The sequence below is a fragment of the Pseudophryne corroboree genome, chromosome 1, assembly GCF_028390025.1.
Source record: "Pseudophryne corroboree isolate aPseCor3 chromosome 1, aPseCor3.hap2, whole genome shotgun sequence".
Lineage (NCBI taxonomy): Eukaryota > Metazoa > Chordata > Amphibia > Anura > Myobatrachidae > Pseudophryne > Pseudophryne corroboree.
In genome coordinates this window covers 605,532,138-605,795,158 of record NC_086444.1, presented here as the reverse complement: position 1 = coordinate 605,795,158, position 263,021 = coordinate 605,532,138, and the positions used below count along the sequence as shown (strand labels likewise).

General features: G+C 45.7%; 1 protein-coding gene across 1 annotated transcript; it reads left to right on the top strand.

Moving 5' to 3' along the window:
- Window positions 1-109,440: 109,440 nt before the first annotated feature.
- Window positions 109,441-262,046, top strand: GRIN3B (glutamate ionotropic receptor NMDA type subunit 3B). The gene is made up of 9 exons (XM_063914369.1): window positions 109,441-110,224; window positions 117,742-118,340; window positions 119,632-120,679; window positions 121,332-121,477; window positions 167,030-167,145; window positions 167,241-167,392; window positions 187,723-187,887; window positions 239,635-239,702; window positions 260,970-262,046. Exons 1-9 carry the CDS (start codon window positions 109,799-109,801, stop codon window positions 261,268-261,270), a joined length of 3,021 nt encoding a protein of 1,006 aa, XP_063770439.1. The 5' UTR covers window positions 109,441-109,798; the 3' UTR covers window positions 261,271-262,046.
- The last annotated feature ends 975 nt before the right edge of the window (window positions 262,047-263,021 follow it).

Here is a 263,021-nt window from a genome sequence, read left to right as displayed (position 1 = left end):
AACCCACCCAAATCTTACTCTCTCTACACATGTTATATCTGCCTCCCCTACAGTGCACATGGTTTTGCCCAATTGCTATCAAACATCCTGCTGCGATCAACTTGGAATTACCCCCTAGGCCTCAAACAGCACATGATGCAAAGAAGAGAAAGAGGTGCAAGATGGAATTGTCCTTGGACCCTCCCACCCTTATGTTGTATAAACAGGACATGCACACTTTAACAAACCAATCATTTCCGCGACAGGGTCTGCCACACAACAGTGGCTGAAATGACTGGTTTGTTTGCGCCCCCACCAAAAAAGAAGCAATCTCTCCTTGCACAAACTGGCTCTACAGAAGCAAGATGTTGACCTCATCCTCATCCTCTGATTCCTCACCCCTTTCAGTGTGTACATCCTCCTCCTCACAGAGTATTAATTCGTCCCCATTGGAATCCACCATCACAGGTCCCTGTGTACTTTCTGGAGGCAATTGCTGGTAAAGGTCTTCCCAGAGGAATTTATAATTAATTTTGATGAACTTCATCTTCTCCACATTTTGTGGAAGTAACCTCCTACGCCGATAGCTGACAAAGTTACCGGCTGCACTAAACATACTTTCAGAGTACACACTGGAGGGGGGGCAATTTAGGTAAAATAAAGCCAGTTTGTGCAAGGGCATCCAAATTGCCTCTTTTTTCGGCCAGTATATGTATGGACTGTCTGACATGCCTACTTGGATGCTGTCACTCATATAATCGTCCACCATTCTTTTAATGGTGACAGAATCATATGCAGTGACAGAATACATTTCAGTAATCGTTGGCAGGTCCTTCAGTCTGGACCAGATGTCAGCACTCGCTCATGACTGCCCTGCATCACCGCCAATGGGTGGGCTAGGAAATCTTATTCTTTTCCTCACAACCCCAGTTGCGGGAGAAAATGAAGGAGGAGCTGTTGATGGGTCACGTTCTGCTTGAGTTGACAATTTTCTCACCAGCAGGTCTTTGAACCTCTGCAGACTTGTGTCTGCCAGAAAAAGAGATACAACATAGGCTTTAAACCTAGGATAGAGAATGGTGGCCAAATTGTAGTGCTTTGATTTCAACAGATTGACCATCCCTTAAATTCTGGCAAAGCGAATGAAGAGCTCCATCCACAAGTCCCACATACTTAGCAGAATCACTCCGTCTTAGCACCTCCTTCAATCTCTCCAGCTGCTTCTGCAAAAGCCTGATGAGGGGAATGACCTGACTCAAGCTGGCAGTGTCTGAACTGATTTCATGTGTGACAAGTTCAAAGGGTTGGAGAACCTTGCACAATACGGAAATCATTCTCCACTGTGCTTGAGTCAGGTGCATTCCCCCTCCTTTGCATATATCATAGGTGGATGTATAGGCTTGAATGGCCTTTTCCTGCTCCTCCATCCTCTGAAGCATATAGAGTTCTGAATTCCACCTCGTTACGACCTCTTGCTTCAGGTGATGGCAGGGCAGGTTCAAGGGTGTTTGCTGGCGCTCCAGTCTTCGGCACACAGGGGCTGAATGTCAAAAGTGGCCCGCAATTTTTCAGGCCACCGACAGCATCTCCTGCATGCCCCTGTCATTTAAAAAAAAAATCTGCACCACCAAATTAATTGTATGTGCAAAACATGGGACATGCTGGAATTTGCCCAGATGTACTACACACTGTATACACAATATTGGTGGCGTTGTCCGATATCACAAATCCCCAGGAGAGTCTAAGTGGGGTAAGCCATTGTGCGATGATGTCCCACAGTTTCTGTAAGAGGTTGTCAGCGGTGTGCCTCTTACGGAAAGTGGTGATACATAGTGTAGCCTGCCTAGGAACAAGTTGGTGTTTGCGAGATGCTGCTACTGGTGCCGCTGCTGTTGTTGATGCTGCGGGAGGCAATACATCTACCCAGTGGGCTGTCACAGTCATATAGTCCTTAGTCTGCCCTGTTCCACTTGTCCGTGGTTAAGTGGACAGTGGGTACAACTGCATTTTTTAGGACACTGAAGACACTTTTTCTGACGTCTCTGTACATTTTCGGTATTGCCTGTCTAGTGAAGTGGAACCTAGTTGGGATTTGGTACCGGTGACACACAACTTCCATCATTTCTCTAAGTCCCACTGAACTAATGGCAGATACCGGATGCACATCTAACACCAACATAGCTGTCAAGGCCTCAGTTATCCGCTTTGCAACTAGTGATGAGCGGGTTCGGTTCCTCGGAATCCGAACCCCCCCGAACTTCAGCCTTTTTACACGGGTCCGAGGCAGACTCGGATCTTCCCGCCTTGCTCGGTTAACCCGAGCGCGCCCGAACGTCATCATCACGCTGTCGGATTTTCGCGAGGCTCGGATTCTATCGCGAGACTCGGATTCTATATAAGGAGCCGCGCGTCGCCGCCATTTTCACACGTGCATTGAGAGTCATAGGGAGAGGACGTGGCAGGCGTCCTCTCCGTTTAGAGAAGAGAGAGACACAGTATTTTGGGGAGCATTATTAGGAGGAGTACTACTATACTGTATACTACTATACTACTTGCTGAAGTGATATTTATACTAGATTAGATAATAGATAGTGTGACTGTAAGTGTATTATCTGACTTGTGGGGGAGACACTGACAGTGGGGAGCAGTTAGAGTCTGAGAGCAGGACTCAGGAGTACATATAACGTACAGTGCACACTTTTGCTGCCAGAGTCAGTGCCACACTGCCATTGTTGTGACCACACTGACCACCAGTATAATAATATATTTTGTGATTGTCTGCTTAGGCCTCGGAGTACTAGTTGCAAGTTGCACTTGCAACGTGACCTGAAGTGACCACCAGTTTAATAATCAATCACCACCAGTTTAATATATATATATATATGTATAATTGTATATAATATATATATATATATATATATATAATATTGTATACCACCTACCCGTGGTTTTTTTTTTTTTCATTCTTCTTTATACATACTACTATAGTAGCTTACTGTAGCAGTCTGCGGTGCTGTGCTGACCTGACAGTGTCCAGCAGGTCCGTCATCAGTCATTACATAATAAATATATATAGTACCTGTCCGGCTGCAGTACTAGTGATATTATATTGATTTCATCTCATTATCAATAATTTATCATCCAGTCTAGACTCTATATTAGCAGCAGACACAGTACGTTAGTCCACGGCTGTAGCTACCTCTGTGTCGGCACTCGGCAGTCCATCCATAATTTTATACCACCTACCCGTGTTTTTTTTTTTCTTTCTTCTTTGTACATAGTACTATAGAGTATAGTAGCTTACTGTAGCAGTCTGCGGTGCTGCTGAGCTGACAGTGTTCAGCAGGTCCGTCATCAGTCATCATTACCTAATAAATATATTATCTACCTGTCCGGCTGCAGTACTAGTGATATTATATATACATACATATACATATTGATTTCATCTCATTATCAATCATCCAGTCTATATTAGCAGCAGACACAGTACGTTAGTCCACGGCTGTAGCTACCTCTGTGTCGGCACTCGGCAGTCCATCCATAATTGTATACCACCTACCCGTGGTTTTTTTTTTTCTTTCTTCTTTGTACATACTACTATAGTATAGTAGCTTACTGTAGCAGTCTGCGGTGCTGCTGAGCTGACAGTGTCCAGCAGGTCCGTCATCAGTCATCATTACCTAATAAATATATTATCTACCTGTCCGGCTGCAGTACTAGTGATATTATATATACATACATATATATATATATTGATTTCATCTCATTATCAATCATCCAGTCTATATTAGCAGCAGACACAGTACGTTAGTCCACGGCTGTAGCTACCTCTGTGTCGGCACTCGGCAGTCCATCCATAATTGTATACCACCTACCCGTGGTTTTTTTTTTCTTTCTTCTTTGTACATACTACTATAGTATAGTAGCTTACTGTAGCAGTCTGCGGTGCTGCTGAGCTGACAGTGTCCAGCAGGTCCGTCATCAGTCATCATTACCTAATAAATATATTATCTACCTGTCCGGCTGCAGTACTAGTGATATTATATATACATACATATATATATATTGATTTCATCTCATTATCATCCAGTCTATATTAGCAGCAGACACAGTACGGTAGTCCACGGCTGTAGCTACCTCTGTGTCGGCACTCGGCAGTCCATCCATAATTGTATACCACCTACCCGTGGTTTTTTTTTCTTTCTTTCTTCTTTGTACATACTACTATAGAGTATAGTAGCTTACTGTAGCAGTCTGCGGTGCTGCTGAGCTGACAGTGTCCAGCAGGTCCGTCATCAGTCATCATTACCTAATAAATATATTATCTACCTGTCCGGCTGCAGTACTAGTGATATTATATATACATACATATATATATTGATTTCATATCATTATCATCCAGTCTATATTAGCAGCAGACACAGTACGGTAGTCCACGGCTGTAGCTACCTCTGTGTCGGCACTCGGCAGTCCATCCATAATTGTATACCACCTACCCGTGGTTTTTTTTTTTCATTCTTCTTTGTACATACTACTATAGTATAGTAGCTTACTGTAGCAGTCTGCGGTGCTGCTGAGCTGACAGTGTCCAGCAGGTCCGTCATCAGTCATTACCTAATAAATATATTATCTACCTGTCCGGCTGCAGTACTAGTGATATTATATATACATACATATATATATTGATTTCATATCATTATCATCCAGTCTATATTAGCAGCAGACACAGTACGGTAGTCCACGGCTGTAGCTACCTCTGTGTCGGCACTCGGCAGTCCATCCATAATTGTATACCACCTACCCGTGGTTTTTTTTTTCTTTCTTCTTTGTACATACTACTATAGTATAGTAGCTTACTGTAGCAGTCTGCGGTGCTGCTGAGCTGACAGTGTCCAGCAGGTCCGTCATCAGTCATCATTACCTAATAAATATATTATCTACCTGTCCGGCTGCAGTACTAGTGATATTATATATACATACATATATATATTGATTTCATATCATTATCATCCAGTCTATATTAGCAGCAGACACAGTACGGTAGTCCACGGCTGTAGCTACCTCTGTGTCGGCACTCGGCAGTCCATCCATAATTGTATACCACCTACCCGTGGTTTTTTTTTTTTCTTTCTTCTTTGTACATACTACTATAGTATAGTAGCTTACTGTAGCAGTCTGCGGTGCTGCTGAGCTGACAGTGTCCAGCAGGTCCGTCATCAGTCATCATTACCTAATAAATATATTATCTACCTGTCCGGCTGCAGTACTAGTGATATTATATATACATACATATATATATTGATTTCATATCATTATCAATCATCCAGTCTATATTAGCAGCAGACACAGTACGTTAGTCCACGGCTGTAGCTACCTCTGTGTCGGCACTCGGCAGTCCATCCATAAGTATACTAGTATCCATCCATCTCCATTGTTTACCTGAGGTGCCTTTTAGTTGTGCCTATTAAAATATGGAGAACAAAAATGTTGAGGTTCCAAAATTAGGGAAAGATCAAGATCCACTTCCACCTCGTGCTGAAGCTGCTGCCACTAGTCATGGCCGAGACGATGAAATGCCAGCAACGTCGTCTGCCAAGGCCGATGCCTAATGTCATAGTACAGAGCATGTCAAATCCAAAACACCAAATATCAGTAAAAAAAGGACTCCAAAACCTAAAATAAAATTGTCGGAGGAGAAGCGTAAACTTGCCAATATGCCATTTACCACACGGAGTGGCAAGGAACGGCTGAGGCCCTGGCCTATGTTCATGGCTAGTGGTTCAGCTTCACATGAGGATGGAAGCACTCAGCCTCTCGCTAGAAAAATGAAAAGACTCAAGCTGGCAAAAGCAGTAGCACCGCAAAGAACTGTGCGTTCTTCGAAATCCCAAATCCACAAGGAGAGTCAGACTCCAATTGTGTCGGTTGCGATGCCTGACCTTCCCAACACTGGACGTGAAGAGCATGCGCCTTCCACCATTTGCACGCCCCCTGCAAGTGCTGGAAGGAGCACCCGCAGTCCAGTTCCTGATAGTCAGATTGAAGATGTCAGTGTTGAAGTACACCAGGATGAGGAGGATATGGGTGTTGCTGGCGCTGGGGAGGAAATTGACCAGGAGGATTCTGATGGTGAGGTGGTTTGTTTAAGTCAGGCACCCGGGGAGACACCTGTTGTCCGTGGGAGGAATATAGCCACTGACATGCCTGGTGAAAATACCAAAAAAATCAGCTCTTCGGTGTGGAAGTATTTCAACAGAAATGCGGACAACAGGTGTCAAGCCGTGTGTTGCCTTTGTCAAGCTGTAATAAGTAGGGGTAAGGACATTAACCACCTCGGAACATCCTCCCTTATACGTCACCTGCAGCGCATTCATAATAAGTCAGTGACAAGTTCAAAAACTTTGGGTGACAGCGGAAGCAGTCCACTGACCAGTAAATCCCTTCCTCTTGTAACCAAGCTCACGCAAACCACCCCACCAACTCCCTCAGTGTCAATTTCCTCCTTCCCCAGGAATGCCAATAGTCCTGCAGGCCATGTCACTGGCAATTCTGACGATTCCTCTCCTGCCTGGGATTCCTCCGATGCATCCTTGCGTGTAACGCCTACTGCTGCTGGCGCTGCTGTTGTTGCTGCTGGGAGTCGATGGTCATCCCAGAGGGGAAGTCGTAAGACCACTTTTACTACTTCCACCAAGCAATTGACTGTCCAACAGTCCTTTGCGAGGAAGATGAAATATCACAGCAGTCATCCTACTGCAAAGCGGATAACTGAGGCCTTGGCATCCTGGGTGGTGAGAAACGTGGTTCCGGTATCCATCATTACTGCAGAGCCAACTAGAGACTTGTTGGAGGTACTGTGTCCCCGGTACCAAATACCATCTAGGTTCCATTTCTCTAGGCAGGCGATACCGAAAATGTACACAGACCTCAGAAAAAGAGTCACCAGTGTCCTAAAAAATGCAGCTGTACCCAATGTCCACTTAACCACGGACATGTGGACAAGTGGAGCAGGGCAGGGTCAGGACTATATGACTGTGACAGCCCACTGGGTAGATGTATGGACTCCCGCCGCAAGAACAGCAGCGGCGGCACCAGTAGCAGCATCTCGCAAACGCCAACTCTTTCCTAGGCAGGCTACGCTTTGTATCACCGGTTTCCAGAATACGCACACAGCTGAAAACCTCTTACGGCAACTGAGGAAGATCATCGCGGAATGGCTTACCCCAATTGGACTCTCCTGTGGATTTGTGGCATCGGACAACGCCAGCAATATTGTGTGTGCATTAAATATGGGCAAATTCCAGCACGTCCCATGTTTTGCACATACCTTGAATTTGGTGGTGCAGAATTATTTAAAAAACGACAGGGGCGTGCAAGAGATGCTGTCGGTGGCCAGAAGAATTGCGGGATACTTTCGGCGTACAGGCACCACGTACAGAAGACTGGAGCACCACCAAAAACTACTGAACCTGCCCTGCCATCATCTGAAGCAAGAAGTGGTAACGAGGTGGAATTCAACCCTCTATATGCTTCAGAGGTTGGAGGAGCAGCAAAAGGCCATTCAAGCCTATACAATTGAGCACGATATAGGAGGTGGAATGCACCTGTCTCAGGCGCAGTGGAGAATGATTTCAACGTTGTGCAAGGTTCTGATGCCCTTTGAACTTGCCACACGTGAAGTCAGTTCAGACACTGCCAGCCTGAGTCAGGTCATTCCCCTCATCAGGCTTTTGCAGAAGAAGCTGGAGACATTGAAGGAGGAGCTAACACGGAGCGATTCCGCTAGGCATGTGGGACTTGTGGATGGAGCCCTTAATTCGCTTAACAAGGATTCACGGGTGGTCAATCTGTTGAAATCAGAGCACTACATTTTGGCCACCGTGCTCGATCCTAGATTTAAAGCCTACCTTGGATCTCTCTTTCCGGCAGACACAAGTCTGCTGGGGTTGAAAGACCTGCTGGTGAGAAAATTGTCAAGTCAAGCGGAACGCGACCTGTCAACATCTCCTCCTTCACATTCTCCCGCAACTGGGGGTGCGAGGAAAAGGCTCAGAATTCCGAGCCCACCCGCTGGCGGTGATGCAGGGCAGTCTGGAGCGACTGCTGATGCTGACATCTGGTCCGGACTGAAGGACCTGACAACGATTACGGACATGTCGTCTACTGTCACTGCATATGATTCTCTCAACATTGAAAGAATGGTGGAGGATTATATGAGTGACCGCATCCAAGTAGGCACGTCACACAGTCCATACTTATACTGGCAGGAAAAAGAGGCAATTTGGAGGCCCTTGCACAAACTGGCTTTATTCTACCTAAGTTGTCCTCCCACAAGTGTGTACTCCGAAAGAGTGTTTAGTGCCGCCGCTCACCTTGTCAGCAATCGGCGTACGAGGTTACATCCAGAAAATGTGGAGAAGATGATGTTCATTAAAATGAATTATAATCAATTCCTCCGTGGAGACATTGACCAGCAGCAATTGCCTCCACAAAGTACACAGGGAGCTGAGATGGTGGATTCCAGTGGGGACGAATTGATAATCTGTGAGGAGGGGGATGTACACGGTGATATATCGGAGGATGATGATGAGGTGGACATCTTGCCTCTGTAGAGCCAGTTTGTGCAAGGAGAGATTAATTGCTTCTTTTTGGTGGGGGTCCAAACCAACCCGTCATTTCAGTCACAGTCGTGTGGCAGACCCTGTCACTGAAATGATGGGTTGGTTAAAGTGTGCATGTCCTGTAGTGTTTATACAACATAAGGGTGGGTGGGAGGGCCCAAGGACAATTCCATCTTGCACCTCTTTTTTCTTTAATTTTTCTTTGCGTCATGTGCTGTTTGTGGAATGTTTTTTGGAAGGGCCATCCTGCGTGACACTGCAGTGCCACTCCTAGATATGCCCGGTGTTTGTGTCGGCCACTAGGGTCGCTTATCTTACTCACACAGCTACCTCATTGCGCCTCTTTTTTTCTTTGCGTCATGTGCTGTTTGGGGAGGGTTTTTTGGGAGGGCCATCCTGCGTGACACTGCAGTGCCACTCCTAGATGGGCCCGGTGTTTGTGTCGGCCACTAGGGTCGCTTATCTTACTTACACAGCTACCTCATTGCGCCTCTTTTTTTCTTTGCATCATGTGCTGTTTGGGGAGGGTTTTTTGGAAGGGCCATCCTGCGTGACACTGCAGTGCCACTCCTAGATGGGCCCGGTGTTTGTGTCGGCCACTAGGGTCGCTTATCTTACTCACACAGCTACCTCATTGCGCCTCTTTTTTTCTTTGCGTCATGTGCTGTTTGGGGAGGGTTTTTTGGAAGGGACATCCTGCGTGACACTGCAGTGCCACTCCTAGATGGGCCCGGTGTTTGTGTCGGCCACTAGGGTCGCTTATCTTACTCACACAGCTACCTCATTGCGCCTCTTTTTTTCTTTGCGTCATGTGCTGTTTGGGGAGGGTTTTTTGGAAGGACATCCTGCGTGACACTGCAGTGCCACTCCTAGATGGGCCCGGTGTTTGTGTCGGCCACTAGGGTCGCTTATCTTACTCACACAGCTACCTCATTGCGCCTCTTTTTTTCTTTGCGTCATGTGCTGTTTGGGGAGGGTTTTTTGGAAGGGACATCCTGCGTGACACTGCAGTGCCACTCCTAGATGGGCCCGGTGTTTGTGTCGGCCACTAGGGTCGCTTATCTTACTCACACAGCTACCTCATTGCGCCTCTTTTTTTCTTTGCGTCATGTGCTGTTTGGGGAGGGTTTTTTGGAAGGGCCATCCTGCGTGACACTGCAGTGCCACTCCTAGATGGGCCCGGTGTTTGTGTCGGCCACTAGGGTCGCTTATCTTACTCACACAGCTACCTCATTGCGCCTCTTTTTTTCTTTGCGTCATGTGCTGTTTGGGGAGGGTTTTTTGGAAGGGCCATCCTGCGTGACACTGCAGTGCCACTCCTAGATGGGCCCGGTGTTTGTGTCGGCCACTAGGGTCGCTTATCTTACTCACACAGCTACCTCATTGCGCCTCTTTTTTTCTTTGCGTCATGTGCTGTTTGGGGAGGGTTTTTTGGAAGGGCCATCCTGCGTGACACTGCAGTGCCACTCCTAGATGGGCCCGGTGTTTGTGTCGGCCACTAGGGTCGCTTATCTTACTCACACAGCTACCTCATTGCGCCTCTTTTTTTCTTTGCGTCATGTGCTGTTTGGGGAGGGTTTTTTGGAAGGGCCATCCTGCGTGACACTGCCGTGCCACTCCTAGATGGGCCCGGTGTTTGTGTCGGCCACTAGGGTCGCTTATCTTACTCACACAGCTACCTCATTGCGCCTCTTTTTTTCTTTGCGTCATGTGCTGTTTGGGGAGGGTTTTTTGGAAGGGACATCCTGCGTGACACTGCAGTGCCACTCCTAGATGGGCCCGGTGTTTGTGTCGGCCACTAGGGTCGCTTATCTTACTCACACAGCTACCTCATTGCGCCTCTTTTTTTCTTTGCATCATGTGCTGTTTGGGGAGGGTTTTTTGGAAGGGACATCCTGCGTGACACTGCAGTGCCACTCCTAGATGGGCCCGGTGTTTGTGTCGGCCACTAGGGTCGCTTATCTTACTCACACAGCTACCTCATTGCGCCTCTTTTTTTCTTTGCGTCATGTGCTGTTTGGGGAGGGTTTTTTGGAAGGGACATCCTGCGTGACACTGCTGTGCCACTCCTAGATGGGCCCGGTGTTTGTGTCAGCCACTAGGGTCGCTTAGCTTAGTCATCCAGCGACCTATGTGCAAATTTTAGGACTAAAAATAATATTGTGAGGTGTGAGGTATTCAGAATAGACTGAAAATGAGTGTAAATTATGGTTTTTGAGGTTAATAATACTTTGAGATCAAAATGACCCCCAAATTCTATGATTTAAGCTGTTTTTTAGTGTTTTTAAAAAAAAACACCCGAATCCAAAACACACCCGAATCCGACAAAAAAAATTCGGTGAGGTTTTGCCAAAACGCGGTCGAACCCAAAACACGGCCGCGGAACCGAACCCAAAACCAAAACACAAAACCTGAAAAATTTCCGGCGCTCATCTCTATTTGCAACAGGATGACTGCTGTCATATTTCATCTTCCTTACAAAGGACTGTTGGACAGTCAACTGCTTATTTGAAGTAGTACAAGTGGTCTTCCGACTTCCCATCTGGGATGACCATCAACTCCTAGCAGCATCAACAGCAGCGGCAGCAACAGCAGCAGTAGGCGTACCTCTCAAGGATCCTACAGAGGAATCCCGGTTAGGAGAGGACTCGTCAGTCTTGCAAGTGACATGGCCTGCAGGACTACTGACGTTCCTCACTGAGAAGGAAGTTGACGTTGAGGTAGTTGGTGGTGTGGCTTGCAGGAGCTTGGGTACAAGAGGAAGAAGGAATTTAGGTGTCAGTGAATTGCTTATGCTCTTACCCAAAGTTTCAGAACTTGACACTGACTTCTGATGAATGTGCAGCAGTTGACGTATAAGGGAGGATGTTCGTAGGTGGTTAACGTCCTTACCCCTACTTATTACAGATTGACAGAGGCAACACACGGCTTGACACCTTTTGTCCGGATTTGTGGAGAAATAATTTCTCCACAAAAGAGATGGCTGTTTTGGGCTATGGGCTTATTCATCCCACGGACAACAGGTGTCTCCCTCGGTGCCTGATTTAAACAAACCACATCACCATCATAATCCTCATCGTCAACTTTCTCCTCAGCGCCAGCAACACCCATATCCTCATCCTGGTGTACTTCAACAGTCACATCTTTAATTTGAATATGGTAGAAGGAGCCACCTCTTCCCGTCCAGTGTTGGGACTTTCCTTGGGGATTTGTGATACCATCTTAGAACGCACAATTCTTTGCTGTGCTTTTGCCATCTTAACTCGTATCATTTTTCTAGTGGGACGATGAGGGCTTCCATCGTCATATGAAGCTGAAACACTAGTCATGAACATAGGCCAGGGCCTTAGCCGTTCCTTGCCACTCCATGTCATAAATGGCATATTGGCAAGTTTACGTTTCTCCTCAGACCATTTAAATTTATTTTTTTGGGTCTTTTTACTGAACTTTGGCTTTTTGGATTTTAGATATCCTCTGCTATCACACTGGGCATCGGCCTTGGCAGACGATGTTGATGGCATTCCATTGTTTATGTCATGACTAGTGGCAGAAGCTTCAGCGCTAGGAGGAAGTGGTTCTTGATCTTTCCCTATTTTATCCACAAAATTTTTGTTCTCCATTATTTTTCTGGAGTTATATAACACAATATGCGTCACAGGACAGCGTATCCCTACACCACACAGGGCAAACCCTGTAAAAACTATTTGGATTAAATATTAATAACCCCTTTAAATGGAGTAAATAATATACAGCACAGGTCAGTACCACTGGACTTATACAGCAGTATCACTGGAATTATACGTCAGTACCACTGGATTTATATGGCAGCACCACTGGACTAGCTATTAACCCAAGCCTGACTTTGATCTGGGCTCGGGTAGTGAAGTCCGGTAGGGTTTGGTTCTCAGGGAACCGAACCCGCTCATCTCTAGTTAATAGCTTAGCTGGTGTGTTCAAAGAATGCTATTAAATCTGTCATCATCTTCAGACAATTGTGAGATATAGTGCTCTTGAAATTACCTTACTGATAAGCACTGATTTAAGACAAATAAGCATGTAACCTACACTAGCCAAAAAACCTCTTCTGCAGTGCATGTACCAGGGTGGTCACCAAAAAGAACTCTAGGGTTCTGATGATGAGGACCCTGTATAATAAAAAAGAGCAGTGTTCATGCATATTTAATAGGCCAATATGGATTTATTAATCAGTTAATTGGTAAATTATATCTTTGTGATTTAAGTGATACCACTTTTGTTGAAATCTGAATTGTCTACGGAAAATTGGGATGCAACCAGTAAATAGGAGTACTTTTTGGCAGATAATGTCTATCTAATAAAACAAACTTCCTCCAACTGCAATAGAACGTTAATGTATTTCATGAGTAAACACAACTTTGCAAAAATTGGATAAATAGCAGCAATAACATGAATATTTAGCAATTTACAGTTTACACTATATATTTTATTCTCAGCACCCCAGCGCAACAAGAAATAATATAACCTCTATAAAGGAATGAAATGAGCCTCCATCATCACCAGTGACAACCGCAAGGGATTGGAAGGCATGCAGCTCTCTGTTGTGGTCAGGTACACAAATGGACTATGGATAAGCCAAATGGGTCAACAAAAGCTAAAGTCAATGATGAGTCAGATCAAAAACATACGGGTAGAATTAGAGCCAACGGGAAAGTAAGAAATATGTCATGTAACGTAAATATACTGGAGACAAACTGGATAAGATGAATTAAAAACCGGAATACTGGAGCGCATAGTGAGCATAATACTCTGCTACATAATATATACTTACAGCTGCTTTAAACAGACAGGTCAATTTGTTGATTAGGTGACCTTGAGATGTCAACATCCATGTGATTACCCCTTTAAATCATGGACACAGACTTATGCCCACTCCTAATAGCATTGAGCCAGCAGGCTGAGAAGCATCATATTTGCAAGGAGGTTGCGGGAAGTGAACATGCTGGACCCAATAAGAAAGACTGACAGACTACGTGTACAGTTTCCCTTGATGGTTTCTTAACTAATCATAGATAAATCTATGCCTTTCTTCTTTTGCACATGTTGATAACATAGTCTTGTGGTATGGCATGTATTCTGTACCTGCCTGCAGACATACAGTGAATGGTGGTCAGCATTCTGATTGGTGGATGTGTAGGACCACAGAGGGGCATGTTATGATTTTTCTCTTAATTGGTTCCCGTGAATTGCGGGTTAGGGCTCAGGGGCATTTGCTTTGCCCAGGGCATACAATGCTGTTAAGATGGCCATCTTTGGTATTGTCAAGGGTTAGCAGCGATAACAATATAAGATACAAACACATACAAGAATAATGATGGCACAAGTTTAGACCACAGGCCATTACAAATATTGTATACTGTAATGCTCCGAATACATGGAAGAAACTAGGGGCCTGATTCAGGTTGGATCGCAATACGCGATCCAACATAGCAGAATTTACTATCCTTATTTAATCAGGTTCTATGTGCATTAGTTGTGCTACAAAGCGTAACAAAAATATGAGCATGCTGAAAGCAAATGTTGAGTAAACATGTACATGGGAACTAATTGTCTACTCTCTGACTTGACCTTGCTTTTATTCTCATGATAAGACGGTAATAGGACACCAACATCCTTGCTGCCTGCTGTGATAGGCCCCGGCCTATCTTTATATAAAGCTATATTGTGTCGCAAACAGGAATTCACAATACCGTCAACTTTATAGGGGTATAGAGGAGCACCCCACTGAGTTGTAAATGCACCTAAACCTGCTCTTTAATAATCCAAAGGCACTTTCTATAACACACCTATTGGTTACAGGCAGCTTTTTATATTTTTGATGAACAAACTGCGGAATCAAAAGCGGTTTCAGTAACAAGGAGTAACACCTATATCCTGAATCACCTGAACTGACACACAGCAAGCTTGTTAACATCAGAAACCTATATTTAACTTAACCCATATGAACCATACACCAGAGAAAATGGTCATGCAGAAAATATTTATTGTAGACTCTCATACCTCTCATACCTCTTTCAGACATCCTCTAAAATCCTGGGATTTTGCACATGAACGTGCATCAACCCAGGATTTTGGTATGTCTGAAAGGCACCAACCCGGGTATGCGTTCCTAGGTCGCCAACCCTGCAATTAACCTTAGTAACCAGTCCTCCAAAATGTGTACACAGTCACACCCAAACTGATGAAATAGTGCTGACAAGCACAAAATCTATTATCTGCTATTCTTAGAGTATAAACATATTGCATAGCACTTTACAGGGAATATTTCAGACATTCACATCAATTACTGCCCCAGTGGAGTTTATATTTTATACTCCCTATAACATGGATATACGCATATGCTAGGGTTAATTTTATTGCCAGAAGCCAGTAAACCTACCCTATATGTCTTTGGAGTGTGGGATGAAACTGGAGTACTCTGAGATCCAGAGACCATACAAATTCCATACAGAAAGGACATGCCTAGAAATTGAACTCATGACCTCAGTACAGTGTCGGACTGGGGCATGAAGAGCTCACCGGGGGATGCAGTGGGATGGGCCCATGTTTAGGGGTGGGGTCAGTCTCTAGAGGGGGTGTGGTCAGGCGCTACATTGGATTTCCTGACCATTAGTGAGTGCATGGGCTGGGCCCCTTGACAAATATATAAATACTGCTAGTGCGTGCATGATAATGTACCAGATAAATTTTGGCAATGCACTGTAGAGAATACATCATAGTCCTGTGCAGTATAAGGTAACATATGTATAATGTATAATTCAAGAACACAGTCTGGAACCTGATTACTAGAGGAGGAGGAGGGGCCCCCAGGCAGTGGGGCCCACCGGTGGTTTCCCCTGTACCCCTGTGAGCCAGTCCGACCCTGCCTCAGTACTGTGAGGCAGTAATGCTGACCACTGTGTCATCCATGTTGCCCTTTATGCCATGATCCAAGACTGCATCACAGACCCCCTGCACATTGAGGGAGTGGCAATGTCTGCTTATGTACACCACTACTCCCAAGTTAGATGCTTTCAGCACGGTAGGTGTGTAATCTATAGCTCTCAGGACATTAGGTATCCTTGAAATTCTCTATGTGATGCCACTCTGACTCATTGCAGGCAAACATATACAGATATGTCCCACTACAGCTTTGCTGCGTCATGTCGAGCATATACACATCACCCAGCAGCCTGTATAGCGAGATATGCGTGACTTGTGTGCATCGCAGCCATAACGTAAAAGGACATATCTGTACGTGTGCTGCAATTTGTTAAGGGCAATTAACACTTTGCTCAAATGCCTTGAAGGTGTTTGTTGTATAAAACTTGTAACTTTACAGCCATAATGTGTGCTGTCCCGACATTGCCTGAGTCCTTGATGTTAATGGATCTATACTGTATATTGTCTCACACATTCATAAAGATTAATAACATTTCTGCAGTTCAGCCAAAATATTTGCATATCCTTCTGATCTTAGAGGAGGCCCAGGACTAATTAAGCTCAGTACACACGAACAGTGCAAGACCACCTGTGCAGACCCTGGATCTGGTGCTAAGGCCCCTCCTCCCTTTTGCACCTCTCATTTAGGAAGAGGGCCTCAATATTTAGTCTGACATGTTTTCTAGTTCCATCATTTTGCTACACCAACATTGGAAAGAAGATATGGATAAGTCCATGTAGGTTCCTAAACCTCCTAATGGCTGATGTGTGCCTCCATTCTAACAGTAAAAACATCCTTGAATTTGGCAGAAAATTGTTAGCTATTTATTGTAACCCTAACCACTGTAAAAAAAAACTTTAAAAGAAAATATTAAATTAGCATATAATATTAACCGAATATAGTGGCAGAAAACAGAACGGCTAAAAACCCACTGAAGATAACCTCAAAGATATTAAAACTAAAACAATCCTAATCTACCACAAAAACCATACATAGGTATCCAACTCAGACCTCCACGCTGACTACCCACCCTGATGGGTGATGATGCTGCCCCCTGTCGGGTGATCTAGCGGCCTTAAAAGTCAATGGAGGTGAGTGCACCTAAACCACACCAACACCGTAAAAACTGTGACTAACAAACCAAACCAGAACCTGACGTTTTTCCTAGAGATGAGCGGGTTCGGTTTCTCTGAAACCGAACCCGCACGAACTTCATGTTTTTTTCACGGGTCCGAGCAGACTCGGATCCTCCCGCCTTGCTCGGTTAACCCGAGCGCGCCCGAACGTCATCATGACGCTGTCGGATTCTCGCGAGACTCGGATTCTATATAAGGAGCCGCGCGTCGCCGCCATTTTCACACGTGCATTGAGATTGATAGGGAGAGGACGTGGCTGGCGTCCTCTCCATTAGAAATTAGATTAGAAGAGAGAGAGAGATTGTGCAGAGTCAGACAGAGTTTACCACAGTGACCAGTGCAGTTGTTGTTAGTTAACTTTTATTTATTTTAATATAATATATCCGTTCTCTGCTATATCCGTTCTCTGCCTGAAAAAAAACGATACACAGCAGCAGCCAGTCACACAGTGTGACTCAGTCTGTGTGCACTCAGCTCAGCCCAGTGTGCTGCACATCAATGTATAAAAGGCAAAGCTTATAATAATTGTGGGGGAGACTGGGGAGCACTGCAGGTTGTTATAGCAGGAGCCCCCAGGAGTACATAATATTATATTAATTTAAAATTAAACAGTGCACACTTTTGCTGCAGGAGTGCCACTGCCAGTGTGACTAGTGGTGACCAGTGCCTGACCACCAGTATAGTAGTATATTGTTGTATGTATTGTATACTATCTCTTTATCAACCAGTCTATATTAGCAGCAGACACAGTACAGTGCGGTAGTTCACGGCTGTGGCTACCTCTGTGTCGGCAGTCGGAACTCGGCAGGCAGTCCGTCCATCCATAATTGTATTACAATATATACCACCTAACCGTGGTATTTTTTTTTCTTTCTTTATACCGTCGTCATAGTGTCATACTAGTTGTTACGAGTATACTACTATCTCTTTATCAACCAGTGTACAGTGCGGTAGTTCACGGCTGTGGCTACCTCTGTGTCGGCAGTCGGCAGGCAGTCCGTCCATCCATAATTGTATTATTATTATAATATATACCACCTAACCGTGGTTTTTTTTTCATTCTTTATACCGTCATAGTGTCATACTAGTTGTTACGAGTATACTACTATCTCTTTATCAACCAGTGTACAGTGCGGTAGTTCACGGCTGTGGCTACCTCTGTGTCGGCAGTCGGCAGGCAGTCCGTCCATCCATAATTGTATTATTATTATAATATATACCACCTAACCGTGGTTTTTTTTTCATTCTTTATACCGTCGTCATAGTGTCATACTAGTTGTTACGAGTATACTACTATCTCTTTATCAACCAGTGTACAGTGCGGTAGTTCACGGCTGTGGCTACCTCTGTGTCGGCAGTCGGCAGGCAGTCCGTCCATCCATAATTGTATTATTATTATAATATATACCACCTAACCGTGGTTTTTTTTTCATTCTTTATACCGTCGTCATAGTGTCATACTAGTTGTTACGAGTATACTACTATCTCTTTATCAACCAGTGTACAGTGCGGTAGTTCACGGCTGTGGCTACCTCTGTGTCGGCAGTCGGCAGGCAGTCCGTCCATCCATAATTGTATTATTATTATAATATATACCACCTAACCGTGGTTTTTTTTTTCATTCTTTATACCGTCGTCATAGTGTCATACTAGTTGTTACGAGTATACTACTATCTCTTTATCAACCAGTGTACAGTGCGGTAGTTCACGGCTGTGGCTACCTCTGTGTCGGCAGTCGGCAGGCAGTCCGTCCATCCATAATTGTATTATTATTATAATATATACCACCTAACCGTGGTTTTTTTTTCATTCTTTATACCGTCGTCATAGTGTCATACTAGTTGTTACGAGTATACTACTATCTCTTTATCAACCAGTGTACAGTGCGGTAGTTCACGGCTGTGGCTACCTCTGTGTCGGCAGTCGGCAGGCAGTCCGTCCATCCATAATTGTATTATAATATATACCACCTAACCGTGGTTTTTTTTTCATTCTTTATACCGTCGTCATACTAGTTGTTACGAGTATACTACTATCTCTTTATCAACCAGTGTACAGTGCGGTAGTTCACGGCTGTGGCTACCTCTGTGTCGGCAGTCGGCAGGCAGTCCGTCCATCCATAATTGTATTATTATTATAATATATACCACCTAACCGTGGTTTTTTTTTCATTCTTTATACCGTCGTCATAGTGTCATACTAGTTGTTACGAGTATACTACTATCTCTTTATCAACCAGTGTACAGTGCGGTAGTTCACGGCTGTGGCTACCTCTGTGTCGGCAGTCGGCAGGCAGTCCGTCCATCCATAATTGTATTATTATTATAATATATACCACCTAACCGTGGTTTTTTTTTCATTCTTTATACCGTCGTCATAGTGTCATACTAGTTGTTACGAGTATACTACTATCTCTTTATCAACCAGTGTACAGTGCGGTAGTTCACGGCTGTGGCTACCTCTGTGTCGGCAGTCGGCAGGCAGTCCGTCCATCCATAATTGTATTATTATTATAATATATACCACCTAACCGTGGTTTTTTTTTCATTCTTTATACCGTCGTCATAGTGTCATACTAGTTGTTACGAGTATACTACTATCTCTTTATCAACCAGTGTACAGTGCGGTAGTTCACGGCTGTGGCTACCTCTGTGTCGGCAGTCGGCAGGCAGTCCGTCCATCCATAATTGTATTATTATTATAATATATACCACCTAACCGTGGTTTTTTTATACCACCTAACCGTGGCAGTCCGTCCATAATTGTATACTAGTATCCAATCCATCCATCTCCATTGTTTACCTGAGGTGCCTTTTAGTTCTGCCTATAAAATATGGAGAACAAAAAAGTTGAGGTTCCAAAATTAGGGAAAGATCAAGATCCACTTCCACCTCGTGCTGAAGCTGCTGCCACTAGTCATGGCCGAGACGATGAAATGCCAGCAACGTCGTCTGCCAAGGCCGATGCCCAATGTCATAGTACAGAGCATGTCAAATCCAAAACACCAAATATCAGAAAAAAAAGGACTCCAAAACCTAAAATAAAATTGTCGGAGGAGAAGCGTAAACTTGCCAATATGCCATTTACCACACGGAGTGGCAAGGAACGGCTGAGGCCCTGGCCTATGTTCATGGCTAGTGGTTCAGCTTCACATGAGGATGGAAGCACTCAGCCTCTCGCTAGAAAACTGAAAAGACTCAAGCTGGCAAAAGCACCGCAAAGAACTGTGCGTTCTTTGAAATCCCAAATCCACAAGGAGAGTCCAATTGTGTCGGTTGCGATGCCTGACCTTCCCAACACTGGACGTGAAGAGCATGCGCCTTCCACCATTTGCACGCCCCCTGCAAGTGCTGGAAGGAGCACCCGCAGTCCAGTTCCTGATAGTCAGATTGAAGATGTCAGTGTTGAAGTACACCAGGATGAGGAGGATATGGGTGTTGCTGGCGCTGGGGAGGAAATTGACCAGGAGGATTCTGATGGTGAGGTGGTTTGTTTAAGTCAGGCACCCGGGGAGACACCTGTTGTCCGTGGGAGGAATATGGCCGTTGACATGCCAGGTGAAAATACCAAAAAAATCAGCTCTTCGGTGTGGAGGTATTTCACCAGAAATGCGGACAACAGGTGTCAAGCCGTGTGTTCCCTTTGTCAAGCTGTAATAAGTAGGGGTAAGGACGTTAACCACCTCGGAACATCCTCCCTTATACGTCACCTGCAGCGCATTCATAATAAGTCAGTGACAAGTTCAAAAACTTTGGGTGACAGCGGAAGCAGTCCACTGACCAGTAAATCCCTTCCTCTTGTAACCAAGCTCATGCAAACCACCCCACCAACTCCCTCAGTGTCAATTTCCTCCTTCCCCAGGAATGCCAATAGTCCTGCAGGCCATGTCACTGGCAAGTCTGACGAGTCCTCTCCTGCCTGGGATTCCTCCGATGCATCCTTGCGTGTAACGCCTACTGCTGCTGGCGCTGCTGTTGTTGCCGCTGGGAGTCGATGGTCATCCCAGAGGGGAAGTCGTAAGCCCACTTGTACTACTTCCAGTAAGCAATTGACTGTTCAACAGTCCTTTGCGAGGAAGATGAAATATCACAGCAGTCATCCTACTGCAAAGCGGATAACTGAGGCCTTGGCATCCTGGGTGGTGAGAAACGTGGTTCCGGTATCCATCATTACTGCAGAGCCAACTAGAGACTTGTTGGAGGTACTGTGTCCCCGGTACCAAATACCATCTAGGTTCCATTTCTCTAGGCAGGCGATACCGAAAATGTACACAGACCTCAGAAAAAGAGTCACCAGTGTCCTAAAAAATGCAGCTGTACCCAATGTCCACTTAACCACGGACATGTGGACAAGTGGAGCAGGGCAGGGTCAGGACTATATGACTGTGACAGCCCACTGGGTAGATGTATGGACTCCCGCCGCAAGAACAGCAGCGGCGGCACCAGTAGCAGCATCTCGCAAACGCCAACTCTTTCCTAGGCAGGCTACGCTTTGTATCACCGCTTTCCAGAATACGCACACAGCTGATAACCTCTTACGGCAACTGAGGAAGATCATCGCGGAATGGCTTACCCCAATTGGACTCTCCTGTGGATTTGTGGCATCGGACAACGCCAGCAATATTGTGTGTGCATTAAATATGGGCCAATTCCAGCACGTCCCATGTTTTGCACATACCTTGAATTTGGTGGTGCAGAATTTTTTAAAAAACGACAGGGGCGTGCAAGAGATGCTGTCGGTGGCCAGAAGAATTGCGGGACACTTTCGGCGTACAGGCACCACGTACAGAAAACTGGAGCACCACCAAAAACTACTGAACCTGCCCTGCCATCATCTGAAGCAAGAAGTGGTAACGAGGTGGAATTCAACCCTCTATATGCTTCAGAGGTTGGAGGAGCAGCAAAAGGCCATTCAAGCCTATACAATTGAGCACGATATAGTAGGTGGAATGCACCTGTCTCAAGTGCAGTGGAGAATGATTTCAACGTTGTGCAAGGTTCTGATGCCCTTTGAACTTGCCACACGTGAAGTCAGTTCAGACACTGCCAGCCTGAGTCAGGTCATTCCCCTCATCAGGCTTTTGCAGAAGAAGCTGGAGGCATTGAAGGAGGAGCTAACACGGAGCGATTCCGCTAGGCATGTGGGACTTGTGGATGCAGCCCTTAATTCGCTTAACAAGGATTCACGGGTGGTCAATCTGTTGAAATCAGAGCACTACATTTTGGCCACCGTGCTCGATCCTAGATTTAAAGCCTACCTTGGATCTCTCTTTCCGGCAGACACAGGTCTGCTGGGGTTGAAAGACCTGCTGGTGACAAAATTGTCAAGTCAAGCGGAACGCGACCTGTCAACATCTCCTCCTTCACATTCTCCCGCAACTGGGGGTGCGAGGAAAAGGCTCAGAATTCCGAGCCCACCCGCTGGCGGTGATGCAGGGCAGTCTGGAGCGACTGCTGATGCTGACATCTGGTCCGGACTGAAGGACCTGACAACGATTACGGACATGTCGTCTACTGTCACTGCATATGATTCTCTCAACATTGATAGAATGGTGGAGGATTATATGAGTGACCGCATCCAAGTAGGCACGTCACACAGTCCGTACTTATACTGGCAGGAAAAAGAGGCAATTTGGAGGCCCTTGCACAAACTGGCTTTATTCTACCTAAGTTGCCCTCCCACAAGTGTGTACTCCGAAAGAGTGTTTAGTGCCGCCGCTCACCTTGTCAGCAATCGGCGTACGAGGTTACATCCAGAAAATGTGGAGAAGATGATGTTCATTAAAATGAATTATAATCAATTCCTCCGCGGAGACATTGACCAGCAGCAATTGCCTCCACAAAGTACACAGGGAGCTGAGATGGTGGATTCCAGTGGGGACGAATTGATAATCTGTGAGGAGGGGGATGTACACGGTGATATATCGGAGGGTGAAGATGAGGTGGACATCTTGCCTCTGTAGAGCCAGTTTGTGCAAGGAGAGATTAATTGCTTCTTTTTTGGGGGGGGTCCAAACCAACCCGTCATATCAGTCACAGTCGTGTGGCAGACCCTGTCACTGAAATGATGGGTTGGTTAAAGTGTGCATGTCCTGTTTTGTTTATACAACATAAGGGTGGGTGGGAGGGCCCAAGGATAATTCCATCTTGCACCTCTTTTTTCTTTTCTTTTTCTTTGCATCATGTGCTGATTGGGGAGGGTTTTTTGGAAGGGACATCCTGCGTGACACTGCAGTGCCACTCCTAGATGGGCCCGGTGTTTGTGTCGGCCACTAGGGTCGCTAATCTTACTCACACAGCTACCTCATTGCGCCTCTTTTTTTCTTTGCGTCATGTGCTGTTTGGGGAGGGTTTTTTGGAAGGGACATCCTGCGTGACACTGCAGTGCCACTCCTAGATGTGCCCGGTGTTTGTGTCGGCCACTAGGGTCGCTAATCTTACTCACACAGTCAGCTACCTCATTGCGCCTCTTTTTTTCTTTGCGTCATGTGCTGTTTGGGGAGGGTTTTTTGGAAGGGCCATCCTGCGTGACACTGCAGTGCCACTCCTAGATGGGCCCGGTGTTTGTGTCGGCCACTAGGGTCGCTAATCTTACTCACACAGCTACCTCATTGCGCCTCTTTTTTTCTTTGCGTCATGTGCTGTTTGGGGAGGGTTTTTTGGAAGGGACATCCTGCGTGACACTGCAGTGCCACTCCTAGATGGGCCCGGTGTTTGTGTCGGCCACTAGGGTCGCTTATCTTTCTCACACAGCTACCTCATTGCGCCTCTTTTTTTCTTTGCGTCATGTGCTGTTTGGGGAGGGTTTTTTGGAAGGGACATCCTGCGTGACACTGCAGTGCCACTCCTAGATGGGCCCGGTGTTTGTGTCGGCCACTAGGGTCGCTTATCTTTCTCACACAGTCAGCTACCTCATTGCGCCTCTTTTTTTCTTTGCGTCATGTGCTGTTTGGGGAGGGTTTTTTGGAAGGGACATCCTGCGTGACACTGCAGTGCCACTCCTAGATGGGCCCGGTGTTTGTGTCGGCCACTAGGGTCGCTTATCTTACTCACACAGCGACCTCGGTGCAAATTTTAGGACTAAAAATAATATTGTGAGGTGTGATGTGTTCAGAATAGGCTGAAAATGAGTGTAAATTATGTTTTTTGAGGTTAATAATACTTTGGGATCAAAATTACCCCCAAATTCTATGATTTAAGCTGTTTTTTAGGGTTTTTTGAAAAAAACACCCGAATCCAAAACACACCCGAATCCGACAAAAAAAATTCGGTGAGGTTTTGCCAAAACGCGTTCGAACCCAAAACACGGCCGCGGAACCGAACCCAAAACCAAAACACAAAACCCGAAAAATTTCAGGCGCTCATCTCTAGTTTTTCCGCCAAATAGCCAACGAGAAAACCACTAATAACAACCTAAAGCCACAAAACTCTGTGCCTAATCAAATTAAAAATGGGGTGGGAGGGCGGGAAGGCAAACTAAAAGAGACCCCTAATGCCCTATGCATCCCCTATATATACTGATCCCTCCCCTAACTATAATTGGCTGTAACCTGTCATGCCATTCTGGTCCACACCCATCACAGGAGGTTTAACTCTTTCCATTCCCATGCCTGTCATTCTGTTCTCCTAAACCTCCTAATGGCTGATGTGTGCCTCCATTCTAACAGTAAAAACATCCTATACCCTTATACTAAGAATAAAGACACGGAGACTTGAATTTGGCAGAAAATTGTAAGCTATTTATTGTAACCCTGACCACTAGAAAAAACCTGTAAAAGAAAATATTAAATTAGCGTATAATATTAACTGAATATGGTGGCAGAAAACAGAACGGCTAAAAACCCACTGAAGATAACCTCAAAGACATTAAAACTAAAACAATCCTAATCTACCACAAAAACCATATGTAGGTATCCAACTCAGACCTACAGGCTGACTACCCACCCTGATGGGTGATGATGCTGCCCCCTGTCGGCTGATCTAGCAGCCTTAAAAGTCAATGGAGGTGAGTGCACCTAAACCACACCAACACCGTAAAAACTGTGACTAACAAACCAAACCAGAAACTGCCGTTCTTTTCCGCCAACACCGAAAGACTCTTCTACAGAGGCTTTGCACCGCCACCATTTGCTCAACCTAAATCCTGCACCCCCTCGAACAGATCCTCCAGGAAAAACATCATCCCTTCCTTGGACAAATGTACACCATCAGGCCAAAAAAGGTGAGTGTCACGGAACCGAATCCTAGCGTGGCGAACCATTGTCCCTCCGTGAGCCAACACCCACTTTGCTACCGCTGCTTTCACCTTTTGCCTGACCTCATCAATAGGGCGACCATCCGCCACTCCTCGCCAACACAACCTCGGCACAATCATTGAGAACACCAAAACACAGCTAGGCCAAGCTGTGGCAATACTGGACAAATCTTCCACCATGGACCATCTCAAATCCAAAGATGTCCTCTTACCCAGATCGTTACCACCCAAATGGACAACTAGGACCCTAGGGACTCCATGCTCCCTGGCTTGACTGACCAACCTACCCTTCAAATCATGCCACATCATTCCACGCCAACCAAGCCAACAAACACTATGAGCCTGGGGAAAAAAATGCGCCCCTTCCGAGGCCAAAAACTTAGCTGCCCAGTAAACAAAAGAGTGACCGACTACCCATACTGACAACTCGTCATCCAAAGTGAAGGAAAGGAATAAAAAGTAGGTTAGTAAATGTCCTAACATGAGCTTAATACATGACTTAACCTGAAGGATCTGCCAAAAGAAAAAAGGTTTTCATTTCCGATTGAGTCACGGCCTAGCCGTGCTAAACAAGCTTCAAGCCAATCGAAGCGAAACATAAAGGCACAAAGGGAAAGATCAAAATAAAACAGAGCAAAAGTAAAAGAGGGGGGGAAGGGGTGTAAATGGGGAAAACATAGAAGAACTCAGCTGGAGGTGAAAGCTTAAAACCTGCTGAGGGACTTTTAATTGAAACCAATCAGCCGAATTATGGTAAAATTTAAATTCAGTCCGTCAGGTCAGGCAAAAAGTGCAAAAGAACTCCAGACCCCCACTGCCAACAGCGGCGAGTAGCTAATCCCTGAGTAGGATGAACATGGGAAACAAACGAACACAAACTGTACAAAGACGGACTCAACAAATCCAACAGTAAACCTCTTAACGTTAGCTAAAACAGCAACTCCTAAAACCGGGTGAATATACCGTCTGTAACTGGAAGACTTCCAGCGCTCCACCGCCTGAATCTTCACAACGGAAAAACCCGCCGACGCAGCCGACGTCGCAGCCCCGATTCTAAAGGAATGTGTACCAAAAGCAGTGGGTGAAAGGCCCAAGCCGGCCAGACAGCGACTTAGCATCCAGCAAAATTGATACTTCGTCAATGGTAAACCGTCATAATGCAGCAGCCATGATCCCCCCGCATCGGGCCGTACTGCCGCATATCTCATTGCCAACTTTACCGGGCAAATGCGCTCCTCCAGAGACGACACCAAAGTGACCCATCACCCTCTACCCACTTGGTCCGTCTTAGAGCGATGCAGTCTACACAGCAAAGACCTCTCACCCACCACCACATCGTCTTGGAGCATGCGCGAATCTGTCCATTAAGAAGGTGCCACCAATTCTGAAATCCGAAAGGCTCCATGATAAACCATAGAGAACGCCAACTCGAACAACAGCGACTCAAAAAGTGAAGACGCAACCCCGGCTACCGCACTGATGACAGCTGGCAGCAGGGCCGCATCGATCGGGCGCCGCCTATCTGGCGGCGCTGGCGCCACACGCACCCACCCTTTCATCGCCTTTGCAAGGAGGCTGCTCTTTGTCACGTCAGGAAAACCCTTCAGTTTATTAAAAAATTAGATCCCTGCTAGGTACCGGGACACCACGGCTCTAGACCTACCCGTGACAAAAAGCTGCCAAATAAAAGAAAACATCAACCGATGCCTGCTCTTACCTTCTTGCCCCTGCCCCTGGACAAACTCTTCCCACTCACTCCAAGCTTGACTGTAAGCCTTGAGCATGTTCGGAGCTACAGATCGCATCGCTAAGCTCTCCAGTCCGGACCGATCACCTGCCAGACATAATCAGGACATTGAAATCCACGGGGGGTGCATCGGCCTCAGGTGCCAACAGCCGAAATCTGTCCCACTGCCCGCGGGACAACGCGTCGGCAATTCCGTTCTCAATTCCCGGAACGTGCTGCGCACGAAACCATACATTCCGACGCAAGCAAGTCAGCAACAGCTGCGCAAGCACCCTCAATACCACAAGCGACCTCGCCCTCTGATTATTAATCGCATGCACCACGCCCAGATTGTCGCATCTAAGCAAAATGCTGCGATCGGCCAGACGCTCACCCCAAACCTCCAAGGCCACCATAATGGGGAAAAGCTCAAGCAGCAAAAGGTCCTTAGTGAAACCTTCGCGAGACCAGTCCTCAGGCCAAGAGGCCACACACCAAGAGCCCTCTAGGTAGCATCCGAACCCAGAGGAACCCAATCATTCCTTCACCTTCTTTTCAGCGTCGGTAAATAGCTGTAATCCAGCATTGTCGACCGTAGGGTCCAACCAGATACGCACCCCATTGAAGTCCTCCAGGAACGAGGCCCACACGGCCAAATCCCTTTTAATCTCAGAGGACAAGCAAATGAAATTATGCAGTCTGGCACACCCTGCCGTCGACCTTTCCAACTTTCGGCAAAAAACCCAGTCCATCGGGATAACCCGACAAGCAAAGTTCAAGAGGCCCAACAAAGACTGCGCCTGCCGCAGCGTAACCTTGCGCGATGCCACAAACTGCCCGATAACCTCGCAAAGCTTGTCAACATTGGCCTGAGGAAGGCGGCATAAGCCTGCCACCGTGTCGATCTCAGTACCCAAAAACGACAGACAGGATACCGGTCCCTCCGTTTTATCTTCGGCCACAGGCACGCCAAAGTGATAAAACAGGAAACGGAACACCCTATTGGCAAACATTTGTCAATGAAATATTCCGATCCGAAAACCCATAAAACGGAATGAGTCCGGATGTAACGGAAGCAACCTAAATGCGGATTCAACATCAATCTTAGCCATCAGAGCTCCTGGGCCATAAGTCCGAACAATCCCCAGTGCCTCGTCAAACGACTGGTACACCACTGAACATTGTTCCGGCAGTATGGCGTTGTTGACTGATGACCCTGACGGGTAAGAGAGATGCTGAATGAGCCTAAAGGCAACCAGAGTCTTCTAAGGAACCACCCCCACTGGAGAAATAACCAATTCATCCAATGGGGGCATGCAAAAAGGGGCTACCATCCGACCCAGTCGCACTTCTTTCTCCACTTTTTCACGCAAAACTGACGGAAAAGTGCGAGTGGATTGAAGATTCTTGAGGGCCCTAACTCTCACGTCGCCCGCAACCGGCAGGCAGAACCAAACTTGAACCTGTGAAACAAAAATCTAGCGACCTGCCTATTTGGATACCAGCCAAGCCACTTGGACATGGCATCTAACTTAATTGGCATTGGAGCCATGTTGAGCGCTCCCGCTCCCAGGAGTTTTACCATAGCCTTGCTTACCCCCTCTCGGTCCCTGCCGATTCCCTTTAAAACAGTTGGAGGCCGGGTGAAAACCACCGCATTGCAAGCAGGAGTGTCGAAAACGACACTACCTGCCGAAGGAACAGGTCGCGTTATTATATGCGGAGCATTTACCCCACGCGGGTGCCTGCCCGCCCCCGCGAATAGCAGCTCTTCCTTTCCTGCTCGACCCTGCCTTCGCGCTAGCCCCCTGGGCGGATGACCCAGCGTGCTGTCCATCCGCCCCTGGTTTCCGGGGCTCCTTCGCAGCTTGAGAAGTTCGAGTGACCTGAAGCCATACCTCCACGTCCTTGCACCCAAAATCAATTATATGCAAGCAATCCTGATTTTCCCGAAACTTCTCATCATACGCGCACCATTCTACTCCTGTTGACGTTTGCTGCATATCGTGAATCAGGTGCAAGTACCGGATGACGTTCATGTGCTCATCCGGCCTATCCTCCAAATAACCCGCCGCAAATGCGCAGAAACCAGCCAGCCAATTGTCAAACAACCGGAACGCCTCAGCGCCGATGCCCTTCTTAGCTTTAGCCGCCTTATACTTAGCATCCTCTACCAATTTTTTTCTGGCAGCTATCCCGCAGCCCCCTCAACACTGCCATATAGTCACAGTGAACTACTCCCGGCAAATTACGGCGCTTCTTGGCCCTGCGATCGCTCTCGCTAAGCCGCTTGCGCTTCTCCCACTGCCATGCCGCCTTTTTTGTGTACCTGGCAGCCCGCTTCTTCGCTCTATTCATGCTACTAACCTTGGACGCTTGCGACGACAACGATGAAGAAGAGGAGGAACTGTCGGAACTAGTGCGCATGGAGGAGCCCGATGCTGAAATCTCCACCTCACCTGACATTGACGACCGCTCGGACTCAGATGCCACTGCTGTGTGAATCTCAAAATCCTCGTCCCCATCATCCTCCATCTCGCCAAGTCCTCCTGAAAAAGAAAACAAAGAACGGGACCTGGAAAAACCCCTGCCGGGACCAGCAGCCCAATCCGAGACACTCCCGTCTGCTCAATACACGAGCGCCTCACCCCCATTGGCGTGTTGCCCAACTGCACCGCAGCCTCTTCCAAATCCTTGCAAGCGCACACTATCTGCCGCACCGCCGATCCCGACGGTGCGGAAGAAGCCCTCCTGTCCCCCGCGTGCCCGCACGACGTACCGAACCTAGGGAGGCAGCTGCCACCAATGGGGCCAAAGCCGATGCCACTGATGACAGCGCAGATTCCAGCCCCCAGAGGCCTCCTGTTCGCCCCTATCCTCCCGGCCCCTGCTAGGCGAGACTCTGGCTGACCTGTTGGTCCCCCCTCTGATCGCTTTTCCTGTCCTCTGCACCCCGCCCCCCTCACTCCTCCTGTCCTCCAATGTCCGGCCACCGCTGCCAGCCCTGCCCTGCCCTGCGCTCTCACACCTGTCCCCAGCCGGGAGGCCCAAGGTTCCCGAAGCCTGGAGCTCCCCTGAGCTACAGGGAAGGCAGCCCCCTCAGCCAAGATACCATCAGCAAGAGCCTGCCTATTTGCATAAGTAATATTGCTAGCTGTGCCCGCCCCCCGCCCCCTCCGCCATCCCCGGCCGGATTCTGGCACTGAGGGAGGCAGCAGGGGAGAGTGATCAGTAAATGCCGCCGCTGCGTGCACATGTGCGCGACCGGGGCCAGCCGCAGCAGGGACGGACGCGCGTGACCCTTGCCACGTGCGTTCCCCCTTGCCACGTGTGTTCCCCCTCGCGCCGAGTAGAATCCAGGCCTGCAGGGGAGAGACAACAGCGGCCAAGCTATGGGCGGTGGAGGTGGCACGACATCCACTAAAGGAAGGCGCATAGGCCCTCCCCCGTGCGCGCGCCTGCGAAAACAGGCCAGCGACGGAGGGAGCTGCAGGCAGACCCCAGCCACAACTCCCTCGCTCGCTTCAGACTGGCGCCCCCCCTGCCGCCCGCGACCGGACCGCAACAACGGCACTGCCAACTGCAGCAGGGGAGACAGATCCCGATCCCGACCCACCGCCGCCACGCGCGCCCGCGCGCCGGCGGGCGATGAGGCCGACTAAAGGCCCCACAATGGCCCCCTCTCCACCACCTTCTGAGCGGTAGCGAGCAGGGGCCTGGGGGTATGCAGGGGTCAGGCTGCGGCAGCCATGACAGAAAAGGGACAAGGAGGGGGAGGTGAGCAGCAATAAATCCCCCAAAAGCTAAACTAAGTTATTATTTTAAACAAATATAAGTGCAGCCCTTAGTGGGGATTGAACCTCTAAATTAATCTAAACCAAAAGCACCAAGCAAGAGAAATAAAACTGTATTATTCAGGGGCGTAAGTTAATACCAGGCGCCCGGAGGCAAAACAACAATGGTGCCCCACCCACACACACATACTCCTTGCTTTCACCAGCAACACCCCACACCGCAACAGACAGGGCCGATTTCAGGGTCACAGGGGCCTGAGGCACAGGCACAAACAGCCGCATATATACACACACGCATTGCAACATACAGTATACACACACAGCCACACACACATTGCCGTATATACACACACACTCATATGCACATACACAGCCACATATAAACACACATTGCCACATACTGTATTACGTATACACAGCCACATGTACACAATGCTATATATATATATATATATATATATATATATATAGATAACACTGGAACCCCGGCACTCCGGTCTGATGCAAATCCTGCTCCGGTGCCTTCCCTTCAGGGCTTGAAAACCTCTGAACAGCATATAATACTTTGGAGAGGGCGGCACTCAAAGACTTGGCAAAATGATGTGAATAAACAAAACCCCGCAGGGCAACCTTTATTGTGACGTTTCGGGGACTAGCCCCTTCCTCGGGGCTTCCTCTGAGGAAGGGGCTAGTCCCCGAAACGTCACAATAAAGGTTGCCCTACGGGGTTTTGTTTATTCACATCCTTTTGCCAAGTCTTTGAGTGCCGCCCTCTCCAAAGTATTATATGTATATATATATATATATATATATATATATATAAAAACAACTTATCTGCCGGCACTCTGTCTTGTGAACACAAATGCTCTGGTGCTCCATCCAGTCAAATCAAATACTAGAGATGAGCGCCGGAAATTTTTCGGGTTTTGTGTTTTGGTTTTGGGTTCGGTTCCGCGGCCGTGTTTTGGGTTCGAACGTGTTTTGGCAAAACCTCACCGAATTTTTTTTGTCGGATTCGGGTGTGTTTTGGATTCGGGTGTTTTTTTTTAAAAAACACTAAAAAACAGCTTACATCATAGAATTTGGGGGTCATTTTGATCCCAAAGTATTATTAACCTCAAAAACCATAATTTACACTCATTTTCAGTCTATTCTGAATACCTCACACCTCACAATATTATTTTTAGTCCTAAAATTTGCACCTAGGTCGCTGGATGACTAAGCTGGGCGACCCTAGTGGCCGACACAAACACCGGGCCCATCTAGGAGTGGCACTGCAGTGTCACGCAGGATGTCCCTTCCAAAAAACCCTCCCCAAACAGCACATGACGCAAAGAAAAAAAGAGGCGCAATGAGGTAGCTGACTGTGTGAGTAAGATAAGCGACCCTAGTGGCCGACACAAACACCGGGCCCATCTAGGAGTGGCACTGCAGTGTCACGCAGGATGTCCCTTCCAAAAAACCCTCCCCAAACAGCACATGACGCAAAGAAAAAAAGAGGCGCAATGAGGTAGCTGACTGTGTGAGTAAGATAAGCGACCCTAGTGGCCGACACAAACACCGGGCCCATCTAGGAGTGGCACTGCAGTGTCACGCAGGATGTCCCTTCCAAAAAACCCTCCCCAAACAGCACATGACGCAAAGAAAAAAAGAGGCGCAATGAGGTAGCTGACTGTGTGAGTAAGATAAGCGACCCTAGTGGCCGACACAAACACCGGGCCCATCTAGGAGTGGCACTGCAGTGTCACGCAGGATGTCCCTTCCAAAAAACCCTCCCCAAACAGCACATGACGCAAAGAAAAAAAGAGGCGCAATGAGGTAGCTGACTGTGTGAGTAAGATAAGCGACCCTAGTGGCCGACACAAACACCGGGCCCATCTAGGAGTGGCACTGCAGTGTCACGCAGGATGTCCCTTCCAAAAAACCCTCCCCAAACAGCACATGACGCAAAGAAAAAAAGAGGCGCAATGAGGTAGCTGTGTGAGTAAGATAAGCGACCCTAGTGGCCGACACAAACACCGGGCCCATCTAGGAGTGGCACTGCAGTGTCACGCAGGATGTCCCTTCCAAAAAACCCTCCCCAAACAGCACATGACGCAAAGAAAAATTAAAGAAAAAAGAGGTGCAAGATGGAATTGTCCTTGGGCCCTCCCACCCACCCTTATGTTGTATAAACAGGACATGCACACTTTAACCAACCCATCATTTTAGTGACAGGGTCTGCCACACGACTGTGACTGATATGACGGGTTGGTTTGGACCCCCACCAAAAAAGAAGCAATTAATCTCTCCTTGCACAAACTGGCTCTACAGAGGCAAGATGTCCACCTCATCATCATCCTCCGATATATCACCGTGTACATCCCCCTCCTCACAGATTATCAATTCGTCCCCACTGGAATCCACCATCTCAGCTCCCCGTGTACTTTGTGGAGGCAATTGCTGCTGGTCAATGTCTCCGCGGAGGAATTGATTATAATTCATTTTAATGAACATCATCTTCTCCACATTTTCTGGATGTAACCTCGTACGCCGATTGCTGACAAGGTGAGCGGCGGCACTAAACACTCTTTCGGAGTACACACTTGTGGGAGGGCAACTTAGGTAGAATAAAGCCAGTTTGTGCAAGTGCCTCCAAATTGCCTCTTTTTCCTGCCAGTATAAGTACGGACTGTGTGACGTGCCTACTTGGATGCGGTCACTCATATAATCCTCCACCATTCTTTCAATGGTGAGAGAATCATATGCAGTGACAGTAGACGACATGTCCGTAATTGTTGTCAGGTCCTTCAGTCCGGACCAGATGTCAGCATCAGCAGTCGCTCCAGACTGCCCTGCATCACCGCCAGCGGGTGGGCTCGGAATTCTGAGCCTTTTCCTCGCACCCCCAGTTGCGGGAGAATGTGAAGGAGGAGATGTTGACAGGTTGCGTTCCGCTTGACTTGACAATTTTCTCACCAGCAGGTCTTTCAACCCCAGCAGACTTGTGTCTGCCGGAAAGAGAGATCCAAGGTAGGTTTTAAATCTAGGATCGAGCACGGTGGCCAAAATGTAGTGCTCTGATTTCAACAGATTGACCACCCGTGAATCCTGGTTAAGCGAATTAAGGGCTCCATCCACAAGTCCCACATGCCTAGCGGAATCGCTCCGTGTTAGCTCCTCCTTCAATGTCTCCAGCTTCTTCTGCAAAAGCCTGATGAGGGGAATGACCTGACTCAGGCTGGCAGTGTCTGAACTGACTTCACGTGTGGCAAGTTCAAAGGGCATCAGAACCTTGCACAACGTTGAAATCATTCTCCACTGCGCTTGAGACAGGTGCATTCCACCTCCTATATCGTGGTCAGATGTATAGGCTTGAATGGCCTTTTGCTGCTCCTCCAACCTCTGAAGCATATAGAGGGTTGAATTCCACCTCGTTACCACTTCTTGCTTCAGATGATGGCAGGGCAGGTTCAGGCGTTTTTGGTGTTGCTCCAGTCTTCTGTACGTGGTGCCTGTACGCCGAAAGTGTCCCGCAATTCTTCTGGCCACCGACAGCATCTCTTGCACGCCCCTGTCGTTTTTTTAAAAATTCTGCACCACCAAATTCAAGGTATGTGCAAAACATGGGACGTGCTGGAATTTGCCCATATTTAATGCACACACAATATTGCTGGCGTTGTCCGATGCCACAAATCCACAGGAGAGTCCAATTGGGGTAAGCCATTCCGCGATGATCTTCCTCAGTTGCCGTAAGAGGTTTTCAGCTGTGTGCGTATTCTGGAAACCGGTGATACAAAGCGTAGCCTGCCTAGGAAAGAGTTGGCGTTTGCGAGATCCTGCTACTGGTGCCGCTGCTGCTGTTCTTGCGGCGGGAGTCCATACATCTACCCAGTGGGCTGTCACAGTCATATAGTCCTGACTCTGCCCTGCTCCACTTGTCCACATGTCCGTGGTTAAGTGGACATTGGGTACAGCTGCATTTTTTAGGACACTGGTGACTCTTTTTCTGAGGTCTGTGTACATTTTCGGTATCGCCTGCCTAGAGAAATGGAACCTAGATGGTATTTGGTACCGGGGACACAGTACCTCCAACAAGTCTCTAGTTGGCTCTGCAGTAATGATGGATACCGGAACCACGTTTCTCACCACCCAGGATGCCAAGGCCTCAGTTATCCGCTTTGCAGTAGGATGACTGCTGTGATATTTCATCTTCCTCGCAAAGGACCGTTGGACAGTCAATTGCTTGGTGGAAGTAGTAAAAGTGGTCTTACGAGTACGACTTCCCCTCTGGGATGACCATCGACTCCCAGCAGCAACAACAGCAGCGCCAGCAGCAGTAGGCGTTACACGCAAGGATGCATCGGAGGAATCCCAGGCAGGAGAGGAATCGTCAGAATTGCCAGTGACATGGCCTGCAGGACTATTGGCATTCCTGGGGAAGGAGGAAATTGACACTGAGGGAGTTGGTGGGGTGGTTTGCGGGAGCTTGGTTACAAGAGGAAGGGATTTACTGGTCAGTGGACTGCTTCCGCTGTCACCCAAAGTTTTTGAACTTGTCACTGACTTATTATGAATGCGCTGCAGGTGACGTATAAGGGAGGATGTTCCGAGGTGGTTAACGTCCTTACCCCTACTTATTACAGCTTGACAAAGGCAACACACGGCTTGACACCTGTTGTCCGCATTTCTGTTGAAATACCTCCACACCGAAGAGCTGATTTTTTTGGTATTTTCACCAGGCATGTCAACGGCCATATTCCTCCCACGGACAACAGGTGTCTCCCCGGGTGCCTGACTTAAACAAACCACCTCACCATCAGAATCCTCCTGGTCAATTTCCTCCCCAGCGCCAGCAACACCCATATCCTCCTCATCCTGGTGTACTTCAACACTGACATCTTCAATCTGACTATCAGGAACTGGACTGCGGGTGCTCCTTCCAGCACTTGCAGGGGGCGTGCAAATGGTGGAAGGCGCATGCTCTTCACGTCCAGTGTTGGGAAGGTCAGGCATCGCAACCGACACAATTGGACTCTCCTTGTGGATTTGGGATTTCGAAGAACGCACAGTTCTTTGCGGTGCTACTGCTTTTGCCAGCTTGAGTCTTTTCATTTTTCTAGCGGGAGGCTGAGTGCTTCCATCCTCATGTGAAGCTGAACCACTAGCCATGAACATAGGCCAGGGCCTCAGCCGTTCCTTGCCACTCCGTGTGGTAAATGGCATATTGGCAAGTTTACGCTTCTCCTCCGACAATTTTATTTTAGGTTTTGGAGTCCTTTTTTTACTGATATTTGGTGTTTTGGATTTGACATGCTCTGTACTATGCCATTGGGCATCGGCCTTGGCAGATGACGTTGCTGGCATTTCATCGTCCTTGCCATGACTAGTGGCAGCAGCTTCAGCACGAGGTGGAAGTGGATCTTGATCTTTCCCTAATTTTGGAACCTCAACATTTTTGTTCTCCATATTTTAATAGGCACAACTAAAAGGCACCTCAGGTAAACAATGGAGATGGATGGATACTAGTACTAGCTAATAATACTAGTACTAATACTAGCTAATAATAATAGTACTAGCTAATAATACTAGCTAGATACTAGCTGCTAATATAGACTGGTTGATAATGAGATGTAGTATGTATAAAGAAGAAAGAAAAAAAAAACCACGGGTAGGTGGTATACAATTATGGATGGACTGCCGAGTGCCGACACAGAGGTAGCTACAGCCGTGAACTACCGTACTGTGTCTGCTGCTAGTATAGACTGGATGATAAATAATGATATAAAAAATATATCACTACTGCAGCCGGACAGGTATATAATATTATATAATGACGGACCTGCTGGACACTGTCTGTCAGCAGAATGAGTTTTTTATAGAAGAAAAAAACACCACACAAGTCACACGAGTCCACGACGAGTGTACTTTTTCCGGCAGACAATCAATAAATATAGTACTATAGTACTGGTGGTCAGTGTGGTCAGGTCACTGGTCACAGTGGTCAGTCACACTGGCAGTGGCACTAGTCTCTCTCTGGCAGCAAAAGTGTGCACTGTTTAATATGTACTCCTGGCTCCTGCTATAACCTATAACTGCTCCCCAGTCTCCCCCACAATTAAGCTGTGTGAGCACAGTCAGATATTAATGACGGACCTGCTGGACACTGTCTGTCAGCAGAATGAGTTTTTTAAAGAAGAAAAAAACACCACACAAGTCACACGAGTCCACGACGAGTGTACTTTTTCAGGCAGACAATCAATAAATATAGTACTATAGTACTGGTGGTCAGTGTGGTCAGGTCACTGGTCACAGTGGTCAGTCACACTGGCAGTGGCACTAGTCTCTCTCTGGCAGCAAAAGTGTGCACTGTTTAATATGTACTCCTGGCTCCTGCTATAACCTATAACTGCTCCCCAGTCTCCCCCACAATTAAGCTGTGTGAGCACAGTCAGATATTAATGACGGACCTGCTGGACACTGTCTGTCAGCAGAATGAGTTTTTTAAAGAAGAAAAAAACACCACACAAGTCACACGAGTCCACGACGAGTGTACTTTTTCAGGCAGACAATCAATAAATATAGTACTATAGTACTGGTGGTCAGTGTGGTCAGGTCACTGGTCACAGTGGTCAGTCACACTGGCAGTGGCACTAGTCTCTCTCTGGCAGCAAAAGTGTGCACTGTTTAATATGTACTCCTGGCTCCTGCTATAACCTATAACTGCTCCCCAGTCTCCCCCACAATTAAGCTGTGTGAGCACAGTCAGATATTAATGACGGACCTGCTGGACACTGTCTGTCAGCAGAATGAGTTTTTTAAAGAAGAAAAAAACACCACACAAGTCACACGAGTCCACGACGAGTGTACTTTTTCAGGCAGACAATCAATAAATATAGTACTATAGTACTGGTGGTCAGTGTGGTCAGGTCACTGGTCACAGTGGTCAGTCACACTGGCAGTGGCACTAGTCTCTCTCTGGCAGCAAAAGTGTGCACTGTTTAATATGTACTCCTGGCTCCTGCTATAACCTATAACTGCTCCCCAGTCTCCCCCACAATTAAGCTGTGTGAGCACAGTCAGATATTAATGACGGACCTGCTGGACACTGTCTGTCAGCAGAATGAGTTTTTTAAAGAAGAAAAAAACACCACACAAGTCACACGAGTCCACGACGAGTGTACTTTTTCAGGCAGACAATCAATAAATATAGTACTATAGTACTGGTGGTCAGTGTGGTCAGGTCACTGGTCACAGTGGTCAGTCACACTGGCAGTGGCACTAGTCTCTCTCTGGCAGCAAAAGTGTGCACTGTTTAATATGTACTCCTGGCTCCTGCTATAACCTATAACTGCTCCCCAGTCTCCCCCACAATTAAGCTGTGTATCATTTTTTTCAGGCAGAGAACAAGAACAGAACGGATTATTATTTAAATATTAATAAATTATAAAACTGCACTGGTGGTCAGGTCACTGGTCATCAGTCACTAGTAGTATAATATAATAACTCCTCCTAAGCTCCAGTAAGTATAGTAATGAACGTGTCTCACTCTCACTCTCCTATTTTAATTTCTAAACGGAGAGGACGCCAGCCACGTCCTCTCCCTATCAATCTCAATGCACGTGTGAAAATGGCGGCGACGCGCGGCTCCTTATATAGAATCCGAGTCTCGCGATAGAATCCGAGCCTCGCGAGAATCCGACAGTGTGATGATGACGTTCGTGCGCGCTCGGGTTAACCGAGCAAGGCGGGAAGATCCGAGTCGCTCGGCCCCGTGTAAAAAAAACTGAAGTTCGGGCGGGTTCGGATTCAGAGGAACCGAACCCGCTCATCTCTATCAAATACACTGTCACATACAGTAGATGGCACTCAGAGACTTGCATATAATGAAATCAGAATGATGTATTAAAAAAATCGACGTTTCGGGGTGTAACCCCCTTTGTCAATATAACACCAGAGGTAACTGTTGTTCTGGTGTTATCTTGACAAAGGGGGTTACACCCCGAAACTTCGTTTTTTTTAATACATCATTCTGATTTCATTATATGCAAGTCTCTGAGTGCCATCTATTGTATGTGACAGTGTGTGTGTATATATATATATATATATATATACATACAGCCACTCACACATTGCCACACACACACACACACACACACACACACACACACACACACACACACACACTGCCACTCACAGTATACACACACATCACACACAACACTAATCTATGCGCCATGCCGGAGCCCGGTGTGTGTGCCCTCCTGTATGCACTGTCACTGCCCCGGCGCTTTTCCCTTTCAGTCCCCTCTCCCAATCTTACATATTCCTCCGGAGTCACTGCTTCATAACTTGAGCCGCAGCAGCAGGTGAGAGGGGAAGGGGAATCTGCGCCGGAGATAGGCAGCAGGGTTGTGAGGAGGCGGGTGCACCGCTTGTCAGTGCTGGGAAGCCCCGCCTCCTCCGCTACCGCTGAGCTAACGGGTGCTGGCGCCGGCTGGATGTATAAATGGAGCGGCTGGGCAGAGTTCCGGAGGCAATGGAGAGGTCAGCGTGCCCCTTCAGAGCAGGCGCCCGGCGGCGACCGACTCCATTGTCTCCGGTACTTCCGCCACTGTGTAGGCATATACGGACATAAAGGACCAAATTCTAATTTGCCACTGGAATGACTTTACATTCCTGGATGCCGCCCCACAGCACAGGACACACCCCATATCACTAGTCACACCACCACAGCACAGGTCACACCCCACATCACTAGTCACACCACCACAGCACAGGACACACCCCATATCACTAGTCACACCACCACAGCACAGGACACATCCCACATCACTAGTCACACCACCACAGCACAGGTCACACCCCACATCACTAGTCACACCACCACAGCACAGGACACACCCCACATCACTAGTCACACTACCACAGCACAGGACACACCACCACAGCTCAGGACACACCCCACATCACTAGTCACACTACCACAGCACAGGACACACCCCACATCACTAGTCACACCACCACAGCACAGGTCACACCCCTGTGCTGGCACACAATAGGCCCATCAACAATTTCAGCTCCAGGCCCATGTGGACCTCAATCTGGCACTGACTGGGCCTGATTCATATGTGGTTGGAGTGGCTATTGCTGCTACTTCCTTGGAAACAGAAGCAGCAGTGATAGTGCTGTATTGTAATGCAGCAGGAGGCGTCTATTACAAGCAGATGCGTCCTGCTGCAGTACTGATCTGACCTGCGTCCTAGGACACATCATTGGATCTCTCACTCAGCATCAGACTGCCTACATTGAAAACAACATGTACAGTATGTCTCTCAGAGACATCCTTATTTATATGATGTTCCCCTCAAATTCAAGTACATAGTTAAATATGCCCGGCCAGTATGTACGGATCAGACCTATTACGGCATACGGATAAGAAATCTTACTCTGTATTTGAATAAAGTGCTTCATCTCCTATACTAAATAGAGAGTGTTGATTCCTAGGGGTAAATTTACTAAAGCTTCTAAAACAGTGAATAGCCGATGTTGCCCATAGCAACCAATCAGATGCTGTCTATCATTTCTCTGTTGCCTTTTAGAAAATGATAGACAGCATCTGATGAAGTGCCATATATATCTACCGTATATACTCGAGTATAAGCCGACTTTTTCAGCACTTTTTTTTGTGCTGAAAAAGCCACCTCGGCTTATACTCGAGTCAGCTTTAAGAGGGACACGGAGAGCACAGCGCGCGGCTCTCCTGTGTCCCTCCTGCATCTCCGGTGGCAGCGGCGTCTGTGTGGTAAAGGAAGTGCACGAACCGCCACTTCCTTTAACACACGCCGGAGACGCAGGAGGGACACAGGAGAGCCGCGCGCTGCGCTGCGCTCTCCGTGTCCCTCCTTCAGAAGACAGCGCGGGAGCGACGGAGGGTAAGTATCTAGCTCTGTGGGGCATATCTGGCACATCTGGCACTGTGGGGCATATCTGGCACGGTGGGGCATATCTGGCACACATGGCACTGTGGGGCATATCTGGCACACCTGGCACTGTGGGGCACACCTGGCACTGTGGGGCACACCTGGCACTGTGGGGCATATCTGGCACTGTGTGGCATATCTGGCACTGTGGGGCACTGTGTGGCATATCTGGCACTGTGTGGCATATCTGGCATATCTGGCACTGTGTGGCATATCTGGCACTGTGGGGAACTGTGTGGCATATCTGGCATATCTGGCACTGTGGGGCATATCTGGCACTGTGGGGCATATCTGGCACTGTGTGGCACATCTGGCACTGTGGGGCACATCTGGCACTGTGGGGCATATCTGGCATATCTGGCACTGTGGGGCATATCTGGCACTGTGGGGGGCATATCTGGCACTATGAGGGCTGTGTACGGGTAGAGCTGCATTTCCCACCCTAGGCTTATACTCGAGTCAATAAGTTTTCCCAGGTTTTTGTGGTAAAATTAGGTGCCTCGGCTTATATTCGGGTCGACTTATACTCGAGTATATACGGGTAATTATCCATTAATTCTTTGTTGAGGTTTTGGTGAGTGTATGTGTGTATAAACACACACACACACACTCTACCTGGGAGAATCTCATGCACAGGTGGTGCAAGGAAGGACAATCAGGGAACCAGCAACGCCCAAAGCTCACTGATGCGCTTGCGGAGCAAAGGCTAGCCTATCTGTTCCTATATCACAAAAGAGCTACTCAGAGGAATCAACAATGTTTAGGCAGGTGGCATGTGCCAAAGTAACATCCACATGAATGCCAGGACCCAAGGTTACCCAGCAGAACATTGCTCAAGACATCCCACTGCCCACTGTCCCACTGTCGGCTTGCCTTCTTCCAATAGTGCATCCTGGAGCCATCTCTTCAATAGGAAAATGGCGCACATGCACTCGGCCATCCACACGATGTAGACGAAAATGTAATTCATCAGACCAGGCCACATTCTTCCATTGTTCCATGGTCCAGTTCTGACCCTCACGTGCCCATTGTATACACTTTCAGCAGTGGACAGGAGTCTGCATGGGCACTCTGATCTGGTCTGCAGCTACACATTCACAGCCCCATACGCAGCAAGCTGCAATGTACTGTGTGTTCTGACACCTTTATATCATAAACAGCATTAACTTTGGGGTATGGACTCAGGGTCGGCACAAATTAGGTCGACACCCATTAGGTCGACACCCACTGGTCGACAGTGGCTAGGTCGACACTAGGAATATGTTGACACGGTCATTAGGTTGACATGAACAAGGTAGACAGGAAAAAAGGTCAACATGAGTTTTTCTATGTTTTTTTGGTGTAGTTTTCTCCGTCAAGTGACCGGTAATCCCAAATAATGCACCGCGTCCCCTTGCATGGCTCACTTCGCTACCGCTGTGCTCGGCACAGGTTACCGTTCCCAATCATAGTCCACGTGGATCGTAAAGTATGAAAAAGTCCCCCCCACAAAAAAATGTGAAAAACTCATGTCGACCTTTTTGCATGTTCTAGTGTCGACCTAGCCACTATCGGCCAATGGGGGTCGACCTAATGGGTGTCGACCTAGTTGGTGTCAACCCAGAGTCCGGATACCTAACTTTTTCAGCAATATGTGCTACAGTAGCTCCAGTGGTTGCCATCTCTTCTGAATTTCCGGGATTCTCCAGGATTTGGTGGCAAGCCTCTAGGAGGCTCTTCCCCCCACTCAGAATAAGGGGACCTGGGAGCGGAATGGCTTAATTTCGCTACTCCCATGGAGTAGGATTATGGAAGGTTAGACCATTTGTGTTGGTGTAGTGGGATAGTGGGATAAGTTTTGTGTGTTCTGGATTTGTTGTCTGTGCTCTTGTGTGGGGGAGGTATTCTAAAGGGGGTTATTTGTGATCTAAGTAGATTATTTAAATGTACTCACCTAGGCTAGTGCAGCACTAGTAGTACCCAGTTTCGCTCAGCACGGCAGACAGACAGACAGTATTTGTTTGTTCAACGCCAGACATATCAAAGTATGTGCATTCAAATGATAAATATAGAATACAAATTAAAAAAAAGGTGGAGTTTTGTCTATATGAAAGTAGTTTTTAAAAAATTTGGTGTATTTCTAATAATATACATATTTACAATTTTATACATATGGGACATCATTTTATTTACATGAACATTGCTTGGTGCGTGGGGGGGTGTTATCTCCAGGAATCTATGATGCATGAGGAGGCAACCTTAATGCAGAGCCAGCCTTAGCTATAGGCAGGCTAGGCACATTTGCCTAGGGCATCCAAGCATGTCTAGGGGCATCCAAGCATGTCCCTGCGGTATCTCATGCTGGGAGGGACAGTCTGCAAACTATCTGTTACTTTCTAAATGTATTCAATCAGTACTTGTATACACTGCTGTTTACGTTTGTCAAATAGAATGCAGCCATTCCCTTAAACTCCCACCGACATGCTTGAATGCTACTGACTTGTGAGACCTTCGACAGAAGGAAGCCCAGTAACTGCAATTCCTGGACCTGTCTGTGACATTTTCACTGACTATATAAGGTTATTACTGGATGGATCCTTATGATACCACATGTGTATTTTGAAAGACTGCTCCACATAAACCTGACATCACCTATACTGCTTGTGCACATGGGGGATGGGGACCTGGTATCCTGTGTGTGTCCCTAATCCCTGTGCAAACCCCTGGTGTCTGCAGCAGGGCTTAAAGTGGTCCTGGAGAGGTGGGGGAACTCATCACCCGCGCGCCAAAGGCGCACGCTGCAAAACAGGGGGTGTGACCTCACTAGGAATGGGCGTGGCCGCACAATAGTACCAATTTAAAATAACGTCTCAAAGTAGCACAATCTAATTCACATTGCCCCACATATTAGTGCCCTTCTATACACACAATGCCCACAGTAGTAGTAGTGCCCCACCGAATCTATAGGTATTTTTATAATGTGTTTAAATTTAGAAATGCGCAATATATCAGGATATGTACAACCTTTGCTCACCTCTATGTCTTCCATGTGTCCTTTCTGCTTTCTTGTTTCCTTTGTCACTCTCCTTGTGTCCATATCTTCATCCTAGGCAACCCGTATTCCTTATATACCATTATGTCTGATCATCTGAATCTTTCTTTCCTTTACTTATCCCCTACACCTCTCACTCCCTGCTACCCTTTCCGCCACTGCTTCTATCTCACCCCTGTGCCTCTCACTCGCCCATCTCTACCCGAGCCTCTCACTCTATGCTCCTCTCATTCCCCATCTCAGCCCCAGCTTCTCTTACTCTCCCATCTCACCCCCTGCTTCTCTCACCACCCCCACCCCAATCTCACCCCATGCTCCTCTCATCATCCCCTGCCATCTCACCCCCTGCTCCTCTCATTATCCCCTGCCGTCTCACTCCTGCTCCTCTTTTCATCCCCTGCCGTCTCACTCCTGCTCCTCTCGTCATCCCCTGCCGTCTCACTCCTGCTCCTCTCATTATCCACTGCCGTCTCACTCTTGCTCCTCTCATCATCCCCTGCCGTCTCACTCCTGCTCCTCTCATCATCCCCTGCCGTCTCACTCCTGCTCCTCTCATCATCCCCTGCCGTCTCTCTCCTGCTCCTCTCATCATCCCCTGCTGCCTCACTCCTGCTCCTCTCATCATCCCCTGACGTCTCACTCCTGCTCTTCTCATCATCCCCTGCCATCTTCCTCCTGCTCCTCTCATCATCCCCTGCTGCCTCACTCCTGCTCCTCTCATCATCCCCTGCTGCCTCACTCCTGCTCCTCTTATCATCCCCTGCCATCTCACTCCTGCTGCTCTCATCATCCCCTGCCATCTCACTCCTGCTCCTCTCATCATCCCCTGCCGTCTCCCTCCTGCTGCTCTCATCATCCCCTGCCGTCTCCCTCCTGCTCCTCTCATCATCCCCTGCTGCCTCACTCCCTGCTCCTCTCATCATCCCCTGCCATCTCACTCCTCTCATCATCCCCTGCCGTCTCACTCCTGCTGCTCTCATCATCCCCTGCCGCCTCCCTCCTGCTCCTCTCATCATCCCCTGCTGCCTCACTCCCTGCTCCTCTCATTATCTCCTGCTGTCTCACTCCCTACTCCTCTCATTAGCCCCTGCCGTCTCACTTCCTGCGCCTCTCATTATCCCCTGCCGTCTCACTCCCTGCTCCTCTCATTAACCCCTGCTGTCTCACTCCCTGCTCCTCTCATTATTCCCTGCTGTCTCACTCCTGCTCCTTTCATCATCCCCCCACCTATTTCACCCCCTGCTCCTCTAATCATCCCCACACCTATCTCAACCCCTGCTTCTCTTGCCATCCCCTCCGCCCATCTTGCCTCCGGCTTTTTCATCATCCTCCTGGCCGCGCTATCTCATCCCCTGCTGCTCTAATCTCCCCGCTCGTCCTCGTCCTCCACATCCCCCCCTCGTCGGAGCCTGGAGCATCAGGTCGCGGCTATTGGCAGCGCATCCAGACAGTCCTGACATTACTGTCACAGATTGGCTACCTGGCGCACTGCCTGCAATTCAAAAGGGGCCGCTCTTTCGAAGCAATCACGGATCGCCGGACCTTCAGCCAATGAAAAGCTGCCACTTTGCAGCTTCTCATTGGCTGGCAGTCCACAAGCCGTGATTGGCTCTGAAGCTGGAGGAGAGATTGGCTGGCAGCTGCTTATGCAGATTTGAATTTTAAAGTAAAGCAGGGTCCTGAAGCTTTCACTTTTTGGTGGCCGGGCGGAGGCGGAACTGGTTCCGCCTTCAATTAGAAGTGTCGGAACGCAGTTCCGCCCCGTTCCGGCCCACTTTAACCACTGGTCTGCAGGGATATAACATGGGCAGTGTTCTACCCACACTTTATTTCTCAGTCAGTCTATACCATAAAATTCCCCTGCCATCCAGCACTGTAACGTTGTCAGTAAGTTGTGTTGCACTATTTCTATATGAAACGTCAGTTCAGCGTGACTTTCAGACGCGTCAGACTGGAGAGCAGAGCATATTGCTCCTGTAGTATAAAGTAAAGGGCATGCAGTTGCCCGGAGTAACAGACACTAGCAAACACACTGAACAGTGAAGAGAATGGACAGTTGTTACATGTTTGATACTGGTCTTTTTGTATAACCAGCAAGTATGGCAGTATCTGGACTTTGCTGCCATCTGTGCCCATTCAGCAAGCGAAAATAAAGGATGAGGCTTGCAAAGGACAGCATACCCTGTGAGGTCATATCCCTTGTACGGGTACAAGCACTCACCCATCCTTCCATCCCCATCTCACAAAACGTAGTCACAGATCTAGAGAGCTGCATGGGCGCGCACACTGACTGCAAGCACACCAGCAAGCAAAAGTAAGTTTTATTAAAAAAAAGCTACTAGCATTACTAATGTGGGGCATATAAGTAAGGTGAATTGCTGTGTGAAATTCTGTGTATTATGGGCATTACTAATGTGGTTCATATGTGTAAGGTGCATTATTGTGTGGCATTATGTGTATTGTGGGCATTACTAATGTGGGGCATATGTGTAAGGTGCATTATTGTGTGGCATTATGTGTATTATGGGCATTACTAATGTGGGGCATATGTGTAAGGTGCATTACTGTGTGGAATTATGTGTATTATGGGCATTACTAATGTGGGGCATATGTGTAAGGTGCATTACTGCGTGACATTATGTGTATTATGGGCATTACTAATGTGGGGCATATGTGTAAGGTGCATTACTGTGTGGAATTATGTGTATTATGGGCATTACTAATGTAGGGCATATGTGTAAGGTGCATTACTGCGTGACATTATGTGTATTATGGGCATTACTAATGTGGGGCATATGTATAAGGTGCATTACTGTGTGGAATTATGTGTATTATGGGCGTTACTAATGTGGGGCATATGTGTAAGGTGCATTACTGTGTGGCATTATGTGTATTATGGGCATTACTAATGTGTGGCATATGTGTAAGGTGCATTATTGCATGGAATTCTGTGTATTATGGGCATTACTAATGTGGGGCATATGGGTATGGTGCATTACTGTGTGGCATTATGTGTATTATGGGCATTACTAATGTGGGCATATGTGTAAGGTGCATTACTGTGTGGAATTATGTGTATTATGGGCATTACTAATGTGGGGCATATGTGTAAGGTGCATTTACTGTGTGGCATTATGTGTATTATGGGCATTACTAATGTTGGGCATATGTGTAAGGTGCATTACTGGGTGACATTATGTGTATTATGGGCATTACTAATGTGGGGTATATGTGTAAGGTGCATTACTGTGTGGAATTATGTGTATTATGGGCATTACTAATGTGGGGCATATGTGTAAGGTGCATTACTGGGTGACATTATGTGTATTATGGGCATTACTAATGTGGGGCATATGTGTAAGGTGCATTACTGCGTGACATTATGTGTATTATGGGCATTACTAATGTGGGGCATATGTGTAAGGTGCATTACTGTGTGGAATTATGTGTATTATGGGCGTTACTAATGTGGGGCATATGTGTAAGGTGCATTACTGTGTGGCATTATGTGTATTATGGGCATTACTAATGTGTGGCATATGTGTAAGGTGCATTATTGCATGGAATTCTGTGTATTATGGGCATTACTAATGTGGGGCATATGGGTATGGTGCATTACTGTGTGGCATTATGTGTATTATGGGCATTACTAATGTGGGGCATATGTGTAAGGTGCATTACTGTGTGGAATTATGTGTATTATGGGCATTACTAATGTGGGGCATATGTGTAAGGTGCATTTACTGTGTGGCATTATGTGTATTATGGGCATTACTAATGTAGGGCATATGTGTAAGGTGCATTACTGGGCGACATTATGTGTATTATGGGCATTACTAATGTGGGGCATATGTGTAAGGTGCATTACTGTGTGGATTTATGTGTATTATGGGCATTACTAATGTGGGGCATATGTGTAAGGTGCATTACTGGGTGACATTATGTATATTATGGGCATTACTAATGTGGGGCATATGTGTAAGGTGCATTGCTGTGTGTCATGTGTATTATGGGCATTACTAATGTAGGGCATATGTGTAAGGTGCATTACTGCATGGCATTATGTGTATTATGGACATTATAATGTGGGCATATGTGTAAAGTGCATTACTGGGTGACATTATGTGTATTATGGGCATTACTAATGTGGGACATATGTGTAAGGTGCATTATTTCGTGGAATTATGTGTATTATGGGCATTACTAATGTGGGCATATATGTAAGGTACATTACTGGGTGACATTATGTGTATTATGGGCATTACTAATGTGGGGCATTATGCAGAGTTGAACTGTCCCACAGGAGCACAGGTTAACCCCCCGGTGGGCCACACTGCCTGAGTGTTGCTGGGTCAGATGCAGAACTAGCGGTGGTGCTAGGGGGCACCATAGAAAATTTTGCCTAGGGCATCAAATTGGCTAGGGCCGGCTCTGCCTTAGTGACACCATCTGAGGGGGTGACACCAAAACAGCAGAGCTACTCTGCAATTTTTGTGTCACCCCTTTGCCAGGCAGCGATGATAGATGACATGCGCATCCACTATATAGGTTGAGACTGGGGACAAGCCCCCAGTGTGACAAAAATAAAATCTCGGGCATGACTCAGTGGGTGTGGCTTCGGGAACATGAGGCCACATCCCCTTGCACATGTACCAAAGGCACATGACAACTTCCCAGCATCACACCCAGAGTGACGCCCCTAAGTAGCTCTTTTGTGGTATAGGAACAGATAGGCTAGCCTTCGCTCTGCAAGTGCATCAGTGAGCCTTTGGTGCCCATGACCCTGTTGCTGGTTCTCTGGTTGTTCTTCCTTGCACCAGTTATCGTAGGTGTTAATGTATAAGATTCTCCCAAGTAGTGTGTGTGTGTGTGTGTGTGTGTGTGTGTGTGTGTGTGTGTGTGTGTGTGTACACACACAACTACACCTCAACAAATAATTGATGGATAATTAGATATATATGGGACTTCAGCTTGTACAGTCCTTGCTAGCAATGGATCTAGAAAACATACATAGCATAACAGTACAGGTAGGCGGTCATAGTGTTGTAAATATAAACAACAATACTATTATATTTATATATTATAGATTTATGTTAATTATGCGCACTCAAAAATAAATATATATTTGAGCTTATCTGATAAGTCCATTTCCTAGCAATAGATTTTGTCATATAATCCTCTCATGGGGCAACTTTTCCTTGATTACTAATCAAATAATCCTGAAGAAGATCCTGTACCTCCTTTGGACACAAACCTCCAGGAACGTTCACAGCCACTGAGAGTCCTACTCCATTTTGTAGGGTCACCAAAGAGCTCAGTACTGCATGTCTGTGCAAAACTGTGGCACTCACAAACCGTTGCACCAGCTGAGAGGCCAATTAGGTAAGCAATACACATTTACCAATCAGCCGCTAAATATGTCAGTCCTTATATCACAACTGGGTGGGCATTGTGATGTCAGTTCGGCCGTCCCTGCAGCAAGTGTACGGGCAGTCGGCGGGTTGCCCATACACACAGCCCGACATGCCGATATACCTACAAGATACAGTATATTAGAACTGGCTGTGCTGCAGGGCAGACTCGATATGTCTATGTGGGCAGGATGTACTATGGTGTGGCGAAGTATTCCGCCACACTTTGCCTACATGCTAATTGCATATGTACTAAAATGCGATTAGTATAGCAAGGGACATATCTCACCGATAAGAGCTGTCCTTTGTGATGCCGGCTGCTGCTGCTGGAGAAAAGGAGGTGGGTGTGACTCCGGGGGAAGGAGGGACAGACGCCAGCTCCTCCCACACTGCTGTCACCACAGGCTGCACCAATCAGCGCAGTCTGTGGCCGGGAAAGGAGGTGCTTGTACGGCATCAAGATTGTTGCCAGGCAGGGCCAGAGGAGGAGGGTGGCTGGAGCAAGACCTCCCGCCGACGGTGCCCAGAGCTGGGGGCTGGACAGAGCTACGGCCGGAGGCCTCCTCTGCCCGCCACCCAGAGGCACACGGGAGGGGGAAGGGATAAATCGGATTGGATCCCTCGGGATGGCTGCGGAGAGAAGCCCACAGGCTTCTATAGGGTAACACCCGCAACAGCTGGCGTTACCCTCTGCAGCGAAAACCTGGCGGCCAGGCAGTAGTACATCTGAAAATGCGGTAACAGCATTTTTACTTTAGTACATTCCGCCCCTAATGACATATCAGGTGTACACACCCGCCAATGCACTATAGATATATAATGGGGATCGGTATGAAATACATCCAATCATAATCCCGACGTTCAAAATCCCGACACCAATTGACCGATGGTCAAAATCCCGACAAGGTCAAAATCCCGACATGGACAAAATACCGACATTTAAAATACCGACAAGGTCAAAATACCGACATGTAAAATGCCGACAGGTCAAAATACCGACATGCATTTTTTTGTTGTTTTTTTGTGTGAATGTCGACATAAGTCAACATGGACACCATATAAAGTGCACTGCGTCCCCTCGCATGGCTCGCTGCGCTTGCCATGCTTCGGGCACACTATTATTTTCCCCCTCCAGGTCCACTGGGATGGTAAAGTATGAACAAGTCGGTTTCAATGAAAAAAATCATGAAAAACTCATGTCGGTATTTTGACCTGTCGGCATTTTACATGTCGGTATTTTGACCTTGTCGGTATTTTAAATGTCGGGATTTTATCCATGTCGGGATTTTGACCTTGTCGGGATTTTGACCATCGGTCAATTGGTGTCGGGATTTTGAACGTCGGGATTTTGATTGGAGGTAAACTGACTGCATCCCATATAATGTATTGCTTGAACAAACAATACATCTGTCTAATGTGTACCTAGGTTAAGTGGCAAAGAGGATGCCTATTGTTAGCGACTAGATAAACTAATTAGCTGGGAATTTGTTCCCTTTGAACTGGTTACTTATATGGCAGGATGACAACTGAATGAAAAGACTGGATAACATTTGGCTAGTATTGTGATATTCAGATTAATATGATTTCCAATTCAAAGGCCACAGTTAATAATTTCCAGGTAATGATTTTTTTTTTTTATTGGAATACCAAAAAAGAATCATAAAGTAGTACAGAAAATATCAATTGTCATCAAACAATGGAACATGATGAAGTGCCAGAGAGAACGCTTGAAGGACATTAGCAATGAGAAGAGTAATGTGGCACCCATGAAAGTGGATTGTAGCACCACAAGTGCCAGCATGCCCCTGTGTGATCTAGAGGCATGCAGCATACAGCTGTGGCACTACAGATCCCAGCCTTCCCTTTTATATTGAGACAGACCTGCAGGCCACAGCTAAAGAGTTTAAACAGAGGGTTAATGCAGCCCACATCTAAAACAATGTATCCAGGTAGCCTGTGGTCTCCTACCTGATTGGCTGCCTGCAGGGAGAAAATGGAACCTTGCCCTAGACAGGACAGGGGGTAGGAGATGAGCTCCTGCTTTGGTAGGCAAAAAAGTATGCTGAAGTGTGTGCAACTGGTACACTGTGAGAAGAAATGTGCAACTGGGACTAATGGGCCCTACACACTTATAGATTTAAGTGAACGATATGAACGTTCTCATTCACTAATGAACGAGAACTCGTTCATATTGTTCAGTGTGTAGGCACCAACTGACCAACGATGAATGATGCGAGGTCCCGCGCTCGTTCATCGTTGGTGCCGGGTCGCTTATGCATGCAGGCCAATATAGACAATCTCATCCATATTAGCTTGCACTGCTATGGAGCTGGGTGACGGGGTCCCCCCGTCACCTACCCCCTGCCGCCGGGTATCGGTATCAGCCATCGGGCAGCTCGGCGGCAGGTCGGGTAATGTGTAGGGCCCATAAGAGGTGAGCAGACATATTTCTAGCCCATACAGCTACCAGAGAGGAATCCCAGGGGAAAGAGCAGCCCTGCATTCAAGAGTGAGACTGCAGCAGCAGCATGAGAAAACCTCACTGTGAAACAACTAACAGAGTTCAGCAGCACAGGCTCATATAAGAAAGAGAGCCCTGCAGGGAAGAGGGTTCATGGCAGCCAAGGGAGGGAGGTCCCATTTTGGGAAGCAGTTATCCCCAATATGTGTTACAGCATCTGTGAGCCCAGTACCAGCATCATCCCTGTAGCCCAGAGGGGAGAGCCCAGCAGCCGCATAGCACACATAGCCTACAGTTAAAACACAGTTTTTGCAAGAGCTAGCCTGCATGCCAGCAGAGAAGTAATCCTGATTGGGGAACCAGCCCTGTATTAAGGGGGTCATTCAGATCTGTACGCTCGCTAGCTATTTTTTGCAGCACTCCGAACAGATAGACGCCGCCTATAGGGGAGTGTATTTTAGCTTTGCAAGTGTGCGAACGCATCTGTATCTGCCCTGTACAAAAACAGCTTGTGCAGTTTCTGAGTAGCTCTGACCTTACTCAGCCGCTGCAATCACTTCAGCCTATTCACGCCCGAAATTAACGTCAGACACCCACCCTGCAAACACCTCGACACGCCTGCGTTTTTCCCAAACACTCCCTGAAAACGGTCAGTTGCCACCGAGAAATGCCCTCTTCCTGTCAATCTCCTTGCGATTGGCTGAGCGAATGGATTCTTTGCTAGAACCAGTGCACAGCAACGATCCGCTTTGAACCCGTGCGACGCGCCTGCGCATTGCATACGCAGTAGTAACCTGATCACTGCGCAGCGAAAAATGCTAGCAAGCGAATAGATCTGAATTACCCCCTAAGAACGCAGTCTGCCTTAAAGACATTATTGCGCTTAAAGACACAGTTGCAGTTAAGTCACAGCCTCATGAAGAAGAAAGCAGCCCCGAGACTCACAGCATAGCGGAGGCCCAGGCAACCGCTCAGGTGTCCAAAAGGAGTAGCCCTGTGGACTGCAGTGCAGCAGAGGTCCGGGCAATTGCTCAGTGACCACCGACGTATGCCAGATCGAGACCGGATGTAAATGGAAGACCGCATTCTTCAGCTGTGAGTAACAGATATGCCCTGTACCTTGGTGCATTTAAGGAAACGCCTTTAGCCGGTATAACTTATCCTCTTCATTTAACGGAGTCCTCCAATCTTTGCCCATAGTGAGAGACAATATACATTATGTATTTATACACCCACATTTACATTGCTATCCAAGGGTCCAGTGTACAGCGTGTTACTTCATGCTATTCTACCACTTCTCCTTATTTGCATATTCCCAGAAAAGGAACATTCCTATTTCTCCTTTGCCACTGCAGAATGACATTTCCTAACTTTAATTGCTCATGTAGTGACCCTTTGCCAAAAATCCTGTGCACAGGTAGAGGAGGAACACTTTTGCAGGGTGCTAGTTTCATAACGGGTACACGACACATATCCAGGTATATGGTTTGATTTATTGGATGTTATAATAGTGCTGATGCATATTATTGAGGATGTCACGACCACCGGCCGATTCTCCAGATATGCCAATCCGAGAATCGCCGTGCGTGACTACTGGATTACTTTAAACCCGAAACTGCAACCAGCAAGAAGATTTTAGCGACTAAACCCAAGGCCGTCTTCGCTTTGGCCTACACACACAATTATTAATACGTCACAAAATGATAGCATGGACCATGAGACCTTTGGACATAAGAACACAGGCCAGAACTAAAAATTAAATGTTCAATTTAAAGAATATCTTCAGTTACAAAAAAAAGTTACAAAGATTATGAGAAATATTTAAAAGTACACACCGATTAGGATACAATTTCAAACAAACAAAAGAGGATAATAATTTCAGAAGCCTAACTTACTCAGCAGTAGGTGAGCCTTCTGTGTGGAGGGATTTCACAAAGTAAGATATATGGTGCATCCCAGCTCTTGGCTGTTCCCTCAGGAATGAACAACCCAGTGTGGGTGAGAGGGGCAGATATAACCCCCTCACAGTTTCGGCCCACACCTTTTCCTTAACTCTCTCAATGCTGTGTAACTGGGCAGGAAGAAACTCAGACCCCAATTCCACTAGCTCTTAAAAACACGTAAATGCGCGGTGGTTTGCATTTACCCGTGTTATTTCCTAGTGGAAACGGCCCCCCCCCCTGCAAATTCCTGGATCAAGCGATCCGGGAATCCTACCCGGGTAGCTTGCCAGGTTGAACACGTGTTCAACCCGGTAAGCTGTGTAGTGTAAACGGAAGCCGTGTCGAGGCGACACGGCTCCCGTTCACAGTGAATGGAAGGGCAGTGCTGGGAGATCATGTGATCTCCCAGCACCGCCCCTGCTGCGTCAGCAGCAGCGTCACCAACTCGGCAATATGCCGGGTTGGTGGAGCTAGTGTAGAAGGGGGCTGTAGCACTGGTCGCAGCCGTGTCAGGCTCCCGGCTGCGACCCATGCTACAAGTGAAACAGGGGTATTAATTTACTTTTTAAATAGCTGTATTCTTAAGTTTCAATAGGTCAGGTTTCTTGACCTGGCTTGGCCTTCTGTAATGTTGTTTATAGCTTCTTAGATAAGGTAAGTGCCATAAACTAACCTCTGACTCCCCACTATACATCAGGGTCCTCTACTCCCATATCTATGTAGCTATGGGTTCACTTAGAGGACAAGCTAGCAACCATGTTGTGTCACAGACTCCATTACAATATACACGTAGACATTACATACAAGTCTTATATCGCTGGATGCAAATGAATGTCCTATTAGCCACAGAGGGGTTTTGATGTATTTATGATAATGAATGTGTTCTGGTCCATTATTGTCGCAAATGCTAATGTGTTGAAAAGCACATTGTCATGTGGTGCGTATGCTTAGGAAAACTGTGATACAGTCTGTGCATGCTATACAGCCATTGTTATTTGCGATAGTGAATATCAGACTTGTATATTGCCTTAGTAAATGTTATCCCACATTATATTGTGATTTGCCATGGTCAATATGCAGTGTAGTGCTTTTTGCTAGTTCACCGCATGCTTTGTACGTACAGTATGTCATGATCTGTTGAAAAGTCTCTGATAAGCGTGTTGCTTAACTTCTGCCGACCCTCTAATAAAGCCTAATTTATTTTGAGATGAGACCTGACTCAGCGAGTCTTCAAGTGTTCCCACAATTCTCACCTCTCTGCAACGGAGTGAAGTAACCGAAGCGGCTCTCAAGGTAAACATACCTAACACATTACGTACCGCCATGTGGGGGTACTTCAAGTGGCATCACGAACAGGATTCGCGGAGTCCAAAGTGAGAAGATTGGAAGCTTGAAGAGACCATGTTGACTGTCCAGCCAGCCCGAGCCCCGGAATTAACATCCGGCAGCGGAGAGAATCCACCAGCTCCATCAGCAACACAGAATAACCCAATTACCCTTCATAATTACCATACAGAAAGTTTAAGCCCTCTTTACACACTCAGCGCAACATAAAGGTATACATAAAGGTATACGTCCCTTTTATCTTTTGAATGTTGATGTCACTTCTTATGATTCCTCTGGAAGGTGCTCTCTGATCCGTTGTCTCCAAAATGTGGAAATAAAAATAAGAAAAGTTACATAAGTTAAAAGATAATCCTGGCTACTCACTACTCATCAGGAGTGTGAGTAGCCAGGATTATCTTTTAACTTATGTAACTTTTCTTATTTTTATTTTTTCTATTTTTCTGGACTTTTTTATCCTTTATCTTTGTGGATGGTTTTCTGCCGTGGACTATCCTTTTAAGACTGTTATATACCAATAAATCTGTTTTTACGAGTAAAACCTGTGGATACATGGTAACTTGGTGGATAAGAATTGGAAAAGGGATACCTCACTGATCGTCTAGAAAAGATACCTTGGCAGGAGCAGCACTCCATTCCCAAGTGTGAGTCGGGGTACGAGATGTATATGGGCATTTCACATTCAAAGATACCGTGATGTGTTTGATTTCTGCACTGTTCCTGTGAGTGTTGTGGTACGCATCCCTCTGTGATTAGTTTCCATCTTGGGCCACACATTTTTCACACACCCATTTGTGAATATAGGAGTGTCTAAAAAGATACCTTGATGTGTAATACCATTCCCTATTTGTGTGAGTGGGGGTACGCTCCAGTTGAATTATTTTTTTAGATCTACCAACTGACCTCAGAACCTACTACACATATCTTTTCCATTTATTTCCATTCCTTCCGGAGAATACGAGCTGCATGGTTGGAGACCTATGTATTTGAACCACAGCGCCCTGAAAGATACCTTGATAGGAGTCACCATATACCCTGCAGAGTGAGTTTGGGTACGCTATGTGGTTTTACCCCAAAGATAACTAGATGTGTCTATAGCCTGCATTTCTCTTGTGAGTCTTGGGGTACGTGTCCCGTTCAGTCTTAGTTTTGGATACACCTATTTTTTCACCTTTTACACTCTATGGTGCATTGATAGAACACCGAAAGAAAGGAGTCAGAGCACACTCTTTTGAGCACATGTTAATTATTTTTTTCTACCTTTGGGTACGAGCTGGTCTGAATGCTCCATTGACACATATGTGAAGTGACCAAATAAAACGTACATAACACTTTTTATCATTCATTTTTTTTCACGTCAAACATTGAGCACATTTATCATCTGGCTGGAGAACGGACCGATGAATCCTAGATCCTTGAAAGATACCTTTATAGGAGTCACCATACGTCGTGCAGTGTGAGTTTGGGTACGCTGTGTGTCATACCCCAAAGATACCTAGATGTGTTTATAACCTGCATCTTCTGTGTGAGTTTCGGGGTACGCTCCCAACCAGACTATTCCACACTTATTCCACTTCTGTTTTTTACACTTTGTGGTGAATTGAACACTAGATATTTGGGAAGAGAAGATAAAGATACCTCTATGAACATATATCCATGCTATTTTGTGTGAGTCTCGGTACGCTGAAGCCAAGTCTGACTTAGAGACAATTGATATAGAGACGATTTATTTTTTTTAAAAAGGACGATATACACATTGGTGTTTTTTTGTTGTTTTTATTTCCACATTTTGGAGACAACGGATCAGAGAGCACCTTCCAGAGGAATCATAAGAAGTGACATCAACATTCAAAAGATAAAAGGGACGTATACCTTTATGTATACCTTTATGTTGCGCTGAGTGTGTAAAGAGGGCTTAAACTTTCTGTATGGTATTTCTTGTTTTAAATGTGGTGACATTTATCTAAGCCTGTAACATCTTAGCTGCATTGCGCCCCATTGGTTAACTCTCCAAACCCAACCGAACCCTTCATAATTACTTTGGGGCCCAATGGCTCCCCATGTACACCGGAGAAACCCATGGCGCAGAAGGAAGCACTCTCGCCGAGTTCAAGTTAAAGATGCGTTCTATGTTTCACCTGTATTCGCTAAGCGACCAGCAACAGGTTGAGATACTTATTGGTCAACTTAAAGGTTCGGCCTGTCGAAGTCAAAAAAATATTACATAAAGAGAACATACAAACTACACACATATAAGTCGCTATACTTGCAAATACGCGCAGCGAGCACAGCAATATATGGTAACACGCATTTACAAGGACATGCCACAGAGATGGATTCGACACTTATTTCATGCAGTACATAATTGTGGTGGTATCAAGCGCCAGACATCATGATGATTTAGAATTGTATATGATGGAGTGGTGTCATGTATGTGTATTATTTGAACGAAACCAGATAGACCGGTCATGTTTACTATTGAAGCAACCAGATTGATGTGTAGATTCATTTGATGCTTGTTGTGAAGTTGTGGGACATTGCAGCGGATAATTATGATTACATGTATGAAAGCTAAAAAAATCACTCTTATTAGGACAGTGGACAGGAAGCTCAGGCCAGCCCCTTTGGACGTCCCCAAGGCTGAACCTGTTCAGCATATACAAAGAGACTAGTGACTCATCATGAATGAGAGAGAGTCCCCTCCCCGAAACTAGGTAACACATTGCTGATCACACAGGAGCTCAGTGGCTTTTTGGTCTCAGAGGATGATGGACTTGCTGCCAGTTCAGTTCCTGTATTTATTTACAGAGAGAGAGAGAGACATAAGATGCATTGGAGGGAATGGTAATTGTATCGCTGGCCTGTAACTGAAACTGTATGTGATTGTATGTAACTGTATGTTTTAACTGCTTACTGTGTGAGTGTAACCATGTAACTATAGGTATACTGTACTTTGTAATATATATTGAATCCATATCCTTTTTTAATAACAAATATATACATTAATGAGCTTTGGAACTCAGATAATGTGTGGGTGTATTGTTTTCTCTTATGGGATACAGTGTTTTGCGATCTACAGCACACTTTTATCGTATATGGTAATAAGATGCGCCTGGTGTCTGCAATATATATTAGAGCGGGCATTTTAAATATTTGTGAGAAAGCAATTTGGCATTTATAGGCCCCTCGTGAAGCGACATCCTGGCCGATAGAGTAGAAGAAGACTACTGAGCAAGTGTTGAATTGTTTGTCAACTACAATTTGATACCCTAACTGCATCCGCTTTGAAAGGTTCCTATAGTGTTAGGGACCTGTCCAATGAGGTCACCGTGAAGTAGGTGGGCAGGCTCATGTACTGGCCAATATATGCCAAGAATCTTGAATATTATATTATGGTTGTGCATGCAGGCCAATGTGGACGATCTCGTCCATATTTGCCTACACTTCTATGGAGGCGGGTGACGTGAAGAAACTTCACTCCCCCCGTCACTGCCCCGCCGTCGGCCGTATCTGCAGTTTGGCAGCTCGGCGGCGGATCGATCAATGTGTAGGGCCCTTAAGAGGTGAGCAGACATATTATTATGTTAACAAAATAACTTCTCAAACTAGCGCTTCTTTAAATCCTGCAGCCATGCTTTTCCACAGGTATACACCACACCAAACAAGATCACATACATTGTAGCACAGTGGTAAGCTCGGCACCGGTTTTTGTGAATCTAATGTAATGTACACAACAATCTAAATCTGTGCGGGCTTTAGTACTGGACTCCCAGGGCTTTCCTAGTGCACTTCATATGACCAATTGAAAACACACTTACAATAGAACCTCCTTGGTTCGTGCATGTAAAGGTATCTTTCTTGGCAGCGGGATCTCTCTTCTATCTACCACTTGATCCTTTTGACCACAACGCTGGCAGTCCAACACCCTCCTTGTCTCGTGGATATCCTCCCTTAATCAGTATTTCCTTACGTGTCATCCCTGTTGGTTCTCATCCATAGATATGGCACATGCAAAGTTGAAAACAGAGTTTGTATTTAAAACAAGTAATTTATTTTAAAACATAATACCCAACACAGGTTATTCCTAAATAAAAAGTAGCAGTATGTCGGCGGCAATGCGCACGTACCCTCTCCTGGAGGAGGCTGCGCTCACGGACTCAGGACTTCCCAGGTGTCCTGGGTGAGATGGATCGGCAGCAGCCTCAAGCAAGGGGAGAGAGGTCAGCGTGGTGTTCACTCGTCCGGCTCCATCCAGCACATCAACGCGTTTCAGAGTTACCTCCTTCATCAGGATGTGCTGTCTGTCTTCCGGTTTAGGCTTATATTCAGTCTGTAATTGATTGCAGGTGTAATCATCTGTGATTAACCTACACACTGCCCCCATTTATAAAACAAGTGGATGCACGGAGCCAGTTTAAATCACATTTCAGCTAAACAATTCATTTAATCAAAATATTACATTGTATAGAAACATGATCCGTTCAAAAGTATAAAAGTGCCACATAATTCCAACAGTTGTAACCATCCTGCACTTCAGAACAAATGTCCACTATCTAGTTCAGGATACTATTCAGTCTATCATTGATTGCGGGTGTAATCATCTGTGATTAACCTACACACTGCCCCCATAGGATTACTCAGTTCATTTATAAAACATGTGGATTCACAGAGCCAGTTTAAATCACATTTCTCTGACGTCCTAGTGGATGCTGGGAACTCCGTAAGGACCATGGGGAATAGCGGCTCCGCAGGAGACTGGGCACATCTAAAGAAAGCTTTAGGACTAGCTGGTGTGCACTGGCTCCTCCCCCCATGACCCTCCTCCAAGCCTCAGTTAGATTTCTGTGCCCGACGAGAAGGGTGCACACTAGGGGCTCTCCTGAGCTCTTTGTGAAAGTTTTAGTTTAGGTTTATTATTTTCAGTGAGACCTGCTGGCAACAGGCTCACTGCATCGTGGGACTAAGGGGAGAAGAAACGGACTCACCTGCGTGCAGAGTGGATCGGGTTTCTTAGGCTACTGGACATTAGCTCCAGAGGGACGATCACAGGTTCAGCCTGGATGGGTCACCGGAGCCGCGCCGCCGTCCCCCTTACAGAGCCAGAAGAGCGAAGAGGTCCGGTGAAATCGGCGGCAGAAGACGATCCTGTCTTCAGATAAGGTAGCGCACAGCACCGCAGCTGTGCGCCATTGCTCTCAGCACACTTCACACTCCGGTCACTGAGGGTGCAGGGCGCTGGGGGGGCAGCGCCCTGAGACGCAATAAATCGATAAAACCTTATATGGCTAAAATAAATGCATCACATATAACTCCTGGGCTATATGGATGCATTTAACCCCTGCCAAAACATATAGAAAAACGGATGATAAGGACGCCGAGAAAGGGGCGGAGCCTATCTCCTCAGCACACTGGCGCCATTTTCCCTCACAGCTCAGTTGGAGGGAAGCTCCCTGGCTCTCCCCTGCAGTCACTACACTACAGAAAGGGGTTAAAAAAGAGAGGGGGGCACAAATTAGGCGCAGTATAAACAATACAGCAGCTATAAAGGGAAAAACACTTATATAAGGTTATCCCTGTATATATATAGCGCTCTGGTGTGTGCTGGCAAACTCTCCCTCTGTCTCCCCAAAGGGCTAGTGGGTCCTGTCCTCTATCAGAGCATTCCCTGTGTGTGTGCTGTGTGTCGATACTTTTGTGTCGACATGTATGAGGAGAAAAATGATGTGGAGACGGAGTAGAGTGTCTGTAATAGTGTTGTCACCCCCTAGGGGGTCGACACTACAAATCCTATTGCTCGTTGGATTTGTAGTACAATTCAGCTTGCACATTCTGTGGCAGGCCTGCCACAGCCAAAATCTGTAAAAGCCCATTCCACAAGGAAAGTGGGCTCATCTTGGGCGGCTGCCCGAGGGGTCTCGGCTTTACAACTTTGCCGAGCAGCTACTTGGTCAGGGGCAAACACGTTTGCTAAATTCTACAAATTTGATACCCTGGCTGAGGAGGACCTGGAGTTCTCTCATTCGGTGCTGCAGAGTCATCCGCACTCTCCCGCCCGTTTGGGAGCTTTGGTATAATCCCCATGGTCCTTACGGAGTTCCCAGCATCCACTAGGACGTCAGAGAAAATAAGATTTTACTTACCGATAAATCTATTTCTCGTAGTCCGTAGTGGATGCTGGGCGCCCATCCCAAGTGCGGATTGTCTGCAATACTTGTACATAGTTATTGTTAACTAAATCGGGTTATTGTTGTTGTGAGCCATCTTTCAGAGGCTCCTTCGTTGTTATCATACTGTTAACTGGGTTCAGATCACAAGTTGTACGGTGTGATTGGTGTGGCTGGTATGAGTCTTACCCGGGATTCAATATCCTTCCTTATTATGTACGCTCGTCCGGGCACAGTATCCTAACTGAGGCTTGGAGGAGGGTCATGGGGGGAGGAGCCAGTGCACACCAGCTAGTCCTAAAGCTTTCTTTAGATGTGCCCAGTCTCCTGCGGAGCCGCTATTCCCCATGGTCCTTACGGAGTTCCCAGCATCCACTACGGACTACGAGAAATAGATTTATCGGTAAGTAAAATCTTATTTTCAGCTAAACAATTCATCTGATCAAAATGTAACATTGTATAAAAACATAAAAATGCTACATAATTCTAACAATTGTATATGCTAGCAAGTGGTATGTATAACAGGACAAATGCCCACTATCCACCTAGTGTATCTCCAACAGAGAGATAAAGTTTTACACACATGTTGTCTAATACAATAAATGAAAGAATGATCTCTTATAACATATCCCCATATTAATACATGGATTTATAGTTACAGAAAAGAGAGGGGGGAAAACAGAAGAAATAAATGGGTTAGTATTTTGCTGCAATCACCTAAAAGGTAAATGATGTTAGCTAACATTTACAAAAACCACTTCATTCAACAGTACAGTGGATGTACTGTTGAAATTGCGTGACAGTGTCAGCTTTGTATAAAAGACAGTGGTTGACATGAGACAGCCGGCTACTCAGCTTGTGCATGTCCAGATGTCTCATACAGGGGCTCTAAAGCGCCCGTTACCTCAGATACAGACGCCGACACGTGGCTCCTGTGTCGACGGTGAAGAGACAACCGTGATTTCCAATAGGGCCACACATTGCATGATTGAGGCAATGGAAAATGTTTACACTTTTCTGATAATATGAATACCACCAAAAAAAGGGGTATTATGTTTGGTGAGGAAAAACTTCCTATAGTTTTCCTGACTCTGAAAAATAAAATGAGGGTGGTACCGAAGCCAGACGGCTCGGTGAGACCGATTTTAAAATCTAAAATCTTTGAACACTTACATACAGAGGTTCAAATTCAAAATTGAGTCACTCAGAGCAGTGATTGCAAACCTGGAAGAAGGGGACTACATGATGTCTCGGAACATCAAGGATGCTTACCTTCATGTCAAAATTTACCCTTCTCACCAAAGTATCTCAGGTTATGGTACAGAACTGTCACTATCAGTTCAGACGCTGCCGTAGGGATGGTCCACGGCACCCCGGGTCTTTACTGAAGTAATGACCGAAATGATGATATTCCTTCGAAGGAAGGGAATTTTAGTTATCCTTTACTTGGACGATTCCCTGATAAGGGTAAGATCCAGAGAACAGTTGGAGGTCGGTGTAGCACTATCTCAGGTAGTGTTGCGGCAGCACGAGTGGATTCTCAATATTCCAAAATCGCAGCTGGTTCCGACGACTTGTCTTCTGTTCCTAGGGATGATCCTGGACACAGTCCAGAAAGAAGGTGTTTCTCCCGGAGGAGAAAGCCAGGGAGTTATCCGAGCTAGTCAGGAACCTCCTAAAACCGAACCAAGTCTCAGTGCATCAATGCACAAGGGTTCTGGGTAAAAATGGTGGCTTCCTACGAAGCAATCCCATTCGGCAGATTCCACACAAGAACTTTCCAGTGGAACCTACTGGACAAACGGTCCGGGTCGCATCTTCAGATGCATCAGCGGATAACCCTGTCACCAAGGACAAGGGTGTCCCTCCTGTGGTGGTTGCAGAGTGCTCATCTTCTAGAGGGCCGCAGTTTCGGCATTCAGGACTGGGTCCTGGTGACCACGGATGCCAGCCTGCGAGGCTGGGGAGCAGTCACACAGGGAAGGAATATCCAGGGCTTATGGTCAAGCCTGGAGACAAAAATATCCTGGAACTAAGGGCCATTTACAATGCCCTAAGTCAAGAAAAGCCTCTGCTTCAGGGTCAACCGGTATTGATCCAGTCGGACAACATCACGGCTGTCGCCCACGTAAACAGACAGGGCGGCACAAGAAGCAGGAGGGCAATGGCAGAAGCTGCAAGGATTCTCCGCTGGGCGGAAAATCATGTGATAGCACTGTCAGCAGTGTTCATTCCGGGAGTGGACAACTGGGAAGCACCCGGGGGAGTGGGGACTTCACCCAGAAGTCTTCCAACTGATTGTAAACCGTTGGGAAAAACCAAAGGTGGACATGATGGCGTCCCATCTTAACAAGAAACTGGACAGATATTGCGCAAGGTCAAGGGACCCTCAGGCAATAGCGGTGGACGCTCTGGTGACACCGTGGGTGTACCAGTCAGTGTATGTGTTCCCTCCTCTGCCTCTCATACCAAAAGTACTGAGAATCATAAGAAGGAGAGGAGTAAGAACGATACTCGTGGTTCCGGATTGGCCAAGAAGGACTTGGTACCCGGAACTTCAAGAGATGCTCACGGAAGACCCGTGGCCTCTACCTCTAAGAAAGGACCTGCTCCAGCAGGGGCCTTGTCTGTTCCAAGACTTACCGCGGCTGCGTTTGACGGCATGGCGGTTGAACGCCGGATCCTGAAGGAAAAAGGCATTCCAGATGAAGTCATCCCTACCCTGGTCAAAGCCAGGAAGGATGTAACCGCAAAACATTATCACCGCATTTGGCAAAAATATGTTGCGTGGTGTGAGGCCAAGAAGGCCCCTACAGAGGAATTTCAACTAGGTCGTTTCCTCCAATTCCTGCAGACAGGACTGTCTATGGGCCTAAAATTAGGGTCCATTAAGGTTCAAAGTTCGGCCCTGTCGATTTTCTTCCAGAAAGAACTGGCTTCAGTACCTGAAGTTCAGACATTTGTAAAAGGGGTACTGCATATACAACCTCCTTTTGTGCCTCCAGTGGCACCTTGGGATCTCAATGTTGTTTTGAGGTTCCTTAAGTCACATTGGTTTGAACCACTCACCACTGTGGACTTAAAATATCTCACATGGAAGGTGACGATGCGGTTAGCCCTGGCTTCAACCAGGCGTGTGTCAGAATTGGCGGCTTTTATCATATAAAAGCCCTTACTTAATTTTTCATTCTGACAGGGCAGAATTGAGGACTCGTCCTCAATTTCTCCCTAAGGTGGTTTCTGCTTTTCACATGAACCAACCTATTGTGGTGCCTGCGGCTACTAGGGACTTGGAGGACTCCAAGTTACTTGACGTTGTCAGGGCCCTGAAAATATATGTTTCCAGGACGGCTGGAGTCAGAAAGTCTGACTCGCTGTTTATCCTGTATGCACCCAACAAGCTGGGTGCTCCTGCTTCTAAGCAGACTATTGCTCGTTGGATTTGTAGTACAATTCAGCTTGCACATTCTGTGGCAGGCCTGCCACAGCCAAAATCTGTAAAAGCCCATTCCACAAGGAAAGTGGGCTCATCTTGGGCGGCTGCCCGAGGGGTCTCGGCTTTACAACTTTGCCGAGCAGCTACTTGGTCAGGGGCAAACACGTTTGCTAAATTCTACAAATTTGATACCCTGGCTGAGGAGGACCTGGAGTTCTCTCATTCGGTGCTGCAGAGTCATCCGCACTCTCCCGCCCGTTTGGGAGCTTTGGTATAATCCCCATGGTCCTTACGGAGTTCCCAGCATCCACTAGGACGTCAGAGAAAATAAGATTTTACTTACCGATAAATCTATTTCTCGTAGTCCGTAGTGGATGCTGGGCGCCCATCCCAAGTGCGGATTGTCTGCAATACTTGTACATAGTTATTGTTAACTAAATCGGGTTATTGTTGTTGTGAGCCATCTTTCAGAGGCTCCTTCGTTGTTATCATACTGTTAACTGGGTTCAGATCACAAGTTGTACGGTGTGATTGGTGTGGCTGGTATGAGTCTTACCCGGGATTCAATATCCTTCCTTATTATGTACGCTCGTCCGGGCACAGTATCCTAACTGAGGCTTGGAGGAGGGTCATGGGGGGAGGAGCCAGTGCACACCAGCTAGTCCTAAAGCTTTCTTTAGATGTGCCCAGTCTCCTGCGGAGCCGCTATTCCCCATGGTCCTTACGGAGTTCCCAGCATCCACTACGGACTACGAGAAATAGATTTATCGGTAAGTAAAATCTTATTTTCAGCTAAACAATTCATCTGATCAAAATGTAACATTGTATAAAAACATAAAAATGCTACATAATTCTAACAATTGTATATGCTAGCAAGTGGTATGTATAACAGGACAAATGCCCACTATCCACCTAGTGTATCTCCAACAGAGAGATAAAGTTTTACACACATGTTGTCTAATACAATAAATGAAAGAATGATCTCTTATAACATATCCCCATATTAATACATGGATTTATAGTTACAGAAAAGAGAGGGGGGAAAACAGAAGAAATAAATGGGTTAGTATTTTGCTGCAATCACCTAAAAGGTAAATGATGTTAGCTAACATTTACAAAAACCACTTCATCTCAAAGTCCTTATTGAGCCCTAATGGTACAAGTGTCTTAAGCTGATAAATAGTTTTCATTTCTAATTTTGCTAATGCTGTTTCCACATCTTCTGTTCTCCAGTTACTGTACCTTGGGCTAGTTTAATACCACAGAATGACGTGAGATGTTTAAAGTTACTGTTATGTGTTTCTTTAAAATGTTGGGAAACGCTGTGACTTTCAAAGCCCTTTTTAATGTTTCTTACATGTTCAGACAATCTTTCTTTCAGGCTACGGCTTGTTCTCCCTATATATTATTTCCCACAGCTGCATTCTAACATGTACACAACATTCTTACTATTACAAGTAATAAAATGTTGTATTATCTCTGATTTTCCAGTACTTTTCGATGTAAATTCAGTAATTTTCTTATCGGTCTTTCAAAAAATCCTGTGCACAGGTAGAGGAGGAACACTTTTGCAGGTTGCCCGACACATATGCAGGTATATGGTTTGATTTATTGAATGTTATAATATTGATGATGCTTAATATTGAGATGTTTTGGTGTATTTATGATATTGAATGTGTTATGGTCAATTATTGTTGCAAATGCTAATGTGTTGAAAAGCACATTGTCATGTGGTGCGTATGCTTAGGAAAACCGTGATACAGTCTGTGCATGATATTCAGCCATTGTTATTTGCAATAGTGAATATCAGACTTGTATACTGCCTTAGTAAATGGTCTGTGGCCGATGTTGCATACTTTAACCATTGATGGGGGAGAACCAGATGGTTTCCCTCCATCAATGGCTAGGCCTAAACTAATATTTTATTTTATTTTTTACAAGATGCCGAGACATGGAGACATAGCTCCGCCCTGGCACCCACGAAGCTCCACCCCGGGCTATGATTGGCCCGCGGTTCTTTCATAGAAATAAGAGGGATGGCCATCGATGAGAGAAACCATTGATGGTCTCCCATAGCATACTTAGTGACCATCGATGGCCACTCTCAGTTTCACCATCGATGGCGAACACACTGATGGCCATCCATAACACACACACACACACTGGACATAAAAGTGTCTATTATATAAAGCAAAAAATGAGTGGCCTATGATGATGGAAGGGTTGCAGGCTTGCAGTTTTCCGGATGACATAAGAGTCACTGATACATAGGGTTGATGCTAGGGTGTTCGATGCCCCTCCCCCACCCACCACCCACCACCCCGACAAACTAAATATGCACCCTCCTACAAATATGTTGTCTTGACATGTCTACAATGTTTTATACCTGTATTTTTAAACGTAACATGCAGTATCTTGTAAAAAAAGGGTTGGGGTAAGGGTACAGTAGTGTGCGTAGGATTAGAGGGGTAAGGGTACAGTAGTGTGTGCAGGAATAGGTGGAAAGAATACAGTAGTGTGTGCCAGGATAGGGGGGGTAAGAGTTCAGTAGTGCAGGACCGTAACTAGGGGGGGCTAAGGGGTCACGTGCCCCGGGCGCCGGAGTTGAGGGGGCGCTGAGAACACTGCCTGGCACTGGGCACCGGTAGCTGCGTCCACCAGCAGCCTTGCAAGGTAACGCCCCCCCCTCCCCCTCAGAGCCTGCCTTGTGTGGAAGGGAGACAGCTAATCTGACCATAGTGATCTGCGTGCGTGGATGGGGGGACGTGGTGTAAGCAGAGCGGAAGCTGATTGGGATAGTGCCTGATGCCGCTGCCACTGAGAGAGAGTGAAGTGGACCGGGGGTACGTAGTGTGAGCGGACGCTGACGGGGATGGTGCCTGATGCCGCTGCCACTGAGAGAGAGTGAAGTGGACCCTGCTTCACTCTCAGTGGCAGCGGCATCAGGCAGCATCCCCGTCAGCTCCCGCTCTGCTCACACTACGTACCCCCGGTCCACTTCACTCTCTCTCAGTGGCAGCAGCATCAAGTACTATCCCGGTCACATATTGTACACTGCTGACATGTAGCTGATGCGTGTAATGACAGCTGGGGGTATATTTACAAGTCGATTTTTTTTTTATCGATTTTAGATTGATTTGAATCGATGTTGGGTTTACAGTGTTTAAACACACATTTATTGTTTATATTTTTTAATTGTTAGTAAATGCGTGTTTTACCCCTGGAAGCCCAACATCCCTTTTGAAGCCCAACATCGATTAAGACCGGTTTTTAAATGATCTAAAATCGATTTTCAATCGATCTGTATGAAATATACCCCCTAGCCTCAGGTGAGACCGGTCACACTTTTATAATGTGCTTCTAATATGTGTTGCTGTTTTTGTTTGTACCTCTACAGTTGTTGAGTTTCTGTGAGTGTGACATGCATTAATGCAGTTGCTAAGTACTGTAGCTAGGGATGGACATCAAATTACGATGGCTCACCCACCATCAATGTTTTTGTTTTGCTGGTAGTAGTTTTACCACTTGATGGCAACTTTCCGATGTTTGTCGCCATCAAATGGTAATGAGTCAATGTTCACCATTTTTAAATTGTGTCAGTCACAGCTGTGTATATACACAGGCCCTGATTTGGATTTTACACAGACCTGATGGATTACATATGGATCCGATGGTGGGCGATCTGCGCCTGTGCGGAGTCCTGTGATCGCGTTTACAATGCACGACAGAAGCAGCATGATTGGCAGGGGCGGGAAGAGGGCGGTGCCTGCCAGAATTAGAAAAATGTTGGCATGTCGCCCCAATTTTTGGGTAGTGCCAGGGACTGTGTCTGCCGGCGCAGATTTCCTGGGCTCGTTTATAGAGCTGCGGCGGTCACTCTGCGTAACACGAAGGTTACTCTGTGTTCCCGCAAAGTGATTGACGCAGCAGCAGATGACATGTGCAGGTCGGCAGGCCTTGCTCCTCCTCATGCTTCATCGCTTTGTGGCCTGTAGGGGTGGCCTCATGTATACAGCTACACTGGGAAGTAGAGCGCCAAGTAGAGGAAGATCCTCTTCTAAGCAGTCGACACCCAGATGAGTGAGGACTGTGGGACCTTTGGGACCTTTTGGGGAGCTGCTCAGACCAGCAGCCAACGGAGAACACAGGCATACTACAGGAAGCCTTGGTGAGTGTATAACAGGAGATGAGTTTGCATACCATACTAAAATGGTATACTTCTACTGTGGAACACTTCTACTGTAGCTGGAGAGAACATGATGGTCCATGGGATGGGATGAGGTGACTAGGGTTTGCATAATGTGGATAGCGGGCAGGGGTCATGATGTGGCTGCAAGTGGGTATTATGGCTGTAGAGGCATTATGTACTGTGGCTACAAAGCATCATCACTGTAATGGGTGGCATCACAATTATGGGCTGTGTCACAACGATGCTCCTTGTATTGATTTTTTTTATTCCTTTTCTTTCTTTTTTTCTGTTTATTTAATTATACTTTATTTTATTTATTTATTATTTTTTATCTATTTTATTATTATTCTTTTATCTCTGCGTGTGTGTGTGTGTGTGTGTGTGTGTGTGGGGGGGGGGGGGGGGGGGGCGCCGAATGGCTTTCTTGCCCCGGGTGCTAAAAATCCTAGTTTCGGCCCTGAGTAGTGTCGATGTCAAAAAAATATTACATAAAGAGAACATACAAACTACACACATTTAAGTCGCTATACTTGCAAATATGCGCAGCGAGCACAGCCATATATGGTAACACACGCATTTACACGGACATGCCACAGAGATGGATTCAACACTTATTTCATACAGTACATAATTATAATAATATCAAGCGCCAGACATCATGATGATTTAAAATTACCTAATGAATTAATGTCATGAATGTGTATTATTTGAACGGAACCAGATACACCTGTCATGTTTACTATTAAAACAAGCAGATTGGTGTGTAGATTAATTTGATACTTGTTATTAAGTTGAAGGACATTGCAGCGGATAATTATGATTGAATGTAAAAAAGCAAAAATCACTTTGTTAGAACAATTAATGATACAGTGGACAGGGAACTCAGGCCAGCCCTTTGGCAGTCTTCAAGGCTGAACCTGATCAGCATATACAAAGAGAATAGTGACTCAATCATGAATGAGAGAGAGACCCCTCCCCCAGAAACTAGTTAACACATTTTGCTGGTCACACAGGAAAGTAGTTCCTTTTTGGTCTCATAGGGAGATGGAGGTCTTGCATGATTTTACAGAGGAAAGAGAGAGAGTCATATGGAGGGACAAACTTATATGAGAAAGATATGGTATTGTATCGCTGGCATGTAACTGAAACTGCATATAACTGTATGTAATTGTATGTTCTAACTGTTTACTGTGTGAGTTGTATTCATGTAACTATAGGTATACTGTACTTTGTAATATATATTGAATCCATATCCTTTTAACAACAAATATATACATCAATGAGCTTTGGAACTCAGATAACGTGTGGGTGTATTGTTTTCTCTTATGGGATGCAGTGTTGTGCGATGTACAGCGCACATTCATGGGATATGGTAATAAGAGTTGCAGGCATTTACAATATATATTAGAGCGGGCATCTTAAATATTTGTGAGAAATCAATTTGGCATTCTTAGATGGGTGCTCGTCCGGGATATCAGGGTCTTAATGATGCACTGTACATTACAAATGTGGCTGTAATTGACCGGCTCCAATGGACGCATTGAGAAGCTGATGAAAATAACATTCACGTTAATGTATTTTTGTGTTATCAGTAAGCCAATGATATGAAATTCAAGGGACAATGCGTTTCTCATAATATTTAAGATGCTAAAATGTATTTTTATTGTTACAAAACAAGGTTCAAATAAGTCATATTGTGTTTGATTCAGATTGGATTGTTTATCTGTTTAAGTAGGTTTAAAAGTATATTTAAAACTTGCTGCACAGCCTTGATATAGTGTTTTTTTTTAACTCAGGCCTAAAATAACTTCAGGTGCTTGTATGATGTGTGATTTCTTTGTGACAAAGGAAGCCGCATGGTCTGTCCTCCATTTTGGACTAACCACATGGCCTGTCCACCATTTTGTGTAACCCTCATGGATGTGGAAGGGGGAGGAGCAGCGGCCATTTTAGGAAGGTCATTTTTCTAAATGGCTGATTTTCACTACCCAGAATAATCAGCTCTCCTTGGTCACATCAATCACCATTTATGAGTTACCAATGCATTTATTTAACCCATGCCATAGTCAATTAGAAATAGTTTCAGCTGGGCCTAGTGAAAGTTAATAGTGAGATGAATACTTAGTGTAAGAATTACACACAGATATAAAAAAAAGTTTTTTTTTCTTTTACCTCTAGGATTCAGTAACTCTGCCTGCTAGTTTAGGATAGACATTGAAATGTTAATTAACCTGTCCCACTACCCTCTTGAACAGGCATATGAGCCTCTGTTGATATGCAAATTAGAGACTTTAGAGGAAATGCATTAATTCAGTAGGTGTGTACTGTGTGGGAGTTCTATGAGAGTCAAGTGATATATATTATATAAATATATATTATATATAATATTATTATAATTATGTGTATATTTATATCAGTGTATGTTCTGCAAGATAGCTATCCAATCTGAATCATATCATTTAAATTATTGATTATTGCTAGAGTCATTATAGATCTGTGTGAAATAGGATACATTTGTTGCTATATAGGTAAATTTATAGGTAAATCTGAAATAACAGTATTTTAAGGAAGTAAGCGTAAAGCACAAACACAGTCTGGCCTAGTTGTAAAGGTTTATACGGAACAAGTGTGTGTTGTGTTTAGTGGGCAATAGTAGTTTTTATTGCTCACATTTATAGAGCTGTGTGATTTACTGTGGATGTACGGTTTTGTACACGTGTCTCAGACAAAGTACGGAACTGCACACGCAGCGTAAGAGACACGCACGGTCGCGTGTTTGTGCAAAGTGCGTAAGAATGCGGGCGCTGAGTACAAATTATACAATAGTGTCGTTTAGTTCAAAGGTGGGATAGTAGACATTTAATACAATAGCACATAACTATCAGATTTCAAAAGCAGGTTACTCTAAATTTAGTTTAAAAACTGTATTGCCTCTGGGGTAAAGCTGCCTATCTGAATGAATCCAAATTTTCTGTACAGAAAAGACAAAGTGTACTTGAGCGAGCGAACGTAGGAGTAAGTGGAACTGAACCCCGGAAGTCGGGTCCCATGGTACATCAAGTAAGAGGAGGCTTGGTGGCGTGAAGTGGCTGACTCACGTTAATATAGATTGAAATATGCAAATCGTGAGGTGATTTGTAGAGGAGAGTGATAGTGCATTGTATTGCGAAGTTTAGAAGTAAAAAGGTTTTTTGGTATTACGCTCCGGACTGAGGGTCCCAGTTTGTACAACGACCCGTGGTCGTACGGCAGATAAGTAACAAGTACCTATAGGCTGTGCGATTGGACCGCGCATTTGTGGGTGCGATATATATAGTGCAACTGGATACCCCTTTACGAGCTTTTGCTTAAAATCGTGGTACCATTAGCGCTGTATAGAGCATACGCAAGTGTGATTTGTGTAAAAGGTTATAGGGAGTTTTCGCTGGTCTCTCTCAGGAAAATCTCCAGCGGTGTATATTTACTGGAATAGGTAAGTCACTCCTAAACACTTCCAGTAAATAGAAACTAGATAGGGCCTAACTGCGTACGCGGTGTTCACTATTGGAGTGAGTTGTGGTACTCAGCGGAGATGGAGCGAGTGAAAGCGCTAGGTGTCTTTCACTGTCTATCTGCGGTGTGCATTGGGGATTGCGTTTATTGGCAAAAAGTCCGCGATGGGATCCAATTGCACAAGCAGTGGGCGTTTAGAAACTAGGGTTCAGGTTGAGGTGCCGCAGCCCAGGGGGTCAGCGAGGTTTATTATGTGTGAAAAGTATGGTTCACACACGGAGGCTTTTTGCAATGAATGGGTATGTATGACTGACAAAGATAGGGTACCATTCCCTAAGGTGAGCAGCTTTGAACCAGAGGTATTGCAGTACTTAAGGATAAGAATATGTCTGATAAAATCCCGAAAACAAAGGGTCAGACATACAAATTGTTTAAACCTGTGACAGCAAGAGGGGTTGGTGAGTTTGATCCTAAGGTATTGCAGGTGGTATGTCTAACCAAAGTCATATAAGACAAGAATGGAAATAAAAGAACTGTTTGAACTTGTAGCAAGTAGCAACAATAACCAAGTAGGAAAAAAAAAAGAGAATGCAAGTACACCGCCTTATGTAGATGTGGAAGCAGTTACGGCCAGCATACAAACTATAGAAAATAATAAAAATATGAAAAATATGACAGTAACCTATATATGTACTAATGAATGTTGAAGTTTTATTTAGGAGGAGAAGGTGACCTGATCGTTTTCAGCCATTTCTCATGCACCCAGAGGAGTATCCAACCGATAAAAGAAGAGCAGTAGCCTGTGGGGGAAGTGGCTGAGACCAGTGGAACAGGTAAGTATGGTATCATTCGTGTACATATATAGTAAAACAAATAAATAAATAAATAAATAAATAAAATAAAAAAATCAAGAAAGTAACGTCAGAAATGGAGAAAAACCTGTCCGCACATTGGTATTTGCCAGTAGGAAAGCGGACAGAGACAAGGTAACCCCAGGGTATTTCTTTCAGTTACCATATAAGAAGTATTCATTCCTAGTAATGCCCCTAGTAAAGATTAGCTTGGAAATGTTTGTTGAACCATGTACAGACCCTTATTACGGGATGAGAAGGATTGAATGAAATACTTCGCATGACCTAGACTTTTTTTGTTTTTGTCTCTTGCAGAAATAGAAAACTCTCCATCAGGATAAGACCACTGGTAAACACTAATTCGGCAAATGGGAGATGGCTGTCTCTGTGCAAATGGACGGGCTCAATAAGGCATTGAGTGTCAGGGTGCAGACTTCTTTGCAAAATTGGAAAGGGGTCACAGTAGCTAATCTTAGATAGTGTGCTATTGAACATCACCAAAATAGTGCTAGGCGCAGAGATCAACAGGTGGAGAGGTTGAGGACGGTAAGTATACTGGCACATACAGGAAAGACCCATCAGTCCAAACCCCAGATCCCTAATGGTCAATAATATGTTACACTTGTAGGAAGGAAGGGCATTTTGCCAGAGATTGTAGGAGTAGTAGGACACATAGTCAATATAGATCCCCTAGACAGAAAACACAAGCCACATTATTAAACACATAGACAGGACCAAGGGACATATAGTAAGGAATCATAAGCCATATAGAAAACACAGATTCGGCTAATGGGAAGAACAGAATAAATGCAACTTACTAATGTTACATTTCGCTGTTCTAGTTGCATGTCCATCACAGGTAGAGAAAATTAACTCACAGATACCGGGTTCCCTATGAACTTAGGATGGACAGGACACTGGATTGATGGCTGGGATAGTCCCAGTAGATATAAGACACACAGAATTTTTTTTTAAGGGGTATAGACCAAGTAGAGAATCACTTCCCCGTAGTGCCCAATCCAGTTGTCAAATTTTTATAAAATCTTCTTCACCTCTACAAACTCATGTGTCACCAACCTCTATTCTGTTTCTCTACAGTTTTCCTCTTCATCTTTTGCGTTCACACAGGGTGGTACAATACATGGACCCAATTACAGTTCAAACTCCACATGCCTAGGTCCTTCAGAGTTCTGCCCAAACCCAGTATATCTCAACAGCACGATATCACCAGTATTACTGCAGTGTGCCTTGTCATGCACAAAGGGTGGAGAATGGGAATACTGGTGAAGGGAAATTTTGTATAGACACTGATATGTCTGTTGGTGAATGGCAAACCTGACATTTTCTTTTTCATTTTCTTCTTCCTTCTCTCCTCTAGAGATGTTTATTTTTTACTCTAGAGATGTTTCTTTTTTTTTTTTTTTTTGAGTTATGCTCATGCTACTCTACATTACAAACACACGATAGTTAAATTAAGATACAAAAATTTGTGTTCCCTGCAGGAAGAGGCACTCTGGAGGACAAAGGGGTATGGCCAGGAGTCCTCAGGACTGTGGGCAGGTGGACACGGTAAGCCAGTAGCCCCCAGAGCATACTTTCCAAGTCTAGCTGAGGTGGCACACGGTCTGACTCATCTAGGCAAAGAGGGTAGGTACAGGCTGATGAGAGCCTACTGGTGTGCGCCAGGATTCTATTCTCATGCAGGTAAGAGAGCAATGACCTGTCTTACTTGCTTGAGGAAGAATATTGGTAAAGCAATACGAACAGTGCCATCCCATATCCCTCCTGCAGACGGATCTTTTCAGGAAATACAAATCGACTTCGTACAGTTAACACCCTTTAGGAATTATTATTATTATGTATTGGTGTGCACTGATGTTTTCTCAAACTGAGTAGAGGCATTTCCTGCCGCCACGGATGCTGCTGTGTTTACCGCAAAAAAAATTGCGCAGAAATTTGTGTGTAGATAATGGTACCCCTAGAAGTAGGAGCAAAGCTTGAAATTGTACTATTGTGATCATAGATACTGCCACTAGTATTATGTAGCTTCGGAACCACTCCCAGATCTTCACTTAACGAATCACCCTCTTCGAAATTTGTTTTTATTTTGGTTTTGGTATTTGTGTCTTTTTTGGTTGTTTTTGGAAGACAACCTCATGTCATGATTATCCGCACAATGATCATAAATACACCAATGAGGTGACAGTACAGTACCTTGTTGAGATGAGCCAGCATTTGAGAACTTGACAAAAGAACTTGAAACTGTTGATTGCTGGTATGCCAAATGCTAACTGTCTTGATTGTAAACCAAGAGACTTTGTGATTGTTCTTACGCTCAGGTTGCCTAATACACAGGTGGGAAAGACCATACCAAGTTTTGATGACAGTATTGAAGGTCGCCGAAAGAGAGATTTGGGTCCACTCGTCCCACTGCAAGAAGGTCGCTGATCCGGAGAGAACTCGTGACAAAGTAGTTTATTGCTCACATTCATCGAGTTTGTGAACTGTGTGTTCAAAGAGCAAGGTGGAGAGCAAAGTGAACTGTGTGTTCCAAGTGAATTGTGTTTTCAAAGAGCAAGGCAAAGAGAACCTCGTATCACAAGAGACTCTGTTCCATGAAGACTGAGAGGCGGCACTGTTGGACACTACCTGAGCATACTAATGGACTGCAGAAAGACCAGTCATTGTAATTGATTTGTTATGAACAAGAGTTGTTTTGTTCTATTTCTCTTTTCTCTCTTTTCCGCTGACAAACATTTTCTTTCAGGATATTCTATTTTTGCGAGGTTTTTTTTATGAGGAGTCGAGTGTGGGACTGGAACTGGTTCAGTAGGAAGGAGTGATTTCCTTATAGGATCCCAGGATTAGCCGATCAGTTTGTTATATTCAGAGAAAAATCAAAGGTCTAGTAGTTATGGAGTTCAGAGGTAATCAGGAACAATCAGACAATGGCTATTCACACATTGCAGATAAAGAGCTCATTAATATATGTGGAAGAAAGGTTTATGAGTGGCTCTCCCCGAACTCTGAAGGTTTACATTATTTAGGAAGGACACTACTTATAACCCTTGTTCAATGATTAAACATTCCTACCATACGTTCCAGAAATGGAAACAATGTTCAGAAAATGATAGGAATATGTAGATCATGAAAATTTTATATGTCACTGTCACGATTTGTTTGTGTCTTCTTCACCTACCCAGCAGAACCTCAATTGAATCCAAACATCAGTGTACAAAGACGTAGGTACATGTATGTGTTATCACTGACCTGGTTTGGGAGTGTTGTGGACTCGGGGTTTCTTCCGATGACCGGGAAGAGGAACCGCAACTGGGCCGCAGCAGAGATGGCCGAATGTAGGTTTTCCTCATGCAGGATTTGGATGACAGGCAGGAGGCACGTGTGGACGCGGAAGGTCTCCTGAAAAGACAAGACTTGAAGAGGCGCTGATGAATTTGGTGAAGAAAACCGTGAGCTCACCGAGAGCGATACTGAAGAGCTGGGAGGCACTGAGGTGCTTGGAGGCACGGAGGTGCGGGGAGACGCTAAGGTGCTTGGAGGCACTGAGGTGCGTGGAGATGCTGAGGTGCTTGGAGGCACTGAGGTGCGTGGAGACGCTGAGGTGCTTGGAGGCACTGAGGTGCGTGAAGACACTGAGGTGCTTGGAGGCACTGAGGTGCGTGGAGACGCTGAGGTGCTTGGAGGCACTGAGGTGCGTGGAGACGCTGAGAACACTGGAGACTGTGAGATGGAGGACACGCTGAATGCTGGAAACACTGGAGACTGTAGAACAGGGAACATGCTTGCACAAAGGGAGCACTGAAGTCTATCGCTAAGGAGAGATGATACTCAGGCGCCGGGCTCTGTCCGGCGTCCACCTTTGAATTCCCTGCCTTCCTCCGATTGGTGAAGGGGAGCCAGCGACGTCACCCGCCCACCACCCACGTGACAGCCGGGCGCAATGGCGGCACCCACGCTCCGGGGAACCGCCGGGAGCAGCACCGCCAGACGCCGGGACCCAGCGACCACCGGAGGCGGGGACCGCCAAGAGGACCAGCGGACACGCAGGGGTAAGCGCGGCGGCCTCTGCCCCTGGCGTGTGACATGTGTGAAATGTTCGTCGCAAATCAGACATTATAGGCCAAAGCACTGTCCCAGCATACTCTATAGGTTGAATGTTGTCCCACACCCAACCAGTGGTCCCGTGACCGCTGAGTGCATATAGAGGATGTCTCGTCCTCCTCCCTGTCTTCCCCAAATATAGTCAAGTGTCTGATTTGCGGAAATGCATACATACTTGTGTCTAGGTCACCGATTATGATATGAAATATTTTTTCTTAATAATTGATGGCAGTTATTGTTTACTGCCAAAGGGTGGACTGTCGAAGTCAAAAAAATATTACATAAAGAGAACATGCAAACTACACACATTTAAGTCGCTATACTTGCAAATACGCACAGCGAGCACAGCCATATATTGTAACACACGCATTTACACGGACATGCCACAGAGATGGATTCGACACTTATTTCATACAGTACATAATTAAAATAATATCAAGCGCCAGATATCATGATGATTTAAAATTACCTAATGAATTAATGTCATGAATGTGTATTATTTGAACGGAACCAGATACACCTGTCATGTTTACTATTAAAACAAGCAGATTGGTGTGTAGATTAATTTGATACTTGTTATTAAGTTGTAGGACATTGCAGCGGATAATTATGATTGAATGTATAAAAGCCAAAATCACTTTGTTAGAACAATGAATGATACAGTGGACAGGGAACTCAGGCCAGCCCTTTGGCAGTCTTCAAGGCTGAACCTGATCAGCATATACAAAGAGAATAGTGACTCAATCATGAATGAGAGAGAGACCCTCCCCCAGAAACTAGTTAACACATTTTGCTGGTCACACAGGAAAGTAGTTCCTTTTTGGTCTCAGAGGGAGATGGAGGTCTTGCATGATTTTACAGAGGAAAGAGAGAGAGAGTCATATGGAGGGACAAACTTATATGAGAAAGATATGGTATTGTATCGCTGGCATGTAACTGAAACTGCATATAACTGTATGTAATTGTATGTTCTAACTGTTTACTGTGTGAGTTGTATTCATGTAACTATAGGTATACTGTACTTTGTAATATATATTGAATCCATATCCTTTTAACAACAAATATATACATCAATGAGCTTTGGAACTCAGATAACGTGTGGGTGTATTGTTTTCTCTTATGGGATGCAGTGTTGTGCGATGTACAGTGCACATTCATGGGATATAGTAATAAGAGTTGCAGGCATTTACAATATATATTAGAGCGGGCATCTTAAATATTTGTGAGAAATCAATTTGGCATTCTTAGTAGTGTGTCAGTTTAAGAGGAAAAGGGTTCAGCAGTGTGTGCTGGGTTAGAGGGGTATGGGTACAGTAGTGTGTGCAGGAATAGGGGGAAATAATATAGTAGTGTGTGCCAAGTTAGGGGGGTAAGAGTACAGTAGTGTGTCAGGTTAGGGGGATAAGGGTACAGCAGTGCCAGGTTAGGGGGGTAAGGGTACCTTAGTCTGTGCCAGGTTAGGGGGTAAGGGTACAGTAGTGTGTGCAGGGTTAGGGGAAAAGAGTACAGTACTGTGTGCAGGGTTGGGGGAAAAGCGTAAAGTAGTGTGTGCAGGGTTAGGGGAAAGGAGTACAGTAGTGTGCAGGGTTAGGGGAAAGGAGTACAGTAGTGTGCAGGGTTAGGGGAAAAGAGTACAGTAGTGTGTGCAGGGTTGCGGGAAAAGGGTACAGTAGTGTGTGCAGGGTTAGGGGAAAAGAGTACAGTAGTGTGTCAGGTTAGGGGGATAAGGGTACAGCAGTGTGTGCCGGGTTAGGGGAATAAGGGTACAGCAGTGTGTGCTGGGTTAGAGAGATAAGGGTACAGTAGTGTGTGCAGGGATAGGGAGGAGTACAGTAGTGTGTGCTAGGTTAGGGGTGTACGAGTACAGTGGTATGTTGGGTTAGGGGGAATAATGGTACAGCAGTGTGTGCTGGGTTAGGGGAATAAGGGTACAGCAGTGTGTGCCGGGTTAGAGTGGTAAGGGTACAGTAGGTGTGTGCAGTGTTAGGGGGAAAGAGTACAGTAGTGTGTCCAGGTTAGGGGGGCATAGGCGTGCGCAGGGGGGGTTCCTGTGTGAGAAGGAATACTCCTCAACCCTTTACTCACTACTGTACTGTTACCCCCCTAACCTGGCACACACTACTGTACTCTTTCCCCCTAACCTGACACACACTACTGTACTCTTTCCCTCTAACCTGACACACTACTGTACTCTTACTCTCCTTACCTGACACACACTACTGTACTCTTACCCCTCTAAACCTGCACACGCTTATGTACCCTTACCCCCCTAACCCTGCACACACTACTGTACCTTTACTACCATAATCATGCACACACTGTTGTACCCTTAACCCCCTAACCCGGCACATATTAGTCTACCCTTATCGCCCTAACCCGACGCACTACTGTATTATTACCCCCCTACATAGGCGTGCGCAGGACATTTTATTAGGGGGTGCACGATTAGAAGGGCGTGTTTAGCACCGCCTATTGGGCATGTATAACACCACCTAATGGGCATGTCTAGCACCACCTATCAGGCGTGTTTACCACCACATATTGGCACTCAATGCAAACTAAATAATATAGAGAATTGATGCACAGATATATATATATAAAATCTGTTAAATTTGTATATTTTATTACCATAGATTATATCCTAATCTCTTGAAATATATATTGTTATTGAATTTGAACTTGTCCTCCTCCAAGAGGAACGCTGTATTCTGTGGCGTTGGCACATGATGAGGAGAGAGAGAGAGCATGGGTATTGCATAATGTGTACATAGCATAACACCTTGAGATGTGCACTAACTTTCCTTGAGATTTTGACTATATAGAGGAGGAGGGCCATCCTGTATACAATATTGAAAAAGAAATTTACTTGTTACCACCAAGATTATTAATACAAGTTTCCGATTGCCCAGGGTCGATTAACTTTGGCTCAAGTATACCCAAGACAGCCCGTTCAGGAGTAAGGGGAACATATTCCACTAAATGAGTATACATATAGTCTTGAACATAAAGAAAAAATGACATATGAGGGAGCAACAGCAACCCCACATGCAATGTACAAAAGATTGTACAAAGAGTCCGATTGCCCACACTTCAGGCAATCCTCAGTATCTCAGGCAATCCTCAGTATCTCAGGCAATCCTCAGTATCTGAGAAGCCCATAGCACAGCGATGATGATGGGACACGTAACCACGGTGGTAGATGTTCTTAAAGAGAAGTCTCTTTTGGAAGCAGGCTAGCATATATGACGAATCAGCAGAGTACAATAAGTGTGTGGTCGACACTGCAGCCCACGGGCAGCAACCATCACTTATCCCACTACTTCCTCAAGTCATGCCACAGTCTTTAATCAATACACAACAGAGCCCAAGTACGCTATAATTCTTAGAAAGTTAGAGCACTAATGTGCATACACAGGGCCGTTTCTATGCAATTTGGCTCCCAGTGTGAACAGCTGAAAAATGCATCCCCCACCCATGGACATTTTAAAAGAATAAACATATGCACGTGCTGAATGTGCACGGGCCCAAAAAAGCAGGTGTGGCCTTACAGGAAAAGACTACCTTATACCCCAGTTAAGCCCCTGACAACATATTATGCCCCACACAATAATGCCCCTTACAAATTATGGCACACAGTTATGCCCCTAACACAATAATATGCCATACACGGTGATGACTCTTATGACGCATACAGTGAGGCTACCTACTTTTAAACTAATTGCTCGCTGTTAGGGGTTGGTGCCCCACCTCTCCAGGCCGCTGGCAGGTCAGCTTGATCCCGGCACTTCCTACTATTTTCCTGTTACTAGAGGTCCTACTGGAGCTCTAGCATGTCTCCTTTCAGGTGGTGGCCATTTTGGCAGGGATATTTCCTCAGCTATATTCCAATACTGCTGCAGACAGTTGTCGCAGGTGCCCCATGTGATTGCATGGCTGGCCCAGCCCTAGAACGGCACTGTGCATACACCACAATGGCTATTATAGGGATGTTTCAATCCTTTACCAAGCTGCTCACTGAAGAGTACTGTGCTTGTGCGCCATCAACGTGTTACTGTGTAGAGCACACCCGACCAAAACATTGATCGCGATCTACCAGTAGAACACAACCGGCTTCAATAATCACTCACGATGTGAGGAGTTTGTCGCACCTGCTGGATCCAGCCAGTGGGAACCAGTTAACGAGGGCCTTGACAGCAGGACAACAGGGAGCCATGACAGTGGGGTGCCAAGTCAGCAGGAGCCCTGAAGTTGGCCGCATCTCTGTAAGATTTATCTTGCAGACTGTCTTATTTGTGTATGTCTGAGTTATACATTTATTCCTGTTTATACATTAACTACTGTGTAAGGCAATGTGTTTTACTCCTGTGTGGAGCAATGTGTTTTGAGGTTTATCCTTTAGGGGCCAATGTATTTCAGGTTTTTTTCCTGTGTGGGACAATGTGTTTATTACTATGGAGGTCAATGTGTTATTTCACGCGAGACAGTCCCTACACTGTGAGTTCACGCCTCCTTTTTGTTACACCAGGCCTACTTTTTCGGGGGTGCACCATGCCATCCTTGTAGCTCACAAACGCTTTTCAGCTTTTAAAGTAGGTCACCAACCCTAAAAGTCTGGCCACCCCTGGTGTAGAGTGACATAGTGGGAGACGGACGTCTATGGGGTTAGCTACAAGAGACCTTCCTAATAAACCATATTGCGGCTTTTCCAGCATCCTGTACCCAGTGGCGGATTTAGTGGGGGCGATTAGGGCGAACGCCCCCCTACACTTACCGGCGCCAGGATGGATGGCCGGGTCCCGCCGCGATGATCATCTGTGGCAGCCGCAGCCAGGCAGCAGACCCGGCCAAACAGTACTTCCACCCGCCGCCCGCCATGATAGTCATCTGCAGCCAGCACTGAGGTGCTGCCTGGCTGCGGCTACTGCAGATGATCTTCGCGGATGCGGTGGGCAGAAGTACTGTATGGCCATGTAACAACCATCCATTCTGACCATCCATCCTGGCGGTGGCATCCCTCCGCCGCCACTGAAAGTCTGAGAGCAACTAGCAATGCACCGTGGCAAGCAGTGTGTCACTCACTGTCTTCTCTGCACCCGGCTCCCCTTCCCTGGCCTTTTCCGCTCCTCCTCAGGCTCAGTGTCATTATGCCTCTGCGCGATGACAGACTGTCATGCACAGTAGGCATTTGAGGATGTCGTTCAGGGGCAGGCTCCATTTTCACGGCAGCGGGCACGGTGATGATCTCATTCACAACCGCAGAAAGAACACAGATGACTCCTTGTGCTCATGGGCTGAATTTGTAGCTTTAATAACTGTGCCCCGCCGCCGCCCTCAGTCCTCCTCCACACCATGCCAACCACAGCCTCCTTATCCACCGCACAGCAGACCACAGCATCCTCAGCACCGCCGCTGCTAAATAGGTAATCTTACCCCGCTGCCTTTCTCTTTCCCTAATCCCTACTGTATGCCCTTGCTGTCCCACTCTCTGTCACTCTCCCTGTCCCTACTGTCACTTTCTCTGTCCCTCTGTCACTCTCCCTGTCCCTATGTACCTGCTGTCACTTTCCCTGCCCCTCTGCCACTCTCCCTGTCCCTACGTACCTGCTGTCACTTTCCCTGTCCCTCTGTCCCTCTCCCTGTCCCTATGTCCCTGCTTTCATTTTCTCTGTCCCTCTGTCACTCTCTCTGTCCCTATGTATCTGCTGTCACTTTCCCTGTCCCTCTATCACTTTCCCTGTCCCTCTGTCACTCTCCCTGTCCCTATGTCCCTGCTGTCACTCTCCCTGAATTTCGTCTCTTTCCATGTGGCATAATGTGAATTTTGGCTCATTCAGTGTGCTATAATGTGAATTTCGGCTCATACCGTGTGCTATAATGTGAATTTTGGCTCATATCGTGTGCTATAATGTGAATTTCGGCTCATACCGTGTGCTATAATGTGAATTTTGGCTCATACCGTGTGCTATAATGTGAATTTTGTTCCATACCGTGTGCTATAATGTGAATTTTGGCTCATATCGTGTGCTATAATGTGAATTTTGGCATATACCGTATGCTATAATGTGAATTTTGGCTCACACCGTGTGCTATAATGTGAATTTCGGCTCATACTGTGTGCTATAATGTGAATTACGGCTCATTCTTTGTGCTATAAGGTGAATTTCGGCTCATACCGTGTGCTATAATGTGAATTTTGGCTCATACCGTGTGCTATAATGTGAATTTTGGCTCATACCGTGTGCTATAATGTGAATTTTGGCTCATACCGTGTGCTATAATGTGAATTTTGGCTCATTCTTTGTGCTATAAGGTGAATTTCGGCTCATACCGTGTGCTATAATGTGAATTTCGGCTCATTCTTTGTGCTATAATGTGAATTTTGGCTCATTCTGTGTGGTATAATATGAATTTCGGCTCATTCTGTGTGCTATCATGTGAAATTCGGCTCATACCGTGTGGTATAATGTGAATTTCAGCTCATTCTGTGTGCTACAATATGAATTTCGTCTCATACCGTGTGCTATAATGTGTACCATTGTTGTCCTATTACTGATGCCATCACAGGATCTGTTAAAAGAAATTAGTATTTATATAAAGCATTTTTTTCCTGCTAAAATAAATTTATTTCACTTTGTTTCTCTCTGAAAGTGGACTGGTAGCCCAGATCTGGGCTGCATGATCGTGCATTGTGTGATCTACGAATGTGCAAATGCATGCAGGACTGGCGATTCACCAGTCTATCACCAGTGCACAGGATTCTCTCCACTAACTGGCAACATTTTATTAGTAATGGCAACAATAGAAAATTTTAGAAGCGAATGGGAGGGGCATTTCTAAGTGGGAGGAGCTATGATTAGGGGGAGGGGTCATAAGTATTAAACCACTCCCCCCTAAAAGATAAGTCTAGATCTGCCACTGCCTGTACCATTACATTTGATGTACAGTCACCAGCTGGTGAGCTGTAACAACCCTGTACCGCTTCATTGCTGAACTTCCAGCTCTTAATAAACCACACTACTGGTTAAGTTACCGTACTGTTCTATGGGTCAGGAACATTCCGCTGGTGGTTACCTCTGCAATACTACCACATATATATATACATATTTCTGACAATAATAAACAGCGTCAAAATATTCCAAGTACATTATAATACAAAGCATAATGCACAGCCCAAGTGCACTTTAATACACAATTTTTTCATTATTCATGATGGACTCCTTTTAAAATTATTACTCCCGAAAAAAGATGAATTTGGGGACACTTAGTACAATGGGGTATAGATGGGGTCCAAAGGAGCCGGTGTACTTTAAATTTCTTCAACACGGTGTGCTGGATCCTCCCCTCTATGCCCTCCCTCACAGCCCAGTCTAGGAAAACTGTGCCCGAAGGAGATGGACATACTTGAGAGGAGGAAACATGACAAGACAACTAGTGGTGAGATTAACGAACCAGCACACAGCAGAACAAACACACTAGCAACACCTAGTGAAACCAGAGAATAGCAACAGCTGTGTAACCAACTTCACACAAGAACAAGAACTTGCAGGAAGGCGAAGCACGGAGGCGGGAGCCCAGTATCCCTTATGGACTTCGAGAAAAGAATTTACCGGTAGGTAATTAAAATCCTCTTTTCTCTATCATCCATAAGGGATACTGGGGACAGTAGGGCATTACTGGGTTAGTAACATAGTAACATAGTATTTGAGGTTGAATAGAGGCAAATTGCACATCGTGTTCAACCTGTTTTAAGTTGTGATGATTCTACATACTTGCTGAATAATGTTTTATGACTAGTTAGCTACTATAACTCAAGTTACCCCCGGATTAACCACGTTGATATTTTAAGTATTATAACCTTGGATATCATTTTCATTCAGAAATGTATCCATTCCTTTTTTAAATCCAATTACAGAGTCCGCCATTACCACCTTCCCTGGCAGGGAATTCCACATCCTGATTGCCCTTACAGTGAAGAACCCTTTCCTCCGTTGCGTTCGGAACTTTTCTCCAGTCGCAGCGAGTGGCCACATGTCCTAAACTGTGTTCTTTTAATAAATAATTCCTCTGATAACTCTTTGTGATGTCCCTTTACATATTTGAAGATATTCATAATATCTCGTCTTAGGCGCCTCTTTTCTAGTGTATACATATTCAGCCTAGTAAGTCTTTCCTTATAGTCCAGTCCTTCTAGGCCTTTAATCAATTTAGTAGCTCGCCTTTGAACACTTTCGAGTTCACTGATGTCTTTTTTATACAATGGTGCCCAAAACCGAACACAATATTCCAGGTGCGGACGTACCAATGCCTTATACAGCGGCATGATTACATCCGAGTCCCTTGTCTGAATTCCTCTTTTTATGCACGCTAACACCTTACTTGCCTTCTTTACTGCGTTTTGACATTGTGTATGGTTATTAAGCCTATTACCAATGGATACCCCCAAATCTTTTTCCAACTCTGTTTCCCCTAGGCATTCCCCATTTAATATGTAGGAAGCAAGTTTGTTTTTAGTCCCAAAATGTATAACCTTGCATTTGTCTGTATTAAACCTCATTTTCCATTTAGACGCCCAGAGTTCAAGTTTGGATAGATCATTCTGCAAGGACTCCACATCCAATTCTGAATTAATTACCTTACACAGTTTAGTATCATCTGCAAAGATTGACACTGTGCTTTCCAGGCCTATTTCTAGGTCATTGATAAATATGTTGAACAGTAGTGGTCCGAGTACGGACCCTTGTGGTATTCCGCTGACTACTGGGGACCAGGTTGAGGACTTCCCGTTGACCACTACTCGCTGTACCCTGCTATCCAACCAGCTGCTTATCCATGTGCAAATAGTTTTTCCTAGGCCAAGCACCTTTAATTTGATCATCAGTGTCCTGTGAGGAACTTTATTGAAGGCTTTTGCAAAATCTAGGAAGACCACATCCACTGCTTTTCCTTGATCAAGATTATTGCTCACTTCCTCGTAGAAGCTAATTAAGTTAGTCTGACATGACCTGTCCCTCACAAACCCATGCTGGTTCTTGCTAATAATCCTAGCAGACTGTAGATACTCCTGTATGCCGTCCCTTAGAATTCCTTCCAATATTTTCCCCACTATAGATGTTAAACTAACTGGTCTGTAGTTTCCTGGTCTGTAGATTTTTGGATCCCTTTTTAAATAATTGCACAACCTCAGCTATACGCCACTCCTTCGGTTTCCATGCCTGATCGAATTGAACTATTGAAAATCTAGTATAGGGGTCGTGCTAGTTGTGAACTAAGCTCCATAAGAACCCTCGGGTGAAGTCCATCAGGACCAGGTGATTTATTAATCTTAATTTTGCTTAGTCTCTCCCGGACTACTTCTTTGCTTAAACAAGTATCTGTCACAACTGAGGGCCTGAGCTGACGGGAGGCAGCCTCAGTTGTAGGGGCTGAGATGTACCGGAACCTGGGAGGTTGTATCAGACCCCTGGACATGTAAGTAACATGAAGAAGAACCGCCCGAAGGCGTGACCACGACAACTTGAATAAAAGTCAATGATGTTTATTTATGACAAACTCCATGCATCACAGTAGCAGTAAAAGAAACATAAAAGTCAGCAAAGAATAAATACAGTTCCTGGGAACTACAGGGTGGCAGGAGCCACAGGGCACTGGTAGTGTGAGATAGTTCTTATAATCTTCTAGATGGAATGTCCTTACCAGGCCCGACTGTAGCAATGGAGATAACCCAGGATTGTACCAGCTGGTGTTCCAGGAAAAGCTGGGCTGCTGAAGATAAAACGGCTGCTGTGGATACTGGTTGGAACCAGACTGTTGTTGGCACGGAGTGGATACTGGCTGGAACCAGTTAAATAATAAATGAACTTGGGAGCGATGAAATATGAGCTGAAGTTAGGAGTTTGAGAGCGGTGAAAATAAGATTTTACTTACCGATAAATCTATTTCTCGTAGTCCGTAGTGGATGCTGGGACTCCGTCAGGACCATGGGGATTAGCGGCTCCGCAGGAGACAGGGCACAAAAATAAAAGCTTTAGGACTAGGTGGTGTGCACTGGCTCCTCCCCCTATGACCCTCCTCCAAGCCTCAGTTAGGATACTGTGCCCGGACGAGCGTACACAATAAGGAAGGATTTTGAATCCCGGGTAAGACTCATACCAGCCACACCAATCACACCGTACAACTTGTGATCTGAACCCAGTTAACAGTATGACAAACGTTGGAGCCTCTGAACAGACAGCTCACAACAATAACAACCCGATTTTTTTTGTAACAATAACTATGTACAAGTATTGCAGACAATCCGCACTTGGGATGGGCGCCCAGCATCCACTACGGACTACGAGAAATAGATTTATCGGTAAGTAAAATCTTATTTTCTCTGACGTCCTAGTGGATGCTGGGACTCCGTCAGGACCATGGGGATTATACCAAAGCTCCCAAACGGGCGGGAGAGTGCGGATGACTCTGCAGCACCGAATGAGAGAACTCCAGGTCCTCTTTAGCCAGGGTATCAAATTTGTAGAATTTTACAAACGTGTTCTCCCCCGACCACGTAGCTGCTCGGCAGAGTTGTAATGCCGAGACCCCTCGGGCAGCCGCCCAAGATGAGCCCACCTTCCTTGTGGAATGGGCCTTGATAGATTTAGGCTGTGGCAGGCCTGCCACAGAATGTGCAAGTTGAATTGTGCTACAAATCCAACGAGCAATCGTCTGCTTAGAAGCAGGAGCACCCAGCTTGTTGGGTGCATACAGTATAAACAGCGAGTCAGATTTTCTGACTCCAGCCGTCCTTGAAATATATATTTTCAATGCCCTGACAACGTCCAGCAACTTGGAATCCTCCAAATCGCTAGTAGCCGCAGGCACCACAATAGGCTGGTTCAGGTGAAACGCTGAAACCACCTTAGGCAGAAACTGAGGACGCGTCCGCAGTTCTGCCCTGTCCGAATGGAAAATCAGATATGGGCTTTTATACGATAAAGCCGCCAATTCTGACACTCTCCTGGCTGAAGCCAGGGCCAGTAGCATGGTTACTTTCCATGTAAGATATTTCAAATCCACCGATTTGAGTGGCTCAAACCAATGGGATTTGAGAAAATCCAAAACTACATTAAGATCCCACGGAGCCACTGGGGGCACAACCGGGGGCTGTATATGTAGTACTCCTTTTACAAAAGTCTGGACTTCAGGAACTGAAGCCAATTCTTTCTGGAAGAAAATCGACAGGGCCGAAATTTGAACCTTAATGGACCCTAATTTGAGGCCCATAGACAATCCTGTTTGCAGGAAATGTAGGAATGGACCCAGTTGAAATTCCTCCATCGGGGCCTTCCTGGCCTCACACCACGCAACATATTTTCTCCAAATGCGGTGATAATGTTGTGCAGTCACCTCCTTCCTGGCTTTTACCAGGGTAGGGATGACCTCTTCCGGAATGCCTTTTTCCCTTAGAATTCGGCGTTCAACCGCCATGCCGTCAAACGCAGCCGCGGTAAGTCTTGGAATAGACACGGTCCCTGCTGAAGCAGGTCCCGTCTTAGAGGTAGAGGCCACGGATCTTCCGTGAGCATCTCCTGAAGTTCCGGGTACCAAGTTCTTCTTGGCCAATCCGGAGCCACGAGTATCATTCTTACTCCTCTTTGCCGTATAATTCTCAGTACTTTTGGTATGAGAGGCAGAGGAGGAAACACATACACTGACTGGAACACCCACAGTGTTACCAGAGCGTCCACAGCTATTGCCTGAGGGTCTCTTGACCTGGCGCAATACCTGTCCAGTTTTTTGTTGAGGCGGGACGCCATCATATCCACCTTTGGTTTTTCCCAACGGTTCACAATCATGTGGAAGACTTCTGGATGAAGTCCCCACTCTCCCGGGTGTAGATCGTGTCTGCTGAGGAAGTCCGCTTCCCAGTTGTCCACTCCCGGAATGAACACTGCTGACAGTGCTATCACATGATCTTCCGCCCAGCGAAGAATCCTTGCAGCTTCTGCCATTGCCCTCCTGCTTCTTGTGCCGCCCTGTCTGTTTACGTGGGCGACTGCCGTGATGTTGTCCGACTGGATCAACACCGGCTGACCCTGAAGCAGGGGTTTTGCCAGGCTTAGAGCATTGTAAATCGCTCTTAGCTCCAGTATATTTATGTGAAGAGACATCTCCAGGCTTGACCACACTCCCTGGAAGTTTCTTCCCTGTGTGACCGCTCCCCAGCCTCTCAGACTGGCATCCGTGGTCACCAGGACCCAGTCCTGTATGCCGAATCTGCGGCCATCTAACAGATGAGCACTCTGCAACCACCACAGAAGAGACACCCTTGTCCGTGGAGACAAAGTTATCCGCTGATGCATCTGCAGATGCGATCCGGACCATTTGTCCAGCAGATCCCACTGAAAAGTTCGTGCGTGGAATCTGCCGAATGGAATCGCTTCGTAAGAAGCCACCATTTTTCCCAGGACTCTTGTGCATTGATGCACAGACACTTTTCCTGGTTTTAGGAGGTTCCTGACAAGTTCGGATAACTCCCTGGCTTTCTCCTCCGGAAGAAACACCTTTTTCTGAACCGTGTCCAGAATCATTCCCAGGAACAGCAGACGTGTCGTCGGGGTCAATTGAGATTTTGGAAAATTCAGAATCCACCCGTGCTGTTGCAGCACTACTTGGGTTAGTGCTACTACGTCCCCCAGCTGTTCTCTGGACCTTGCCCTTATCAGGAGATCGTCCAAGTAAGGGATAATTAATACGCCTTTCCTTCGCAGAAGAAACATCATTTCGGCCATTACCTTGGTAAAGACCCAAGGTGCCGTGGACAATCCAAACGGCAGCGTCTGAAACTGATAATGACAGTTTTGCACCACGAACCTGAGGTACCCTTGATGTGAAGGGCAAATTGGGACATGCAGGTAAGCATCCTTGATGTCCAGGGACACCATAAAGTCCCCTTCTTCCAGATTCGCTATCACTGCTCTGAGTGACTCCATCTTGAACTTGAATTTTTGTATGTACAGGTTCAAAGATTTCAGATTTAGAATAGGTCTTACCGAGCCGTCCGGCTTCGGTACCACAAATAGTGTGGAATAATACCCCTTTCCCTGTTGTAGGAGGGGTACCTTGACTATCACCTGCTGAGAATACAGCTTGTGAATGGCTTCCAATACCGTCGCCCTGTCTGAGGGAGACGTTGGCAGAGCAGACTTTAGGAACCGGCGAGGGGGAGACTTCTCGAATTCCAACCTGTAACCCTGAGATACTACCTGCAGGATCCAGGGGTCCACCTGTGAGTGAGCCCACTGTGCGCTGAAATTCTTGAGTCGACCCCCCACCGCCCCTGAGTCCGCTTGTAAAGCCCCAATGTCATGCTGAGGGCTTTGCAGAAGCCGGGGAGGGCTTCTGCTCCTGGGAGGGAGCTGCTTGGTGCACTCTCTTACCCTTTCCTTTGCCTCGGGGAAGATATGACTGTCCTTTTGCCCGCTTGTTCTTATAGGAACGAAAGGACTGCGGCTGAAAAGACGGTGTCTTTTTCTGTTAGGAGGGGACCTGAGGTAAAAAGGTGGATTTCCCGGCTGTTGCCGTGGCCACCAAATCCGATAGACCGACCCCAAATAATTCCTCCCCTTTATACGGCAATACTTCCATATGCCGTTTGGAATCCGCATCACCTGACCACTGTCGCGTCCATAAACTTCTTCTGGCAGATATGGACATCGCACTTACTCTCGATGCCAGAGTGCAAATATCCCTCTGAGCATCTCGCATATAAAGAAAAGCATCCTTTAATTGCTCTATAGTCAATAAAATACTGTCCCTATCCAGGGTATCAATATTTTCAGTCAGGGAATCCGACCAAACCACCCCAGCACTGCACATCCATGCAGAGGCGATGGCTGGTCGCAGTATAACACCAGTATGAGTGTATATACTTTTCAGGGTAGTTTCCAGCCTCCTATCAGCTGGATCCTTGAGGGCGGCCGTTTCAGAAGACGGTAACGCCACTTGTTTTGATAAGCGTGTGAGTGCCTTATCCACCCTAGGGGGTGTTTCCCAGCGCGCCCTAACCTCTGGCGGGAAAGGATATAATGCCAATAACTTCTTTGAAATTAGCAGTTTTCTATCGGGGTTAACCCACGCTTCATCACACACTTCATTCAATTCCTCTGATTCAGGAAAAACTACAGGTAGTTTTTTCAGACCCCACATAATACCCCTTTTTGTGGTACTTGCAGTATCAGAGATATGCAAAGCCTCCTTCATTGCCGTGATCATATAACGTGTGGCCCTACTGGAAAATACGTTTGTTTCTTCACCGTCGACACTAGATTCGATGTCCGTGTCTGGGTCTGTGTCGACCGACTGAGGTAAAGGGCGTTTTACAGCCCCTGACGGTGTCTGAGACGCCTGGACAGGTACTAACTGGTTTGCCGGCCGTCTCATGTCGTCAACTGATTTTTGTAACGTGCTGACATTATCACGTAATTCCATAAACAAAGCCATCCATTCCGGTGTCGACTCCCTAGGGGGTGACATCACCATTACCGGCAATTGCTCCGCCTCCACACCAACATCGTCCTCATACATGTCGACACACACGTACCGACACACAGCAGACACACAGGGAATGCTCTTATCGAAGACAGGACCCCACTAGCCCTTTGGGGAGACAGAGGGAGAGTTTGCCAGCACACACCCAAGCGCTATAAATATATAGGAACAACCCTACAGAAGTGTTGTTTCCTTTATAGCAGCTTAATATATCAATATTGCCAAAAAAGTGCCCCCCCTCTCTGTTTTTTTTACCCTGTTTCTGTAGTGCAGTGCAGGGGAGAGTACTGGGAGCCTTCCTCGCAGCGGAGCTGTGCAGGAAAATGGCGCTGTGTGCTGAGGAGATAGGCCCCGCCCCCTATTTCGGCGGGCTCTTCTCCCAGTGTTTGTGAGACCTGGCAGGGGTTAAATACATCCATATAGCCCCAGGGGCTATATGTGATGTATTTTTAGCCAGAACAAGGTATTATCATTGCTGCCCAGGGCGCCACCCCCAGCGCCCTGCACCCTCAGTGACCGCTGGTGTGAAGTGTGCTGACAACAATGGCGCACAGCTGCAGTGCTGTGCGCTACCTCATGAAGACTGAAAAGTCTTCTGCCGCCGGTTTCTGGACCTCTTCACTTTTCGGCATCTGCAAGGGGGTCGGCGGCGCGGCTCCGGGACCGGACTCCATGGCTGGGCCTGTGTTCGATCCCTCTGGAGCTAATGGTGTCCAGTAGCCTAAGAAGCCAATCCATCCTGCACGCAGGTGAGTTCACTTCTTCTCCCCTAAGTCCCTCGTTGCAGTGAGCCTGTTGCCAGCAGGACTCACTGAAAATAAAAAACCTAATAACTTTTTCTAAGCAGCTCTTTAGGAGAGCCACCTAGATTGCACCCTGCTCGGACGGGCACAAAAACCTAACTGAGGCTTGGAGGAGGGTCATAGGGGGAGGAGCCAGTGCACACCACCTAGTCCTAAAGCTTTTATTTTTGTGCCCTGTCTCCTGCGGAGCCGCTAATCCCCATGGTCCTGACGGAGTCCCAGCATCCACTAGGACGTCAGAGAAATTATAATACCGGTGGAGAGTGGTAAACTGTAGAAAGGACACCGGCCCTTTAAGAGAAGCTGTACTCTGCTGGAAGCTGGGCTGGAAGCAGGTAAAGTTGTAGCTGGAAACAGATGAATCCAAAATGGATCGGAGAGTCAGGCTACACCGCAGGTGGAATGCTGGTGCGGGTCTCTATGGTGGAAGTCTTGAGACAGGAGCTGGAACCTGGAAGACAATCACAGGAGAGAGACAAACAGGAACTAGGTTTGACAACCAAAGCACTGACGTCTTCCTTGCTCAGGCACAGTGTATTTATACCTGCAGCAAGGAAGGGATTGGCTAGGCAATTATGCAGATTAACAATACTGACAACAGATTGGAGGAAATGATCAGCTGACAGAATCCAAGATGGCTGCGCCCATGCAGACACTTGGAGGGAAGTTTGGTTTGTAATCCATGTGGTAATGAAAACAGTAATGGCGGCGCCGGCCACTGGAGACAGGAGACGCCAGGCTGACAAGTGCACATCCAACCACGCGGACACAGCGGAGGCCGCGGCTGACGTAATCGCCACTCTGACACTCTGCATGCAGAAGCTCAGGGACGGCGGCGGAGGCCGCGGGAGACGCCATGCCAGATGTAATAAGGCATTACTGTGACAGCGTCTCAGAGAGACAGGAGAGGATGCAGGAATGTGAACATTAGGATAACAGATGGGATCCGGTCCTGGAGCGCTGAGCCAGCCTTAGGAGGCATCTGATGGGTAAGAAATGGCGTCCAGATACCCGGATCGTGACAGCACCCCCCCCTTTAGGAGTGGCCCCAGGACACTTCTTTGGCTTTTGAGGAAACTTGGAATGGAATCTCCGGACCAAGGCAGGAGCATGGACATCAGAAGCATTGGTCCATGAACGTTCCTCAGGGCCGTAACCCTTCCAGTCAATAAGATACTGTAGTTGACCGTAACGGTGACGTGAGTCCAGGATCTTGGCCACTTCATACTCAACGCCTCGTTGAGTTTGGACTTTCGGAGTTGGAGGAAGTGAGGAATGAAACCGATTCAAGATCAGCGGTTTCAACAGGGAAACATGGAATGTCCTGGGTATTTTTAAGAAGGGAGGCAACTGAAGTCTGTAAGCAACAGGATTGATGACTTGTTCAATCTTGAAAGGACCGATATAGCGAGGTGCAAACTTCATACTGGGAACTCTTAACCTCAAATTCTTCGTGGATAACCATACCCGATCACCCACCTTGAGAGCAGGAACTGCTCGCCGCTTCTTATCCGCAAACTTCTTGTACCTGAACGATGCCTTGAGCAGAGCTGATCGTACGCTCTTCCAGATATTGGCAAACTGATGCAAGGTGATATCCACTGCGGGAACAGAAGTTGCTGGAAGCGGTTGGAACTCAGGGACTTTAGGGTGGAATCCAAAGTTAGTGAAGAATGGTGTTGAAGCAGATGAAGAATGATACTGGTTGTTATGACAGAACTCGGCCCAGGGAAGTAATTGAACCCAGTCATCTTGAGAGGAGGACACATAGATGCGGAGGAAGGCCTCCAAGTCCTGATTCACCCTCTCGGTTTGACCATTGGTCTGAGGATGGTAAGCCGTGGAAAACTTTAGCTTGACTTGAAGGACTTGACATAAACTTCGCCAGAATTTGGCTGTGAATTGAACTCCTCGATCCGAGATAATTTCTTCAGGAAGACCGTGGAGTCGGAAGATCTCTTGTATGAATACTTGAGCCAACTTGGAAGCTGACGGAAGACCGGTGAGAGGAATGAAGTGTGCCATCTTGGTGAACCGGTCAACTACCACCCAGATGGTATTGAACTTGTTGCACATGGGTAAATCTGTAATAAAATCCATCGACAAATGGGTCCAAGGTCGACGGGGAACAGATAGTGGAACCAGTTGCCCCGCAGGCGACTGGCGGGATACCTTATGTTGAGCACACTTTGGGCAAGATGCAATAAACTCCAAGACGTCCTTTTTCAGAGTTGGCCACCAATAGGACCTAGAGATAAACTCCAGGGTTTTTTGGATACCTGTATGTCCGGCAAAACGGGAAGCATGGGCCCAATGCATGAGCTTCTTCCTTAGCATCGGTTTCACAAAACTTTTCCCTGATGGGGGCGTAGAGTCCATCCCTACCGTGGAGAATGCCAACGGATTTATAATAGGATGCTTGTCTGAAGACTCTGGCTCATTTTCTTGCTCCCATGAGCGGGAAAGGGCATCGGCCTTGCGATTCTGAGAGCCCGGACAGAACTGGAGTTTAAAGTCGAACCTGGAAAAGAAAAGTGCCCATCTGGCCTGACGAGGGTTGAGACATTGTGCGCCTTTCAGATATAAAAGGTTCTTGTGGTCTGTAAGTATGGTGATTGAATGAGAAGCTCCCTCCAACAGATACCTCCACTCTTCTAGAGCGAGCTTGATAGCTAGCAACTCCTGGTCGCCAATGGCATAGTTGCGCTCAGCTGGGGAGAACTTCCGGGAGAAGAAACTGCAAGGGTGTAAATGGCCATCTTTATCCCTCTGAGATAACACCGCTCCTACTCCAACGGAGGAGGCATCCACCTCTAAGATGAAAGGAGAGTCGATGTCAGGCTGTTTCAGAACAGGCGCAGAGATGAACCTTTGTTTTAAAAGATGAAATGCTTGCATGGCTTCTTCAGACCACTTGGACGGGTTAGCACCCTTCTTAGTGAAAGCAGTAATAGGCGCCACAATGGTGGAAAAGTCTCGTATAAACTTTCGGTAATAGTTGGCGAACCCCAAGAACCTCTGGACCCCTTTGAGGGTTAAGGGTATCGGCCAATTTTGGATTGCTTGTAGTTTCTCAGGATCCATCTCTAGTCCGGAACCGGACACAATGTACCCTAGAAACGGAATGGACTTGACTTCAAAGACGCATTTCTCTAATTTGCAATAGAGATGATTGACACGGAGACGGGACAGAACCTCTTTAACCCAAAAACGATGTTCCTCTAAATCGTTGGCAAAAATGAGGATATCGTCTAGATAGACCACGACATGACGGTATAGAATGTCTCTGAAGATCTCATTGACAAAATGCTGGAAGACAGCTGGAGCATTGCTCAATCCGAAGGGCATGACGAGGTACTCATAATGTCCGTCACGGGTGTTAAAGGCGGTCTTCCACTCGTCACCCTCACGGATCCGGATGAGATTGTATGCACCTCTCAAGTCCAGCTTTGTAAAGATGGTAGCTCCGCTAACTCTGTCAAAGAGCTCAGTAATCAGGGGTAAAGGATAACGGTTCTTGATGGTAATGTCGTTCAAACCTCTGTAGTCGATGCACGGCCGCAGACCACCATCTTTCTTTTTTACAAAAAAGATGCCTGCGCCGGCTGGGGAAGAAGAAGGTCGAATGAACCCCTTTGCTAGGTTCTCTTTAATGTATTCCTCCATAGAATGCGTCTCAGGCAGAGACAACGGATAAGTTCGGCCTCGAGGTGGAACCTTCCCTGGAACGAGATCAATCGGGCAGTCCCATTCTCTATGAGGAGGAAGGATATCAGCAGAAGCTTTACTGAACACATCCGTGAAATCTTGATATGGAGGAGGTGGAACATCAGACGACCTGGGGGAGGAAGAACAGACAGGCAATACTTTAAACAAACATGTCTCAGCACAGGAGGAACCCCATGCCAGGATTTGCGTAGTCGTCCAATCAATTGTAGGATTGTGAAGACGGAGCCATGGAAGGCCCAGGACCACAGGATGTGTGGCTCTTGGAATCACTAAAAAAGAAATAAGTTCGGAATGAAGAACTCCCACTCTCAGACGAACTGGTAGAGTCCTTAAAGAAATAACTGCATCAAAAATTTTGCTGCCATCCACGGCAGTTAAAGAAATGGACGAAGGAAGTCTCTCGGTGGGTAGGGACCACCGTTTAACATAGGCTTCGGTAATAAAGTTCCCAGCTGCTCCGGAATCAAGGAGGGCAATGACGTTCCGATAACGTTGAGCAACTTGAAGCGAGACTGGGAGATTACAATCTTGAGGAGATGGAGAGGAGATCATTACTCCTAGCCGGCCCTCTCCTTGGCGAGCTAGGATTTGGAGTTTTCCGGACGTTTGGGACAGGCATTAATGGTGTGAGACAGAGCTGCACAATAAAGACAGAGAGACTCGGAGAGACGTCTTCGGCGCTCAGCAGGAGTTAAACGGGAACGGCCAATTTGCATGGGCTCATCTTTAGTTGGTGACAGTTGGCGAGGAGGAGGAGCAGAAGATTTTGGAGCAGATGATCTTCCACGCTCAGTTGCTCTCTCTCTGAAACGTAAATCAACTTTCGTGCAGAGTGAGATTAGCTCGTCTAACTTAGAGGGTAAGTCTCTGGTAGCTAACTCATCTTTAATACGCTCAGATAAGCCATGCCAGAATGCAGCATACAGGGCCTCGTCGTTCCATGCCAGTTCGGATGCCAGGATCTGGAACTGTATCAGATATTGTCCTACAGTACGTGACCCCTGGCGTAAACGGAGAATCTCGGATGAAGCTGAGGTTACCCGGCCTGGCTCGTCGAAGATGCGCCTGAATGTTGACACGAAGGCAGTGTAGGAAGATAGCAGGGTGTCGGACCTCTCCCATAACGGTGATGCCCAATCAAGGGCTGAGCCACTGAGAAGAGAAATAATGTAGGCAATTTTTGTACGGTCACTGGGAAAATTGCCAGGTTGTAGCTCAAACTGAATCTCACACTGGTTGAGAAATCCCCTGCAGAATCTTGGAGATCCGTCAAATTTTGCTGGCGTTGGAAGATGAAGACGTGGAGCAGAAATGGGTAAGGTGGGTGGGGTTATAGCTGGAGTCACTGTGGTTGATGCACCAGACGCGCCTGATCCACGGAGAGTTGTCTGAATCCCATCCAGCCGAGTAGAGAAATCCTGGAGACAGCGGATGATGTGGCCCTGTGCAGCCTCCTGATGTTCTAGTCGGGCTGCCAGTTCTTGCATCGGCCTGGCCGCTTGATCCTGGTCTCCGGCTGGATTCATTAGGTCAGTGCTTACTGTCACAACTGAGGGCCTGAGCTGACGGGAGGCAGCCTCAGTTGTAGGGGCTGAGATGTACCGGAACCTGGGAGGTTGTATCAGACCCCTGGACATGTAAGTAACATGAAGAAGAACCGCCCGAAGGCGTGACCACGACAACTTGAATAAAAGTCAATGATGTTTATTTATGACAAACTCCATGCATCACAGTAGCAGTAAAAGAAACATAAAAGTCAGCAAAGAATAAATACAGTTCCTGGGAACTACAGGGTGGCAGGAGCCACAGGGCACTGGTAGTGTGAGATAGTTCTTATAATCTTCTAGATGGAATGTCCTTACCAGGCCCGACTGTAGCAATGGAGATAACCCAGGATTGTACCAGCTGGTGTTCCAGGAAAAGCTGGGCTGCTGAAGATAAAACGGCTGCTGTGGATACTGGTTGGAACCAGACTGTTGTTGGCACGGAGTGGATACTGGCTGGAACCAGTTAAATAATAAATGAACTTGGGAGCGATGAAATATGAGCTGAAGTTAGGAGTTTGAGAGCGGTGAAATTATAATACCGGTGGAGAGTGGTAAACTGTAGAAAGGACACCGGCCCTTTAAGAGAAGCTGTACTCTGCTGGAAGCTGGGCTGGAAGCAGGTAAAGTTGTAGCTGGAAACAGATGAATCCAAAATGGATCGGAGAGTCAGGCTACACCGCAGGTGGAATGCTGGTGCGGGTCTCTATGGTGGAAGTCTTGAGACAGGAGCTGGAACCTGGAAGACAATCACAGGAGAGAGACAAACAGGAACTAGGTTTGACAACCAAAGCACTGACGCCTTCCTTGCTCAGGCACAGTGTATTTATACCTGCAGCAAGGAAGGGATTGGCTAGGCAATTATGCAGATTAACAATACTGACAACAGATTGGAGGAAATGATCAGCTGACAGAATCCAAGATGGCTGCGCCCATGCAGACACTTGGAGGGAAGTTTGGTTTGTAATCCATGTGGTAATGAAAACAGTAAAGGCGGCGCCGGCCACTGGAGACAGGAGACGCCAGGCTGACAAGTGCACATCCAACCACGCGGACACAGCGGAGGCCGCGGCTGACGTAATCGCCACTCTGACACTCTGCATGCAGAAGCTCAGGGACGGCGGCGGAGGCCGCGGGAGACGCCATGCCAGATGTAATAAGGCGTTACTGTGACAGCGTCTCAGAGAGACAGGAGAGGATGCAGGAATGTGAACATTAGGATAACAGATGGGATCCGGTCCTGGAGCGCTGAGCCAGCCTTAGGAGGCATCTGATGGGTAAGAAATGGCGTCCAGATACCCGGATCGTGACAGTATCTAACCATGAATCATGGACTTAGGGGGGGAGTAGGAACCAAATCTCAAAGTTAATGGTTCTCTTTCTCCGCTGACAGGACACTGAGCTCCTGAGGGTGCTGATCGCAAGCCCACGAGGCGACCGCTCACTCCCGCAGCACGGCCGTCTCCCCCTGACCGAGCCAGAAGAATGAAGAGTGGTGAGCTCAGCGCCGGCGGCCCTGTTAGCGGGTCGACGGCGGGAATGGCGGCACAAGGGTGGGAGTGCAGCACTGTCAGGCTGCGCTCCATAAAGGCTCAGCAACATTGTTATGTAGACGCGGCTGAGGGGCGTCCCGGGCCAGCGCAATCACCCTACACTGGCAAAACAGCTAACAGGGGCTAATCCCACTGTTAGCACTAAACACCTCAGGCTAGTATAATCAAATTATGTGCGAGAAGCCGCGCGCCATTACAGGGGGCGGGACTTCTCCTCAGAGCGTGTCCAGCACTCACCAGCGCCATTTTCTCCCTGCAGAATGCTGAAGCACGCTAACAGGGAGCGCTGACCCTCCACCTGACTCCAGTTACTGCGGTACCAGGGTGTTATAGACAGGGGGAGAGTGTAATTAGTACTTTTCAACCTATTAAGGTTGAATAGTCAGCGCTGGGTTTTTATCATAATAACTGCTCCAAGGACACTATGTGGCTGGCTCCTTAGACTCTGTGACTCTCTGAAGGGACTCTGGGGGAAACTGTGTATGACATTTTCCTGTCTGTGTGTGTGTATGTGTATTTATCCACATTACCATGTCTAAGGGCTCTGTATCATGTGCTGCAGAGTGTGTATCTTCTCCTGAAGAGTCTATCCCATGTACTCAGGACTGCAATGTGCTTTCCCAACCTTCGGAATCTGAACCCCCATGGGTGGATTCTTTAAGGGGAATGATATCCCAGATTTCATCAAGGATGTCACATAATGAGAAAGAGATGCAGTTTTTGAGAAAGTCTATAGAGGGTTTGCAGCATTCAGCTCCTACTTCCTCCAATACTCCACATACATACCCTAAAAAAAGTTAACACTTGCCCAAATAATGTAATTGACACTGATACCAACTCTGATACAGGGGACGGTAATGGGGATGTGCATGGGGGGGGATGCCTCCCTTGCTAAGGGGGTGTAGTTGATGATTGAAGCCATTAGGGATGTTTTGCATATTACTGAGAAGGTACCTGAGCCGGAACAGGAATCTTATTTTACGGAAACTAGGAAATCCTCCCTCACCTTCCCGGCTTCTAAAGAGCTAAACTGTTTATTTGAAAAATCCTGAAAAAACCCAGAGAAAAAATTCCAGAACCATAAAAGAATTCTCATTGCTTTATCTTTCCCTGAAGAGGATAGAAAGATATGGGAAATCTCGCCGATAGTAGATGCTTCTGTATCTAGGTTGTCTAAAAACGTGGTTTTACCTGTCCCTGGTTCAACTGCACTAAAAGAGCCGGCTGACCGCAAGATTGAGACTACGCTCAAATCTCTATACACTGCTACAGGCGTGGCTTTAAGGCCCACTATTGCTTGTGCATGGATTTCTAAAGCCATAGTAAAGTGGTCAGGCACACTATGGAGAGGAATGACATTGATTTGTTTTTGCATCACATACAGGATTCTGCTGGGTTCATGGTAAAGGCCATGAAAGACCTTGGAATGCTGAATGCAAGGGCTACTTCCATGGCGGTCTCGGCACGCAGAGGACACTGGCTACGCCAATGGACTGCGGATGCAGAATCCAAGAAAAGTGTGGAGAACCTACCCTTCACAGGTCAGGCTCTGTTTGGGGACGCACTGGATGCGTGGATTTCCACGGCAACTGCGGGAAAGTCAACCTTTCTTCCCTCAGCAGCTCCACCGACTAGGAAATCTTATCCTACGTCCACACTGCAGTCCTTTCAGACCGCAAAATTTTAAAAATCCAAATCCCCTTCCACCTTCTTTAGCGGTGGTCGGAGAAAATCCAAAAAACCTGCACCAACAGGTTCTCAGGAACAGAAACCAGGTTCTGTTTCCTCAAAATCTTCAGCATGACTGTGGACCTCCCAGCTTGGAGATCGGACAGGTGGGAGCGAGACTAAAAAAAATTCAGTCAAATCTGGGCATTATCAGGCCTAGACTCCTGGGTGACAGACATTGTTACCCAGGGCTACAGACTGGAGTTTCAGGAACTCCCACCTCACAGATTCTTCAAATCAGGCTTACCAGTTTCGCTGACAGAAAGTGCTATACTGCAGGAAGCCATTCAAAAATTGGTCAAAACAGATGTTATTGTCCCAGTTCCACCTCACCTACACCACAAGGGTTATTACTCAAACCTGTTTGTGATGCCAAAAGCAGATGGTTCGGTAAGGCCGATTTTAAACCTAAAGTCATTGAACCCCTACTTAAGGGAATTCAAATTCAAGATGGAGTCTCTGAGAGCGGTGATCTCAGGTCTCGAGGAGGGGAATTCCTAGTATCCCTGGATATCAAGGATGCGTACCTTCATATTCTGATCTGGCTGCCTCACCAGGCTTATCTCTGCACTGCTGGATTGTCACTATCAGTTCCAGGCACTGCCGTTTGGCCTCTCCACAGCACCGAGTGTTCACCAAAGTCATTGCAAAGATGATGCAACTCCTCCGCAGGCAAGGAGTGAACATAGGGGGGTCATTCCGAGTTGTTCGCTCGTTGCCGATTTTCGCTATATTGCGATTAGTCGCTTACTGCGCATGCGCAAGGTTCTCAGAGCGCATGCGCTTAGTTATTTTACACAAAAGTTAGGTATTTTACTCACGGCATAACAAGGTTTTTTCATCGTTCTGGTGATCATACTGTAATTGACAGGAAGTGGGTATTTCTGGGCGGAAACTTGCCATTTTCTGGGCGTGTGCGAAAAAACGCTGGCGTTTCTGGGAAAAACGGGGGAGTGTCTGAAGAACGGGGGAGGGTCATCTATCCAGATTGACTGCGGACCGGATCTGGGTGGCGCTTGCGAAACAAACGTATGTATCATTGATTGTAGCCTGTATCTCTTATTGTGAATTGTAATACTATTGTAACCCCCTGTTAGTAAATAACTGTTGGTGGGTCGGATCCCAACATATTTAAATACAATTGGTATTGTGTCCCTTTCCTGCTAAGGTTTAAAGTGTATTTCAGCCACATGTGTAGCTGTATTGTGGTAACCACGTGTCGGTGTGTGTGTACGCAAAGTGTGTACTTTGTACGTCCGTTGCGGCGTGTGTACGCAAAGTGCATACACGGTATGGGCCAGTGTACGCTAACTGGGTAAAAAGTACGTAGGTTAAGTATTACATTCAGCAGCCGCAGCGGCTCGAATTTTAGTGTAAAAGGTATAGCTTTTCTGTCCTGTAAGTTAATCAGCATTATCAAAGGCTCTTCAGTATGGAAGATTCCATGCGAGGTCCTTCCAACTGGATCTCCTAGACAAATGTGGGGGTTATTCCGAGTTGATCGCTAGCTGCATTCGTTCGCTGTGCAGCGATGAGGCAAAAAAACGGCACTTCTGCGCATGCGTATGCGGCGCAATGCGCACGCGCGTCGTACTTTTACAACGGTCGATGTAGTTTCACACAGGGTCTAATAAAGTTTTTCAGTCGCACTGCTGACCGCAAAGTGATTGACATGAAGTGGGCGTTTCTGGGTGTCAACTGACCGTTTTCAGGGAGTGTTCGAAAAAACGCAGGCGTGCAGGGAAAAATCAGGCATGGCTGGGCGAACGCAGGGCGTGTTTGTGACGTCAAAACAGGAACTGAACAGTCTGAAGTCATCGCAAGCTAGGAGTAGGTCTGGAGCTACTCTGAAACTGCACAATTTTTTTTTTGTAGTCGCTCTGTGATCCTTTCGTTCGCACTTCTGCTAAGCTAAAATACACTGCTAGCGAGCGATCAACTCAGAATGACCCCCCATGTGCACTGCAGGTGGGGCAGATATAACATGTGCAGAGAGAGTTAGATTTGGGTAGGTTATTTTGTTTCTGTGCAGTGTAAATACTGGCTGCTTTATTTTGTGCACTGCGATTTCAGTTTGAACACACCCCACCCAAATCTAACTCTCTCTGCACATGTTATATCGGCCCACCTGCACTGCACATGATTTTGCCCATTAGAGAATCATTTTACTGCTGCGATCAGGTCTGAATTAGGTCCATTATCTGAAAGATCCCTCTCCATCACCCCAGCAGGTTATACATGCACAAAATGATGGCTGCGGACATGCAATATGACTCACATCAAGAGGGACAGCTCTTATTGGAAGAGCGTAATTATTTGCATACGGTGTTAATAAAAGCTGCTATACACGATGCATCCTGTCCACGGTGAAATACACAGCATACGTGCTCATTTGTAACTTTTATAATCCTCACCTCATACTTGCCTACTCTCCCGGAATGGCCGGGAGGCTCCCAAAAATCGGGTGGCCCTCCCAGCCCCCTGGAAGGGTGGGCAAGCCTCCCGTTATCCCTGTCAGGCCCTCCACCCCCCCCCCCCCCTTCCCCCTTGTCCACCCACAGCAGAGAACAACTGGGCTGCTGAGGGGATCCGATGACGCGGTTCTCCCCGCTATACAGTGACTAGTTTCTCACATATGGGGGGGCAGATACACATATGACCCCAATAGTGCCAGATACGCGTTGCCCCCACAGTGCCAGATATACATTGCCCCACAGTGCCAGATACACAAATGCCCCAACAGTGCCAGATACACATTTCCTCACAGTGCCAGATACACATTGCCCCACAGTGCCAGATACACAAATGCCCCCAGTGTGCCAGATATACATTGCCTCACAGTGCCAGATACAGAAATGCTCCACTGTGTCAGATATACATTTTACCCCAGTGCCAGATACAGAAATTCCCCAACAGTGCCAGATACAGGAATGCCCCCACAGTGCCAGATACAGGAATGCCCCCACAGTGCCAGATACAGGAATGCCCCCACAGTGCCAGATACAGGAATGCCCCCAGTGCCAGATACACATGTCCCCACAGTGCCAGATATGCTCCCAATGCCAGATATGCCCCCAGTGCCAGATACACATGTCCCCCCAGTGTCAGATATGCCCCCAGTGCCAGATACAGAAATGCCTCCACAGTGCCAGATATGCCCCCAGTGCCAGGTACACGGGCCAAGACATGTCCTCACAGTGCCCCCCTTCCTTCCCCTGCTGCTTTCCACACTGCTGCTGTCCTGTGTGTGAGGGGAGGAGAGCGCAGCGTGCACCTCTCCTGCCCCTCAGTCTCCAGCGGTGGTGTGGGTGTCTACCTTCAATTAGGCGCCGATCCGTGAGCCAATCAAAGCTCGCGTTCCGGCAGCGAATCAGGAGCCTTGGCTGCCGGTCCGCAAACTCTGATTTGCTCAGAGGCCAGTGCCGAATTGAAGGTAGATACTGAGGGGCAGGAGAGGCGCCTAAACTGGGCCATCTTAACAGCAGTGTTGGCCCCTGGGCACAGCAATGCACGGGGCCCCCTACCCATCCTCCAGTGGTAGGGGTGGGCGGTGCTATCAGCGGCAGCTTTGATGTCCCGCGGGCGGTAGGGAGTGTTCTCTCTTCCACTTAGCAAGTAGGACCTGGAGCAGTAATTTCTGCTAATTACTCCTTTACTGTACAGATGGGGCTAAACTGTAGAAGGGGGCATTGGGCTGAATGAAGAAGCCCTGGTACATGACTTCCAGGGTGGTAGGAGGTGTTTAATACGTAGGGGAGGGGTGGATAGTGGAGTGGGCTTAATATTTATCAATTTCTGGTAGGAGGGCAGCTTGCTTGACTGCAGATATCTCAAGTTCCTGAAAATGTATTTCTTAGCTTTGAATGGGATAAAAATACTAGAGAGTGACCCCTTTTAGAAGGTTCTGGGGACTTGGGGATCAGAGTTCAGGAGCCAGAGCAATTCACCAATGAAAATCTAAAACTGCGTATTAGGCGTGTGGAGCTGGAGCAGTGACCAGCTGCTTGAAGGCTGATATCTCTGGTTCTGGGCATAGTACAGAGAAGCTTCCAGTGTCCACCAAAAGGGGAGAGTCACAGCTTTAGGACTATACCCTCACAAAAACTCTAAGTCACAGAACCCAAGATATCTGTCTAGGAAGAGCAATTAACAGGCTTGGATGGGGACCACTGCTTTCAAGTCTGATATCTCCAGTTCCCCATGGCCGATTTTAAAAAATCTGGTACCCCTGGAAAGAGGGCACCCTCAGCTATCAGCCTAGGGCCCTTATACTCCTGGGGCCCTTGGGCAAGAGCCCATTGAGCCCATACGAAAAGACGGCCCTGGGCCTAGAGATGGACATCAAATTTCGATGGTTAACTCTATCAATGTTTTTCTCATAAAATGGCGGCATTCTGATGGTAGCTGCCATTAAATGGTGTGGAAACGATGGCCATTTGATGTTAATGGCAGCTAAGGGTATGTATTTAGTGACATAATTCCTAGAGTTATCTGTACGGAGTGATTTTTGTCTTATTTTGTTTGTTTATCTTTTAGGTGAGGAGGGGTGTCAATTGCACTTTTCTACCCTACCAACTATTATGGGTAGATTTAAAAAAGCTGTTAAAAATGAAAAGTGGTGGTGTTCCCCTTGCAACCAATCAGAGTCTAACTAACATTTCTCTATTGCATCATAAAAAATATAGACAGAATCCAATTGGTTGCTATGGGCAACATCAACACTTTTTATTTTTAGAAGCTTTAGTACATACACACCATGGCGTTAGGATCTTTACATTTATTCTTACCAGTCATTATAAATTTTACATTTCTTCAGTACCCAAATTCTTAAAGACTTTCTTAAGGTGTGTACACATGGTGTGATTTTTGCTTGCACTTTTGACTGTGTAGTCAAAATCTCAAGGAAAGTTAGTGTAAATTGCAAGGTGAAAGTCACCTTGCGATCATGATGCGCAGTCGGTATCGCAAGCCTAGATAGTCAATTTTGACTTTGTAGTATAAAAGTATAGTCAAAATTGACAGTCAAAATCGCACAAAGCCAGTATCGCAAGCACAGTCATCTTGGCTTGCGATACCGACCACAGTCCACATCGCACAGGGAGAATCGGGCATAGCCGAAATCACCGAGTGTACACACCTTAATATTCTGACATTGATTTTCTATACACAGGGCCCTATTTATCGCAATCCACATTTTTAATGTGGATGTGAAAAATAGTTTCCACCTAAGTGGGTAATTCAGACCTGATCGCTGCTGTGCGTTTTCGCACAGCAGGCGATCAGATCTGAACTGCGCATGCGTATGCACCGCAATGCGCCAGCGACGTGATGGTGCAAAAAAAGTGATCACGCGGGCGATCTCAAGGTGATTGACAGGAAGAGGCCGTTTGTGGGTGGCAACACAGGCAGGACCAGCCGTTTTCAGGGAGGGTATCTGACGTCAGCCTGTCCCAATGAAAAGCTGGAAGCAGAATGATAGTTTACGATATTACTCTGTGTTCAGGTTTGCGTCCACCATAGAAAATGAGCATACGTATAGGAGGCTGCTTTTGTGGCCAGATATGGAGATATCTGCAGCGGTCCCTCCATCTTAAATCCTGGGGGATTTTCAGCAATACCAATTTAATAAATACGCCCCATAATCTAGATAGTGTAATTGGTTAAAAATCTGAACAGTCCAGACCCCGGAACGCCAGGCTGGATCAGTTTCCTGCACCAAACTATGGGCCTAATTCAGACCTTATCGCAGCAGCAAACTTTTTCTCTAATGGGCAAAACCATGTGCAGTGCAGGTGGGGCAGATATAACATGTGCAGAGAGAGTTAGATCTGGGTGGGGTGTGTTCAAACTGAAATCTAAATTGAAATGTAAAAAATAAAGCAGCCAGTATTTACCCTACACAGAAACACTATAACCCACTCTAATCTAACTCTCTCTGCACATGTTATATCTGCCCCCGCCCCACCCCCTTTGCAGTGCACATGGTTTTGCCCAATAGAGAAAGATTTTGCTGCTGCGATCAGGTCAATGCCATTCTGAGATTGTAGTGTGCATCTCTGTCTGTCCCCATATGGGGGGGGGGGGGGGGTTCCCGTTTGGGGGCTGCCTGTGGCAACTGTCGCCAGGGAAACGGGGAGGTTGAGTTTACAGCCATACTGGACCAATCCAGTTTCTACCCCAGCCCATACGGGGAGGTTGTAATCTCTCCCTCCCCATCTCCCTGGTGCAAGTTGTCACAGACACCACCTCCTGGACAGAACACCCCACGGATGGGGACGCGCACTACAAGCTCCAGAATGGCAGAGGTTGCTGTATGGAGCAGGCCCGGCATTTTGGGGACCGAACTGTTCCTGTTCTTACCCAAAACCCAATTTTTTCCCCCGGTAAAGGAATTTATATTTATTTTTTGAAGATTAAATTATAAATGAAAATCTATTTTAATAATCTACAATTTTATGATTGCTACAACGTATGTCTGCAGTCTACAGCATATGTCAGCCTGATGTATAGCCCTGGAATACGTCACTTGCTGTGACAGAAATCAATAGATGTGTCATTAGGGTGTTGCCGGTCACATATGCAGCAAAGGGACTACCTCAGTCTGTGACAGTCACCCAAGCAGGAGTCACTCACGTACATAACAGAAGCCCTTATTATTCAGTCCGTACACATTCCGTTAGATGGTGTCACATACACGTGCCAATACGCAAAACCAAGCAGGTCTCCCCTGACAGAAGCTCTCCTCCCTATTAACCATCTGTTTCTAGTTAGCTCATCATAATAATTGAGTGGTGTGTATCTCAGCGTTTTCCCTCTTACTAATGCTTGTAAATCAGACATTGCTGTCTACAGTATAACCATACTACGACGAGGGTTCCCCTCAACTACCGTTCAAAAAATAATTTTCTCTGCATGGCTGCATCCTACCCTTCTGTTCTGTGCACCAGTCCATCTCACACATACAGCTTTACTCGTAACTTCCATGTATACGTTCCTCATACTCTTTATAAACTAATCAAAAATCATGCCTCGGTGAGCATGGTGACAGCTGCACCAATCTGTGGCCTCCACCTTAAATAGGGGCACCCTCCTGTTGCACACACTCATGTATGCAGGCTGTGATGTTCTCTCTTCCCATTATCTTCTGTGCTTATTTGATTTAACTAATTTGTTTGTTGTTCTATCGCATTTCCCCTCCAGCACCATACCTTTACAGCTCTCTGTAGCCTGGGACTTTATCTTTTCATTCTCAATCTCTGCCTCTCCCCCTGCTCTGGCACTGTCTCAGCTGCCTCATCTATACTGAGCTCCGGGATCCCAACAGCCGACATACTGAATATCACCCGCCTCATCTCATAGAGTCAGCTTTCCTCCAAAACAAATGCCTTCCTATGGACACATCCAGGCTCATCCCATTACAGAGCAGCAGTACGGATGGTGTAATGGTTAGCATTACTGCCTCACAGCACTGAGGTCATGGGTTCGATTCCCACCATGGCCCTAACTGTGTGGAGTTTGTATATTCTCCACGTACTTGCGTGGGTTTCCTCCGGGTACTCCGGTTTCCTCCCACAATTCAAAAATATACTGGTAGGTTAATTGGCTCCCAACAAAAAATTAACCATAGCATGAATGTGTATACATGTGATAGGGAATATAGAGTGTAAGCTCCACTGGGGCAGGGACTGATGTGAATGATGAAATATTCTCTCTGTACAGCGCTGTGGAATGTGTGTGAGCTATATAAATAATAAACAGACAAATATTTAATGACCCCAAATAGCCCCTATATTTTGACCAGGATGTCCTGCAACTCACTGAACTATAATAGATCTATTGAGCGTTAAAGAATTGTCATAGGAAAGACAGATTTTGGCACCTGAGCATCCAGGACATTATTACTGCATAGAAACATAGAATTTGACGGCAGATAAGAAGCACTTGGCCCATCTAGTCTGCCCCTGCAGTGTTTATTCTGCAAGAATCTTACCATGGTGTAATTGTCCTCTATGCTACATCCTATCTCAGTTATTGTCCTTATTTCTATAATGTTTATTTTGTGCTTTTTCTAATTTTGTTTGTATACTACATAGTCTAAGCGATTCCTCTATTTCTAGTAACCACTATATCCAAGCTGTATGGTATTATATTTATAAAGCTGTATTTTCACTATTTTCCCTATGAGAAATCATCTAAGTCTGCACTTCATGGTCATTTTAATCACTTTTATTATTCCTGTATCTCCACCCACCCTTGTGACTGCTCCAGACAGTCTCAGAGACCTGGAACTGTCAGGGGAGCCATTTCTCTGCCGATTGATCCAGACTTTATGATTAGATAGCAACAAAGCTAATTCAAAACAGTCCAAACTTTATCTACAGCACCCTCAAACATATGTCACTCACTTTTGTATTCCTTAAAGTTAACCTTGTATATTTTTCTCTGCTCATCCCTTAACTGTAGCTGGCAGTTTATTTTTTTTATTTTTTTATTTCCTAACAGTTTTTTTCCCCCTTCCAGAATCACCTCCCAGCATTTCTTCTCATATGCTCTCCGATTTGCTTTCATTCTCCTGTTCATCAATATTTTTGACCTCCTTTTCTCTGGTTCCTTTCTCCCTCCTGGTCTCTCTCCCTCCCCTCTCTCGCTCTGTTCTGTCAGTATCACCAGACTCCAGCAAACAGTGGCAGAGCTGATCTCAACTCAGCATCCAGCCTGATTCATCCTGGACACATTGCTTTCCTTCCATTCCTGTCATCTTATTTCTTATGTAGACACCATGCCCACCTCTTTCTTCTTACAACTCTTATATTTCCTGTGTATATGATTATCCAATCTATACTTAACTCATTAGCATTGACTTCTCTCTCATGCACTTTACCCTCCATCATCACTTTCCTCTGCCTCCTCCTTACACCATTTGCCTGTTTGGTCATCTGCCCTTCTTTCACTGCCTTATCCTACTCACCTTGTAAATCTTTCTCCTCTGTCATTCCCTGTACTACCTTTTCTTGACCCCTCCCCCTTTGGCTTTACCTCATGGATATTCTGCAATGGTTATTTTTATACCTTGGTGTATTCTGCAGCTTGGTGCCTTGCTGCGGACACCCACAGCCATGTCGTATTCTTGCCCGAATTGGGCACACAGTTCGTCTTGGTGCCCTCTTACCCTTGGCTGGACAATCACAGACAAGAATCCAGAATGTTCTGTCCCGCATCAGTCGCAGCAGTTTGCTTCCCTACAACCTGAGTTTGGAGGTGGTTTCTGGAGCCCCAAGGGAGAGGGACCCTGCCTCACTGGCACGATGGTTGTGCCAGGTGATAGTAGCCCAGGGGGTGGCTGCAGTGTTGGCATTCCCTCAGTCACAGGAGGAGCTACTACAATTGGAATTCTTGTCAAGTTTCTTGGAGATCCCATTCCTCAGTATTCTGGAGCAAGATCAGATCATACCACTGAATACTAAGGTAATTTATCAAACCCCATTGTTCTAAAAGTGCTATCACAGGCGTAACATACATGACTGGCCCCTGTATCAAAAATGAATTCTTATTGTACATGTAATATACAATGAAAATCATTTACACTCACTCATACTATGTACCTAATAGCCAGTTTACTCCATCATCTAAGGTTTGCTACATGTCATAGCCATCACCACAAACATTGTTCAGTCACCGGTTCCATTCTTAAATCCCTTCTTCAGTATCATATATCTTTAGTTTCCAGTCTGTTTGCTCTCATGTTTATTGGATAGTCATTGTACCATACTCCAGCCAATCATAGTGCACATCAGTAAAAACCTTTATGGCTTCCTTGCAGTAAACAGTCACAGGTGAAGGTCTGTCTAGTAGTCAATGCATAGACATCATTGTACATAATTGTAATTATCCCAGATAGTACAAACAATTCATTTTCGCAGCACGTTTTAGTAATGCAAACCACTTACATACAATATTGTGCGTCACGTGTTCACGGTAAGTTAGTATTATTCTAAGCATGTATGAATGTTAGTGATCTGTGTATGAATGAACATGTGTGTGCTAGTGATCACTGATCTATTTGATGAATGATGAGTGGAGATAGAGGCGAATGGTTGAAAATTAGAATCAGAGTTTCTAGGCTTTGTGTTCTAATGAAATACATATGAAGGTTTGCGTTCCTGCAACATGCAGAGCAGGCAGAAATATACTAAATGGGCATATTTATCAAGGGCAAATAGCCTTTTTGCTGGGATAATGAGTGTTTTTTCGCCAGTGATCTTTACTTTTGTTATGCTCAACATGTGAAAGGGTTACCATGGCTCTCACTGGGTCAGACTCCCCCCCCCCCTTCCCCGTGTCTATTCAAAAAGGAATGTGCTGATACTTCTTGTTCTGTTATTGCCATCTCAGTCCAATCGTCCCTGTTGACACTGGCATGGCTCAGTCTCTGCAGAAAAGCACATGCATGAGCCAGGTAGACAGCTCACAAATATGCAGCGGAGCTGAAAGCCCAGGTTTGTGCTTACAGTACCACTACTATGTTGAAATTAAAAAAATGTTCAAAACATCAAGTAATTAAATAGTAAAAATTAGTGACCATTGAAACATATGTTTTTTTAATACTCGGAAAAAAAAATTCTTCTGTTATAGCCATCTGAAAATGACAATAACAGAACAAGTGTGGCGGCACATAAACAGCCACAATGCTTGCTAAACATGCTTCCCCATGTAGAGAGATGGGGTCCCTTTTCCAGTGAAACTTACTGTTTCAGCACAAACAGGCCCGGCAAACTGGTAAATTAGCCATTCAGGGCCACTTTCAGCATGGCAGCTTAGTACCCAGCTGGCCCAGAGATCTTTTCTTGTTAAATTTCGCTGATAAGCCATAGCGTCAGGGCCGGTGCTAGGGTGTTTGGTGTCCCCCTGCAAACTATAAATTTGTGCCCTCCCATATCTTACAAAGGGGCATCGTCATAGGTGTGCGCAGGTGGGGTGCCTGGTGCGCACAGGCACCCCCTAATGTCTGGCACCCCGATCTCACATGCCTGATGCAGCGATCGCCAAGCAAGCTGATTACTGTCCCCTCTGCGCTGCACCCTGTCAGGACTGCATTTCTGACTGGGCGCCTGAGTTAATCAAGGGTGCCACTGCCACTGGCTTTCAAACTCCTGGCTCCACCTCCATGTATAAAAACAGCGTGATGTGATTACGTCATGCTGCTCGCATGCCCACCCGCCACACCCCCACCTCTCTCCTTCTATGCTATGCCAACGCCAGCCACTGATGAGGATCAGCATGCAGCCAGCGTTCCTCTTAGGAAGACAAATTCAATACTAGAAGGCGGTCGGCAGCAACATTGACACGTCACTCATTTTTCCAGCAGCAGCAGCAGTACTAGTCTGCGACTGTCAGTGAGTGACTGACTTGTAAGTAAAATGCTGCAGCTTGCAGAGGAAAGAGAGGGGGAGCCAGACCAGGCTGAGGAGGAGCAGTGTAATTGCAGTGAGTGCTATCAGGGGTGTTTGTTTGGTGCACACCACAACATCTGACAATGTATCTGCTTTATTAGGACTGGTACAAGGGTGGATTTTTTATATTGCGTCAATAGATGGTGCTAGACACGCCCAAAAGGCGGTGCTAGACACATCCCTCCGACGGTGCACCCCCTAATAAAATGTGCTGCGCACGCCTATGGGCATCGTGTGTTAAAAAAGAGGAGTAGTCTCACAAGGAAAGGGCGTGGACACACAATAGTACCCCCATTTCAAATTATGCACACAGTAGCACAATCTTATTGCACCCAGTAGTGGAGCCGCTCCGCTTATACACATAATGCACCTAGTAGTGCCTACACAGATAATGCCCAAAGTAGTAGTGCCGCTTATACACATAATGCCCCTAGTAGTGCCTATTACACAGATAATGCCCACAGTAGTAGTGCCGCTTATACACATAATGCCCCTAGTAGTGCCTATTACACAGATAATGCCCAAAGTTGTAGTGCCGCTTATACACATAATGTCCCTAGTAGTGCCTATTACACAGATATTGCCCACAGTAGTAGTGCCGCTTATACACATAATGCCCCTAGTAGTGCCTATTACACAGATAATGCCCACAGTTGTAGTGCCGCTTATACACATAATGTCCCTAGTAGTGCCTATTACACAGATAATGCTCACAGTAGTAGTGCCACTTATACACATAATGCCCCCAGTAGAAGTGCCACTTATACATAATGCCCGCAGTTAGCAGTGGATTTAAGGGTCATGCCACCTCAAGGCACAACATTTTTGGCCGCCCCCCTCTAAATAAAAATCAATTATATGTCTCTTACTCTCACATCCCTTGCCACTCCATTGCCTTCTCATTACCCCTTTCATAGCTCCCTCCTTGTCAGTTCCCTCCATATCTCACTGCCCTCCCTACTTCCACAGCTCACAGTACTCTCCACACACCTCACTGCTCCCCACAGGTCACACTTCCCCGTTCACACCTTACTGGTCCCCCAGTTCACTACCCCATCACAACTCACTGCCCAATCACACGTCAGTGCTCCCCCGCAAACACGCACACACACACACACACACACACACACACACACACACACACACACAGCCTCCCTATTGCTCACACTGTACACGCACTGCACACACAAGGGCAAATTCAAATGTTTGAAAAGTCAGTTGGGTGTCTGCTTTTTCCTGTCTATTAGACAGGAAAAAACAGACATGACTGACTTTTCAAACATTTGAATACCCCCCACAGAGTCACACACACAGACTGTGACATACTGCAATATTGGATGCAGTGATGTGCGGAAAAGATAGGCGAGTTTTGACTATAAAAATATGAAAACTGCAAAGAAGATATTATAAATATGTTCTTTGTATTATTCTAATCATTTTATAGTTAAAACTCTGGAGTATACTGGTGTATGACAGGAGAGGCTCTGCCTCCTCGCCTATCTTTTCCGCACATCACTGATCAACTCACCAAATTTCCAGCAATATACACTGCTGCACCTGTGTATATTATAATGCCCACATGAACCCTCGGCTTCATATATGTGTGTGTGAAAATCTGGCTCTGATAAGATCCAGTGCCTCCCCAGCCATTTACCTCATCGCACATCACTGAACCCACCCCTACACCCTCCCCCAAATAATGAGAGTTATGCTGGTCATACACTTGTACGATGCCAAGCTACACGACATCGCGGGGCATCGCACCGGCAGTTCAGGTGCGATCAAATCGCACCTGAAGAGCCAAAGTGATTACCATGCGATAGATCGCATGGTAATCACGTGATGGGCACATCACCGCCGAGTGGGAGCGGCCTCTGGCCACTCCTGGCGAGTGCCCATTGCACATCGCAGTGCGATATATCTCATGTGGGTTTGAAACCACATGCGATCGCACTGCGATGCGGGAAATATTATGTGCAGCACATAATATCTTGAGACGCGATATCCGCGCATCGCGTCTCAAGGTATTTAAAATGTGCATACAGTACAATCCTTTGATTTCTCTCACAGATGTGGTTGAAATCGAAGGATAGCACCGATTATCTCATAAATGTATGGGCACCATAAGGAGAATGAGCCACATCCTATCAGCCCAGCTGAATGGGAATCAGCAGAGGGGGATTGGCCATAGGGTCTGCAGGGAAGATTCCCGGTGGGCCGACGCACCCGTGGGGCCTGTTTTGTTTGAGGACATGTAGTCCTTTTTATAGACATAATGAATAAGATGCCAAACAATTTGCATATATGAAAATGACTTTGCCACTTAGCCTGTGATTGCAGATGATCTAGTGTATGCTCTGTCTGCCTGCTTGGCTGACATATAAGATTGCGTGAATAGTGATTGGGATATGGTTGGTGTAATAAGCAAGAAAATATATATTTCTAAAGAATTATATAGTTTCCTAAATTCTGAAGGTGTATCATATAATGTGCTCATAATATGTAATTTTATTTCCTTTTAACTTCCCCCTTGATGCTGGACATGCCCACTATCTGGAAAGTCTTGGGGGGAAGGTGCTGCTGCCATGGCCCATGGCTAGACCTTACACCACTGGTGTTGCCCAAATGGGGCCACTAGTACAAATCTTTCCAGGGCCGCTTTTTGTTCCCAATCCGCCCCTGGGAATCAGTATGACATGCCGGCTGACAGGATCCTGGCATTCATAATACAGACACTGGGATCCTAATGAGGAGAAGACCGACATGGGTAAGTGAGGGGTGTTCTCCCCTCTCCCCAGCCCCCTACCCTCCCTGGCCACAGCCTAACTTTAACCACCCCCCGGAGTTACCTTATTCTAACTTACCGTCCCTGCTGCCTAAACCTAAATGTCCCTCCCCCGCAAGCCTGACCCTAACCCTCACCTGGGGTGCCTAACCCTCCGTCCCCACTGCCTAATCTTAACCTACCCTCGCACTCAGACCCTAACCCCCGTCTGGTGCCTAAACCTAACCCCCCTTTCCCGGCCCTAAACATAACCTGCCATGTAAACTTAAGGCCGGGATGCCACCTGTTGGGATTCAGCCTCATGGATTTTATCCTCAGACCCCAGACAGGGATGTTAATAAACTGCAGGATTACACCACCACCCCCACCCCCACCCCACTACCACCACCTCTTCTCTCTCTCTCTCTCTCTCTGGCAGAGGGTGGGGGTGCTGGGTGACTGGTGGAGAGGAGCATGAGGAGGGGGTAAGATGGCACCTGAGAGAGGGGGAAAGCTCTGTGCAACACCTCCCTCTCCTCTGCTGGCTGCTATGTTTTCTCACACTTCTCCCAACCCCCACATACCCCACAAACACACATGCACAATTGCACATACTATACACATACTGACATACTGTACTCCTATTTCCCTCCACTCTGGCTTAACTCACAAGCAGCAGCAGCTGTCCCTCTCTGACAGCCTGGTCCATGTAGCTCCACCCCCTCCACCCCACCCCCTTTCTGCCGAACACTGTCACTATTACGTGAGGGAGGACTGGAGGCTTGAAACTGCTGGCGCTGGTGCCTGTCATACAGTGTGACAGGGGCAGCAGCCGGCAAGCAGCAGGGGGACAGACGCAGCGGCAGCACAGGAATGCAGAGCAGGGAGAGCACCTCTCCTGCTTGGCGCCTCCCTGCACTGTATCCCTTTGCTGAGCAGCTAGCGCCGGGCCTGCGTAGCATTTTACTAAGTCAGGCCATTTATAACATCAAACGCCTTTAATTTATTGGTTTGCGCATATTTTCCTGAAACTTTTTCTACACTGCTTTTTCTTCCATGGTAGACCTGTTCATTTTTATGGTCCTGAGCATAGGATATAAAGCTGATGTTGTATCCAAGGTTATTTCTTCGGCAATGGAAGATTAAGTCCATTCCATACCCACTAAATTGCTTTTTTTGCTTATAAAAATAATTCAATCTCCTATGTATTATATCATCATCTAGTGTTAATTCTGATTAGTATTAATTCTAGCACCCTGCACATTTCAAAACCTTTGCAGTTCCTCTTTCTTGCCTGCAGTGTCGCTCTCTGCTGTGGTACTTCTAGCACAGTCTGGTCTGTATCTCAGTGCTGAGATACAGACCAGACTGTGATAGAAGCACCAAAGCAGAGAGCGACACCCCAGGCAGGAAAGAGGAACTGCATGGGGTTTGAAAGGTGCAGGGTGCTAGAATGAATACTAATCATCTAGCCAAGGGGGCAAGCGGTATAAGCAGATGATGATCTGCTTCCAAAGCATCTAACAACAAGGCAAGATAGAAGGAGATGTGAAAAAGATTCCCCTCCAATATGGCACTTGCAGTATCTATCTGAATACCTTATTTCATGTTGTTTGCAGATAATGCAAATAATGAGTAGTCCTCAAGGGTTTGGACAGAAACTGAAATAGGATGCACATGTGCAGAGCTAAAATAAATACTGTATCATCTCCTTTTGTGGAGGCTGTACTTTGCAAGGAAAGCCCGCACTCCATCCAACTACATTGGCAATGGCCAATGGTGTGGCAGAGTGCTTACGAAAGGCAGATGATGATGTAAAGTGGTCTGAGTGCAAATCACTATAGGACTCAGGAGGAGCACTTCCTGTCTGATAAGTGGATAGTAGTGATTCAATCCACATACAGCACACATCTACATAGGGGCGTTTTAAGAGAGGAGGGGACACGCATGCAGCCTCCGTCGCGTGCCCCCTCCTCTCCGGTAGCAAGTAGACATAATACCACCGCTGCCACTTCCAAAGTGATTATTGTGCGCAGTGCAGGGCTGCCAGCTGCAGGACTCCAGAAGGGTAAGTATAATATATGGGTGCAGTATGTGCGGTGTGGGCACCGAACACACTGCACCCTTTATAGAAACGCTTATGCATCTACAGATGACACTACCAAAGAGGATTTTTTACTGCATCTCAGCTGTTTTGCAGAAAGGACCCAGTCTTCTGACATTTTTACACAGAAACCTTATTTAAATCATTAGGAATTAATTGTTATTAACTTGTAGTAACCTCAACATTTTTTTTAAATTTAATACTGTATGTACATTTCTACTGATTTAATCTAATAAACTTTCTGTTTATATATGGTTATTATTGAAAATGCTATCACCTCCTATAACAATGCCATACTTCAGGTTCCAGTTTTGCCAATGTTTTGGAAAATACATGATTTATACTAGGGAAGCAGAGGGTCAGACGGCAAAGTTGTAAGTAACAGGCACATTTGAGTAGAAAGCTTGGTTTACTTAGTTAGATATTTACTGTGCAGATAAGGGAAGGGTAAAAACTTGCATTCTTCACTCCTTATAAATGTTCTCTTGCACATCAAAACATGTCCACCTGATGTGGGCACTTGAGTAGGGGCTTGAGAATCCATGGTTTGGGAGTTTTGAATCATCATTTATTGATCTATGCTTTGGATGTTTTGAATTTCATTTTGTAGACCTTTTTGGTATGTGTGGTAAATAACCAGCATATTGTACCTGCTATTTTCCAGAATTCCTTCCACCTGCAAATGGATACTCGAAGTTCTGTGGATTCCCTCATGGAAATTTTGAGCAGTGTCTTACAAAATAGTAGCTGGGAGGAACTGATGGTCATCACCTGCCATCCATGGGAAAGTACCAGCATACTTGACTATTTGACTACAAACACTAGCATGGCGACACGAGACATTGTCAGCCTTCATTCACTCAGTGATTCTGCCATAGGTACCTACTTGCGTCATCATTTTGAAGTTATAAGGAACTCTCAGATTCCCTTGCTTCTTTATGGATGTGATGCCCAAAGATCCTCTATAGTGTTCCAAGCAACTAGAGACTGTGGGTTGGAACCACATGAGTTTCACTGGATGGTTGGACAACCTCTCAATGTGAAAGAGATGCAGACAGATGGTATGCCTCCTGAGCTGCTGGCTTATGGAGAGGTCAGCCGGCCAAGTTTGGAGAAGTTTATAAGAGATGCGGTTGGGCTGGTGACCAGGGCAATAACCAGAGCAGTGCAGATAAGACCAGATCTTGCACTGATTCAGACCATGGTGAATTGCAATGACAAACAGACATTACAAAGTGAATCTTCTGGCATGTACCTCTTCAGGTAAGATATTATCTGTACTGGATGATGGGATAGCACTGTGTCCTCAGAGGCACTACAGATATTATTCATTAAGATACAGAACATAGATCCAGTATCCACCTTCACCTTTATGTCAAATAATCACAGAGGTGTGTTCACAAATCCTTAGCATTCCCAATATAATCAATGCATCAGACCCATAGGCTTATTGAAAACAAAATATGAGCATTGAATACATAAAAGTGCATAAAATATATTTTTATACTTTTAAACCTTACACAGCCAGATACATCCACACTTCATTCACGACAACTTATCTAAAATAAAGACTCGGACAACAGAAATTGGCGTGAAAGGGATCAGCTTAGGAGGGAGGCCTCTTTGAAACTGACTATGAATAAAACATTTCCCTCCTCTAACTATGGTGGCAGGGGAAGAATGGTTTAAATTAAGATATATCATAAAAACTTGAATTCAAAAATCAAAATAAAATTAAAAATATTAAATAAAAATGAGTCGCCAAAAGAGGGCCATCTGCCCTAATGGTCAAGAATGGACCTGCTGCCTCTATCCTTGACCATACTCAACTCGCAAGCATAGAGTTCATCAGCCCACACTTATGGGAACTACCAATAAATCAAAAGAGGGCCACCTGCCCGACTCAACTCAACTTGAGGTGACAGCTCAACTAATGTGGCGTGGGGGCCTGGACCAGTGATGCCCCCATAGGAAAAAACTGTCACCATCCCCCGCCACTCTCTCCAAAGGAGCTTCCCCCCCAGGGAAAAATAACTACCTATCAAACAAAAAAACGCACAAAAAGCCATTCTGAAACCGCCCACTATAAAAGCTGACACAACAGAACCACAAATAATAACCAAATAGGATGGGAGGGCGGGCAAAGACAACCTGGAAAGAGGCCGAAATGCTTCTAGAAACCTCTCTAAACTTGTTACCACCCATCCCCTTAGCGTATTACCAACCAAGAAAAAACAACCATCTATCAGAGGGCGTTCCTCCCAACACCCAAAGCTTAACCCCATGTTGACCTTATAACATTAAGTGTGTCAGTACTAGGCCGGTAAGTTTATGTAATTTCGAGGCACACCAGGTGCCTTCCATGATCTTATTTTTATCTTTTTTATGCATGTGCCCTTCAAACTGTATCTTTCCTACTGTAGTTATGTCTGCCTCACCTAAAACAAGGGCAAGCCTTATCAGTGAATCCCACTTTACATTTTTAGAACCAATATTCTAGAGTGACTGCTAAAGAAATGTTAAGCATTAATTAACATATATCTCTTCACTATAGGTATTTATCCAATACATCATTCTCTGGCCAAACAGGTCAAGTGTATGTAAAGAGCAATAATATGGTCCACACTGATCACCGCTACAAGATATGGAGCCTGGTGCGTGATTCTCTAGGAGACCCAACTTGGGTAACTGTTGGGAGCTGGCATGAAGGAAAAATGGAAGTAGAGGAGGGTTTGTGGCAGAGCCGCATACAACAAAGAGAACAAGTATCAGTGGTAACACAACGTACAAAGCTCAGAGTTGTAACTCTGGTTGAACATCCCTTTGTTTTCACTCGAAAGGTGGATGCTGATGGCAGTTGCCCAGCTGGTCAAATGTGTCTGGATCCACATACAAATAACTCTGCCTTGTTAGATATTTTATTTGAGGAGCTTAATTTACCAAACGGATCTGTGCCACTAGAATACAAAACTTGCTGTTACGGTTACTGTATTGATTTATTAGAAAAGCTGTCAGAGGATCTTGGATTTGACTTCGAGCTGTATATTGTTGGAGATGGGAAATATGGTGCACGGAAAGGTGACCGTTGGACAGGACTAGTTGGAGACCTGCTGAGCGGAGCAGCTCACATGGCTGTCACCTCCTTTAGTATAAATTCAGCGCGAAGCACTGTTGTAGACTTCACTAGCCCATTCTACTCCACCAGTCTTGGCATCTTGGTGCGCATGCGAGACACTGCCTCCCCAATTGGGGCCTTTATGTGGCCACTACACTGGTCTATGTGGGTGGGAATATTTGTGGCCTTGCATATCACTGCACTATTTCTCACATTCTATGAATGGAAGAGTCCTTTTGGGATGACCCCACATGGACGTAACCGATTGAAGATTTTCTCATACTCTTCTGCCCTCAACCTATGCTATGCCATTCTATTTGGAAGGACGGTATCAAGTAAAACCCCTAAATGTTGCACAGGCCGAGTTCTCATGAACCTCTGGGCTATTTTCTGCCTACTTGTACTGTCCAGCTACACTGCAAATCTGGCAGCAGTTATGGTGGGAGAGAAGACTTTTGAGGCTTTGTCTGGAATCCATGACCCAAAGGTGAGTATGCTCATTACAGTACCTTCAACTATTTTTATTCATATTCCCCAACTGACTACATAATAAAATCAGTTTTACAAGTGTATAGTTGGGAAGTTCACACGTCTACAACACTGATACATTTATTATAATATTTCTCAAAAACTAGCCAGTTATTAGAAAAGCTTTCAAGCGGAAATATTTCATCTCAATGGCAACTGAACCCTAGCCTACATAGAGATAAAATACATTGCTCAGTCTTACTATGACTTATTATTGCTGCGCTGCTTCAATGTAAATTTTATGATTTTCTCCCCTCTAGTAGAAATCGCTATGACAAAAATCAAAAGATAGTTACAAAGGGAATATAATACAGAAATGATAAACAAAAACCACCATCATCACAGTAGTCTTTAGGAAAGTCACAAATAAACATTACAGCATGTTAGACTGATGTAGTTAAGAGTAAACACAAGATCTGTTGTAATTTATTATTTGGGGCAGTATTACACAAGCATTTAATACATTATAATATAAGGAAGCCCAAAGGGTGTAACAAAGCTTTCCAAAACATAAACTGGGGGTATGGATAGGATATGATAGGTGAGAATCACTCTGCTGTTAGTAAGCATCTAATAGGCTGTATCTAATAACTATTTGTTTGTCCTTACAGCTCCATCATCCTTCTCAGGGCTTCCGCTTTGGTACAGTTTGGGAGAGCAGTGCAGAGCAGTATATTAAAAAAAGTTTCCCTGAAATCCACAACTACATGCGAAGGTTCAGCGTCCCATCCACATCAGATGGAGTCCACATGTTAAAGTGAGGAGGCATTTCAGTGACAGGGTGGGCACAACTGTTAGATCATTTAAAATGATGTTTGGGGTATGCAGTTTTGGGGTGGCACTTGCTGGGGGGCGGCACACCAGGCTGATGAGGCCAGATGATTCTTCTTTTTTATCATTACAACTTATTTTTTAAATATTTTATTTTGCCACTGACTGTAGTGGGACCATGGGCAGCAAATTGAGGGTAGGGAGGTGGTAGTGGGGTGAGGTTGGGGCTGATTTGGGTATCTCGAGGCAAATGGCTAAAAAGAACCATGCTTTCAAAGCATTTAAATCTAATGGAAAGGAGGAGTCATTCCAGTACTACAAGGAATGCAAGAAAAGATGCAAAAAAAAGCAATAAGAACAGCTAAAATTTAAAATGAAAAGCAAATCGCTATGGAGAGCAAAACCAATCCTAAAAAGTTTTTAAATACATAAATATTAAAAGGTTAAAAAAGGAGAACGTAGGTCCAATAAAAGATGAATTTGGAGTATTGATAAATGATGACGAAACAAAAGCGGAAATAGTGAACAATTTTTTTCATCAGTGTTCACCAGAGAAGAACTGATGGTGGGATTAGTGCATAACAATAGTGACAGCAATGATTTGTGGTTAGACACTTGTTTAAGTGAAGAAATAGTCAGGGAAAGACTAAGCAAAATTAAGATTAATAAATCACCTGGCCCACATGGACTTCACCCTAGGGTTCTTATGGAGGTTAGGTCACAACTAGCAAGACCCCTATACTTGATTTTCAATAGTTCAATTAGATCAGGCATGGTACTGATGGATTGGCGTATAGCTGAGGTAGTGCCATTATTTAAAAAGGGATCTAAAAATCATCCGGGTAACTACAGACCAGTTAGTTTGACATCTATATTGGGGAAAATATTGGAAGGAATTTTAAGGGATAGCATACAGGAGTATCTGCAGACCACTAAGATTAATGCAAGAACCAGCATGGGTTTGTGAGGGACAGATCATGTCAAACTAACTTAGCTAGCTTCTGTGAGGAAGTGAGCGACAATCTCGACCAGGGAAAAGCAGTGGATGTGGTCTACTTGGATTTTGCAAAAGCCGTCAATACAGTGCCTCACAGGAGACTGATCATCAAATTAAAGGCGCTTAGCCGGGGAAAAACTATTTGTACATGGATAAGTAACTGGCTGGATAACAGGGTACAGCGAGTAGTGGTCAATGGGATGTCCTCCAGCTGGGCACCAGTAGTCAGCGGAATAACGCAAGGGTCCTTACTCGGGCCACTACTGTTCAACATATTTATCAATGACCTAGAAATAGGCTTGGAAAGCACAGCGTCAATCTTTGCAGGTGATACTAAACTGTGTAGGATAATTAATTTGGAAATAGATGTGGAGTCTTTACAGAATGATTTATCTAAACTTGAAATCTGGGTGTCTAAATGGAGAATGAGGTTCAATATAGAAAAATGCAAGTTATGCATTTCGGGACTAAAAACAAACTTGCAACCTACATATTACATGGGAAAATCTAGGGGTAACAGTATTGGAAAAAGATTTGGGGGTACTCATTGATAATAGGCTTAATAACTGTATACAATGTCAGAGTGCAGCAAAGAAAGCAAGTAAGATGCTGGCATGCATAAAACTGGGAATTGAGACAAGGTATGAGAGTGTAGTCATGCTACTGTACAAATCATTGGTACGTCTGCACCTGGAATATTGTGTAAAATTTTTGGCACTGCATTATAAAAAAGATATCTGTGAACTCGAAAGGGTTCAAAAGTGTGCTACTAAATTGATTAAAGGGCTAGAGGGACTGTAGTACGAGGAAAGGCTAACTAGGTTGACTATGTATACACTGGAAAAGAGACGTCTAAGAGGAGACATTATTAATATCTTCAAATATGTAAAGGAACATTACAAAGAGTTATCAGAGGAATTATTTACTGTATTAAAAGAAGTCTATTTAGGACACGTGGGCACTCGCTGAGTCTAGAGGAGAGAAAATTCCGTATGCAACGTAGGAAAGGGTTCTTCACTGTTAGGGCAATAAGGATTTGGAATTCCCTGCCAGAGAAGGTGATAGTGGCGGAATCTGTATATGCATTTAAAAACGGATTGGATACATTTCTGACTGAAAAAGATATCCAAGGTTACAGCATTTAAAATATTGACATTGATAATCTGGGAGGAACATGATTTACAGTTGTTAACTAGACATAAAACATTATATCAGCAGGGACATCATAATGAACTCGGCTTAATACAGAATACAGGTTGAACCGGATGGGCATTTTGCCTCTTTTCAACATCATTAACTATGTTACTATGTTACATCCAGACTGGACTCAAAATGAAGAGGGCAGTGATGTGATGTGGGGGCAGCCAATAATGTGCCTAGGGCGGCCTGATCCTTAAGCCTACCTTCCAACTGTCCCGATTTCAGCGGGACAGTCCTGCTATTCGGACACTGTCCCGCTGTCCCTCCTGCGGGTCGCAGTGTCCCGCGGGCGGGGGGAGGGGCAGTTGGGGGAGGCTTTAATCACCCGCTGCTTTGCTCTGCAAAGCAGCCGGTGATCACTGAATAGATGCCATGCACACGCGCACGTCATTTATTCAATGCTGGGAGGGGAGCAGGGGGCTGCCCAGCTGCTCAAGGAGCGCTGGGCACGCCCCCAAAATGCCGAAAACGGGTCCGTGGTGCTCAACCACGCCCACTTGACAAATGCCACGCCCCTTCCACAGCAAGCCACGCCGCCTTTCGGGTCGCGCGCGGCTTCGCCGTGCAGGGGTCCCTCTTCCTCCTCCTTCAAAGTTGGGAAGTATGCCTGAAGTCCGCCCCTACCTGGGCCTGAGTTATTTATAGAATAAGCAAAATGGAAAATACTACATTACAGAACAGAGTAGTTGCACTGTACTATTGATCATTATTACAAGATGGAAATTGTTAAATAAAACAACACAGAAACATTGGAATTGCACCAAGCACACTGAAGAAGAGAAGTGACACTGTGCAGACATTCATACAAAGCATACCTCCCAACATGGCTCTCTCCAGGAGGGACACAATGCTCTGCTTCTGGACTTGTCTCTTAATTTATGATTGCCCTCACCTGTGTTGAACAGGTTAATGGATTAGAAAGGTGTTTCAGCACAGATGATAGCAATCATAGATTAAAAGGGAAGTCCAGAAGCAGAACATTCTGTTCCTCCTGGAGAGGGTCATGTTGGGAGGTATGCATATATTACATGCAGTAACCTTGCTGTTTGCCTTGCATTCAATCTCTGGAATAAATGGTGGATGGTCTGACTCTAGGGCAGTATATAGTAGTTAATGGGGGAGATCAGCAAAGCGTGCAAAACATTCTGGTGAATAACAGCAATAAGAAAAAAACTGCATTGGTAAGGAAATTGGCCACTAAGTGTGTATTTGAAGTAATATACAAAGTAGTAGTATAACAAAACTGGTCTTTATGAAAAACACTTGATCCTAAATCATTTATCACATTCACATGCAGACTGCAGATTAAACACTGGGGAAGAGACATTTATAAAGGTGGAACAAAGTAGAACTCTGCATATACAGTGACGTTATTACTAGTGATGTGCACCGGAAATTTTTCGGGTTTTGTGTTTTGGTTTTGGGTTCGGTTCCGCGGACGTGTTTTGGATTCGGACGCGTTTTGGCAAAACCTCACCGAAAATTTTTTGTCGGATTCGGGTGTGTTTTGGATTCGGGTGTTTTTTTCAAAAAACCCTCAAAAACAGCTTAAATCATAGAATTTGGGGGTCATTTTGATCCCAGAGTATTATTATCCTCAATAACCATAATTTCCACTCATTTTCAGTCTATTCTGAACACCTCACACCTCACAATATTATTTTTAGTGCGAGATGCTGCTACTGGTGCCGCCACTGCTGTTCTTGCAGCGGGAGGCAATACATCTACCCAGTGGGCTGTCACAGTCATATAGTCCTGAGTCTGCCCTGCTCCACTTGTCCACATGTCCGTGGTTAAGTGGACATTGGGTACAACTGCATTTTTTAGGACACTGGTGACTCTTTTTCCGACGTCCGTGTACATTCTCGGTATCGCCTGCCTAGAGAAGTGGAACCTAAATGGTATTTGGTAACGGGGGCACACTACTTCAAGCAATTCTCTAGTTCCCCGTGAACTGCCGGCGGATACTGGACGCACGTCTAACACCAACATAGTTGTCAAGGCCTGAGTTATCCGCTTTGCAACAGGATGACTGCTGTGATATTTCATCTTCCTCGCAAAGGACTGTTGGACAGTCAATTGCTTACTGGAAGTAGTACAAGTGGTCTTCCGACTTCCCCTCTGGGATGACGATCGACTCCCAGCAGCAACAACAGCAGCGCCAGCAGCAGTAGGCGTTACACTCAAGGATGCATCGGAGGAATCCCAGGCAGGAGAGGACTCGTCAGACTTGCCAGTGACATGGCCTGCAGGACTATTGGCTTTCCTGGGTAAGGAGGAAATTGACACTGAGGGAGTTGGTGGTGTGGTTGCGGGAGCTTAGTTACAAGAGGAAGGGATTTACTGGTCAGTGGACTGCTTCCGCTGTCGCCCAAAGTTTTTGAACTTGTCACTGACTTATTATGAATGCGCTGCAGGTGACGTATAAGGGAGGATGTTCCGAGGTGGTTAACGTCCTTACCCCTACTTATTACAGCTTGACAAAGGCAACACACGGCTTGACACCAGTTGTCCGCATTTCTGTTGAAATAATTCCACACTGAAGAGCTGATTTTTTTTGTATTTTGACCAGGCATGTCAATGGCCATATTCCTCCCACGGACAACAGGTGTCTCCCCGGGTGCCTGACTTAAACAAACCACCTCACCATCAGAATCCTCCTTGTCAATTTCCTCCCCAGCGCCAGCAACACCCATATCCTCATCCTGGTGTACTTCAACACTGACATCTTCAATTTGACTATCAGGAACTGGACTGCGGGTGCTCCTTCCAGCACTTGCAGGGGGCGTGCAAATGGTGGAAGGCGCAAGCTCTTCCCGTCCAGTGTTGGGAAGGTCAGGCATCGCAACCAACACAATTGGACTCTCCTTGGGGATTTGTGATTTCGAAGAACGCACAGTTCTTTGCTGTGCTTTTGCCAGCTTAAGTCTTTTTTTTTTTCTAGCGAGAGGATGAGTGCTTCCATCCTCATGTGAAGCTGAACCACTAGCCATGAACATAGGCCAGGGCCTCAGCCGTTCTTTGCCACTCCGTGTCGTAAATGGCATATTGGCAAGTTTACGCTTCTCCTCAGACGCTTTTAATTTTGATTTTTGGGTCATTTTACTGATCTTTTGTGTTTTGGATTTTACATGCTCTGTACTATGACATTGGGCATCGGCCTTGGCAGATGACGTTGATGGCATTTCATCGTCTCGGCCATGACTAGTGGCAGCAGCTTCAGCACGAGGTGGAAGTGGATCTTGATCTTTCCCTATTTTTTTAACCTCCACATTTTTGTTCTCCATATTTTAATGCGCACAACTAAAAGCCACCACAGGTATACAATGTAGATGGATGGATAGTATAGTATTATATTACTTATGGAGGACGAGTGCACTGACGACACAGAGGTAGGTACAGCCGTGGCCTACCGTACTGCTATATATATATATATATATATATATATATATATCTGTATAATAATAACGGACCTGGTGGACACTGTCAGCAGACTGCTAAACTAGTATGAAGAAAAAAAAAACCACCACAGGTATACAATGTAGATGGATGGATAGTATAGTATTATATTACTTATGGACGACGAGTGCACTGACGACACAGAGGTAGGTACAGCCGTGGCCTACCGTACTGCTATATATATATATAATATACTGTATAATAATAATAACGGACCTGGTGGCCACTGTCAGCAGACTGCTAAACTAGTATGAAGAAAAAAAAAGCCACCACAGGTATACAATGTAGATGGATGGATAGTATAGTAGTATATTACAGGTCGAGTATCCCTTATCCAAAATGCTTGGGACCAGAGGTATTTTGGATATCGGATTTTTCCGTATTTTGGAATAATTAGATACCATAATGAGATATCATGGTGATGGGACCTAAATCTAAGCACAGAATGCATTTATGTATCATATACACCTTATACAAACAGCCTGAAGGTAATTTTAGCCAATATTTTTTATAACTTTGTGCATTAAACAAAGTGTGTGTACAAACACAAAATTCATTTATGTTTCATATAAACCTTATATACACAGCCTGAAGGTCATTTAATACAATATTATTAATAACTTTGTGTATTAAACAAAGTTTGTGTACATTGAGCCATCAAAAAACAAAGGTTTCACTATCTCACTCTCACTCAAAAAAGTCCGTATTTCGGAATATTCCGTATTTCGGAATATATGGATATGGGATACTCAACCTGTACTTATGGAGGACGAGTGCACTGATGACACAGAGGTAGGTACAGCCGTGGCCTACCGTACTGCTATATATATATATATATAATATACTGTATAATAATAACGGACCTGGTGGACACTGTCAGCAGACTGCTAAACTAGTATGAAGAAAAAAAAACCACCACAGGTATACAATGTAGATGGATGGATAGTATAGTATTATATTACTTATGGACGACGAGTGCACTGACGACACAGAGGTAGGTACAGCCGTGGCCTACCGTACTGCTATATATATATATATATAATATACTGTATAATAATAACGGACCTGGTGGACACTGTCAGCAGACTGCTAAACTAGTATGAAGAACAAAAAAGCCACCACAGGTATACAATGTAGATGGATGGATAGTATAGTAGTATATTACTTATGGAGGACGAGTGCACTGACGACACAGAGGTAGGTACAGCCGTGGCCTACCGTACTGCTATATATATATATATAATATACTGTATAATAATAACGGACCTGGTGGACACTGTCAGCAGACTGCTAAACTAGTATGAAGAAAAAAAAACCCACCACAGGTATACAATGTAGATGGATGGATAGTATAGTATTATATTACTTATGGAGGACGAGTGCACTGACGACACAGAGGTAGGTACAGCCGTGGCCTGCCGTACTGCTATATATATATAATATACTGTATAATAATAACGGACCTGGTGGACACTGTCAGCAGACTGCTAAACTAGTATGAAGAAAAAAAAACCCACCACAGGTATACAATGTAGATGGATGGATAGTATAGTATTATATTACTTATGGACGACGAGTGCACTGACGACACAGAGGTAGGTACAGCCGTGGCCTACCGTACTGCTATATATATATATATAATATACTGTATAATAATAATAACGGACCTGGTGGACACTGTCAGCAGACTGCTAAACTAGTATGAAGAAAAAAAAAGCCACCACAGGTATACAATGTAGATGGATGGATAGTATAGTATTATATTACTTATGGAGGACGAGTGCACTGACGACACAGAGGTAGGTACAGCCGTGGCCTACCGTACTGCTATATATATATATATATAATATACTGTATAATAATAACGGACCTGGTGGACACTGTCAGCAGACTGCTAAACTAGTATGAAGAAAAAAAAACCCACCACAGGTATACAATGTAGATGGATGGATAGAATAGTATTATATTACTTATGGACGACGAGTGCACTGACGACACAGAGGTAGGTACAGCCGTGGCCTACTGTACTGCTATATATATATATATATATATATATATATATATATAATATACTGTATAATAATAACGGACCTGGTGGACATTGTCAGCAGACTGCTAAACTAGTATGAAGAAAAAAAAAGCCACCACAGGTATACAATGTAGATGGATGGATAGTATAGTATTATATTACTTATGGAGGACGAGTGCACTGACGACACAGAGGTAGGTACAGCCGTGGCCTACCGTACTGCTATATATATACATAATATACTGTATAATAATAACGGACCTGGTGGACACTGTCAGCAGACTGCTAAACTAGTATGAAGAAAAAAAAAGCCACCACAGGTATACAATGTAGATGGATGGATAGTATAGTATTATATTACTTATGGACGACGAGTGCACTGACGACACAGAGGTAGGTACAGCCGTGGCCTACCATACTGCTATATATATATATAATATACTGTATAATAATAACGGACCTGGTGGACACTGTCAGCAGACTGCTAAACTAGTAGTATGAAGAAAAAAAAAGCCACCACAGGAGTGTTTTTCAGGCAGACAAACGTATACTGGACTGGTGGTCACTGTCAGCAAAACTGTGCACTGTACTCCTGCTATAACTGCTCCCCATACTTGCCTACCTGACCCTCTCCATGAGGGAGAAAATGCTCTGTTCCTGGACTTTCCTGGTAATGTATGATTGCCATCACCTGTGGTGAGCTAGGTAATTGATAAGAAAGGTGTTTCACCACAGGTGATGGCAATTATACATTACCAGGAAAGTCCAGGAACAGAGCATTTTCTCCCTCATGGAGTGGGTCAGGTAGGCAAGTATGCTGCTCCCCAGTCCCCACAATTAGGCAGTGTGAGCAGTGCACTCAGCACAGATATATCATGCAGCAGTGCAGCACACTGAGTGAGCACAGATATGGTGGAGCGTTTTTTTCAGGCAGAGAAACAACGGATTAAACTCACTGGTGGTATTATAATCAAAACCCTGCACTTTACTCCCTAACAGCTGCTCCCCGTCCCCAATCCTCCCCACAATTATAACTAAGTCACTCAGTCTTTTCTACTATAACGGAGAGGACGCCAGCCACGTCCTCTCCCTATCAATCTCAATGCACGTGTGAAAATGGCGGCGACGCGCGGCTGCTTATATAGAATCCAAATCTCGCGAGAATCCGACAGCGGGATGATGACGTTCGGGCGCGCTCGGTTTACCCGAGCCACACGGGAGAATCCGAGCACGGCTCGGACCCGTGTAAAAAGGCTGAAGTTCGGGTGGGTCGGTTTCCGAGAAACCGAACCCGCTCATCACTAGTTATTACAGACAGGGCCGGCGCTACCACTAGGCAGCTTTAGGCAGCTGCCTAGAGCGGCAGCCACTGGAGGGCGGCACTGATCCACTTAACAAAAAACACAGAAGGATGTCTTTTGTCGGGGAAACATCAAGACATCCTTCCATTTAGATAATGCAGACAGCAGCCGCAGGACGCTGGACTTCTCAACCCTCCCTCACACCCCGTACACCCCTGCCCATCCCCTTCCCCACAGGCTTCTTTGTTTTTAATGAAGTCCCCAGCTCAGCCCCGCTATTTAAGCCCCGCCCCTCCCGGCGTTTGGCTCCGCCCCCTTTCTACAGACCAGGACACACTGCAAGGGGGCAGGGCTTCATTGAGTTAGGCACCCGGCCGGCTCCTGTTCTCCAGTCAGTGAAGTGAACTACTATGCTAAGCTTTGCGCTGTGCTGCTCCTGCTGCTGACCTCAGTGGTAAGTGAAGCATGAAGGAAGGGGTGTGCGTGTACAGTTTAGATACATACTGTGTGTCTGACTTGTAATTATTGCTGCCTATATATATATATATATATATATAAGCAAAGACAAAAAAGGCGGCACTCAGAGTCTTGAAGACAATATCAAACGTGTATTAAGTGCGATCTACGTTTCGGGGACCACCTCCCCTTCGTCAGGATAACTGCACAAGTGAACAAAACAATCTTAAATAGCAATGAACTTACCCCCTTTACAAGATTCCCCACGCCCGTTCTCCCCTGGCCACGCCACTCGGGCGTCCCGTCCGGCGTCACTGTTCACTCCGGCGGAACCGGAAGTGACGTCGCGGCTCCCTCCTGTGTGACCATGGAGACGCTAAACAACAATAAAAGCATGTGTAAAAACCATCGTGTCTAGCAATAAGACTGTAGCATGAACTGCAATACAGATAAAGTGCACCTAGATATTAGCATAACAATTCATAATCGTGCTAACCAATCTGAAAATGGCTAGTGCAAATGACCATTACAATTATTTAAAAGAACAGTGTCACAATTACCATATATACACCTTCATGTGCACAGTGATTTAAAACTCAGCAAGTGTAGGCGATGGCATCACGGTACGCCTAGATCACTGGATGTAAATGATCAGTGCCACTTTGGTACATCCATGTAATTAATTAATTAACATCATGCACTAACACCTTTATGGGCCCCTTAATAAAACTAGCCCACGAGGGGCAAGAAGTATCTTGCTACATCATAGAGGACATCTTATGATTCTGACAAATTATAAAAATTTATGAAAATTTATAAAAAGTTTATAAAAAATTAATGAGGCCCAAACTCTCATTGAGCCCACCTGGTTTGAGGGTATTGAGCCTATGTATCCACATAGACTCAAGCTGCAGCAATTTTTTGCCCCTGTTGCCCCCTCGAGGGGACTCAGGGACATGGTCAATGATACGATGTTTAAACGTAGCCATGCTGTGCCTATGTTCCAAAAAATGCTTGGCTACTGGCTGCTCCCCATCCCCAGATGCCAGCGCGTTCCTAATGGCAAGCCTGTGCTGCGCCATCCTCACCTTAAATTGGCATTCAGTTTTGCCAATATAGTAACGCCCACATGGGCAAATGATGGCATAAACCACAAATTTTGAAGTACACGTGAGGGGCCATCTGATGTTAAATTTCTTACCCGAATAGGGATGTGAGATGCTGTCTCCAGGGGACATATGTGTACACGTAGTGCATCCTGAGCACTTAAAGCAACCATTTTTGCGAGATAAGAAATGCCTGGGAAGAGGTGGCTTAAACCTTGTCATATCAGTTTTAACTAGCCAATCTCTGATATTTCTGCCTCGTGTATAACTAGGTATCACCCTCTTGTCTCGAAAGGCTTTTAAGTCTGGGTCTGTGGCCACCAAAGGCCACAGTTGACGCAGCTTCTTGGCACTTTGCTCACTCTGTGTATTAAATTCTGTGATTCATGGAATGACTTTGGTCATATCCCGTGCCTGTGTGGGTGATAGTAACTCCTCCCTATTCTTAGCTGCAGCCTTTTGTTTGGCTGCTCGGAGGAGGTTGCGTGGGTAACCTCTTTCAGCGAACCTCTGCTCCATTTCCTCCAGTTGTACCTCTCTCACCTTAGTGTTGCTGTTAACCCTACAGACCCTAAGGAACTGGGAGTATGGCAAGCCCTGTAACGTAGGTTTAGGGTGAAAGCTGTCAAATCTCAAAAGCGTATTCCGGTCTGACGGTTTTTTATAAAGGCTCGTTTCCAATCTCCCATCTCCAAGAGTCAGCTGGATGTCCAAGAAACATATCTCGGTTTTACTGTGGCTCATGGTCAATTTCACGGGGCTATCTGTGGAATTGTGCGCTGTTACAAGATCACAAAGATCCTGTACTTCACCTCTCCAAAACACTAACAGATCATCTATATATCTGTAGTAGATGAAAACTCTGTGAGCAATTGAGGAGTTGGTGAAAAATAATGCCCGCTCCACCTCCCACATGTAAGCATTGGCGAACGAGGGTGCCACGGCCGACCCCATGGCACACCCCGTTCGCTGTCTGTAATAGACACCGTCAAAAATGAAAAAATTATGTGACAAGGTGAAACGCAGTAATGAAATGAAAAAATCTATGTCAGGACCTGTGTATGCACTATTGCCTGTGATCAAATGCCTCACTGCTTGTAAGCCCTGTTCGTGCGGTATGCACGTGTACAGGCTTGTGACATCTATAGTGGCCAATGTGACATCCTCTGGAACTTGATCTATCACTAGCAACCTCTTTAATAGCATACTTGAATCTTTCAAATGGGTGAAAGTACCCTGCACACAGGGCTGTAAATATGCATCAAGATATATAGCTAGAGGCTCACACAGAGAACCCCGGGCAGAGATGATAGGTCTCCCCGGGGGTCTCTGTGCGTCCTTGTGTATCTTAGGAATGGTATAGAAAAGGGGAATAACCGGCCATTCAGGGGATAATTTTTGCACAATGCTGGTGCCAATGGTACCCTCATCTTTGGCCTGCTGCAACAGTTGGGTTAATTCGGCCTGATAAGCCTTAGTGGGGTCTTTGGATAACACACAATAAGTGTCCCCGTCCGACAACAGTCGGTGACACTCCTGTGTGTAATCCGTGACCTCCTGGACCACAATTGCTCCCCCTTTGTCCGCACTGCGTATTACAATATCAGTCCTTTTGCTAAGCGTCTTAAGGGCTTCTCGTTCTTCCTTTTGCAAGTTATGCCATTTTTTGTGCTGCGGCTTGTTTTCTGGACTGTCCAACATGCGGTGAAAGGTCTTCAATGACGCGTTATTGGAAACCGGATCAAAACGGGATTTGGGGCCTAGCCTCTGGACCCTTGCCGGTAGTGGATTGTCGGAAGTTGCGGATGGCATTTTAGAATAATAGTCCTTGAGCTTCAATGTGCGATGTAGCCTAAATGCATCCACCTTCATTCTAAATTCATCGCCAGAGTTGGTAGGCACATATGAAAGTCCCTTATTAAGAACCTTTACCTCAGCTGGAGCAAGGGGGGTTCTTGACAGATTGAAGATTAGCGTTTCTTCGTCTTTGCTGGTTTTGTTTTGTTTTTGTCTTTGGTTCTGTCCTCCCCTCCGTGTACACTTGAACTTTTTCCCCGTGCTGCTATCCCAGCACGGGTTCGAGCCCCTAAAGGGATCTCACGATGAGACGTGGCCGACGAGCTGGTGTGTATATCGTCTGAATCACTAGCGGACGTGTGTCCAGCTCTGCCACTGCCCCTGGGTCTACGCATACGGTGCGGGCCAGGCCCTGTGTTCAAGTGTGAGGTGCTGCCAAGCCAGGTATAAACCCGATGGTGGGCGTAGTCCAACTGAACTTTGCTCAATTTCTCCTTTTTGAACTTTAATAAGTTGGATTTATACTGTTCCACCTGTTCTTGTAGTTTGGACATCCACCCCTTGGCCTTTTCGTCCGAAAGTAACCCGGCGTGCTCCGTTTCAAATTTCGTGATGAGGTCTTTGGTTCTGTCATGTTCTTTAGTGGACTCCTCAATGACGAGCAGTATTAGGTCCATGGAACACTTGTTCAGCACAGAGATCCACTTTTTGCAGAACTCCATGTTGTAACGTCCTATGGTGGGTATATTGTGCACCCTGAAGCCTCGGGGTAACTGCTTTGCTCTGTAGTAGTCCGACAGTGTGCGGCTGTGGTATAAATAGTCAAGTTCACGTTTCTTGAGACGTAACAGGTCCCTGTAAGCCTCATCATCGGTAGTGACAGTTGTTTCAGAGAACACAGGTTCTTTGTGCAAAATGAGCTCAGCCTCAACATCAGAAAAACTGAGAGTGTCGTAGGTGTCACAGTGCAATAAAAATGAAGTAAAATCACCTTGATCAGCCGCTGCCGTGGCCATGTTGTGCACTCACTGAGAAATGCTGTTTAAGTAGTGCAAAAAATGCAAATAGACAAGTGTTAATACACTGTGGAACCCACGTGCAAATATGCAACCGACATCTAAAGTGCTCTAGTGCTGTGAAAAAATCCTGAGGAGTGGAAAGTCAATGGTGATAAACAGTCCAGGTGCCTTGAGTAAGAAATCCCGTGTGCCTGCACGGCACGCCCGGGTCCAATGCAACAACCAATGTACTCCGGCACTCCAGAAATCCCGCAGGACCGACTTGCTCAGGTGCCTTCCCTTGGGGGGTCACCCCAGGACACAAGCAAAGACAAAAAAGGCGGCACTCAGAGTCTTGAAGACAATATCAAACGTGTATTAAGTGCGATCTACGTTTCGGGGACCACCTCCCCTTCGTCAGGATAACTGCACAAGTGAACAAAACAATCTTAAATAGCAATGAACTTACCCCCTTTACAAGATTTCCACTCCTCAGGATTTTTTCACAGCACTAGAGCACTTTAGATGTCGGTTGCATATTTGCACGTGGGTTCCACAGTGTATTAACACTTGTCTATTTGCATTTTTTGCACTACTTAAACAGCATTTCTCAGTGAGTGCACAACATGGCCACGGCAGCGGCTGATCAAGGTGATTTTACTTCATTTTTATTGCACTGTGACACCTACGACACTCTCAGTTTTTCTGATGTTGAGGCTGAGCTCATTTTGCACAAAGAACCTGTGTTCTCTGAAACAACTGTCACTACCGATGATGAGGCTTACAGGGACCTGTTACGTCTCAAGAAACGTGAACTTGACTATTTATACCACAGCCGCACACTGTCGGACTACTACAGAGCAAAGCAGTTACCCCGAGGCTTCAGGGTGCACAATATACCCACCATAGGACGTTACAACATGGAGTTCTGCAAAAAGTGGATCTCTGTGCTGAACAAGTGTTCCATGGACCTAATACTGCTCGTCATTGAGGAGTCCACTAAAGAACATGACAGAACCAAAGACCTCATCACGAAATTTGAAACGGAGCACGCCGGGTTACTTTCGGACGAAAAGGCCAAGGGGTGGATGTCCAAACTACAAGAACAGGTGGAACAGTATAAATCCAACTTATTAAAGTTCAAAAAGGAGAAATTGAGCAAAGTTCAGTTGGACTACGCCCACCATCGGGTTTATACCTGGCTTGGCAGCACCTCACACTTGAACACAGGGCCTGGCCCGCACCGTATGCGTAGACCCAGGGGCAGTGGCAGAGCTGGACACACGTCCGCTAGTGATTCAGACGATATACACACCAGCTCGTCGGCCACGTCTCATCGTGAGATCCCTTTAGGGGCTCGAACCCGTGCTGGGATAGCAGCACGGGGAAAAAGTTCAAGTGTACACGGAGGGGAGGACAGAACCAAAGACAAAAACAAAACAAAACCAGCAAAGACGAAGAAACGCTAATCTTCAATCTGTCAAGAACCCCCCTTGCTCCAGCTGAGGTAAAGGTTCTTAATAAGGGACTTTCATATGTGCCTACCAACTCTGGCGATGAATTTAGAATGAAGGTGGATGCATTTAGGCTACATCGCACATTGAAGCTCAAGGACTATTATTCTAAAATGCCATCCGCAACTTCCGACAATCCACTACCGGCAAGGGTCCAGAGGCTAGGCCCCAAATCCCGTTTTGATCCGGTTTCCAATAACGCGTCATTGAAGACCTTTCACCGCATGTTGGACAGTCCAGAAAACAAGCCGCAGCACAAAAAATGGCATAACTTGCAAAAGGAAGAACGAGAAGCCCTTAAGACGCTTAGCAAAAGGACTGATATTGTAATACGCAGTGCGGACAAAGGGGGAGCAATTGTGGTCCAGGAGGTCACGGATTACACACAGGAGTGTCACCGACTGTTGTCGGACGGGGACACTTATTGTGTGTTATCCAAAGACCCCACTAAGGCTTATCAGGCCGAATTAACCCAACTGTTGCAGCAGGCCAAAGATGAGGGTACCATTGGCACCAGCATTGTGCAAAAATTATCCCCTGAATGGCCGGTTATTCCCCTTTTCTATACCATTCCTAAGATACACAAGGACGCACAGAGACCCCCGGGGAGACCTATCATCTCTGCCCGGGGTTCTCTGTGTGAGCCTCTAGCTATATATCTTGATGCATATTTACAGCCCTGTGTGCAGGGTACTTTCACCCATTTGAAAGATTCAAGTATGCTATTAAAGAGGTTGCTAGTGATAGATCAAGTTCCAGAGGATGTCACATTGGCCACTATAGATGTCACAAGCCTGTACACGTGCATACCGCACGAACAGGGCTTACAAGCAGTGAGGCATTTGATCACAGGCAATAGTGCATACACAGGTCCTGACATAGATTTTTTCATTTCATTACTGCGTTTCACCTTGTCACATAATTTTTTCATTTTTGACGGTGTCTATTACAGACAGCGAACGGGGTGTGCCATGGGGTCGGCCGTGGCACCCTCGTTCGCCAATGCTTACATGTGGGAGGTGGAGCGGGCATTATTTTTCACCAACTCCTCAATTGCTCACAGAGTTTTCATCTACTACAGATATATAGATGATCTGTTAGTGTTTTGGAGAGGTGAAGTACAGGATCTTTGTGATCTTGTAACAGCGCACAATTCCACAGATAGCCCCGTGAAATTGACCATGAGCCACAGTAAAACCGAGATATGTTTCTTGGACATCCAGCTGACTCTTGGAGATGGGAGATTGGAAACGAGCCTTTATAAAAAACCGTCAGACCGGAATACGCTTTTGAGATTTGACAGCTTTCACCCTAAACCTACGTTACAGGGCTTGCCATACTCCCAGTTCCTTAGGGTCTGTAGGGTTAACAGCAACACTAAGGTGAGAGAGGTACAACTGGAGGAAATGGAGCAGAGGTTCGCTGAAAGAGGTTACCCACGCAACCTCCTCCGAGCAGCCAAACAAAAGGCTGCAGCTAAGAATAGGGAGGAGTTACTATCACCCACACAGGCACGGGATATGACCAAAGTCATTCCATGGATCACAGAATTTAATACACAGAGTGAGCAAAGTGCCAAGAAGCTGCGTCAACTGTGGCCTTTGGTGGCCACAGACCCAGACTTAAAAGCCTTTCGAGACAAGAGGGTGATGCCTAGTTATACACGAGGCAGAAATATCAGAGATTGGCTAGTTAAAACTGATATGACAAGGTTTAAGCCACCTCTTCCCAGGCATTTCTTATCTCGCAAAAATGGTTGCTTTAAGTGCTCAGGATGCACTACGTGTACACATATGTCCCCTGGAGACAGCATCTCACATCCCTATTCGGGTAAGAAATTTAACATCAGATGGCCCCTCACGTGTACTTCAAAATTTGTGGTTTATGCCATCATTTGCCCATGTGGGCGTTACTATATTGGCAAAACTGAATGCCAATTTAAGGTGAGGATGGCGCAGCACAGGCTTGCCATTAGGAACGCGCTGGCATCTGGGGATGGGGAGCAGCCAGTAGCCAAGCATTTTTTGGAACATAGGCACAGCATGGCTACGTTTAAACATCGTATCATTGACCATGTCCCTGAGTCCCCTCGAGGGGGCAACAGGGGCAAAAAATTGCTGCAGCTTGAGTCTATGTGGATACATAGGCTCAATACCCTCAAACCAGGTGGGCTCAATGAGAGTTTGGGCCTCATTAATTTTTTATAAACTTTTTATAAATTTTCATAAATTTTTATAATTTGTCAGAATCATAAGATGTCCTCTATGATGTAGCAAGATACTTCTTGCCCCTCGTGGGCTAGTTTTATTAAGGGGCCCATAAAGGTGTTAGTGCATGATGTTAATTAATTAATTACATGGATGTACCAAAGTGGCACTGATCATTTACATCCAGTGATCTAGGCGTACCGTGATGCCATCGCCTACACTTGCTGAGTTTTAAATCACTGTGCACATGAAGGTGTATATATGGTAATTGTGACACTGTTCTTTTAAATAATTGTAATGGTCATTTGCACTAGCCATTTTCAGATTGGTTAGCACGATTATGAATTGTTATGCTAATATCTAGGTGCACTTTATCTGTATTGCAGTTCATGCTACAGTCTTATTGCTAGACACGATGGTTTTTACACATGCTTTTATTGTTGTTTAGCGTCTCCATGGTCACACAGGAGGGAGCCGCGACGTCACTTCCGGTTCCGCCGGAGTGAACAGTGACGCCGGACGGGACGCCCGAGTGGCGTGGCCAGGGGAGAATGGGCGTGGGGAATCTTGTAAAGGGGGTAAGTTCATTGCTATTTAAGATTGTTTTGTTCACTTGTGCAGTTATCCTGACGAAGGGGAGGTGGTCCCCGAAACGTAGATCGCACTTAATACACGTTTGATATTGTCTTCAAGACTCTGAGTGCCGCCTTTTTTGTCTTTGCTTGTGTCCTGGGGTGACCCCCCAAGGGAAGGCACCTGAGCAAGTCGGTCCTGCGGGATTTCTGGAGTGCCGGAGTACATTGGTTGTTTTATATATATATATATATATATATATATAAACATGCATGCACAGGCTGAAGTTTATCCACGGATCATCGGAGTGCCGGACCTTGGAGCCTATATATATATATATGTATATATAAATATATATATATATATATATATATAAAGACATACACACAAACACTAACAAACCCTGTATATAGAGGGTCACCTCAGTCTCTGCAGATCTCCAACCCATCTCTCCGCTGGCTCTGGCAGTCAGGCTCCTCGGTGCTGGCAGCTTCGGAGGCAGGGGAGAAGTAGGAGGAGGGAGCCGCAGCACCGCTATGTAATTGGTGGCAGCGCCGCTGCAGCTGTCCCTCTCCTTCCGCATAGGCTGGCCGCCACCGCAGTGAATGCTGGGATGTACTACCCTTATCCCAGCATTCACAGCCGTGGCGGCCAGCCAATGCGGAAGGAGAGGGACAGCTGCATGCGGCGCTGCCACCAATTACATAGTGCTGCTGCGGCTCCGGAGTCCCTCTCCCTCCTCCTTCTCCCCTGCCTCCGAATCTGCCAGCACCGAGGAGCCTGACTGCTTGATACAGCGGAGAGATGGTAAGTATCTATCTATCTATCTATCTATCTATCTATCTATCTATCTATCGTGTAAAAGGGGGACTGGCTGTCGTAACGTGTAAAAAGGGGGACGCTGTCTGCCGTAATGAGTAAAAAGGGGGATGCTATCTGCCGTATTGTGTAAAAAGGGGGACGCTGTCTGCCGTATTGTGTTAAAAGGGGGACGCTGTCTGCCGTAATGTGTAAAAAGGGCGACGCTGCCTGCAGTAATATGTAATAAGGGGACGCTGTCTGCCATAATGTGTAATAAGGGGACGCTGTCTGCCATAATGTGTAATAAGGGGGACTGTGTAATTAAGGGGACTAATGTGTAATAAGGGGGACGCTGTCTGCCGTAACGTGTAAAAAGGGGACGCTGTCTGCTATAATGTGTAATAAGGGGACACTGTCTGCCGTAATGTGTAAAAACGGGACTCTATCTGCCGTAATGTATAAAAAGGGGAATCTGTCCGCCGTAATGTGTAAAAGGGACTCTACCTGGTGTAGTGGCGCTACTGTGTGGCGTAATTTGAATAACGGAGACTACTGTGCACCGTAATATGAATTGGTATTATTTTGGTATTATTGGTATTATTTTTTCACATGCCTACGGCACGCACTGCCCTTGTATTACGTAAGGGGCGCGCCAATGCTGTTTTTTGCACACAGCACTAAAATGTCTAGTTACGGCACTGCCTGCGTATATGACTAAACTGCCAGCCTGGCTCTAGGTGCTGGTCTCAGCGTGGATACAGCATCGGCACTGACAGTCACATGACTGTCGTGTTCTGTGATGTCACCTGCCCGTACAGCACCTGTTCTCGGGTGGCTCCTCCCTGGCTGTAGTCTCTCTATTCCCTCGTGGTCAGCAATTAATTATCCCACCCCTTTTGTTTCTGGTGCATGTCACCACATTTGGCAACTGCAGCTACGGATAATGGGAGTTTTGTGAATCCTGTATTAATACACGTAACTGACTGACATGCCTATGCCCAGCTAGCAGAGGGACCACATGTATCATGTAGAGGTACTACAAGTCCCAGCACACATTGTACTCAGTGTACTGTATTGCAGTATTGCAATCCCAAAGGTGTCGTTTGTATGGTATGGTGGTCACTAATACCGTGTGCAGTCTGTGCAATATGGCAGATGATAGAATGTTCTCTGGGGGTAATTCTGAACTGATCGCTGCTGTGCGTTTTCGCACAGCGGGCGATCAGGTCCAAACTGCACATGCGTATGCACCGCAATATGCAGGCGCATCGGACAGCTACAACGGGCATCGCTGGTCAGCGATGGGATGGTGTGAAGGATCCATTCGCACAGGCATACGCAAGTTGATTGACAGGAAGAGGCCATTTGTGGGTGGCAACGGACCGTATACAGGGAGTGTCCGGAAAAACGCAGGCGTGTCCAAGTGTTTTGAGGGAGGGTGTCTGACGTCAGCTACGGCTCCTATCAGCAGGATTCAATCGCACTGGAAGCGTAAGTCCTGGACTGCGCAGACACCGCACAAGCTGATTTTTAGCATTTCTGCAACACATACGATCGCACACTTGTACAGCGAAAATACACTCCCCCTGTAGGCAGCGACTATCTGATTGCAGGGCTGCAAAAATCACTGCCCGACGATCAGGTCTGAATTATCCCCTCTGTGCGGTATGGCAATTACTGGCATGCTGTGTATGTGGTATGGTAGTCATTGTGACAGTGAATGTGCAGCATTGCGGTCACTGCAGTGATGTCAGTATTGTATGATCTGTCACTGCATTGATGCCTATAATCATGGGTGTAACTATTGTGGCTGCAGGGGGTGCCATTGTTATGGGGCCCAGAGGCTTAAGGGGGCCTGGACCCAAGTTATAAAGTTGCATAGCAATTTCCCTAGTTTTGGCTGCTAAGTAATAGGGTCTGATCCATTTCCAGCCTGAGCTGTATGACAGTACATTGTCAGTGAGAGCAGTGTGTAATGGATGTTATAATGGTAGAGGGGGCGCTGTAATGTGACATAATATGAAGTGAGGGCACTGTAATGTGGCATAATCTGATCTGCTCATCATAATGAGCAAAGAGGATCGGTATGGGATCCCGGCGGTCAGGAGACAGTTGGAATCCCAGCAGCGAGCACAGCGAATTCTCTCGCGCTCACTGCGCTTGCCACTCGTCGGCTCCGGTGGCGACCTTTGGCCACACTATTATATTCCTGCTTGGGTGGTGACGTGGACCACCACCCAAGGGTGAATTCCGGGCTGGTGTCAGTGTTGGGATTCCAACATCAGTATCCTGACCATGGGATCCCAACAGTCGGGATGTTAACCGCATTCCGAGCAAAGAACCCTCCCACCCCCACAACTTTAGTACACTCCATATGCTGTATATCTGTGTATATCTCCTGCCTGTTTTGTCCCCCTTTCCTACAATACAGCCTACATGTGGTCCCCGCAAAAGTCGTGCCGAGCGTTTTTCTTTCACCTGAGAGGGAGGAGTGGGGGAGAGTGTGCAGATTTTTTGCCTAGGGTGCCGAGAAACCTTGCACCGGCCCTGATTACAGAAAGTAGTGAACTGATGAGCAGAGCCCAGTCTGGGGTCTATTTCATACCTCCCAACATGACTCTCTCCAGGAGGGACAGAATGCTCTGCTCCTGAACTTTCCTCTTAATTTATTATTGCCATCACCTGTGCTGAAACACCTTTCTTATCCATTAATCTGTTGAACACAGGTGCAGACAATCATAAATAAAGAAAAAAGTCCAGGAGCAGAGCATTGTGTCCCTCCTGGAGAGGGTCATGTTGGGAGGTATGCAAAGAGAATAGAACCAGATACTGCAAATTACACCCATAATACACAACAAGGGAAATGGTACTACGTAAATTTTGATAATATATATTCTAGAGAAGTACAAGTATTTAAAGATTAGTAGTACTGTGTATACTTACAGTATAACAGCAAATACTAAGACAGTGGTTCTCAAACCCGGTCCTCAGGACCCCACACAGTGCATGATTTGCAGGTAACCCAGCAGGTGCACAGGTATACTCATTACTCACTGACACATTTTAAAAGGTCCACAGGAGGAGATAATTATCTCTCTTGTGATTCTGTGAGTGGACCTGGAAAACATGAACTGTGTGGGGTCCTGAGCACCGAGTTTGAGAACCTGTGTACTAAGATATACAGACAGTTACAGTACATCCAGCAAATAGAACATAAGTACTGTACTGTAGTTGTACTGTGCTTTTTGTCACTATTATAAAGTGCTTGTTTTTCATAGAGACATACTGAAATATACAGGTGCTTAGAATTGCAGCAAGCATGCATAACAGGATTAGCACTGTCCTGCTGGCCATGCATACGGAATTACATACATTATATAGAACAAGAAATGATACACTATGCAGTTGGTTCATATTTGCCAACTCCCAGAATGGGCGGGAGAATCGTGAATTTAAAGGGACTCTCCAGTCTTTCAATAGAGTTGACCAATCTCCTGCTGGTGACTGCTTCCCTTCTAAAGTGGGCAGACTGGAGGTTGTATGATGCAATTCGCATTGAATTGCATAATCTAGTAACACAAGGACGCAATTGCAGTGCCATATAACTAGGGTTGCCATCTTCCTGGGGAGAAAGGTGGGACTCAGATGTGGGCGAAGTTGTGGATAATGTGGGTGGAACTACAGCGGGAGTGGGACATCAATTGGTGTATAAACAAGTTTACAAAAAAGTTTGGGCTGTGGGTGTTAAAATATGTTTATCTATCATATAATAATGAAACTATACAAATACAGAATTGTAGGAGAGAAAACTGCTGCAAATGCACACTCACACAGAAAAGTAGAATCTATAGAAAATATATAGGGAAAACCACATCAATTCTACATACACACAGATAAAACCCGGATCCACATAAAATACATTGAAAAAGCCAGATCCCCATAAAATACAGAGCTGGATTAAAGGAGGGGTGACAGGTGCTGTCATCCCCACACACTCTCCTTCCGAATTGGACACTGCTGTCACTGAAATTAGAGCACAGCATTCAGCTGTGTCTCCGTTGTCTCCCCTTATACGGCTGCCAAGGTGCAGCTACAGACAGTCAGTCTTGCGAGCAGTAAAATCCTGTGAGACAATCACTTTCACTATTACCGCCTGGGGATATTATGATGTACAGGAGCTGAGAGTGAGGGGGCACCATTTTCCTCTCAGCTCTGTCCTCAGTGGCGCTGGCTGTCTGATTGTGGTGGGCGGGCGGGTGGCTTTGTCTTTGTGGGTTCTCGGGCCGGTACTCCCTACCTTACCCCCTGTGGTGCTCCAGCTATGGGTCAGAGGCAGAGCGCTGGTGCCTGAACCAGCAACAACCAGGGCACACTGCATTGCTCATAATTAGTATATTAATAATAACATCGTCATTAGATCACTTTTATTGATAGGGGCCTCCAAAAGGTTGGTGCCCAGGACCCCCCACAGACCTTAATCCGGCCCTGATAGAATACTATTGAAAAAGCCAGATCAACATAAAAAAAATAAAATACTAATCAACAAACCAATCAACAGGAAAACTGCCAATTATATTTTTCAAATCATTTCTCTTCTTGGCTCTGAAGAGAGAGGGTGACCCTGGTGGCAGTGGTGTGGCCCTTAATACATATGATTCCACGTTGTAGTGCCCTTAGTATGCATCAAGCTAAATTGCAGGGCCAATTATGCCACATTGCAGTGCCTTTAGTATGCATTATGCCACATTGTAGTATCATTAGTATGCATTATGCCACATTGTAGTATCATTAGTATGCATTATGCCACTTTGCAGTGCCCTTAGTACATACTGTAATGGTTTTATAATATGCCACACGGCAGTGGATGACAGGGAGAGGGAGAGGTAGAGGATGACAGGGAGAGGCAGTGGCTGACAGGAAGGGGATGAAAGACGAGGGTGAAAGGCAGAGGAAGAGGGTGACAGGCAGGGGGAGAGGGTGACAATGAGAGAGGCAGAGGGTAATGGAAAAGCAGAAAAGAGGATGACTAGGAGAGAATGACAGGGAGAGGAAGAGGGTTACAGAAAATAAAGCGTGACAGGCAGAGGATCACAGGGAGAGGCAGAGGATGACAAACGGAGGAAGAGGATCACAGGGGGAGGCAGAAAGTGACAAGGAGAGGATGAGAGTGACAGGGAGAAGGTGACCGGGAGAGGAAGAGGATGATGAGGAGTGGGTGATGGTATTTCCTATGGTGACAGGGAGAGGCAGAAGGTGACTGGGAGTGTGTGAAAAGAAAAGACAGAGGGTGACAGGGAGTGGGTGAAAGGGAGAGGCAGAGGGTGATGACAAGTGGCAGTGGATCACAAGCAGAGGCTGATGGGGAGAGGCAGAGGCTGATGGAGGGAGGCAAACAGTGACATGCGGTGGGGTGAATCACCGCCTTTCCTGTCATACTAACGTTTGTGCCAGAGTTTTGACTGTATAAAATATATGAAAAATACAAAGAATATGTTTGAAATATCTTCTTTGCATTATTCTAATAATTTTTATAGCCAAAACTCTGGAGTAAAAAGTCTATGGCAGGTGAGGCAGTGCCTCACTTGGCCAACTTCTCCACACATCTCTCACCAAATTTCCAGGAGTTTATCCTGCTGCACCTGTGTATAATGCTCACATGTACGCTTTGGCTCGTATATTACATGTAAATCTGTCTCTGGTGCCAGCCAGTGCCTCCTGAGCTATTTAGCTAACCGCACGTCCCTGGAGGCAAAGGCTGACGGGGAGAGGCAGAGGGTGACTGGGAGTGGGCGAAATGGAGAGGCAGAGGGTGATTGGGAGAGGCAGGGGGTGACGTGGAGTAGGTAAAAGAGAGGGACAGAGGGTGATGACGAGAGGTAGAGGGTCACAAGCAGAGGATGACGAGGAGAGGATGAGGGTAACAGGGAGAGGCACAAGCTGACAAGGAGAGGCAGAGTGAGTGGGTGATATGGAGTAAAAGAGAGGGAGAGGCTGAGGGTGACAGGAAGAGGCTGATAAATATAGTACTATATACAATTTACTTACCTGTGCACAGGGCAGAGGTGCAGCATGACCTCAGATCCCCATCAATGGTGGCTAGGGCAGCTGCAGAACCTCCTCAGGGATCAGGCAGACAGTCACTGGCAGACAGAGGTATGAAGCACAGGGGACTTGGGGAGAGATGAGGGAGTAAATGTGTGGGGGGGGGGGGGTGGAGGGGGAAGGTTGGCCTTCCTCCACTCCTCCAGGCAGTCCTCCTCCTTTCCTCTAGGAAGACCTCTTCCTCCTTGGCCTGGATACCAGCTGGCAGTCCCCAGTTAAACATTTGGCACTGGGGACCGGCACTAAACATGATGTCAGATCCCTGGCGCCCACAGCAATCATACAGAAGGGGAAAGGGGAGGAGTTGAGAGAAGGGAATGGTTTCTCCTCCCCCTCTGGGCTTCAAAGCAGGTGTGGCTTCAGGGACTGGGTGGCAGCAGTGTGAATAGCACCGGGTCGCCAGTGTTGCAGCATGCGCACCAGCGGCGACCAGCAGCAGCCCTGTAGATACACGGATAGCAGCATTTTAAATGTAGCACCGATTGCGGCCTGCGAGCCAATTGGATCTCGCGGACCGAAAGTCAATCATGAGCCGGCAGCTCCATATTGGCTGCCGGTCGGCAATATCTAAATGGCTCACAGCAGGTGCCACATTTAAATTGACACTGTCCTTGTCTCTACATGGCTGCTGCCTTTGGCCACCGATGCGATAGCTGCAACACTGGCGGCCCATTGCTATCCACATCACTGCCACCTGGGCCGCCTTTCTGTCCGGGCCCGGGACTAATGTCCTGACAGTTCCCGCCTTGATGGCGGCCTTGCTTACCGCACCCTTCGTACAGGGATACTCCCTCTGGAGGGGTTTTAAAGATGTATAGGTAGAAGTATGAGATGGTTATTCCTACAGAAAATAATAGATATATATGGGCTATTCACTTTAGTGTGATGGCTGCAAAGTACTTCAAGAAGTATCTGGCAAAGGCACTTCACAGCTAATTTAGGGGTCTATTTACTAAACCTTGGATGGAGATAAAGCCGCTGGAGATAAAGGGGTCTATTTACTAAGCCTTGGATGGAGATAAAGTGGACGGAGATAAATGACCAGCCAATCAGCTCCTAACTGCCATGTCACAGGCTGTGTTTGAAAAATGACAATTAGGAGCTGATTGGCTGGTACTTTATCTCCGTGCACTTTATCTCCATCCAAAAGTCCCAGCCAATTGGCTCCTAACTGTCATTTCTCTTACGTCCTAGAGGATACTGGGAATCCATCTAATACCAAGGGGGATAGACGGGTCCACTAGGAGCCATGGGCACTTTAAGAATTTGATAGTGTGCACTGGCTCCTCCCTCTATGCCCCTCCTTTCAGACTCAGTTTAGAAAATGTGCCCGGAGGAGTTGGTCATGCTTATGGAAGCTCCTGAAGAGTTTTCTGCATTTATTTTATCAGTTTGTTATTTTCAGGCAGGACTGGTTGGCACCTGCTTCGTGGGACTTAGGGGGGAGAATGGCCCAACCTGTTGAAGGGTTAATGGTCCCACTGACAGGACACTAGCTCCTGAGGGAACTATTCGCAAGCCCCACCACGGCGAGCGTACATTCCCGCAGCACGCCGCCACCCCTAACAGAGCCAGAAGAGTGGTGAGAACTAAGCTGGCGTCCCGGGTAGCGGGTCGCTGGCCATTATGGCGGCATGAGGATACGGAGACGCACAGCTTCTCACCGGGGCGGACTGCGTCTCCAGACTCAGTACACAGTGCTGACGCACAGCTACTCGTGAGGGGGCGAACTGAGTCTCAGTACACTGTACACAGTACCCACACTGGCAAACACAGACTTAAAATGGATCTGACTCCATTTTAAGCACTAAATTACCTCAGCCAGTATAAAAAAAAGCTGAAAGACCGTGCGCCATAGAGGGGGTGGGGCGGTACTATGAGCGGATCCAGCAGCTCACCAGCGCCATTTTCCCTTGCAGTGGACACAGACGCTGACTGACAGGGACGTGCAGCTCCTCCGGAGTGACTCCAGATTACTTCAGTGGTACCATGGAGTCATAGCAGGGGGGAGTCCATTATTAGTGTACTAAGTCCCCAATCTGGGTACTTAGGGGGACATTTATTAAGCAGTGATAACAGTGGAGAAGTGAGCCAGTGGAGAAGTGCCCATGGCAACCAATCAGCACTAAAGTAACATCTATAATTTGCATACTATAAAATGATACAGAGCAGCTGATTGGTTGATGGGGCAACTTCTCCACTGGCTCACTTCTCCGCTCTTATCACTGCTTAGTAAATGTCCCCCTAAGTCTGCGACCTGGCTAAGCTTGGCATTAGCGATAAGGGCGCGTTGTGCTGGCTCCATAATATCTGTGTCTCCCTGGAAGGGCTCTTTGTGGGCTAATTGTGCATTTAACCTTTTCTTGTGTGTGTGTTCGGAATAGAGACTCAGTCCCCAATCCAGCGTCTCAATCCCCTGCCATTTGCCCGCAAAAACGTACTCTGGCCCATATCCTGCAGTCTGACTCTGATGATGAAAGATCAGACATGGAGGAGGATGAAGTGGACTCAGAAGGGTGGGATGCCGCTCTGTCACAGGGAATAGAGGCTCTTATAGAAGCTATCAGAGCCGTTCTGCAAATTCCTGATAAGGTGACAAGGAGTGTGAGGAATCTTATTTAAAATCCCTAAGAGGTTACTCTCATCCTTTCCTTTTCCGTCTGAGGATAGAAAAAAATGGGAAAATTCATCGATAGTGGATGCATCAGTATCCAGGCTGTCACGGAAAATAGTATTGCCTGTCCCTGGTGCAGCCTCCCTGAAAGACACAGCTGATCGTAGAATTGAGACCACACTCAAATCCTTGTATACAGCTGCTGGGGTGGCCCAGAGACCCGCGATAGCATGTGTGTGGATCACTAAAGCCATTGCTAAAAGGTCAGGTAACCTACTTGAGGGATTAGATTCCTTATCTAGGGGGGAGATTGTTTTACTCCTGCAACATATACAGGACTCTGCAAACTTTATGGTGGAAGTCATAAAAGAAATAGGCTTACTTAATCCACGCACCACTGCTATGGTATTGTCAGCACGCAGAGGCTTATGGCTACGCCAGTGGACTGCTGATGCGGACTCCAGGAAAGGTGTGGAATGCCTACCATTTACAGGAGAGGCCTTATTTGGAGATGAATTGGATAAATGGATCTCCAAAGCTACTGCGGGTAAGTCCACATATCTTCTTTCCGCAGCTTCTCCAACCAGGAAGGCCTACTCAGCTTCCAATTTGCAGTCTTTCGGACAGCCAAGTTTAATGGCAAAACCAGAGGTTCCTCTACAGCCACCAGAGGCGCTATAGGTAAACCACGCAAACCAGCAACTACTGGTTCTCAGGAACAGAGTTCAAGCTCTGCTTCCTCAAAGCCTTCACATGGACCGCTATGCCTGGAAGACTGGTGGGTGGGAGCCCGAAAAAAATTCTTCAGTCGCATCTGGACAAGTTTATGCCAGGATCCCTAGGTCATAAATCTTATTTCTCAGGGCTACAGACTGGAGTTCCAGGAGCTCCTACCTCACAGATTCTTCAAATCAGGCATACCAGTTTCACAGGAGGCAAGTATAACTTTACAGGACGTCATTCAGAAACTGGTGCAGACTCAGGTCATTGTTCCAGTTCCACCTCATCTGCAGAACAAGGGATATTATTCCAACTTGTTTGTAGTACCGAAACCTCAAATCGTTGAACCCATACGTACCTTCACATTCCGATCGGGCCGCCTCATCAGGCTTATCTACGGCTCGCACTGCAGGACTGTCACTGCCATTTTGTCTCTCCACGGCACCGAGGGTGTTCACCAAGGTGATGGCAGACATGATGTTTCTCCTCCGCAAACAGGGAGTGAACATAATTCCGTACCTAGACGATCTTCTGATAAAGGCGCCATCCAGGGAGAGGTTGTTGGACAGCATTGCCCTCTCAACCCGACTACTTCGGGATCACGGGTGGATTCTGAACCTTCCAAAATCTCACCTAGAGCCAACACGGAGGCTTCCATTCCTGGGGATGATACTAGAGGTCGGCGGGTTCGGTTTTACTTGGATTTACTCGAATCTCCTTATTGGCTCACGGACGTCACGTGTATTGGTTAGCCAATAAGAAAAATCCAGAAAAAAAGAACTTGCAATAGTTTTTGGTGTTAAGAACCGAGTAAATCCGAACCCACTCATCTCTAGATGATACTGTATACAGAGTTGCAAAAGGTATTCCTTCCATCGCAAAAGGCATTGGCAATCCAGTCGATGGTTCCTGAAGCCAACCTGGATATCGGTGCATCTATGCATTCGCCTTCTGGGGAAAATGGTAGCCTCTTACAAGGCGCTTCAGTATGGAAGGTTCCACGCAAGACCTTTCCAACTCGATCTGTTGGACAAATGGTCTGGATCGCATCTTCACATGCACAAGGGGATCCGTCTGTCGCCAAGAGCCAGGATTTCTCTTCTATGGTGGCTTCAGACTTCTCACCTAATCGAGGGTCGATGGTTCAGGATTCAGAATTGGATTCTACTAACCACAGATGAAAGCCTCAGAGATTGAGGAGCTGTCACCCATGGGATGCAGTTTCAGGGAAGATGGTCAAGCCAGGAAGTTATCCTCCCAATCAACATTCTGGAACTCAGGGCTATATACAACTCCCTTCTGCAAGCCTCATATCTTTTTCAAGATCAGGCCAGTCAGGTCCATTCGGACAATGTGACGGTGGTAACGTACATAAACCAACACGGCGGAACGAAAAGCAGAGCAGCAATGTCAGAGGTGAAAAGAATTCTCCTCTAGGCAGAAAAACACGCTGTAGTGTTGTCAGTGGTCTTCATTCCGGGAGTAGACAACTGGGAAGCAGACTTCCTCAGCAGACATGACCTGCACCAGGGAGAGTGGGGCCTTCACCCAGAGGTTTTCAGGTGCTTGACACGTCGGTGGGTATATCCACAAATCGACATAATGGCCTCTCATCTCAACAAGAAGCTCAAGCGGTATTGTTCCAGGTCGAGAGACCCACAGGCAGTGGCAGTAGACGCTCTGACGACTCCATGGGTCTATCAGATGGTGTACGTGTTTCCTCCACTTCCTCTGATCCCAAGAATTCTCAAAAGAATAAAAAGGGAAAGGTTTCAAGAAATACTCATTGCTCCGGACTGGCCAAGAAGGGCCTGGTACACAGACCTTCTAGAGATGCTACTCGAAGATCCGTGGCCTCTACCTCTTTGCAAGGATCTTCTGCAACAGGGCCCGTTCATCTATCAAGACTTACCGCGGCTACGTTTAATGGCATGGAAGTTGAACGGCTGATTCTAGCCCGGAGAGGTATCCCTGACAAGGTCATCCCGACTATGATCAAAGCCAGAAAGGTTGTAACGTCTAAATATTACCACCGTATTTGGAAGAAATACGTCTCTTGGTGTGAGAGAAGAAAATTTTCTGCGGTGGAATTTCATCTGGGACATTTACTGCTTTTTCTGCAGTCAGGTGTGGATCTGGGCCTACGTCTGGGCTCCATAAAAGTCCAGATTTCGGCCTTGTCCATTTTCTTTAAGAAACAATTGGATTCTCTCCCTGAGGTCCGGACGTTCTTGAAAGGTGTTCTGCACATCCAACCTCCCTTTGTGCCTCCCACGGCACCTAGGGATCTCAATTTGGTGCTGCAGTTCCTCCAATTGGCCTGGTTTGAACCATTACAGGAGTTAGACGTAAACTATCTTACGTGGAAGATCGTCAGACTGTTGGCCTTGGCTTCAGCAAGACATGTGTCGGAGCTGGGGACATTGTCTCACAAGAGCCCCTATTTAATTTTCCATGAAGACATAGCTGAACTCAGAACTCGTCAGCAATTTCTTCCTAAAGTGGTGTCTGCGTTTCACATCAACCTACCTATTGTGGTTCCGGTTGTTACCGACACTTCTGCTACTTCAAAGTCTTTGGATGTTGTGAGGGCTTTGAAGGTGTATGTAAAGCGAACAGCTTGTCACAGAAAATCAGACTCGCTTTATGATCCCAATAAAATTGGGTGTCCTGCTTCGAAGCAGTCCATTGCACGCTGGATCAGGCTCACTATCCAGCATGCTTATTCCACAGCAGTGTTGCCGGTTCCAAAATCTGTACAGGCCCACTCTACTAGGTCTGTGGGTTCTTCTTGGGCGGCTGCCCCGGGTGTCTCGGCTTTACAGCTCTGCCGAGCAGCTACTTGGTCAGGTTCGAACACGTTTGCTAAATTCTACAAGTTTGATACTTTGGTCTCTGTGGACCTTCAGTTTGGTCAATCCGTTCTGCAGGAACCTCAGTACTCTCCCATCCGGTTTGGGAGCTTTGGTACATCCCCATGGTACCAGACGGATTCCCACTATCCTCTATGACGTAAGAGAAAATAGGATTTTAATTACCTACCGGTAAATCCTTTTCTCGTAGTCCGTAGAGGATACTGGACGCCCGCCTAGTTCTTCGTACTTCCTGCACTGTTACCTGGTTAAGTGTTGTTGTTAGGTTCAGTGGTTGCTGTTCCTGTTTTCAAGTTTGGTTAGCCTGGCTTTCCTCTTGGTGTTGTTCGGAATCTCACCACTATCCTTTTATATCCTTCTCTCAAACTAAGTCCGTCTCCTCGGGCACAGTTTCCTAGACTGAGTCTGGTAGGAGGGGCATAGAGGGAGGAGCCAGCGCACACTATAAAATTCTTAAAGTGCCCATGGCTCCTAGTGGAGCCGTCTATACCCCATGGTACTAGATGGATTCCAAGTATCCTCTATGGACTACGAGAAAAGGATTTACCGGTAGGTAATTAAAATACTATTTTTTCAAACACAGCCTGTGGCATAGCAGTTAGGAGCCGACTGGCTGGTACTTTATCTCCAGCGACATTGGGGGTCATTCCGAGTTGATCGCTCGCTAGCAGTTTTTAGCAGCCGTGCAAACGCTATGCCGCCGCCCACTGGGAGTGTATTTTAGCTTAGCAGAAGTGCAAACGGTTCTATCGCAGAGCGGCTACAAATTTATTTTGTGCAGTTTCAGAGTAGCTCAAAACCTACTCAGCGCTTGCGATCACTTCAGACCATTCTGTTCCGAATTTAATGTCACAAACACGCCCTGCGTTCGGCCAGCCACGCCTGCATTTTTCCAGCCACGCCTGCGTTTTTCCGAACACTCCCTGAAAACGGTCAGTTGCCACCCAGAAACGCCAACTTCATATCAAGCACTCTGCGGAAGCCAGTGCGACTGAAATGCATCGCTAGACCCTGTGTAAAACTATATCGGTCGTTGTACTCGTAGGTCGCGCGTGCGCATTACGCCACATACACATGCGCAGAACTTCCATTTTTTTGCATGATCGCTGCACAGCAAACAAATGCAGCTAGCGATCAACTCGGAATGACCCCCTTTATCTCCATCCAAGGCTTCGTAACTAAACATAGAAACATAGAATATGACTGCAGATAAGAACCACTTGGCCCATCTAGTCTGCCCTTTTTTTTAACCATATTTTTATCTCAAAAATAAATATATCTATCCCATGCATGTTTAAATTGCTCTACTGTCTTAGCCTCTACCACCTCTGATGAGAGGTTATTCCACTTGTCCACTACCCTTTCTGAGAAGTATTTTCCTCATATTTCTACTGACCCTCCCCTCTCTAGTCTCAGTGCATGTCCTCGTGTCCTATTGCTTCTCTTCATATGAAGAATGTTTCCCTCCTGGGCTTTGTTAAAACCCTTGATATATTTGAAAGTTTCTATCATGTCCCCCTTTCCCTTCCCTTTTTTGTACAGCCTCTAATGTATTAATATCCTTTTGAAAATACGGCCTCCAGAATTGAACACAGTATTCTAGATGAGGCCGTACCAATGACCTATACAGTGGCATTATTACTTCTTTCTGCTGCTGATTCCTCTCCCAGTGCAGACAAGCATCTGACTAGCCTTCCTCATTGCTTTGTTACATTACTTACCTGCCTTTAAGTCACCTGAAATAGTGACTCCTAGATCCCTTTCCTCCTCAGTAGTTTCCAGTATAAGGCCATTAATAATAAGATTTTACTCACCGGTAAATCTATTTCTCGTAGTCCGTAGTGGATGCTGGGACTCCGTAAGGACCATGGGGAATAGCGGCTCCGCAGGAGACTGGGCACAACTAAAGAAAGCTTTAGGACTACCTGGTGTGCACTGGCTCCTCCCACTATGACCCTCCTCCAGACCTCAGTTAGGATACTGTGCCCGGAAGAGCTGACACAATAAGGAAGGATTTTGAATCCCGTGTAAGACTCATACCAGCCACACCAATCACACCGTATAACTCGTGATACTATACCCAGTTAACAGTATGAAATATAACTGAGCCTCTCAACAGATGGCTCAACAATAACCCTTTAGTTAGGCAATAACTATATACAAGTATTGCAGACAATCCGCACTTGGGATGGGCGCCCAGCATCCACTACGGACTACGAGAAATAGATTTACCGGTGAGTAAAATCTTATTTTCTCTGACATCCTAAGTGGATGCTGGGACTCCGTAAGGACCATGGGGATTATACCAAAGCTCCCAAACGGGCGGGAGAGTGCGGATGACTCTGCAGCACCGAATGAGCAAACTCTAGGTCCTCCTCAGCCAGGGTATCAAACTTGTAGACTCTTGCAAAAGTGTTTGAACCCGACCAAGTAACAACTAGGCAAATTTGTAAAGCCGAGACCCCTCGGGCAGCCGCCCAGGAAGAGCCCACTTTCCTCGTGGAATGGGCTTTTACAGATTTAGGGTGCGGCAGTCCAGCCGCAGAATGTGCAAGTTGAATCGTGCTACAGATCCAGCGAGCAATAGTCTGCTTAGAAGCAGGAGCACCCAGCTTGTTGGGTGCATACAGGATAAATAGCGAGTCAGTTTTCCTGACTCCAGCCGTCCTGGAAACATATATTTTTCAGGGCCCTGACTACGTCCAGTAACTTGGAATCCTCCAAGTTCCAAGTAGCCGCAGGCACCACAATAGGTTGGTTTACATGAAAAACTGATACCACCTTAGGAAGGAATTGGGAACGAGTCCTCAATTCCGCCCTACCCATATAAAAAATTTAGATAAGGGCTTTTGCATGATAAAGCCGCTAATTTAGATACACGCCTGGCCGACACCAAGGCCAACAGCATGACCACTTTCCACGTGAGGTATTTTAGCTCCACGGATTTAAGTGGCTCAACCCAATGCGACTACAGGAAATCCAACACCACGTTGAGATCCCCCGGTGCCACTGGAGGCACAAACGGGGGTTGACTATGCAGCACTCCCTTAACAAAAGTCTGAACTTCAGGCAGTGAAGTCAGTTCTATTTTGGAAGAAAATCGATAGAGCCGAAATCTGGACCTTAATGGAACCCAATTTTAGGCCCATAGTCACCCCTGACTGTAGGAAGTGCAGAAATCGACCTAGCTGAAATTATTCCGTTGGGGCCTTCCTGGCCTCACAGCACGCAACATATTTCCGCCATATGCGGTGATAATGGTTTGCGTTCACTTCTTTCCTAGATTTAATTAGCGTAGGGATAACTTCCTCCGGAATGCCCTTTTCCTTCAGGATCCGGCGTTCAACCGCCATGCCGTCAAACGCAGCCGCGGTACGTCTTGGAACAGACAGGCCCCCTGCTGCAGCAGGTCCTGTCTGAGCGGCAGAGGCCATGGGTCCTCTGAGATCATTTCTTGGAGTTCTGGGTACCAAGCTCTTCTTGGCCAATCCGGAACAATGAGTATAGTTCTTACTCCTCTCCTTCTTATTATTCTCATTACCCTGGGTATGAGAGGCAGAGAAGGGAACACATACACCGACTGGTACACCCACGGTGTTACCAGAGCGTCCACAGCTATCGCCTGATGGTCCCTTGACCTGGCGCAATATCTGTTTAGCTTTTTGTTGAGGCGGGACGCCATCATGTCCACCTGTGGCCTTTCCCAACGGTGTACAATCATTTGGAAGACTTCTGGATGAAGTCCCCACTCTCCCAGGTGGAGGTCGTGTCTGCTGAGAAAGTCTGCTTCCCAGTTGTCCACTCCGGGAATGAACACTGCTGACAGTGCTAACACATGATTTTCCGTCCATCATCCTTGTGGCTTCTGCCATCGCCATCCTGCTTCTTGTGCCGCCCTGTCGGTTTACATGAGCGACCGCCGTGATGTTGTCTGACTGGATCAGCACCGGCCGGTGTTGAAGCAGGGGTCTAGCCTGACTTAGGGCATTGTAAATGGCCCTTAGTTCCAGAATATTTTTGTGTAGGGAAGTCTCCTGACTTGTCCATAAACCTTAGAAGTTTCTTCCCTGTGTGACTGCCCCCCAGCCTCGAAGGCTGGCATCCGTGGTCACCAGGACCCAGTCCTGTATGTCTAGAAGATGAGCACTCTGCAGCCACCACAACAGCGACACCCTGGCCCTTGGAGACAGGGTTATCCGCCGATGCATCTGAAGATGCGACCTGGACCACTTGTCCAACAGATCCCACTGGAAGATCCTTGCATGGGACCTGGCGAATGGAATTTCTTCGTAAGAAGCTACCATCTTTTCCAGGGCTCGCGTGCATTGATGCACCGACACTTGTATTTGTATTAGGAGGTTTCTGTCTAGAGACGACAACTCCTTGGACTTCTCCTCCGGGAGAAACCCTTTTTATCCTGTTCTGTGTCCAGAACCATACCCAGGAACAGTAGACGCGTCGTAGGAACCAGCTGCGACTTTGTAATATTCAGAATCCAGCCGTGCTGTTGTAGCACTTCCCGAGATAGTGCTACTCCGACGAACAACTGCTCCCTGGACCTCGCCTTTATAAGGAGATCGTCCAAGTACGGGATAATTATTTCGGCCATTACCTTGGTAAATACCCTCGGTGCCGGGGACAGACCAACGGCAACGTCTGGAATTAGTAATGACAATCCTGTACCACAATTTTGAGGTACTCCTGGTGAGGAGGGTAAATAGGGACATGCAGGTAAGCATCCTTGATGTCCAGTGATACCATGAAATTCTCCAGGCTTGCAATAATTGCCCTGAGCGATTCCATTTTGAACTTGAACCTTTGTATATAAGTGTTCAAGGATTTCAATTTTAGAATGGGTCTCACCGAACCGTCTGGTTTCAGTACCACAAACATTTTGGAATAGTAACCCCGGCCTTGTTGAAGGAGGGGTACCTTGATTTCACCTGCTGGAAGTACAGCTTGTGAATTGCCGCCAGTACTACCTCCCTTTCTCCGAGGGCAGCAGGCAAGGCTGATGTGAGGTAACGGCGAGGGGGAGTCGCCTCGAACTCCAGCTTGTATCCCTGTGATACTACTTGCAGAACCTAGGGATCCACCTGTGGGCAAGCCCACTGGTCCCTGAAGTTCCCGAGACGCGCCCCCACCGCACCTGTCTCCACCTGTGGAGCCCCAGCATCATGCGGTGGACTCAGAGGAAGCGGGGGAAGATTTTTGATCCTGGGAACTGGCTGTCTGGTGCAGCTTTTTCCTTCTTCCCTTGTCTCTGTGCAGAAAGGAAGCGCCTTTGACCCGCTTGCTTTTCTGAAGCCGAAAGGACTGTACCTGCAAATACGGTGCTTTCTTAGGCTGTGAGGAAACCTGAGGTAAAAAAAATTCTTCCCAGCTGTTGCTGTGGATACGAGGTCCCAGAGACCATCCCCAAACAATTCCTCACCCTTATAAGGCAGAATCTCCATGTGCCTTTTAAAGGCAGCATCACCTGTCCACTGCCGGGTCTGTAATACCCTCCTGGCAGAATGGACATTGCATTAATTCTGGATGCCTGCCGGCAAATATCCCTCTGTGCATCCCTCCTATATAAGACGACGTCTTTAATATGCTCTATGTTAGCAAAATATTATCCCTGTCTAGGGTATTAATATTATCTGACAGGGTATCAGACCACGCTGCAGCAGCACTATTTATGCTGAGGCAATTGCAGGTCTCAGTATAGTACCTGAGTGTGTATATACAGACTTCAGGATAGCCTCCTGCTTTTTATCAGCAGGCTCCTTCAAAGTGGCCGTATCCCAAGACGGCAGTGCCACCTTTTTTGACAAACGTGTGAGCGCCTTATCCACCCTAGGGGATATCTCCCAACGTGACCTATCCTCTGGCGGGAAAGGGTACGCCAGCAGTAACTTTTTAAAAAATTACCATTATCTTATCGGGGGAACCCACGCTCTTTACACACTTCATTCACTCATCTGATGGGGGAACAAAACACTGGCTGCTTTTTCTCCCCAAACATAAAACCCCTTTTATGTGGTACTCGGGTTCATGTCAGAATTGTGTAACACATTTTTCATTGCCGAGATCATGCAACGGATGTTCCTAGTGGATTGTGTATATGTCTCAACCTCGTCGACACTGGAGTCAGGCTCCGTGTCGACATCTGTGTCTGCCATCTGAGGTAACGGGCATTTTTTGAGCCCCTGGTGGCCTTTGAGACGCCTGGGCAGGCGCGGGCTGAGAAGCCGGCTGTCCCACAGCTGTTTCGTCATCCAGCCTTTTATGTAAGGAGTTGACATTGTTGGTTAATACCTTCCACCTATCCATCCACTCTGGTGTCGGCCCCACAGGGGGCGACATCCCATTTATCGGCCTCTGCTCCGCCTCCACGTAAGCTTCCTCATCCAACATGTCGACACAGCCGTACCGACACACCGCACACACACAGGGAATGCTCTGACTGAGGACAGGACCCCACAAAGTTTGGGGAGACAGAGAGAGAGTATGCCAGCACACACCAGAGCGCTATATAATGCAGGGATTAACACTATAACTGAGTGATTTTTCCCCCAATAGCTGCTTGTATACACATATTGCGCCTAAATTTAGTGCCCCCCTTCTCTTTTTAACCCTTTGAGCCTGAAAACTACAGGGGAGAGCCTGGGGAGCTGTCTTCCAGCTGCACTGTGAAGAAAAAATGGCGCCAGTGTGCTGCGGGAGATAGCCCCGCCCCTTTTTCGGCTGACTTTTCTCCCGCTTTTTTCATGGATTCTGGCAGGGGTAATTTATCACATATATAGCCCTGGGATTATATATTGTGATGATTTGCCAGCCAAGGTGTATTATATTGCCCTCAGGGCGCCCCCCCCCCCCAGCGCCCTGCACCCATCAGTGACCGGAGTGTGAGGTGTGCATGAGGAGCAATGGCGCACAGCTGCAGTGCTGTGCGCTACCTTGTTGAAGACAGAAGTCTTCTGCCGCCGATTTTCCGGAACACTTCTTGCTTCTGGCTCTGTAAGGGGACCGGCGGCGCGTCTCCGGGACCGAACATCGAGGTTGGGTCCTGTGGTCGATCCCTCTGGAGCTAATGGTGTCCAGTAGCCTAAGAAGCCCAAGCTACCACCAGTTAGGTAGGTTCGCTTCTTCTCCCCTTAGTCCCTCGCTGCAGTGAGTCTGTTTCACTGTAAAATAAAAAACCTAAAATATACTTTTTTTCTAGGAGCTCAGGAGAGCCCCTAGTGTGCATCCAGCTCAGCCGGGCACAAGATTCTAACTGAGGTCTGGAGGAGGGTCATAGTGGGAGGAGCCAGTGCACACCAGGTAGTCCTAAAGCTTTCTTTAGTTGTGCCCAGTCTCCTGCGGAGCCGCTATTCCCCATGGTCCTTACGGAGTCCCAGCATCCACTTAGGACGTCAGAGAAACTATATTTAGTCTTTGGATTATTGAGACCCAAGTGCATGATTTTGCATCTTTGGGCATTAAGCTGTAATTGCCACACTCTTGACCATTCCTCTAGTCTACCTAGATCCTCAGTCATTCGTTTTACCTCACCTGGTGTGTCTACCCTGTTGCATACCTTTGTGTCATCAGCAAAAAGGCATACTTTCCCTTTAATGCCATTTGCAATGCCACCAATAAAGATATTAAAAAGCACTGGTCCAAGTATAGATCCCTGGGATACACCACTGGTAACATTTCCCTCCTGTGAATGCACTCCATTTACCACAACTCTCTGTTTTCTATCCTGCAACCAAGATCTTATCCATTCAATAATCCTAGTATCCAATCCCAAGCTTCCAAGTTTATTTAACAGTCTGTGATGTGGAACAGTGTCAAAAGCATTACTAAAGTCTAGATAAGTTATATCCACGACTCCACCTTTATCCATCACTTTAGTCACACGGTCAAAAAAGTCAATAAGATTTGTTTGACATGATCTCCCCCCAGTGAATCCATGCTGTTTGGGATCCTGTAAATTGCTGGATTTAAGAGTGTTTCCATCAATTTCCCTACTACTGATGTAAGACTCACTGGTCTGTAGTTGTTTGCCTTTAAATAGACCCCTTAGTTACCTATACTGAAGCATGGATGTCCCTTAAATCTAGTCAGTAATGGCAAACCTCTAACCAAGACAAGTAGAGCGTAAAAGACACACCCTTTTATTATATACTAGCTGGAGTACCCGGCGTTGGCCGGGACTTTAAGAATATCTGTTTACAAAAAAAAGTAAATATTACACACACAGTATAAATAACATTATAGATAGCTGAATACCCGTGCATTGCTACGGGATGAGGATGGTAAATTAGAATGATAGTTGTTTGTTAATTTACGTTGGTTGGAGATCTAGTATATAGGCATATCTTGCTTCCCCGACGCACTTTGTGTAGTGGCCGGACCCCTTTTTGGTCCCACAAGGTCCCCCTCCATTCCCCTCCTCACATCATGTCAGTGGCCCTGTGAAATTATCAATTTATTTACAGTAGCACCAGAGCCGGCCCTAAGCAATATGATGCCCTAGGCAAGATTTTGGCTGGTGCCCCCTAGCACCACCGCTAGTTCCGCCTCTGACCCTGCACCCCTTTCCCAGCACCATCACCCTACACCCATAGTAGTCCTTTTTTTCCCTACCCCCTGTAATTTAAATAAGAACAGTGTGCACATTCGGCGCACAGCCCAAAAAGGTATGTGTTTTTGCTGGCAAGGGGCATGGCCACACAATAGTACCCACAATTCAACTTATGCCTCACAGTAGTGCAACTTTATTCACAATTTATAATGCGATAGTGTCCCTTATTCACATTACACCACACAGTAGTACCACTTTACGTTATATACCTTATATCCTCACAGTAGTGCCCCTCATTCACATAACATCATACTGAATTGCTCCTTATTCACATTACACCACACCATATTGCTCTTTATTCTCATTACACCACACCATATTGCTCCTTATTCACATTACACCACACCATATTGCCTTTTATTCACATTAGACCACACAGTAGTGCCCTTTCTATATGTTACACCACACAGTAGAGCACCTTATATACATAATGCCACACATTGGTAATGCATTTATACACATAATACCACACAGTAATGCCGCTTACACATATGACACACATTATTAATGTCCTTATATATATAATGCGCCTTACACATTATGCCAACCCTTATTAATGCCCTTATACACATAATTTCCCTTACACATATGCCACACATTGTTAATGCCCTTATACACATGACACACATAAATGTCCCTTACACATATGCCGCACATTATTAGTGCTCTTATACACATAATGACACACACAGTGCCCCTTACACATATGTTACACATTATTAATGCCCTTATACACATAATGACACATATAGTTCCTGGCGTGAGTCATCTGGCAGCTTTGCTAATGTTGGGTGCCTATTTTTTATGAAAATGCATCTTATTTGCATTGCTATGTGGCTAGGATGCACAAGCAGCTTCTGCTGATTAAAATGATATGCGGCATGCCTATATACTGTGTGCGACTGTGGCTGTATCTGCATACGAAATGCTACACACAGAATATAGGCATGCTGCATATCATTTTAATCAGCAAAAGCTGCTAGTGCCCCTAGGCATACCAGATGCCCTAGGCAATTGCCTAGTTTGCCTATGCCTAGGGCCGGCTCTGAGTAGCACATTATATACTCTGTGCTGCTGGGGGACTGTGCTATTTCCACTATATAACTGTCAGTGTGTGGGTTCGTGCTACCTCCATTCCCCTCCTCACATCATGTCACTGGCCCTGTCATCACTGACATATCATGCATGTCCTGATATAGTCTGTGCTGCTGGCCTACCCCTAGGGGTGCTAGTGGTGTGTCACCCCCACAGTGTTTGTTCCCAGAGTGTAAGTCATATGTGTAGCAAGTTTGGTGTAAAATGCTCCAGGCATTCCAGAGTTATGCTGTCTTCTGAAATACTCTGTGCTGCTGTCCCACCCCTAGGGGTGCTAGGATTGTCTAACCCCCACACAGTTTGTTACCAGATTGTAAGTCCCAAGTATGTCCAAAGTCTGGTGCAAATTGCTCCAGGCCTTCCACAGTTATGCTGTCTGCTGACATACTCTGTGCTGCTGTCCCGCCCCCAGGGGTGCTATGGGTGTCTGACCCCCACAGTGTTTGGTTCCAGAGTGTAAGTCATTTGTGTACCAAGTTTTTTGTAAATTGCTGCAGGCATTCCAGAGTTATGCTGTCTGCTGAAAAACTCAGTGCTGCTGCCTCACCTCTAGTGGTGCTAGGGGTGTCGTCTCCTCACAGTGTTTGTTCCCAGATTGTAAGGCATCCGTGTACCAATTTTTGAGTACATTGCTCCAGCAATTCCGGTGTTATGCTGTCTCCTGATATACTCTGTGCTGCTGTCTCCCCACCCCCTCGGGATGCTAGGGATTTCTAATTGTTTTAGTTGCCTCGGCCGTGTTTTAATATGCTCGAATGTAAAATTTCACGATCTTCGCTTGTAAACTGTGGATTTGTATACAAAGACAGAAGGACAAATTTTCTCTTTTATATAGTAGATAAACACACAGTATATAAAATACCAGGGTATTCACCACACTGCAAATTAGACTCTAATGCCTCATCATCTTCCCTTAGTTACTTGTATCTGCAGACCCTTTATTTCTCTACCGATGTAGTCAGGGCCGGTGCTAGGGTGTTCGGCGCTCCCCTGCAAACTGTAAATTTGCGCCCTCCCATACTTTACAAAGGGCACATAATGCTTTTACACATAATGCTCCCTGCAGCAGTGACGCTTACACACGTAACATCCCCTATAGCAGTGACGCTTACATACATAACACCCCCTATAGCAGTGACACAAACACACGTAACGCCCCCTGCAGCAGTGACGCTTACACACATAACGCCCCCTGTACCAGTGCCGCTTACACACATAACGCCCCCTGTACCAGTGACGCTTACACATGTAACACCCCCTGTACCAGTGACGCTTACACATGTAACACCCCCTGTACCAGTGAGGCTTACATACGTAACACCCCCTACAGCAGTGACACAAACACACGTAACGCCCCCTGCAGCAGTGACACAAACACACGTAACGCCCCCTGCAGCAGTGACGCTTACACACGCAACGCTCCCTGTACTAGTGCCGCTTACACACATAACGCCCCCTGTACCAGTGATGCTTACACACGTAACGCCCCCTGTACCAGTGACGCTTACACACGCAACGCCCCCTGCAGCAGTGACGCTTACACACAGCAGTGACGCTTACACACGCAACACCCCCTGTACCAGTGTCGCTTACACACATAACGCCCCCTGTACCAGTGACGCTTACACATGTAACACCCCCTGCAACAGTGAGGCTTACATACATAACACCCCCTACAGCAGTGACACAAACACACGTAACGCCCCCTGCAGCAGTGACGCTTACACACGCAACGCTCCCTGTACTAGTGCCGCTTACACACATAACGCCCCCTGTACCAGTGATGCTTACACACGTAACGCCCCCTGTACCAGTGACGCTTACACACGTAACGCCCCCTGTACCAGTGACGCTTACACACGTAACGCCCCCCTGTACCAGTGACGCTTACACACGTAACGCCCCCTGTACCAGTGACGCTTACACACGTAACGCCCCCTGTACCAGTGACGCTTACACACGTAACGCCCCCCTGTACCAGTGACGCTTACACACGTAACGCCCCTTGTACCAGTGACGCTTACACACGTAACGCCCCCCTGTACCAGTGACGCTTACACACGTAACGCCCCCTGTACCAGTGCCGCTTACAAACGTAACGCCCCTTGTACCAGTGCCGCTTACACATGTAACGCCCCCTGTACCAGTGCAGCTTACACACGTAATGCCCCCTGTAGCAGTGACGCTTACACACGCAACGCCCCCTATACCAGTGATGCTTACACACGTAACGCCCCCCATACCAGTGACACTTACACACGCAACGCCCCCTGCAGCAGTGATGCTTACACACGTAACGCCCCCTGTACCAGTGATGCTTACACACGTAACGCCCCCCTGTACCAGTGACGCTTACACACGTAACGCCCCTTGTACCAGTGACGCTTACACACGTAACGCCCCCCTGTACCAGTGACGCTTACACACGTAACGCCCCCTGTACCAGTGCCGCTTACAAACGTAACGCCCCTTGTACCAGTGCCGCTTACACATGTAACGCCCCCTGTACCAGTGCAGCTTACACACGTAATGCCCCCTGTAGCAGTGACGCTTACACACGCAACGCCCCCTATACCAGTGATGCTTACACACGTAACGCCCCCCATACCAGTGACACTTACACACGCAACGCCCCCTGCAGCAGTGATGCTTACACACGTAACGCCCCCTGTACCAGTGATGCTTACACATGTAACGCCCCCCATACCAGTGACACTTACACACGCAACGCCCCCTGCAGCAGTGACGCTTACACACGGCACGCCCCCTGTACCAGTGATGCTTACACAGGTAACGCCCCCTGTACCAGTGCCACTTACACACGTAACGCCCCCTGTACCAGTGATGCTTACACAGGTAACGCCCCCTGTACCAGTGCCACTTACACACGTAATGCCCCCTGTACCAGTGCCGCTTACACACGTAACGCCCCCTATACCAGTGCCGCTTACACACGTAACGCCCCCTGTACCAGTGCCGCTTACACACGTAACCCTCCCTGTACCAGTGCCGCTTACACACGCAACGCCCCCTGCAGCAGTGACGCTTACACACGCAACGCCCCCTGTACCAGTGACGCTTACACACGCAATGCCCCCTGTACCAGTGCCGCTTACACACATAACCCTCCCTGTACCAGTGCCGCTTACACACGCAATGCCCCCTGCAGCAGTGACGCTTACACACGCAACGCCCCCTGTACCAGTGACGCTTACACACGCAATGCCCCCTGTAGCAGTGACGCTTATACAAGACGCAACGCCCCCTGTAGCAGTGACGCTTACACACATTATACTGCACAGTCAAACATATACCACATACACATATACATACACACATACTGTACATACATTGCACACATACAGTACAAATACATACATTCTGTAGATACACACACACACACACACTTTCTCACTCACTCTCCCTCAACTCACCATCTGGCTGGCCGGATTGTATTCTGCAGCAGTTTCACTTTCTTCTGTCTTCCTCTGCAGCATGGCCATGGTCCCGTGTAGCTCCGCCCCTCAGCGCCGGTAAGCCCGCCCCTTTTCGAGCTGGACACACACACACACACACAGGCACTGGACTACTGTCAAGGGGGGTAGGGGGAAGCTTCATGCTGCCGGTGCCGCTGCCTGTCAAACAGTGTGACAGACACAGCAGCCGGCAGCAGCAGGGGGCCCAGGCGCAGCAGCGGGGATGCAAAGCAGGGAGAACGCCTCTCCAACCCTGGCCCCTACCTGCTTTGCATTCCTTTGCTGAGCGGGTAGCGCCGGGCCTGGATGTAGTAGAGGCTGAGCTCAAATTCATTCCACTTTTGGCATGTGTACACAGTAGTAAAGTCCATGGAGGATTCCTAATCCACTTGTGGCCAAACTTTCTCAACCATGCATCCTGTCCAGGAGAGAGACACCTTCAGACTGTGTCTGTCTCTTTAAACTTCTCGAACATTGGTGGATCTCCTACCACAAAGATCACATTCTGGGGGGCGCCCAGCAGGTGTGGTGCTGCCCCGTGATGCATTAGAAATTAATTTGGGACCTCAAATAGAGGTTGACCCCTGCCTATACAGCATTGCTGCATACGCAGGGGCACCGCCGCCACGTTCCACTTGCAGGAGATGCAGGTGAAAACAGCCATGCTTTACTGATCTCCTCCCCCCTCAATGCCGCGTCAGCGCCCCCGGACGCCCGCCGCCTCTCAATCACTATGAAATGTTTACATAATAGTAAATACATACATACATACATACATACACACAAAATCCAATACAAGCAATGTTAACCGTTTGGACAAGAAGTATCCTGAAATCTAAAACCATATTTTTCAATGTTCTGATGCCCCTATCATATCACAGCATATAACTTTGTGATGTGAAGCAAATAAAGTAATATCATTTAATAATATAATAATATATATTGTGTTGGATTAACCACATAACTGATGATTTTTTTTTCGCCAAAAACCGCTCCAAAATTGACGGGGTTTTTTTTATGAGTGAATTAGGTGAAGAACATGAATTTAACCCTATCCAAAATTATTTTCGTTTAAAAAAAAAAAAAAATTTCAAACATCGATCGGGAACATCGAGACCATCGGAACATCGAAAACATCACAACCATCACGGCTTTCATGTTGAAAGCTGGGATAGCCTCCAGGTACACGGGGTGGGGTGGGGTGGGGGGCTTATTTACACTCCCCAGTGGCTGCTATTGTCTGCAGCCGCTGTAGGGGGGGTCCTGCCGTGCTGACCAATCAGCAATCAGCAGTGATCGGCAGCATGGCAATCAGTATGGGAGAGTGCAGGAAGGCAGAGGTACCTTCCGGTCCCTCTGACAGCAGCAGCGGTGGGGAGTTTCCCTTCCCTGCTGCTGCTAACACAGTTTATCTGACTGGTCGCATCCTGTGCGACCAGGTCAGATAAAGCACTTGCAGGCATGATCATATTTGATGCGACCATGCCAGCAAGTGGTTAAAAGAACATAACTCACATTATTACTGCCTTCCTTTGATTAGTTCACGACTCTTTTTAAAGTTACATAAAACCAAAAAGCAATTATATCTTTTGTTTTTTAGAACGGATCCTCCAACCCTAAATGCTTTCATCATGGACAAGGCTTTGTTGGATTATGAGGTGTCCATAGATTCAGACTGCAAATTACTGACTGTGGGAAAACCCTTTGCTATAGAAGGTAACACAAGGTGGAAGTTTTAGATGGCAAACATAAATAATGTTTTACAATAAGAGAAAAGAAGACTTTCAGTATGTCTTTCAATTTCTACACAGGTTATGGGATTGGTCTTCCCCAAAACTCTGCCCTAACCTCTAATATATCAGAGTTTATCAGCCGTTACAAATCATCTGGGTTCATGGACACCCTGCACGACAAGTGGTACAAAATGGTGCCCTGTGGGAAGCGGGTGTTTGCTGTGACTGAGGTAACGCTATATATGATTCTATCCTAGTAAGTGTGAGCCTGATGTAAATGATTCTGTTACGTTGAAGCTTATTAGATATATAATTAAGATAACTTTGATTAAATCACGACTATTGTATTTAGTTTATAAAGACTTTCCAAATAAAAGCTGATCCGATACCTAAGTTATTAGTAACAATGGGGGTAATTCTGAGTTGATCGCAGCAGGATTTTTGTTAGCAGTTGGGCAAAACCATGTGCACTGCAGGGGAGGCAGATATAACGTGCAGAGAGTTAGATTTGGGTGGGTTGTTTTGTTTCTGTGCAGGGTAAATACTGGCTGCTTTATTTTTACACTGCAATTTAGATTGCAGATTGAACACACCCCACCCAAATCTAACTCTCTCTGCACATGTTATATCTGCCTCCCCTGCAGTGCACATGGTTTTGCCCAACTGCTAACAAAAATCCTGCTGCGATCAACTCAGAATTACCCCCAATATCAGTTAGTATCAGTACCCTACTCAGATAACATATGTAGAAAAAATAAAATGAAAATACTGTTTTATAGTGTTTTTGCTACTACAGTAAGGGGCTTATTTATTAAGCAGTTTTAACCCCCATTTTGCTCAAGAAAAGGGTTATCACTGCTTTGTCCTACATTTCGTAGGATATTGCCTGTGATCCCTCAAATTTTGGATCTTTTCTGCAGTCACCGTAGCCTGCTTTGGGGATTGTACAGAGGTTCAGTTTATCTGTAACTTTTTACCTCTAGGTAATGCCATATTGAGATGTCTTTAGACTCTTTACCCAGACCTACTGTCGTCGTCCTATAAAACTGGAGAGGGTTTCAGGATCCCCACCAGTACACGTCACAGGGGCAGATTTATTAAGCTTGGTGAAGTGATAAAGTGGAAGGTGATAAAGCACCAGCCAGTCAGCTCCTGTCATTTTTCAAAACCAGTCTGTAACATAGAAGTTAGGAGCTGATTGGCTGGTGCTTTATCACCTTCCACTTTATCACTTCACCAGGCTTAATAAATCTGCCCCTCAGTGCTCAGTGCTCATTGCAAATGCCCTTAGTGCTGTAACTCCTCAATGGCAGCATTAGGCTGCAGATGACATAGAGAAAACCACAGCTTAGGTTTGGGGATTCAACAGAGCTCCAAGAAAAAGCCTAGAGTCATAAATGGAGGTAAAATGCTCTCTGTGACACTATGGGGGTCATTCCGACCCGTTCGCTCGCTGCGTTTTAACGCAGCAGAGTAAACGGGTTCCTGCTGCGCACGCGCCAGCGCCGTAATGCACCTGCGCATGCCGGACGGCCAAAGGCCGTAGCAGGACAGCGATCGCCTCTGCCTGATTGACAGGTAAAGGCAAATGATGGGCGGGAGGGAGCGAAACGGCGGTGTTTGGATGCCGTTTCGTAGGCGCGGTCTGACCAACGCAGGCGTGGCCGGACCGAACGGGGGGCAAGCCGCAGCTGCTGCGTGATATCATACGCAACCGCTGCGGGCCGGGGAGTGAGGAGTAGCTCCCGGACAGCTCGCTAAAGCTGCGCTGGCCGGGAGCTACTCCTGAAGTGCAAAGGCATCGCCGCTGTGTGATGCCTTTGCACTTCTGCGGGAGGGCCGGCACTGACATGCGGGGCGGACTAGCCCTGTGCTGGGCGTCCCCCCGCATGTCAGGGAAGATGATCGTAGCTGTGCTAAATTTGGCACAGCTACGATCAACTCGGAATGATCCCCTATGTTCTGTGCTATTTCTCATTCTACCTCTGCATCTCATACTTGTATTTGTTCAACGTATCTTGTTTATTATGCTTAATCTGTACTTTTGTATTTGTGTGCCGACTATGGGGGTATTTCACACCTTATCGAAGATGTGCTAAATTTAGAGGGGGATGTGCAGCATGTCATGCCCTGCCACTCCTTCCCCTCCCACACAGGTGCGAAAGCAGTGGCGATGCTTTCGCACCCGCCAAGTAGCTCCCTAGCTGCGCTGGCAGGCAGCTACCCGCCACGTTCTGGGTCGCAGCCGCTGCCTGTGACATTATTCAGCCACTGCGGCCTACCCCAGAAATGATCCGGACATGCCCATAGGCGTGCGCAGCTTATTTTATTAGGGGGTGCACCGCATGAGGGGCGTGTCTAGCACCGCCTTTTGGGTGTGTCTATCACCACCTTTTGGGTGAGTCTAGCACTGCCCAGGGACATGTCTAGCACTATTTTACATTCTCTCAGTAAAATCACATGGCATAATCTAATTTCTCCCTAGTTCCTAATAATAAAGTAGATATAATACACCCGAGAGAAATAAAATGAAACATAATGGTGTGACCACCGGCCCGTACTGACTGTCTGCTACTGGATAACCCAGAGTCCTAGCTGACGCTGCATCCTATCGCTGCTTACACGTCCCCAACCTATACCTGACCCAGTGGCGGAACTAAAGAGTGGTGGGCCTAGGTGCATATGCACCCCCCACCCCTTGCACCCCCAAGCACCTACACCCTAATTTTGAGTGGGACATTCTGAAAAGTACAGGAGATGTAGGGGGCTGAACATTTGAGTTTTAATATAACAGTTTAAAATATACACGTGCCATCAGAGCCACATTTGCCTCTTTCTATGCCATCACACTCTTCCTCTGCAGAACACCAGCATTTGTCATACGTGTCCCCATGCTCACAAGCTACTGACAGTAGTGCCACTTACTCACATTACACCACACAGTATGAGCTGAAATTCACATTACCCCACACAGTATGATCCAAATTCACATTATGCCACACGGTATGAGCCGAAATTCACATTAAGCAGCACGGTATGATCCACAATTCACATTATGCCTAGAGCTGGCCCTAATCAATTTGATACCCTAGGCAGATTTTGGCTGGTGTCCCTAGCACTGTCACTACAGATGTAGCCAGCCTCATCTTTGCTGTGGTGCGTACCCACGGGCATATGCATCGCGGCAAGCTGCACTGAACGCTGTGTTGCGAATAATTGCAGCCAGCGTTTGCTCCATAGAAGTCTATGGCATGCGCGTGAATATGCACGTGTGCATCATAGACTAAGGCACACTAGTCACACCATCCATGCCGCAATGATGGATGAGTGGCGGCAACATCTGTAGTTCCGCCTCTGACCCAGCACAGCAGGCATCACCCAGCATGACCATGAAGCCTTACCCCGCTGGAGTAGATAGTGGTAGAAGTAAATGACTGCAGGTCAGGTGGCACCTCGACCACCGAGAGAGAAAGGGGGAGATAGAGAGATGCCCCTCCAGAAGGGGGGGGGGGAGGAGATAGGCAGAGAAAAGGAGGGAGAAAGAGGGTGGTAGGATACGGAGGAGAGAGACAGGCCCATTTATCAAATAATATTTGCAGCTATGTCCCCGAAAAACACCCGTTTTCAGAAATTAGCCGCAAATATAAGGTTTCCCTGGTATGTATAAAGAAGGGATTGCAGCAGGTATCGGAGATACCTGCTGCGATCCCTACATTTCTGCCCGCAGCTGCATCCCCCATAGGTTTCTATGGGGGATGAAATGCTGCACAATGTATCCCGATATTGGGGGTAATTTCAAGTTGATCGCAGCAGGATTTTTTTTAGCAGTTGGGCAAAACCATGTGCACTGCAGGGGAGGCAGATATAACATGTGCAGAGAGAGTTAGATTTGGGTGGGTTATTTTATTTCTGTGCAGGGTAAATACTGGCTGCTTTATTTTTACACTGCAAATTAGATTGCAGATTAAACACACCACACCCAAATCTAACTCTCTCTGCACATGTTATATCTGCCCCCCTGCAGTGCACATGGTTTTCCCCAACTACTAAAAAAAAATCCTGCTGCGATCAACTTGGAATTACCCCCATTGTTCCCTGCAGCTACTGCAATATTTGACTGCGATAGCCCATTGTATCCTAGATCGGGGAAAGTAGATCCGGCTGGGTTCCCCCGAGAACCTTCTGCCAGAAATGCCTCAGTGCATTGCGGTCATCCGAAGGGATTGCATATTGCAATGCGATCCTGGCCGGTAAGATCTCGGCTAGATCGCATTCAATATGTAATCCATGATAAATGGGCCCCATAGAGAGAGAGTTATGGGGAAAGAGGAAGAGAGAGAGAGGAGAGAGAGACATATAGAGGGCGTGGGGTGGGGGGGTTGGAGGGAGAGTGGGGGAGAGAGTGAGAGGGGGAGGGAGAGAGAGGAAGAAGGAGGAAAAGATAGGGAGAGAGGCGGGTGAGAGAGGGGGAGGGACAGATAGGGAGGGAGAGAGATTTCATGAGAATGGAAATATAGTAAAAATACACTGACACCACACTGTGTCAGTTTCCTCATGGGTAGGGACGGTGTCTGCGGCTGCTTTGTTCTTCTTCTGTCATGCTGCGGTTCCAGTCACACCTGTTCCAGACAGGAACAGTGTTCCCCCTGCTCCTCATGGATCATGTACGCTATAGCAGAGATAAAACAGGGGGTGGGGTCAGAACCTCGGGCCCTTCAGAACCTTGGGGCCCGGCACGGGTGTACTCTTTGCCCCATGTTGCCGAGTTTGCTAACACACACACCTACACCTACACACATATTACCTTCTCCTTCCTGAGCGGGCTCCATGGGATGGCAGCTGTCAGAGATCCACCTGCACCAGCAAGAGAAGGCAGAGCTGTACATACGGGTGTGGTTCATCAAATCGACAGTGTCTAGGTCGACAATGTTTAGGTCGACCACTATAGGTCGACAGTCACTAGGTCGACATGGATGGAAGGTCGACAGGGTTTCTAGGTCGACATGTGCTAGGTCGACAGGTCTAAAGGTCGACATGAGGATTTTTTTTTTGTGTCGTTTTCTTCGTAGAGTGACCGGGATCCCAAATTAGTGCACCGCGTCCCCTCGCATGGCTCGCTTCGCTCGCCATGCTTCGGGCATGGTGCCTTCGCTCCGCTACCGCTTCGCTCGGCACACTTTACCGTTCCAATCGTAGTCCACGTGGATCGTTAAGTATGAAAAAATTCAAAAAAAAGAAAAAAAATGTGAAAAACTCATGTCGACCTTTAGACCTGTCGACCTAGCACATGTCGACCTAGAAACCCTGTCGACCTTCCATCCATGTCGACCTAGTGAATGTCGACCTATAGTGGTCGACCTAGACACTGTCGATCTTCAGACCGGATCCCGTACATACAGTAGATCACCGGGCCCAGGGAAAGTTGGGGGTGTGGCCTAATCGCGGACCCCCGTGGCCACGCCCACTTTTAGAAAACCCCATCCAAATCAGCAGGAGCTGCCCGGCCAGGAGAGGAGGAGCACGGGACTTCAGTCAGTGCAGAAAATCACTGCGGCGCTGCCCCAGTTAAGCTGAGCTGGCCCTATGCTGGGCAACAGCTTAGCATGCTGTATATCGTCTTGCCCTGGCTGCAGCTGCCGCAGCAGAGGAATGAGAAGTGATCACCACTCTCATACCCTCCAACATCTTACACAGAAAAATCGGTACAGATCCGAAAAAGGGGCGTGGCCGCAGGTAAAGGGGGCGTGGCTACGCCCCTATTCCTATACTTCCAATTGAAGTTTGGAGAGCCAAAAATCGGTACAGACCATAAAAAAAAGGTACTGTACCTATTAAAAAGGTACAGTTGGAAAGTATGCACTCCACTGTGCTGCAGGCGTGGCATGTGAGGGGTGCTGCACATTAGGGGGTGCCTGTGCGCACCAGGAACCCCCTGTGTGCACGCCTATGGACATGCCTGCGTTGTCCGGACCATGCCCCACCAACGGCGTTCTAACGCCATTGGCACGAACCTCCCACCCAACGACCGCCTCTGCCTTTCAATTAGGCAGAGGCAATCGCACCTCACTGGGTGCGCACATGCAGTGTGGCCACTGCGCGTGCGCACAACGCTTAGGGCTTCAGAGTGCGATCGCTGTCAGTGTAGCGATCGGTTCTGAATTAGGCCCAATGAGAAGATGTGAGAAGATGGGGAAAAATTTCAATAATAACAATCAAAATAATAAGTTTAGTGCAATTCACATATAGAAGGACTGAAACCAGGGCTGGACTGCCCATCTGGCACTACTGGCAAATGCCAGAAGGGACGATGAGCTGGTCCTGTCACACAGAGAGCAGGGAAGGCTGCGCGCAGTACAGCCTCCGTCTCTCTAGTTTGGCCACTCCTCAGCCTCACCTCCCATTTCCATAGAAATTCAAACTAATTTAACTATATATTAATAGTGTCTATAATGTGCATATAGTCAGCTCAACAAATATTTCTCTGTGAAAATAAGTTTATATATATATATATATTAAGACCACATATGCAGTGAGTAAGTGGTAAGCTGCATAGTGTTTATTTTCCCACTGTGTCTTGGAACCAAAAATGATTTTCTTTCTTGGCATTGGCAATATATTTGAAAAAACATAGGTACTAAAAATATTTCCACCCACATTATTAATATTTGGTGATGCCTGTCCTAGTGCTAGTAACAGTACTGAGCCGCTTTCTGCAATGCATAACAAGGTTAGAGAATACTTGCTGAGTGATCTGTAGCCACTGCTCCATGCAGAACCTTTCCATTTCCTTGATGATCTTGGCTCATCGCTTGTGGACTGCCCTCTAAAATACATACAACAGGTTTCCAATGGGTTCAAATCAATCTGAAGAGTGAGAGGACCATTGCAAAACTTTGAGTTGTGTTTCCGCAGTCTTTTCAGTGTGGATTTTGTTGTGTGTTTGGGGTCCTTAGTTTGCTGAAAAGTCCATAAATGGCCAAGTTTCAGTCTTCTGTCAGTGGCTGACATATTTTACCTTAAAATGTCATTGTATAGATTAGAATACATGATGCTATTTTAACAAGATTCCCCTGGACCACTAGCAGTAAGCATCCCCAATCATCAATGATAACCATGGTATTTGATAGTGGGTATCAGGTCATTTCCTTTGTATGCTGTCACTTTTATCTCCAAAGAAGACCATGGTGTGCATGTCCAAAAAGTTACATTTTTGTCTTATCTGACCATATCACACAATTGCATTTGTAGTTACAATGACATTTTGACATTTACAAATTTCAAGCACTACATTTTGTATATTGCTATTAGGAAAAGCTTAGTTTGTGGAATGTTCTAATAAGCTTCTGGCCATGCAGGCGGCATCTGACAGTAGATTTTGAAATGTTATAATCCCAAGATTCACCTAAACTGCAGTTTTGAAACTGTGATCTTTAAGTTCATTTTTGCCCCTCTTACCATTCTCCTTACTATACATGTGGGCAGTATGCTCATGTGTCTTCTTCCTGGCAAATTGTCAACTGTTCCATGCTTTTCTTGCTTTTTTATTATCGGCCTGATTATACATATTGGTCATTTCAACTGACTACTCGTTTTTTTGAAAGCTATTTCCTAATTTGTGCAGGTCTATATCTTCTAGCTCATAAATTGCCAACTGTTTAGTTTTAGCCATGTTAATGCATGACAAAGGGATTTTACAAGGGTGTAACATATTTGCCAGCTCTCCCTGTATTAGCAGCAACTACCAGAATAAAAGAAATCAGAGATATAAACATATAAATGATATAATTTCCCTGCATTGTTTATGAGGCACAGTAATCCCTATGGCTACATTTTCAAATTATTATTTATTAACTGCTTACTGTATGAATTGCAATCATGTAACTATATGTATACTGTACATTGTGATATATTGAATACATATCCCTTTAATAACAAATATATACATCAATGAGCTTTGGAACTCAGATAATGTGTGGGTGTATTGTTTTCTCTTATGGGATGCAGTGTTTTGCGATGTACAGCGCACATTCATGGCACATGGTAATAAGATGTGCAGGCGTTTACAATATATATTAGAGCGGGCATTTTAAATATATGTCAGAAAGCCATTTGGTATTTACAGATGAGGGCTCGTCCGCGATATTATGGTCTTAATGATGCACTGTACATTACAAACGCGGTTGTGATCGACCAGCTCCGATGGACGCATCGCAACGCTGATGAATAACATCCACGTGTATTGTTGTATTACCAGTAAGCCAATGATATGAAAATTCAAGGGACAATGTGTTTCTCATAATATTTAAAATGCTAAAATTTATTTTTATTGTTGCAAAACAAAGTTCAAATAAGTCATATTGTGTTTGATTCAGATTGGATTGTTTATCTGTTAAGTAAATTTAAAAGTACATTTAAGTTGCTGCATAGCCTTGATATAGTTTTTTTTTTTTTAAACTCAGGCCTAAAATAACTTCTGGTGTTTGTATAATATGTGATTTCTTTGTGACAAAGGAAGCCGCATGGTCTGTCCTCCATTTTGGACTAACCACATGGCCTGTCCACCATCTTGTGTAAACCTCATGGATGTGGAAGGGGGAGGAGCAGTGGCCATTTTAGGAAGGTCATTTTCTAAATAGCTGATTTTCAGTCTGCTCAGAACAATCAGTTTCCTTTGTCACATCAAGCACCATTTATGAGTTACCAATGCATTTATTTAACCCATGCCATAGTCAATTACAAATAGTTTCAATTGGGCCTAGTGAGAGTAAATGGTGAGATAAGTTTTTTTTTTTTCTTTCCTTCTTGTCTGTGCGTAATTACTTTACATCAAGTGGGGGGTTGCACACAGATAGAAAAAGGAAAGAAAGAGTTTTGGTTTTGGGTTATTTTTCCTTCCAAGACTTGTAGAATCTGCTTACTAGGGAGTATAGCCATTGAAATGCAAATTAACTTGTGTCACTGTTTTTTTTAGCAGTGAAAAGCACATAGCTTTGATATACAAATAAGAGGTAAGGTGTCACATAGAAGGCCAGTGAATGATACATATATATAATATTATTATAATTATGTGTATATTTATATCAGTGTATGTTCTGCAAGATAGCTATCCAATCTGAATCATATCATTTAAATTATAGATTATTGCAGTCATTATAGATCTGTGTGAAATCGTATACATTTGCTGCTATATAGGTAAATTTGAAATAACAGTATTTAAAGAAGTAAGTGTAAAGACACAAATGCAGTTCTGGCGTGGTTGTTAAGGTTTATACAGAAAAAAACTGGGTGTTGTGTTAAGTGAGCGATTATAGTTAGTATTGCTCACATTTATAGAGACTGTGTGGTTTGTTTTATTGCGTACGCACATTGGTACACGTGGTACGGAACGTGAGAACAGCATACAAAAAACGTGCACGTGGCGCAAGGCTGCACACGTGGCATAGAGGTACGCATGGTTGCGTAATTACGCAAGCTTGCATAGGGTTGTGTGCGCATAATAAAACCACACGATATTTGTTCAATTAAGGTGGGATAGTGGACATTTAATACAATAGCACATAACTATCCGATTTCAAAAGCAGGTAACTCTAAATATAGTTTAAAAACTGTATTGCCTCTGGAGGTAAAGCTGCCAATCAGAACGAGTGAAAATTTTCTGTACAGAAAAATACAAAGTATATCTGAGTGAGCGAAAGCGGAGTGAGTGGATTTGAACCCCGGAAATTGGGTCCCGTGGTAAGTGGAGGCTTGGTGGCGTGAGGCGGCTGACTCACGTTAATATAGATTGAAATATGCAAATCGTGAGGAGATTTGCAGAGGAGCGTAATAGGGAATTGTGCATTGTGTGGTATTGAAGTAAAAAGGTTTTTTGTTACGCTCCGGCTGAGGGTCGCAGTTTGTACATCGACCTGTGGATGTATGGCAGATAGGTAACAAGTAACTATACGCTGTGCGATTGGACCGCGTGTTTGTGGGTGCGATATATAGCGCAACTTGATACCCCTTTACGAGCTTTAGCGTAAAATCGCGGTATCATTAGCGCTGTGTATAGCATACGCAAGCGTGATTTGTGTATAAAAAGTGAATAGGGAGTTTTCGCTGGTCTCTCTCAGGAAAATCTCCAGCGGTGGATATTTGCTGGAAAAGGTAAGTCACTCCTAACACTTCCAGTAAATAGAAACCAATAGGGCCTCACTGGGTACGCGGTGTTCACTATTGGAGTGAGTCGTGGTACTCAGCGGAGAAGGAGCGAGTGAAAGCGCTAGGTGTCTTTCACCGTCTATTTGCGGTGTGCATTGGGGATTGCTTTTATTGGCAAAAAGTCAGCGATGGGATCCAATTGCACAAGCAGTGGGCGTTTGGTAGCTAGGGTTCAGGCTGAAGAAGTGGGACCGAGAAGGTCAGAATTGCGGCCAAGAGGGTCAGCAAGGTTTATTATGTGTGAAAAATATGGTTCACACACGGAGGCTTTTTGCAATGAATGGTTACGTATGACTGACAACGATAGGGTATCATTCCCTAAGGTGGGCAGCTTTGAACCAGAGGTATTGCAGAACTTAAGGATAAGGATATGTCTGATAAAATCCAGAAAACAAAGGGTCAGACATACAAATTGTTTAAACCTGTGGCAGCAAGAGGGGTTGGTGAGTATGATCCTAAGGTATTGCAGGTGGTATGTCTAACCAAAGTCATATAAGACAAGAATGGAAATATAAGAACTGTTTGAACTTGTAGCAACAATAAACAAGTAGGAAGAAAAAAAAAAGAGAATGCAAGTACACCACCATATGTAGATGTGAAAGCAGTTACGGCCAGCATACAAACTATAGAAAATAATAAAAATATGAAAAATATGACTGTAACCTATATATGTACTAATGAATGTTGAAGTTTTATTTAGGAGGAGAAGGTGATCTGATTGTTTTCAGCCATTTCTCATGCACTCAGAGGAATATCCAACCGGTAAAAGAAGAGCAGTAGCCTGCGGGGGAAGTGGAACTGGTAAGTATGGTATCATTCGTGTACATATATAGTAAAACCCAAAAATAAAACAAAAAAATCAAGAAAGTAACGTCAGAAATGGAGAAAAACCTGTCCGCACATTAGTATTTGCCAGTAGGAAAGCAGACAGAGACAGGGTAACCCCCGGGTATTTCTTTCAGTTACCATATAAGAAGTAATACAAAGATGATAAAAAACGGGCGCTCTCGAAAGTATTAAAACTTTAAAAAATAATGCAAATCCACTCCAAACTTTTGTGGCTTCATCCAGGTCAGTGCACAGGTGTTAACGTGGGGTTGAAAAGACACTTACATAGCAGTTCAGCCTCGCGTTCCTTTAAAGGTATCTTTAAACAGGTCTGGATGAAATCGATCCTATCACAAATAGCGGTCACACAGAATGACACTTACATTTGATTTCAGTCTCGAATGCACTGAAAGGTATCTTTCAAACAATCCCCATATGTAATGGACAGGAAGCAGCCAAACCAACGTGCATAAAAACATACACTGGTTTTATTCATAAAATAGAACAAACATAAAAACTGCAGCATCAGTGTCCCATGGGGGGTAGATGTTCGTCACAGCATGGATAACTTCTTTTCTAACTGTTTGTGTTGAGAATTATATTGGGTTATAAAGGTGACCCCTTGATTAGCAGTGGATGAAAAATTTATTTTATTATTCTCTAAGGTTAAGGAGCGTTCCAATGCCCGTACTTCAGAGGATGCCCCGGTAATTAGAGTAGGATCATACCCTTTCTTCAAGAACTGTTCTTCCATAATTTTAGCATGGCTGTCATATAGATCTACATTAGTACAGTTCCTCCTAAGCCGTCTAAACTGGCTCTTAGGAATGCTCTTAATCCAATTCAAATGGTGATTACTGTCGAAGCTGATAACCGAATTACAATCTGTTGGTTTAGAATAATTTCTAATCGACAGTTTCCCTTTGTCGGAAAAAATACACAAATCTAAGAAATTAATTTCAATTTCACTTATACTGTAAGACAACTCAATATTGCGATCATTGGAGTTTAAATAGTGACAAAACGAATCCAAGGCCTCGCGACCACCGTCCCATATAAATAGGACGTCGTCTATGTACCTAGTCCAGAGCACTAGGTTGGCACCCCATTGGTGGTCCGACCAAATGGTCTGTTCGTCCCAATGAGCCATGAATAAATTGGCATAACTGGGTGCCAACCTAGTGCCCATCGCCGCCCCGAGCAGCTGCAAGTAAAAACTCCCTTCGTACCAGAAAAAATTATTACCAAGTATGAGTGCCAAACCTTCCATAATAAATTGAATCTCTAACGGTTGCATTTTGGTTTGTGTTAAATGATATTGTAAAGCCTCTGCACCCTGATCGTGTGAAATAATAGTGTACAGTGATTTAACATCTGCAGTGACCAGAACATAATTGGATTTCCACTCAATGGTGTCCAGTTTCTTTATTACAGATATGGTGTCCTTCAAATATGATTTTGTACCATGAACTAGTGGTTGAATCTTATTGTCCAAGTACTCTGACAAATTCGATAGAATGGAGTCGGTGCCAGCCACAATGGGGCGGCCCGGTGGTCGTTCCAAGCTTTTATGCACCTTCGGTAAAACATATAATACCGGGATCGCCGGATTCTCTATTTTTAAATAATTATGTACATCAATATCAATAATCCCTAAAATGGTATACAATTCCAGAAACACATTGAATTTGTTTTGGATGGAATTAGATGGATCACCCTTTAATTTTCTATAGGTATTACCATCCAGCAATTGGCGTGCTATCTCCGTATGGTAGTCGTCTCTATTCAAGACGACCACTCCCCCGCCTTTATCGGCGGGTTTAATCACGATTTGACTGTTGGTTTTTAAGTGTGCCAATAGCTTTTCTCTGGTTTCTAGTTAGATTGTGTTTCCTAAGGGGCTTGAAATCAGTTTTATCTAAATCTTCTTTCACAAGACGTTCGAACGTCTCCACGAAACACCCCCTCTTGTGTCTCGGGAAGAAGGTGGATTTCTTCTTAAAAATCTTGTGATTATCATTAGGTATTTCTTGAGGAATGTCCGAACTCTTATTGTCCGCAAAGAACCATTTTAACGATAACTTGCGGACAAAGCGTTGCAAGTCTACATATGTCGTAAAGTTGTCAAGATTACTTGACGGGGCGAATTTGAGCCCCTTTTCCAAAAGTTCCTGTTCATCCTTGGATAAAATGTAATCACTTAGATTATAAATGGTCGTTTTACTGGACTCGTTATTCCCAGGAGTTTCTAATGGTATAGTATCCTGATTATCCCCTTTTTTCAGGCGTAACCTCTTCTTTTTTGACAATCCACAGTACCTGCCCGCTCAGCACCCCCTTCTTTTCTTATCTTTACACAATATTACCTGCCTCTGGTTGGACCCAGACGTTTCTCCAAAAAAGGACGGGGGGCAGATTGTTTTACCCTACCGGTACTGTTATAAGAATTCTGTGGATGAGAATGGTTGTTATTTTCTCGATCATCCACAGAAAAATTCCTACCATATTCTCCGGAGCGAGGCCATGGAGATTTTTCCAGTCTCTTATATCTAGGGATGTACTGAGACTGGTGTATTTCCCCTCAATAATAATTATGATTATATCTAGGAAGTCTTTTGGGGGAGGGATTTCGTCCCCGTTTAGAACTCGGGGTCCGCCCTCTATACCCATGTGTCTGATGTCTATCTTGGTTAAGAGATGTATACACCGTTCCATTCTCGTGTGATGGACGAGTGTATACATCCCTTATTTTTCCTATCTGTCTATTACCATTTCTAGAATTATCATTAGGTGCATGATTATTACCGTCTTCATAATCCTTCCTATCTCTGTTAAATTTCTTATGCTTCTTCCTCATAAGGTCATTTTCATTTTTCTTTATTTTAGTAAGGATACGTTCTTCTAACTCTTTATAATCTTTCAGATCTGATGATGGTTTCGTTAAGGATTCCATAAGATCAATTTCTCTTTCCACATCAGCTAACATGAGTTTCTTCTCTTTTATAATATGTTCCATCTACTTCAGAGAACAGGAATCTAATATCGAAAACCATTCCTTCCTAAAGGCATCAGATTCTCCTTCAAATGATGGATTTTTACTGAGCCTTAGACCTCTTGGTATTAAACCATCTTTTGCATAACGTTCTAAAGTTCTAGAACGTTATGTAAAAGATGGTTTTCGATATTAGATTGAGTGGAAATCCAATTATGTTCTGGTCACTGCAGATGTTAAATCACTGTACACTATTATTTCACACGATCAGGGTGCAGAGGCTTTACAATATCATTTAACACAAACCAAAATGCAACCGTTAGAGATTCAATTTATTATGGAAGGTTTGGCACTCATACTTGGTAATAATTTTTTCTGGTACGAAGGGAGTTTTTACTTGCAGCTGCTTGGGGCAGCGATGGGCACTAAGTTGGCACCCAGTTATGCCAATTTATTCATGGCTCATTGGGACGAACAGACCATTTGGTCGGACCACCAATGGGGTGCCAACCTAGTGCTCTGGACTAGGTACATAGACGACGTCCTATTTATATGGGACGGTGGTCGCGAGGCCTTGGATTAGTTTTGTCACTATTTAAACTCCAGTGATCGCAATATTGAGTTGTCTTACAGTATAAGTGAAATTGAAATTAATTTCTTAGATTTGTGTGTTTTTACCGACAAAGGGAAACTGTCGACTAGAAATTATTCTAAACCAACAGATTGTAATTCGGTTATCAGCTTCGACAGTAATCACCATTTGAATTGGATTAAGAGCATTCCTAAGAGCCAGTTTAGACGGCTTAGGAGGAACTGTACTAATGTAGATCTATATGACAGCCATGCTAAAATTATGGAAGAACAGTTCTTGAAGAAAGGGTATGATCCTACTCTAATTACCGGGGCATCCTCTGAAGTACGGGCATTGGAACGCTCCTTAACCTTAGAGAATAATAAAATAAATTTTTCATCCACTGCTAATCAAGGGGTCACCTTTATAACCCAATATAATTCTCAACACAAACAGTTAGGAAATAATTTATCCATGCTGTGACAAACATCTACACCCCATGGGACACTGTTGCTGCAGTTTTTATGTTTGTTCTATTTTATGAATAAAACCAGTGTATGTTTTTATGCACGTTGGTTTGGCTGCTTCCTGTCCATTACATATGGGGATCGTTTGAAAGATACCTTTCAGTGCATTCGAGACTGAAATCAAATGTAAGTGTCATTCTGTGTGACCGCTATTTGTGATAGGATCGATTTCATCCAGACCTGTTTAAAGATACCTTTTAAGGAACGCGAGGTTGAACTGCTATGTAAGTGTCTTTTCAACCCCACGTTAACACCTGTGCACTGACCTGGATGAAGCCACAAAAGTTTGGAGTGGATTTGCATTATTTTTTCAAGTTTTAATACTTTAGAGAGCGCCCGTTTTTTATCATCTTTGTATTTGTTCTATATGTGTGTGGGGATTTTTGAGGGTGAATCCCATCGATTTTAAACGGCAGCTTGAAATTGCAGCGCAGGATTACATACATATATATTTCTTGTGCAACCATATAAGAAGTATTCATTCCTAGTAATGCCCCTAGTCAAGATGAGCTTGGAAATGTTTGTTGGACCATGTACAGACCCTTAATACGGGATGAGAAGGATTGAATGAATACTTCGCATGACCTAGAAGCTTGTTAAACTTTTTTTTTTTGTCTTTTGCAGTAATAGAAAACTCTCCAACACTAATTCGGCAAATTTGAGGTGGCTGTCTCTGTGCTAATGGACGGGCTCAATAAGGCATTGAGGGCAGGGTGCAGACTTCTTTGCAAGATTGGAAAGGGGTCACAGTAGCTAATCTTAGAAAGTGTGCTATTGAACATCACAAGAATAGTGCTAGGCGCAGAGAACAACAGGTGGAGAGGTTGAGGACGGTAAGTATACTGGCACATACAGGAAAGACCCATCAGTCCAAACCCCAGATCCCTAATGGTCAATAATATGTTATACTTGTAGGAAGGAAGGGCATTTTGCCAGAGATTGTAGGAGTAGTAGGACACATAGTCAATATAGACCCCCTAGACAGAAAACACAAGCCACATTATTAAACACATAGACGGGACCAAGGGACATATAGTAAGGAATCACAAGCCATATAGAAAACACAGATTCGGTTAATGGGAAGAACAAAATAAATGCAACTTTACCCTTTTGACAAAACTTGCTGGGGTTAAGACGAGGCCTCTAAACTTTTGCTTCTTTCTCTAGCAGAAATGGCCCCTGATTAACTTAACAGGAGTTTTGTTAGAGATGGTATACACATAGCGTGCTCCCGCCCAGGAAGCACAAAGTATGTTGGATACCCACGAAGACTAATGTTGCATTTCATGGTTCTAGATTCATGTCCATCACAGGTAGAGGAAATTATCTCACAGATACCGTGTTCCCTATGAACTTAGGATGGACAGGACACTGGATTGATGGCTGGGATAGTCCCAATAGCGATACGACAAACACAGAATTTTTTTTAAGGGGAGTAGACCAAGTAAAGAATCACTTCCCCGTAGTGCCCAATCCAGTTGTCAAATTTTTATAAAATCTTCTCCACCTCTACAAACTCATCTGTCACCAACCTCTATTCTGTTTCTCTACAGTTTCCTCTTCATCTTTTGCGTTCACACAGGGTGGTACAATACATGGACCCAAGTACAGTTCAAACTCCACATGCCTAGGTCCTTCAGAGTTCTGCCCGAACCCAGTATATCTCAACAGCACAATAACACCAGTATTACTGCAGTGTGCCTTGTCATGCACAAAGGGTGGAGGAAGGATGAGAATACTGGTGAAGGGAAATTTTGTATAGACACTGATATGCCTGTTGGTGAATGGCAAACCTGACATTTTCTTTTTCATTTTCTTTTTCTTTCCTCTAGAGATGTTTCTTTTTTCTTTTTCTTTTTTTGAGTTATGCTCATGATACTCTACATTGCAAACACACAACAGTTAAATTAAGATACAAATTTGTGTTCCCTACAGGAAAAGGAGGTCTGGAAGTCGAAGGGGTATGGTTAGGAGTCCCCAGGACTCTGTAGAGGTGGACATGGTAAGCCAGTGGCCCCCAGAGCATATCTCCCAAGCCTAGCTGAGGCGGCATATGGTCTGACTCACCTAGGGTAAGGAAGGTATGTGCAAGATGGTAAGAGCCTACTAGAGTGCACCAGGGTTTTCTTCTCATGCATGTGAGAAAGCAATGACCTGTCTTACTTGCTTGAGGAAGAATATTGGTAAGGCAATACCAACACAGCCATCCCATATCCCTCCTGCAGACGGATCTTTTCAGGAAATACAAATCGACTTCGTACAGTTAACACCCTTTAGGAATTATTGTTATGTATTGGTGTGCACTGATGTTTTCTCAAACTGGGTAGAGGCATTTCCTGCCGCCACGGATGCTGCTGTGTTTACCGCAAAGAAAAAAAATTCGCAGAAATTTGTGTGTAGATAATGGTACCCCTAGAAGTAGGAGCAAAGCTTGAAACTGTACTATTGTGATCATAGATACTGCCACCAGTATTATGTAGCATCGGAACCACTCCCAGATCTTCACTTAACGAATCACCCTCTTCGAAATTTGTTTTTGTTTTTGTTTTGGTATTTGTGTCTTTTTTGTTGTTTTTGGAAGACAACCTCATGTCTTGATTGATCCGCACAATGATCAGAAATACACCAATGAGGTGACAGTACAGTACTTTATTGAGATGAGCCAGCATTTGAGAACTTGACAAAAGAATTTGAAACTGTTGATTGCTGGTATGCCAAATACTAACTGTCTTGATTGTGAACCAAGAGACTGTGTGATTGTTCTTACGCTCAGGTTGCCTAATAGGTGGGAAGGACCATACCAAGATTTGTTGACAGCACTATCCCTGTGAAAGTAGCTGAGAGAGAGACTTGGGTCCACGATTCCCATTGCAGGAAAGTCGGTAGTCCGGAAGGATCTCGTAAATGGAGTGAGATTGCAAAAGTATCACCAGAGACTCTGTTCCGTGAAGACTGAGAGGCGGCACTGTTGAACACTACCTGAGCATACTAAAGGATTGCAGAAAGACCAGTCATTGTAATTGATTTGTTATGAACAAGAGTTGTTTTGTTCTATTTCTCTTTTCTCTCTTTCCCGCTGACAAACATTTTTTTTCAGGACATTCTATTTTTGCTAGGTTTTTTTATGAGGAGTCGAGTGTGGGACTGGAACTGGTTCTGGAGGAAGGAGTGATTTCCTTATAGGATCCCAGGATTAGCCGATCAGTTTGTTAAAGCCAGAGAAAAATTAAAGGTCTAGTAGTTATGGAGTTCGGAGGTAATCAGGAACAATCAGACAATGGCTATTCACACATTGCAGATAAAGAGCTCATTAATATATGTGGAAGAAAGGTTTATGAGTGGCTCTCCCCGAACTCCGAAGATTTATGTTATTTAGGAAGGACACTACTTATAACCCTTGTTCAATTATTAAACAGACCTAGCATACGTTCCAGAAATGGAAACAATGTTCAGAAAAGGATAGGAATATGTAGATCATGAAAATTTTATATGTTACTTTCACGATTTGTTTGTGTCTTCTTCATCTATCCAGCAGAACCTCAATCGAATCCAAACATCAGTGTACAAAGATGTAGGTACATGTATGTGTGAAATGTTCGTCGCAAATCAGACATTATATGCCAAAGCACTGTCCCAGCATACTCTATAGGTTGAATGTTGTCCCACACCCAACCAGTGGTCCCGTGACCGCCAAGTGCATATAGAGGATGTCTCGTCCTCCTCCCTGTCTTCCCAAAATATGGTCAAACATCTGATTTGCGAAATGAATACATACTTGTGTCTAGGTCACCGATTATTGTCTGAAATATTTTTTTTCTTATGTTAATAATTGATGGCAGTTATTGTTTACTGCCAAAGGGTGGACTGTTAAAGTAAAAAATATTACATAGAAAGAACACACAGACTCCACACATATAAGTCGCTATACTTGCAAATACGCGCAGCGAGCACAGCAATATATGGTAATACACGCATTTACACGGACATGCCACAGAGATGGATTCGACACTTATTTCATACAGTACATAATTATAATAATATCAAGCGCCAGACATCATAATGATTTAAAATTATATAATGAAGTAATGTCATGTATGTGTATTGTTGGAATGAAGCAAGATAGACCTGTCATATTTGGTATTAAAGCAACCAGATTAATGTGTAGATTCATTTGATACTTGTTATTAAGTTGTAGGACATTGCAACACATAGTTATGATTAAATGTATGAAAGCTAAAATCACTCTTATTAGGACAATGGACAGGAAACTCAGGCTAGCCCCTTTTGATGGCTTCAAGGCTGAACTTTGCATACAAACAAACCAGTGACTCATCATGAATGAGAAAGTTCCCTCCCTTAAACTAGATAACACATTACAGAGACACACAGTTGCTAGTTGCTGTTTTGTCCCAGACGATGATGGAGGTGCTTCTAGACCAGTTCCTGTATTTATTTGCTGAGAGAGAGATATATTAAGAGGAAGATGCATTGAGGGAATGGTATGGTATGCTGGCCTGTAACTGTAACTGTATGTATTAACTGCTTACTGTATGAATTGTAATCATGTAACTATATGTATACTGTACATTGTGATATATTGTATACATATCCCTTTAATAACAAATATATACATCAATGAGCTTTGGAACTCAGATAATGTGTGGGTGTATTGTTTTCTCTTATGGGATGCAGTGTTTTGCCATGTACAGCGCACATTCATGGCACATGGTAATAAGATGTGCAGGCATTTACAATATATATTAGAGCGGGCATTTTACATATTTGTTAGAAAGCAATTTGGTATTTACAATAGATAGATAGATAATGGATTTACTCTAGAAAAATTAAATTAAATATTAGGATTAAATGAACAGGCTTGGGTTGGCCTATTGTCTTGAAACTTTAGGAGGAGATTCCCTTAAATATTTTAATTAACATAACCTATATTCTTCCAATATGCTAAAAATAAGCCCACAATCTGTCCACAATTATTTGTTTTTTTATAAAAGTAACATGCATGTAGTAAAACAATAACACACATATTACATAATACATAAAATAGGTCTAGCCATTGAGGTACAAATCAAGGAATTTACATTATATACATAAATGTTAATGGTAAATCCAGAGTTAAATGTAGCCACCCCGTTTTCATGGAACCTTTGTGTGGGATGAAGTGCTACATGTGCAGGGCACAAAGTAAATAATGGAATAGGATTGTGTCATTTGACTCTAGCAGTGTTTAAAATGAAGATAGGTGCTTGAAAAGTGTGTACTTATTTGTTTTAATTAAAAGTAATGTTACTGTTTTTATTCTAATGCCACATTTGTGATTTTGCCTAAATTTTGCCTAAAACAAATGAGAGAGAGCTTACTTGTGTATGACTGTGATGTAACAGCATGTGCTATTTGTACTTATGATGTTATGTTTATGTCCTACAGACACTACAGATGGGAATTTACCATTTTTCAGGACTGTTTGTCCTCCTGTGTATTGGTTTCTGTGGCTCAATCCTCACCTCATTGGTTGAAAGAGTTGTCTACCATCTAGTTCTGCCTCGAATCAGGAGGCGCCGCAGATTTAAATATTGGTTACATACTAGTCAGGTAAGCTTCTATTTCTAAGGAGAGGCGCATAATAATACATCACTATTGCCACTTATTAAAAATAAACAAAATAATCATGTTTATGAATCTAATAGAAATGTATCACAAATGTATCACAAACAGCAAAAATGAATAGTGTATGAATTATCCTTACTGTCATACATTCTGTTCATGATATGCACTTTTAAAATGGATACCTGTAAGAATAATGTATAATTTGGTTTGAAAATAACGTTTAGAAGCACAGAGCTATTTTGAGTGGATACAGTTTGGCACAAAATCTAGTTTAAGAACTTTTCTAAAATTATTTTAATTTACATATGCAGCATAAAGCATATTTCAGACCATATCCATTTTTTGTTTTAGGTCACATACATTTTGAAAATTTAAAGTTGCAACACAGCACATTTTCTTCTCTTTAGGATACATTTACCCATCATGTGATGGTCCAAATCTGCAGTGGCACACGCAGGGGGGAGCTTCTGAGTACCCTAAAGGACGCGAGAGCAGGCTTCGTATTATTAAACCCCGTTTCTTACGGCGACATGCAGCAATTTGCGAGTCAATTATGAATTATGTCAATTATTAGAATTACGTCTTTTGGCCACGCCCCACCCGGAATGACCCACAAATACACACTGGAAACATAAGAACATCAAATATGACACCGATTAATACCACTTGAACACACACACATACCGTTGTAGAATGGAAATTTAAGTGAATGGCTAAGGGGTTCTCCTTTTGCAAGCCTACAATCTAGAGAAGTGATAGGCAACCTGATACATTTCAGGGGCAGCACAGGGGGCGGACTTATAACCTTCAAAAGGTATGCATGTAGTAAGTTAAATTAACACTAACATCAAAACAGGAAGGAGCTGGGGTCTGCTTGTGAAGGTTTCAGGGGCCACATGTGCCCCCCAGGGTCGCCTATTGCCTGTCACTGCTGTAGAGAAAAGGGTGTTGTCCACATGGCGAGGAACTTGTAAGACTGGAAGTAAGGATTATGATTGAGGCATGGTCATGCCTGTGCCAGTAGTGTAATGTGGAAATGAAATTAATAAAAATGGGGGAAAACAGGCTTTGATAGAGGGAGTGTTGTTCTAGATTGTGCAGGGAATCAGGTAGTGGAGATATGTCAGGAGAAATTAAATTTTACTTCATTTAGTTACTGTATAGAGCATTATAACTATATAAATGCCCGAACTTTATGCAGTGTTGTTGGTTATTCAGAATATTATTCCCAGTAAGGTTTCATAACATACCAGAGTTTGAGGTGAAGTCAGGCAGTGCAGTCAAAGATTGCGGGCTGCATAGGCACACAGCTTAATCACAGAATGCACACATCTTCATCTGCTATATTGTGATGGCTGTGGGAGGTGTCTTATTATTATGCACTAGAGAACAAATTTCTTCCACTGGCACCATAACCAGAGCGGAGTGTGAGGGTATTCTGAGGGTGTTTGTGTGGCCGTGCACACAGCTGCTGTACCACCTCAGAGTGGTGTGGCAAAACTGGAGGGGGTATGGGCTCTTCATAGCATATTGCATTACTGGGGGTAAATAATCCAATACAGAAAATCTGACTTTGCGCTCCTGGTACAAATACCTAATACTGCCTTCTTTAGTAAGGGGTCCTTGCCTAAAAGGATATTGTTGCAAAACAGATCAATTAAATTGGTGCAAAGGAAAAAGCACCCCTATACCCCTTACACAACCATCACAAGTGACATATTGATTTCACGATGCTCTGAAAAACACAGAGCATTGTAGTCATTGTCATACAGCACAGACAGCATTTCAGTGACTGCCATAGTGCACAGACAGCATCCTAGTGACTACCATAAAGCATAGATGGTATCCCAGTTATTACCTGTACTGCACAAGTAGCATCCCAGATACCACCACACAGCATTCTAGCTACTGCCATGCAGGACAATGACCATCTCAGCAGGATCAGTACGAGATCCCGCCGGACGGGACCCTGGCGGCCGGAATCCCGACACCGAGATCCCGTGCGGGATCTTGACCGCATTCCATCTCAGCGACTGCCATAAAGTACATTGATCATATAATCCTAATTGATTGTGATGTGTGTTACAAAAATGCTTTATCTTTCTAGACAATAAATTCATTCTTATCACCATTCAGAGATAGTAGAGACACATGACAGGTGGTAAGTCGGTGGTAGTATAAAGTAGTGACACATAAATGTAGATGGGGATAGTGGGGACAGATAACAGCTGTGGGGTCTTAGAAGCCAGAACACACAGATGACAACTGGTGGTAGAATTAGTACTAGGGACACCAGTGACACTGAGGGAAGTAGTAATAAAAGGGAAACATGACCGTTAGGAGGGACGTAGTAGTAGCAGGGATATACATGCCAGTTGGGGATGGTAACAGTATTAGGAACACAGAGGACGACAGCTGGGGGTTAGTATTAGCAGTAGGTACCAGTTGACAGGTAGAAGCAAAGACACAGATCAACGCTTGGGGTACATTTACTGAGCAGTGATAAGAGCAGAGGAGTGAGCCAGTGGAGATGTTGCCCATGGCAATCAATCAGCACTGAAGTAACATCTATAATTTGCATACTATAAAATCATACAGAGCAGCTGATTGGTTGATGAGGCAACTTCTCCACTGGCTCACTTCGCTCTTATCACTGCTTAGTAAATGTCCCCCTTGAGTGTAGTATTTGTGACACATGACAACTGGGAGTAGTGGTGGAGGTGATAGAAGCAGTAATAAGGACTGGGTGGGGGTATTAGTGGGACACAAATCACATCAGGAGGCTGTCCTGGAAGTCAGGATACACTGTGCTTCATCAGCATGAAGTCAGTGTACCCAGCTGCAGGATGTGAGCCTGCTTTTTATTCAGACTCTCTAGCTCACCACACATTACAGCGTCGCTCACCATAAATGAGCTCAGCTAGATGCCTCAAGCAGAGTCTGAAGTCCTGCCAAGTGTCTACTAAATTATTCTAAGCTGCCCTTTATTAGATTATAATATTACAGTCTCCCTTAAATGTAAGGAAAATGGAATGGTATACATATATCACAATACTGAAAATATTAGGGAAGAAAATAGACAAAGATGTACATCATACTGCAGTACAAAGAAGTATACTGCTAGACACTGCACACTGCCTCCCTGTTGATAAAAATTCACACTGCTGTTAAAGTGAGGCACACACTAACACAATCACTAGTCCACTCATTAGGATGAGACGGGAGGAAAAGGGGAAGAACAGAGTAAAACTGATGGAATGGTAAAGAACAGAGACACACAGAAGGCAAGGGGGTAGAACAGAGAGAGAGAGAGAGAGAGAGAGAGAGAGAGAGAGAGAGAGAGAAGAAAAGGGAGAGAACAGAGGGAGACAGGAGAAAGTGGAGGAACAGAAAGGAAAATAAATCCCCTACACAATAGCTAGTGATACAGGGTGACTATTTTTTATATATATATATATTTCTCTGACGTCCTAGTGGATGCTGGGAACTCCGTAAGGACCATGGGGAATAGCGGCTCCGCAGGAGACTGGGCACAACTAAAGAAAGCTTTAGGACTACCTGGTGTGCACTGGCTCCTCCCACTATGACCCTCCTCCAGACCTCAGTTAGAATCCTGTGCCCGGCTGAGCTGGATGCACACTAGGGGCTCTCCTGAGCTCCTAGAGAGAAAGTATATTTTAGGTTTTTTATTTTACAGTGAGATCTGCTGGCAACAGACTCACTGCAGCGAGGGACTAAGGGGAGAAGAAGCGAACCTACCTAACTGGTGGTAGCTTGGGCTTCTTAGGCTACTGGACACCATTAGCTCCAGAGAGATCGACCGCATGGAACCGGCCATTGATGTTCGGTCCCGGAGCCGCGCCGCCGGCCCCCTTACAGAGCCAGAAGCAAGAAGTGTTCCGGAAAATCGGCGGCAGAAGACTTCAGTCTTCACCAAGGTAGCGCACAGCACTGCAGCTGTGCGCCATTGCTCCTCATGCACACCTCACACTCCGGTCACTGATGGGTGCAGGGCGCTGGGTGGGGGCGCCCTGAGCAGCAATATATACACCTTGCCTGGCAAAATCATCACAATATATAGCCCCAGAGGCTATATATGTGATAAATACCCCTGCCAGAATCCATAAAAAAGCGGGAGAAAAGTCCGCGAAAAAGGGGCGGAGCTATCTCCCTCAGCACACTGGCGCCATTTTCTCTTCACAGTGCAGCTGGAAGACAGCTCCCCAGGCTCTCCCCTGTAGTTTTCAGGCTCAAAGGGTTAAAAAGAGAGGGGGGGCACTAAATGTAGGCGCAATATTGTTTATACAAGCAGCTATTGGGGAAATTTCACTCAGTTATAGTGGTAATCCCTACATTATATAGCGCTCTGGTGTGTGCTGGCATACTCTCTCTCTGTCTCCCCAAAGGGCTTTGTGGGGTCCTGTCCTCGGTCAGAGCATTCCCTGTGTGTGTGCGGTGTGTCGGTACGGCTGTGTCGACATGTTTGATGAAGAGGCTTATGTGGAGGCGGAGCAGATGCCGATAAATGTGATGTCGCCCCCTGTGGGGCCGACACCAGAGTGGATGGATAGGTGGAAGGTATTAACCGACAGTGTCAACTCCTTACATAAAAGGCTGGATGACGTAACAGCTGTGGGACAGCCGGCTTCTCAGCCCGCGCCTGCCCAGGCGTCTCAAAGGCCATCAGGGGCTCAAAAACGCCCGCTCCCTCAGATGGCAGACACAGATGTCGACACGGAGTCTGACTCCAGTGTCGACAAGGTTGAGACATATACACAATCCACTAGGAACATCCGTTGCATGATCCCGGCAATAAAAAATGTGTTACACATTTCTGACATTAACCCAAGTACCACTATAAAAGGGTTTTATGTTTGGGGAGAAAAAGCAGGCAGTGTTTTGTTCCCCCATCTGATGAGTGAATGAAGTGTGTGAAAAAGCGTGGGTTCCCCCGATAAGAAACTGGTAATTTCTAAAAAGTTACGGATGGCGTACCCTTTCCCGCCAGAGGATAGGTTACGCTGGGAAATATCCCCTAGGGTGGATAAGGCGCTCACACGTTTGTCAAAAAAGGTAGCACTGCCGTCTTAGGATACGGCCACTTTGAAGGTACCTGTTGATAAAAAGCAGGAGGCTATCCTGAAGTCTGTATTTACACACTCAGGTACTAGACTGAGACCTGCAATTGCCTCAGCATGGATAGTGCTGCTGCAGCGTGGTCTGTGACCCTGTCAGACAGGGATACTGTTTTGCTAACATAAGAGCATATTAAAGACGTCGTCTTATATATGAGGGATGCACAGAGGGATATTTTGCCGGCTGGCATCCAGAATTAATGCAATGTCCATTCTGCCAGGAGGGTATTAGAAACCCGGCACTGGACAGGTGATGCTGACTTTAATAGAGATTCTGCCTTATAAGGGTGAGGAATTGTTTGGGGATGGTCTCTGGGAACTCGTATCCACAGCAACAGCTGGGAAGAAAAAATGTTACCTCAGGTTTCCTCACACCCTAAGAAAGCACTGTATTATCAGGTACAGTCCTTTCGGCTTCAGAAAAGCAAGCGGGTCAAAGGCGCTTCCTTTCTACACAGAGACAAGGGAAGAGGGAAAAAGCTGCACCAGTCAGCCAGTTCCCAGAATCAAAATTCTTCCCCCGCTTCCTCTGAGTCCACCGCATACAGGTGTAGCCAGGTACGGTGGGGGGCCGCCTCAAAAATTTCAGCGATCAGTGGGCTCGCTCACAGGTGGATCCCTGGGTCCTTCAAGTAGTATCTCAGGGGTACAAGCTGGAATTCGAGACGTCTCCCCCCCGCCGTTTCCTCAAATATGCCTTGCCGACAACTCCCTCAGGCAGGGAGGCTGTGCTAGAGGCAATTCACAAGCTGTATTCCCAGCAGGTGATAGTCAAGGTGCCCCTACTTCAACAAGGACGGGGTTGCTATTCCACAATGTTTGTGGTACCGGAACCGGACGGTTCGGTGAGACCCATTTTAAATTTGAAATCCCTGAACACATACATAAAAAAATTCAAGTTCAAGATGGAATCGCTCAGGGCGGTTATTGCAAGCCTGGACGAGGGGGATTACATGGTATCCCTGGACATCAAGGATGCTTACCTGCATGTCCCCATTTACCATCCTCACCAGGAGTACCTCAGATTTGTGGTACAGGATTGCCATTACCAATTCCAGACGCTGCCGTTTGGACTGTCCATGGCACCGAGGGTGTTTACCAAGGTAATGGCAGAAATGATGATACTCCTTCGAAAAAAGGGAGTTTTAATTATCCCGTACTTGGACGATCTCCTTATAAAGGCGAGGTCCAAGGAGCAGTTGTTGGTCGGGGTAGCACTTTCTCGGGAAGTGCTACAACAGCACGGATGTATTTTAAACATTCCAAAGTCACAGCTGGTTCCTACCACACGCCTACTGTTCCTGGTGATGGTTCTGGACACAGAACAGAAAAAAGTGTTTCTCCCACAGGAGAAAGTCAAGGAGCTGTCATCTCTAGTCAGAGACCTCCTGAAACTAAAACAGGTATCGGTGCATCACTGCACACGAGTCCTGGGAAAAATGGTAGCTTCCTACGAAGCAATTCCATTCGGCAGGTTCCATGCAAGAACTTTTCAGTGGGACCTCTTGGACAAGTGGTGGGGATCGCATCTTCAGATGCATCGGCTGATAACCCTGTCTCCAAGGACCAGGGTATCTCTACTGTGGTGGCTGCAGAGTGTTCATCTTCAAGAGGGCCGCAGATTCGGCATACAGGACTGGGTCCTGGTGACCACGGATGCCAGCCTTCGAGGCTGGGGGGCAGTCACACAGGGAAGAAATTTCCAAGGACTTTGGTCAAGTCAGGAGTCGTCCCTACACATAAATATTCTGGAACTGAGGGCCATTTACAATGCCCTAAGTCAGGCAAGGCCCCTGCTTCAAAACCAGCCGGTACTGATCCAATCAGACAACATCACGGCAGTCGCCCATGTAAACCGACAGGGCGGCACAAGAAGCAGGATGGCGATGGCAGAAGCCACAAGGATTCTCCGATGGGCGGAAAATCACGTGTTAGCACTGTCAGCAGTGTTCATTCCGGGTGTGGACAACTGGGAAGCAGACTTCCTCAGCACGACCTACTCCCGGGAGAGTGGGGACTTCATCCAGAAGTCTTCCAACTGATTGTAAACCGTTGGGAAAGGCCACAGGTGGACATGCTGGCGTCCCGTCTAAACAAAAAGCTAGAAAGATATTGCGCCAGGTCGAGAGACCCTCAGGCAATAGCTGTGGACGCTCTAGTGACACCGTGGGTGTACCAGTCGGTTTATGTGTTCCCTCCTCTTCCTCTCATACCCAGGGTATTGAGGATAATAAGGAGAAGAGGAGTAAGAACTATACTCATTGTTCCGGATTGACCAAGAAGAACTTGGTACCCGGAGCTTCAAGAAATGTTATCAGAGGACCCATGGCCTCTACCGCTCAGACAGGACCTGCTGCAGCAGGGGCCCTGTCTGTTCCAAGACTTACCGCGGCTGAGTTTGACGGCATGGCGGTTGAACGCCGGATCCTGAAGGAAAAGGGCATTCCGGAGGAAGTCATTCCTACGCTGATTAAAGCTAGGAAAGAATTAACCGCAAACCATTATCACCGCATTGGGCGAAAATATGTTGCGTGGTGTGAGGCCAGGAAGGCCCCAACAGAGGAATTTCAGCTGGGTCGATTTCTGCACTTCCTACAGTCAGGAGTGACTATGGGCCTAAAATTGGGTTCCATTAAGGTCCAGATTTCGGCTCTGTCGATTTTCTTCCAGAAAGAACTGGCTTCACTGCCTGAAGTTCAGACATTGTCAAGGGAGTCCTGCATAGTCAGCCTCCTTTTGTGCCTCCAGTGGCACCTTGGGATCTCAACGTGGTGTTGAGTTTCCTAAAATCTCATTGGTTTGAGCCACTTAAAACCGTGGATTTAAAATATCTCACGTGGAAAGTGGTCATGTTATTGGCCTTTGCTTCGGCCAGGCGTGTGTCAGAATTGGCGGCTTTCTCGTGTAAAAGCCCTTATCTGATTTTCCATATGGATAGGGCAGAATTGAGGACTCGTCCCCAGTTTCTCCCTAAGGTGGTATCAGCTTTTCACTTGAACCAACCTATTGTGGTACCTGCGGCTACAAGGGACTTGGAGAATTCCAAGTTACTGGATGTAGTCAGGGCCTTGGAAATTTATGACTCGCTATTTATCCTGTATGCACCCAGCAAGCTGGGTGCTCCTGCTTCTAAGCAGACTATGGCTCGCTGGATTTGTAGCACAATTCAGCTTGCGCATTCTGCGGCTGGACTGCCGCATCCTAAATCTGTAAAAGCCCATTCCACAAGGAAGGTGAGCTCTTCTTGGGCGGCTGCCCGAGGGGTCTCGGTTTTACAACTTTGCCGAGCTGCTACTTGGTCAGGGTCAAACACGTTTGCAAAATTCTACTAAATTGATACCCTGGCTGAGGAGGACCTTGAGTTCTCTCATTCGGTGCTGCAGAGTCATCCGCACTCTCCCGCCCGTTTGGGAGCTTTGGTATAATCTCCATGGTCCTTACGGAGTTCCCAGCATCCACTAGGACGTCAGAGAAAATAAGATTTTACTCACCGGTAAATCTATTTCTCGTAGTCCGTAGTGGATGCTGGGCGCCCATCCCAAGTGCGGATTGTCTGCAATACTTGTATATAGTTATTGCCTAACTAAAGGGTTATTGTTGAGCCATCTGTTAAGAGGCTCGGTTATATTTCATACTGTTAACTAGAGATGAGCGGGTTCGGTTCCTCGGAATCCGAACCCGCCCGAACTTCAGTTTTTTTTACACGGGGCCGAGCGACTCGGATCTTCCCGCCTTGCTCGGTTAACCCGAGCGCGCCCGAACGTCATCATCCCGCTGTCGGATTCTCGCGAGGCTCGGATTCTATCGCGAGACTCGGATTCTATATAAGGAGCCGCGCGTCGCCGCCATTTTCACACGTGCATTGAGATTGATAGGGAGAGGACGTGGCTGGCGTCCTCTCCGTTTATAGAGAAGAGAGTGAGACTAGAGTAGAGAGAGACACAGTATTTACTTTAGTATTTTTGGGGAGCATTAGGAGGAGTACTACTACTTGCTGAAGTGATAGTGTGACTGTATATCTGACTTGTGGGGGAGACAGTGGGGAGCAGTTAGAGTCTGAGAGCAGGAGTACATATTTTAACGTACAGTGCACACTTTTGCTGCCAGAGTGCCACACTGCCATTGTGACCACACTGACCACCAGTATATATATTGTGATTGTCTGCTTAGGAGTACTACTTGCAAGTTGCTGATAGTGTGACCAGTGACCTGACCACCAGTTTAATTAATCACCACCAGTTTAATATATATATATAATTGTATATAATATATATAGAATTGTATACCACCTATCCGTGTTTTTTTTTTCTTTCTTTCTTCTTGATACATACTACTATAGTAGCTTACTGTAGCAGTCTGTGGTGCTGCTGAGCTGACAGTGTCCAGCAGGTCCGTCATCAGTCATTACATAATAAATATATATACCTGTCCGGCTGCAGTACTAGTGATATTATATATATATATATATATATATATATATATATTAATTTCATCTCATTATCATCCAGTCTATATTAGCAGCAGACACAGTACGGTAGTCCACGGCTGTAGCTACCTCTGTCGGCAGTCGCTGGTCCATCCATAATTGTATACCACCTACCCGTGTTTTTTTTTTTTCTTTCTTCTTGATACATACTACTATAGTAGCTTACTGTAGCAGTCTGCGGTGCTGCTGAGCTGACAGTGTCCAGCAGGTCCGTCATCAGTCATTACATAATAAATATATATACCTGTCCGGCTGCAGTACTAGTGATATTATATATATATATATATTAATTTCATCTCATTATCATCCAGTCTATATTAGCAGCAGACACAGTACGGTAGTCCACGGCTGTAGCTACCTCTGTGTCGGCAGTCGCTGGTCCATCCATAATTGTATACTACCTACCCGTGTTTTTTTTTTTTTCTTTCTTCTTGATACATACTACTATAGTAGCTTACTGTAGCAGTCTGCGGTGCTGCTGAGCTGACAGTGTCCAGCAGGTCCGTCATCAGTCATTACATAATAAATATATATACCTGTCCGGCTGCAGTACTAGTGATATTATATATATATATATATATATATATATATATATATATTCATCTCATTATCATCCAGTCTATATTAGCAGCAGACACAGTACGGTAGTCCACGGCTGTAGCTACCTCTGTGTCGGCAGTCGCTGGTCCATCCATAATTGTATACCACCTACCCGTGTTTTTTTTTCTTTCTTCTTGATACATACTACTATAGTAGCTTACTGTAGCAGTCTGCGGTGCTGCTGAGCTGACAGTGTCCAGCAGGTCCGTCATCAGTCATTACATAATAAATATATATACCTGTCCGGCTGCAGTACTAGTGATATTATATATATATATATATATATATATATATTAATTTCATCTCATTATCATCCAGTCTATATTAGCAGCAGACACAGTACGGTAGTCCACGGCTGTAGCTACCTCTGTGTCGGCAGTCGCTGGTCCATCCATAATTGTATACCACCTACCCGTGTTTTTTTTTCTTTCTTCTTGATACATACTACTATAGTAGCTTACTGTAGCAGTCTGCGGTGCTGCTGAGCTGACAGTGTCCAGCAGGTCCGTCATCAGTCATTACATAATAAATATATATACCTGTCCGGCTGCAGTACTAGTGATATTATATATATATATATATTAATTTCATCTCATTATCATCCAGTCTATATTAGCAGCAGACACAGTACGGTAGTCCACGGCTGTAGCTACCTCTGTGTCGGCAGTCGCTGGTCCATCCATAATTGTATACCACCTACCCGTGTTTTTTTTTTTTTCTTTCTTCTTGATACATACAACTATAGTAGCTTACTGTAGCAGTCTGCGGTGCTGCTGAGCTGACAGTGTCCAGCAGGTCCGTCATCAGTCATTACATAATAAATATATATACCTGTCCGGCTGCAGTACTAGTGATATTATATATATATATATATATTAATTTCATCTCATTATCATCCAGTCTATATTAGCAGCAGACACAGTACGGTAGTCCACGGCTGTAGCTACCTCTGTGTCGGCAGTCGCTGGTCCATCCATAAGTATACTAGTATCCATCCATCTCCATTGTTTACCTGAGGTGCCTTTTAGTTGTGCCTATTAAAATATGGAGAACAAAAATGTTGAGGTTCCAAAATTAGGGAAAGATCAAGATCCACTTCCACCTCGTGCTGAAGCTGCTGCCACTAGTCATGGCCGAGACGATGAAATGCCAGCAACGTCGTCTGCCAAGGCCGATGCCCAATGTCATAGTACAGAGCATGTAAAATCCAAAACACCAAATATCAGTAAAAAAAGGACTCCAAAATCTAAAATAAAATTGTCGGAGGAGAAGCGTAAACTTGCCAATATGCCATTTACAACACGGAGTGGCAAGGAACGGCTGAGGCCCTGGCCTATGTTCATGGCTAGTGGTTCAGCTTCACATGAGGATGGAAGCACTCAGCCTCTCGCTAGAAAAATGAAAAGACTCAAGCTGGCAAAAGCACCGCAAAGAACTGTGCGTTCTTCGAAATCCCAAATCCACAAGGAGAGTCCAATTGTGTCGGTTGCGATGCCTGACCTTCCCAACACTGGACGTGAAGAGCATGCGCCTTCCACCATTTGCACGCCCCCTGCAAGTGCTGGAAGGAGCACCCGCAGTCCAGTTCCTGATAGTCAGATTGAAGATGTCAGTGTTGAAGTACACCAGGATAAGGAGGATATGGGTGTTGCTGGCGCTGGGGAGGAAATTGACAAGGAGGATTCTGATGGTGAGGTGGTTTGTTTAAGTCAGGCACCCGGGGAGACACCTGTTGTCCGTGGGAGGAATAGGGCCGTTGACATGCCTGGTGAAAATACCAAAAAAATCAGCTCTTCGGTGTGGAAGTATTTCACCAGAAATGCGGACAACATTTGTCAAGCCGTGTGTTGCCTTTGTCAAGCTGTAATAAGTAGGGGTAAGGACGTTAACCACCTCGGAACATCCTCCCTTATACGTCACCTGCAGCGCATTCATAATAAGTCAGTGACAAGTTCAAAAACTTTGGGCGACAGCGGAAGCAGTCCACTGACCAGTAAATCCCTTCCTCTTGTAACCAAGCTCACGCAAACCACCCCACCAACTCCCTCAGTGTCAATTTCCTCCTTCCCCAGGAATGCCAATAGTCCTGCAGGCCATGTCACTGGCAATTCTGACGAGTCCTCTCCTGCCTGGGATTCCTCCGATGCATCCTTGCGTGTAACGCCTACTGCTGCTGGCGCTGCTGTTGTTGCTGCTGGGAGTCGATGGTCATCCCAGAGGGGAAGTCGTAAGCCCACTTTTACTACTTCCACCAAGCAATTGACTGTCCAACAGTCCTTTGCGAGGAAGATGAAATATCACAGCAGTCATCCTGTTGCAAAGCGGATAACTGAGGCCTTGACAACTATGTTGGTGTTAGACGTGCGTCCGGTATCCGCCGTTAGTTCACAGGGAACTAGACAATTTCTTGAGGTAGTGTACCCCCGTTACCAAATACCATCTAGGTTCCACTTCTCTAGGCAGGCGATACCGAGAATATACACGGACGTCAGAAAAAGACTCACCAGTGTCCTAAAAAATGCAGTTGTACCCAATGTCCACTTAACCACGGACATGTGGACAAGTGGAGCAGGGCAGGGTCAGGACTATATGACTGTGACAGCCCACTGGGTAGATGTATGGACTCCCGCCGCAAGAACAGCAGCGGCGGCACCAGTAGCAGCATCTCGCAAACGCCAACTCTTTCCTAGGCAGGCTACGCTTTGTATCACCGGTTTCCAGAATACGCACACAGCTGAAAACCTCTTACGGCAACTGAGGAAGATCATCGCGGAATGGCTTACCCCAATTGGACTCTCCTGTGGATTTGTGGCATCGGACAACGCCAGCAATATTGTGTGTGCATTAAATATGGGCAAATTCCAGCACGTCCCATGTTTTGCACATACCTTGAATTTGGTGGTGCAGAATTTTTTAAAAAACGACAGGGGCGTGCAAGAGATGCTGTCGGTGGCCAGAAGAATTGCGGGACACTTTCGGCGTACAGGCACCACGTACAGAAGACTGGAGCACCACCAAAAACGCCTGAACCTGCCCTGCCATCATCTGAAGCAAGAAGTGGTAACGAGGTGGAATTCAACCCTATATATGCTTCAGAGGTTGGAGGAGCAGCAAAAGGCCATTCAAGCCTATACAATTGAGCACGATATAGGAGGTGGAATGTACCTGTCTCAAGCGCAGTGGAGAATGATTTCAACGTTGTGCAAGGTTCTGCAACCTTTTGAACTTGCCACACGTGAAGTCAGTTCAGACACTGCCAGCCTGAGTCAGGTCATTCCCCTCATCAGGCTTTTGCAGAAGAAGCTGGAGGCATTGAAGGAGGAGCTAAAAGGGAGCGATTCCGCTAGGCATGTGGGACTTGTGGATGGAGCCCTTAATTCGCTTAACAAGGATTCACGGGTGGTCAATCTGTTGAAATCAGAGCACTACATTTTGGCCACCGTGCTCGATCCTAGATTTAAAACCTACCTTGGATCTCTCTTTCCGGCAGACACAAGTCTGCTGGGGTTCAAAGACCTGCTGGTGACAAAATTGTCAAGTCAAGCGGAACGCGACCTGTCAACATCTCCTCCTTCACATTCTCCCACAACTGGGGGTGCGAGGAAAAGGCTCAGAATTCCGAGCCCACCCACTGGCGGTGATGCAGGGCAGTCTGGAGCGACTGCTGATGCTGACATCTGGTCCGGACTGAAGGACCTGACAACGATTACGGACATGTCGTCTACTGTCACTGCATATGATTCTCTCCCCATTGAAAGAATGGTGGAGGATTATATGAGTGACCGCATCCAAGTAGGCACGTCAGACAGTCCGTACTTATACTGGCAGGAAAAAGAGGCAATTTGGAGGCCCTTGCACAAACTGGCTTTATTCTACCTAAGTTGCCCTCCCACAAGTGTGTACTCCGAAAGAGTGTTTAGTGCCGCCGCTCACCTTGTCAGCAATCGGCGTACGAGGTTACTTCCAGAAAATGTGGAGAAGATGATGTTCATTAAAATGAATTATAATCAATTCCTCCGTGGAGACATTGACCAGCAGCAATTGCCTCCACAAAGTACACAGGGAGCTGAGATGGTGGATTCCAGTGGGGACGAATTGATAATCTGTGAGGAGCGGGATGTACACGGTGATATATCGGAGGATGATGATGAGGTGGACATCTTGCCTCTGTAGAGCCAGTTTGTGCAAGGAGAGATTAATTGCTTCTTTTTCGGTGGGGGTCCAAACCAACCCGTCATTTCAGTCACAGTTGTGTGGCAGACCCTGTCACTGAAATGATGGGTTGGTTAAAGTGTGCATGTCCTGTTTATACAACATAAGGGTGGGTGGGAGGGCCCAAGGACAATTCCATCTTGCACATCTTTTTTCTTTCATTTTTATTTGCGTCATGTGCTGTTTGGGGAGTGTTTTTTGGAAGGGCCATCCTGCGTGACACTGCAGTGCCACTCCTAGATGGGCCAGGTGTTTGTGTCGGCCACTAGGGTCGCTTATCTTACTCACACAGCTACCTCATTGCGCCTCTTTTTTTCTTTGCGTCATGTGCTGTTTGGGGAGTGTTTTTTGGAAGGGCCATCCTGCGTGACACTGCAGTGCCACTCCTAGATGGGCCAGGTGTTTGTGTCGGCCACTAGGGTCGCTTATCTTACTCACACAGCTACCTCATTGCGCCTCTTTTTTTCTTTGCGTCATGTGCTGTTTGGGGAGTGTTTTTTGGAAGGGCCATCCTGCGTGACACTGCAGTGCCACTCCTAGATGGGCCAGGTGTTTGTGTCGGCCACTAGGGTCGCTTATCTTACTCACACAGCTACCTCATTGCGCCTCTTTTTTTCTTTGCGTCATGTGCTGTTTGGGGAGTGTTTTTTGGAAGGGACATCCTGCGTGACACTGCAGTGCCACTCCTAGATGGGCCAGGTGTTTGTGTCGGCCACTAGGGTCGCTTATCTTACTCACACAGCTACCTCATTGCGCCTCTTTTTTTCTTTGCGTCATGTGCTGTTCGGGGAGTGTTTTTTGGAAGGGCCATCCTGCGTGACACTGCAGTGCCACTCCTAGATGGGCCAGGTGTTTGTGTCGGCCACTAGGGTCGCTTAGCTTACTCACACAGCTACCTCATTGCGCCTCTTTTTTTCTTCTTTGCGTCATGTGCTGTTTGGGGAGTGTTTTTTGGAAGGGCCATCCTGCGTGACACTGCAGTGCCACTCCTAGATGGGCCAGGTGTTTGTGTCGGCCACTAGGGTCGCTTATCTTACTCACACAGCTACCTCATTGCGCCTCTTTTTTTCTTTGCGTCATGTGCTGTTTGGGGAGTGTTTTTTGGAAGGGCCATCCTGCGTGACACTGCAGTGCCACTCCTAGATGGGCCAGGTGTTTGTGTCGGCCACTAGGGTCGCTTATCTTACTCACACAGCTACCTCATTGCGCCTCTTTTTTTCTTTGCGTCATGTGCTGTTTGGGGAGTGTTTTTTGGAAGGGCCATCCTGCGTGACACTGCAGTGCCACTCCTAGATGGGCCAGGTGTTTGTGTCGGCCACTAGGGTCGCTTATCTTACTCACACAGCTACCTCATTGCGCCTCTTTTTTTCTTTGCGTCATGTGCTGTTTGGGGAGTGTTTTTTGGAAGGGCCATCCTGCGTGACACTGCAGTGCCACTCCTAGATGGGCCAGGTGTTTGTGTCGGCCACTAGGGTCGCTTATCTTACTCACACAGCTACCTCATTGCGCCTCTTTTTTTCTTTGCGTCATGTGCTGTTTGGGGAGTGTTTTTTGGAAGGGACATCCTGCGTGACACTGCAGTGCCACTCCTAGATGGGCCAGGTGTTTGTGTCGGCCACTAGGGTCGCTTATCTTACTCACACAGCTACCTCATTGCGCCTCTTTTTTTCTTTGCGTCATGTGCTGTTCGGGGAGTGTTTTTTGGAAGGGCCATCCTGCGTGACACTGCAGTGCCACTCCTAGATGGGCCAGGTGTTTGTGTCGGCCACTAGGGTCGCTTAGCTTACTCACACAGCTACCTCATTGCGCCTCTTTTTTTCTTCTTTGCGTCATGTGCTGTTTGGGGAGTGTTTTTTGGAAGGGCCATCCTGCGTGACACTGCAGTGCCACTCCTAGATGGGCCAGGTGTTTGTGTCGGCCACTAGGGTCGCTTATCTTACTCACACAGCTACCTCATTGCGCCTCTTTTTTTCTTTGCGTCATGTGCTGTTTGGGGAGTGTTTTTTGGAAGGGCCATCCTGCGTGACACTGCAGTGCCACTCCTAGATGGGCCAGGTGTTTGTGTCGGCCACTAGGGTCGCTTATCTTACTCACACAGCTACCTCATTGCGCCTCTTTTTTTCTTTGCGTCATGTGCTGTTTGGGGAGTGTTTTTTGGAAGGGCCATCCTGCGTGACACTGCAGTGCCACTCCTAGATGGGCCAGGTGTTTGTGTCGGCCACTAGGGTCGCTTAGCTTAGTCATCCAGCGACCTCGGTGCAAATTTTAGGACTAAAAATAATATTGTGAGGTGTGAGGTATTCAGAATAGACTGAAAATGAGTGGAAATTATGGTTTTTGAGGTTAATAATACTTTGGGATCAAAATGACCCCCAAATTCTATGATTTAAGCTGTTTTTTAGTGTTTTTTGAAAAAAACACCCGAATCCACAACACACCCGAATCCGACAAAAAAAATTCGGTGAGGTTTTGCCAAAACGCGGTTGAACCCAAAACACGGCCGCGGAACCGAAACCAAAACACAAAACCCGAAAAATTTCAAGTGCACATCTCTACTGTTAACTGGGTATAGTATCACAAGTTATACGGTGTGATTGGTGTGGCTGGTATGAGTCTTACCCGGGATTCAAAATCCTTCCTTATTGTGTCAGCTCTTCCGGGCACAGTATCCTAACTGAGGTCTGGAGGAGGGTCATAGTGGGAGGAGCCAGTGCACACCAGGTAGTCCTAAAGCTTTCTTTAGTTGTGCCCAGTCTCCTGCGGAGCCGCTATTCCCCATGGTCCTTACGGAGTTCCCAGCATCCACTATGGACTACGAGAAATAGATTTACCGGTGAGTAAAATCTTATTATTGATAATGTCGATTATCTTTACAGGAATAAAAGCTATACCTTAAGCACACCGTCAATACACTTTAAACCTTTAGCCGCTGCGGCCGCTATACTTAGTTCACACTCTACGCACCTTTTACGCTATTTGCGGACAGAGTCCCGTACAGTGTACGGACTTTGCGTACACACGCCGCGCTGACGGTACAAAGTACTCTCAGTGCGTACACACCCAGAGATACACTTAAAACCTTTTATAGCAATGCAATAATAACAATAGTAATACACTTTAAACCTTAGCAGGGCAATGAGCACACAACGCCAATTGTGATTAACCGCTGGGTTCCGACACCACAGTGGATTATTTCTGAAAGGGGGTTTACAATACAAATTATACACTACAATACAGACAATATATATAACAGAATAATGGCTACAGTCAATGTACATACGTGAGAATATTCGCGTGCGCTTCCTGGTCCAGTCCTCTGTAATCAAATAGATAACGTTGTGAGTCTTGTGACTGGCCGCCCTACAGCAGGCTTTATTTATACAAGTCTTCCAAAAGCAATTCAATGGATACTGTAATCCCTTTGTCCATTGGACACAGGGATGCACCTTTACAGTACAGGAGAGGACATAGGTTGATTTGAAAAGGTAGGCGATGTCTTTCTCAACTGTTCTTGTGGGTGGTCTCCTCTGGATTCCCGCCGCATACATAATATACAGTAAATACAGTTTATATCTATATTCTGCTTCTGCACATAACTATCCGCAGGAACATGCGATCTTCCGCAGACCACCACCGGAATGTTTCCCTTAAAATACCCTACAGCTGGATATCAAATACCACCTCATAACCTTAGTCTGTCCCCTCTTATCCTGTAAAGGTGAATCCCTTTGTTCTGCAACCATTTAAACAGCTATAACTTTCTGATGTGGTGCAAGGAGACTATGTGTACATTGTGCACTATTTGGATTAAATATGTAATGTGTTTTGATGGCTCTCCATGCGTACACAAACTCTGCCGTAAATACCCATACCACGCACCGATGCGCGGGTCACGCGGGATCGACCATACGCAAATTGCGGATATGTGCACTCACGGCAGAACAAGTGCACGCGCAGTGGGCATGTGTGTGCAGTTTATATGTGCTGTGTGTTCTTCAATATTTTTCTACTTTGACAGTCCACCCTTTGGCAGTCACCAATAACTGCCACTATCTAATCACTAAACAGGAAAATATTAATACAATATCTACAGACGATTGGATGGTCGGAGGAGAGTTGTAGGCGGTAAATGTATGACCTAGTGGGATAGTAAAAAGCATGTATATATGAATCCATGTCTGAGGGGCATGTATCATCGTGCCGTATATGTTTTAGATAAGCTTCGAGGTATTGCGAAGTATACATTAAATCCTTCTTATCCCGTATTAAGGGTCTGTAAGTGGGCTGACAAACACTACCGAGCTCTTTTCGGCTTCTTGTTCCAACAAATGGGGTGCACATTTAGTTGATGATACATGGAGGGGGAACATATGTGAGTGCTAGTATATGTGGATATCACCTGTCGACTATGTGTGTCATTAACTGGAGGTTGTAGAGATGAAGATAAGACACATATCTAAAATACATTCACATAATATTTTCATAATCATTCTTGGGTAGGGCTGATGTCTTTTCCGGATGGGTGTATCTGGACAGAGGGGGAGACAAAGAAAAAACGGGTGAAAGAAACAGGCCATGGAATTCATTTGCAATCCTTATCATAACACTGTCTCTATGGATGGGTCGTAAATTAAATCTGCTGCTATAACAATGCCCTCGCTCCTTAAACTCATAAATTTGTGCCGTGCTTGCGCCGCGTCAGAATTCGAACAAACCTAAATATCAAGCCAATAATTATGACGACTCCCAGGATACAAAGGAGAAACTTTCCTACACTCATAATAACATTTTGAGCCCACTCTCCTAATCCTGAGAACCAATTTCGTGGGTTCAGCCATGAGACCCAGCCGGTCAGCTCATTACCCACAGCGGTCAGGGTAAGGTTGTGTCTCCTCCAGAACTCCCACTTCAACTGCAATATATCATCCATCTTTTGATCGATAATCTCTGTGGGGTCGTCAGTGCTGTTTGTAATATACGTACAGCACTTCACACCATACTGAGTTGCCAAAGTGACACAGTACCCACCCGTCACGGCTGTGATATAATTAAGGACCATCCTGTGCTGGATCAGTTCCGTCTTGTAAGCTTGTAACTCCCTTCCCGTATACCTGAAGGTGTCGTCATACATATCAGTGATATTATCTATGAAGTTCGCTAGCGCATGGATATACCTATAATTTATAATTCCTCTGGCAGTACGGGTGATGTCTAATGCGAGAAGGAATAGAATCCCGGTGGATTAGTGGATCAAATCAGAGGCTACATGCTCTGTCCTCTCTATGAGGTGTCTCTTGACGATGTGTTCATAGTGAGTATGAGTATAAGGAGCCTGAGCACTGCGGTGAACATCTTTCATCTTATCATGGGTTATGGTCATGACCTCTGGCAACACTCTTCCAACATAACACAATCCCTCTGAGTTCGGGGCAAGCCACTTATACGCCTTCCTCCCACATATGAAATAGGCATCATCGGGGAGAACATAGGGGACAGAATATGACATTACCATATTACAAACTTTCCAAGTGAAAAACCCCATCCCTAGTTCTCCCATCTGCTCAGTACAAGTATCAGGCTGGATGATATGAGCACAGTACCCTGGTGATACTTCTCCAACCCACATGGTCTTGCTTCTTCGAGTATACCTATACCGAAAATACCTTCCACTGTTGGCTATTTGGCGTACAAGTTCAGAGTCTATGGGTATCCTATCAGCTCTGTGCGAAAAGGCCATTGTCTGGCTATTCGATGTCACTTCCCAATTTCCCCGTTTTCGGTAATTGGAGATATTGAAACATAATAAGGATCTATCTACATGGTACTGGTGGAGCTTCAAACTAGGGGGCCTAGAAATATTGAATTTCTTGTCCACCGGTCTCCCACCCCGTAATTTGAGTACCTCATCTATTGCTAAAGGGTACGGTACTAATCCTGACTTGCTCTGACCTTGAGATACTTGTGAGCACAGCCAGCATTCTGTCTGGTTTAAGACCTTACCCACCAGTGAGTGGTAATCTCTCAATGGATGACGGTCCATGTTGATATTAAGGCTGGACTGACATCTCTGGATGCACCCATCCTCGACTATGTTCTCACAATTCTTACAAATGCAATTTTCCTCAGCCAATAACCCTTCACAGTGCCTCTGTGCTCCCTGACTACCAGATCGCTTTCTGATACTCGCCTTTGCTCGAGTGATGTGTTGCTCTTGAGATTCTACAAATCCATCCCCGCCATCAGAACCCATTCCAGATCCTCTCTCGACCTCTCTGGGACCCTCACCGAAACAGACTGTCCTGGTCAACAACAGGATTAACAGGAAAACCCGGAATGCAGTCTCTTGGGGTAAGTCCATCTTGTTAAGGGAAGAGAAGGGAAACAAGAAGGGGGAGAAAGAGAAGGAGGGTAGTGGGGAATGGAGAAAATAAAAAAAACTGGTGCGACAACCGCCTCTGGTCTTGTTGTTCTCCGCGCTCAGGTGCCGTCTCAACAGTACTGCCTCTCAACCTTCCCGGAACAGACACTCCAGTGATACGATGTTCTCTATACTCTGCTCTTTGTCACGGGTTCTCTCTGGGTCAGCGACCTTTCTGTAGGGAACATAAATCTTGCATTTCAATGTGTTTAACTGTTGTGTGAAGTGAACCATCTTTGGAAAGTGAAAAGAGAGGGGAAATAATAAAAAGAAAATTTGTCAGATTTGCGTTCACCATCAGGCTGTCACACCATCATGTATATCGGTATCTATGCACAGTCTCCCTTCACCAGTATTCCCATTCTCCACCCTTTGTGCATGGCCAGGCACACTGATACTGGTGTCCCTATGCTGGTTAGATATACTGGGTTTGGGCAGAACTCTGAAAAGACAGAGTAGGCATGTGACGTTTGAACTGTAATTCTGTCAGTGAACGTAAGAGATGAAGAGGAAACTTTGAAGACAAATCACAGAGTTTAGTAACAGATAAGTTTGTAGAGGCAAAGAAGATTTTACAAAGTTTGACATCTGGATTGGGCACTACGGGGAATGATTCCCTAATCGGTCTGTTCCCCTAAAAAAAATTCTATGTGTGTTATATCTCTACTGGGACTATCCCAGCCATCAATCCAGTGTCTTGTCCATTCTAAGTTCATAGAAAACCCGGTATCTTTGAGATAATTTCCTCTACCTGTGATGGACATGCATCTAGAACAGTGAAATGCAGCATTAGTCTTCGTGGGTATCTAACATATTTTGTGCTTCCTGGGTGGGAGCACTCAATATGTTTACCATCTCTAACAAAACTCCTGTTAAGTTACTTAGAGGTCACTTCTGTTAGAGAGAGAAGCAGACGTTTAGAGGCCTCCTCCTAACCCCAGTAAGTTCTGTCAAAAGGGTAAAGTTGCATTTATTCTGTTCTTCCCATTAACCGAATCTGTGTTTTTCTACACTGTATCGTGATTCCTTACTATATGTCCCTTGATCCCGTCTATGTGTTTAATAACGTTGCTTGTTTTCTCTGTCTAGGGGTCTATATTGGCTATGTGTTCTACTACTCCTACAATCTCTGCCAAAATGCCCTTCCTTCCTACAAGTGTAGCATATCCTAGGTCCTTTCTTACTATCCGTGTTTTGGGGTTTAGGTTGATGAGACTTTGGTATAAGGGCCTGTATTCTTTCAATCCTCAGCCTCTCCTCCTCCTGTAGTTCTCTACGCCTAGCAATATTCTTATGGTGTTCAATCGCACACTCTCTAAGACAAGCTACTGTGACCTTTTTCCAACTAGGCAAAAAAGTTTGTACTCTGTCCCTCACTGTCTTATTGAGTCCGTCCATTAGCACAGAGACAGCTACCTTCCTGTAATTCGTATCGTTCCCTGTATCTGATACCCCATGTATCTATCCATTATTTGCAGGGCCCGATGGAAATATTCAGATGTCATTTCATTTTCCCTCTGTTTTATGGAGAAAATTCTCCTCCACTCAGTGGGGGAACACAACTCTAGTTGCCTATTAATTCGTTCTATATTTTCCTGATTGTTTCTGTCAGTCATAGGACTATCCGACTCTAGCCTACAATCAATGATACATTTTTGGGTGTCAATATTAGGGGGTAGGCACGCTTTCAAAACTATCCGCCAGTGTGTTTTTGTCGGTTCATACGCATTACCCAGATCTCTGATAAATTTCTGACATCTGGCTAAATGCTTCCGAGGGTCGGGGAATTCTGAAATGATTGATCGCAGCTCATCTCTGGGCCACGGGCAATACATTGCATTATTCCTTGTGAGGACTACTTTCTGACTATCGGTTCCCCCATTGGGAGTTACTATTTCCAAGACAGGGTGTAATCCTACCGTTCCGTTCCTAATCTGTTTACTGTGTGGTGTTGTTGTTTCTGTGCAATGAACTGTCTCATACTTACCGGTAGCTGTGACCTCACCAGTTCTTTCGTTGGGGAATACTGTTACTGCTCTACCTGGTTGGACAGGTCCCACCTGAGTTTCCTGCAAAATGACTGCTTGGAGGAGAGCTGGAATTTGGCTGGATCCTTCATCTTCTTGTGACCTATAACCTTGAAAAGACTTCAAAACAGGATACATCTTGCAAAAATTAGGGTTAATACATTGTTTTTGCATACTACTATCATTTACGGATATACCATTGACTGTAGCCATCTCTTCCCCTTCGACCTGTGTCGACACTGGTGTGTTTGTGTTCTCATTCCCAGTAGGTCTTGAACCTGTTTTGCGAATTTGTTCTCTTTGCATATCCCCCTCCTGTTGCCATCATTTTAAACAATCATTATGTCTAATCCTTTGTTTTCTGGATTTAAGAAGACATATTCTACTGCTTACATTCTGCAGTACCTCTGGTTCAAAGCTGCCCACCCTAGGGAATGGTTCCCTATCATTGTTAGTCATACATATCCACTCATTGCATAAACCTTCTGTGTGTGAACCATATTTTTCACACATGATTAACCTTGCGGAGCCTTTTGGCCATGATTCTGCCTGAACCCTGTCTAAACGTCTCTTACTTGAGCAACTGGCTCCCATATTTGTGGGTCTCTTCTAATACCTTTTTAAAAATTCCCACAAACACCAAAATACTCAATATAAGTAGACGGTGGAGGTATACCTGAGCGCCTTCCACTTGCTTGCGCCCACACTGGCCAGTACTACCATACACTGTTGATAGCGAAGGCAATGTACCCAGCTTAGGGCTCCTATCAGACCTTACACCGTAATTTCTTTCGGTGGAAGTTCTGTTTGGAATATTTTCCTGAGAGAGGCAGTGAAAATTTCCTTTTCGGTTTCTTTCACTGGAATTGTTTGTAGGGTGAAAAACAGAGAAATTAGAAAACTATTTTTCACTCTTTCCAGTGAAGCCCACCAGGGAGATTTCCCAAAGTTATCAAAGAAAAACCCCTTTGTCTATACAATCACGTCTGCGTATGCTCTTCCACAGATGATACAATAATATCACGTTGCTCTGTGCAGAACAAACGGACGTGTGATGCAATAGCACAGCCTATAGATACTAGTTATCTATATGCCCTACGATTGTTGTAGACCACTTAGTACCACTTAGTAGACCACCTCAGAGTTGTATGGGATACCACTCAGTCCACTAAGACCACTTTAGTCCACCCTTAATAACGCAGGGTTGCGAACCCTACGCCACCGGATCTCTACTAACCCAGTGTGCACACTTAGACCACTTTAGTCCACCTTGTTCACTTAGTTCTTGGGTTCAGTATCCACTCACTCCTGCACTCGCTCACTCAAATGCTATTTATTTTTCTGTACAGAAAATTATCATTCAGACAAGCAGCTTTACTCCCAGAGGCAATATAGTAAATAAGGGTTTTATACTAAACTTTGGAAGCTGGGCAATCTTGTGTTATTGTAGCGTGGCTACTGTCTCACCTTTAAACTAAACGAACTATTGTGTAATTTGTACTTAGCGACCGTGCTTACGCCGCGTGTGCAGTTCCGTACCTTGTCCGAGACACGTGTACAAAACCGTACGTCCGCAATAGCACAAATCATACAATTTCTATAAATGTGAGCAATATTAACTATAATTGCTCACTTAACATGCCACACAGTTTCTTTTCTGTATAAACCTTTATAACTAGGCCAGACTGCGTTTGTGTTTTACACTTACTTCCTTTGTTTATATTACGAATCTAGTAATCTGAATGTTATGGTAACAATGTGGGAGAGTATGCACAGGGTATGGGTGTACGCTTTTGTTGTGTACGCATTTGGCGCCAAAAATAAATTCACAGATTTTAAATAACTTTTTACCTGCTTACCTTACGAGTTCTTACCAGCATCTCTACAAACCATACAGAGCAGACACCATCTAATCAGCAATTAAGTAGGGCTTTCAGTATATCCACCGACCAAGAAAAGGATACGTAGGATCCCCCGTCCACCCTTATGCTGATAGATTATGTCTGCTTGTGACCTGTTAAGCAGTAAAAATGTGGAAAATCGGACGATGCCCCCAATTGATAATGTCGATTATCTTTACAGGAATAAAAGCTATACCTTAAACACACTGTCAATACACTTTAAACCTTTAGCCACTGCAGGCGCTATACTTAGTTCACACTCTACGCACCTTTTACGCTATTTGCGGACAGAGTCCCGTACAGTGTACGGACTTTGCGTACACACGCCGCGCTGACGGTACAAAGTACTCTCAGCGCGTACACACCCAGAGATACACTTAAAACCTTTTATAGCAATGCAATGCAATAATAACAATAGTAATACACTTTAAACCTTAGCAGGGCAATAAGCACACAACACCAATTGTGATTAACCGCTGGGTTCCGACACCACAGTGGATTATTTCTGAAAGGGGGTTTACAATACAAATTATACATTACAATACAGACAATATATATAACAGAATAATGGCTACAGTCAATGTACATACGTGAGAATATTCGCGTGCGCTTCCTGGTCCAGTCCTCCGTAATCAAATAGATAACGTTGTGAGTCTTGTGACTGGTCGCTCTGCAGCAGGCTTTATTTATACAAGTCTTCCAAAAGCAATACAATGGATACTGTAATCCATTTGTCCATTGGACACAGGGATGCACCTTTACAGTACAGGAGAGGTCATAGGTTGATTTGAAAAGGTAGGAGATGTCTTTCTCAACTGTTCTTGTGGGTGGTCTCCTCTGGATTCCCGCCGCATACATAATATACAGTAAATACAGTTTATATCTATATTCTGCTTCTGCACATAACTATCCGCAGGAACATGCGATCTTCCGCAGACCACCACCGGAATGTTTCCCTTAAAATACCCTACAACTGGATACCAAATACCACCTTATAACCTTAGTCTATCCCTTTGTTCTGCAACCATTTAAACAGCTATAACTTTCTGATGTGGTGCAAGGAGACTATGTGTACATTGTGCACTATTTGGATTAAATATGTAATGTGTTTTGATGGCTCTCCATGCGTACACAAACTCTGCCGTAAATACCCATACCACGCGCCGATGCGCAGGTCACGCGGGATCGACCATACGCAAATTGCGGATATGTGCAATCACGGCAGAACAAGTGCACGCACAGTGGGAATGTGTGTGCAGTTTATATTTGCTGTGTGTTCTTCAATATTTTTCGACTTTGACAATATATATATATATATATATATATATATATATATAGTGGAGGTATCCTTCCCCACCTGTGGCTCAGGTGTTAGCAGCGAAGGAAATGAGGCGGCACTCCATGGACTTATGGAAAAAAAATGTTTGTATTCAAAGCATAGTGACAACAAGTAACATCATGTCCAAAGAAACAAAATGCAGGTATCTTACTATATATATATATATATATATATATACACTGCTCAAAAAAATGAAGGGTACACTAAAATAACACATCCTAGATCTGAATGAATGAAATATTCTCATTAAATACTTTGTTCTTTAAATAGTTGAATGTGCTGACAACAAAATCACACAAAAATTATCAATGGAAATCAAATTTATTAACCCATGGAGGCCTGGATTTGGAGTCACACTCAAAATTAAAGTGTAAAAACACTACAGGCTGATCCAACTTTGATGTAATGTCCTTAAAACAAGTCAAAATGAGGCTCAGTAGTGTGTGTGGCCTCCACGTGCCTGTATGACCTCCCTACAACGCCTGGGCATGCTCCTGATGAGGTGGCGGATGGTCTCCTGAGAGATCTCCTCCCAGACCTGGACTGAAGCATCCGGCAACTCCTGGACAGTCTGTGGTGCAACGTGGCGTTGGTAGCTGGAGCGAGACATGATGTCCCAGATGTGCTCAATTGGATTCAGGTCTGGGGAATGGGCGGGCCAGTCCATAGCATCAATGCCTTCATCTTGCAGGAAATGCTGACACACTCCAGCCACATGAGGTCTAGCATTGTCTTGCATTAGGAGGAACCCAGGGCCAACCGCACCAGCATATGGTCTCACAAGGGGTCTGAGGATCTCATCTCGGTACCTAATGGCAGTCAGGCTACCTCTGGTGAGCACATGGTTGGGCGAGCACATAGGCTGTGCGGCCCCCCAAAGAAATGCCACCCCACACCATTACTGACCCACTGCCAAACCGGTCATGCTGGAGGATTTTGCAGGCAGCAGAACGTTCTCCTTGGCGTCTCCAGACTCTGTCACGTCTGTCACATGTGCTCAGTGAGAACCTGCTTTCATCTGTGAAGAGCACAGGGCGCCAGTGGCGAATTTGCCAATCTTGGTGTTCTCTGGCAAATGCCAAACGTCCTGCACGGTGTTGGGCTGTAAGCACAACCCCCACCAGTGGACGTCGGGCCCTCATACCACCCTCATGGAGTCTGTTTCTGATCGTTTGAGTAGACACATGCACATTTGTGGCTTGCTGGAGGTCATTTTGCAGGGCTCTGGCAGTGCTCCTCCTTTTCCTCCTTGCACAAAGGTGGAGGTAGCGGTCCTGCTGCTAGGTTGTTGCCCTCCTACGGCCTCCTCCACGTCTCCTGATGTACTGCCCTGTCTCCTGGTAGCTCCTCCATGCTCTGGACACTACGCTGACAGACACAGCAAACCTTCTTGCCACAGCTCGCATTGATGTGCCATCCTGGATGAGCTGCACTACCTGAGCCACTTGTGTGGGTTGTAGACTCCGTCTCATGCTACCACTAGAGTGAAAGCACCGCCAGCTTTCAAAAGTGACCAAAACATCAGCCAGAAAGCATAGGAGCTGAGAAGTGGTCTGTGGTCACCACCTGCAGAACAACACCCTTATTGGGGGTGTCTTGCTAATTGCCTATAATTCCCACCTGTTGTCTATTCCATTTGCACAACAGCATGTGAAATTGATTGTCAATCAGTGTTGCTTCCTAAGTGGACAGTTTGATTTCACAGAAGTGTGGTTGACTTGGAGTTACATTGTGTTGTTTAAGTGTTCCCTTTATTTTTTTGAGAAGTGTATATATATATATATATATATATATATATATAATGGGTGTGGATCGTAGGATCAACCACACTTAGGTCGACAGTGCCTAGGTCAGCCACTATTGGTCGACAGTAAGTAGGTCGACATGGTTTCTAGGTCGACATGTACAAATTCGACATGACAGAGGGTCGACATGAGGTTTTTTCATTTATGTTGGTGTCGTTTTCTTTGTAGAGTGACCAGGAACCCCAATTAATGCACCGCTGTGCTCGGCACAGGTTACCGTTCCCAATTGTAGTCCACGTGGATCATAAAGCATGAAAAAGTAAAAAATTTTTTTGAAAAACTCATGTCGACCTTCTGTCATGTCGACCTAGAGACCATGTCGACCTAGAGACCATGTCGACCTACTTACTGTTGACCAATTATGGTTGACCTAGACATTGTCGACCTAAGTGTGGTTGATCTAGAGACCGGATACCATTACATATATATATATATATATATATATATATATAACAAGAATAACAAGTAGAAAGAGCTTTTTTTCTGTAAAATTTACCCAGAGTGCCATCTCTATGCCTGTGATGGGTCATGTTGCTGCACCTAATTTCATAGGCTACAGATTAGTGCCCTGTGTATTTAAAGCATGGAGCTAACTTGTGTGGCAGAATGAGTCAGGGAGTGGTAGTCTCCCACGATTCCCACATAAAATGGGAGGTAAAGTTTGTAGGCTTAATACAGCAGTGCACACTGCACACTTCAAGGGGAAGAGCTGGGTAAAGATGGAACAGGAAGTGGAGCCATGTTGCCATGTTGACTGGTTCCCTCCAGGCAGGAAGTGAATCCTGTCGGATCTCGGAAAGCAGTGGTTGTAGACACACAGTGAACGGGGCACTGTATCTGCTGAGAGCTTCTGCATGTACTGTAGCAACTGGCGACTCTCAGGCAAATACATGCAGTGAGGACAGAGACAGACAGCCACAAAGGATGGAAACTGTACAAGCAAATTCTGCCCTGACTCCCAGGGAACTTGCCCCACTTACCCCAAGCTTGTTACGCTTCTGATGGGTAGCAAGTCAACTGACATCATTTTGCATAATTTTAAGTATGTTTTACTACAATCAAAGGAATCCATTTTTGTAACTCTGCATCTCCTGGTCCACCATGTTTTTGTTGGGAAAGTGTGTGCAGTTTTTGTGTTAAGCAGAGTACTGTGGCTTATCCAAGCAATGAGGATTATTTAGCACAAGTGAAGGTACAGCCATGCTCACTGTTAGTCTGCTGGGTTATCAGATGGAGCAGAGCATGTCCAGAGCAGTGGTCTAGACAGCTCACCAGCAGGTGACTGTTGCTTGTCTCAGGTAGTGGTGCAGGGCTCTGGATCAACATATAAATTCACAGGTCTCAGGATCTAAGAGGACAGCCATCCTTCACCATGTTGCTCATACACAGTGACAAGATTATGCTGCGTATGCATAGATACACTATCGGCAGCCATCTTGATTAACGAATTAAGGATCATCCCTAGAGAAGCAATGTTGTTGGAGACTGTAGCGCACTCTACTTCTTATACTCCCCCCCCCCCCCACTACAAACTTTCAACTGAAGTTCTTTCGTAGCAACCTGTAAAAAACAACAACAGTGTTGTCTGACATATAAAAGAACTTCATAATATCAGTCATCTTTGCTTTGGCCTTCTACACTGAACTGCAAAGTCAATCTTACTGACAACATAGGCCCCAGCTACAGTTTATTGAGTCAAAACTTTTAAGCTGTTGTCAATGTCATGATGCTTGATGTCTTTTGCACTTTGGGCTCCCAATTTCTGAAAAGTCTATTTTCCTATTGTAGACTTACATTTACACCAATCAGTCTCTGACTTTGGCTTTTGGCTCTTCTGAGGTACGCAATAGGCAATGTTCGTGAACATTGCATTTTCTGGGTGACTTGACATTGAAATTCCACACAGGTAGTCTTTGGTTCAGATTTATCTCCAGCTGATGGCATGTGCAATGACATATATTTGCTCCTCATGTCAAAGTCCAGCTTTTTTGTAACTTGTATTGTCTCTTTAAATACAACATCCCTTAACTTGACAAGCTTTCTTAGAATTGGATTCCGCAATCTGTAGCTTTTAGTCTCCTGACAATATCTGAGCATTATGCACGTTATTGATTTCAAATCCATCTTGAGCGTTCTTTCATTTGGTATATGCACATAAGCAGCGCTGTCAAATGTTCTTAGTTGTTTCACCCTTGGCTTTCTCTTTAACCAGGTCTAAGTTGGTGTTATGTGCTTTAGGGCAACTGTTGGAGAATGGTTCTTTTAGTAGACTGCTGAAGAAACTGCTTCCTCCCAAAACTGTTTCTCTTAGTTTGCTTTCCTTAGCATATACCTTGTTTCTCCACTATTGTACAAAACATACACTAGTGGAAAAACAAAGTGTATGCTACAATTGATTGCTCATTCACTAACTCCATTATGATCAGGACTAAAAGCTGATCAATTTTATATCTTATCAAGAAGTGTTTCACCTCTCTGTAGAGATACTCTCCATTGTTATTAGATCTCAAAACTTTTATTCAGTGGCCTTTTTGGTTCTCTAGAAGTCTTTTGTAAACTGCAATTTTCTTTGCTACTTCTCTATCCCTAATGGGTGATTTTGGAAATGGTGATGACTCAGTTTCCACATATGCAACTTTTACACACAGGTTTATCTGTGTAATACCCCTTTCACTCCGCACAAATAACCCGGTATCGACCCAGCATATTGCCGGGTCGACATGGGTCAGCGTGCGGTGTGAAAGCGCCATGTCGGAAATCCCGTGTCGCCTAACCCAGCAATTCAACCGGGGAATAGAGCAGTGTTATTCCCGGGTTGAATACTGGGTCAATGGCAGCGTAAACGGGCTCCTGGGTCGATGCGACCTGGGACCCGTTCACTACAACAGGGAGAGGTAGCCCGGAGATGATCTCATCTCCCAGCGAGCCTCCGCCCCCGCTGCCGGCCCTGCTCCCCCGCCGTTATGGCATATTGCCGGGTCGGGGAAGCCAGCAGCAGCGTCCAATGACGGATCCCACACGGGAAGGATCCGTTTCCAATTCCCGGGTGGGATCCGGCATTGGCGGTGTGAAAGGGGTATTAGTCACAGACATTCCTGTGATCATCCCATTCTGCAGCTTTTGAACACTGTCATATCCAAGGTAACCAAATCTGTAACTCACTTGTCAACATTATGTAGTAGCGCTGTATATGAAGGACATAATTGCTGGGGCTTTGTGCCTGTAGCTATAATTGCCCCACTTCTGTCTCTCAAAATGAACTTTCCTCTTGCAAATTGAACTCTGTGGCCTCTTTGCTCTAGGACACTGATGACGGTAAGATTTCTTCCCATGTCTAGTTCTGTACATAGAATACATTTCAGATTTCTGTTACTTTTGTTCTTGATCCAATTCTCAGTTGAGCTTTAATTGTCACAATTTTAGTGGCTGACACCATTTGAATGCCAATCCCTTTGTTGAACCATCGAGTGCCTCATTGCAACTGAAATGTCTTGTTGCACCTGAAACAATATACCAGGAGTCTTTTCTGTGGTTGTCTCAGGGCTGACTGATCCTTGTAATGACAGGATTCACTTTTTTCTGCTTTCAATTGATTGTTTTGTGACCTATATTGTGACAGTTGAATTTAAATTTCAGATTTTTCTCTTACGTCCTAGTGGATACTGGGGATCTGTAGTTTAGTACCATGGGGTATAGATCGGGTCCACTGGAGCCTGGCACTTTAAAACCTGTAGTGTGTGTATGTGTGTGCTGTATTCTCCCCTCTATGCCCCTCCTACCAGACTCCATTTAGGAAAATGTGCCCAAGGAGCCGGGTGCATTTCTCTGGAGCTCCAGGGAGTTTCCTTTATTTTTTATTTTAGTTATTTTCAGGTATCCCTGGTTGGCAACCACACTACCTGCTTCGTGGAACTTAGAGGGGGGACCGAACCAACCTCCTGAGGGTTAATAGTTCGTAATCCCAGCTGACAGGACACTGAGCTCCTGAGGTGCTGTTCACACATCGTTAGTATGTGTGCCCACGCTGGAAGCTAGCCGCCACCCTCTAACAGATGCTGAAGATCAATTTGCGGTGAGTGTTATACTGGGGTCCCAATTAACGGGTCCCTGGTGCAGTTTTGGTGGCATGTCGCACGGTGGTCACGGGCCATGAGCTGCGGTGCCTGCCACAGACAAAACTGGCTCTCCTCAGCAGTGCTGTCAGACAAGGCTTTGGGTGTACTGTTATGTTTTTACTGTGTTTTAACATGGGCAGTATAAAAAACAAACTACAGAGACCGCGCACCATTGCAAGGGGCGGGGCTTCCCGGAGCGGGACCAGAGGCGGGAAGGCTCAATTTCCTGCTGCTGCGGATCAACAAGGCTGCATGAACGCTGCTCCTCTGGGTACCCACGCTGTTACAGACTTCTGTCCTGGTACAAGGAGGTCATAGCAGGGGGGAGCTCTCCAGAGGCAGCGCCGCCACACTTATACAGGTTGTACACTTACATTCACACATTGGGCTGCTGTGTTAGTGTGCTGGTCTCCGTTTCCTCAGTGTCACTCCACGGGCTCTCTAGGGTCTGTGTGGAGGTGTTTTCAGTGAGCTGCACTGTATTTTCAGTTGTGTAAATATGTCTGTGGACATGGTTATGTGTGCTGCTGGTAACTCTACCCCTTCATCAGCGGGGTCCCTCATGTGTGAACAATGCTCCTTATCTCCACAGGAAACAGTTCACAGGCACCTCACTGGTTAGATAATTTTAAGAGCATGATTCAGAATGTCAATTCAGAATTAGCTGTAGCTAAAAAGGAGAGACAGGTGTTAAAACAGTCTATTGATTGTATGTCTAAAGCAGCAGATACCAGAAAGGCTTCTCAGCCCCCTCTGTTGGTTTCACATAAACACTCACTGCCACAGTTGGTCCATTCTGATTCTGATCAGCCTGGATCGATGATGATGATGATGATGATGATGATGATATGGATGAGGACAGCTCTCTGTCCCCAGGGGTGGAGGCCCCCATTTTTGCTGTAAGAGAGGTTCTCCACATACCAGATCAGCAGGCAGAACCAGATGAGGAGTTGTACTTTAATGTTAGACCAAAGACCTCAGCAACTTTTCCTGTGTCTAAGGAGTTAAACTCCCTGGCCAAGGAAGTGCGCTTAACCCCCGATAAGAAATTTAAAATTATTCAGAGGTTTTTAGCTACCTTTCCCCTCCTAGCTGAGGTCAGGAAGGTATGGGAAACTCCCCCGTCAGTCGATACATCTGTGTCCAGACTGTCTAAGAAATTGGTACTACCGGTGCCAGGGGCTATATCCCTAAAAGAGCCGGCTGACCGTAAAATTGAGACCACTCTCAAGGCAATTTATATGGCAGCGGGCATTGCACAGCGCCCCACAATAGTTTGTGGGTAGATTTCTAGGGCAATGGTCAAGTGGTCCGATTATATTATTAATGGATTAGACAATCTGCCCCAAGATGAGGTCATTACTCTGCAACAAATTCAGGATGCTGCTAATTTTATGAGCGAGGCTATTAAGGAATTGTGTAAGAGAAATGGCCGCACTACTGCTTTGGCTGTTTTGGCACGCAGAGCTCTGTGGCTTCGTCAATGGTCAGCGGACGCTGATTCCAAAAAGGGTGTGGAAAATCTTCCCCTTACAGGTGATACCTTGTTTGGGGACGAATTAAATAAATGGAACTCCCAGGTAACGGCGGGTAAGTCCACCTGCTAGACGTTCTTACACAGGACCCTCCTTGCAGTCCTTTCGTGTGACAAGATTCAGAGGCAGGGGCCAGGGCGTCTGCACCACTTATAGAGGATCTCGTGGTAAGTCCCGTAAACCTGCAGCTGCTGCCTCCCTGGACCAGACCACCGGATGCCCTGCCACTAAGCCTTCCGCGTGCTGGTTGGCCCCAGCGGCAAGGCAACTTTGAGGTGGGTGCTCGCCTTCAACACTTCGCCCATGTGTGGGCGAAGTTCTGACAGGATCCTTGGGTGAGGGACCTCATTTCCCAGGGATACCGGCTGGAATTTCAAGCACTCCCTCCTCACAGATTTGTCAAATCAGGCTGACAGTTTTACCTGCAGCAAGAGTTACCTTGAAAGAGGCTATTCAAAACTTTTGTGGACAGAGGTGGTGGTCCCAGTACCTCCTCCGTTATGCAACAGGGGTTTTTTACTCCAGTTTTTTTGTCGTTCCAAAACCAGCCAGTTCGGTGCAACCCATCTTCAACTTAAAGTCTCTCAACCCGTATCTGCAGGTGTTCAAATTCAAGATGGAATCTCTGCGGGCAGTGGTGTCTGGTCTGGAGGAGGGGGAAAGCCTGGTATACCTAGATGTCAAGGATGCTTACCTTCACATTCCCATTTGGCTCCCTCATCAGGTTTACCTCAGGTTCGCCGTCTTGGACGACCATTTCAGGTTTCAGACCTTGCCCTATGGCCTGTCCACAGCTCCGAGGGTTTTCACCAAAGTCATGGCAGAGATGATGCTGCAACTGCACATGATGGGAGTCAACACAGTCCCCTACTTGGACGATCTCCTGATAAAGGCTATGTCCAGGAAGCGTCTATTGCACAGCATCGATCTGACGACTCGCCTGCTTACGGATCATGGGTGGATCCTAAATCTCCAGAAATCTCACCTGGAACTGACCCAACGTCTTCAGTTCCTGGGAATGATACTGGATACAGTGTCTCAGAAGGTGTTTCTTCCAATGGACAAGGCCTTGGCTATCCAGTCTATGGTCCGCTCAGTGCTCCGTCCTAGCAAGGTATCCATCCATCTTTGCATACGATTGCTGGGCAGGATGGTTGCTGCTTATGAGGCAATTCATTATTGCAGATTTCATGCCCGGCCATTTCAGCTGGATCTGCTAGACAAATGGTCGGGGACTCACCTTCACATGCATCAGGAAGTGACCTTATCTCCGAAGGCCCGGATTTCTCTATTATGGTGGCTACAAGTTCCTCACCTGGTAGAAGGTAGGATTTTCAATATCCACTCGTGGATTCTACTGACAACGGATGCCAGCCTCCGGGGTTGGGGGGCTGTGACCCAAGGGGCCCAGTTCCAGGGGCTATGGTCACGTCAGGAATCTGCTCTGCCAATAAACATCCTGGAATTCAGGACTATTTGCTATGCCCTTCTGCAAGCTTCCCATCTCCTGAGCAATTGGGCGATCCAGGTTCAATTGGACAACGCCACGGCGGTGGCGTACATAAACCAACAAGGGGGAACAAGAAGCAGAGCAGCAATTCAAGAAGTTTCAAAAATCCTCTTCTGGGCGGAGGCCAACACAAAGGGCCATCTCAGCCATATTCATTCCAGGAGTGGACAACTGGAAAGCGGACTTCCTCAGCAGACGCGACCTCTATCCGGGAGAATGGAGCCTACATCCCCAGGTGTTTCAACAGTTAATTCACCGGTGGGGCTGTCCACAGATAGAGCTGATGGCTCTCGTCTCAACAAGAAGCTATGCCATTACTGTTCCAGAATGAGGGATCCACAGGCTGTAGCAGTGGATGTGCTGATGATACCTTGGACGTACTAGTTTGTGTACCTGTTCCCTCCTTTACCGCTAATCCCAAGGGTTCTAAAAAGACTAAGAAAGGAAAGCGTTCAAGCAATTCTAATTGCCCCGGATTGGCTTTGACGGGCGTGGTACTTGGACCTCCTAACCATGGCTCTGGAGGATCCCTGGCCTCTACCGCTTCAAAAGGATCTTCTTCAACAAGGTCCGTTAGTCTATCCAGACTTACAGTGGCTATGTTTGAAGGCTTGGAAGTTGAGAGGGAAATTCTAGCAAGAAAAGGTCTTCCCTCCCGGGTTATATCCACGATGGTCTAGGCCAGAAAGGTGGTTACGTCAAAACATTATCATCGTATCTGTAAAAAGTATGTTTCCTGGCGTGAAAGTAGAAAGGTGTCTCCCGTGGAATTTAGACTTGGTCATTTCTACTTTTCCTGCAAGCAGGAGTGGATATGGAAAAGATAAAGAGAACCTGTCTCTTGGTGGTATGCCAATTCCACCCTCCCGGCGCTAATTAAAGATATCTCACAGGTGAATAAGTAAAAAGAAAAATTCCACACACTGCAGCGTATGTTTTTAAGACTTAGTTAGAGTCTTAGGCATACAAGTACATACATGGATAGATATTTAAAACATTGCGCTGTGTGTTACTGATTTTTTTGCTTTCCTAAATATAGGCAATGTTGAATTGTATATATATATATATATATATATATATATATATAATAAATAAAATAAAAATAAAAATATGTATATAGAAATATATATACATGTACTGTAGGAGTGGCTCTGTATATATCAGTGAAGAGATCGGGAGACGTCCGCAAATATCTCAGATAACATTTATTACGTATACATACACAAAAACATACATCTAAAATCTAAAACAATAATCACCTATCAAATATGCATATGGCCAGTTTGAACAAGGGAATATCCCTGATTAGCATAAAATATGTGAGGTTAATTAAATAACTTCAAAGTGCAATAAATAAATATGCAGGTGCGCAACCAACAGCAGCAGGTAGGAGGAAGGTCAATTCCTCAAAATAACAAGCAGAAAATAGAGGTAAATACCTGCGCTGGCTGCACAAATATTTAATTATAATTAATAATAATTAAAGGGATGGTTTGTTCAGTGTAAAAAGTAACAATTTATTTGTAAATCACATATAGAGAAATCTAAAAGAAAAAGGAATTCCTATTACCACAAGGTGGCGATAAAACTTAAAAAGTCTTTCTCAGAATAAGACTTGGTGGATTTCACATTCTCCTGCATAAATGATTTTCATTCCTGAAGGCTAGGGCAACCTCCCCTTGTGCATTCACTGTGTTGAGTAGATAATTACCAGATCCCCACGTTGTTAGACATCAGCATAGGAATGAGTCCATTTGTAGCTGTGGTGGTGGGTCCGACCTGTTTGTTTAAAGGTCCAGTGATGGGAGAGAAGTCCAAATTTTGTGCCAGAGGATGGATAAGGCTGTGCAGGTCAATTAGGAGAGTGAAGTCCAATCATATGAAACAAGCTCAACGCGTTTCACTGGTGTAATCCAGCTTCCTCAAGTCTTATTCTGAGAAAGACTTTTTAAGTTTTATCGCCACCTTGTGGTAATAGGAATTGCTTTTTCTTTTAGATTTCTCTATATGTGATTTACAAATAAATTGTTACTTTTTACACTGAACAAACCATCCCTTTAATTATTATTAATTATAATTAAATATTTGTGCAGCCAGCGCAGGTATTTACCTCTATTAATTAAATAACTGTCTTAGTGACACTTTATATAGTTATATGCTGAAGTCCTGAATAAACAATGTATAACACTGTAATAGGCAGTCTCTTAATACTGGGTCCACACACGGAGTTGTTACTTTGTATGCCGGCATCCCGGCTGTAATGGAAACAGTTCAGTGTGAAACTGAAAGCAGTATAAATAGTTACCACTAATTCTCCCTGCTGGGCTGACGTATCCGTCCCTTTTCTTCACTCGGTGGTGAGGCCGTCACCGCCCCGTGTGATGTGCGCCGGGATGGGATATCCTTATAGGTGGAACTGCAGGCTCTCAGCCAGGATATGCTCACTGCGGGCTCCGATATTTGCTGATCGGCCAGATAGCTGTAGCGCTGGATTGCCTGTGGCTGCAGAAGTTCACCACCTCTCCCGGATAAATGTATTGGCAGGGTGAATAGTGGACAATAATCAATGTTCCCAGCTTCCCGTGGTGGTATACCAGTGCAAATTTTCAGGAGTGCAGTATCAACGCGTTTCGTCCCACAATGCCTTGGGACTTCCTCAAGAGTAGATATGGGCCTACGTTTAGGCTCCATCAGAGTCCAGATTTTGGCGCTCTCTATTTTCTTCCAGAAACAACTTGCCATGTTGCCGGAAGTACAAACTTTCCTAAAAGGAGTTCTTCATATGCAACCGTCCTTTGTGTCTCCCACGACTCTGTGTGATCTCAATGTGGTTCTGTCCTTTCTTCAATTGGACTGGTTTGAACCCTTCCATAGGGTGGAGTTGAAATTTCTCACCTGGAAGATGGTGATGTTACTAGCATTGGCGTCTGCCAGACGTGTCTCTGAATTGGGGGCCTTATCCTGTAAGAACCCTTATTTGATTTTTCATGAAGACAGGGCAGAACTCAGGACCCGTCCTCAGTTTTTGCCAAAAGTGGTTTCAGCTTTTCATGTCAATCAACCCATTGTGGTTCCGGTGTTGTCTGATGCTTCCATTTGGCCAGAGTCCTTGGATGTAGTGAGGGCTCTGAAGATTTATGTCAAGAGTACGGCTCGTCATCGGAAATCTGATTCGTTGTTTGTCCATTATGATGCCACCAAGATTGGTTGTCCGGGTTCTAAGCAATCAATTGCTCGTTGGCTCAGGTTGACCATTCAAGAGGCCTATACTTCGGTGGCTCTGCCTTTACCGATGTCTATTCAAGCCCTCTCGACGAGGTCTGTGGGCTCTTCCAGGGCGGCTGCCTAGGGTGTCTTGGCCTTACAGTTGTTCCAAGCTGCTACTTGGTCTGGTTTGAACACTTTTGTTAAGTTCTATCGATTCGACACCTTGGCCAAGGATGACCTTCAGTTTGGTCAGGCGGTTTTACAGGGTTCTCAGCACTCTCCCACCCGTTTGGGAGCTTTGTGTCTTCCCCATGGTACTAAAGTACAGATCCCCAGTATCCACTAGGACGTAAGAGAAAATAGGAATTTAATACCTACCAGTAATTCCTTTTCTCCTAGTCCGTAGTGGATACTGGGCGCCAATCTCAGTGCTTCGATTCCTGCTAACCTGAGTAAGTACTTGGTTGGCCCGCCATTGCGGTCCCTTTATGTTGTTGGGATAGTTTGCTATCCTGGTTAGGTTGGCGTTGCTATCCTCTGTTCTGGTTAGCGCCCTCCTTTCGGTTCTAGTTGTGTGTTGGCTTGTTGCCTCACCGCTGTTGTGGGTGTAGTATGGTATGCCGGCGGCCGGTATGCCGGCGGCCGGGCTCCCGGCGACCAGCATACCGGCGCCGGGAGCCCGACCGCCGGCATACCGACAGTGTGGCGAGCGCAAAGGAGCCCCTTGCGGGCACGGTGGCGCGCTACGCGTGCCACGCTATTTATTCTCCCTTCAGGGGGGTCGTGGACCCCCATGAGTGAGAATAGCTGTCGGTATGCCGGGTTTCGGGATCCCGGCGCCGGTATACTGTGCGCCGGGATCCCGACATTCGGCATACTGAAGACCACCCGCTGTTGTATTTGTTTCTTCTGTCTTGTGATATGTCCATCTCCTCGGGAGCAGTTTTCCTAGACTGAGTCTGGTAGGAGGGGCATAGAGGGGAGGAGCCATCACACACATACACACACTAAAGGTTTTAAAGTGCCAGGCTCCAGTGGACCCGATCTATACCCCATTGTACTAAAGTACAGATCCCCAGCATCCACTACGGACTAGGAGAAAAGGAATTACTGTTAGGTATTAAATTCCTATTTTTTTACTTTATGCTTGCAATGCAGCTATCTCAGCATTAGGTTCATAGGGTACACTTTCCTGAAACTGTGATAGCTTTGTTCTCACAGTGTCTGCTAACTTTGTACTGTTTGCCTCTAACTCCATAGCTAAGACGTCTAAACTGATGTCAAATTTTGAAGCATGGCAGTTGCTATTTCTTCATCTTCTATTTTCACAACAGCAGATGCTAACTGCTGAGAGAAGAACATCCTGTCTATATAATCATTCATACTGCATTCATGTACCTTTTTGTTATATAATACATCTCTTAAGTTTATTATCCTCCTGAAATCTCCATCCTAATATGCCTCTTGCAGTGCAGCCCGCATGTCTCTAGCTGACACTTATATATTGAGGTACCCCATCTGAATCTGAGTGTTGTGGGTGCTTGTTACAATTATGCACCATTGGAGCTTTCATCTAGTGTGCCTGGATGCAGAGTGACACTTTCTCTCCTATGTGTCTAGGTTCGGTTGTGCCTGGGCCCATAACCTGTTGGGAATGTGTGTGCAGTTTTAGTGTTAAGTAGAGTACTATACTCACTGGCAGTTGTAATTCAGGCAATGTCCAGTGGCCTAACCAGTCAATGTGGCTTATTTAACATAAGTGAAGCTACAGCCACATTCAATATTTCTCTGCTCGGTTATCAGATGGAGCAGAGCATGTAGAGGAGCATTGGTGTAGACAGCTCACCACCTGGTGACCGTCGCTTCTCTCAGGTAGCAGTGCAGGGCATATTAACACAAGTTGTCCCTCTTCCCAGAGTGGCCACCTATCTTTCTCCTCCTGGAACTTTCTTTGAGGGGAAAGTAAAAATATATATTGGAAAAAAAAATAGTTAAGTGTGATGCTTACACCAGCAGGCCTGGCAACAGAAATCTTGGGGTCTGATACACTTGTGTTATGGAAGTTGATTGTTTTCATATGGAATATAGGGTGTTATCCAGGTCGCATTGCTAAGAGATGAACTGCAATATCCCAGTTGGCAGCAGCACTGTCCATGCGCAGGTCCGGTCTTGCGCGGGACAGCCAATACGATAGCATTGCATTGGCTGCAAACGCCTCTACCTGATTGATAGGTAGGGTGGAATGCGGAGGCGGCGTACTTTTGCGGTGGCAGCGTGGGGAAAACGGGGTGGTTTGGCAGCGTTTTTGGGGTGGTTGCATGACATCACACTCAGCCGCTCCGATTGAAAAAATGGCGGCAGACGCCTGCCTTCGCAGCCGGGCTGCGGAGGCAGGGGGTCATCCACAGTTGCACAATTAAATAGCGATCACTGTCGCTGAGCGGCCTGGTCAGTATGCTGGGCAGCCTTGCTCTGCTATGGGCGGCCCTCAACATGCTACAGAAGGGATTGCAGATTCTGCTTTTCAGCAGAATCTGCAATCCGTGCTGAATAACCCCTAGAGTCAATGTCATCATCATCAACAGAGATTCAACCAGATAATATTTAGGAGCCTAGTCATCAAGTTGAATAGGTCCATTATACATGTGGAAACAGCTTTTTCCTCATGCTTTTAATACCGACCCATTCAGTATTGAGGTAATGCAGGAAATGTCCCTGATCTCTCTTGCCCACAGCACAGACCCATTGTGCCTCACCACCACAGATAATACTATGGGGACCTAAATTCCTTATGCTCTGGAAAATTAAATGTGTCTGAGGGAAAGATTTATTAAGCCTGGTGAAGTGATAAATTGGAAGGTGATAAAGTACTAGCCAATGAGCTCCTAACTACCATGTCACGGGCTGGGTTTGAAAAATGACAGGAGCTGATTGGCTGGTGCTTTATCACCTTCCACTTTATCACTTCACCAGGCTTAATAAATCTGCCCCTGAGTTTGAATGCTTTAACTGACTTTAGATGACATTAATTTCCAGAGCCCTTCTCCTTTACATGAGAAAGAGGACCAGGTTGTGAAGAGGGATCCATAGCTCTCCACACACCGGCGTGAACTCTGTCACTCAAACCCCACATTGTAAACTTTTGTCGCTACTAATTAGCAGAAAAAGTAGTAGTCCCCCCTGCTTTTCAGAGCAAATGTGCCTGCACAAGTGCAATATTGAATTGCTCTGGTAGTTCTTGATCTACCACCGGAGCTTGTGGCAGGTCAGACCCTTTAGTTGCATGGGACCATCAGGGCTGAAAAATGAATAGCCCCATAGCAACAGAAGTTTTTGGTCAGTGCAAAATGTGATCATCCCTACTCAAATAATTTTGTATTATTAAACTGTATTTACTATTCCGGTATACAATTTGTTTCAGTAATAGGGTTTTGTTAGAAATGGTGTGTTTAATGAGTATTACTGAGTGCTATCCTATTCCTTCTAATCCTGCCATCCCTCTATGTTCTCCAGAGCACCATTCTACCTGTGTCTCTCCAGCCCTCTCCTATTGCATGTTCTCTGCAGCCCCATTCCTGTCTCTCTCTAGCACCATCCCTCCAATCCCAGCCTCTATGTTCTCTCCAGTCCTGTCCCTCCATGTTCTCCCCAGCACCGCCCTTACATGTTCTTTCCAGCCCCATCTCCTCTGTCACTCCAGCATCATTCTGCCATGTTCTCTTCAACATCACCCCCATCTCTGCAGCACTAAGCCCCCATGTGTTTCTTCAGCACCATCCTCTCCTGTTTCACTCCAGCACCATTTCCCCTGTGTGTCTCAAGCACCATCCCCCCTGTGTCCTTACATCACATCCCCCTATGTATCTCCAGTGCCATCCTGCCTGTGTCTCTCCAGCCTCTTCCCCGTGTCTCTCGTCACATTCCTGTTTGTTCACTCCAGCTACAAACATCCATATGCTCTAAGGCACCATCCCTCCATGTTCTCCCCAGCCTCATCTCCCATATCTCTCCAGCAACTTCTCTCTGTTCTATTCAGCACCATTCCCTCTGTATCGCTTCAGCACCAACATTTCCCGTGTCTATCCAGCCTCATCCCTCATGACTCTTCATCATCTCTGTTCTATTCAGCAACATCCCCTCTATATTGCTTCAGCACCAACCTCTCCTGCAACATTATCATGTCTCTCTAGCACATCCCCCTCTTTTTATCCCACCAGTATAATCCCCCTTGTCTCTCCAGCGCCATTACCTCTGTTTTTTCCTAGCCCCAATTCCCTGTGTCTTTCCAGACCCAACTCCCTGTGTCTCTCCAGCCCCATCCCCCCTGTGTCTCTCTGGGGCAATTCCACCTGTGTTACTCCAGTCTCATATATCCCGTGACTCCAGAGCCTTGCGTCCTCTGTTTTTCCAAAGCCATGTATCCATGTTCTCTCCTGAATTTCTCTTGTGTCTATCTACTTCTCTCTGGTTCTCTGTGACCCTGTCCTCCCTAGTTTAATTCAACCACCTCTTACCTGCTTTGTTTTTTAGCCACCGGATCGTCTTTGAGGCTGCTAATCCCTTTATTGGTGCAATGACATCACAAGTTATGTTGTACCAGAAAAATAAAAGCATGTTATGCACCACAAAAAAACAACAACAAAAACAGGTTCCCCGGAGCCAAATGTTGGCCACCTATGTAGCTGGGAGCATTATTGACAGGGCTTCCCCTGAATAGTTCAGCAGCACAGGCAGCAGTCCAACCTGGACTGGTCCAATATTGGACTGGTCTGGGATAACCTCCAGCATGGCATCATATGAAAGGGGCGTGACTACAGAGTAATACCAATTCACATTACACCGCACAGCAGTGTCTGTCAGTCACATTACACCATACTTGCCTACCTGACCCTCTCCATGAGGGAGAAAATGTTCTGTTCCTGGACTTTCCTGGTAATGTATGATTGCCATCACCTGTGGTGAAACACCTTTCTTATCAATTACCTAGCTCACCACAGGTGATGGCAATCATACATTACCAGGAAAGTCCAGGAACAGAGCATTTTCTCCCTCATGGAGAGGGTCAGGTAGGCAAGTATGCATTACACCACACAGTAGTGTCCGTCAGTCACATTACACCACCAGGTATGCCCTCAATTGATTTGACCCCAGTAGATGTGCCCTCTGAAGATTTGCCTCCAGTAAATGTGCCCCCAGTAGATGAGCCCCCTGTAGATTTGCCCCCGATAGATGTGCCCCCTGTAGTTGTGCTCCCTAGTAGCGCCTCTTACACACACAAATAAATAAAAGAAAAAAAACACACAATACTCACCAGCCGCGCTCCTGCTCCCGACCGCTGCTGCCTTCCGTCTCTGGCCGCCTGCTCCTCGGATCTATGGGAGACACGTCATAGTGCCGCACAGACACTAGTGGTCAATTAGGACCTCTAGCGTCTGACAACGGTGCCGGCTGCAGTGGGCCCCACACAGCCCACGGCGCCTGCTGCAGCCGGGGACTGCGATATGTGGGGTGGCGGGCGCCCGTGGGGTGACTGCACCCCCACCCGCATGCCGCAGTGCCCCGGGCACAGGCCTGACTTGCCCGCGCCTAGAACCGCTTCTGATTACTGTATGTCGCACAATGTCTGGTGCTTCAGAGAACTATGGTACATAACAAATCAATGACAACAATAACGTTGAATAGTCTAATCCAGTGTTTCCCAAACTCGGTCCTCAAGGCACACTAACAGTCCTGGTTTTAGTGATATCCAGGCTTGAACACAGATGATTTAATTAGTACCTCAGTTATTTTGATTTAACCATCTGTGCTGAAGCCTGGATATCCCTAAAACATGCAGTGTTGGTGTGCCTTGAGGACCGTGGTTGGGAATGCCTGGTCTAATCCATGGGTCTTCAACCTGTGGCCATCCAGCTGCTGTTAAACTACACATCCCAGCATGCCCTGCCACAGTTTTGCTGATAAAGTATGCTAAAACTGAGGCAGGGCATGCTGGGTTGTGTAGTTTCACAGCAGCTGGAGGGCTGCAGGTTGAAGACCCATGGCCTAAACGTTAATATTTTTTTAATTCAATTTTATGAAAAGATGTGCTCGCTGGTTATTTTGTTTGACAGCGCAGTCTCTGAAAACATTTTGTAGTATCTTACTGTTTATTTTTTGTTTGTTTTTTGTGGATTTTTTAAAATGAAACCTTTATTATCTTTTCATCGGCCCGTTATTACAATACTCACTACATCACATGTCTACTTCACACAGCAGTGCACAGACACAAAACTGACCCCTTTCCTATGTGAGGTCTGTACTGCAGGGAAAATGTTTCCTAGACACACAGCGCCACCTACCTTTTATCTACATTTTAGGAGGGGTTAAAGACTGAAGTAATCAGAATAAAAACACAATAGACATCCACAGAAAATAGCACTCCAGAATCATGTGCATAGAAAAACATATTGCTTGAAAAAGGATTTACTGGATCCAAAACGTTGCTCGTTTTTGGACAAATAAACTAAATAGTGCTTTGTACATGGCAGACTGAGGGCATTCCTAAATTCAGCCTACGCTTCCTTTCATTCCCATATCCAAAATCAAATTGTCTATGTGTAGATATCTAAATCTTACCATACTATACCTTTAAACCGGGAAACTAATGAATTACACAGGTTCTGCACCTGACTGACTACAAGCCTGCATGTCACCTGGCTTTAGTCAGCCACATAACCTGTGTAATCCATTAGCGCCCCGGTTTAAAGGGATGGTATGCCGCTTTCAGACATGTGACCAGCAAATTCCCTGATCTTAGCTCCATGACCCTGTTTAGTGGGGCTCTGGAGACATTTTTTTGTCTTTTAGAAGGAAAAATAGCACCTGTGCAGCAATAACAAACAGTGAGTGAATAAGCCGCATCATTGGCTAATCAGAGTTTCCCAAACTGTGCCATTATAGTCCAGATTTTCAGAATATCCATGATTGAGCACAGGTGAATTAATTAGTACCTAAGTCAGTGGTTCCCAAACTCAGTGCTCAAGGCACCCTAACAGTCCTGGATTAAAGAATATCCATGTGTAAGCACAGGTGACTTAATTAGTTCCTCAGTCAGTTTGATTATAACATCTGTGCACAAGCATGAACATCCTTAAAACCTGAATTGTAATGGCAGAGTTTTTGAAACTCTGGTTTAAACCTTACATGGTAAGACTAGCAATTAATTATGTTTCAACCTCTTTCTTTTATTTACGGGATGCCGTCATAAAGTCGACTTTGACAAACTCGACACCAGAATGTGGACAGTTATGATGCCGATATGACATAAATGTCAGCATTGTCAAAATGTTGACCTTTGCATTAGGTAGGCTGACCATACTAGCCCTTTAAAATGGAACACTCATGAATTACACAGGTTCTGTGGCTGATTAATACCAGGTGACATGCAGGCTTGTAGTCAGCCAGCCACAGAACCTGTGTAATTCATGAGTGTCCCAGTTTAAAGGGCTAGTATGGTCAGCCTATATTAAGGTCCGCATTATGGTTAGGGTTACCATTAGGTTTAGGGATAGACTCACATTAAAAACACAGTTTCGACATTCTGATCATGTCAGCATTTTATCAGTGTCAACAAGCTGACTGTTGACATGGTCATTGGCGATATTATGAAGAAGTTGACATGTTCAAGGTCAGTTTAATATACAGAAACCCATATTTACATGCAATATGAGTACAGGAAAACATATAGCAGAAAAACGCCTGCAGGTGTTATATATTTATTCTAATTACTTGAGACATTGGGTCTAATTCAGTAAGGATTGCAAATTCTGCTAATTAGCAGAATTTGCAATCCTTTTGTTAGCATGCTGGTGGCCGCCCATCGCAGGGCAAGACCGCCCAGCATGCTGACCGCCACATCCCCTCTTAAACAAGCAGAAATTGCGAACGCATCGCAATTTCTGCTTGTTAGCAGAAACAGAGGATGCCTCCTGCTGGCGCAGCTTAGCTGCGCCCGCAGGAGGCCTGCCACCATGTTCCCAATTGGGGCGGCTGCGTGTGACATCACGCAGCCGCCACGATTACACCCCCATTCACGCCGCTCCGCCCCCTGCTTGCCCGCCTCCGACTTCGCAACGCTCTGTCTCCGTCCTGGAAATATAGTGTTGCCGCACCCCGCGCCCGCCTCTGCCTGATTGACAGGTAGAGGCGAACGCATTCTCTAGGACAGACACTGCGCATGCGCCCGCATTTTTTTCTCAGTTTTTGCGCTTGGATCACACACTGCGATCCAACCTGAATTAGGCCCATAGTACACAAACATGGACCCCACAGAAGAAAGTTTTGGGGTGTGTGGGTGATATTTACATATGTATCATATAATCAACACTCTGTAGACATGGATTTTCACGTTAGCATGCATTTTCTTGTTTAGCTGTTTAAATCAGGATATATGACAGTTTATTAAATAAAAAAAAGTCTAATTATTTGATAAATAATATTATTGAACTACCTCGTTGAATATGTAAAAACTGGTGTGATTTGCACAAGGAAAGACACTTTTCAACAGTATATTCTGACTTCCTTACTACACGTGCCCATATTTGCTCATAATATTTAAATTTGTACTTGAACATATGCTGTGATCAGAGCCGGCCCTAACCAATATGATGCCCTAGGCAAGATTTTGGCTGGTGCCCCCTAGCACCACCGCTAGTTCCGCCTCTGACCCTGCACCCCTTTCCCAGCACCATCACCCCCCACCCATAGCAGTCCTTTTTTTTGTTTTCCTACCCCCTGTAATTTAAATAAGAACAGTTTGCACATTTGGCCTTACACATATGCCGCACATTATTAGTGCCCTTATACACATAATGACACACACAGTGCCCCTTACACATATGTTACACATTATTAATGCCCTTATACACATAATGACACATGTAGTTCCTGGCGTGAGTCATCTGGCAGCTCTGCTAACGTCGGGTGCCTATTTTTTTTAATGAAAATGCATCTTATTTGCATTGCTATGTGGCTAGGATACACAAGCAGCTTCTGCTGATTAAAATGATATGTGTTTATACACAGAAAGGAAAGGTCGCACAAGTCGTTTCTATTTCTTCTAACTAACCCCCTTAAATATTTATAATTTTATTCATGTGAATTGTCTTCACCGGGGGGTGCTACCACAGGCAAAGTAGGGTAATATGTATACAAAAGAGAAAAAAACAAAGTTGCCTTTTTGTGATGCACACTACTAATAATAAAAATTAACTTTTAATTTGTATCAATAAAACCATTGCGAAATATAAGGTAAAATATAAAGAGATGAAAAGATAGAAAGAGTATTTTAAAATATATGACTTCCTGCGCACAGGGCGTCCGCTAGACTGCAGGTTCTGTATGCTTATATAATATGCAAATATCTATACGTCTCTCCGTATTTATTAGTAGACATTATATAATCTCCAGCAGTGATTCGTATCTTATTCCGTATTGATAAGCAAATGTACAAATACTAGCAGTTTTATATCTTATTCTCTATTGCCTTTGTTGGCATATTGTGTGATTATTTGAGGTTATTTATATGTTGTATTAAAATGATATGTGGCATGCCTATATACTGTGTGCGACTGTGGCTGTATCTGCATACAAAATGCTACACACAGAATATAGGCATGCTGCATATCATTTTAATCAGCAGAAGCTGCCATACCAGATGCCCTAGGCAATTGCCTAGTTTGCCAATACCTAGGGCCGGCTCTGGCTGTGATTGTCTTGTAATGGCATTCATAGTGTGGATTAGGGTGCAGAGTGATTGGCAGTCATCTTTTGAAGGCGGTAATGTGGGGGTGGCAAACAGAATGCAGCAGTTTCACTGGCCCCGGTGGCTTAGTTGCGACAGAAATTCTGAGCAACCATAGCTTTTTACAAACTGTGACACATTGACACTAATTTCCAGCAGATTGGGGTTTTTTTCTACATTCAGGGGTGGGTTGACTATAGCGGCACTGATCGTGCCGCAATACCTCTTCCTAGCTTCTTTACCAAGGCGAAGCAGGAAGCAACACCGATGAAATGTTTGAATATCTCGATTACAGAAGTGGGGGAGTGAAAACTCCTCCCTCCAGCAATCCCTGCCAGAGTGCACAGTGGGCTTAATTCAGACTGGATCACGGCAGCATCTCAGTGCTGCGATCACCTCTACCTGATTGACAGGCAGAGGCGGGGCGGGAGGGGCGTGCCAATGACATTAGAACGCCATTGGCGGGGCTCGGTCCGGACAATGCTGCGCTGGCAGGGAGCTACTCAACGGGTGCAAAAGCATTGTCGCTGTGTGATGCTTTTGTACCCTTGCGGGGGGGTAGGGGGGTAGGGCCAGACATGACATTTAGCACATCTACGATCGGATCTGAATTACCGCCCTGTGATGGAACCGCTGCAATACCCAACGGGTTGGAGAGAACCACAAGTACCACAATACACACCACACAAGCACAACCGCTGCAAGCACTGCCGCTAAATTGGATACCGTGTCATCCACCGCCGGGATCAAAATCACGACCACGTGACCAGAAGGAGAGTTGCTGTCTCCCAGGGGCAGAAAAAGAGTGGAGCTGCACAGCGGGAGGGAGGAGGTGTGTCCTTACGGAGGGGGAGCCCGGCGGAAGAATTCACAAGAGTCAAAACTCATCCCCTCCCCAGGCTGAGCCCCGCTGCACAGGTGCTATAGGCCTCAGGGTAAGTCTCACAAGACAAACCCCTGAGAGTCATCACCAACGCAGCTGGGAACATATCCAGGCCACAACTCTCTTCACCCAGGCCTGCACCCACTCCCCTTCTTACTTGGCTAGCTCATGTAACCCATTAGTATCCGGGGACAAAGATATATAGCTGGAGAACCGGGACGCCGTACTCCAGCATTTGCACAAACCAAACGGAACATTCCAAGTCCTCTAACATCAAGGAACAGAAACTTTTCCAATATTTATGGACTGAAACTACTGAACCATAACTGTATTACATACGATCAACTATATTTTAAGAACATTTACTGCAATACTGCAAATTATGCAATACTGTCAATATTGCTATTATTGCCATCACCACCAGTATTACTGCCTTGTGTTTACGTTCATGCACCATATCTATTATTGTACTGTATGCATATAACTTTGCCACTTCTGCTTGTGCTTATACATATGCACCATTCTGACACTGAATAAAGATACTTATGCACTTCACCTTTGGTGACACATGTTACAAAAACACAGCATTTGCCAAGATACCCGCATATTAGGTCGAGTGCAGTAAGGGGGAGAAACCGACCTGCCTGCATCCCTCTAATTAGGCTATGACCCCCCAGAAATAGACGACTCGGAGGCAAGGTTCTTGGATGAACACAGCTTTATTTTGCTTAAGTCATCACCATACGTTGCAGAGCACCAAAATAAGCAGTGGGCAAGGCAAGCTTATGATATCCACGTGATTACTACCCGGGGCGTGGCCGCCTACCCGGTAGCCGCCACAACCACGCCCCTCTAGGGAACCCGCCCCCTGTGGTGCATACCACGCTCGCCTGGCAGGCAGCCACCATGGCCCAACCGCCCAAAAGCTGGTGCCGAGCGTGCGGACATTTGCCGATTGTGAGCCTGCAAACCTCGGCTGGTTCCCCCCTTACCATGCATTGCGCACTGCTTCTTTCCACTGCCTGTGACAACATTTTTGACATTCAACAGTTTGACAAACCATACATGACACTTCCACTATAGAAAAACTAATCACAGCAACCAAAGGATATATTTTCTTCTTCTTCTTTTTTTTAATACCAAACCATACATAGTTAATACCTGTCGACATAAAGGGCTGGGTGGGTGAACGCTGCCTTTGCTGCTGCCTGACAATGACTCCGGCCCCCGGCTTTTAACCCCCTGTGCACTGCCCCCGCCTTCGCTGGCCCCCACTGGCCACCTGACTACCCTATGTGTGAAAGGGGAAAGATGGGCATACCTGTGTATCCCTCCCATTTCCCGCCGCTGGCCCGTGGGCTGCACGGCTTTCCACCCCCTTAGCGCCATCTTTGCAGCGCTTGCGCTCCTGTTTTTCTTCTAAAATAGGATTTTAAATACCTACCGGTAAATCCTTTTCGTGTAGTCGATAAGGGATATTGGGGACAGATTTAGTACGATGGGGTATAGACTGGTCCAAAGGAGGCAGTGCACTTTAAATTTCTTCAACTGGGTGTGCTGGCTCCTCCCCTATATGCCCCCTCCCACAGGCAGTTTAGAAAAAAGTGCTCTCAGGAGAGGATGCACACTCTGCAAGCTCCAGAGTTTTTCTTCAATTTCATTTAAACTTTTACTTATTTCGGTATGCTGTTTGGGCAACAGCATACTGTACCTGCGCCGTGGGAATTATGGGGGAAGGGGAGACGGTTACCGGCCTCATGAGGTGCAGAGCCACTTCTCCACTGCAGGACCACCGTCCTAAGGGGCTGTTTATTCAGCGGGGCACTACGCCTTAGCTCTCGCAGCCATAGCTTGCAGCACACCCCTAACAGAGCCTGAAGGTGATCGTCGTGGCGAGTACAAACCGTGGGTCGGTTCATTGTGCAGCAGAAGCGTGGGTGAGGCGTACAGGTCCCTCCTGGGGGGGACCTGCGGGTGCCCCTGTGTGAGACTGGCTGGAGGGGTGTTGTACCAAGCATTTATGTGAGGCTAAACAGCCTGTGGAGACATTGCCAGTACAAAACTTATTAGTAGCTCCAACGCCATAGCGGGGGGCGGAGCAACATCACAGCAGGCACAGCGCCATTTTGGCACCTTCCTCTGCATAAGCAAGCAGCAGCCTCATGCAGCTCCTCAAAACGGTCACTGGATCACTGGTACCAGGTGTAGAGAGGGAGAGCAGCTATTAGTGCACAGTTTACACTGCACAGCGCATCAGCCTAGTTCTGATGCGCTGTGTTTCACTGCCCGGCCGGCTCACTGGGTATGCACGAGATCTCACTAGTATCACAAAATCTCCTGTGCAACCTGGAGCTAGTAGCGACGCAGCCAGGGACAGAGTTGTCCCTTCTGTGGTGAAGGGGCAACGTCAGCTGCGGCTGTTAAAATCGATAGCTGCCAGAACGGTCAGTCATACATTCCATGGCATATCGGCACACTATCTTGTAGATAGCAGCACCGATAATGACAGGGGAGCATATCACTGGTCCCTGTATGAGACTACTGAGCAAGCCTCATAATAAATAAATGTCACTCACTAATAGTTGTTTGTTAAAACATGAGAGTCCTTTGTATGCTGTTCCCTCAAGTATGGCAACTTAATCTGATCGTTTCTCTTTGCCACTGGTGCATCTGTAATCTTTGCTATCTGTGCTCTCCCATTCTTTATCTTTTTATCCTTCAGCCAAATGCTGCAATATTTTCCATTGTTTATGTTTAAATTTTATTTTATTATTACAGAAAATCCATTGGGCTTTGAACATGACGAGTGAGGATGAAGATGTGAAGCCCCCAAAACCTGACAAACGGTAGGCTGGGCTGTACTATTTTTTATACCTTACACAATGTTTAAATGGCAAAAAAGTATGTAATAATTCCCAACCCCTACCCAACAAGGGGGGTTATTCCGAGTTGTTCGCTCGTTGCCGATTTTCGCTATGCTGCGATTAGTTGCAAATTGCGCATGCGCAAGGCACGCAGGGCGCATGCGCTTAGTTATTTAACACAAAACTTAGCTGTTTTGCTGTGGCTTCTGCGGCGCCTTCAGTCGCACTGCTGTTCGGTAAATGATTGACAGGAAAGGGGCGTTTCTGGGTGGTGGCAAAAAAACGCAGGCGTGTCAGGGAAAAACGCGGGAGTGTCTGGAGAAACAGGGGAGTGGCTGGCCGAACGCAGGGCGTGTTTGTGACGTCAAACCAGGAACTAAACGGACTGAGCTGATCGCAATTCGTGAGTAGGACTTGAGCTACTCAGAAACTGCTAAGAATTATTTATTAGTAATTCTGCTAATCTTTCGTTTGCTATTCTGCTAAGATACACTCCCAGAGGGCGACGGCCTAGCGTGTGCAATGCTGCTAAAAGCAGCTAGCGAGCGAACAACTCGGAATTAGGGCCAAGGTCACACACTTTTTGAAGAAAAAAAAACAGAAAAATACATTGTACTGTTAGGTGGCATGGGAGTAATGTACTGTGTTCTGCATTCCCTATTTGCAGGTAGGGTGTAAGGTAAGTGGTTGTAGGTGGAATGTGGGAATATTGTGCTGCCCTTGGTCTTGGAAAACTCTAATCAGATATTCCAAATAAATCAAAAGAGGTAAAAAGAAATTACCCAAATGCTAATTTATTAATTAATGCTAATTTATTTGTCATACTTTTTGAAATTCTGATTTACTATATAAAAATATTGATGGAAAGAAATTGTATAGCGTGAAAAGCAGGTCCTATATTGTCAAAGGAGACATAAAACAAATGAATAATTGTAAAACTGCTTATAAATAAGAAATTTGCCCAGTCAGTAAAATAAATAAAGTAAAATATAATTTTCTATAAAATATATGCGGATATAGTGAATTCAATGGGATAACGGCTGATCATTTGCAGCACCTCTTAGTGCTGTTATTATTTAGGTGTGCATTTATTTTCCATTATAGTAATGCAGTAAGTTCATTGAGATGCAGATACTGTTTTTAAATTGTACACATAGATCTCCTGCAGTGTAGTATTGTGTATAGGCTTCTGTACAGCAGGGGGCATGGCTACGCGATGGCTAGTATGGTTCACTCGGTAAGTGGGCAGTTAACTAGCAGCAGAGGCCGGCTGTGGGAGGCTTGACGACTTTTCTAGGAGGCCAGTAGTGCCACCTAATTTTCGTGAGCCATCCGGCCTTCCGGGAGAGTAGGCATGTATGTGTTAATAGTATTTCTGATGTCTGACCGGTGGTGCAACTCCAAGTAGACTATATAATTTTTTGTTTAGTAGCTGTGTTTATGGGAAAGTGTGGTCACAGGTCACCCCTTGGCTGTTGCAAACAGGTTAGAACTTATCAATGTGATCTTTGCCCAGGGACCACAGATGCTTTAAAATAACATAATTACAGTAATATAAAAACCCTGTGACTTTGGAGTCCTGAGTTTAGATATACAGTAAAGGAATTTATTCAATAACTGATAGCCTTTTACCCCCTGCGAGTCTACTGACTGAAAACAATCCTAATGTGTTGAATTTTCAAGAGAAACTGTGTCCAAAATGACTGCGTAACTATCACATGAAATTACATAAACCATCCGTAATACAAAGTACCAGGGCGTTTTAACAGAGGAGGGGGCCCGTGTGCAGACTCCGTGTGGGCCCCCTCCTCGCCACAGCATAGTAGGCTACTGCGCAAGTCTCCGTAAACATGGTGGCCGCCATGTATCTGAGACTAATTAATACTGTGCATGTGCAGTAGCCATTTTGGAGGTGATTTTTGCCGGGGCTACGGAGCCCGACGCGGGACTCCAGAAAGGTAAGTAATAAAACATGGCTGCAGTGTATGCAGTATGGACTACCAGGGACCCATGTGCACCGCATACATTGCACCCATTATAGAAATGCCAATGTAAGGTACTCTAAAGAGTATTATGTTAGTACTACTCATAGCAACAGAAATAACTATACATGTACAGTATTATGCAAACATAGGGCAACATTTATTGAGCAGCTAATTGTAAACCCTGGAGATTTTGTGGCAGTTTGGTGGGGTTTTGCAACCTGTCGATTTACTAAGGCCAAAACGCCCGCATAAATGCAGAGAAAGCTCATTTTAGAATACCAAAGAACAGAACTGAATATCACAGCATCATCAAAGTTTTAGACCATCAACAGAATAGATTACAATAGAAACCCCAGATTTACAAAGCATCAGTTTTGAAAACCCCCATAAAACTGCCAGCATCCCTGCTGAAAAGATAACTAGCCTCAGTCAGGCATGTTTGCTGAAACAGCAGGTAAATGAATTGATTTTGACAGGCAACGATTGATTCACAGGAATATCCTCCATTTGAGCTATGGAGAATTATAATGTCTCTGACCAGACATAACTGGCTTTAACAGAAATACATAAACAAACAAAAATATAAAACAAAACAAAAAAATACAATTACACTACACTTATACACAAAATTACACACATGACAAATAAAAGAAGACACGTGACAAATAAAAGAAGACTATCGGAAAACACACCACAATGACAAGTACAGAACAAGAAACAAGACAGCTTATTAAGAAAAACACTACAATTAGTAATCACTGTATATCTGTCTCTTTATGCTTTCCTACAGCTTTCTTCAGCTAAACTCCACACAAACCCACAGTGAAAGTAGCAAACTGACTTTGGACTTTTACAGATTGTACTTAGAAATAGTGAAATATCCAAGTTGTGCACCAACAGCACTGACATTGGTAAACAGGAGTCTACACATAGGGGGTAATTCAGAGTTGATTGTAGCAGAAAATTTGTTTACAGATGGGCAAAACTATGGAGGTCATTCCGAGTTGTTAGTTCGATATTTTTCTCGCAACGGAGCGATTAGTCGCTAATGCGCATGCGCAATGTCCGCAGTGCGACTGCGCCAAGTAAATTTGCTATGCAGTTAGGTATTTTACTCATGGCATTACGAGGTTTTTTCTTCGTTCTGGTGATCGTAATGTGATTGACAGGAAGTGGGTGTTTCTGGGCGGAAACAGGCCATTTTATGGGTGTGTGCGAAAAAACGCTACAGTTTATGGGAAAAACACGGGAGTGGCTGGAGAAACGGGGGAGTGTCTGGCCGAACGCTGGGAGTGTTTGTGACGTCAAACCAGGAACGAAACTGACTGAACTGATCGCAGTTGCCGAGTAAGCGTGGAGCTACTCAGAAACTGCTAAGAACTGTCTATTCGCAATTTTGCTAATCTTTCGTTCGCAATTTTGATAAGCTAAGATTCACTCCCAGTAGGCGGCGGCTTAGCGTGTGCAAAGCTGCTAAAAGCAGCTTGCGAGCGAACAACTCGGAATGAAGGCCTATGTGCACTGCAGGGGAGGCAGATATAACATGTGCAGAGAGAGTTAGATTTGGGTGGGTTATTTTGTTTCTGTGCAGAGTAAATACTGGCTGCTTTATTTTTACACTGCAATTTAGATTTCAGTTTGAACACATCCCACCTAAATCTAACTCTCTCTGCACATGTTATATCTGCCCCACCCCCCCTGCAGTGCACATGGTTTTGCCCAGCTGCTAACAAAGTTGCTGCTACGATCAGGTCTGAATTAGAGGCCTAATTCAGAGTTGATTGCAGCAGCAAATTTGTTAGCAGTTGGGCAAAACCATGTGCACTGCAGGGTGGGCAGATATAACATGTGTGGAGAGTTAGATTTGGGTGGGGTGTGTTCAAACTGAAATCTAAATTGCAGTGTAAAAATAAAGCAGCCAGTATTTACCCTGCACATAAACAAAATAACCCACCTAAATCTAACTCTCTCTGCAAATGTTATATCTGACCCCTGTGATGTTAGTGTATTAGAATGCTTAATATTTGTAGACACTCCCTTACTAATATGTGTAAGCCTGGATCTTCAGTGATGGTCCCTAGGACCAGGGGGATGCTGGGAAGTGGGTGGTCCAGTGTGCAGTGTGCCTGGAGTTGGTGATGGAATAAAACAGCACAGCAGTGAACTCACATGTCTCTGTGTCCTTATGACTGGATTTACAAACATATGAACAAAACATGGTGTCAGAAGAAGTTTAACTTGGACTGCTAGTGCTCTCAGAGTGTGAAAGAATCTTGCAGACGTCTGTAAGGCTGTGATACTCAGTGTCTGCAAAGCCTGCCCTGTGCTCCTCTCTTCAAAGAGTGAGTAACCATGGATAAACTGGCTCCTCCAACCGGCATGCTGATGTCTGGTAACTTGTCTGAAAACTGGAAAAGATTTAAGCAAAGGTTTAATATATAGCTTGCTGCATGTGGAGCTGATGCAGAAGCTGACAAAACTAAGGCATCCATTTTCCTCCATGTGATAGGAGAGGATGTGCTGGACATTTATAATAGTTTTCAGTTTGATGAGGGGCAGAATATGGTGCTATCTTCTATAATGCAAAATTTTGAAGATTACTTTGTGCCAAGGAAAAATGTGACATATGAAAGATATAAGTTTTACACATGTGATCAGAAGTCTGTAGATGGATTTGATCAGTATGTTACAGAGCTGCAATCACTCAATAAAACCTGTGAGTTTGGTGATTTAAAGGATTCACTGATTAGAGATCGTATTGGCTGTGGAATACCTGATAATGGACTCAGAGAGAGACTGCTGAGAGAGCAAGACCTAACACTAGACAAGGCAGTGACTATGTGTAGATCTGCAGAAATAACTAGATTCCAAGCCAAAACGTTACACAAGGAAGTTGATGCTGCTGTCCATGTAGTGCAGAAAACAGAGCCAAGCAAACCTCCATTCTCAAGAATGAAGCAGTCTAAGCCACAGTCTAATAAGGAAATGTGTAGTAGATGTGGAAATGCTCACAATCCTAAAATGTACCCGGCTTATGGTAAAACCTGCATAAAATGTGGTAGACTAAATCACTTTGCCAAATGCTGTAAAATGAAAAGTGAAACAACCAATGTGCATGCTGTTAAACAAACAGAGGAATTCTTTGTGGATTGCATTGAACTTTGCAGTGCAGATAAGAAAGAATAGATTGTCCCTTTAACTGTGAACGAGATTGTTATTCCCTTTAAGCTTGATACTGGCGCGCAGGTGAATTTAATATCGTTTCAAGACTATAAGACTTTTAGAGTAAAACCTAAAATTCATCCAGCCAAAGTGAAAGTTACAGGGTACACTGGGGAGGAAATTCCTGTGAAAGGTACATGCTTAGTGACACTGAAATATAAGGGACAACAGTTTAAAACATCTCTACTGATTGTGGATAAAAATTTGCAAACGATTCTAGGATTAAGTTCCTATGAGAAACTAAGCTTGCTAAAGAAAGTTTTTATGGTGACATCACAAGTAGAAGACTGCAAATCGATGTTTACAGAATACAGAGACTTGTTTGAAGGTCTAGGTTGTTTGCCTGGAGAGCATAAAATAAATATAGACACGCAAGTTTCTTCAGTGATACACCCCTGTAGAAAAGTGCCGTTTGCACTGAGAGAAAAACTGAAACAAGAGTTAAATTGCATGGAAGCCTTGGGTGTGATACAGAAAGTTGATGAGCCTACTGAATGGGTAAGCTCCTTAGTAATTGTTGAAAAGAAAAATGGACAACTCAGAATATGTCTAGACCCCAGAGATTTAAACAAAGCTATTAAACGAGAACATTTCAAACTACCAACCAGAGATGAAATCATGTCGCAATTTGCGGGAGCAAAATGGTTCAGTAAATTGGACGCATCTTCAGGATTCTGGCAAATGAAGCTAGATGAGGCCAGCTCAAAGCTTTGTACATTTAATACACCAGAAGGTCGATACAGATTTCTTCGACTACCATATGGAATATTGTCTGCTCCAGAAGTATATCACAAAAAGATACACATGATTTTTGAACATATTCCAGGTGTTGAAACAATGATGGATGACATTATTGTCTGGGGATCTACAAAGGAAGAACATGATTCTAGATTGAGACAAGTAATGGAACTTGTCAAGAAAGTGAATCTAAAGCTAAACAAGGACAAATGTGAATTTGGCGTGAATACACTTACATTTATGGGTGACGTGGTCTCGGATCAAGGTGTAAAACCAGACCCAAGGAAAATATCAGCCATAGTGAACATGGAACGTCCTAACAACAAAGACGACGTCAGAAGATTCCTAGGAATGATTATTTACTTAGGAAAGTTTAATTCTCAACTCTCTGAACGAACAGCCTCTCTTCGATGGTTGTTGGACAAAGATAACGAGTGGATGTGGTCACATGAAAAAGAAGAAAGTTGGCAAAACTTGAAACAGATCATTACAGAGCAACCAGTGCTAAAATTCTTTGATCCTGCGAAAAGAGTAAGAATTTCAGCAGATGTTTCGCAATTTGGCCTAGGCTCAGTGCTGTTACAAGAACATGAAGATACATGGCAACCAGTAATTTATGCATCAAGAGCACTGACAAGTGCTGAAACAAGGTATGCTCAGATAGAAAAAGAACTTTTAGCGATCACATATGAATGTGAGCGATTTCATCAGTTTGTGTATGGTCAAACATTTACAGTGGAAACTGACCACAAGCCATTGGTAGCTATCATGACTAAATCATTACATGACTGTCCCATGAAAATTCAATGAATGCTTATCAGACTACAGAAATATGATGTACATTTGCTGTACTGTCCCGGCAAATACATGTACACTGCTGATACACTTTCTCGTGCTGTGGACAAAAGTGAAGGTTCCAAAAGTCTGATGGATGAAGAGATAGAAGCCTATGCTAATTTGATCGTAGCTTCTCTAGCAGTGTCTCTTGCAAGACAAGAACAGATTAGGAAAGAAACTGAGACAGATGACACAATGAAAGTGTTGAAAGATATCATTCTGAAAGGTTGGCCAGCAGGAAAACATGCGTGCCCGCTGTCTATCCATGATTATTGGATGTACCGCAGTGACCTTACAGTTGTCGATGGTATTATTTACAAAGGCAATAGGTTTGTCATACCTGCACGACTAAGAAAAACTATGCTGTGCAAGATACATGAAGGCCACTTAGGAGAAGAAAAATGTAAGCGGAGAGCGCGTGAAGTTATGTATTGGCCAAGAATGAACCAAGACATAGCACAGACTACAGCTACATGTGAATTATGTCTTACGTATAGACCGAAAGAACATGTCGAGCCACTGAGTCATCACGCAGTGCAAGAGAGACCGTACCAGAAAGTTGGCGCAGATTTGTTTGATTGTAATGGGAAAATGTACATTGTCGTGACTGATTATTACTCTAACTACCCTGAGGTGAAGACACTACATACAACTACTAGTAAAGCCGTAATCAATTGCATGAAGTCAATCTTTGCAAGGCATGGTGTTCCTATGGAAGTGTTCACTGACAATGGTCCTCAGTTTTCCAGTGCTAAATTTAGACAATTTGCTGATGAGTGGGAATTTGTCCATACTACGTCAAGTCCCCACTATCCACGCTCAAATGGGTTTGTGGAAAGTTCAGTAAAAACTGTAAAGAGTCTCATTAAAAAAAGCTCAAGAAGGTAAAGAAGATTTCTACAAAAGTCTTTTAATCTACCGCAGTACACCTTTACAGAATGGACTTTCTCCTGCACAAATGCTGATGGGAAGGAGGATTAGAGCAAATCTCCCGATGATGAACTGCTTAATACACATAACTCAGCGTTGGTCAGACTGAGTAAGGAACGTCAACAGGCGAAACAGAAACTGTTCCATGACAGGCGAGCAAAAAGCTTATCTGATCTAAAATCGGGTGACCAAGTCCGTCTCAGAGATCACGAGAAAGGTATTTGGGTGCAGAAAGGTATTGTGCAAGCACAAGTAGCACCAAGATCTTATACTATGCGTACAGAGCGTGGAACGGAAGTAAGAAGAAATCGGGTGGATTTAAGATCTCAACCTAACCATAATGAAGACAACATGACTGAAGAATACCCTTCATCTGACAGGTATGATGATCCTGATAATGGTGATCAAACCACTATTCTAGAAAGGTCAACATGGTCGATGAAACACAGACTGTGTATGAAAGACCCAAAAGGGAAATACGCAGACCTGAGAGACTCATTGAAACGTGTTAGATGATGTTCTTAATATGACGTTGTTAATTGTTGCATTGAAGCGTACAGGGCTTATCTTTAAAGAAAAGAGGATGTGATGTTAGTGTATTAGAATGCTTAATATTTGTAGACACTCCCTTACTAATATGTGTAAGCCCAGGGCCGGCGCCACCACTAGGCAGCTGCCTACGGGCGCCTGCCACTGGAGGGCGGCACGCTTCAGAGTCCCGCTAAAATAAACATTTTCTCAAAATAACTGCATCTGGAGGATGCAGCCACAGATGATGTGTCCCAGGCTGCTCTGTTTGACCAGGAGTGGAGGAGTTGATGGCGGCGGCGACAGCAGAGCTGAGCTGAGCGTGCTGCTGCTGCTGCTTTGTGCGGAAGTGACGGGCTCGAGGGATGCCGCCGCGGGCGCAGCTTCTCTGGACAGAGACACTGAGGAGCGGGGGAAGCAGCAGCGGATCAGAGCGTGCTCCTGCAGTGTGTTGAAGTGACAGACTATGAGGATGCCGGGGCGCAGTTTCACTGGACAGAGACGCCGTAGAGCAGAGGTAACCTGAAACTGGTGAATCAGCAGCCCGACTCCAGGAGATCAGGTCACTGGCACCTTGCTGGTTTCTCCCTGCTCTGCCATGTTAACACAGCTGGTTAGAGCAGAGAAACAAGTGGTCAGAGTGTGTACAGTCTGCAGTAGTATGTATATGTGCATGCTGCACAATATGTAAGTGTATATGTGTATGCTGTATGTGTGTGTATTTATATATGTACGTGTGTGTGTGTGTGTGTGTGTGTGTGATATGTATGTATGTGTGTGATATGTATGTGTATATGTGTGTGTGTGTGTGTGTGTGTGTGATTGTGTATATGTGCATGTTATATGTCGAAGTTGTGTATTACCCCATCGCACACATTGCTTTTAGTTTCTGAGGCCCTATGAGGAGCCATATTAACAATTGCAGGTTTTGCAGCCCTTAGTACTATTAATAATTAGATATAGTACCTATCTATTATATAAAACAACAGACAGTAGGGATCAGTATGATATCCCGGCATATGGTATCACCGCATTTGAAATACCGATGCCGGGATCCCAGAGTTAAAAATACAGACGGGTGAGTAAAGGGTGTTCTACCATCTCCCCACCCCCTAACCATCCCTACTCGCTGGCTAAAGCTAACCCTCCCACCCTGTAGCCTAACCATTACCCTTTGAGAGGGGTGCCTAACCCTAACCCTCCTACCCGCAGCCTAACCCTAACCCCCCGGGATGCTGCATAAACCTACCCCCCCAACACCGCCCCCCCCCAATCTGGCTAACCTCTGCAGCACCACGGTGTCTACTCATTCGGGATCCCATTGGTCGGGATTCCGGCGCCGGGATGTTGTTCCCTTTCTGCATTCCGGTGTCGGCTTTCAGACTAATATAAGGGGGGGGGGGGGGGCAGTAGGCTGAGCTTTTGCCTAGGGTGTCGAGAAACCTTGCACCGGCCCTGTGTAAGCCTGAATCTTCAGTGATGGTATCTGGGACCAGGGGGATGCTGGGAAGTGGGTGGTCCAGTGTGCAGTGTGCCTGGAGTTGGTGATGGAATAAAACAGCACAGCAGTGAACTCACAAGTCTCTGTGTCCTTATGACTGGATCTACAAACATATGAACAAAACAACCCCCCCCCCCCCCTTCAGTGTACATGGGGGGTAATTCAGAGTTGATCGCAGCAGGAATTTTGTTAGCAGTTGGGCAAAGCCATGTGCACTGCAGGGGAGGCAGATATAACATGTGCAGAGAGAGTTAGATTTGGGTGTGGTATGTTCAATCTGCAATCTAAATTGCAGTGTAAAAATAAAGCAGCCAGTATTTACCCTGCACAGAAACAAAATAACCCACCCACATCTGACTCTTTCTGCACATGTTATCTGCCTCCCCTGCAGTGCACATGGTTTTGCCCAACTGCTAAAAACTTTCCTGCTGCGATCAACTTGGAATTACCCCCAAGGTTTTGCCCATCTGCTAACAAAGTTGCTGCTACAATCAGGTCTGAATTAGGCCCTAGGCCCTTTGTCAGGTGACTGCTCTTTCTGTAAAAGTACCATTACATGAATGTAAATAGAATAGCTTCTAATCCACTGTGGTCTGTTTTATAAGTCGAATGGTGATTTCTAGAACAATTAGAATATCACAATTAAATTAATATGAATAGAATAGCTTCAAATCTGCTTGGGTTTCAGTAGAAAACACCACCAACACACCATAGCGGATTGTAAATTAGAAACCTCTGGGGATCAACGGCCCTAAAACTGCTGCTTAACCACTTGCCTGGAATGGTCGCATCAGATGCGCCTGCAAGTGCTCTATCTGACCTGGTCACACAGGATGCGATCAGTCAGGTAGAGAGTGTTAGCAGCGTCAGGGAAAAGAAACTTCCCCCCCACTGCTGCTGTCAGAGGGACTGGAATGTCCCTCTGCCTCCCTGCACTCTCCCCTACTGATTGCCGTGTTGCCGACCACAGCTGATCGGTCAGCATGGCTGGATCCCCCCCCTCCAGCGGCTGCAGACAATGGCAGCCGCTGGGGAGAATAAATTAACCCTCCCAAGTCACCCCCAGAACCCCCCCCCCCCTTGTTTACCTGGAGGCTGTCCCGGCTATCTAAATGAAAGCTGCGATGTTGCCAATCAATGTTTCAATGTTTGGAGGGAAAATTAGAAAAAAATAAAAATATATTTTTTTTTCTTTGTTTTAACTAAAATCATTTGGGATAGGGTTAAATTCATGTTCTTCCCCTAATTCACTCATAAATTTTGGAGCGGTTTTTGGTGAAATAAATCCTCAGTTAAGTGGTTAATAAATGTTATCAATTAGACAGGTTTATGGGGGTTCCCTTTCCCCCTTTCCCTCTGTCGTTAAAACTCGGGTTATTGCTGTGATACCCCAGGAGTGGCTTGGTGGAAAAGGGTTAACCCAGGTCCAGTGACTGAATCTAACCCACCTAGCTTGCAGGGTTGCTCCTAGGAGAACCTGTTTACATCTCATAGTGCTGGCACTGCTCATGAGTCCAGTGACATAGTGGCGGGTCCAGCCGCCACACCGAAAAGGAGCTCAGCCAGGTCGCACCAGGTTGGACCCGTATACAAAATCCCAGGTACAACTCTGCATTTGAGTCACCAAAACTGCAGCTTAGTACATTTAGCCCATAGTCTAATATATGGGTGATTCCATTGTCCAATACAAAAAGACATGAGAAACATAATTCCAGCTGCAGCATCATGCAATATTGAATGCCAATGTCACGCCACTGGGAAATTGCAGAATCAAATCAGAGAGTGATGGGTCCTGGAAATAAAAAAAGCAAACAATAGATCAATTTCATGATTAAATATATAAGTAGACCAATTAATGTACCCACTTGCAGTAAAGCACTGTTTAGGTGATTCCTGTAATAGGTTGTTGTCTTATAGTCTGCTGGATGGTAATCAGAATTACACAGGAAATTTTCAGGCAATTAGACATTTGAGTCTCTGTTAACCAGATATTGCTTTTCAGAGATTTATAATCCATGTTATATGTAGGACAGGTGACCAGACCCTAGAGAAACCATTGGACTGCCAAAGTGCCCAGAGTATGCCAACCATGGTTTTATTTTAAGCCATACTTGCTTACTCTTCTGGAACCTGCTATAGTCCCCCGCACCTCCGGAACAGTGGGCACCTCTTCCACTTTCCACTTTCTTGAATCCACAAACCGTCTGGAGGGGGCAGGGGTTAATGACTCTGTTGTGATATTTTAGCCTCACCCCCAATTCAAATGAGTGATTTGCAGCTTTTCCCCATGAGGAAGGGGGCCTAATGACATGACTAGTCCGGTCCCACCTCCATAACTCCCCCACCTGCTTCTCCTCTCCGGGCTTCTCCCAGAGAAGAAATTTAAACTGTCGGTAAGTATGTTCTTAGCTCATAAAATGTCTTTTGACATAAATTTTATCCTGTAACTGATATAAAGTGGACTGTCTTGATATCTTTCCTATCACCCATCCATTTTCTTTGATAAACCATTTGTCAAGGATAAACACTTCTCTCTTTCTCAAGAATTAATTAAAATTACTAGAATCCCTTAATCTACTGACATCTTTGCCAGCACTGAAAGTATACAGTGCATCCGGAAAGTATTCACAGCGCTTCACTTTTTCCACATTTTGTTATGTTACAGCCTTATCTCAAAATGGAATAAATTCATTTTTCCCCTCAAAATTCTACACATGATACCCCATAATGACAACATGAAAAACGTTTTTTGAGATTTTTGCAAATTTATTAAAAATAAACAAATAAGAAATCACATGTACATAAGTATTCCCAGTCTTTGCCATGAAGTTCAAAATTGAGCTCAAGCGCATCATGTTTCCACAGATCATCCTTGAGATGTTCCTACATCTTAATTGGCGTCTAACTGTGGTAAATTCAGTTAATTGGACATGTTTTGGAAAGTCACACACCTGTCTATATAAGGTCCCACACTTGACAGTGCATGTCTGAGCACAAACCAAGCATGAAGTCAAAGGAATTGTCTGTAGACCTCCGAGACAGGATTGTCTCGAGGCACAAATCTGGGGAAGGGTGCAGAAAAATATCTGCTGCTTTCATGGTCCCAATGAGCACAGTGACCGCCATCATCCGTAAATGGAAGAAGTTTGGAACCACCAGGACTCTTCCTAGAGCTGGCCAGCTGTCTAAACTGAGCGATCGGGGAGAAGGGCCCTTGTCAGGGAGGTGACCAAGAACCCGATGGTCCCTCTGTCAGAGCTACAATATTCCTCTGTGGAGAGAAGAGAACCTTCCAGAAGGACAACCATCTCTGCAGCAGTCCACCAATCAGGCCTGTATGGTAGAGTGGCCAGACGGAAGCCACTCCTTAGTAAAAACCACATGGTAGCCCGCCTGCAGTTTGACAAAATGCACCTGAAGGACTCGGACCATGAGAATCAAAATTCTCTGGTCTGATGAGACAAAGATTGAACTCTTTGGCGTGAATGCCAGGTGTCGTGTTTGGAGGAAACCAGGCACCGCTCATCACCAGGCCAATACCATTCCTACAGTGAAGCATGGTGTTGGCAGCATCATGCTGTGGGGATGTTTTTCAGCAGCAGGAACTGGGAGACTAGTTAGGATAGAGGTACAGATGAATGCTGCAATGTACAGAGACATCCTGGATGAAAACTTGCTCCAGAGCGCTCTTGACCTCAGACTGGGGTGATGGTTCATCTTTCAGCAGGACAACAACCCTAAGCACACAGCCAAGATATCAAAGGAGTGGCTTCAGGACAACTCTGCGAATGTCCTTGAGTGGCCCAGCCAGAGCCCAGACTTGAATTCGATTGAACATCTCGACGCTTCCCATCCAACCTGATGGAGCTTGCGAGGTGCTGCAAAGAGGAATTGGCGAAACTGCCCAAAGATAGTTGTGCCAAGCTTGTGGCATCATATTTGAAAAGACTTGAGGCTGTAATTGCTGCCAAATGTGCATCAACAAAGTATTGAGCAAAGGCTGTGAATACTTATTTATAGTGATTACTTAGTTTTTCATTTTTAATAAATTTGCAAAAATCTCAAAAACACTTTTTTCACGTTGTCATTATGGGGTATTGTGTGTAGAAGTTTGAGGGAAAAATTAATTGGAAAAAGTGAAGAGCTGTGAATACTTTCCAGATGCACTGTAAAAGTGTATGGATATAAAAATAATTAAGTGACTGATGCAGATCAACAACACAGGCCAAGTATTAATTATGGGTGATTTAGACGTGGTTGGATTGAGCATTGCTACTGCTTGGAGGCCACAGACAGCTTAGACTGCCAATCACTTGACGTCTGCAGCCATACTGCTTCCGAGGATGCAGGACCCATACAGGACATGCGCAGTATGGGTCCGACACATGCACAAAGTAATGGCCATCAGTACATTGCATACTTTTTCCAGTTATTTAGAACCTGAATCAGGCCTAATGAGCACAGTTAATGTAATATGCTGGATGGCATTAATGGGCCATCAACCACTACAACAATTGGCAACATAGGGGGGTATGCAATTAGTTCCGATCATTTCAGAGTTAATGAATTCGCCCCACATGAGTATTCAATTAGGTCCATTTTCGGACGTTTTGAAGGCAAAGTGCCTCAAAATCTGCGAAAATGGCCCGCATTTTCAATGGAAAACAAGTGGATTCGCCGATCCACGTGTTTTCCACCCCTGCCACATTTTTCGCCTAGATGAAAATCCGTCCCTGCTATTGCATAGGGCGAATCTCCATTCGCACTAAAAATAGCGAAAAAGCTCTGTTTTGTCACCTAGGTGGAAAAACTGAGCTAATTGCATACACCCCATAGTGATAATAGGATTTTGGTACTTACCAGGTAAATCCTTTTCTTTGAATCCATAGGGGGCACTGGAGTACTCTAGGGATATGGACGGTTCCACAGGAACTAGGCACTGAATAGTTAAACTTTGACTATACCTCCCCTCCATATCCCAGAGTACCTCAGTGTTTTTTACTGAGCCGAACTGGAGCTATAGACGTTGACAATGGAGAATTACATATAACCAAAAACGGACAACAATAAAGTTGACACAAAATGAAACGGACAACTAACAGTTGACACCAACCCGATAGAATTTCTAATTTGAAACAGTCGGTAAGAGTGTGTTACCATAAAATTCCCTGCACTTACCACAACCAGTTAAACAACTGCTCTGGGTGGGTGTCCAGTGCCCCCTATGGATTCAAAGAAAAGGATTTACCTGGTAAGTACCAAAATCCTATTTTCTTTTTCATCCACTAGGGGTCACTGGAGTACTCTAGGGACGTACCAAAGTTTCCCCCCTGGGCGGGAGAGCTGTTTGGCACCTGTAACACTAGACGGCCAAAGCTAGATGCTGATGCCGCAAAAATATCAAACCTGTAAAAGCGCACAAACATGAGCACTGAAGACCATGTAGCCGCACTGCAAAGCGGTGTCGTAGAACTCCACGACCAGCTGCCCATGACATTCCCGGAGAACGTGTGGAATGAGCTGTTACTGCTGTAGGCGGCTGTAATCTAACATGAAGGTAAGCCTGACGTATGGTCAGTTTTATCCATCTGGATAAGGTCTGCTTAGAAGGTGGCCAACCCATCTTGGCCGCATCATAGAGAATAACAACGTATCCGTCTTAGGAACTGTAGACGTTTGGAATACATAAACTCGTAATGCGCGTACCACAACCAAAATTCCAGAATCTCCTGTTAACACAGGAACTACTATTGGATGATTGATGTGAAAAGAGGACTCTACTTTTGGCAGGAAAGCGGGATTCGTCTAAAATTCTGTTCCGTCATTATGAAACACTAAATACGGTGGCTTGCATGACAAGGCACCCAAAACTGAAACCCGCCCTGCCGAAGCTAAGGCTAGGAGAGAAATTGTTTCCCAAGTGAGAAACTTAATATCCACTTGTTGTAAGGGTTCGAAACAAAAAGACTATAAGAAATCTAAACCCAGATTCAAGTCCCATGGCGCAGTAAGTGGAGTGAAATGGAGGCTGTACTTTGAGGACACCCTGCATAAAGGTGTGTACCGACGGCAATAGAGCCAATCTTTTTTGAAAATAAATTGACAACGCAGATATCTGCACCTTTAGTGTGGATAAACGCCGACCTCCATCTAACCCCATCTGTAGAGATAACAAAAGACGGGATAACTTGAAAGATGATGTCGGAAACTTCCGAACTTCACACCAACCTATATAGGCATGCCAAATTCTGTAATAATGAGCTGCCGTAACATGGTTGGTATAACCTATTCTGGAATGCCCTCTCTTTTTAAGAGGGCTGTCTCAACAGCCACTCCGTCAAACGCAGCCGCGCTAAATCGGAGAAAAAGAACGGACCCTGTTGTAACAGGTCCGGACGCAGTGGGAGCGGCCAAGGAACATCCGCGAGTAGACCACGGAGATCCAAAAACCAAGCTCTCCGAGGCCAATGAGGCGCCACTAGTATGACTGTGACGGACTCTCTTTTGATCCGTTTTAGCAACAAAGGGAGCAGCGGAAAACGGTGGAAATCGATACACGAGACTGTATGGCCACTTGATTGTGAGAGCATCCACCGCCACTGCCTTTGGATCTCTCGTTCTGGACACGTACTAGGGCGTTTGATAATTGTGGTGAGATGCCATCAGGTCCACTTGCGGGTAACCCTACTTCTGGACCAGCATGTGAAACACTTCTGGATTTAATGCACATCCTAGATAAAAATCCCGGCAGCTGAGATAATCCGCCTCCCAGTTGTCCACTCCCAGAATGAATACTGCCGACAAAATCACCTCGGCCCAATTGAGGACTCGAGCTACTTCCCGCATTGCCATGCGGCTTTTCGTTCCTCCTTGTTTGTTGATGTATGCGACCACCGTCGCATTGTCTGACTGCACCTGAACAGCCTGAGCCTGCAGCATGTGCACTGCTTGTCGTAGCGCATTGTAAATTGCCCAGAGTTCCAGGACATTTATAGACAGCAATCTTTCGTGATCCGCCCAGAGACCCTGGAGCTGAAAATTTTGAACTACAGCTCCCCAACCTCTGAGACTCGCGTCCGCCGTGAGAATTATCCAATTCCAGGTGCCGAACCGTTTCCCTGCGGTTAGATTCTGTACTTTGAGCCACCAGAGTAGAGACACCCTGGCCCTTGGAGACCACCTCACCCTGTGGTGAATCTGCAGAAGCGAGCCCGACCATTGTTTTTGGCATGCATTGCAGGCAGACACTGTACTCGTTAGGCCACAGCCAACCATTGCGAGCACATCCAGTTAAAAAGGACGTGAGTGAAGTCTTCCGAACTGAAGTGCTTCAAAAGCCGCCACCATTGTGTCTAATAGGCGAATGTACAAATGAACCGAGAGTGTGCGAGGCTTGAGCACTAATTGTACCAGATGACGAATGACCTGTACTTCTGTTTGGGTAGGTAAATTCTTTGATTTACCGTATCGAGAATCATACCTAGGAATTGAAATCGTTGAGACGGAATCATTCAGGAATTCGCGTAGACAATAGTAGGAAATCAGATTTTCCCCCCCACTCGGTCTGCGATCTATTCTCGTTTGGAACGAAGCCAAAGTGGACGTTGTGCACCACTAGCGAAGCTGAGACGCAAGAACCAACTGCCAACTTCACAGAAGCTGTAGGCAGCAAGAAGTGTAAGGTGGTCTTTATTTAGGGCAAACCTGAACTGGAGCGCCCTGCCACTACAGCCTTGTTACCTCAAACCCTTACCAAAGCAGGGCGAAGCAACAGCCCTACTGCTGTGTAGGGTACACTCCGATAGGTAGTTAAACGCCCAATAATTGCAATTGTCTCTCATTGGAAATTGTTCAGCCTTCGCTGAGAACCTGATGTACTGGCCTGGTGCTATGAGGGCTGGCGGCGAATCGACCGCAACAATCTAGCTGAAACAGTAAAAATTACAGTACATGCGCCCGCATTCCCCCCAAAGAGGACCGGTAAGGGTCTGTCTGCGCAGTCGAATTTGTCCGACACACTGTGTGACCAACTCTGCAGCGAAGCTGCTTGTTTGAATATGCATTAGACTTAGTGATCATGTACCCCGACCAGTAAGTACACCACGGAAGTAATCTGTGTATAAACCTGCATTATAGTGCATGTGGTTTCCAGCAATAGTGAATCTTCCTGTAGAGACATGCTGTCAAAAACAATTAATAAATTAAATTCCTAATAACCCCCCCGCTCCCCCAGAAGCTGAGTGTTGTAGGGCAGCAACCTCCAGAAAAGACCCAGGAAGTAACGTTAAAAATGGTGTCCTACCATGTTTTATTTTTTTATTTTTTTATTATTATATCTATATATTACACCTGTTAAACCAGGATCTGAACCAGTGCCCATGCAATCACAATGTTCACTGTGGGCGGGAAGCCTAACCACTTGGCTACAGAGCCACCTGTAAAAATAATAGTCAAAAGCTGCTGTTTAAACATCAACTCTGGTGATGAAATGGTTGTTGTAGTGACTTGCAATCCAGATGGTACGTGAACCCACAATCCCTGGTTTAGGAGGGCAGTGTCCTATTCATTAGGCCACTGGGGATCTGGGAAGGTGAGGCCTGAACTCACAATGTTTGCAGTGCTCAACAGATACTGTTTAATAAGCACTTTGTGCCGACCAACTGCGCCACTGTAGTCTTGCTTATTGCAAAATAGATTTTTAATGTCGGCATATTATATATATATATATATATATACATACATACACACACACACATATACAACAATGTATATTCACACATACTCAGACCTTAAAAATATATATATATATTTCATATATGCATACATACACACATATATATTATATACCCATATACATATATCCTGATTTAGAGGTATAATAATTCTTATAAGTCTGAAACTAAATGTGACCACTCACAGGCTTAAAAACCTGAGAAATCTGCTGCTTAACCGCAGCTTAGTTAATGGGTCCCGAATCCAGTGTGGTGTGGCTGTAGATTTAAAAATAACTACAGCACCTTGTATTCCCAGGTGGCTAACCAGGCCCAACACTGCTTAGCTTCTAAGATCAGATGAGATCAGGCGTATCCAATTGTGGTGTGGCTAAGTGAATTAAGCAAAGCTGCTGCAGGTGAGCCTGAACTCACAATGCTTGCAGTGCTCCACAGATACTGTTTTATAATCACCATGTGCTGACCAATTGTATAACACATCTTACTTTACAACAGTGAACAAAGCCAGTATTTGGCTGACCACAGCCATGATTCAAATTTGCAGTCTTTGGGATAATATCATTATAAACAGTTATGATAAGAATAATAGTAAGTGAGTGTAGATCCATGTAATACACTGTTACAGACATGGTAGGAAAACTGCTTTTTAGTCTTTGCTGGTGTCTTACTCATTATGCAGACAGACAATACAAAATACAACTTGCGCGACTCAGTAAATAGCACTAAGGTGTCTCTATAAATATATATCTGGCCAAGTGCAGTGCACGCCAGTAATACCTGATCCCAAATTCCCCTTAACACCCCTGCGCCTTCAATGGAGGAGAGATGTAATACAGGAAATTCTGGAAATACAACAGGAAAAACAACAGGAAGCATGGTTAAAAGTGCAGACTTATAATTATGTAAGCAGATTTAATAAACATACTATGTTGGATTCAAAACTGCACATATAACATGTATCCTGTTTAACAAAGACTTAATAGCCTATTGTAACACATATGCAGCGCTGCTGTATTCTAGAAACATACTTCTTTTATCAACAAGAGTGGAACATGAGATTTTATCCAGTGACCCTGACATTTCTGTGTGCAGGGAACATCACTGTGGCAGCAAAGTTACTCACTAGGCTATGGAGCCTGCCTTTTAAAACCTCTCATTTGTGTGCCCCCCCCCCTACACCCCCCGTGCTCCGTGTACCGTCTCTATACACGGAGCCGGCTATGGTGGAGAGAGAGCCGGAAGCTGCATCGAGGGCCGGGGAGCGCGCTGCATAGAGCCGTGGAGCGGCCTATGCATAAATCAACGTGGCCGGCGTGGCTCAGAGCGGCGGGGGACACAGCATAAACAGCGGCGCTGGAAGCGGCGGCGGGAGGCTGAAGACAGCGGCCGGCGGCCACACACGCACAGTATCCCACACAGCGGGGCGGCAGCGTGAGCTGACCGCCCCGTTCAACATACCTGGACCCTGTGGTGAGGGCAATTACGGGGCTTCTCTGTAAACACTGTCAGCCTTTTACTGCAGGAGTCCTGCACGTGGTAGTGAGGGAGCTCTTCTAGAGAGGTCCGACACCCACAGCTGCTTCAGCAGCTTTCACTATCCCAGACCCTCGCCTTCTTGGAAGGGGGAAAGGGATTCCAAAAAAAAAATAATCAAAAAATTCAGTAATTGTGGATCAAGTTCCACAAGCCTAGTCTCGGTGAGCACCGAAAAAACACTGAGGTACTCTGGGATATGGAGGGTAGGTATAGTCAAAGTTTAACTATTCAGTGCCTAGTTCCTGTGGAACCGTCCATATCCCTAGAGTACTCCAGTGACCCCTAGTGGATGAAAAAGAAAAAATGAGACTGGGTAATAACAGACTGAGAGGTAAGAGGGCCCTGCTCACAAGCTTACATTCCACTGTCAAATAGGGATTTGAAGCATGAAATTAAGTACTACATATTGCATATTGGCCCTCATTCCGAGTTGTTCGCTCGCAAGCTGCTTTTAGCAGCATTGCACACGCTAAACCGCCGCCCTCTGGGAGTGAATCTTAGCTTAGCAGAATAGCAAACGAAAGATTCGCAGATTAGCGAAAATACATTTCTTAGCAGTTTCTGAGTAGCTCGGGACTTACTCTGCCACTGCGATCAGTTCAGTCAGTTTCGCTCCTGGTTTGACGTCACAAACACACCCAGCGTTCGCCCAGACACTCCCCCGTTTCTCCAGCCACTCCCGCGTTTTTCCCAGAAACGGTAGCGTTTTTTCACACACACCCATAAAACGGTCAGTTTCCGCCCAGAAACACCCACTTCCTGTCAATCACACTCCGATCACCAGAACGAAGAAAAAACCTCGTAATGCCGTGAGTAAAATACCAAACTTCTTAGCAAATTTACTTGGCGCAGTCACAATGCGAACATTGCGCATGCGCAATTAGCGGAAAATCGCTGCGATGCGTAGAAAAATAACGAGCGAACAACTCGGAATGAGGGCCATTTATTCATCCTGATTGCAAAGGTAAAAAGTGCTTATTGGGCTGTGATCCAGTCACACAGCAATGATTGCAGCATTGTTGGCCTGTGGCCAGAATGTTATTTGAGTATGGAAAGAGAACACATGTAAATTTTATTGGGTGGTAATTGGGTAGAATAGCTTCGGGAGGTTAGGTGAGTGGTTCTTGAATCTGATCATATGTCTGAAGAGATAAGTTTGTCCTCACATAGCTTTCATTCTGTTAGGATGTTTTGTCTTAAAGATACACATTTATTTCACAAGCACACTCTTTTCCTACAGGTGCAACCTCCAGAGAGATACTCTTGCAGAGTCCCAGTCTGTGTGGAACAACCTACGTCGTACTCCCATCCGCCAGGAGAAAAGAGTGCACTTTAATCTAGAGACTGTGAACACCAAGGATGTTTTATGTGAAAATGGACAACTCTGTAGCTCAAAAGAGCAAGAGCTCAAAGAGCTGGAGGTGAAAATAGAGGGTATGAAGGATCAGCTGAGGGCTGCTCTGGTGAGAAAAAGTCAGCTGATGGTGATCCTGCAGCCCCCATGTAATCACACTCAGGCAAAGACTGAGGAGAACAGATGATAAACAGATTGTGTACACACACATACACGTCTAGACAAAAGCTCTTAGGGGTTTGCATTGTAATTGTTCAGTTTTTTCAGTGAAGAGTTGCAGGCAGTTCATCACTGAAGGACTAAGGTGCCACAAGTGTGCTAGTGTTCATAGTGCTTAGAGGACACTGCGATTACACACTGAAGGGGATGGGAACGGGGAGTGCTCATCATGTCACATGGAAGAGCTAATGTACACGAAATGCTGCACACAAGGCTTTCTTAGCGTAAATGCTCTGGTGTGACCACTGATGACTGCTCTTTGCATACTTCAATATGTCATCGCAGGGAGACTTGTGCACTAAAAATGATGGAAAACATCTAGTGCTCAAAGCGCCTGTGTGACACCACCCTACAGCACATGGAGATAAAGTAATGCAATCCCCAAAAATAAATTCAATTATTTTGCAAACTGGCAACACCACATTGACAGGCATCAAGCAAATCATGTTATATTTAAACTGAAATTCGTAATTTATTCATTCATATTCCTGAGCTGGAAATATATTTTTAATGTGGTTTTGTTTACAGTATAATTTACCCAATCTTTGTGTCATGTTTTAAAATTAGTTCATCGGTCGTAATGTGATTACTTGATCTCCGACACCGGAATCCCGACCAACGGCATCAGCCCGGTGTCGATATACCGATGGGGGTTGGGATACCGGCACCAAAATACCGACAGCCAGAATCCCAAGCAATGTTCCAGCGATTGTGTCCTGCTGTGGGGGTGGGGAGAGGTTAGGTTTAGGCACTAGTAGGGGGGTTAGGGTTTTGGTGCAGGGATGGGAAGGTTAGGATTAGGTACCGGGGAGGGTTAGGGTAGGGGGCAGGGGAGGGTTAGGGTACTTTTGGAAGGACTGTCGGGATTCTGATGGACGGGGTGCCGCTGTCGGTATTCTGACCGTCGGCATCCCGTCCATCGGGAAATTATACTGAACCCTTGTGGAGAAGCAGTTTATACTGTAGCAGGAAATCTGGGAAAATGTATTACAAAATAAACCCATAAGTCTAACATTGCAATCCAATGAGCTTCCTGCTATAGTTGAACGTAATCTCCCATGATGCCCAGCTAGCGTTGACACCTTTTTGTATAGACTTACTTTAAGCAGTAATCCGAAGGATGTGACCGAGTATTGCAAGGAATCTATTTTCTGTATATTATAATATTGGTTTATATCGGTTATAATATGTAAATTACCACAGTACCATACAAACACTGTATTTTGGGATATTTTGTCCCTGAACTTATTTGACTATTTGCCAATTCTCCAATTGTTTTAACAGTAGAAGAATTCCCCTAAAAGGATCAAATAAATTTGCTTGTCAAATGGTGCATTCGTTTTCTTCTAAAGCCCATTATTAATCTCCATAGTAAGGAAGCCTGCTTGTTATACTTGCAATGCTCTACCTCACAGGTTCTCAAACTCAGTACTCAAGACCCCACACAGTGCATGTTCTGCAGGTCTCCTAACAGAATCGAAGTAAAATAAATAATTAGCTTCATTTGTGGATCTTTTAAAATGTGTCAGTGAGTAATGAATACACCTGTGCACTTGCTGGGTTACTTACAAAACATGCACTGTGTGGGGTCCTGAGGACTGAGTTTGAGAACCTGTGGTCTACCTGATCTGGCTAATGTCTAATTTCACAAAAATGATGTTTAACTTTAAACTTAGAATTAATACTTTACAGACAATTCTCTAAAATTTTTGTTAGTAG

Excerpts from the sequence above, each read along its gene's own strand:
- GRIN3B (XM_063914369.1), top strand. The coding sequence starts at position 109,799 with ATGGATATTCTGCAATGGTTATTTTTATACCTTGGTGTATTCTGCAGC. Across the intron at positions 110,225-117,741 it reads TCATACCACTGAATACTAAG|AATTCCTTCCACCTGCAAAT; the intron begins GTAATTTATCAA and ends GCTATTTTCCAG. Across the intron at positions 167,393-187,722 it reads GGGTGTTTGCTGTGACTGAG|ACACTACAGATGGGAATTTA; the intron begins GTAACGCTATAT and ends TATGTCCTACAG.